Source organism: Mauremys reevesii, linkage group 3 (genome assembly GCF_016161935.1).
Source record: "Mauremys reevesii isolate NIE-2019 linkage group 3, ASM1616193v1, whole genome shotgun sequence".
Lineage (NCBI taxonomy): Eukaryota > Metazoa > Chordata > Testudines > Geoemydidae > Mauremys > Mauremys reevesii.
This window is the reverse complement of record NC_052625.1, coordinates 738802-1016068: the sequence shown is the minus strand read 5'-3', so window position 1 is coordinate 1016068 and position 277267 is coordinate 738802. Positions and strand designations below refer to the sequence as shown.

Here is a 277267-nt window from a genome sequence, read left to right as displayed (position 1 = left end):
TTCTCAAACAAATTGTTTGGTTTGTTCATTAGGAAGAATTCACAAAGAAAATCCTTTGAAATTTACAAATACTGCATAGCTAATAAACAAAACAAAAAAAGTTTGCCATGGATTTTCCAAAAATGTTTGTCTGTGTCGTCTTTTCATAACCCCTGCAGAGACTTTAACACGATTACATCAGGGCTATTGTGATTAACTCTTAACATTGCTCAAAGATACATAGGTAGACTCTGGAAAGCAACTTCGCCAGCCAGGGTGTGTCTGCGCAGCCCGTGGCAGTGAGTCTCCGAGCCCAGCTCGTCACACCTGGGCTCGCACTAACACACTAAAAATAGCTGCTTGGGCACCGCGGCCTGGGCTGGAGCTCGGGCTCTGACCTTGCCTCTCTCCCTCGGCCGCGGCGCCGGAGCTCCACCCTGAATGGCTACGCAGCTATTTTTAGTGAGGTAGCGCAAGCGGCGTGAGCCCCTCTGTCCAGTGGCGCTCTGAGTAAGTCTAACAAAGTCAATGGGACTTAGGCTCCTAAGGATGAGAGGCACCTAAACCCCCCTTGTGACTTTTAGATACTCTGCTGCCTAGGGGAGTTCGCAACCCTGAGCTGCGCACCAGGGCTCCCTGTACAATGCCTGAGGGGGAGTCAGGTGTCTAAAAAGGGGTTCCTAGAAGCTAGCCAATAGGAAATGCGGAGGAGAGAGGTTAGGCCCTAACTCCAGGTGGGGGAGACAGCTGGGTCATGAACCCTCCCCTCGAGTTAGGTGTCAAAGCCAGACCAACCCCTCTTGCAAGCGAGAGCTGCCCCTCCTTTCCCCCCCCCCCCCCCCCCCCGCAGTCATGCCTGCGGGAGGTGCACCGGAGCCGCGGGACCAGCGGAGCTCCCGCAGGCATGACTGCAGAGGGTTCGCTGGTCCCGCGGCTCCGGTGCACCTCCCGCAGGCATGACTGCGGAAGGTCCGCTGGACCCGCCTGCCGCCCTCCTGGCAAAATGCCACCCCACGCGCGTGCTTGGCGCGCTGGGGTCTGGAGCCGGCCCTGCCCATAGGACTTACTGGCTGGAGACTCACCTAGGAGGTGGGAAATCTAGGTTCAAATCTCCACCCTGCCTGATTGGCGCACAGCCTGGACCCGAGACCCATGTGTCTATAGGTTATTCTGGGGTGGGGCCCCCAATCTCTACTGGTGGGGCTGTTGTACTTCCTATGACATGCTTGCACTGGGCCGTGACACACGGCGCTAAGCTAATCGGGTGGGGACAAGGGAAGGGATGAGCATAGCAGAAGGTCTAGGCACCTCCCAAGGTGTGTGGGGGAAAAGATGGCTCCTTGCCAGGCTTGCTTGCAGTCAGGGAGCCACCAGAACTCCTATGTTAGCAACAGGCAGTGAGCGCAGTCTCTGAGTGCTGTGGCACCACCAGCTCATTCACACGCATCCCAAACCCTTGGTTGGCTGGGCTATGCCTCAGCCACTTTGCCCAGGCTCAGTCAGCCACAGTATCAGCCATAGCACTCAAAGCACACCCCCCCCCCGACCCTCCGCCCTTTCAGAAACAAATTGCAGCTGTGCGGGTTGGCCGGGGGCAGAATTGCCAGCCAGGGCAGCCAGAAATAATGCCCAATCTCACCAGTTCATGTCCCCAACCCCTTTCCTCGGTATCACCACCCCCAAGGCTCGTCCCAAAGCAACACAGCCTCTGTGTGGACCCAGCACCACCCAGCACAATGCCGTCCTTTCCTCAGGCCCTGCCTTCTTAATAAACACAGCTCACAATCAGCTGAGAAATAACACAACCCCCTGGGTACCAGTGGCCCATCCTCTGCAAGCTGGGCAGGCAGCAGCCCCCTCGTCCCCAAGCCGCCCCACCCTGGCTAGGCCCATGGGCTCTGCTAGGGCCCCAGGCAGGCTATTCCCCACAGGGTCTTATACCCAACCCTCAGTGTGCCTTCCGAGCGGCTCCAGCACACGCGGCTTGGTCAGCTGACCCCCCCCCGCCAGCTCCAGCCTGCGAGCTGGGTGGAGCCCACAGCCCCTGCCCTGCTCCAGACCCCGCCGAGGCCCTCACGCGGTCACAGCGGCTGTGTGTGGGGTTGGGTGGTGCCCTGCAGGCCCACACGCAGCGTGAGCTGGGCACACACAGAGCTGGGGCGGCCCGGTTCTAACACGCAGGGTGACGTGTGCGACCGGGTGGGGTGGGGTGGTGCAGGACGGCCAAGCCCGACGCTGCAAGGAGCCAGGTCAGCGCCCTTCCCCCCCCCCGCCAGCAATAGGATGCATTCGTTTTTAAAAAAACAAACCAAACCCCGCAACCCAGCCCATTTTTGGACAGGGTGTGTGGAGCCAGTTAGTTTTGCCAACTCTCCTGCAAATCTAGGGTGAGCTGAGCCTGGCCCCCTGCTGCAGACGCTCACTCCCTCCATCTTCCTGTCTCCTGCCTGGCAATTCTGCCCCCCTCCTCAGGTCTGATCACACCTGTGCCCAGTTCCAGCACTGCCGCTTCTGGGGCTCATTCCCCGTCCCCCGTTCTGCTAGGTGTGTGTGTGTGTGTGGGGGGGTGAGCGGGGGTGGGGCACAGCCTTTCCATTCCAGCCTTATTGGGGTGGGGGCACCCTGAGCAGCTGGGCTCTGAGCTAGAGAATGCCAGTGAATGGTGTTGGCGCTTGGGGAGTGTGTGTGTGTGTGTGTGTGTGCGTGTGCGTGCGCTTCCCTGGCCCTGCAGCACAGGCATCGGCCCTAGAGCCGGACCCTTCTGCAGCCTCCCGCCCCCGTTTCCCCCCACACCAATCACCAGCTTCAGCCCCCTGCGGGCTGCACCTTGTCCTCCACCGATTGCATTGCTGTAGCCCCCGCCCCCACAATGCACCACCTGCTGCCCCTCGCCTGTCCCGCGTGACAAACACCTCTGCCCCCTGATCCAGCTGCTCCTCCCCACCTGTGGTAAAGACACCCTCACGCTGTGCCCATATCTCACGCAGCCCCCAGCACGGTCTTAGCATTGGTCCTTGCTCCCACTGGGGCCTGGCTTCTTGGCTTTACGTACAGGGCACAAGCTCCATCCCTGCAGGCAGTGGGACATGGGCAGACACCCGGCCCCACATAGCTTCCTGCTGCTGGCAATGGGATGTGGCCCAGCTACCGCGATCCCGCATGTGGCACAACCTGTAGGGTCAGGTGCTCGGCTGGTGAGCACCTCAGGGCAGAGAGAGAGGCGTCACCTGCAGCTGTGCAAGGCTCCCTCAGTGCTCAGGGCACATCCTGCTGAACACCGTTACTGGCTCACAGCCCTCGTTGGAACCAGTGGGTGTGCCAAGCCTCCCGTGTCCCCCCTCGCCCCGCTTGCTCCGGCGTAGGTGCGACAAAGCCCTATTAGAAAAGCAGGTGGCCACCGTCCAAGGCAACGCGCCGTGTCAGGCCAGGGCTGACCCCCGTAGATTAACGGGGGCAGGGTCGCTGGGTGCAAGCAGCGGCTGGGCTGGCTGTGCAGGCATGGTGGGTGTGACCATGCGCACAAGCAGAGAGCGCCGGGGTATCCTGGGCACGGAGCTGGCCAGACTGGCAGACCTGGGACTGCTGCACAAGGACCCTGCTGGCCCCGGCTTTGCTCTTCCATGTTCGGGGGGACAGGCCTTGGCAGCCATTTTTGTACATACACAGGAATGGGCCTGACTCATGTTGTCAGTGTCTCAGCCTCACGGAGCCACGCCTGTAGCCTGACCGGTCAGGCACCACTAGCAGTGGGGCTGAGGGAGCCAGCCTGCGGATGCCTGTCTGGCTGTTTTAGTGCAGACCCAAGGCTCCCACAGCCACAGCTGGGCCTGTGTGGGGGGCAGCCCATGCTCCTCTGAGCAGCTCCCCGGCAGCAGAAAGCACGAGCCGTGTGGCACTTTCAGCTCGAGCCTGGATGTTTGCACGAGCAGCAGGCCTGGTCCACCATGGGCGAGAAGGGCGCAGCCCTGAGTCCAGGGCTGCTGCATGTCAGCCTGGAAAACACCAAATCCCCCTTCCAGCCAAAGAGCCAATATGAGGCCTAGGAGTGGTTATTGAGTCAGGTGTCCGTGAGCGGGGAATGACCAAAAGGATGAGCTGCTGCCACGTCGTCCTTTCCCTCCCTCCCTCCTCCCCGAGCCCTGGGCCTGGCCCTGAGCCCAGCAGAGCCCAAGCAGGTAGGACGAGGTCGCTGGACAAGCAGGGACTGCATTCTTCAGCTCACTGTGGCTAAAAGTGGCTCCCTGGGCTTTTATAGCCAGTGCTACTTAGCCCCACCTGTGACCAGTAATGACAAGCATGTGGCACAACCACCTGCAGAATAAAGCATTCCTTTGTGTGGGGCCCTGCCCCAGGGCCAGGGATGTATGTTCACCTGCTAGGAGCCGTGCACTGCAATCCCAAGAATGGTTACTCTGAGAGGCGTGCCGGAGCCTCGCCCTCAGGTTTCGTATCTGATTAATATGCCGATGTGCGCTCAGTCACCCTTGGGGCGGGAGTTCTGAGGCACAGGGACATTATCGCTGCAGGGAAGAACGAACGGAGAAAAAGCAAAGCTGTAAAGAAAGAAGTTGCTGCAATAACTTCGTCCGTGCACTAAAAAGGAGGGCGGGAGGGAGAGAATGGGCGAACACAGAACAGGTTTGCTTTGGAAACAGAGCTAACGGGCTCCTGCAGGGCTCAGCAGCTCCCTGCTCCACCTGCCTAGGGGCCAGGATCCTTTGCAGGGCTACGTTATACTTTGGAAAATAAGCTCTCGCTTGACCACCTCACCCAAGCTAGGGGCTGGGCGCTCTGGCTCCTCCTGCTGGCCGAGCCCCAGAGAATGGGAATGAGTCTGCTACTGCTGCTGGTCTGGACACTGAATGCTTTAGCTCAGGCAGTAGTAGGAGGTGGTTCGAGGTCTGCATATGGGGTCAAACCCAGTGGGGCTGGTTAGAGCCGTACGCGTCAGCTCTCTACCCAAAGCGTTTCCGCGTCAGGCAGGGTCACCAACCAGACCTTTCTCACCCAGCTGCATGGGCTGTGGGGATCACAAGCCCTGCATCACTCAGGGAGACCAGCTAGTGGCAAGTACTGCCTAGTCCGAAGCAGCCCTGTTCTGCTGGGTTGGTAACCGCTCCTGCCACTGCCCTTTCTGCAGCAGGGGGGCTGACGCTGAGCAGGGAAGGGAAAAGAACAATTTAACTCTCCTTAGCAACCAGCATCCTCTTCTAGTCACCCTGAGCAGAGGCTGCTCATTTCACCTCCCTGACAGCACCATGAAGAAGATGGCAGAGCTCACTGCTGCTGAGTTAAGCAGGAGCCTACTGCCCTTAAGTACTGTTGTCCCTTTGGCCCAGACCGTTAGCCAGTGATTGGGCCCTTGCAGCGTTGCTTCCAGTAGGAGGAAACATCAGTGTTACGAGTCAGGTACATTCCTGGTGCAATTTACAGGCAATGTGCCCCAAGCCCTGTTCCTCTGAACATGGTAGAAACAAGCAGCAGTAGGTAGTTTCCCTGCACAGAAATCCCCAAGTCTGCCACATTGGCAAGCTCTGCGCCCAGGAAGCCCTGTCACTCTGCTTCCTCTTGGGGTCACACTCACCACTGTTTCTCCAGGTTTTCTGCACCAACACACACAGCTGCAAAACCAATCTCCTAGCTCCTGAATTGGCATTGGGTAGGGAACGGCTTCCATATGAGGAGAGAGTAATAAGACGGGGAATTTTTGGCTTGGAAAAGAGACGACTAAGGGGGGATATGCTTGAGGTCTACAAAATCATGACTGGTGTGGAGAAAGTAAATAAGGAAGTGTTATTTACTCCTTCTCACAACACAAGAACTAGGGGCCACCAAATGAAATGAATAGGCAGCAGGTTTAAAACAAACAAAAGGAAGTATTTCTTCACACAACGCACAGTCAACCTGTGGAACTCCTTGCCAGAGGATGTTGTGAAGGCCAAGACTATAACAGGATTAAAAAGAACTAGATAAATTCCTGGAGGAAAGGTCCATCAATGGCTATTAGCCAGGCTGGGCAGGGAGGGTGTCCCTGGCCTCTGTTTGCCCGAAGCTGGGAATGGGCGACAGGGGATGGATCACTTGACGATTACCTGTTCTGTTCATTCCCTCTGGGGCAGAAGACAGGATCCTGGGCTAGATGGATCTTTGGTCTGACCCAGTATGGCCGTTCTTATGTAACTCAGGCCACACAGCTGAGCTGTGACCTGCCATGTGCCTTGGGCAGGTCCTCCTTTGTTTGTAGCTCACTAACTCAAAGGGGCTTAATTGCTCCTCCTATTATGTCAGAAAGGGGCCTTAGCTCACCCATTGACTTTAACTAGATCTGTGATTGTAATTGGAGCAAGAAACACTTGATGGCAGCCACCGATTTTCAGAAGACCAATAGACATGGTACATATTCTGCCTATAGCACAGCCTGGGGAAAGGTAGGAAAGGTTGCGTGGGCCCTTTTTAAAGACACCATAATAGAGGCCCAACTTCAATGTATACCCCAAATTAAGAAACACAGTTTAAGAACTAAAAAAGAGCCACCGTGGCTTAACCACCATGTAAAAGAAGCAGTGAGAGATAAAAAGACTTCCTTTAAAAAGTGGAAGTCAAATCCTAGTGAGGCAAATAGAAAGGAGCACAAACACTGCCAACTTAAGTGCAAGAGTGTAATAAGAAAAGCCAAAGAGGAGTTTGAAGAACGGCTAGCCAAAAACTCCAAAGGTAATAACAAAATGTTTTTTAAGTACATCAGAAGCAGGAAGCCTTCTAAACAACCAGTGGGGCCCCTTGACGATGAAAATACAAAAGGAGCGCTTAAAGATGATAAAGTCATTGCGGAGAAACTAAATGGATTCTTTGCTTCAGTCTTCACAGCTGAGGATGTTAGGGAGATTCCCAAACCTGAGCTGGCTTTTGTAGGTGACAAATCTGAGGAACTGTCACAGATTGAAGTGTCACTAGAGGAGGTTTTGGAATTAATTGATAAACTTAACATTAACAAGTCACCGGGACCAGATGGCATTCACCCAAGAGTTCTGAAAGAACTCAAATGTGAAGTTGTGGAACTATTAACTAAGGTTTGTAACCTGTCCTTTAAATCGGCTTCGGTACCCAATGACTGGAAGTTAGCTAATGTAACGCCAATATTTAAAAAGGGCTCTAGGGGTGATCCCGGCAATTACAGACCGGTAAGTCTAACGTCGGTACCGGGCAAATTAGTTGAAACAATAGTAAAGAATAAAATTGTCAGACACATAGAAAAACATAAACTCTTGAGCAATAGTCAACATGGTTTCTGTAAAGGGAAATCATGTCTTACTAATCTATTAGAGTTCTTTGAAGGGGTCAACAAACATGTGGACAAGGGGGATCCGTGGACATAGTGTACTTAGATTTCCAGAAAGCCTTTGACAAGGTCCCTCACCAAAGGCTCTTACGTAAATTAAGCTGTCATGGGATAAAAGGAAAGGTCCTTTCATGGATTGAGAACTGGTTAAAGGACAGGGAACAAAGGGTAGGAATTAATGGTAAATTCTCAGAATGGAGAGGGGTAACTAGTGGTGTTCCCAAGGGTCAGTCCTGGGACCAATCCTATTCAATTTATTCATAAATGATCTGGAGAAAGGGGTAAACAGTGAGGTGGCAAAGTTTGCAGATGACACTAAACTACTCAAGATAGTTAAGACCAAAGCAGACTGTGAAGAACTTCAAAAAGAGCTCACAAAACTAAGTGATTGGGCAACAAAATGGCAAATGAAATTTAATGTGGATAAATGTAAAGTAATGCACATTGGAAAAAATAACCCCAACTATACATACAACATGATGGGGGCTAATTTAGCTACAACGAGTCAGGGAAAAGATCTTGGAGTTATCGTGGATAGTTCTCTGAAGATGTCCACGCAGTGTGCAGAGGCGGTCAAAAAAGCAAACAGGATGTTAGGAATCATTAAAAAGGGGATAGAGAATAAGACTGAGAATATATTATTGCCCTTATATAAATCCATGGTAAACCCACATCGCGAATACTGTGTACAGATGTGGTCTCCTCACCTCAAAAAAGATATTCTAGCACTAGAAAAGGTTCAGAAAAGAGCAACTAAAATGATTAGGGGTTTAGAGAGGGTCCCATATGAGGAAAGATTAAAGAGGCTAGGACTCTTCAGTTTGGAAAAGAGAAGACTAAGGGGGGACATGATAGAGGTATATAAAATCATGAGTGATGTTGAGAAAGTGGATAAGGAAAAGTTATTTACTTATTCCCATAATACAAGAACTAGGGGTCACCAAATGAAATTAATAGGCAGCAGGTTTAAAACAAATAAAAGGAAGTTCTTCTTCACGCAGCGCACAGTCAACTTGTGGAACTCCTTGCCTGAGGAGGTTGTGAAGGCTAGGACTATAACAATGTTTAAAAGGGGACTGGATAAATTCATGGTGGCTAAGTCCATAAATGGCAATTAGCCAGGATGGGTAAGAATGGTGTCCCTAGCCTCTGTTCGTCAGAGGATGGAGATGGATGGCAGGAGAGAGATCACTTGATCATTGCCTGTTAGGTTCACTCCCTCAGGGGCACCTGGCATTGGCCACTGTCGGTAGACAGATACTGGGCTAGATGGACCTTTGGTCTGACCCGGTACGGCCTTTCTTATGTTCTTATGTTCTTAGGAGAGGATCTTCTCCTTAGGCTTGTGCCTAACCTTTGCATGGGTTTCAGCACAAATATATGCCAACCCCCCGCCCCTCACTAAATGCGTGTGGTTGTAGTTTGTTTCAAATGTGTGCTATACACACACAAACAAGGCAATTGCAAGTCAGCTTGTTCTCAGAGTGCATATTTCGATCATAGCAGCTGAGTCTTGTTTTGTTAAATATAATGTAATGTTGAGCAAACCTCTAGATCCCAAGAGGTTAAGGCCAGATGGGACCATTAGCTCAGCTGGCCTGACCTCCTGTGTTGCACAGGTCAGAGAATTTCACCCACTCACCCCTATATTGAGCTCAGTAACTTGTGTTTGGCTAAAGCAGATCTTCCAGAGAGACGCAGACTTGATGCGAAGACATCAAGAGATGGAAAAATCCACCACTTCCTTTGGTACTTTGTGCCAATGCTTCATTCCCCTCTGTGTCAAACATGTGTGCCTTAGCCTCTCACTGGAAAAAGGAAAATAGTCTAACTATAGAGGAATGGTTCAGAAAAATATGGGAGCTTGTGGCTATGGAAAAATTACCACGCCAGCTACAGACCCAGCAAAGTTGACAGAGGACTGACGGATACTTAGATCTTTGGTTACCTTTATTCAATACTCAGACACAATACAGTCACCTGGAAAATCCCCAGCACAACTATCCATTTTTTTGAATATTAATGTTTTCTAGACATGCCTGGTCTGGTAGATGTGGACATTGAGATTTCACTGCATACAGTCACTAGAAACAACACAGGTGTTGTAACGATGGTCCCATGGTAACACGCTGTTAAACAGAAAGACTTGCTGACTATCTCCCTGTATAATCTCTCTATGAACAAAACTCACTGTTGTAATGATTGTGTTGGTTCTGATATTAAATGGCAAAGATTTGTAAACTTGTTAAAACGTTCTAAATCAATAAATAGTTTAAAAAAATGGCACCTGATTTCCAATTGGAATTTGGCTTTCTTCAGCTGCCAGCCACTGATTCTTTTTTGGCCTTTCCCTGCTAGGTTAGTACCCTGTGATTCAGCACTTACACATTAATGACTCCCTGTTTCTTGGAGAGAGACAAGGTGACCTGAAGACGAACCCCATGTAAGTTCGAAAGCTGGGTTCTTACCACAAGAAGTTGGTCCAGTAAAAGATAGCACCTCCCCCACCCTGTCTCTCTAATATCCTGGGACAGACCCCACCCCTCATTCATGTTTGAAAGCGTAGCTCTCTGAGCCGAGCGTGACCAGGAGCCCCACGTTCACCTTGGCTTTTGTATCATCAAGTCTTTGGGACAAATCTTCTCTTCTTTCTCAGGAGCCTTGCCCCAGACCTGGTTCCTCCCCACCCCCTCAGACAAAAAAGGTTTAGTGTTGAAACCATGGCTTTTTTAAACAAATTCTTGCCCTGTTTTTGGTCAAATTTCAAATAATGTTATCAGTGATATTACTGGTTAAAAAAAAAAAAATCAGTGAAAATGTTCCTGGTTTTTCCCTCACGTCCCTCCCCAGATTTTGAATTTTCAACATTTTGTTGCAATTTAGGCTCTTGCCTAAAAGTGTCCGGGGGCGTCTGAGCCCTACAACTCGCCTTGACTCCAGTGGAAACCGCAGGCTGCTCAGTAGCATGCAACATTATCCCTCTTTTACTGAAGGGCCTAACTAGAGCTTTGGGTGCCTACCTTAGGCAGTCACATCTGGCAATTGGAGCTGAAGCTTATGTCTGTCTACTTGACAAAAGCCAGGTATGTCTCAGAAAAATCCGCTAGAAATCCTGAGAAGGGCTTCGGAACATAAGAACAGCCAGACTAGGTCAGACGAAAGCTCCATCTAGCCCAGTGTCCTGTCTTCCAACAGTGGCCAATGCCAGGTGTCCCAGAGGGAATGAACAGAACAGGGAATCACCAAGTGATCCATCCCCTGTCACCCATTCCCAGCTTCTGGCAAACAGAGGCCAGGGACACCATCCCTGCCCCTCCTGGCTAATAGCCATTGATGGACCTGTCCTCCATGAATTTAGCTAGTGCTTTTCTGAACCACCTTGATCTTCGCAACATCCTCTGGCAAAGAGTTGTGCAAGGTGACTGTGCCACCCTTGTCCTGCGGTGACCTTCCCAGCCCTGAAGAAGAGCTCTGTGGGTTTGCGAGCGTCTCGCTCACCAAGAGACGTTTGTCCAATAAACGATTCCCTCTCCCACCTTGTTGCTCTCAAACAGGCTTCTTGGTATTTTTCTCCTATTAGTATTAGTATTAGTATATAAAGAAATCTAAGGCTAGTGGGTGAGGTAAGTCAATAGGCCAGTAACTAAATAAATACGTTGTTCTGTAGCACCTTCCCGCCAAGGCTCTGAAAACACTGTGCAAACATTAAGTGTCACACCAGCCCGTGGAGATAAGGACTTGTTACTGCTGGTAAGACTCTGCCACTTCGCCCACTTTGGATGCAAAGTGTGACGTATTAGCCCCATTTCACAGCTGGGGAACCAAGCCTGGAGACACACAGGAAGTTGGTGGCCGCCCTGCAAACCGAACTGTGATCTTCTGGGGTCTCTAGAGCAGCACAAAGGATGGAAATTGTAGTTCAGAAAGGATTTTGAGATTTGGAACGAAAAACATTTGAAAATTTTCCACAAAAGAAAATGCTGACAAAATTTCATTTCAGGTTGATTGAAACGTTTTGTTTTGATTTGGAGTTTATTTTAAATTTGGATCATGTGACATGACAAACTAGAACACTCACAATGAAAATACCATTTCAAATTGAAACACTGAAATGTTTTGTTCAAACATGTTGAAATGTGATGTTTTTCACTTTGTCAGAATTTCCCCCCTGGTTTTCTTCCAAAACAAAATTCTGGGGAAATCCAGCCAATGTCAGGCAGCATTTTGAGTTTGGGGAGCTGCATTTTCCAGCGGAATATAGTTCCAGCTCGCAGCCATTCTATGCTTTAGGCAGCGTTGCAGCCATGCTGGCCCCAGAATATTAGAGAGACAAGGCGGGGGAGATGGTAGCTTCTACAGGCCCAGCTTCTGCGGGGAGAGACACGCTTGTGAGCCTAAGAAGGGCTGTGGGTAAGCTCGAAATTTGGTGCATTAGTACACACCATCCTTCCCCTTAAGTCTCAGTTCACCTTTTCCTTCTACCCAGCAGGCTGCAATTTTTGTATCATGCTGCATCAGCCCAGCCCTGGGAGGTTCTGCCATTTGCTGATGCAGCCCAAGGCGCTCAGAAAGCATGTGCGTACCATGGCAGGAACTCTGGGAGAGGGAAATCAGGTGGGTACCCAGCCCGCGCTCCATTTGGGCTCAGAGTCGCTTGGCTGGTGACTGCACACGTCCCGAGAGCTGCCTGCTGGGACTGCGCTGGGGGGACTCAGGCCGCAGGAACTGATCCCATGGGTAGCACAGGAGTTTTAACCGGAAGGGTTGCTCTGGGTTATGCCAGGGGCCATCTGGGCCCCGGTATCAGGAGGGGAGAGGGGCTTTTCCCCACCCTGGCTGGGTGCAGCTGAGCATTGGGCTGATGCGACTCTGCAAAGGTTCAATGGGACTGTGATGGGCCAAAGGGATGGAGCTAGCAATGACATCGGCACAGCCCGGCTGAACGTTAACATAACCACAGGCACTGCTCGTTGTTGAGGTGTGTGTGTAAGTCAGTCCCTCCGGGCCTGATCCTGAGAGGAGCTGTGAGCCCTGAGTTCCCAATGAAATCGTCTCCCCTCTGGGCCTGGGCACCTCACCTCTGGACTAACTCTGTGTCGTCAGCATTGTCAGAGGCAAAGGTAACCCAGTGTAGCACTTCCCAGGCAAAGCGTCTCTGTGGATACAGCCCCTTCCTCCTGCTGAGACTGGTGGGCAGGAGTTGGGATTGTGAGCAGTGGCAGGTGTGAACTGATTGGCTAGGAACTGGCCTTAACTAGCGACTCCTTTGAGTTCTGCTGTTTGAGCACGGGAGGTTCAGTACCGACCTGGGTGCACAACATGTGATGCCTTAAAAAGGGGCCTGATCTTCCCGACAGGCCTTTTTCAGGTGACTTAAATCAGGCACCTAAATCACTAGTCACATTGGCACATGTCTGCCTGCATTGCTAAGGAATAGACCGATACTGACCTCCTCTGTGGAGCACTTTGAGCTCTACTGCTGAAGAGCCGCAAAAGACGGATGAGGTAGGGACTATTATTAATTAGCACAACGATTTTGAAATTAAAGGTTTTTGTGCAGTGCTAAACACATGCACGGACACACTGTGTTGTCACAAGTAAAAGCCAAAACACAGATGGCATGTTGAGGGTCAGTTTGCTAGCATTAGTTCAGCTTGTCACTTTGTTCGTACAGCGACTGCAGTGAGGAGGGTTTGGCAAGCATAAAGGGACTTTACTGGAGGGGATTTTTTTCCCCTGACACTCTCTTTTCAGCTGTGTTTGATGTGTCCATGTTACGTCAGAGACCAAACATTGTGCTGTGTGTTCATGTCAGCATCTCACCAGGGTGCTGCTTTATTTTCTTTCATAATGTAGCTGTTCCTTAAGCCAAAAGGAGCAGGTTGGCATTTCAGACCATAACTAGAGTAACACAGTGATTCACACAAACCAGCTATGAAATAGACTGTGTATATTCAACACAGAGTAATCAGATTGCAGAAAAAAGGTTATTCCATCTTCCTGCGAGGCATCTGCACCTGAACTGGGCTTTTAACTACCCGGGGGTGGGAAGGTTACAAGCATCACCATTTCTGTGCTCTTAGAGACGATGCCGTGGGGGCAATCCTGCAAGATGCTAGCCCTGCTCAGGCAATGGGCTGGCCTTTAGTGCCTAACTTGGAGGATGACATGAAGTCCCATGCCCTGCACACTGTGCTCCAGATCAAACTTACGGCAGCCTGAAGATATGGAGGCTTTTCCACACTATTCTCCAGTGCACCTTACTCCTCACCAGGAACGTTCCTGTCATGCCAGTCTGTCGCGCTCTGTGGTCATTTCTACCACTCTCATCCCTGTGGTGTCTCAGCACCTTCCAACGCTATTTGGCTCCACTGCAAACTGTTCTCCCCTATCCCCAGGGGCGGGAAGGCTGCGTATGTACGTCAGTAACAATGAACGATGCCCGTACGAGAGCGCTAGAGCAGAGAACTTAGGACTCTCTCCCACCAGAGTTGGGAATGACCATGAATGCTACCACCTCTCGGAGAAGCTAAGCCATGGGCTACCTGCTGGCCAGGGCTGCCCAGGGGAGTTGGGGGCCTGGGGCAAAGCAATTTCGGGGGCCCCTTCCATTAAAAAAAGTTGCAATAGGATAGAATACCATATTCTCATGGGGGCCCCTGCAGGGCCCAGGGCAAATTGCCCCACTTGCCCCCTCCCCCCGGGCGGCCCTGGCTCTGTCCTCTGCTGGCCTGGCTCTCGCTCTAGTGGTTATTGTGGAGCGAGATTTCTAATCCTTCTGAAAGTTGTGTTGTCTGCACTGCATCTTCCCCGGGTCACTCAGCACAGTTGTAGAGGTGGTTTGTAGCTGGCTGATGGTTCTGAACCCCTAACACTCATCCTTACCCTAACCAGCACTCGAATTCTAATCTCAGCTCAACCCTACCTCTAACTCCAGCCACAAACAAATCCCAACACTGCAGCTAATGCTGAATCTAACCCTAACCCCAAACCGGTCCAGGCTTCTTCAGGCCACACCCCCAATCCCAGACCTTAAACACATGGAAATAACCAGTTAAATGTCTTCAGCATCCTCCGCCACCGTCACATCGCCTGCCATGCTGTTGATAACACACCAACACTCCATTAGGCTTTCACCTTCAGACACCAAAAAGCACCCCGACTTCATGCAACTCCAACCTCCTACCCCCTTGCACCCACAGACCAACACACCCGGCAGTCCCAGAGCTCCGTCCTCTGGGAAACAATTCAGCTTTCACCTTGCTGTGACTGTGCTGAGTCAGAGTCTGACTGTGCTGGGACATGCATCGCTGGGTGGTGGTGGAAGTGACTGCCTTGAGGAGTGGAGTGTTAATCCTGTCACTCTATTCCAGCCCTAACCCTAACCCTGGCACTAATGCTAACTCTTCACGATAAACCTGCTGCTCACTCAGGCCCCACGGAGTTAAAAGCATGACGTTGTTCACATTAGGCTGCACGGGGCTGCCTAATGGGGCATTCATTGCTATTTAGTAGGACGTAGTCATTGGAGTGCATAGGGCTGCTTGGTACAATGGGGCACATGTTGCATTGCAGGGGTGTGACGGGTTTGGTCACAGAGACCCCCTTGGGACTGTCACCTGATGTGCTGGGACTACCTCTGAGCCCGTTTTCTCTGCCAGTTTGGGACTCCAGAGCCCTGCCTTGTTGAGCCAGACACGCCAGCCTGCTGCAACACAGAGCCAGGGTCTGAACCACGCCCCCCCAAAGCTGCAGACTTAACTGAAAATGGCTTAGCAAGTGCACCTGTCTCCAGCACCCAGACACCCAGTTCCCAATGGGATCCAAACCCCAAATAAATCTGTTTTCTCTGTATAAAGCTTACACAGGGTAAACTCAAACTGTCCACCCTCTATAACACTGATAGAGAGCGATGCACAGCTGTTTGCTCCCCCAGGTATTAACCACTTACTCTGGGTTCATTAATAAACAAAAGTGAGTTTTAAGTATAAAAAGTCGGATTTAAGTGGTTTCAAGTAATAACAGACAGAACAAAGTAAGTCACCAAGCAAAATAAAACAAAACACGCAAGTCTAAGCCTAATACATTAAGAAACTGATTACAGGTAAAAATCTCACCCTCAGAGATGTTCCAATAAGCTTCTTTCACAGACTAGACTCCTTCCTAGGCTGGGCCCGATCCTGTCCCTGGTACAGACCTTGTCAGTTCCAGCAGCATCTTAGGTGAAAAGCAGGGGAGCCCACATGACTGGGACCCCTTTGTTCTGCTCCACCCCCTTTTCTAGCTTTGGCACGAGGCGGGAATCCTTTGTCTCTCTGGGTTCCCACCTGCCTTCTAAATGGAAAAGAACCAGGTTAAAGATGGATTCCAGTTCAGGTGACATGATCACATGGCCTGTGAGCCCCCTTCCATTCCTCCAGGACTGGCCCGCACCTGTGCAGTGGAGACTTGCAGGTAAGCAGAGCCATGTACAGTCAATTGTCCTAGTCAATGGGAGCCATCAAGATTCTAAACCACCATCAATGGCCCACACTTTGCATAATTACAATAGGACCTCAGAGTTATACTTCATATTTCTAGTTTTAGCCTCAAGAATGATACATACATACAAATAGGATGAACACGCTCAGTAGCTCATAAGCCTTGTAATGATACCTTACAAGAGACCTTTTGCATGAAGCATATTCCCGTTACATCATCATATCCACACTTATATTTTTATATAACATATGGAGTGCAACGTCACAAGGGGCAAGTGTTCTCTGGCGTGCCTAGGGCTGCTCGGTACAACGGGGCACACGTTGCATTGCAGGGGGAAGTATTACTTGGACTGCCCAGAGACACTCATTAACATGCACAGGGATGTATCTGGGCCTATGATATTTTTCACGCACTGGGTTAAAACCGTGCTATTGCCCACTGGAAGGCATGAGGATGCAAGGGTTCAAGGGGGCATTCGGTGTGTGTCAGGGCCCTGCTAGGTGTTTCTTCTGCCCTGGCCCTCAGCAGCCTGCCTGGGGAGGAGTGACAGAGTCCTGCAGCGCTGTTTGGTGAACACATGGCCAGAGGCGTATCAGAGCGTTGATCCAGTGACGCATGGCCTAGTTGGACCAGAAAGAGGAAACCTTTTGGTTTCCCAAAATGCAGAAGAGCCTGCCCTTGGCCATCCAGCTGTGGTCTCGGCATAGTCGTCCCACTTCCCCGACGCCAGCAGGCCCCTTTGGGTCGCTGCAGAGCCCAACCTGGCTTTTTAATTCATTGTCTGGTTATGTTTATAACCGTCTCGGAAGCCCCCTCTTGTGGGCATCTCATAGAAATACGTGGAAGGGATGGAGATTGTGCCTAGGTCATAGCAGTCATGTGAAATACAGATTTAGCAAAAGGAGTGAGTGAAACCTCAAGGATTAGGTCTAACTATTAATTATTTAATGATACCCTTCAAAGAAGTTGAAGTTTTACCGTTTCATTTTTGGAGGAAAAAGTGCTTTTTAAATAAATGCTCTTTTTGGTCACGTCAGCTGAAGACGAGTGACCGCAGGTAAAACATATTACAAAAATCTGAATACAGTCTCAGATTTGGGATAGTTTCAGAGAAAACCACTAATGATAGGGACATCATGACTTTGCAAGACAGCTGTGTCCTTGCTTGCTTTCTTTTGCAAACCATTTGTGTGGCGATAACTTATTTGCACAGCGTTATTCCAATGGGATTAAAAATACTGCTTGAAGGCAAGGATAAAAACAAAGGTGACATGCAGAGTGGTGGATGTTAAATACCATAAAGCTGATGTTAAAACTAGAAAACTCTGCCTATCGTTTGTCATGTTCTTAAATCCAATAAGTTAAAAATATAATGCCGAATCTAACACTCCTATTTCACAGTTTAGTAAAGTGGATGAAAATGAACCCTTGCTGCATCCAGATTTGAGATTTTTTTTTTGTCATAAAAGTTAACAGTTTTCTACTCCAAATGCACCAGGTCATTGCCCCAAATGCTCAAAACTTCCCTTTCCCACAACTAATTTCCTTCTAGTGGCCCAAGGCCTGTATTCTATACACATTACAGACATAGAACATTTTAAGTGTAAAATCTGTTGTTTTTTAGATACCCTGAAAAGTTTCTTGAGTTTAATGTTTTTTTGCCATGTGAAAAATGTGACCTATCTCGTAGAATTGGAAGGGACCCTCGAGTCCAGCCCCCTGCCTTCACTAGCAGGACCAAGTACTGATTTTGACCCAGATCCCTACATGGCCCCCTCAAGGATTGAACTCACAACCCTGGGTTTAGCAGGCCAATGCTCAAACCACTGAGCTATCCCTCCCCTTCACCTTCTTTTTAGGCAAAACCTGCCACAGGATTGTGCTCAAATGTGCTGGAAAAAGTCACCTTTGGCCAGAGACCAAAAGCAGCGTCAAAAAGCCCACTGAGGTTGATGGAGCGACTCCCAGTGATTTCACTGGGTTTGGCTCAGGCCCCAAGGCTGAACCGCAGAGGTGACTGCTTTGGAGAGTTACAGTCTAGGCATTGCTACCAGTGAGTGCTCTAAGGAGCTGGTATTTCCTTTGAGCACTGCGATGCCTTGTCCCTTGGTTGGTGAGAAGTTGCACTCCCAACTCCACTTCATTTGTGGATAGTTTAACTATGTCTGCCCTCTTCTGGCCTGTCTGCAGAATTCCTATGACCCCTTCCGGCTGCTTCACGCTAACACATTTATAATGATCACTTTGCCCCTCTGTTCCCTCGCAGAAGGCTCCTGGTTCATCATTAATAAGTCTTGGCAAAGTTCCTGAATTTTTAGACGACCACATTCTAAAACTGTATTCCTATACACGTCCTCTCCCCCCAACCTCTTGGGGAAAAAACAAACCAAAAACCTTCCTCCAGCCGCCCGTATCTGTCTCAGTGCCATGGAGAGTCAGCAGCACAACGAGATCACGGGAATCAGTAGCCATACACTGGCTTGAGACCATGAAGAGCAGAACCCTAGTCGCTGCTCTGTCATGTTCCCTCCCACTCTTTTCTGTTCAGGCCAGGACTGTCTCTCGTTCCCTATTTTTACAGATAAAGGGGCCTTGACCTTGCTTGGGGTCTCTAGGTGCTATTGCAATATAAATAATAATAATAATCCAATTGTATGACAGTAAGATCTGCTGCCAGTGAACTTCAACGCAGAGAAATGCCATTTACACTGAAGTAAAATGAAGGCCCGACCTATTCCAATGCACTGCACCAGGCCACTAACCATACCTGGCTCTCATATAGCACTTGCTATTGGTAGCTCTCAAAGCATTTTACGTTTTTACAGATGGGGAAACTGAGGCATTGCATCTGCCGCTGGGGAAATGACTTGCCAGCGGCAGAGCTGGGAACAGACCGTCAACTCTGTCCCACTCCAGGGTGCTGACAATTCACGTTATTGCGAAGCACCAGCTGTGCAAATCAAAACGCTGTCACCACCATAGAATTTCTCAGTGTAACAATGGCTATATCGCTCTTACAATGTTGGCTGCTTATGCTTGGAAAAATAAACCGTGTGATGTGAAAGGATAACGCCATCCCAGGAGACAACGGCACAGGAATGCACCAGACAAATACCCAGGGCCTGCTGCTCAGCTGGTGTCATACATAGCTCCTGGGACTCCAACGCAGGCAGCTCTGCTCATGGACACCAGCTGGGGACCTGGCCCACAGGCTGCAACGGCCCAGACTGGGGACTCTGCCAACCTGCTCATTTCACTTCTGGCCTACAGAGATAAGCCCATGCTGGGCTGCGGGTAGCTAAGAGGTTTTCTATTGTGCCTGTTATCTGCGTCCTGCACCTTTCCATGGCTAAGCACGTCCCTGGATGCAGAGTGCAGCAGACTGACCGAAGAGACACGCAGACAGACCGTGCTCCTGGGTGAATGCAGCCCAAACAGACTGACACTGCGGAAGAGCCAAGAATTTCTAGTATTCAAATCACAATCATTCTGGGCAAGGCACTGGCAGGTCACAGTAGCTAAGAGCCAGAGTTGTTTCTTTCCAGTGCTAGGACACTTCATGTTCAGCAAGCGGCGTTTCACGATCACAATAACATAGGAATGTAAAAGGTAGAAAACATGGCTAATACCCTGTGTGTCTGCCCAGAGCACCAGCTGCTGAGAGACTGGCTGGTTCTTGCTCCTCCTCACCAAGGTGATGGCAGCACCGCACTGAAGAAAGTGCTGCAGTGACTAGAAAGCAACAGCGCTGCCCAGAAGGACAGAAACAATTTGGGGCAACACCCCTTACCTCTGACACAGAAATGCTATTGCTGGGTTTTGCATATCTATGGTAGCCACATAACTTTGTATTGCGCCATATATACCTCAGCCCTTCCCTGGCTGGAGACACCCCACCCCATGCTATGAGGAAATGGACCATAAAACCCCTACCAACAAGCCAACACTGACGTGGGACTGAGTGAACACAAACAACAGTGTGCGTGATAAAAGGTACGCTATGAAACTATTACCACTGGGCCTGTTGTCCCACTCACAGGGGAAGCATATTCATGGTACGTGTAGAAACCTGCATGGAACTTGAAGGGAGGAGCACAGGTGGCAGGATGGAGAACATTGGAGGTGGCACTGGAAGTCAGTCTGTGCATATGGCTGGAGAGCCAGTTTAGTTTTAGAACGACAGAACCCTCTCGTGTTATTCCCAATATGCAGAACATGAAACACTCCCTAGAGTCAACTAGTGACACAGACAATTTTAGAGAGACAACTCCCAGTGCCATCACCTGTGTAAATCCTCCAGTGTCGAGAGGAGAATGTCCCTCTCAGCTGGCCCACAGTGGCAGAGTGCTCTGGTGAGCTCAGATCAGCCATGAGAACCAGCTGGTGGGAATTCTGCTCCCTCCTCTGACACAGACTCATTGTACAGCCTTGGGCCAGTCCTTTAACCTCTGGCCTTTCCCCACACCTGCTAACTAGCTGAGCCACCCAGGCCTCTGGCAGATGCAGCCTCAGCTTGCCCTGACCATAACTTCTCTTCTGGCCCTTGCAGCATGGACTGCAGCCAGCTTGGCCTCAGTTCCCATGCAGCCAGTCCCCCTTTTCTTCATTGCCTCCGCAAGCCTCCTGGGACCACCCCTAGCAGCTCTCGCGCTCCTCACCCTACAGGAGCAGAGCTGGTGCCAAACAGATCTCTCACCATTGCCTGCTATGGGATTTCTTCCCCTTCCTCTGCAGCAGTGGGCGCTGACCACTGCTGGAGACAGGAGCCTGGGCCAAGGGGACCTTGTTCTGATTGAGTCTGGTAGTTCCTTAATTCCTAATCCCATGTCTGAGAATTAAAACCACCCTGCTATAAAGTAAAAAGCCCTCGGGAAAGAAAGAAATATTATTTTCCAAGGGCCTGAGGATGGGAGGGAATGTGGGAACAGCTGTCTCCCTGCACTGCTTCCGATACAGCTGCTCTGATTTCTTCCCACAGCTGCTTCCCAGCCCCGACAGTTCAGCCAGGCCTTTGCATGCGTGAGGCAGGCTCAGGGATTTCTGATCAGCGTGCAGACAGATGGGACCTGTCTAGAAGCCACGCAGAAGCAGGCAGAGTTTCTGCCCCTGTGCCTCTCTTTTGAAATATTGGACGAGGGGTTATTTTGCCCCGCCTGTAGTGCAGTCAATAGGCAGAGAGGCTGGCGCTTGTTGTCAAAGAGACGACAGTATCCGAAGCCCCAGGAGCAACACCAACAGGGTTCCCGTGGCTTAGGCAAGAACAGCCCAGTCTGTGACGTCAAACTGACAGGCCCAGAGGCCAGTCTAAAGCAGCAACTCTCCCTTCTCTGTGGGCCTGCAGAGAGCCAGTGGGTGCAGCTTGGCCAGGCCAGAGATGGCCCACAGCGAGTAGCCATGCGTGCTGGTGTGATGTTAAAGGCCCCCAGAGTTACAGGTGTTCACAGACCTGTTCACTGCCTGACCTTACACAGTAATAGGCGCATTCGGGGTTATTTTTAAACAGCCTCTGATTTTACTCGGTTACTTGGCAAACACCCAAAAACATTCATGCAAACTGACAGTTTGATTGAACACAAGAGATTAAAACAAGCATTTACAACGAAACTGGGGCTGAGTGATCATGCAAAACACAGTCACACCTGATCAGAGCCTCGTTCCTTTTGGAGTCAGTTGATCAGTCTCTCTAACCTTCACAGCAACTTTTCTTTGACAAAAAGGAAAAAGTTAATTTTACTCCCCATCTTTATCCGAAGGGCATTCACTTATCCTGTTCTTAAAGAACAAACAGACCCAAGATGGAAGAGACACAGGACAGAGAAGGGGCGGGGGTGGGGGAATATAGTTTTTGTTGATGTTTTTGGGGCACGGGATCACTGGTGGATGCAAGTTGACCATGGACCCTGGCTAGTTATGGTCTGGTCAGGGCCGTCATGTGGGTGGAGCCGTTCTCCTTAGATAAGGCAGGTTTGGATGAATGCAATGTCATTGATTTCAGGATTTGATGAAAAGCCAAGAACGAAATAGGCTGGGAGGATTAAACGGTGGGGCAGAAACCACCACCACAATGGGAGAGAAGGAGACAGGAACTCAGGTGCTTTTGTGGTGCTGGTAATTAGGGATCCCCACAGGTGGGCTTGGGGCTGGATGCCTTGACAATGTGATGACTCTCAGCACTCGCTGGTGAAAACTAATTCCTCAAAGGAAGAAAGTCTTTCCGTCTGATCTGCTCCTTCTGGTGGGGGTCAGAGAAGATGAGATGAACTGAGACGAGCTGGGATGCAAGGTGGGACGGGAGATGAGAGAGACAGCTGATGTTTTTTCAAAGTTTCTTTTTAAGAAACCCAGAAAGGGGAAAAGTGGGTTGCACAGTTCATCTTCTTCATTATTTTGTCCACCAATTCTGTCACCCCAATTTTGTTTCATTAACTTCTGGCTGTACATCATCTGTTTTTAACAAACGTAATGATGAAGGTTATCAGCCGTTCTGTACCTTCTACTGGGAATGACCAGGAATCATTCCTATTTTTACCCAGGCGCCCCCGGCCGACCTCACCGAGGCCAACCAAGAGCACTCACGGGCTGATGACGCGAACGGATACCAGATACCAGTCCTACTGTACTGTACCGTCTGCTACCGGGGAGAGGGGAGTGGATGCTGCTGTTTAGCTCTCCAGCACCCCATCTACCAGCAGCATGCAGTAGACATAGGGTGACACTGAAAAAAGGCGAGAAATGATTTTTTTCCCTTTTCTTTTTTGGGGGGGGGGGAGGTGAAGGGTGTAAATTGATGACATACACCCTGAAACACCCGGGAAAATGTTTTTTGACCCTTCAGGCACTTGGAGCCCAGCCAAGAATGCAAATGCTTTTTGGAGACTGCGGGGACTGTGGGATACCTGGAGTCCTCAGTACCCCCTCCCTCCCTCCATGAGCGCCCATTTGATTCTTTGGCTTTCCGTTACGCTTGTCACACAACACTGTGCTGAGTCCCTGCTGTGGCCTCTGGAGATTTTTTCAAGTGCTTTGTCATTTCATCATCTGTAATGGAGCTGTGATAGAACAGATTTGCCTCCCCATACAGCGATCAGATCCAGTATCTCCCGTACGGTCCATGCTGGAGCTCTTTTTGGATTTGGGACTGCATCACCATCTGTGCTGATCAGAGCTCCACGCTGGGCAAACAGGAAATGAAATTCAAAAGTTCACGGGGCTTTTCCTGTCTACCTGGCCAGTGCATCCTGTCTACCTGGCCACAGTGGCTAGTGGGAGAGAAGTTTCAGCCTGTCTGGGAAATCAGAGGTTGGTTATACCTCCTAGATGAGTAGGGAGAGAGAGTGTGTGGTGCGTTTGTGCAGACAGGTGCGTTGTGGATCAGATGGTTAAGCTGCAAGCAGGAAACGGGAATTTCCGCTGGGCAGGTACAGGGTGTGATCCCGAGCACTGTGCTGCGAGGTGCAGAGAGCTCTCAACTCCTGCTGACCTCACTGGGAGAGAGGAGGCCAGGGGTGAAAGTAACTTACAGGACTTACCGGTACTGCCGGAGTCCTGAGGGGGCGTGGCCTCATCAGGAAGAGGCGTGGCCTCTCAAGATTTAAAGGCACTGGGGCACCAGCTGTGGCTGGGAGACCCAGGGCCTTTAAATCGACCAGGGGCTCCCAGCTGAAGAGGTGGCTGGGAGCCCCCCCGGGGCTCAGGGGCAAATTAAAGGGCCCGGAGCTCTGGCCGGCAGGGGAAACCCCGAGCTTTGCAGGGCTGGGGCAGGGATTTAAAGGGCCCAGAGCTCCTGCCACTGAGGGAAGCCCCGAGCCCTTTAAATCCCAGCCCCGGCCTGGCCGCCGGAGCTGCGGCCAGGATTTAAAGGGCTCTGGGCTGCCCGCAGCGGCGGGGAGCTCTGAGCCCTTTCAATCCCGGCAGTGGAAGCTGGTGCGGTCCAGCACGGCGCACTGGCTCTTGCTGGGACGCTGGACCGGACCGGCTTACTTTCACCTCTGGAGGAGGCCCAATGCCATCAGGAGGCACTCAGCACTCAGCCGGCTCAGGCTCCTGGGGTTTGCTTTTCTCGGGGACTGTGCTTTTGATTTGGTTACTTGGCAGGTTCTCTGATTTTCTGGGTGCATTAGCTGGAGTGCGTCCTCAAGGAAACCTGAACTATCCCCTGGATTTCCAGCTGCACGCTGTGCAGTCTGCGCCTTGGTGCCGAACCCCCCCGAAGAAATGCAGTGTCAGCACGCGTGCAGAGCCGGGGGCTGCTGTGAGCGAGGAAAGGTGGGGGTGGGGCGCTATCCAGCAGAGGGAGATTTACTGTTCTCTCAAACCCCAACCCACTACACCCAGATCCACCTACAGCCAGCGCTAGAGCTGCTCGTGCCCTCCCCGCCTAGAAGGGGTATTAAACCTCATGCTTCAGGGCTTAAACAGAGACATAACATGTCACACACCTGCTGCTGCGGGGTTTGACAGGCCTTCCTCTGACGCCGCCGGTGCTGGCCATGGGAGAGACTTGGCTGGATGGACCTAGCTGGAGCCTAGGGCTTCATTGTGGTGGGTGCTCATAGGAAGAGACAATCACTGCCCTGCAGAGGTTACGGGCTCAATCGACAGGCAGACGCCTGTAATATTCGTAAGGCCCATTGTGGAAATGTGGGGCTGAGGCACAGGGAAAACAACCACCACCCAGTGCTCTGCAGCAGGAGGACTCAGAGTGCTGTATGATGGTGTATTGTTATCCTCATTTTACAGATCGGGAAACTGAGGCCCAGAGAGGTGATGTGACATGCCCAGTGTCTCTCAGGGACTCTGTGGCAGAGCCACGATCTGAACCTAGATCTCCTGGGTCCGAGTTCAGGGCCAGAACGATAGGCTCATCTGCTCTCTCCTCTTGCTGTCCCCGCGTGCTCTTTAGTGCAACTAGGGAGCGCAGATTCCAGTCCCAGGGGACCTCTTTAATAGGTGCCACCTTGTGAAATTTAACACAAAGCCCATCTTCCTTTGATGTTAATTATTTTCATTTCATTGGATACTAATGAGTGTTGCCAGGACACGACAGAATTCGTTCCTCCTCGGCGATGTCTGCGGTCTGATGCTGTCCTGGAGATAATTAGTGACCTCTCTGCTCATTGCTGCCTTCACGCTGACACGGAGAGGTAGGTCAGCTGGGTGTTTCTGCCGACGCTTTGCCAGCCTGACCTGTGTTTGACACGCTATCACGTTTGTACGCATCATGACTTTGGGCGCCAAGCATTCCGGATTGCCTGGGATGCTCCTGGCGTTTCCTTGCGGTCAGGGTTTGACACAAGCCCTTACTCTCAGCGCTAGCTCTCATGGGAGCTGCACTGCTAGAGGAATTTGATGGATTGGTTTTGATGGGTCTGGAACGGTCTCCCCTGCAGATTGGAATAAATGTACCATCCCTGCAGCTGTCAGATTTCAGCCGTCTCATGTGAAAATGACTTACTCCCCGGTTCTGCCCCAAAGCAAGTCGGCAAAAGAAGCCAGCGTTGTGCAGGCAGGGGCAGCTCTGACAGGATCCCTGGGCCCCGTGAGAAGTGTGTGGGAGCTGGCTCACTACTTTCCCACACGAATCCTGGCCCTAGCTGTGCCTATTGCTGCCTCACTTCCCTGGCTGGCCATAGCAGGCCTGGGCTGCACCTCCTGGCTGGGCATAGCGGGCCCCTGCTGATGGTCGCGCTGGTCCCACGATGGTTTGTCTCCTCTTGTGACTTGGTCCTGCGGCCAGGGTGTGATTTAGGGGTAACGAAAGGACAATTAAAAATCCCAACACAAAAGATTCTTATGCCCCCTCCGAGGTTATTCCTCAGCCCATCCTTGAGGCCCTCTGCTCAGCCCCACCCCTTCCTCAGGGCTGGGAGGGGAACCCAGGACCACCCACTGCTCTGGGTTCCAGGCCAGGGATCTGCTCCCTCCAAGCCCCTTGTGCTGCTTTCCTGCAGCCTGTGCTTAACACGGCCTCGCCTCTGGTCCCCAAGCCTCTGGCTTCTCCCTAGGTCCTGCCAGCGCCTCCTTTCTCTGCTGGAACGCGACCCCTCAGGACTGCCTCGCTGGGCCTCGCTGGGCTCACCACACCGACTTCTGGGCTACAAATAAAGCCCGGGTGCTGCAGCAGCGATCTCTGCCCTACCCACTTCCCGACCAGCTCAGCCTGGCAGCGCTCAGGGCTGGCCTGAGCGAGAACCTAGGAGCTGTCACATCAGACCAGCTCCCCTGGCCCAGGAGCAGCACGTCACTGCAGAACAACAGGCTGTGCCAGACCATCACAGACCTCAGTCACCCCTGGCTGGCCATTGTGTCGTGTGAGAATCCAAGCGCCACTCCAGGGAGAGTCGCCGTGCCATGGCCACACACGCTCCTGCGTTTATGGTGTCCGATAGTGCATCTAGGAGCACGGCGGCCAAGGGAAGTGTGAGCTGCCATGTTAGCGGGTGCTGGGGGCTCAGGTCTGCTCTGGACGGGGCCTGGTGCTGATGCAGCCCCCCGCCCCCGCACACACTGCTTGAACACGGGCTTGTTGTATCACAACCCTGGGCTGCGTATCAGAGCTGCCAACCTGCAGTGCCCGTGGTGCTCAGAGAGTGATGGGATGTGGGGGGTCATAGCAGGGAGGGGTGCTCATCACCTGGCTCCAACTGGAGTCGACGGGAGCTAGGCCCTTCGAAAAGCAGGCCCAGGGGTCTCACCGTGGCCCCACAAGAAGGCACCTGGAGCTGGAGTACTCTGGAAAACTTGCAGGATCTCCCAGGCCACTGGGCCGGCCGAGGCTCAAGGGTGTTTGTAAGAGGGACTCAGAAACTTCCAACATCAACTCCACAAAGTGGGGAAGATGCAGCCAGCAACAGGCCCTCCTGCACCATGGCGTGAGAGGGTGGAGAGAGGGAGGAAAGCACCGCAGGCCTCAAGCACTAAATGCACCAGCTTCATCCTCTGGCCCTGTGCTTTCCGCCTGCGGTATCGGGGGCCAGCACTGTCCCCCGAGAATGGGCTTTGTAGCCGCTTGCGACGCTGCAGCACGACACACAGCAAGTGTGACACCACTGTCTTTTGAGACGGGCAGTTGCCATGTCAGCAGTGGCCACAAGCCCAGCTGAGCGCAAGGCCCCGCAGGGCTGTGCTCCGTTCAGCAAGAGCAGGGGACGGTCGTTGCCATGAGGAGTTTACAATCCACACAGCCGAGACAGAGGGGGAGAAAAGAAGGATTATTGCACTCTCAGTTTATGGGCGGGGAACTGAGGCACAGGGCAGTGACTTGGCCAAGGCCACACAGGGAGTCAGTGGCAGAGGCAAGGAGCGACCTCAGCTCTCCCATGTCCCAGTCCAGTGCGTTAGCCCCAAGCTCATCCTCCCTCCACTCCAACCCTGCCTGTCTTCTGCAGGTGGGAGGAACACCTGCCTGATGTTCTGAGGCTCCAGCCCTCTGCTGAACAGCACGACTGTTTCCCTGGTGTTGTTATTTAGGACTGTGGAGTTTTCCAGGACTCAGGTCCCAAAGCCCCTTGGCAGAGGGATCCCTTGTGAGCTGACTGCCTCTCCTGCATCCTTCTCCTGGCCTATCCTCCCTTTGGCTCCTCTCTCTCCTTAGACTGGTGCTAGAGGTATCGCTGCAGATAAACAATCCGTTACAACTCACTGTGCTGGGGAGAACAGCTGCACCTGCTGGCGGAGCCAGCTCTGGGCTCAGCAACGAGCCTGCCAGCCTGGGTCAGGAGGCTTGTCTGTGGAGGGCATCAAGTACTTCTGCTTTCAGTGTTCCTGATGTAGCTGACAATGCAGCTGCTTCTGGGGGACGTGCACGTCATGCTGCACGAGCTCTGGAGATGGAGCGTGAAGGCCTAGAAACGTCAAACTGACCCAGCCGCAGGACAGACATCTCCTAGGCAGTTGGGTTGCTGCCCTTGGCAGGTTTCTGCATCCATCATGGCGTTCCCCTGGGACGCAGTGCAGTCATTGTAAAGCTACTGATCTCTACTGTCCAACGCTCAGAGGCTGTTTTCAAAAGTCACCATCATTCTGGATTTCCAGAGCCTGTATTTTCTAAATCACCTGCCTACGGGGCTGACTGTTGCTCTCAACTTTGGAGACCTGTAACCATGTTGTAAAGAACCTCCTAATAATGATCATCATCTGTACCAAACGAGCACTTGCTTGGACCACAACACGGCAATGACAATGAATCAGACCTCTGGGCTTAGTGAGAAGATTGCTGCCATTTTGCCCAGTTCAGCTTCAGCTGCATTGGCCTCAACTTTTCCTGGGCTCTCAACTGTCAATGGATGAAGTTCCAAACAGGATACATCCGGCAGCCAGCACCTCGCCTACCGTCCCCAGCAGCCGGCGCCTCGCAAAGTGCCCCCGGCAGGGAGCACCTCGCCTACCACCCCCAGCAGCCGGCGCCTCGCAAAGGGCCCCCGGCAGGGAGCACCTCGCACGCCGCCCCCGGCACCTCGCAAAGTGCCCCTGGCAGGGAGCACCTCGCACACTGCCGCCGGCACCTCGCACAGGGCCCCCCGCAGGGAGCACCTCGCACGCCGCCCCCGGCAGCCGGCGCCTTGCAAAGGGCCCCCGGCAGGGAGCACCTCGCACACCGCCCCCGGCACCTCGCAAAGTGCCCCTGGCAGGGAGCACCTCGCACACCGCCCCCGGCACCTCGCAAAGGGCCCCTGGCAGGGAGCACCTCGCACACCGCCCCCGGCACCTCGCAAAGTGCCCCTGGCAGGGAGCACCTCGCACGCCGCCCCCGGCACCTCGCAAAGTGCCCCTGGCAGAGAGCACCTCGCACGCCGCCCCCGGCACCTCGCAAAGTGCCCCTGGCAGGGAGCACCTCGCACGCCGCCCCCGGCACCTCGCAAAGTGCCCCTGGCAGGGAGCACCTCGCACGCCACCCCTGGCAGCCGGCGCCTCGCAAAGGGCCCCTGGCAGGGAGCACCTCGCACACCGCCCCCAGCAGCCGGCGCCTCGCAAAGGGCCCCTGGCAGGGAGCACCTCGCACGCCGCCCCCAGCAGCTGGCACCTCGCAAAGGGCCCCCGGCAGCCTGTACCTCGCATGCCGCCCCCGGCAGCCGGCACCTCGCCTACCACCCCCGGGAGCCGGCACCTCGCAAAGTGCCCCCGGCAGCTGGCACCTCGCAAAGTGCCCCTGGCAGGGAGCACCTCGCATGCTGCCCCCGGCAGCCGGCGCCTCGCAAAGTGCCCCCGGCAGCCAGTACCTCGCATAGCTTATTTATTGGGGACATTCTAGCCATGATTTAAAGTTTCCTGGACTCCAGTTTACAAAATCTGAATGGCTCTTTAGTTTGGAAAAGGACTGGAGGCGAAACCTTCTCTTGTAGCTCCCCTTTCTCTCTGGTGTGTCAATTTGAATATTTGCAAAAAATGGATTATAAATCCAGAGATCCTATGGTGAGATGGGACCATGGTGATCATTTAGTCTAAACTCCTGTACAGCACAGGCCAGAGAACGGCACCAAAATAATTCCTAGAGCAGAGCTTCTAGAGAAACATCCCATCTTGATTTAAAAATTGCCAGTGATGGAGATTCCACCACAATCCGTTGTAAGTCATTCCAATGGTTAATTATCCTCGCTGTTAAAACGGTGTACTTTATGTCTAGTAAAAATATGTCTAGCTTCAACTTCCAGCCACTGGATGGTGTCAGACCTTTCTCTGCTAGACAGAAGAGCCCATTATCAAATATTTGTTCCCATGTAGGTACTTACAGATTGCAAACAACTCCCCCCTCAACCTTCTCTGTGTTAAGCTAAATAGATTTGAGCTCCTGGAGTCTATCGTTAGAAGGCAGGTTTTCCACCTTTATCGTTCTCATGGCTCTTCTCTGAACTGTCTCCAGTTTATCAACATCCTCCTTGAGAACTGCAGGCACCAGACCTGGAAACAGTATTGCAGCAGTGGCTGCACAAGTGCCAAATACAGAGATAACAGAACCTCCCTATTTCTATTCAAGATTCCACTGTTCTATACACCTAAGGATCACACTCGCCCTTTTGGCCACAGTGTCGCAGTGGGAAGTCAGGTTCAGCTGATTATTATTAAATCATTCTGTAGGCTTTTTATTTTTTCAGTTAGGCACTCTGCTCCACTGTCACTGAATGCTTGGAGACAGATAGACAGAGGGGTGTGCATGGGGATAAATAGCTAGCTAGGTAGATAGCTCCAATGAGCCTCATGCTCATTTACACTAAGGTCCCATTATACAACTCGTGACAGTGTAACGGAGCCTATGGTTCGATAAATGACAATACCTCACCCACCTTGTCTCCCGAACGTCTTGGGACCAGCACGGTTACAACAATGGACAGTCCTAGGGAAGGTTATAGACGTGTGCTGATGCCCAGGAACAGTGAGAGCAGCAATATCAGCTAGTTAGGGGAACTTGAAGGGCCCTTTGCATGAATTCACCACTTGGAACACACTCACTTCTATTCTTTTACAGTGTGATCAGGTTTTTTGAGCTATTTTATTTTTTGAAACCAGGAAACAATGTACAGCACATTTTTAAAGTACTACAGAGCCAGTAACAACATTTCAGGCCAACGGCTCCACTGCTGCAGTGTCTTGCCTGAATGGAATGTTAAATGGTCACTGTACTTAAATTTCAGGGTTCGGCCTTTCAGTAGAGACTGCGTTGCAATTTTCTTGGATGGGAAATGTGATGTCAGCATATTGGAAAGCCACTGTGATTTGTTACTATGTGACTGGGATTGTAACCCGAGTTTCTCGCATGCTCCGCTTTCCTTTTCTCTTTTATTTGGCTGAATTAAATTGTTTTCTGTAATGCAAAAGGTGGTTCCATTACACTTAAAAGCAACAAATTGTTTTGATATCAGATCTCGCCGCCTTAACATGCCAGCTGACAGGCTGCAGCTACAGAAACCATTAAGTTTGTGCTGATCATTCCCAGAAAATTAGAAAATAGCTTTTTTTTTTGTAATGTTATACTCACTGCTCCACACAGATATGCATATTTTGTACCCACAATCACTTTTATTGATAAGCTACCCACTTGAAATGCCTTCAGGGAAGGCAGAGTTTGAATTAAGCCCTCCAATCTTCTCCTGAGCCGCAGGTTTGAAAGCGAAAGATTGCTCAGAAAATTAGATCCAGCTCCCCCGCATATTTTGGGGTTATTGCTGAATCTCATTTTACAGTTAGCTTTACCTAGGAATAGCAATTGGCTCATGTTTTGTGCATGACGTTCATAAATCAGCAATACAAGCTTGGTGCAGTGGGAGACCCGACAGAGCAAGAGATCAGCTCTAGGACGGGGCTCAAAGTCCTTCTTACAATTGCCTGGTTCTTTCACATACATAGGGTGGATTCCCTGGTCTGACCTGGCTGCATTGAGGTGTTCCAGTGATGCACAGCAGGTACATGGCACGGCTGGCACGGCACACAACCACTTGAGCAGGGCAAACATTTTTGGACAGTTTATTCATTGAAATACAGTTTGGGGTCAACCAAAACTATTAGCCAATTCCATGAATAGTTTCAGCCCCAGAAGATTGTTTTGGAAAAAGCCAAAACATTTGTTCTGACACTCTCAAAGCAAAACGTTGTAACTTTCTGTTTCGAGATGTAGCGAGATTCATTGAAAACAAAAGCAGCACAAACCCTCCAAAGGGTAAAAACCACTCAAAACTGAAAAACAAAAAACCCCACCCCCACCCCGAGTCTCCTGGATGTTTCCTTGGTACTGGGGCAGGCAACTGGTGCTGGGAGAGCAGGGGCGCATCTCACTGCAGTCCAAGTGCTTGGTGCATGTTCTGGGCAGGGAGGTGCACAACTGCCTTCATCACCAGAACGTCAGTCTGATCTCCCTCTTTCTTGGTCCGCAACTTAAAGTCTCTACAAATCTGTGACACGATTCCCCCTGACACTTCAGGCAACTGGTGTGCCGGGCCGGCGCTGGCAACGGCTTTTTACAGACAAGACAGGTTTGAAGCCCCGTGACCAAAGCATGTCCCAGAACCAGAACCTACAGCAGGGAGGGATAGCTCAGTGGTTTGAGCATTAGCCTGCTAAACCCAGGGTTGTGAGTTTGATCCTGAAGGGGGCCATTTAGGGATCGGGCCAAAAATCTGTCTGGGGATTGGTCCTGCTTTGAGCAGGGGGTGGCACTAGATACCTCCTAAGGTCCCTTCCAACCCTGACATTCTATGAAACTGAAGCATATAAAGTCTCTAAAAGGAAACTTAACACGGAAACACTCAAACTAAGATTAAATGGGCATCAATGATGGACAAATGGGAGGAAAACTTACAAAAGCAAGAGAACAGGCTCCACCAACTATCCTGGACTGTGAGAAGGAACTGAGATGGGTCGAGGTGGCTGTGCCCTTTATAATCTGGCACAGAGGCAAGAAAGGGTGCATATGCTGCCTCAGCAAGTACTGCCGAGGGAAAAATTTACACCCGTCACTGGGTGTTCAACCCCTGACGTGGAATAGACCTGGGCAATCAGTCAGCGAAGACGTCTGGATCCTGAGTCTGCTCTTGACTTCCCATTTGCTGCTGAAGAGGAAATGAAGTCACAAGAATCCACAGCACTTGTTACATCTGAGTGTTGTACACAGTCTCCATTACCTGAAGGGGATCAGACACAGTGGGAGGATGACGCAGTTGGTTTGGTGCAGTGGAAATAGCTGAAGTCAGCTGGTTCGAATAATGTTGTTATTTGTGCAGTGACTGAGTGAACAGTTATTGCTGAAGACAGAGGCAAATTAAAGTGCATCCAAGCAATTTTAGCTACATTGCTTGGTCTAATCTAAGGTGAAACACAGACAAATGTTCTCGGTAGTGAAACTAATAGGTATCGCCCTTGTTTCTTATTGTCTTTCCCCAGCAGTTATACTTAAAACCTCAGGAAAATCTGTAGTAAATACAATTGGTGCAATATTTACCTATGTAGCTAAGCAACGTTTGATGGCGCGGGAAGGATTCTGACTGCAAAATCTTCCTTTAGCTAGCAGAGCTTGGAGTCTATCAGGCACGGTGCTCATCCCATAGATTAGAATTCCGAGGAGCGTTCACTGTTCAGCTAACCGGAGCTGGAGAAGCCTAGACTAAGAAAACCAAGTCCAAATGCATATATCTCATTGCCGTCTTTAGTCATTGCAGCATTTACATCATACCCACTTCAATGCCTTTGTTATCAGAACCACAAATACAAGTGTGCAGGATACTCTTGAGAGGTGTGTCAAACAACACTGGGGTTGTGGCAGTAAAGACAAGGTGCACTAAAAACCCTCTAGGGGTTCAGTGAGGCCCCCACGACACACACAGATTGTATACAATGGCTGCTGTGTTTCAGCCACGGCGATTGTTCTGAACAGAACAGACGGCGAGTAAATCAGTTCTCACCTTTTTTCACAGAATGGCTTACAGCAGGTCATGGATGCCTCCCATTCCGTTCGCAACCCCATAAGGGCCACACGGCAGCAGCAGTAACTGCTTACATGGAAAGGCCACATTACAAATGTGTTTCATGCATTTTTAGCTTCTCTTCTGATTGTGCAGTTGGAAAACTAAGAGACAGCACCAGACGAGCAGCCAGCTCACCATGGACAACAAACTGTCCCCAGAAACTGCTCCCCATGCCCCTCTGGTTGCGAACTGCGGTGGTAAGGGTGGCAATATGCATTAATTCAGAGGCTGGTGTGATTATTGTACTTTCTCCAATAGGCCTCAGGAACCCATTATTTTTTACTGAAGTAGCACCTAGGAGCCTTAGCCATGAACCAGGCCTCTGCCATGTGAGGTGCTGTATGAACACAGAACAGAAAGGCGGCCCCGGCCTCAAAGAGCAGGAGGACTGGAAACAGGGAGGCCCGCACAGACTGTCTGGGAGAGCACTATGGAGCATGGAGCTCTGAATATTTCAGGGGCTGAGCCCCAGCAAACAGCTTGAATGGCCAGATAGGAGAACGTTTCCCGAGCTGGGGTCCCTAGTCTACTGGAAAAATATGCCCCTCACTTTTTCTGATTGCCCCAAAGGAGGTCCTGCAAATGTTCCCCTGAGGATACGGTGATGAATCTGAGCCCCACATGCAGGGGTAGGATTTTATATTTGTATTAGAGGTTATAATGATTGACAGTTATAATAATGTAGTATGTATTCAATGTATTAATGTATGATGTGATCATCCTGCCAGCAACCTTTTTGAATAGCAGGAAGGAATGACCCTCTGGGACACTGGTAGAAACACATCTGACAGACTGATTAGAGATTAGATGAGATTAGAGGCATGTTGAAGGCCCGAGCCCCAATGTGACCTGTTTTGGTCACAAGATGTAGTAAGGTTTAATTTACAATGTCTTTTTTTCTCAACATAAAACACTGCTGTTTGTATACCTTTGAAGGTCTCTGTAAAAGATGGTTTGTGTGAATAAGGAGCGTATGCATCAGAAAAAGATAAGGTGTAAAGGCCATTGTTAAAGTCAGATGGTCAAGGAAGGAGGAGTGAAGGAGGAGTGAAGAGACTTAACGACACCAGAGAACCATCAACGCGCATCCATAATTGAAGAAGGGCAGATTAACGACTCTGAGGTGGAGGCTGGCACCCTAAAGACAAGACAATTGAGTAAATCGAAACCAGGACAGGATGACCCTGGAGGTGCTTTGGAATGTTAACATCAAAAGATAACTCCAATTAAGGATGTAACCGGTCATAAATGACACAGCAAAATCCACAGACTTCAATGGAGAAAAAGGACTATAAGAACAAGGTGCTTTGCCATGGGACTTTGGGTTTGTCTTGCCACAACTCCAGGAGCATCGGATCATGATCGACAGAGCCCAGCTCCCCTCTGTGACCAATCTGGCTGGCCACTAGATTGATCCAGACTCTGGACTGGTAACATCGACTAGCGGGACTGTATGCATGGTGTGTGTATGTGTGTGTGTGACTGAAAAGCATATGCTAACCGCTGTATGCTCTATAAATGCGGCATATTGCCTTTTATTCCCTGAAAAAGATCCTGTGTGCTTCTTATAAGTGTAACATAGGCCCTGTCACGATGCACCACATTTAGTTCCATTGTGCATAGTGTCCGTGGGGGATCCCGTCTCGTCAGGAATGGCTGAAGCACCTAGAAGTAGAAAGGAGCCCAGGATGCTGCCTTGAGACAGGACAATAGGTCACCTCATGCTCCTGACTGAGGGTATCAGAGCCAGTGTGGGCCACCACCTCTCCAGTGCCTCATCGTACTGCAAATCCAAGAGGATCTGAGGCAGAGGGGATGGCGGGTGGGTGGAAAACAGATGAGGAAGAACTTCCAGTTACAGTAAATAACCTCAATTTCTTCTTGGAGGGCTGGTCCCTGTGTGTGTTCCACTTGCAGGTGATTGACAAGCAGTGCTCAGACAGGAGGCAGGTGCGAGGAAGCCAACGGCAAAGATGCTTGCAGCACTGCAGAGCCTGTGCTCTTGTGGAGTGAGCGGACACCGTCAGGAGAAGGACGTGTGCTAACCTGCAGCACGCTCGGATGCATCCCGAAACCCACTTAGAAATTCTTTCAGAGGATATAGCTTGCCCACATGATCTTTCTGCTATGGTGATAAAAAGTCTTGGTGACTTTCTGACTGGTTTGGTCCTTCGCAGGTAGAACGCCAGGGCATGCTGGATGCTGAGGGAGAAGCATGGAGCTTTGGAAAGAAGACAGGTAAGTGGAGACTCTGGCAAATGTGGAATTCAGAAACAACCTGGGGGAGAAATTTAGGACGCAAGATAAGGGAAACTTTGTCCTTCTGAAAAACGGTGTAGAAAGGGTCTGCCAGGATGGCTCCTGGCTTGCTGACACTTCTGGCTGAAGCAATAGTCACCAGAAATGCAACTGTCCTGGATGAGTGCGACATGAGCATGTCACTAAGAGTTCAAACGGAGGTCTGGTGAGTGTTGACAGGCAAGATTCAGGTCCCACTGAGGTGTAGGTTTGATCAGTGGTGGGAAGGTCCTGGTTAGGCCCTTCATAAAACGTACTGTAACTGGGTGAGTGAAAGCAATGTCCATCTATCAGAGGGAGGAAGGCACTAACTGCTGAGAGAGGGACTTGCATCAAACTAATGGAGAGACCTGAGGTCTCTTGGGGCAGGAGATAATCTAAAACAAACAGAATCCTTGCAGTGGCTGGAGAGTGTTGACTAATCTGTGTCCAGGCAGAGAAACACCCCCATTTGGCCAGCAGCAGATCCTAGTTGACTCTTTCCTACTTCGGGTAAGGATAGCCTGAACAGGAGTCAAGCAGGAACATTCTATTCCGGACACGCATCACAAACCAGGCCATGAGGTGGAGTGAGTCTGGATTGGGGTGCTTGATTCTGCCCCTATCCTGAGTTAGGAGGTTCAGGAAGGTGTGGATCTGATTTGGGAGGGGAGCGGGGGAGATGGGCAGACATTGTCAGGAGCTCCATGAACCAAAACTGCCTGGGCCAGGTTGGTGCTAGGAGAATGACGCTGGCCGCGTCGTAACGTACCTTTCTTATGACATGTGGAAGCAGCGGAATAGGAGGAAAGGCGTATCTAAGGTCATTTCCCAAGGACAAGAGGAAAGCACTGCCCCAGGAGCTGCAGCCACGGCCCCTCTAGAGCGATATGGCAAGAAAGAGGGGCAGCTGGTTGAGGAGAACCCCAAGGGATTCAGTATCAGTGGTCCCTGAGGAAGTCTGATCTGGAGCAATAGGGAGTGTCACTCCTCAAATGTCCATCAGGGCTCAACTTTCTCCATGGAGAGACAGGAGCGACCAGACTCATCCGAGTCTGCAAACTGCTCCTCCGGTAGCGGAGGGGCCATCAGAACTGGAGCACTCCCGTCAGAGAGCTGGGGGTAAGACGGCGCCTGGGACACTGAAGTAGTATCCTTCTCTGGTGTAGTAACATCCCTCATTAGGGCTGGGCTGGAGAGGAGGGGAGACCGCTGATAAGGGAGGAACATATCTTCTGCTGGTGTGTAAGTCTCCATACGTCCTTGTGTCTGGGAGGTTCTGGCTGACAAGTCTGATGGAACTACTGCGCCCTTGGAGGCAGAGTGGTCCTTGAACAAACCAGGTGGCACCAATGATGAGTCTGGACCTGCACTTGTAGACAGAACCAGCAGATGTTGGTCCTTCCGCTCTGGTGCCTGCATGACTGATAGAAATGGAGGATCTTTCTTTATAGGCATTTCACCCTCCAGTCCAGGTGTTTTCAGCAGAGCCAGTTCCTTAGGGTCTGTGCACGAAGGTTCACTTGATCTCAACGGGAAGGAGCATCTCTCTTCAGGACAGTCCTCAATGAGGATCTGTGCCGAGAGTGCCCTCTATTCTCATGGGAAGCCCTAGATGAAGTGTCTTTGGACTTAGGTGTTGGAGGCTACACTCCTAAGCACGTACTTAGGGGGTACTGATTGTCAGTTCAGGCTGATGTACTGGGGGGACGGGCGGGGGAGTGTGTCTTCTCGGCTCGGACTGAAGAAGGGTCTCACAGCCTTCTCCATCAGGTAGTTTCTCAGGTGAAGCTCAGGAGATTCTCGAGTTCTGGGTAGGAACAAGCGACAAATACTGCACGTTGCAGAGATACGTGTCTCATCCAGGCAGTCGAGGCAACGCCGATGTTCACTGCTGATAGGGAAGGAGTGAGGGCAAGAGAGACAATTCTTGAAGCCTAGAACTCTGAGCATAGTCCCAGACATGGGCAGGGAATCTCCAGGAAGGGGGGAAAAATGCACTATACTAACTATACTATAAACTACTAGTTAACAGGCTCAGAAGGATAAAACTATTGGCAATTGTATTTACAGGGTCTACAAAGGAGCTGAAGGAAGGGAGGACACAGGATTCTGACTCAGGCCACATGGTGGTAACAAGGAACTGGAGATGCACTGGACTGTCTCTTATGCTCTCGGTTGGGAGCAGAAGACCAGCTGTGCATGGGGGAGCCAATAGACTCTGCTTGCAGGAATTTCCGTACTCAGGCGCATGTGCATAGCCACGTGTGGAATACAGATCGGGACCAGCTCTTGAAGACCTACAGACTGTTAGCCCCTGCTGGCGACCTCGGAGCTCCTCTGCGGCCATCCTCACTGCACCCAGGAAGGCTTGGGCCAGGCTGGGAGTGGACAGGGGGGTGGGTTGTACCAATTCAAGCTGCATTGCTAACGCCAGCCAAGCAGGATGCTCTCCCAAGCAGCAGAGGGGAATGCAGGGTGTTTTGGGAGGAAGGTTCACCCTCAGACATTTGTACTCTTTATCATGTGGTGAAACGTCCTCATCTGTGTTAATAGTTACCCCAGCTGGTTCCAGGACTGACTTGCTCCCTGGTTGCCTCGCTGGCTGCCAAATGACTTCTCCTGCAGCTCATCTTTGTGCCCCAGCTAGCCTGCCCCATTGCTCTGGTCTAGAGATGTGTTTCTCACTGGTGGGCCATGAAAGGCAAGTGTCAGGAATCGTTAGAAAAATGTATTACAATCTAAAGCAAAGAAAATCTGAATTCCCCACTCCCCATGCAACCTTCCCCTTCAAGGTCCAACTATTCTTTGTCAACCTCCCAAACCACGCACATAAATCAATTATACTGGCTTAGCACTGATATCTCTATCACTCTTTTATGGTAAATGTCAGGGGGTTGTGAATGATTATTTACTTTGACTGAGGGGTCGACAAGCTTCAAGTAACACTGGCCTAGACACAGATAGCTCCTGCCACTGATTCATCACACCTCACTCTGCGGCCCTCCTCCTATCACCATCTCCCCACCCCCTCTGCCTTCCTCTGGCACTGTTCAAACCATTTCTGCTTCCTCCTGTTGTCCTTCCCCATCCCCTTCCCCCAAGTAAATCTTCTGTCTCACCTCCAGCAACTCTGCCCCAGCCCTCGGCCTCCCTTCATCCTACATGCCTCCTTGTCAACACTTCTGCCCCTTTAATTTCACAGTGATCTCCACCCTCCCACTCTGCACTAGATTACATGGCACAGAGGTGCAGAGAATCAATGTACTAACATCTATCCTCGCACATGTTGAACTCTGAAAGCACATACAGAAATGTAAGCAGCTTTGGGGAAAAATGCAGCACATTAAATTATGAGAATGATTGGGTTTTATTTTAGTAATGTTTTTAATAGTTTCCTAAATATCTGTAAAGAAAAAACTAGGGTTTCCTGATTAGAGACCAGGTCTAGGGATAGCAGCAGAGAACTGGTGCGTATGAAATCAGCATGGCTGCACATAAGCCATTTACATTCAGATTGTTCATTAGCTGAATGTGGATGGCAAGAGAAGTTTGCAGAAAAGCCAACGAGACTGTTGAGCTCCAAGGAAGAGCAGCAGTAACACAAAATGGTGCTGAAGTGCACATCTGAGCTGGACTTTCTCTGGGTTTGTGCGGTGGTAACTCTTTGAATATTGGCATGGGCAGATGCCAGCTCTTCACCACCCTGCCCTTTTGACATTTGCCCAGGAAGAACGTTTCATTCCTTGAGCTACTCTCACTTCGCTCCATTCCAGCTTGGTATTGGGAACCTCATCCATAGGCTCTGGTTCCTTCCTGACATCTCCATTAGGTGAAGCAACTATGATCGGCAGGGGGCCACACTCCTCACGGAATTCTACCACGTAGAGGTTTTTCTTATCTGCTAGCTCTTGATGGGTTTCCTGTTTGAGGGGTTAAAAAAAAAAAAAGATTCTATAAATATCACAAGAAAGAACTGAACCAGGACAAGTTCAGCCTATTTGATCTATCTAAATAATTTCCGTTCTGTATTTACCTCCATACTAATGTTGAACATTGTTTGCCTGCTTAAATGGCATAAGTAGCAACAGAAAGTGTCAGTTTTTCTGATGCTGTACGTAAACTAAAGAAATGATTCCTGGAACACATGAGCGTGAGTAGAACATCCAGGGAATGGGGGGATATCCAGGGAACATCCAGGGAACAGTGGGAATTCTGCTGTGTGCTTCTAGCTGCGATGCAGTAGTCCCAGGACTGCGGATTTGCTAGCACTGTAGGGTCATTCCCAGCAGTACTGCTCTGGAAAGGCTACTGGCCTATGATGAAGGCATGCAGTGGGACAGTAACAAAATGTGGCAACATACCCAAAAGCACTGTTTATTATACGCGTGACAGGGCCGAACAGTCCTACCCTGCCAAGACCTGACTGAAGATTAGTTAAATTAAATGAATGTCCCCCAGGAAGTAGATCTCACAGATGGGCAGGTAACTAGATGTTAGATGTCGTATGGTAAGCTTCCCATGGCCAAAGTACACATGCCATTAGCATGAAGACACAAGGCAGTTTAATAGAAATCTTGTTGCTTCAATAACAACAAAGTAGCTGTGCTGTCCATGGCACACAATTTTCAAGGCGGTAACTTCTGTTATTCAAAGAAATTCTGTTCATTTGATTTTCAATCTTTCCCCCACCAGCAAGAAAAATTATTCATTAAAGCCTCATTCTTCAGAATAGGTATTCACTTATAGCAGCAAACACTTCTGCTGCCCGTTCAGCATACCAAAAATAACTAATTTAACAAACATCTCTTAAAGCATTGATACCCCAAATGGCCTCTCTTTCTTTTCATGAAAACATGTTGCTACTTTTCAGTCCTGCTAGCTAAGGAACATATTTCCAAAAGTGCTTCAGTCAATAGGGCTAATGCTCCTAAATCACTTGAGATTCTTACAACCCATGGATAATCTACAACAGTATTGTTTAAAAAAAGCTGTAAGAAGCAACTGCAATTCTTTAACTAGATTAGCAACAGATTAAAGTAGAAAATGTGAGAATTGTATATTTTTTTTCGACAGACTATATTTAAAATGTCAGCTGCTATGGACTGGACCACAGCAGTCAGGGCTACCGCCTCCTACCCACTAGTTGTCAGGCACTGTAGCTACACTCTCAGGAGAGGCAATGATTGTGTTCAGTACACCACCAGAGACAACCCAAAATGTGACTGACGAAATAACAGCCATAAAAGTAGGATTAAGGCTTTATCTGTTTGCACTTTTTAAATGTCACTGACAAAAGCAAATTAATCCCACAAATTCAGATTTCCCCTTGAGGCACTTTATGCTTGAATGCATAAGAGTTGCTGATGGACAGCTGTAAGTGACTAATGACTGCTGAGGGAGTGGAACGAGGAGATTGAAATTCAAACTCTGTTTTCTCCTGGAATTGTAGAATTCAACTGAACTTTGTTACTTTTGGAACCTAGAATTTATTCTGTTCTATATCACAAAGTATAGATTATATTTCACCTTCTGACCATCGCAAATACGACTGCAAGTACAGACTGTAAAATTTACCTGTTTTGCTAAACCCTTAAAGAGAGCTCTGGTGAGGTTAAGTAGATTGTTCGATCCAGAAAGTTTGGCATACAGGTCTCTAATGCCAATTAGTTTGCAGATGGTAATGATGGCTCGATGGCAATGAAGACCACGCCCTGGAAAAAATCAGATGTAAATGACACGTGAAAGCTAGAAAAATCATTACAACTTCAATTAAAAAACTAGGATACCGCAGACCAGTCAGTGGTAGCCTGAAAATGGCATGCAATTAGATTGTGAAGAGCGAAAGCATTCAGAATCTTCTTTTGAGGATAAAATATTGCAGATTTATTATCCTCCACATTCTTCATAGTCATGTTGATGTAAATAAGAATATAAGAACGGCCACACTGGGTCAGACCAAAGGTCCATCTAGCCCAGTATCCTCTCTCTGTGTGTGAATAGAATGGGTAATCATTAAGTGATCCATTCCCTGTTGCGCGTTCCCAGCTTGTGGCAAACACAGGCTAGTGACGCCATCCCACCCCATCCTGGCTAATAACCATTGATGGACCTGTCCTTCATTAATTTATCTAGTTCTTTGAACCCTGTTATACTTTTGTCCTTCACAACATCCTCTGGCAAGAAGTTCCACAGGTTGACTGTGCGTTGTGTGAAGAAATACTTCCTTTTGTTTGTTTTAAACCTGTTGCCTATTAATTTCATTTGGTGATCCCTAGTTCTTGTGTAATGAGAAGGTGTAAATAACACTTATTTACTTTCTCCATACCAGTCATGATTTTATAGACCTCTATCATATCCCCCTTTAGTCCTCTCTTTTCCAAGCTGAGGAGTCCCAGTTTTACTAATCTCTCCTCATATGGAAGCTGATCCATATCCCTTATCATTTTTGTTGCCCTTTTCTGAACCTTTTCCAATTCCAGATGGGGCGACCACATCTGCACACAGTATTCAAGATGTGGGCGTACCAAGGATTTATAGAGGCAATATGGTATTTTCCGTGTTATTACCTATCCCTTTTTTAATGATTGCCAACGTTGTTTGCTTTTTTGACTGCCACTGCACATTGAGTGGATGTCTTCAGAGAACTATCCACAATGACTCCAAGATCTCTTTCTTGAGTGGGAACAGCTAATTTAGACTCCATCATTTTACATGTATAATTGGGATTATGTTTTAAAATGTGCATTACTTTGCATTTATCAACACTAAATTTCATCTGCCATTTTGTTGCCCAGTCACCCAGTGTGAGATCCTTTTGTAGCTCTTCGCAGTCAGCCTGGGACTTAACTACTTTGAGTAGTTTTGTATCATCTGCAAATTTTGCCACCTGTTTACCTCTTTTCCAGATCATTTATGAATATGTAGAACAGCACTGGTCCCAGTACAGACCCTGGGGGACACTGCTATTTACCTCGCTCCACTATGAAAACTGACCACTTATTCCTACTCTTTTCTTCCTATCTTTTAACCAGTTACTGATCCAGAAGACGATTTTCCCCCATATCCCACGACTGCTCACTTTGCTTAAGAGCTTTTGGTGAGGGACCTTGTCAGAGGGTTTTTGTTGACTCCTTCAAAGAATTCTAGTAGATTGGCCAGGCATTCAAAGAAAAACAAGTTGGGTAGTTGGGTGGATGTAAACTTTGTATTAATTCTATTGCATAATTATAATGTATTAGTACTAATTGCAGATGTTTTACTAAAACTTGCTGTATTTTACTGAAAAGTTTTTTCTTTTTTTTAACGTTGTGCTAGTTCGCCAGTAAGATTTGTTTCATGTGACCTAGGTCTATAAATCTCTAAAAGCCTGTGTGCAATAGATTTAAATATTTTATTTAAAACCTGCAAAGACAGCTCTTATAGATTACTCCACTCTGCGGGACAGTCTTGTTGCTGAGTAAATGAGGGGGAAAAATCTATTATAATACTGCAGGCTTTACTACATTAACATATTCTTCTTCTTTTAACCTATAATTGGAAAACAAATTATAATCATCTGATGCTATTCTTTCGCTGTTTGAGAAAGCGTTGATTTTATGCTCAAAGACAGAATCAAGTTTTCGATACAATTACATCTGAATGGTCTTCGAAAAGTTATAAATCCTTTTCATTTGTTAATGGTCCACAATATTCCATTTCCATGGCTTTGCTTCTTGTCCTTCTCCCACCTTAGTCAAAACACAGCTTTCTGCAGGTTTTCAATGGATGAAAATCAGTCTTGCAATTTAGACAATCAACCACGGGCCAAGATTTGTTCCCAATATAAATCGAGCACAAGTATTCCATTTGCAAAGCAGCAGCTCTGTAAGTGTGAGGGAGGGGTGGGCTTGGAGAGCTCAACGTTATGTTATCATAGTTTAATCAGTGGAGCCACTTAAAAGCATAGCTTTTACAGGAGTCTACAAACTACTGAACATTTTTCACATGCCACACAAAGATATGAGCTCGGCATAAAAAGAAGCCATTTGAAGTTAATTCCTGCTAATAAAATAAACGTTCAGGGCTCTAACTAATAAAACTCAAGTACAACATGTTAATAGAATAAACTGTTACATTCTCTGGGTAACTAACCAAATACAGATCAGAAGGTAAGAAAATACTGGCACCCTCAAATATAACTTAAATGAATTTTTTAAAACAAAGTTTGCATTTAGGTTTTAACTGTCTCCATAATAAAAAGTTCTCTTTAACCAGAGACTTTTGATTGTCTGATATTTACTATTAGACTATGAGAATTTAGATGTTACATATACGTTATAACAAATTACAGTTATGAAGGTAGCTTAGCTAAGGAAAGTAAGAAGTTAAGAAGAGAAAAAACTAATACTCAAAACAATACTGAGCTTAGTTTTACAAATTCTGTACTAAAAATCTCAAAATCTTTGTCTTTTGTGACCATTTATTGAGAGAAATCCTGTAAATTAATGGGGAAGAAGTTTATAAAGTACTGTGGAAGTAGGGAAAGAATTAACAAGGATTTGAAGGGGATTTTAATGCATATCAGTCAGTTAGCAAGAGTTAGGCCAGCTGTAACCCTAATGACGTGAGACTTGTAGAAGCGAGGATGGTGTGAGGCGAGAGGGAATGAACTGTGTAAAAAGTTATTACGACCTTGCAACTGATAACCAAATATGTAGACTGGTGTCTCCTAGAAGTGAGAAAAATAAGATAGCAGGAGGGCTTATGTATAAACAAAATGCAGTTGTTGCTCATTATTGTCTGTATTATTGCTAGTTATTGTCTGTAACAAAGGTCTAAAGGCTTGCTGTAATTGTTTACCAGTTGAGAGACCTGTCCGGGACTGGGGCGACCCTGTGTCCTAGGACACTCCCTCCCTCTATTGTAATTACTAGAGAAAGAATAAAGTATTTGATTTTGCTGCACCCAAACGAAAAGCGAGAACTGAGTTTTTCTCCGACAGTACCTCATCAACTTTAATACTGCAAAACGAGATGCTTCAGGACATAGAAATAGGAGCTAGAGTGCTGTTACCAAGTCGGGAGAAAAGAAACCTTAGCGGAAGATGAATCTGCATATGACTTGCCTCATGGCATTGTTATTACAGTGGAGGTTTTGAAGTGTTGTAACTTTTCCTCTATATTAAAGATAGCCATAGGATACTGCTACAGTGCTTCATGGCCATATTGCTGCATTTTACAAATTATTTGGCATTTTGCCTGTGCAGTTAATCTTAGAAATTAGCTTACAAATAATGCACCTACTTCACTGTGACTATTTCTGTAGGTTACAATCATGACTGTTTTAATGGGGAAGACAGCTTACTTACTCTGTTACAGCTTTGGATTTAGCTTCTGTAATGCTAAGCATGGGTTGAGGTAGCATATGAATAGTAGGACTTTAAACATTTATAGACCCCCCCAGATACCATTAGCTAATATGGCCAAAGAACCAGCATAGACACAGGATTTGTAAAACTGACTTACAACAACAGTCTGACAATTTAACTATATATACACACATTTATATTTTAAATGTTAAATTAGAATTATACTTCTAATTTAATCCCAAATAGGGTTTGTCCAGAACATAGTAGTCACTAGTATGAATATTTCATGCAGCGTTGAAAATGCTTCAAGAAATGTGTGCCTAGACCAATCAGTTAAAAAACAGGAAGAGGAGATTGTTTTCTCTAGCGAAGAATACTTGAATATGTATGAATGTTTTGTGCAATTAGAACTGCTGACACAATACAAAGCAAAGATATAACACAAAGCATATTGTATAGAAAAAAATCAACAAATGCTATAACTGCATGAGAAAGAAAATGAAATCTTGTGTATTCTAAAAATAATCAAAGAGCAGTAAATGTCCTTTTGGGTAAGCTTCAGAGCAAAGAATGGATACTGTGTTGCTAGAGCAGTAATGAAATCAAACACTTGTGTATTGCAACAAGCGACACTGTCTGACAGCTAAGGGAATACTATAGAAGTTGCCTGGCTGTACATATTCACATTCCTTCCAGGATGCAATGTCACACGGACAGGCCAAATACAAGAGAAACATTCTGTAATCTTTGTCTGTCTTCTACTGCCCTAGAAACACAAAATCAGAGCTCGTTTTCATCAGCTGGATGCCAAAACATTTCTTAATCAAGTTTTTATTTCTAGTATATTTTCTACTCTGTAAATTGCCAATAAATGCCATTTTTGCTTACTATAAACAGAATACGGCTTTGATTTTTATAACCGGATCTAGAATTCCTTTAGAGAAGTGTTATGGAAGGACTGGTAGGTACCATTCTGGGATCAGGAGGAAGGCCAAATGATCCAAAGGCACAAAGCATTATTATGGATTCCTGATCTCATCCTACTGGGAAAGAGCAGGCCACACAGTTTAATGTGTGACACAGGCAGATGTATACATTTAGGGGGAGGTTTTTAAGGGCACAAATGGGAATATGGCACCCATCTCCCCCTTACACACATACGTACACAGAACAAAAACCATACATCTACATTTCCTGCTATAAGCATGATCAGTCAGGGGTTCTCATATACACGAAGAATGGGGAGAGACTACTGGGCAGGGTGTCAGTCAGAGGTTAAACTACTGGAGGACCATTTCTCCAAGAATCGTTAGATGGCGAAAAGGCTAGGCTTTGCATAACACAGGAGGGCATCTGAGACAGCCTGGGGCTGACAGCCAACGCAAGCTAAGCAGTGTCCACGTGGACACTGCGTTGCCCAAGCTACACTGACAGAAAGTGCTATGCTGCTCGTGGAAGTGGAGTTATAGTGTCGGTGTAGAGGGCCACTTACTTCGGCGGAAGCAGCATTGCATGTAGACACACATAATTAGGTCGCTGTAAGCTGCCTGACTGTAAAAGATAAAACAGGGTCACAAGAGAATTTTTCAGCTCTGCTGTTTGAACTCTTACAGGGCCAGAGACGCTAAATTGAACCGAGAGGTCACCCAGCTTTATCCCTGGATTTGCCCTGAAAGACATTTCAAATTGACAGATCATTACAAATCTGTCTCTCTTAGGATTTGGATCACAACTCATTTGTGTGGATGTGTTTGCTCTTTGTAAAGAACACTTCTTTTTCCTAGTTAATAAACCTTTAGCTAGTTTCTTACAGGACTGTCTACAGGTGCTGTCTTTGGTGTGAGATCTGGGGTACCAACTGACCTGGGGGAAGTGACTGGTCTCTTGGGACTGGGAGCAACCTGAGTGCTGGGTGATTTTTGATGTAAGCGACCATTTATCACTAAGTCCAGCTTGCCTGGGTGGCAAGACAGACTGGAGAGTCTAAGGAGACTGACTGACTCCAGGGTAAGACTGCTATAGTGATCCAGGAGTTCCCATTTGTTACTGGCTTGGTGAAATCTAATTACAGAACACACCACCAGTTTGAGGTGTCAGTCCTGTTTCTGACAGTCTGCCCTGAGATAGGCACTCATGGCTGTGAGCCACTCCAGACAGCATGACAGAGATAAGGAAGGAATGTCTTGTTTTGTTTCTCATAGAGAGAATCTAATTGTTCCAAATGAGAGCTTTACACTGATATTTTAATTAATAACAGCATTTGTTCATAACAATTTGCTCAAGTGTGTAGTTCAGTAGCATTACTGCTGGTCTTTGGATATTTTTGCTTTAAAACATTGCAAGGGCTAGTGAGATTTCTGTGTACTGACTAGCCTGGAACACTACAGGGAAAATTTTACTTATTTATAAACATACAGCCTCATTCAATTCAATGGAGCTGTAGGAATCTAAATGCCGGGGATGATTTGACTCTGTATCTGCTGCTTTATAAATAATATTCTAACCCACACTGAGATTTCAGTTTCACATTAACAGAAGTCTCACTGAAAAAATAAGCGTTTTTCACCCTAGAAAAGTAGTATAGGATTCACATTAATGTTTAGATGCTAACAGAATGCATGTTGTGCTAATAACTTCGTATATTAGCAACTGTTGTAAGATGACAGTACAGAACAAACATGTAAAGCAACAAAATCAAACGGTCCTTGCAAAGCTTCAGCGTACCAGCCTACTAAAATATTGTTAATCTGTGAATATTGAAATAACTGAACACAACGGGCAATATTTCTGGACTACTGCAGCCTCTGGCTTACTGTGAACCAATCCCCAAGTGATTTCTACTACTCAGGAAACATAACAACCCTTGAGAACACATTGCTAGTTGGAAACTTATTGCTATCATGAAATTGGGGTTATAAACAAAGAGGGGACCATATAGCTGTATTTGTATCCCTACTGCCGATTACAATTAGAGCACTGATTAGTCACTCAGCAGTAGTCTAAACCTGTCCTCTGTGAACGTGATTTCCTTTACTGACTGTATTTATTCACCTCTGAGAGCAGTCATAAACAACTCATAAATTATGTCCTTCCGGATGAAGTTAGGTCTATGCTGGAAACTATAAATTTGGCCTTTACTGCCAACTTATGACATAATGAATGTTTGTTTGTTTTTAAAATAGAAGGTACTTAGAATATAAAACTAAATATGTTGAAAATAAACAACAATAAGCTGAATGGCTGCATGTTAAAATGCTAAGAGTTTAAACAAGCCTCTCCTAAAGATATCTGTGTTACAGTCCATGTTAGTGAGACATCAGAACATATGGCTGAAGTGCATCCAGACATGGTCAGGAGTTGGTAAAAGTACACTAGGTCTGGGAATTAGGTAAGTCATTAGAAAGAACGGTTACCCACCCTACAATAAAACTGTGGTTCTTCAAAGTGCTGCAGGCAGCGTGGATCCTGTAGCAGGTGTGCACACCCCTCGTGCACGCAACATCAGAGTCTTTTGAATAGCAGCGCATGTCTGGCTGCACATGGTCTGTGCCTCCTGGCGGAGGGCAGGACTCTCCTTCAGCTCCCTCGCAGACTGAAGCCCGGTTAGCTGAGGACTCAAAGCGGGAATAGTGGGCAGGTTGTGGGATCTACACTGACAACTACATCTTGCAGCTCTCGTAGGGTAAGCAACGTTTTTTTCCTTCCAGCATGCGTGAGCATGGCTCTCCAAAGGGTCTCAAAGTCCCATCTGAATCAGTCAGTTAAAAGAAAGGGGCAAGGCAGCTCCAAAGGCGGTGGCAGCCTTAGCCAGCACTGCCATCAACCCCACTGCCCCTGTGAGGGCACAGGGTGTACAGTGGAGGACAGTGACAACAGGTGGCCTCCGGCGTACTGGGGTCTCTCCTGGGTCAGTATTTGGGCCGTCAGCCCCAACAGTAAGGTGATGTCCTCTGGCTCTGCTTGGTTGATGTGGTTTCTGAGGAGGAAGTCGGTATTCCTAAACACCTAAGACCGGCACAGCCCTTGAGTCTTTCAGCGAATGGAGAGCTTTGTCTGTTCTGCTGCTAAAGACCTCCCCATCCCTTCAAAGGGCAGATCCTCTCTGGGGGGCTTGAACTGCCGTTGATATGCTAGACATTAGAACCCATGATCTTGCCTCATCATGACAGACATGGGCACTGACCTCGCAGCTGTGTCGGACGATGGTCACGATTTTAGTGACCATCTGGCCCACTCATGGTATCTTTTAGCTTCTCTCTGTTCTCCTGTGGGATCAGAGACAGGAAGGGAGTGACCCTTACCCAACTGAGGAAGTTAAGTTTTGCAAACAAGGCCTGGTAGTTTGCAACCCGGTGCGGCAGAGAGGCAGGGGAGAATGCTTTGTTCCCAAAGAGGTCTTTACCCTTAGCCATGCCCTTTGCAGACTTTGAATTCTCCTGCACTGATGATACCACTGGGGATCCTGGGTTTGAGTGGGCCTAGAAATGTTCAAAGCCCTTTACGACACTTGATATCTCTCTTCCACTCATTGAGAGTCAAGGATCTCTGAAATACGAGACAGGAGATTTTGGAATGCCTTGAGTTCATCGGTGCTCAGCATAGGGGCTGGTGCCACTGCCTTGTCAGGCAATGAGGCTGGGTCCTCAGGTGGAGATGGGGGTTGCGGCTGTCTCCTGCTTGTGTGGCGCAATGGCTGACTCCTGTGTGGGTGGCCTGGCTAATGATGCCCCTGGAGAACAGGGTCTCCTCCTTGTCTGGGATGTGCAAAAGGCAATCTGCTCCAGGACACATGCACCGATGGTCCCCAGTAAGACCAATATGGCCAAAGAAGCATACGGTGGGGTATTGGCCTGGTTGAGGTTGTGGCTGGCCCAGTGCAAATCTCACCTTATCTACTGAAGGGCCCTTGAAGCCCCGCAGTACTCTGCTTGGGGTCACCCTTTAGGGGTAGGGGAGAGGGACTCCCACTTGATGCTGGTGAGGAGGAGTAGGGCGGCAGAGTGAAGAGGAGCATGTCTCTGCAAATTCTGGTGTCAGGAAGTAACAGACTCAGTGCTCGTCCCCACTCTGGTGCAGAGGATGTCCCCTCCAGAGACCGATTCCTCCACACACAGCTCCTTGCCACTGGGCTGGATTTGGCTCTCTTTTTTTGGAACCATTCCAGTGTTGATGGAGGGTCTCAGATGTTTTGTCTTCGGAGAAGCAGTGTTTTGTACCCTTCTTACTAGATGATTCTGCATGGTCTTTACGCTGTCTGGCTTGGCCTCTCGGCATCAGCCGCTCCATCATGGGCACAGGTGCTGCACCTACTGCTGGGGCTTTGTTGATGACCCTTTTGCTGCTTTTTCCTCCCTGATCCCAGGATAGGGTGTGTGTTCCAGGGAATGCAGGTGGATGCTCATTCTAAGCTCTGCTTTTGTGCTTGCTGTTTCCTCTGGGTCCAAAGTGACTCACATGGATTGTTCTAGCAGGTGTAACTTGAGCTGAGTGTCCCTGGACGTGTGGGTCCCTGAGGACAAGGACAGGTATATGGTCCTTCCCAGGCAGGAGAAGCACTGTCTGTGCCTGTCAGCGAGGGCAATGAGTTCATCTCAAGATGGGCAGGAACCCGATGGCTGAGACAGCCATGAGATGTGGCGGCCAGCACGAGGCCCCAAACCTGTTGTATGGGGGTACTGGAGAGTTTCTGCTTCTTTGTTTTGGAAACATCCAATGTGCGGAAGAAGAGGGATGAAGACAAAGCTTCTTGACCAAATTAGTGACAAAAAGGAACAAGTTTTGAAGCTCAGAAGAGAGTAGCAGGTTGCACACTCACCAGGTTCTCTCTCACAGCCACGGGCAGTAAGAGGGACCTGAGGAAGGGTCGCAGCCACTCCACCCTTTATGTCCTTGCATGGAAACACGAGGAGCAAGGTTCACGCGTGGCCCTGATGGACACTCCTATTCAAAAGACTCCAATCTCTCATGCACGAGGCACATCCAAATCTCAAAGAACAGTTCTGGAGGTGGCTCAGGAGAGCACCCCCTAAGGGAGGAGACGGGGAGCAAACAACTGCGATGAGATGTTACCAGAGCACAAACCAAGTGGGTAAGGCAGGGAGAGCATATCACCTACACTGGCTCTAATTGTCTTTGTCGCTAATCATTTCCTGGCGGAAAATGGTCCTGAACTCCAGCCAGCGCCAGCAGCTCCCACACCCAGGTAGCATGGAGGAGACCCTGAGGAAGGTGGAGGGAGAGAAAATTGAAGTAGCTGGGGGAGACAAATTGGGTATTGAGAGGAGGAAGAGGCAAGGATGGTGGGAGGGAAATTGGACCAGGAAGAGAGGAGACCAAGGATTTAAATATACGATAGTGACATGGCAATGACTGGTAGTTTTAATGTACGTAATTGGCAACCAACAGCAGTTAAAATATAATGGCTGTATTTTTATGACGGCATTATATCAAAGAACAATTAACTTCAGTATGTACATTTTTCCTTTGTCAAAGGAACATGAATGAGCTGGTAAATAATGCTTAGAAGCGCCAAGCCAATTTTTAATTACCTTTGTTTTGCTTTTTCATCCGGATGGTTGTTCTTTTAAAAGTTGTTGTAATATCATGGTAAACTGAAAATAAAAATAATATTGTTACAGTATAATTCTCTTAGAATTATTCAGTTCAACTAAATTACAGAATATCAACATATACAGAGTCCAGAACGCTGATAAGGAAATTATAGCTTACTCTCTCTTAGGAATTTTAGCAGACGGGCATATCTAGATAAAATTCTAAAACAAAATGACCTTTTTACAACAGCAAATATTACTGCAATATTACATAGACAGAATCAACAGTCACTTGCAAAATACAGAGAGTTAATAAGCAGGTTATGATCCCACCCTGCTTTGCACAGTGTTTATATATGGCGCAAACTTACCTCCTTCCTGGGATTTAGGTTTAGTGGTAACAAACAAACAAACCACCTCCCACTCCACTCAAAAAAACAAAACAAAAACCCTGAAAAAGGCTCAGCCTAAGATTTCTCCCCAAGCTTGGCTGTTCCTAGGGTTTCCCTGCAAGTTATCCACTGTCCCAAGTCCTTAGGTTGCTTTATTCCTGAGACACAATCCAAATCCCCTTAGTGCTTGGCTGGAGCTAGCTGGACACGTAGGACCTAACCTCAGGGGATACATCTGCACTGCATTTTAAAATCTGTGGCAGCGAGGATCAGAGCCTGGGTCGACAGACTCGGGCTCGCTGGGCTCCTGCTGTGGCACCGAACACAGCTGTGAACTCAGCTGGCTCGGGCTGGAGCTCAGGTGCTGAAGCCCAGCGATGAAGGGTGGGTTTCAGAGCCTGAGCTGCACGGTCTACACTGCTGTTTTTAGCACCGTCCTGCATGCCTGAGTCGGCAGACACGGGCTCCGAGACTCACCGCCATGGTCTTAAAACGCAGCGCCAACGTTCCCAGAGCGACTCACCATCTCTAGGGAGGGTTCTAGTGCTTGGGCTAAGATGGCTCAACAAAAGAGCCCTGTGCTGCTCGGTAGGGTGCTAGAACTGCCAGCAGGTAACATGGCCCCAGACAACATCTGTGGAATTATCACTGGCCCGGAATAAGCTCCAAGGGGACCCCCAGAGCTTTATTTTATTGACTTAAAGGGACATGGTTAACTTAACAAAATCACTTCGGTCTGAAATGTTTTTTTAATGATACCGGATACAAACACCCGAGATTATTACAGCTGGAAGAGAGAGAATATTCCATATTTTCATGTTGTTTCCTTTGGATATTCTGCAGTGCTTGATGTATAGTCCTTACTCCTGCTCCCAAGGGCCTTTCACACAACATATTTCAGAGAAAAATATTTCTTACAAATAAACGTGAATGGAAAACCATAAAAAGAGTGGCAGGATGAGAGGGGGAAAGGAGTTTCAGCTGGATGCTTTTGTACCCGACACTTATCCCATTCTTATTAACTGGACCATTTAATTCACCCTTCAAAACCCTGCTACTCATCTCCATCTGTCACAGGATGGTGCACAACTAGGTTTAAGGAACTAACACTGATGTCGGGTGCCAGACTAGTAAGTAGCTCTCGTGTCCTAAAACTCTGGGTGTGACACCATTGCTGATCCTTTTCCATTATACAGCAAGACCCTTAGTGAGGTCTGCAGAAGGGCAGCTGGCAGGGAGCTACGGGGATCCCCATCCCTCGCAAAGACTAGGAGCTGTGGGGTACCCCCACTGCTCATGGTGGCTGGGAGCTGGGGGGCCTACTGCCTCAGGTAGCGGGGGTACCTTGCAGCTCCCTGCCGCTGTGGGAGGCATCAGGACCCTGTAGCTCCCAGCCCCTGGGATGGAAGTCACGGATTCCGTGACTTCTGCGACCTACGTGACAAAATCGTAGCATTATGTATAATGCATTGTGTAACAATGAGGTATTCTTTAGAGCCGTCTAGTAATGGTTTTCACTGACTGTTTGGTATAAAGAGAACAGTACACAGCACTAGAAGATACTACATACATATTTAAGGTTAGAAAACATTTTATATGACATTAAATTGAATTATTTGAGAAGCAACAACAGTGAAGCCTGTTTTGTGGGCAACCTGAGCTTTGGCTTTGTATTTTTAGTTGAATGTTCACCTGTGCAACATTTACGTTCTCTTAATGTTGTTTTCTGTCTAGAATTCCTTGGGTCTTTTAAAGAGAAAACAGAACATGAGGAAGCATCATACATCGCTTCACACTAGAAGACTCTGAAACCTGCTTATTGCAAAGCAATGGCCATAGTTCAATGCTGTAATCTACAACGGTTTGCCTGGACAGCACCGGGACTCCTTCCTGCACACTCAGGAGCTCTGCTGGACGCAATCTCTCCCCTAAGGTGGCAGGAGGTGTGCAGGAAGATTATTTTTCTTCATAGTAATGCCCAGAGCCCCAATCAGGATCAGGCCCACTGTGCTAGCATGCGACACACATATAGGAGGACACTCTGCCTGCTGTGGAGCTCATCTCCTGAGAACCTGAGTTACTCTGGAGGTACCAAAGACCTGAACTCCTGCTGCCCTAATGCCCCAGCTGCCAACATTTTCCAGAGGCCTGCAGGAAGAGACTGTGACTCGCTGGGGTGCTTAGGAAAAGTGAAGTGGTTTGAGACGGGCACGGGGCCAGCAAGTCAACTCTAGGAAGTAGGCGGCTTATACAAGGTGCCGGCCCAGCAGAGGTCAAACTGTGCTCGCACAGATCTACACGAGCTGTAAACGCTGTAAGAGTTTTAAAGAGTCTGAAAGTCTTGGCATCTCTTAGGTATTCAGGATCCAATTTTTAAACTTGGGGGAAAAAAACATCTCCTACTTTAGTGCATGGGGAAGAGCAACCATATTATGAGACCAAGCCACGACTTCTCTTTGTTGATCTTCCTGTAATTGTTGATTTGAGACTGAATGAAAATAAAGGGTAAACTGGATATTCACCCAGATAATGGCGACTATTTCTGCACAGCAGTTGGCACGGAACTATCTGACGGGATCAATATGTCTAGCCAGAACAGTCTGGGGCTGAGATTTAAGAGCGCACACTGAAGGAATGAAATAACACAAGTGGAATTACAATGTAATACATTCAGGCAAGAAAAAGTTTAGTCATTATGTTTCCTTTTGTAACAGCTGGCTGCAGGTTGGTGTTTTTAACACCAGTTTGAAACTTTTAAAGGAAGAGTCTTAAAAAACACCTTCATACTTACTTGTGTGGTTTTGATATCGCTCTACATAGTGTAAATAGTGAATTGCTCTGTTCTTTGCCTAGAAAACAAACAAGCACAATATTTCTTCTTACAATAATTGTTAAAGTTACTTTGACGGGAGTACCTCAAATCTACAGCTGTTCATCCAAACAAAACTATACTCAGGAAAATGAGAGCCACTTTTCGTCCACCTCATTGCCATACTGAATTTCAACAATTCTAATCAGATAAAATGTTTTCAACTAAGTGGATGCAGCCCTATATAGATTTATCTTCACTCAGTAATAGTGGTATCAAAGTTTGGTTATTTTATCATTACTGTTTGATGACAACTGAGCTGGGCGTTACAACATATGAGCAGGATTCCTGGAAACAACGTGTCATTTTAAAACCTAGGGAAGACTTGAGAAAGCCACTTGAGAAAAACAGAAAACCTCTGCTGACTGGGGTGACTGAGCATTAGAAGTCTTAAATTGTAATCTGAAACTCCACAGACAAGGGTATTTGTTCTAAAAAAATGAACAACAAAAACAACCCCTAACCAAAATAAAAACACATACAAAAAAGCAGTTGGAAGAAAAATTAAAAATTTGATTTTTAATAAAGATTTTTCCTTCTTTCAAAGATACTGCAACTCTGAAATGAAAGTAACTGGGAACAATGTATATAAAGTTACATGAGCAGGGATGGCTCTGGTATTTTTTTCAAAATACAACATGTCAATTGCAAGAGATAAAGTGTGTATCAGTAGTATCCAATTTGGGAGGGCCATGAATAAGTGAGCCAGAGTGTACAATACAAGACCCGTTGTATTACTAAAATGAACAAACTATTTATTTTGTATCCAGGCAAAACTCTATTAATACTGTGTACTAAACACTGATACACCTCTACCCTGATATAATGCGGCCCAATATAACATTAATTTGGATATAATGCGGTGAAGCAGCGCTCCGGTGGATCAACGCACGTTCGATATAATGTGGTTTCATCTATAACGTGGTAAGATTTTTTTGGCTCCCAAGGACAGCGTTATATCAGGGTAGAGGTGTACTTACAAACATTTCTATATTTGATAACTATAATAGGTATGAAATATTTACGTTTACTTTTAAAATTACATACTTTTCTTAAAGCTGTCATCCTGTCACTTGCTTTCCCCACTGCAAAACCTGAGAGACACAAGTAGATGTGTTATTAAAAACAAACATACAGTGTGAACAGTACATACTTAGTACTCTTACAGGGGTTCAGCGAGAGCTATGTGATTAAACATGTCATTTCTACTACCCTAACCTTAGCACCTGTTATTTCCACTCCACTGAATTAGACATATGAAAGAAATGGACCAGAAAAAGACCCATAAAAATGTAACATTTACAACTATCTAACAGCTGGATGCAGTACTGTTGTAACAATCAAAGTCAAATCAGGTTGGCCAAGGAAAGAAATTTCCCACATCCAACCAATCCCTCAAATCTTACTGTTATGTCCAAGAGGGACCCCTGTTTAAAGAGCTTCAAGACACCTGCCAACTTTTTGGAGGCAGGGGAACAGCAAACAAAACAGGCATAATAGCTGCAATAGTAAAAAAACAGTGGAGCCAAAAACAAGAGGTAAGCGTGGCTAAGCAGCAGGGCCGCCTAGAGGATTTGGGGGCCTGGGGTCTTCAGCAGTGGGTCCCGGGGCAGAAGGACCCCCTGCTGTTAAATTGCCGCTGAAGCCCTGGAGCGGAAGAAGCTCCGGAGGCCCAGGCCCCGCGAGAGTTTTCTGGGACCCCCAGAGCGAGTGAAGGACACTGCTCCAGGGGCCCCGAAAAAGTCTCGTGGGGGCCCCTGCGGGACCCGGGGCAAATTGCCCCACTTCCCACCTCGCCCCCCACCCCGGGTGGCCCTGCTAAGTAGCAGGGCGATTGTACAGAGCCAAACATGGGGAATATGAAAATCAAGTTTTACCAACAGAGAGAAGCAGCAGCAAAGCACATAAACAAGTTAAGATAAGAAACACTGAACCTTCATCTTACATTCTGTGTTACTACAGCTAACACAGAAAAAAGTTAGTACAAGAACTTCACTGAATTCTGGGATCTAGTCATATTTTTATTAGTACTGTGGTAGCACTCAATAGACAATGCTTGTCCCAAAGAGCATAGAGTCAGCTTAAGAGAAGACAACTGAGCGTGACAGACAACAGGAGAGAGGATGAGGGTTATAGGCTATATTACAATTACGCAGGCTAACAATGTGCACCAGGGGTGGTTCCAAAGTAATGGAATTGGGGTATTCTGGTTTTTGTTGTTGTTTTGGCAGGTGATGGGGGGTTGTATCCCTGCCCTAGGACCTGTCCCAAAGCCCACTGAAGTGATAGGAGGAGAATAGCTCAGTGGTTTGAGCATTGGCCTGCTAAACCCAGGGTTGTGAGTTCAATCCTTGAGGGGACCATTTAGGGAACTGAGGTAAAAATGTGTCTGGGGATTGGTCCTGCTTTGAGCAGGGGGTTGGACTAGATGACCTCCTGAGGTCCCTTCCAACCCTGATATTCTATGATTCAGTGTGATCAGGCCCACCACTCATCATTAGTTGACTGACTTCTTGCATGAATCACAACAAAGGTGGACCTTGAGAGAGGATCTGAAGCAGGCTATAGCATTGTGGACTCAGTTGGGAGGGGGTAGCACGGAAGGAAGTGTGGAGATAGGCATGGGAGAAGAGAATAATCAGATGGGCAAAGTTGGCCTCATTGACACAGAAAATCGTACTATCACTATCTGATTCCAGATGGCCGTAATTCTGTGCAGATGCCATGGATGCACCTTAATTCTGGCATTTCCTAACTTCTGAGTGCTGGACTTTGCTATCTTAATGTTCGTGTAATGTAGTTTTGTATATGTATATTAGACATACACGCATGAAGGTTGCCAAGTCAAGGATTCAAAAGCTAGGAAATGCCAGAACCAATGGCGCTATGGTGTGTATGCATCATGGAATCATCTTTAATTGAATGATCACATACTATATTTATCATGGAAGGACTAGAGCAGGTAGAATATTTGAACATGGGCAAAACTAAGTATTTTCCTTTAGCCTTGATCTCGGAAATGGCTGAAGCACTTTGGCAGTAATTAAAAAAAAAAAAATATTCAGCCTGAGATGAACACCCAGCATGGAAGATGTCATCCTAGCCAAGTTACAAGCAATTGAAAATAGGGACTTATAATGGGACATACCAGGCAACCTTAATAATAGGTGGTGCTACTTGCTCTGCCCATAATAAAATGAGACTATTTACTTCTGTGACGTGAACTCTTCGCATATGTCTCCAAAACTGAACTGCTTTTATTGCAGCCATATAACAATACACTTATATGTAATGTCCTATCCGCTGTCAACCTTACAATACACCCCAGGTTTCTAGTTGCTAGGTATGAGTATTTTGTATTATTTACCAAAACCATTAGCTTGCATTTTCCAGGCTGAATCTCAGTTCAATTCCTCCCATTTCTATTGTCTCCAAGTCCCTTTGGCATTCCAGTTAGAGCCCAATGTACATGGGTAACCACCCACAAGATGGGGAGGAAACAATTTTTTTTTTTAAAGAAAACATCTGATAGCATTATATTTTCAAGAATGCTTGTTAAATAAAGCTTGTCCTGCATGCTAAAGGTTAACTCTTTTATTACATAATTTAGAGACAGTCAAGCTGATTCCCATGAAGCAGAACTGGCAAAGAATAAACAATCTCAGCATAACAAAGGGCAGCCGTGCAGTTTGTTTGGGGATCTCCTTATGACAAAAGTCTGTTTAGTATTACTTTGTCTTCACAGTTAGTCCAATGCTTCAGCAAATGTCTCACACAAACCCAGGCTACTGAAGTGAGCACGCACTGTTAAATTTTTGTAACTGCCCAGATAAAACAGAACCTTTAGAGATGAAACTTGCATTTATTTAGAGAGGATGTGTAGTTTTCTGGCTCAACCTCATATCTCCAGTGCACATTTACTGTCTGCTGGCATCTAAGTTTTAAAATACAAAGTAAAAAATACCAGTGTTTATAGGCCTAGCAGCCTTATGGAATGTTTTCCCTTTGTTTTACATTAAAAATGTGCTGTAAAGAGTACTCTGATTTACTTTTCTCCTATAAAATAATTCTTTTGCTGGGGCAAAGCAAACAGGCAAGGAGGGCTTGTCTACATAAGAAGTTGAATAGTGGTATAGCTAAAGTAGTATAGCACCTTACTGTGCATATAAAAGGTGCACAAAGTTGCTTTATATCAGTATAGCTGTTCCCATATGGGAAAAGGGAATAAGAATAAACCCGCACTTCTATATGGGTATAACTGAATCCACACTACAGATTGGATTGTTTTAACTGTATCAGCAAAAATCACCCTCCTACATGACAATTATAGCAGTACAAAAACTGTGTGTTGACCAGGCATCAGAGGTCAATTCTATTCACTAGGCAATGACATCATCAGCACAAAGGGGGGGGGGGGGGTTAAATGGGAATATTTCTTTAGCCATTTTTAATGATTGAAAGAAGGTTAAGAGAGGGTTTTTCATGATGCATGGTGCCGGATTCCCAAGACACCCATTCACACTACATGAAGTCCTGGGCACATTGCTTTTGCCTACCCTATATAATTTTAGGAACAGATTTGCTCTCTAGTCCAGTTGAAGTAGCAGGAGCTCAAGTGTAGATAAGTCTCTGGTGGATTTCAGCATTTTTTTACCTTTATTAATTTGCCCTTCTCTTCAGTAAGTTCAATGCAGCGTCGAAGACATCAGAAACCATTGGAGCCTTGTCTACATTAGGGCTCCCATCAGTGCTAACACTGGTTCAGCTGAACTGGTTGGATATTTTCCCCAAAATTTCCTCATTTGCACATGGCCACACAGGGAGACTTAATACACTAGATCTCTTCCCCTTTTGTTTGCAAAGACAACGTACGTGTGATTGGGGCCCTGTCTGACTTTGATTGCTAATGCCTCCTTTGAAGAAGGAATCCTTGCCAGGACTTTAATGCAGCATTTCCCAAATGTTCAAAAGCTGAGACCCACTCTGAGGAAAATTAAGTCAATCACACCCCTCTAGAGTCTTCCCTTCTTCTTGTCTTGAGAAGCTTGTAAAAACCTGTCTTCAAATGCACCTGTCCACAGCCAATAATTATTAGACCCTTCACAATCTGAGGTTTCTATTTTTTTCAGTTTGCTTTGTGCAACTGACAGCATTTTATCTATAGTTAGTTTTGCTGATGCCCTAATACATAGTAATTTTCTTCCATGTTGAAGAAACCGATATAAAATATCTGCAGGGGAGAAGAAAAACAAAACTGGTAAAACCCTGAGCTGCTGATGTCAATGGAAGTCTTGCCATTGACTACACTAGGGCCAGGGTTTCATCGAAGTATTTTATTTTCCAATAACATTCCTAGATGTTAAAGAGAACTCCATCAGAAACTGGATTTTTTTTTAAAGAGTAAATTTCTGTAAAGTAACAGTTTACTGTGAGCAAGAAGGTAGCATAGAACATGTTACAGACTTATCCTATAATGAAGTAAATCAGGCATTACATTTCAACTGGAAGAAATAATACTTTGGACAGATTATACTGAGGTACAGGGTGAGAAAAACAAAAAAACAACCTTCTCTCCAGTTGCCTAGCTGGGAAAACACTCATGAGGGTACAGGAATCAGCCCCACCACCCTGTCATACACTGGTTACTGCAAGTGTGGCATGTACTAGAGAAGGTAAAACCTATTTTCAGAACATGGAAATTGACATCACTTTGGTCCCCCTTTCCTAATGACTTTAATTGTTCTAATGATCACTCCAAACCACTCAACATCATAAAGCTTTGGAGGTTCTTTTTAATCATAAATAATGTGAAGTCCCAAAGCAAAAAGGAACAGCATGAAAAGGAAATCACATACTCCGTTTTGATCTGCCAGTGATATTGCCTTTGTCACTCAGGAATTAAATAAGAGTGACTGTTATAACGGACGATTATACTCTTATTAGTATATTACTTTGTTTTGTGTAAAAGAAAACAGAAGTGTCCTTGATGGGCATTTTTTTCGTAATCATCACTGATTGTACATTCCCATTGTAAACCTTGATTCTACGGTTCTTTCTCTTGGTATATTGATATGTATGTTAATATTCCACCCCCAAAATGAATTTGTTATTTAAAACAATGAGATTAACAACATCCCTTTGAACAACATGCTTCCCACAGCCTTATCCCATCATCATTCACTTGGCACCTTTCAAATACATTATAATTACACTTACCTGCAGCCCCGTTTCCATTTCCAACAACCACTAGGGCACTAACTGATCTTCTTCTTCCCTCCTTTGCTGTCATATTAAATACATTTTTCACCTGATGGAAAAAACCAAAGCAGTTTGCTATGAGGCACTTTGTCTTATTAAAAAAATAAAATGAAATAAAATAAAAAAATTAGTTACTTTACTAAAAAGACAGATTTGTAAGAGAAGACCTCAGACACATACTACATTTTTGTGAATAAATATGATATGGAATGGGAACTGACTTTAAAGATTTAAGTCTGCTAAAAATTCTGTTACTGTATTAACGAGTACACAACAACATCAATTAAAGCATTAGTGTGGCTTCACTAAAGCAAAAGGAACATTTTCTGTGATCTCCTTTGTACTGTTTAGTTACATAATAAATGAACATCCTGTATTACGATCAGCTTCACACTTAATTTCAAGCACCCTGCTTCAGAAATATCACAGCAAAGAAAGAAAATTAATGAAAATGTAAAGAGACATTAACATCTTGCCTCTCACCTCAAACGGACACGTTAGAAGCTCTCGCATAGAAACTGCTCAAGGCAGGTTATTGCTTTATACCATCTGAAGACTGGGATCCCAAATTACTTACTGAGGCAGTGGCAGCTAATCTGATTTCCAGGGGTAAAGATACTAATACAAACTCTACACATACTTCCATATACAGTGAAAATGCCACTGATTTCGGAAGAGTTGGACACAAAAATCCATAGGGGAAAGACAGCCTTGTGGCTAAGCATTGCAATGGAACCCACTTCCTGGCTTTGCCAGATTCCCTCTTGAAATTACTTCATGTCTGCGCCCAAGTTCCCATCTGTAAAATGGGGTAATATTTCCTTTCTCCCACCCTTTGCTACTTGAGGTTTTTTTAAATCACCTACTGGTATTTCCTGATTTAGTACCTCAATATTACCATATTGCACGGAGAGAGAATTTTTTTTTTCCCGGTCCTTTCCCAGGATAGGCTTTCTTTTTCCTTTTTTTAAAAAAAGGGGTGGGAAAAAGAGATACCCTGTACGAGGATAAACTTTCTGAAAACACCAATATGATTCCTTTACAGTATAGCACCAACAGCTGAATTACAGTTAATACAAGCATATTCAAGAAGCACAATCCTTTTAATAATTGTCTCAAGAAGTCAGTCTCGTAGCAGCAACATTTGGGGGAGGATTTTCAAAAAATCTGCACTGGCCTCATTCCGTTCCCTGACATACAAAGGAAAACTTCCATTGGCTTCAATGGGAACAGCCCAAGAGCGAGAACCTCTGAAAACCCCTTGGTTTTCATTACAGTAATTATGCTAAATTCAAGATGCACACATTCTAGAGATGCATCATCTTTACATACTCTAAGCTTTACTAACAGCTTGTTACAAGTTAGTAGTTTTTCCCTTGACTTATAATTGGCATGAATGGCCTGATCAGCAAAGACCCTTGAAAGAAAGACAGAAATACAGACACCATGCAGGCAGTTTGATATAGGAAAGAAACCCTGTAATAATATGGAACAACCGAAAACAAGCTGAAGTAGAATGAAAGGTGCACCTCAGCCCCCCTTACTCTCTCTCTCTCTCTGTGTCACATAATAGCCTATTTTCCTGTGGGCTGTAATACTTCTGTCTAATTTTGGTTGTTGGGGTTAGTGAGTGGGTGCTGGATGGGGTTGGAGATTTGTGACATACAGGAGATGATTTGGTGTTCCCTTCTGGCCTTAAATGCTATGATTCTGACTATGAAAGCTGCTCTTCACGCTGTATCTAAAATATACATGTTTGCTCTGCATGTAATTGTGTGTATGCTTACACCACATTCTCAACATGTGCATGCACATACAAAGGTGGATATGCATAGGCTCGAAAAGCTGGGATTCTGGGATTACAAGGATCTATGAAGACCTTGTTTTTCTCCCTTATCCAGGAGGTGGCAATCACAACACATGGAATGGGCTCCTTAAGAAGAACAATTTCGAAAACTGTATTTGTCAGCTGTTTCTGAGCAGCTCTGAAGGAAAATGTGTTCAGTCACCCATCAGAATCAGAGCTATCACATCTCTCTTCAAACTCTGTAAAGGCCTTTCAAGCTTGGTAATGTGAACAGACAGCCATGACTGTTAGAACATCAGTGTCCTTAGATTCTATCTATCTTTCTCTCTTTGCCTTATTAAATCAAAGAACACATCGCTTTTCTGGAACACAGTCCACAGTGTTCCCCTTCCTACTTAGGAATTAGACTATGCAGCTGAAAGCACATCATTATAAAACAATGGAATTAATTAATACAGAATTAACAGCTTGTCACTTTTATAAACAGAACAGCTCAAAAAAGCGACTGAAATCAAGTCACAATTACCCAATTATTAGACCTTGATTCAACCCAGTTTTAATGCTAACCTTTAAAATCTGTACACTGAGATATTGTCAACCTTAGTCACAGTGTATGTATCTTGAATTGATTCTCCTCACTTCATTCATTATTCAGTGCTAACAAATTTAAATTCAGCTTTCTCTGGAGAAATGAAAATAACAGAGCACCTCTTTGAAAAATCAAACCAAACCACATAAAATATTTATTTATAAAAAGGAAGGAATAGCAACAGTTTCAAAGGCGGAATAATGGTAGTACAAATCGGGCTTCTATCGCCTACAGAGAAGCTGCAGAAGTAACTCGTGCTCTTATTTGGGTCTTGCTTCTAGCCCCATCCACAGAATAAACTTCTGACCCAAGTGTGGTGGTGTTTTCAACTCAGGCTAGTTGGCTTGACTGGTAATATAGGCTAAAGTCCAAGTGCTGCTTTCGCTCAGGTAACCCATGCACTTTGCACTGAGGATGCAGGCTAAGCTACTCGAATGCTGACAGTCCTCCAATACCTTCCTACAATTCCCACTGTGTGCCCAGGACAGACAAATTCTCCCACAATTCACTCGGGAAGAATCGTAGGCCTGGTCTACACTATGTGTTTAAACTGAATTTATCAGCGTTAAACCGATTTAACCCTGCACCCGTCCACACAACAAGGCCCTTTATATTGCTATAAAGGGCTCTTTAAACCGATTTCAGTACTCCTCCCCGACGAGAGGAGTAGCGCTGAAATCGGTATTGCCATGTCGGATTAGGGTTAGTGTGGTCGCAAATCGACGGTATTGGCCTCCGGGCGGTATCCCACAGTGCACCATTGTGATCACTCTGGAAAGCGATCTGAACTCGGATGCACTGGCCAGGTAGACAGGAAAAGCCCTGCGAACTTTTGAATTTCATTTCCTGTTTGGACAGCATGGAGAGCTCACCAGCACAGGTGACCACGTAGAGCTCATCAGCACAGGTAACAATGCAGTCTCCTGAGAATCGAAAAAGAGCTCCAGCATGGACTGCACGGGGGGTACTGGATCTGATCGCTGTATGGGGAGAGGATTGCGTGCTAAAAGAACTGCGTTCCAAAAGACTAAATGAAAAAACATTTGAAAAAATTTCCAAGGCCATGATGCAGAGAGGCCACACCAGTGACTCAGTGCAGTGCAGAGTGAAAGTTAAAGAGCTCAGACAAGCCTATCAGAAAACCAAAGAAGCAAATGGAAGGTCCGAGGCAGGGCCGAAAACATGCTGCTTCTATGCTGAGCTGCATGCAATTCTAAGGGGGTCCGCCACCACTACTCCACCCCTGTCTGTGGATTCCGAGGTGGGGGTTGTAATCTCAGCCATGGCTGAGGATTCTGCGGATGGGGAAGATGAGGAGGAGGAAGAGGAGGACGAGCTTGCAGAGAGCACACAGCACTCCGTTCTCCCCAACAGCCAGGAGCTTTTTCTCACCCTGACGGAATTACCCTCCCAGCCCTCCCAAGCCACTATCCCAGACAATGAAGTCATGGAAGGGACCTCTGGTGAGTGTACCTTTGTAAATATAAAACATGGTTTAAAAGCAAGCGTTTTTTAATGATTAATTTGCCCTGAGGACTTGGGATGCATTCGTGGCCAGTACAGTTACTGGAAAAGTCTGTTAACATGTCTGGGGATGGAGCAGAAATCCTCCAGGGACATCTCCATGAAGCTCTCCTGGAGGTACTCCAAAAGCCTTTGCAAAAGGTTTCTGGGCAGGGCAGCGTTATTCTGTCCTCCATGGTAGGACACTTGATCACGCCATGCATGTAGCAAGTAATCTGGTATCACTGCATGACAAAAAGCCTAGCTGCGTATGGTCCCGGTGTTTGCTGGCATTCAAGCAACATCCGTTCTTTATCTCACTGTGTTATCCTCAGGAGAGTGATATCGTTCATGGTAACCTGGTTGAAATTCAGGAATTTAATTAAGGGGACAGCGATGGCCATTCCTACTGGGCTGTTTGCCTGTGGCTTAAAAGAAATCCTTCCCTGCAGGTAGCCAAGCAGGGGGAAGGGTGTGTGTGTGTGGGTGATTGGTGCTGAGCTTTTTCGCATTTGGCTAGCAGGGATCTTCCCTGCTACCAGCCACGCGGTGGGGGCGGGTGTTTAGCAGTGATCTTCCATGATACCAGCCATGCGGTGGAGGAAGGGGTAAAGCGATCATCCCAGAGAATTGGATGGGGGGTGTGGTTTCTGCTGCTGCATGTTAACAGGAAAGAAGCAGCACTGAACGGGCTTTGCTTGGTATTTGGGAAAGGAGGGCGCTGGATATATGAAGGCTGCAGAAGCCGAAAGACAATGGCTTACCATGGCCGCATGCAAGCTGAATTCTGCTGCCCTGACCTACGTCTGTGAGATCTCTAACACCAGAGCCGCAGGCACTCAATATTAAGATGCAAAATGCGACCTTGTAGTGAAATCACATGTGCTATGTAAGGTGAATAGTGTTGTTCACCGTGAAAGAGTATAACCATTGTTCTGTAAAATGTATCTTTTTAAATACTTCTCTCCCTTTTTTCCCTCTCATGCAGCTGCAAATTTTTCAAGCCTCCCTACTCCATCCCGAAGGCTATCTCAGATAAGGCAGCGGAAAAAAAAGACGCGAGACTAAATGTTCTCGGAAATCATGGAAGTGACCCGCAATGAAAGAGCTCATCTGAATGAGTGGAAGGACGTGGTATCAAATTACAGGAAAGATGCCAGTGAATGTGAGGACAGGAGGGATGCTCGAGATGAGAGGTGGCGGCAGGAAGATCAGAGGAAGCATGATGCAACGCTGGGGCTGCTGCGTGATCAAACTGACATGCTCCGGTGTCTGGTGGAGCTTCAGAACAGCAGCAGGATCACAGAGTGCCACTGCAGCCCCTGTGTAACCACTCTCACCCCACACCATGTTCCATATCCTCCTCACCCAGACGTGTAAGAATGCGTGGGGGGAGGCTCCGTGCACCCGCCCACTCCAGCTCCGTGCACCCGCCCACTCCGGCTCCGTGGACAGCCCAACCAAAAGGCTGTCATTATTTTGAAAATTTTGTAGTGGCCTTTTCCTTCTCTGCTATCCTCCTAAACCACACCCGGGCTACCTTGTCAGTTCTCTCCCTCTTTTTATAATGAATTAATAAAGAATACATGATTTTTAAATGATAGTGACTTTATTTCCTTAAGCAAGCTGTAATTGAAGAGGGAGGGTGGATTGCTTACAGGGAATGAGTCAATCGGGGGGGGGGGGTCATCAAGGGGAAACAAACACAGCAGTCACACCGTACCCTGGGCCGTGATGAAACTCGTTTTCAAAGCTTCTCTGATGCGCACCGCTTCCTGGTGTGCTCTTCTAATCGCCCTGGTGTCTGCCAGGTGTTTTGCCTCAGCCTCCCACCCCGCCATAAAGGTCTCCCCCTTACTCTCACAGAGATTGTGGAGCACACAGCAAGCAGCAATAACAAAGGGGACATTGGTTTGGCTGAGGTCTGAGCAAGTCAGTAATGTGCGCCAGCGCGCCTTTAAACGGCCAAATGCACATTCTACCACCATTCTGCACTTGCTCAGCCTATAGTTGAATAACTCCTGACTACTGTCCAGGCTGCCTGTGTATGGCTTCATGAGCCATGGCATCAAGGGGTAGGCTCGGTCCCCCAGGATAACTACAGGCATTTCAACATCCCCAGCTGTTATTTTCTGGTCTGGGAAGTAATTCCCTTGCTGCAGCCGTTTAAACAGAGTAGTGCTTCTGAAGACGCGAATGTCATGAACCCTTCCCGGCCATCCCACGTGGATGTTGGTGAAACGTCCCTTGTGATCCACCAGTGCTTGCAGCACCATTGAAAAGTACCCCTTGCCGTTTATGTACTGGGTGCCCTGGTGCTGCGGTGCCAAGATAGGGATATGGGTTCCATCTATCGCCCCCCCACAGTTAGGGAATCCCATTGCAGCAAAGCCATCCACTATGACCTGCACATTTCCCAGAGTCACTACCTTTTGTAGCAGCAGCTTAATGATTGCTTTGGCTACTTGCATCTCAGCAGCCCCCACAGTAGATTTGCCCACTCCAAATTGATTCCTGATTGACCGGTAGCTGTCTGGTGTTGCAAGTTTCCAGAGGGCTATTGCCACTCGCTTCTCAACTGTGAGGGCTGCTCTCATCTTGGTATTCTGGCACTTCAGGGCAGGGGAAAGCAAGTCACAAAGTTCCATGAAAGTGCCCTTATGCATACGAAAGTTTCGCAGCCACTGGGGATCAGCCCAACACCTGCAACACTATGCGGTCCCACCAGTCTGTGCTTGTTTCCCAGGCCCAAAATCGGCGTTCAATGGCTAGAACCTGCCCCATTACCAGCAGGATCTCCAACACGCTGGGGCCTGCGGTTTGAGAGAATTCTGTGTCCATGTCCTCATCACTCTCATTGCTGCGCTGCTGTAGCCGCCTCCTCCTCGCCTGGCTTTGCAGGTCCTGGTTCAGCATAGACTGCATGAGAATGCACGAGGTGTTTACAACGTCCGTGATTGCTGTCTTGAGCTGAGCAGGGTCCATGCTTGCCGTGCTGTGGCGTTTGCACAGTTCACCCCGGAAAAAAGGCGCAAAATGGTTGTTTGCTGCTTTCACGGAGGGAGGGGTGAGGCTGTAACCAGAAGCACCAGCAACAATGTTTTTTGCCCCATCAGGCACTGGGATCTCAACCCAGAATTCCAAGGGGTGGGGGAGAGTGCGGGAACTATGGGATAGCTATGGGATAGCTACCCACAGTGCAACGCTCCGGAAATTGACACTAGCCTTGGTACATGGATGCAAACCGCTGAATTAATGTGCTTAGTGTGGCCGCGTGCACTCGACTTTATACAATGTTTTAAAAAACCGGTTTCTGTAAAATCGGAATAATCCCGTGGTGTAGACATACCCAGAGTGTCTCAGCTCACTGCAGCACTAAGAACTATATGATGTGCCCACGTAAGTCCTAGAGACACACATGAGTAAGTGCTGCACCAGATTGGACCCAGTAACTCGAGTGTGGCTGGCTCACACCTGAGCTGGGATAACCCAAGTGTTGATTATCTGGGTTACCACTGCAACGGAGGCATAGCCATAGAAGTAATATCAAAAATTGTTTTTATTTTCATAGGAGGGTCTGTAAGCCAGAACCACAATCCAGGCTACCAAACTGTAAATTATGTCATAGCTTAATGTTCCACTTGCAATACATCAAACATCCCAAGCCAATGATTTATAGGCTGGGAGGCTGAATGATGAAGGTAGGAAGATTTGTTTATAAAAATATAAATTGCAATTGGCATCACAAAAACCCTACTTTACAGACAGACCAAATTCTAACCCCCAAACTATCTGAAAAAGCTTAGTTTATGGCTGTGACCTCTCATTCTCTTATTGGTAACATTCGGGTGCTGTTCTCAAAGGTGGTTTAAAAAAAACAACAACATAGAAAATGCTTTTCACTGTATCTGACGGACATTGTCAACATTATCCAGAGAAAAGACGACTTTCCATTTATTCTGAAAACAATGCCAAAGCTATGATATTTGAAAAGCACGTTTGAGCCAACATCTCATTTAAAGTGAATTATTACTCAAGAAATTTCATCTGTACCTTATAATTTTTAAGTCAAAAATGTCAAACATCGCAGACACTGCAATTTCATGCCACATTTCACTTTTGCAATATTTTTCTTTCATTGTGCCATTTTTAAAAGCATTGTCTAGAAAACCTTAACATTCAGTGATTTACAAAAAAGTTAAAATCTGTGATTCTATGCATTAATAATGAAATAGTTAAGAAGAAGTTTCATTTTTGTCAGAAAAAAATCCTGTTGTGGGAGAAGCAGTAATAAAATTGGTTAAAAACCCCACCTAGTCTACCAGAGAGATTAAAATGCATGTTTTCCGTTTTTAAATAAACAAATGCTAATTATTGCTAGGTGGCTCAAGGTTAATTGAAACAATGACCTTTAAACACTAACTTACATCACAGTAACAATCTTTTATAGCTTATGGAAAATGTATTTCTAATTAGAAGATGCAGACACGAATGATTAGAACAATGCAGGATGCAGGTTTTGTTAGCAATATTATGCAGATTAGAGCAGTATTTCTCAACGAGCAGTCTGTGGACCGGCGCTGGTCCCGGAGGTCTCCCTGACACAGTTTAGGAAGGCAGCAAGCCAGTCCCTAGTATCAAAAAGGTTGAGAAATACTGGATTAAAGCATGCGGACATTGATTGTATTTTCATGTTGCAGCCACAGACTACTCATCTTTGTGTTTCAAGCTAGTCCAAAAAACTACAGGAATTATGCATAAGGGTCTCTTGTAGCAGTTTTCTTCAAATTTCCCACTGCTGTACTATCACCAGTGCAGCTCCACGGGTGTTGACATGCTTCCAGTGTCTGCTGAGCAGGGGACATGCTGGTTAAAATACTGCTGTTTGGCCACTGTTGCTTCCATCAGTGGAACTGAACCGCTGATAGTGAAAGTGTGGGAAATTGGGAACTTTTAGTGCGTGCCAACAGGGTCCACACTGGCCAGTTTGTGCCCAACATGCTAGCATGCACTAGAATTTACACCCTTTCTAGTGCAAACTAATGTAGACAAGCCCTAACCTATGTCACACCAAACTCCATATACAGACTAATATTTGAATGTTCGCTTTCTATCATATACAGGGTTGGCTTCTTGCTTCGAGTGTGTTATTGTTAATATCCTTGTGTTGCTTCCTGTGTACTTTATTTTCCAGGATAATATTAGGTATATTCTGTGTACCAAACTGCTTATTCAAATGCATACCTCCCTGTAACTAGCCCTCTGAAACATACGCCACTGGTTAGAAAAGAAACATCACTGTACTTTGCTGAAACCTTCAGATTTGTATCTCACTGAAAAGGATCTTACATGTGTAGAAAGAATCCAACATTTCAGAGGGGTTGCATTATTGATCTAGGACCCAGCTAAAAGGTGGCCAGACCTATACAAAATTCCTCAACTGAGAAGCAACGAAAACAAAAGTAAATGACCAGAAGGCAGACAGTTTCTACAATGGCAGAGACAGCTTCAGTGTCAAGCAAAACAACTGGTCTGCCCTTGATAAAGGGCATTTATTACTACACTCTGGTTCCTGCTAAAGCTTCCCTTTGCCTGTGTGCAAGAGTCAACAGAACTGACTTCACCTTACAAGCTTTGACGCCACCCTGATTTATTTCATGCATACTAGGTCTTGTTTTCTAATTCTGACCGTGCTAAACTGCAAGGCACTGCAGAACACTCTTACGCATTGCATTTACCAAGTGGCCACATGGTTCACTGAAAGCCCCAAGTTATGAGGAAAGAAAATGAATTAATTTTATTACAGGTGACAAAAGAAAAGAGCTCTTGCATGTACAGGTGTAACAACAGCACATGTGATCTCTGTCAAACATAACTGTAGCTATTAATCCTCAATAGCTCAAAACTTAAGTAATAAGCTCCACTGTCACTTTTAGCTTTTTTTGAACCTTCCAGTCTGGGATCTCAAAGCATTCTGCAAACAATGAAGTGAGCGTGACAACATCTCTGTGAAACTGGAAGTATTAGTGGCAGATGGGGAAAGTGAGGTACAGGGAGGGAGTTTAAGTCACTAGCTCAAAATCACACAGGAGGGCCAGGACTAGAAATCACATCTTGCAACAACACCCAGTCCTACCCTTTAATACTCAGAATAGGCCAGTATTTCTTTGTGACGATCTCTGAGCCGGCTCACTGAAAACCTCAGCACGTTTGTATCTTAATTCACATTTAGGGAAAAGTTAAGCCAGTTTTTTCTTTTGCTAAATGGCACTACCTCCAAATATTACTACTCTCTTTCAGTAGCTAAACACAGCCAGTGTTCACAGTAGGGTAACATTTTGTTGTTGTTGTTGTTCACAAAACACTGGTAAGGCTGCATCTTTGTTCATAAAAAGGTTCTCGCAAAGCAATATATTTAACTTCCAGAGAACTGCTGACAAAAGCATGGCAAATGCAGGATAAAATTAAACAGCCTTGCGGGTCAGCTTTCAGCCTATCCTTTCTCCCTGACAGCAGCAGCACAGGATAATACTGAATGACAAAAACAGAAAATGCATACAAATGAAGCACTAGGTATGCCATCCATTTAAAGTATGAATACTAACAAGACTTGTTTATTTCAAAACCCAGGCTCCTTACCATATAAATGATGGGACTCAATTATCTACTTCAGTTTATAGCTGGCCTTGGATACCAACAGTCTTTGCTGCTGATGACAGATCTCTTAAACGACCCACCATTCTTACTGTTATCAGCTCAAATTCATAATACTCTATTAAAACCACATAGCCTCCTGCTGCTCCTAAAAACATTTTTTCCTGTTTAAATGAAGCAGATATAAACAGACTTTAGCTGCTATAGTACTGTATGGTGCAATGGCTAGTTTTAGAATTTAATCTAATAGCTATACCTTGACTGTTAAAAACACAAACAAAAAACCCATCTAACATACACAGAAGGCCCCAACATTACCTAAAACCTTCTCTGTAGTATCCAAACTGGCAATCAACTGGAACATGGAACTGTAAGAGCAAAAGCCACTTGCAACAGTACACCATGAAGCTAAACAAAAGCAAAGAACTCTCAGGCGCTGTTAGAATATTTTAGTTTTAACTACATACTGCAACAGAGGTGTGACTAAATTAAAATGAATTCTATTCTGACACACTCGTTAGAAAATAAACTCCGAAATCCACAAACTTCCACCCACAGTTTTAAGAAAAATGTATCTCATGGTTTTTAAGAATTTTGTGCTTTCCCGATCCCCAGGATATTCACGAACTGAAAGCCATATGAGAAGGCGTGGTCTATTTCGTTGCTACAGAGGAGCTCCACCTGGGCGGTGACGGACCAGCAAGGAAAATGAGATGATGCCTCTCCCCCTCCCCGGCAATGCTGGGAAAAGTGTTCCTGACTTGGTAGCAGGTGCTTCCATTCCATACAGAACTGTGCAGAGAGCACAGAGAAGTCAGTAAAGGGTTCAGCTGTGTGAGCACAAAGGGCAGGATGCTTCCTTGTGCCCTCTTTATTTTGGCTGCTTGGGTAACTGACCAACTCTGGGGACAGAAAGGACATTTCCTACCAGGTATTGTTTTGGGTTTTTTTAAACTGCAATTCAGCCTGTCAGGGTGGCTCCTCTTAGTGGGGTTTCGACCTGTCTAAGGGATCCTGGTTTACCTGAAGTGAAATTAGGGCTCAGCAGAGTGAGGATATGTTGTTCACTGTTTCATTACTTTCTGCTAAAGTATAAAAGAGTGGGGCTACGGGAACGCAAAGCTGATGAGTAAGACAGCATGTCATCACCGTGGAGAGCCCTAGCGCCTGAGCTCCTCTTACATAAGGGTTGTGCAATCACACACAGGTGAACAGAGTCACAGAAAGTGAGATACTGCTAGCGTTGAGACGGATCTTCATTTACTAGCTAAAGCCTTTTAGACCACACATTCGTATTATTTTCTCTCAAAAGCATTAGTGCTCTCGGAGGCAATCCTAATCAACTGCCATGACCAACGTGTCATGTAAATTTATTCTCAGGAACAAAGTCCACTTATTTCAGGCAACCATGTAGGAGCAAGAATTGCCTTCACAAAGGAATAGATGACATGGAAGTGTTAAGTCAAAGGGAACTTCCGCTCATCCCCCTTCCTTTCGGGGAAAACAGATGGAACTTAACTTCTAGCAATTATAATCCAGAAAAACAAGTCTAAAATCTGCACCGAGTGGTGTAAAATATGACTTAACATGCAGAATGACTACATCTGGCATATGATTTATTGATTACACCACACTCTATGATGAATCCTCAGTTAGTTTACTCACAACTGCACAGATGAAATATCTTCAGAAAACAGCAATTCAGCAAAACTTCACAAGGGCTACATGAATTAAAACTCAGTGAAGCAACACTCTTTGGACACACATCATCTATCTAAATAAAGCAAAAAACTATTTTGTGTAACCCGACAAAACATCACAACACTTTAATCAATCAAGATATTTCATGTAAGTCATATAGGCTATATGTGCAGACTAAACATTTGCAAACTTTTATATATACATAGGCTTATTTTTTTTCTTAGTGAAGAAAGAGGAATGGAACAATTCTAGTGTTATTTCACCACCCAGCAGTAAAGAGTTTGTCAACGTGTCCATGATAGAGCTCCCTGTCTAGAGTTGAGAACACAACTACTGAAGCTCACTTCAGGTGCAAATCAATTCTAAAATGTTTCCACCTCTGGAGTTATTGATTTTTAAATTTCCTCCTTTGAAACAGAGAAGGAAGAAGCATGGTCTACTGCAGGGGTCGGCAACCTTTCAGAAGCAGTGTGCCGAGTCTTCATTTATTCACTCTAATTTATGGTTTTGGGTGCCGGTAATACATTTTAATGTTTTTTAGAAGGTCTCTCTCTATAAGTCTATACATTATATAACTAAACTAGTGTTGTATTGTAAAATAAACAAGGTTTTCAAAATGTTTAAGAAGCTTCATTTAAAATGAAATTAAAATGTTGATCTTACGCTGCCGGCCCGCTCAGCCCACTGCTGGTCTGGGGTTCTGTTCACTTAGGCCGGCAGCAGGCTGAGCGAGGCCTGTGGCCGGGACCCCGGCTGGCAAGGGTCCGTCAGCCAGAACCCAAGACCAGCAGCAGGCTGTGCAGGGCCGGGACCCAGAGGGCTGGGGGCAGAGGGCTGGGTATGTGGCGGGGGGGGATTTAGGTGTCAGGGCAGAGGGAGGCCTGGGTATGGGTGGGGGTGCCAGTGTCAGGGCTAGGGTGGGGGGGGGGGGAATGAAGGAGTCAAGCAGAGGGCTGGGTGTGTATGAGGGAGGTACAGGGCTCAGGGCAGAGGGCGTGGTGTATGTGTAGGGGTCAGGAGAGAGGGCTGGGTGACTGCCGCCCTAAGAACTCCCAATCCCGCTGCTCCTTGTCCCCTGACTACCCCGTCCTGGGACCCCTGCCCCCAACTGCCCCCCAGGACCCCATGCCCTATCTAAGCCTCCCTGTTCCTTGTCCTCGGACTGGACCCTATCCCCTACCTGTCCCCTGACTGCCCCGACCCTTATCCACACCCCAGTCCCCAGCCAGAGCCCCGGGACTCCCATGCCTATCCAACCACTCCCCGCCCCTGACAGGACCCCCAGAACTCCCAACCCATCCAACCCCCCCGACTCCCTGCCTACACCAACCCCTCTCCACACTCCTGCCTCCTGACAGGACCCCCAGAACTCCCAACTCATACAACCTCCCCAGCTCCTTGTCCCCTGACCACCCCCTCCAGAGACCCCCCGACCCTAACTGCCCCCCCCGGACCCTCCTTGCTCCCGGTCCCCTGACTGCCCTGACCCCTATCCACCCCCAGCCCCCACACAAACCCCAGGACTCCAATGCCCCATCCAACCTCCCCTGCTCCCTGACTGCCCCCTCCAGAGACCCCCACCCCTAACCCATCCTGCGACCCCACCTCCCCATCCAACCCACCCTGCTCCCTGTCCCCTGACTGACCCCACGCCTTATCCAACCCCCCCAGCCCTGGGCCCTTTACCTTGAGGCTCCACGCAGAGCCAGACACGCTGCCCCGCCGGAGAGCACAGCCCCGGCCCTCAGAGCGCTGCGCGTGGCGGCGGCAGAGCTCCAGTTGAGCAGGGAGCATGTCTGCCTCCCCGCGGAGCCAAACGCTGCCCCGCGGGAGTGCACAGCCCCAACCCCCAGAGCGCTGCATGTGGCGGCAGGGCTCCAGGGGAGGGGCCGGCAGCTTGCTGCGCTCGGCCCGGCACTCCGGCCCCAGGAGTGCGGACCCCGCGGCTTGCCGTGCCGGTACAGCGGAGCCATTTGCCCACCCCGTGCGCACGGCTATGCTTCTGCTCCCTGCCCCCGTGGTGGGAGCAGGGGGCAGAGGAGAGCAGGTGAGGCTGGGCAGGATTTTTAATGGTATGCTGGAGTCTGGACAGGCTCCAGCGTGCCATTAAAAATTGGCTCGTGTGCCATCTTCGGCACGCGTGCCATAGGTTGCCGACCCCTGGTCTAGTGGCTTATTACTATAGTGCCTACGAGCCCTGGTCACGGACCAGGACCACAGCACGCTAGGTGCTGAACAAACAGAACAAAACGATAGTCCCTGCCCTCAAAGAGCTTACAATCTAACTAGAAGAAAGACAGATGGACAGAGTAGGGAATACAAGTAAACAAGGAGACAATATCAAGTCAGGATTCTTAGGTTCTATTCCCATACTCTGCCACATGCTTCCTGTGCGACTACAGAACAGCCACCCACATTTTCAAAAGTGGGCTCTGATTTTGGATGTCCAACTTGAGACAACTTGGGCTGGCTTTTCAGATGTGCAGAACATTTATAACTCCAACTGAAGTCAAAGAGAGCTGTGGATTCTCAGCATGTCTGAAAATGCAGGGCCCAGGTCCCCCAGGAGACCTCACACAAGAACAGACGAAGAAGTCTAATAGCCAGGGTAGCTGATGGCAAACAACACAGATAGCCAGTCACTTTCTCATTGGATGATCCTCTCAGCAAGGGCAGGAGGAGGAGAAAATTAAGTCCAAAGAGCAGTGACCAATTTATCAGAGGAGGACAGGGACCATTGGATGGCTGCTCAGAAGTACAGCTGTCATAACCCCTTCAGCTAGCTGCACATTTGGGTGAAGAAGGGGTTGGTGAACCAGTGTGCACAGTCTGGGGAAGTGCTCTTGTCCCTTTCTTCGTAGAGCTCAAGCAGGCTGTCAAGTTGATTTTAAATGGGGCTGTTATAATTGTATATCATTTTCAGATTAATGAACAATGTTCTGTCAGTGTGTTAACTCAGATGTAATTTCCAGTGTGCCATCCCCTCTCCCTTTCAATCACACAAGACATTTTTGTTAGTTGCCAAGGTGGTTCTAAAATGCTATTTCAATATTAGCAAAAAATCCCAGTTTCCCCCACTCTGTCCACCCAATGTATTTCAATGGAGTCAAAAAGAGAGTTTCCTATTTTCACCTCAAATTTTCCTCTCTTTATTTTTCAAATGCTGATGAATATGGGTTCTGAATTCAACATTTCTGTATGGAAAAATATATCACAAGATGTGCCAGTACCATGTCAACCAAGAGGCAACTGGCTACAGATTTAGAAGAGGTGACACAAATGGACAAGACAGGGAAGCAAGAGACAGCTAAAAATAATCAGACAGAAAATTGCCTCTTGCATCCACAGATGATATCCCTGGTACAACAACAAGTATCTGAACTTCTGCTTCCAGGGTGTTTTTTTAAACCACTAGATAAAATACAAGTAACGTTTAGAAGTCTATGTGAAAGTATTGTTGTTAAAAGACATTTTGTATTCCCTATCTCAGTGGTTCTCAACCAGGGGTACGCGTACCCCATGGGATTCGCAGAGGTCTTCCATGTGGTACATCAACTCATCTAGACATTTGTCTTGTTTTACAACAGGGTACATAAGAAGAACTAGCAAAGTCAGTACAAACTGAAATTTCATACAAACAATGACTTGTTTATACTGCTCTATATACTATACACTGAAAGGTAAGTACAATAGTTATATTCCAATTGGTTTATTTTATAATTCTATGGTAAAAATGAGAAAGCAAGCCATTTTTCAGTAACAGTGTGGTGTGACATTTCTGTATTTTTCTGTCTGATTTTGTAAGCAAGTAATTTTTAAATGAGGTGAAACTTGGGGGTACACAAGACAAATCAGCCTCCTGAAAGGGGGACAGAAGTCTGGAAACATTGAGAGCCACTGACCAATCTTACAGTAGCTATTCCTCATTTAAACGAGACAGTAATGGGGCCATATAATTCATGCATCCTGTCTCTTACCCCTCAACTGTGCAGGAAGCATGAGGATTATTGCAGGGCTGGTGCTATGGTAAGCCCTGAAGAGCTGGCAAAAGGGACAGGGTCAGGAGCAAGTCTTACTTGGGACCTCCACCCAACACACTGCGCACCTTTTGAGGGTGTGTCAGGATTGGGGGAAGGTGCCCTCCTTCCCTTCCTAACTGACAGGTGGCCAATATTTGCCTTCTCTCCCAGCTAACATCTGTAGGTAAATTCCCCTAAGAGCTTTTCCAATAGATGAACAGTCTGAAGGCAGGGAGACTGCATCATCCAGCATATTGGGTTTATTTACAAACTCGCCTGTCAGCCTGCTGAAGCTGCTGTTTGTTTTTAGAGACTTGCATGAACTAAGGGAGGTGGCCTGAGAATTGGGAAGCAAATATGGCTCCAGGCATAAAGACAGCATGGAAAAGTGCTCAGAAGAGACATGAAAGGAAAAGAACAGGACATTGAGAACAGCGTCCTATCTGCCAGTGTATAGCATTTCAGGACATATGGTGGAAGCTCCCAGAGAGAGCCTTCTGCACTGAGGTCCACTATCTACATGACTGTGGGACTGATTTATATGCTCCAACTCCACACTAACCATTTACGCTTCTTTTCTGTGTTACATGGGTTAATGTGTACAGGCCTGCACATTTACTACCCATACAAACTTTTTTCTCAATAATGGATGCAGCTGAATCAATGTTATCCTAAATAGCTGTATGTTGCGAAATGAATGCACTTCCTAGGAAGTTTAACCTAGCACTGGGTCACCTGCCTTTTTCTTTAAAGACAGTGTTAAGAGAAAAACAAAAAAGGCATTACAGTGGGCAATCAGCTTCTGATACTGCAAAACTGTGTACTGTACTACCATTTTTAGGAACAGGTTAGACAGCGGTCAGAGACTGTATACTGCCCGAGCGCGGGGGCTGGACTGGACGATGACCTCTCGAGGGTCCTTCTAGCCCTCTGTTTCTAGGATTCTATTAAAACAATGGTGCTCATAGGCAATAACTTATGCACCAGTGCAAACACTCATTTGATTTACTGGGGTGGTTCCAGGACAGGTACAGAGTCTGCTGAATCTCAGCTCTTATTTAAAATTTTTAATAGTGTTTCAGTCTTAATGGTTGTGAAGATGACTTCTCAGTGTGAATGGAGTTTACACCAACGCAGTGTTGTCATCAGACTCAGCAAACACCCTGAAGCAACAAACTGTGTGAGGCACTCCATTACCCTGTTCATCTCCCTGGGATATTAATTGTAAAGCCTACTGTGGATATTTAACTATTTCACTGCTGATTATATTAGCATATAGAATAAGGGAAGAGTGCAGGAGGGAAGCCTATAGGAGGGAAGTGGGAGCTGCTGCTTTTGGGGAAAGTGTTCAGAGAAGAAGACAGACAGGGAGGAAGAAGGGAAGAGAAACAAAGGGCAGAAACACAGTGATGGTCCTAAAAGCAAGCCTTGTTTACCGCTGAATGTGACAAGACACTTAAATAAGTGAAAGTTTAGTTACGATATAATCAGAACACTACTACTTCCCAGGTCTTATAGATCTCAAAATGCTATACAGAGATGATCAGAATCATTATTGTTTACAGATGGGAAAACTGAGGCACAGAGCAGGTACATGACTTGCTGAAGCAAGCCAGTGGCACAGCCTGGACTAGAACCCAGGTATAAGAGCCATATTTCACACTTGAGCTTTGTGCAAATCTCCCCAAGTCTTCAGAGAGAACTGCTGTGGATTAAGGGGTGTGTAATGTCCTAATGTCCTAAGCTTATCTCCCAGCCCTCAGATCATGATTAGAAATGGAGTTAGAAATCTACTGAATTTAATAATGAAGCTGCTGGATACTTATCGAGTGGGAACGTTCTTGTAACAAAAACTATGATAGCTCTGGGAGAGACACAAGCTTTTCATTGGGCTTATAGTCTAAGAGGCTGATGCATAACTCTGTAGTTAGAAAACATCTCAGCTGCAGAAATTCATATGTAGTTAATTGGCCAGAAGTCACTGACAAGCACCATCCCGCCGCAGCATGTTCAGGACTATCTCTGGAAGATGCATCAAGAGAACCCTTAGCTGCAGCCTGTAGCCAGCTTTCCAGAATGACATGCTATCATAAAATATTAGATACATTCTTGGTACTTATCATTCTATTATTCATATTATTTATATGCCAAAGCTATGCTAGTCACATTCCGCAGGGTCCATCCAGCGCCAAGAACCTTTCTGGCTGCTAGCTCTGCACAGTGTTCTGCAGCTGCCTGGGGCCACCTGCTTTTGAACAGCAGCATCAGAGACACTGCTGAGACCCCATCACCATATACGGAAATCACACTCAGTCCTGGGAATGAGAGTGTCCCTCCAGCCCTGGTCCAAACGGGAGAAAGCTATTCACGCGGGGAAGGAAGCACTCAGTTATAGGACACCCGTCAGCAGCAGCAGATTACTATTTTATGGAGAGGGGATGATATAAAAAACTCTGCTCTTCCTTCCCAGGTAAATTTGTCGATTACATTGATCTGATCTGTCTTCCCATTGGGGTCCACATTGGAGATCTGCACTATACCTACTGCAGTTGCTCCAGGAGCTGGGTGCATTGGGGAACTGGAGTACAGGCCTTCTGGCAGGCAAGGAATTTGTTCTATGGATTTGTTTTCCTTTAAGTATGTGTGCCAGTCCCAGCTGCAGGACAGAAACAAGGCTCTCTATAGAGCGTTCCACAGTGTCAGAGTTTGCAGATGTCCAATGGTGGTGCGTCTTAAAAAGCTGCATATTATATTTATATTTTGGATCAGGTCATTAGATTAAATTCTTCTGAAAAAACACACTGTGAAATTTGTAATCACATATTAGAATTCCAATGGAGGTGAAGAAAACTTATTTGCAATTAAAAATCAAAGATTTATGCATGTGCACAAATCCTGTTACAGGCCAGTCAGCTCCATTGTACTTCAGAGTCTGTCAATTTTCATTATTCAACTGTGTTCTGAGGTGTTTATAATTGATGTGTAAACATCAGTTAGCTTGGAATTGAAGCAACTTGGTTAATAAGCACTTTTACCCGTTTTTAAAATAACATATGAAAGTTTGTTTTAAAGTGTCAGTAAAAATATTATGCTCTTGAAATTATGCAGCATTTTAAAATACAAGATTTCAGAGGCCATTGTGATGGTTTATGCCAGGGGTTGGCAACCTTTCAGAAGTGGTGTGCCGAGTTTTCATTTAGTCACTCTAATTTAAGGTTTTGTGTGCTAGTAATACATTGTAATGTTTTTAGAAGGTCTCTTTCTATAAGTCTAGAATATATAAATAAACTATTGTTGTATGTAAAGTAAATAAGGTTTTTAAAATGTTTAAGAAGCTTAATTTAAAATTAAATTAAAATGCAGAGCCCCCCGGACCTCTGGCCAGGACCTGGGAAGTGTGAGTGCCACTGAAAATCAGCCTGTGTGCTGCCTTCGGCACACATGCCATAGGTTTTCCCACCCCTGATTTATGCCTTTGGAGTACATTTTCCTCTCCCAATTTCCTGCTGGAAACTCCCTCTGAAGAATTCTCTTCAGAGCTGTCTGGTCCCACTGTGCAGCCCCATAAAAGGGTCACTGGCATGGTTTACTGCTTTGAAAAGCTGCCAGAACCTGCCATTTCATGTGGCCCCAACGGCTGGTTCACTGGCCTATGGTAAGCTGCCACAATCAGCACATAATTGACCCTCCCTCCCTACTTACCCATGAAGGAGAAGCAGGACTATTTTTAAAGGAATAAAAATGGGCCGTGATTTTCACAAGCAACTAGTGATTTTGTGAGCCGAGTTTTTGGGTGCCCAACTTGAGACACCTTAAAGAGGACCAATGTCAGAGGCAGGTGGCTCAGGCCCTCTCAAGGGGTCTGAAACACTAGGGCATAGCTGTCCAAGAACTACTGAGCTCTGATGGAGATCCAAGTGGCGAGGCTGCTGCCGCTGCCCCAGCCTCAGCCTCACTGCAGTCAGGGGAGAAAGGGGGAACATGCTAACAGAAGGCAAAACATTTTTGGCATTCAAACAGTTGCTATCCATTCTGAAGGACACAATATGTGCATGTGAACTGGTGGCAAATGAGTCCCAGACATCGACTTTGTTCTGTATCTAAGGATATCACTAAATACTGTCTATGCAATGTCATTGTTTCCATAACAACTAAAGCATTTCAAATGGAACAGAGAGAGACTAAAATAAGACAAATGGGGGGCATGAACATGGTATGTGATGGCATGGTGTTGTGTGGTGTTAACGTCCACTATTTTTGGATGAATTGCATAATTCATTAATAACTTCACCATTGATAAATAATGAGGTCATTCCAGACCTGTGCAATAAAAACTTTATACCTCCCCACCACAAAGTCTCCATTTTTGTAATATTTTGTTTTCAAATTGAAATTAAGTTTTAAATCTTTTAAAATAATTTTCTCCTACCAGTTCCCTAAAACCATGGCTGGTGAGGAACTTGGATGGCTAACCCTTAGCCTAAAGTTTTGCCATCCATTAGAGAATATTTCGATAGCAATATGGGTTTAGTAACCAATACCACTTCTCACTACTTCCTCACTTTGCACACAAGGATTACAAAGAATTTTGCAAATGTTAATTAAGCCTTACAACAACCAACAATATTTTCCATAGAAATACACACACACAAAAATGCAGAAAATAAACAATTTAACAAATGTACACATTTCACGCAACTTATTTTTGAGAACTGTACTGAAAATAGCTTTTAAGGCCCTTCAAGTTGAATTCTTGGATATAGGTCATAAGGGCAGATAGCACACGTGATTTTCCTCGTCCATAACATTCTCCAGTCACACACAACATTTCAGATGCGAGAATCTTTGGTCTATAGAATATGATGTAGTGCAGAAGGCTTTAATAAGTGTTTTACACTTTCTGTAGTTTCCGGATCCCCAACATTAGACTGTATTACTGTGCTTGTTTCTATCTTCCTCACCAGTGTTAAAATGCTGTGGCATGAACTCAATAAGGATTATACATGAGTTTTTGCTCACACATGCTTTTGGATCACTTTATTTTTATAAAATAATCTGAACTCAGCTGCCACGCTAACATTCACCATCATCAAAAACTGCCAAGGCAACTGGGGAAATGTTTCTAACATTTGCTAAGGTGGTTCACTGACTTCATAAAGTACTTATGACATACAGGATGCATTTTAATCTAACTACTCTTAAAAAAAATTCCAAAGATGTAGAAAAAAGCAACCAATCATGAAACTGAAGAAGATTCAGAATAATTCCAAAATATTTCACCATGACTAAAGACTGAGAGGTAGGTCTGAGGGAATCTACGGTGTCAGGACTGAACTAAACAGTGGGAACTACAGCCAGTGTTGTAGCTTGGTTATCAAGAGGACTAAAAAGGCCAGTGGAAGTAAATATAGTTAGGTGTTAACATCTTTTCCTCAACAATTTAAAAGGTACTAAAATCTTATCCAATTAGAGAATATATGCTGACAGAAGAACATCTCCATTATTAAGGTTGAAGGCTAACCTTCCATTATCAGCCTTAGGATTGTGGTTACCACCACCACCTTAAATCAACCTGAAATTTTCGCATGCTTGGGTTTATTCCACGTTAGAGTTTTCCCTAGAAGGTCTGAGACACATCAGGTAAGGCATTTGGGAGATTAAATCAATTTTTTAATCAACAACAAAACTTCCTGGGCTTTTCTGGTTTTAAAAAGAGGGAGGGGACCGACCATGCACAACTCTTATAATTGACTTGTGTTTTTTGCTTCTGCTTCTTCACAAATGGAGCTATAGTATTTGCCAGCGGTTCTCAAACTTCACTACATCAGAACCCACTTCTGATGACAAAGTTACTACATGACCTGGGAGGCTGGGGGAAGAGGGAGGGAGCCCGAGCCCTGCCACCCCAGGTTGGGGTGGAGATCGGGCTTCAGCTTCAGCCCTGGGTCCCAGTAAGTCTAATGCAGGCCCTGGCGACCCCATTAAAATACTCTGGGGTCCTGAGCCACAATTTGAAAACTGCTGGTATTTGCTGTATGGAGCTTTGTTTTGTAGTAGGAGATAATAGGGGACATGAGGAAGTACTCTCTTCAACCAACTTGCTTTAGCTTAAGGAAGAACTATGCACAAGCTTTATCTTCAAACATTTGTCTTTTCAATGTCATACAAAGCTGCCTCTGAATTAGATACTATCTGTATAGTACAGAAGATCAAACATCAGTTAAAAGAATGGCAGATTTTATTGTGCATCTGAAATAGAACATTGTTTCATATTTCCCTCAGTCAGTCTACCTTCCATCACAATAAAGCTGATTTATCAGAAGCCAATAATTAAAGTGTAGAATTTAAACATCATTATTTTATATTTAAAAATATAAGTCCTTGACGATTTTTGCAACACTTACCTCAATTACCCTGGAGTCAAAGTCTTCGTAAGTTTCTGTTGGGAGAAACGAAACAAATATGTACTTCATTTATTTGCTCCTATCAATACAGCACTAGGGTAACCTGTGATGACAGGTGATATAATATTACAAAGGGACAAAGCTTCTTATACAAATCTAATTTATAATCCCTGCAGCATGTAGACTCTGTGGGCATGGCTTGCAATTTATATACACTAAACTAAAGGCCACTGCTTGTTTTCTTTACAGTGATCTGCAAAGATATTTTTAAATGATCAAATTCATTTAGAAATGTATGCTCCCTAAATTCAAAATAAGACAGGCATTCAGCACATTTATAGAGTAATAACAACGAGAAGTCCTTGTGGCACCTTAGAGACTAACAAATTTATTTGGGCATAAGCTTTTCAGGTTTTTATTTTTTGCTTTCCTAGTTTTCAGTTTCAAACACAAGTGGATTATTGGCCTCTTTATTGGCCTCTGCCCCATGGGCATCATGCATCATGCATCCACATGAATCATGCTGACTGAAACAAGCCTATCAAAACCAATCAACACAAGGACATCATGTTTATTTTAGTTTTGCTAATACATTATAATTACTTATAATATTATAATTATTATTTTTTATTTATTTATAATATTTATATATTTGTTTTTGGAACCATGTTTATTATTTAAAATAACATGGAACTTGCCTTGTCAGCAGTGTTCTGTAGTGTGATGTGCAAGGCAGGGCACACATCAGCACACAGAGGGGTGGGGGATGCATAGAAGCCAGGAGTTGGATGAGACCATAGTATAAATGGTTATAAGTGTTATATAAGGTTAACTTACACATATCTCTTGGGGCATATAGCACATATCAATTATTATTTTTACACACTGATATTTCTACACTGAGGAAGCCTTCCTCCTGCCTGCACATGCATACACTCTCAGTGTGCTGGAGACATGGTGATATTGTTTGCACTGGGTGGACTGGGTGATGTATACAAACAACTACAGTACTACAATATTTTTCACTTTGTATATTTGTTCAAATGTTTTTGTAAAACATGGAAAAAACTAGTAAAAAATAAAAAAGAAAAAAAAAAAAAAAAATTTTAAAAAAAAAAAAAAAATAAAAAAAAAAAAAAAAAAAATAAAATAGAACAAACAAATTCAACACCAAACCATAACACAACAAATACTTTAGTAACAACTCAAGTTCCTTTCCTTCTTTTCTCAAACTTCCCTTTCTCCTTCAGAAAATCCCAGAAAAATCTGGAATGAAACTAAAGGTTTAAAAATGCCAGAGTTATTATAATATACTTAGTTTATTTAAAACAACTCTTAACTTTAAACAATCATTTCTCGACACCATTTTACACTAACAACTTGAGAGTCAAGCCAAACCAGATCCAGTGTGTAACAAGAAGATGGTAATCAAAAAAGATCTTATAAATCAATAGAGAAGGAAGAAGGAGAAGAAGAAGAGGAGAGAATTATCTCCAGTAGAGATTGAACCATAACTGTGCTCCTTATCTGCTGCCTGATATATGTCCATTCCACTATAGGTGTGTGTGCACCCTATACTGGTGGTGTGCCAATGGGCGCTGTGAGGTGTGTGGCCAATGCTGGCTGCGTTAAAATCTCTGGATGGACATATCTAGGGACCACCACAGGGATTCACACAGGGATTTTTTTTGAAGAATTTTTTTATTTTCAGGAATTTGTTCTAAATCTCCCCCTTAAACCTTTCCTTTCCCCCCTTTTTTTTAGTGGGAACTTTTCCCCTGGGGGGGGGGAAAATTTCCTGGGGAAATCCTGCCTCCCTCCTGAAGAGGGTGGACCCCTGTTGAAGGGCAATCTCGTGACAGTGGTGGTGGGATGGGGAAGAAGGAAGGCGGGATAAAGAGAATTGACTGGATGGCCCCCCCCCACCCCCCATGAGACCTGCCCTGCTGACCTGACTGGCCCACACCCCACAGGAAATGAATGAGATAATTGAAAAAAAAAAAGACAGGGAACAGATGGAACAGGTGGCTGGTACACTGTCCTTGAGTCACAATGCCTGCTTGGAAGGGGGTGGGTGGATGGTATGAGCCCACTGATGCTGAAGAGGGCCATGGGGGGCACCTCCTATAATCCCTTTCCATTTTTCTTGGTGGATTTTGGGATCAGGGAGCAAAACTCTGGTGTCTGAATGGCTGCTGTGGAAGAAATTGCTTCCTCCCCTGTCACTGGAGTATAGATTACAAGGGATTTGAGTGCTGGTCATCCTGGAATCCCTGAGGCTATGAATCTTGTTGTCCATTTTCTCTGAAAACAGACAGGGGCCTTCAAAAGGGAGGTCTTGGATTGTGTGTTGGACCTCTAGGGGAAATCCAGTTGACTGCAACCATATACACCTTCTCATATCCAAACTGTTATCCAAAACTGTTTTGGAGGGCAGTTCTGGTGACCAGTTTACCCTCCTCACTCATCGCTGCAAACTCTTGTCTACACTCCTCGGGTAACTTGTCTTTAAACTTCTTAACGTTCTCCCAGAAGGTGAAGTCATGGCGACTCAGGGGTGCCTGCTGGTTTTCAATCCTGAGTTGCAGCTTCCTGAAGAATAAAGCTTGCCACCAAACAGATCCAGCCTTTTTGAGCCTTTGCTTTTTGGCGTGGAAGCTTGATGTCCCTGCCTTTCCTGCTTATTGGTGGCTGCCACCACAGGAGAGCCTGGGGAGTGGGTGGTGACAGTAAAAATGAGCATACCCCTTAGAGTGGACAAAGCACCTCCTCTGGGCTCGGTGCCTGCCAAAGAGCCATGACTGGCTCCAGGATGATTTCATTAACTGGTAGAGCCACCCTAAGCCAGGGTCATCGATATCAGGATGTCCATCTACTGGTGAGACCTTTCGGACACTTCTTTTGCCTGAATGCCAAGTACAGAGGCCACTTTTTAAAAGCTCTTGATGGACTCTGTGGCCCTCTGACATGGTGAGTAATTTGAGGGCCCAATAGCCTCAGCTGATGATAAAGATGAGGAGGCAACAGGCATCTGACGTGGTTCTGGTCCATAGCTTGCGGTGGAGAGGCTGCCTGCATGAGTTCCAGCTGCTTAGTACCTGTCTCAATAGCAGATATCGGAGAACAGTGCTCTTGGTGCCCGAAACCAGTCTCTGCACCGGGTTCTGGAGGGTAGTGCGTTTGGTGCCTGTGTCTCCAGTGCACCAGGAGGGTTGAGAGCAGGACCTGGCTGAAGGGGGAATGCCCCCACAGTGACCAGAATGGCCACTGGTATGGGGCTGGGACCCCTCCTTATCCATGGCATTGACCTTTAGCTGGGGCCCATTGGGTTTGCCACATGGCGCTGTAGTACCAATGACTCTGATTGGGGGGGGGGGGGCGTGCTATGTCCTGGATGGGACAGAAATGACCTCACCTCTGAGCCTGAGGAGTCAGATGCCTCTGACCGAGGAGGGGCTGAGAGACAGCCTGAGCCCAGGAATGGCGGTAGCAGGGAAATAGAGGAGGCTTTCCTCTTGACAAGACAAGCTTCAGGGGAGGCTTGGGTAACCATGCTGCAGGATCTCAGTGCAGTGAGCTATAAGTCGCAGGCATCGACATGGGTTGCAGACCTTCTACTGCCACGATACCAGTACTGAGTGACTAAACATGTTTCTTGGGGCTGCTGGGGTGTTTCTGGGGTGGCTGGGTGTGACACTGCCTGCTGGCTCTGTTAATGTCCTTTATGGGAGAGCTCGACAGACCTGACACAGGTCCCGAAGGTGGAGATCCCCCTTGGGAGGTGATGAGCGTTCCAGGGATGGCCTTTCTCTCAAATGCTTTGTGGAGTGTCTGCCTCTGTCTTGCTTTGGTACTGACACAGAAGAACAAGAGGCAGAACCTGAGGAAGGTCTGAGTCTTTTCTTCGGTACCGAAGAATGGGACCAAGGAACTGCAAACATGTCTGGTGGGGTACTCTGTACCAAACTGATGTAGTTGGGGTGCTTTCCCTGTGTGACGACTCTGACGGGGGTCGAAGTACTGCTTCCATGAGCAAGCCCTCAAGCCTCACCACACTCTCGCTTTTTGGGCAGGGCTTGAAGCTTTTCCAGATGTGACATTTGTCACTAATGTGAGATTCTCCCAAACATTTCAGGCAGGATGGATGCTGGTCACTGACTGGCACAGATCCTGCAGAACTTAAACTCCAACGAGCAAGGCATCATTCCAGTACAGGTCCCAGTACCAAGAAAAAAGGGTCAAGAGAGCCCAAAACCAGACACCTACCCCTAAAACTATCAAAATTGACTAAAACTAACTATACCCAACAAGCTACTAAAGTACAGATACGTAGAAAGCATAGAGAGGGAAGTACGTGAATCACTCAAGCCTGGATTCGCTCCGACACCATCACTGGCATTAAGGAGGAACTGAGGTGGGTGGCTCCGCTCTGATACCAGCCTGCTGTGGCGTATGCTAACAGAGGGTGCTCGAGCCGCTTCAACAGATACTGCTGAGGAAAACAAATCTCTGACGTCTGTGCTTGGGGTGTGCGCACACCTGCCGTGGCATCAACATGTGCAATCTCTGGAAGAAGTAGTGAGGCACAGAACGGTTAAGTGACTTGCTCAAAGTCACTCAGTCTGGGGCAGAGCTGGAGACAGAACCCAGGTATCCTGAAACTCAGTACAGTGCCTTGATGACAAGACCAACCTTCCTCTCTCAATTCAGTCTGAAACTCTTGGGGCACCATTACTCAATTCTTGAGAGGTCATAACTCTGTATTTATTCCAGGACCAAAGTTACACACTCTATTCTTCCTAGCTCTTCACTGCTGAAGAAGTGCTGGGGGGAATAAACAGTTGTGCACAGTATGTTCCAAGGGATGATCCATTTGTGTATTTCATCATTTGCATGCATGAGCTGCCTACTTGCATAACTGTTACTCAGATGACTACCCTAAGTGAACTGAACGTATATGCATTGATTGGAAACCGTCATATTGCTAGAGGATGTAACAATTCTATAAATGGCTCCCTTCCATCATGTCTACACTATTCTCTAGTATCATTTTAGAATATTTTGAATGATATAATATTAGACAATCTACGATGATTCAAGCAAACAAGCAAGCAACCATGAGACTTATTTGATACAGATTTCTATACAACTACAGGGAAAAAAAATCTTGCCACTTCAAATCAACCATAATATGTTAGTGCAATACTTTAAAGGGTATTCAATTTAAAGGGCTGCCTGAAAAATTTCTCTGTAATCAGTCAAATGCAACTATAGCATCATTTTTCTGCCCTGTAGGAGTCAGGAAGCAATCTTTACAAAACTAAACCTTTCACATAACATTCATGATTTAGTCTTTTCAGAATGGTGATAAGAAAACACTGGCAGGTATATGCTACACCTGAGGTACCAAAGGGCATGACCCTTCTTTTCTCTATATAAATTATATGAATAAATGTAAGCTTCCCCTCTGCAAGTTACTTTTGAAAACAGAATTCCATTTCAGAAATGTCTCATAAGGGACAAAAAGCAAATCCAAGAGCATGGCAGAATTTTGAGTATTCTGTACCACTATCCTTTGCTACTGCTCATTTGGCTCATGAAAGCTAGGGCAGAAAAGATACAAACTAAGCAGAAATGCAGTCAGATCCTTTTGACTGGCCTGTGCTCTAACACCCACTTTGGGAAAAGGCACAATAAGCAAGTCTCTTTGGCAAATGCCAATATTTACTTTATAAACTCTAACAAATTCTCTTGGTGATGGACCTTGCCAATAGGACTGGTCACATCTTTGCCAAGGTTCCTGTTTCAGAACTTACTGAACACTAAATAAACTCTCTTATCTGACTATTTTAAACATTAATAATAATTTGTTTCTGGTCATGCCCACAACAAGCTCTATGCTTCCTAGCCAGGAAAGACACACGGTTCCTGCCATGAAGAGCTTACATTCTAAAGGAAAAGGAGTCAGTAGGCCTCTCATATGGCAGGTGAGAGAACTTTCAAATACCAACAACTCAAAAAACATACCGCTCTTAAACAAGCATTTGTGGCGCTAAGCTTCTAGAGATGGCTGAATCAGACAGCATGGTGAACAAGATACATGGGGAAGAAGAAAGTTGCTGCTTACCAACAGCAGTTCTTCCTCCATAGAGCCACACTGCACATACCTGGGGGCAGAACCTGCAGAACTTGGCAGTGAGGGTGAACACACGGCCCTCCATCCCTGACTGCTATAGAAGGGTATAAATAGCCCACCCCGCCTAGCCTTCCCTCAGGAAAAGTCTTGCTGACTGAATCATTTTTCCAGTTGAGTTATTGCACCACCTTACATGGAGGTATGGCCAAAACAGATGCTGTCCCAGCGATTAGCTGTGAAGTTTGGATTAGGCTAGAAGTGACCATTCTGATAATCTAGGATGATCGGCACATCACCGGTCTGAGAACGTCACCCAAGGAGCCCTCCATTAAGCCTTGTGATTGAGCTAGAGTGTGTATTTAGAAAGTCTAATCTTGACTTAAAAGTCTCTGAGTAATGGAAGATCCACCATTACCTCTAAGGCAGTGGTGGCCAAGCTGTAGATAAATCTGAACAGACAGAGGCATAATCTCACAGAACAGGGAGGTAATGGTTCCAGTTGCCATGGCTTTGGTGCAAATGCACCCTTGGAACATTATATGGCGTCCCATGCAGCATATTACTGGAAAATATTGGCAAACTGGAGGGAGTTTATACAAAACAAAAACCCACAAACTGATTGGGGGGGGGCTGAAAGAAGTAACTTGAAAGAAGATTAGAAAACCTTAACATGCATAATTTGGGAAGGGCTCCGTGTATTCTGCAGCCATTCAATTTGCCACAGAACCCATTCCTTGCTGCAGAAATATGCTCCAGAAGCTAGACTTTAGTTTAAGGAAAATAAATTATGCTACTGGCTCTTATGGGTGTGAAGAAAACTTTGAAAACATCAATCAAGTTTAATAGGTGCAATTACATCTGAGCCTGCAGAGAGCCTGAAACAATCCTGCAGAGAAATGTGAACTGTCTGATAAATCTCAATGGAATATTACCAGAAAAACCTAAACATGACAATATAAATGTCAACGTTAACTGTTTCACAGACATTACTCTGCTGAGTGTTACTTGTTTTCACATTTAATTTGTTAAAAACTTTTTTGTTCTAAATGGAGCTGTCATAGAATTTCTAGTTACCACAAAAGACTGTTACAGAGACTCTAGGAGAGTGGTGGCCAACCTGCAGCCTACATGCGGCCCATTAGGGTAATCTGCTGGCGGGCTGAGAGACATTTTGCGGACGTTGACCATCCGCAGGCACGGACCCTCGCAGCTCCCAGTGGCCGTAGTTCGCCGTTCCCGGCCAATGGGGGCTGCGCAGTGGCGGCCAGCACTTTCCTGTGTTCCGCTGCCTTCCACAGCTCCCTTTGGCCGGGAACGGCGAACCACAGCCACTGGGAGTTGCGGGGGGCTGTGCCTGCGGACAGTCAACGTCCACAAAATGTTTCGTGGACTGCAATTAGCTTACCCTGATGGGCTGCATGCGGCCCACAGGTTGCCCACCACTGATCTAGGACATGAAACAGAATTTAGCCTCACCTTGTCACCAACTGCACGGGGCCTTGAGTTTGGGTAAGAGGTTTAAATATGCGAGGCGATAGCCTTATACTTATCTCCTATAATTTGTATTTCTAATATGACATTTTATTAGCCATTCTTTCCTTGTTTATGCTAACAAGGAATTTTTATTTCTGTTACTAAGCTAATGGGAACAATACAAATATGGCTACATCTTGTACTCAGGGCTGCTGATGTAAGACATACAAAAAGTGTTTTCATATTTTAAGACTCACAAAAGTTAAACTGAGAAGCAGTCAACTAGTGCTGAGCATTAATGTAACAACTGTCAGTCCAGTTAAGATTACTCACTCTTTAGTTTAACTGCCTGGGTTTTTTGTATAAAAATTCGTATAGTTCCTAGTATAGAGGAGAATAATTATAAAGAAATTTAAAATGCTGGGAAAGTACGGATTCTTCTTCCCCTGCCTCCCTCTAAGAAGGTAATTACATGCAGACTTCTTACCTCCATTAAGACCTGGATCAGGGGGCCCCAGACTGATGCCTCCCCAGGAACTTCCAGTCCAGCCTCTCTCTCTCTTCACCTTTGTTTTTCTTCTCTTCTCCCACTCATCCCTCTGCCGGATAATTTCAGACTGCACCTTCTCCTGCTCCTCTTTGTCTCGCTGACCAATTGTCTGGACTGCCCCACTTTTCATTACAGGAATGTTGAGACCAGGCCAAAGGAAACCAGAACGTCCTTAAGAAAAGCGAAACGTGAAAAGATTTTCCTCACATTTAATGTAAAATTAAAGGTTAAAACTCAACAGTACATAAGGTGAATCTAATAAAATGGAGGTTTTAATGTTCACTTATATTTCAACTGCTTTTCACAAGACAGAATTTGTATTAAAAGCTGGAAATGGAGCTATGTGAAATGGAGCATCATTATCAAAATCACCTAAGAAAAAAGGAGAGAGCGAGCGAGAGCGCGAGCGCGCTCATCTCACGCTGTCATAACTCCACAGAAATTAATGCCAATGTGCTAACTGCCCTGCTTATAAAAAGTATTACAAATAGATAGGGTTGTCAGGCGTCTGTTTTTCGGTTGGAATGCCCTGCCCTGGCTCCACACGGCTTTTGGAAGCAGCCAGCATGTCCTGCTCCTAGGCGCGGGGCAGCCATGGGGGCTCTGCGTGCTGCCCCTACCCCAAGTGCTGGCTCCGCAGCTCCCATTGGCTGGGAACGGCTGACAATAGGTGCTGCAGGGGTGGTGCCTGTGGGGGGCGGGCAGTGCACAGAGCCCACTTCCCCCTTCGCGTAGGAGCCAGACATGCCAGCCACTTCCAGGGGCTGCCTGAGTTAAGTGCTGCTGGGCCGGGCCCGCATGCTGAATCCCCTCCCGCACCTCAACACCCTATCCCATCTGTGAGCCTCTTCCTGCACCCAAACTCCCACCCAGAGCCCACCCCTCTCGCCCCCTCCCGCAACTCAACCCCCTCCCCATCCCTGAGCCGCCTCCGGCACCCAAACCCCCTCCTGGAGTCCACGCCCCCTTCTGTACCCCAAGCTGCTCATCCCCAGATCCATCCCAGAGCCCACACCCCCAGCCAGAGCCCTCACCCTCCTCTTGCACCCCAACCCCCTGCCCCAGCCTGGTGAAAGTGAGGATGCAGGAGAACGAGCGATGGAGGGAGTGGGGAATGGAGTGAGCGGGGGCGTGGCCTCGGAGGGGTGGGGAAAGGGTGTTCTGTTTTGTTCAGTTAGAAAGTTGCCAACCCTAATTACAAACCAAAAACACTATAAATGGTAAGAGCAACACATTTACCAGTCCTATGGTTATTTATGCATTTACCTTCTCCAATGATCTGGCCTCTATTGAGATCCCTCCTGAACTTTTTCTTGGTTCGCTTTCCTCTTCCTTTCCTTGCTCCAGCACCGGTCTCTGCCAAAACCCCTTTCCACAGCTCATCAGCTGTCACTGTAATGAAATGGCTATCGTAAGTATGGCACCAGAATAATTAACATTGGTAACATTACTGAACAAAATATTCAAGATGCTAACACTTAGTTGATCCATTCTGGGAATGCATAACACCCCTCCCCCCATTAGTGCCCGTTGAAGCAAGCATGTATTCTTCGGCCTGTATCCTTCTCTCCCTCCACTACTCTCTCTGTCCCCATCTCTTTTTGGCCCTGGGTGCATTGGGTCTCAAAGCAAATTAATGGAACTCTGTTTAAACACTGTTCAAAACAACAATGGTTTCTAACATGGTTTGCATTGCCACTGCAGAGGAGGTGAAACCACATAAGTACTGTGGTAAGGAAGGTACCCAGGTGAGCACAGGGTTTAAAATCTATTTTGAATTTTGTTTTTAAATCAACACTGTTCCTCGACAGTGTAATGTTTTAATGGCCTTGATAGCACAAGACAGGAACACAACAAGATCATTCACTAGTAACTGACATTGGCAATAGCAGTCACTGCTCTCTATGACACAGCGACACATTTGTGCCAGCTGGCAAAGAGTTGACTGTTTTGTAACAGCAATGCCTAGCAGGCCTTACCAAATCACTACACCTAGCACACCACTTCCATGGTATTTACTCATAAACAATGTAATGTGACCGCTCTCAGAAAAGCTTGTGGCACAGTGATCCTCTCAATCATTGTGAGATATACGTACAGATGATATTTAGGGAGCTGTGCATGATGAGGCATGATTTCCCTTTACAAAAACCATGTTTACTCTTCCCCAACAGATCATGTTCATCTATATGTCTGATCATTCTATTCTTTACTATAGTTTCAACCAATTTGCCTGTTACTGAAGTGAGGCTTACAGCAATTACCAGGATCATCTCTGCAGCCTTTTTTAAAAATTGGTGTCACCTTAGTTATCCTCCAGTCATCTGGTACTGAAGGTGATTTAAGTGATAGGTTACACACCACAGTTGTTAGTTCTGCAATTTTATATTTGAGTTCCTTCACAATTCTTGGATGAACACGCCCTGGTCAAGGTGACGTAACACTATTTCGTTTATCAATTTGTTCCTAAATCTCCTCTATTGACCCCTAAAATCTGGGACATTCCTAATATTTATCACCTAAAGAGAATGGCTCAGGTATGGGAATCTCCCTCACATGCTCTGCAGTGAAGACCGATGCAAAGAATTCATTTAGCTTCTCTGCAATGGTCTTCCTTGAGTATTTCTTTAGCACTGTGATTATCCAGTGGCCTCAATGACTGTTTGGCAGGCTTCCTGCTTCTGATGTACTTAAAAATATTTTTGCTGTTAGATTGTGTGCCTTTACTAGTTATTCTTCAATTTTTTTGGCCTGCCTAATTACACTTTTATACTAGCCTTCCAGAGTTTATGCTCCTTTCATTGTATCAGTTAATGCTTTCATACACTGATGAAATACAGGGTTCTCCTACCCTTTACATCCTTCCTTCCACCCCCCATTGAGGTGTGATGCTTTACAGAGCATCACCATAGAACTGAACAAGACACATTCAGAAAACCAAATTAATTTCACAGCCTGCTCTATATCTTGTCTGGGCACATCTGCTGTGCCATATGGCATGGGAAGTAACCATCTTCACGTTCAGACCAAGACCTGAAAACATGCTTGCATGCATATTTACTAACTGAGGTTACTACACTACCACTACATAAAGCTGAAACACAGGTCTTTTCTAAAAGTCAGGATTTTTAAATTAAAACTGAAACGATGTGATGAAGATATTCACAACATGTTATGAAGGCTGTTTTTCTCCCAACTAGGCCAGCTGCAATTGCAAAGCTACATATTTTCACAAAAACGTTGATGGATGCAATACATAGATATGGTATGCTATAAAGATTATATTGCCATGGCCTGCAAAAGGGTGCATTATTCTTCTGTGGTTTTGTGCAAGTCAAATTTTGTGATACCCCATCTTGTGACACTAGACTGTCCTTGGACCACAAGCCCAGCTGTACTTACTTTGGAGGGGGATGAAAATTAGAACAGAAATTGGTGACACCCAAACATTATCTAAGATTGCAGAAAAACCAACATCATCACAATTTTAAAGTCCAATCTCTCACAATCTACCAAGATTAAAGGCATATTTCTTAGCTCATTTGAAAAGGAAGAATCCCAGCTCCCCCAAAGCATAAACAAAGAAGAAAGATTAGATTTGGGAGAGAAGTAGTTAATTTCATAGAAAGATTAAATATTGTTTAATAGGTAGAATTTTTTCCACTTGAAAACAACTTTTGCTGAATACTGTGTGATGCCAAATCAGTCATATACCAGATTTTAACAGCAGGGATTCAAAGAAACTAATATTGTTGATACATTTTTAAAAAGGTTAGTGAACATGCCATGATAAATGTGTTTTATTCCAGAGTAGTAATGCTTGCTGGTGCCATTATAGTTAGAAATCTATATTCTCTTTATAAACTCATCTTTATAGGGGTTCTATAACAAATGTTTATTTCTAGGCCAACCATATCAGCTTCAGCTGAGAATACATTTTGTGGACAAATTTACTCTAAGTGTACAAATATTTTAGCTATTTGTAAGTCATCACACACACAAACCCCCCTTACATTTTTTCATTTCAAATACTTTCCCCCATCCCCCCAAGCAAATAAAAGGGAATTCAAAAAAATTAAAATGTGCAAGTCGTTAGCTGAAATATGACATTGTGTCTTTAGAGACAATGGGTTGCCTGGATATTTTGTAACGGGATATAGAATCTTTAGGTAACTGATACTGGTTTACTCTGGGTTCAGATGTAGAACAACAAATACAAGACAGAGCTTTTTCAAGGGCTGGCCCAAGGCTGTGGAATGAACTCCCACAGGAATGAAAGATCTTCCCCTCTAAGTGCTCGACCTTCCCCTCTAAGTGCAAGGTGCATTTGTTTGACCTTACATTCTTTAAAAAACATATAGTATCATGTGTACACACACACACACACACACACACACACGCGTGCAACTTCCACCTAGGACAGGAGGAGAGAACACATGATAGATGTTAGTCACAGTGCTTAATGCACTAGTGAAAGGGGCTTGTATACTACAGTGCTGAGCATGGAATAAGGGTATATACAGAACAGAATTACCAGAAATTGTTTCACTGTGGTCCCTGAACAAAGTGATGGACTCATTTTGCTTCCTAGTAGAATTGGTTTTCACAGTCTAACACCACAACTGGCAGCCTTGCTGACAGATTCAGAAAAGGTCATGTATTGCCACAGTATGTAATGAGTAATTTACTCATCTACAGAGGTGGCCCTCTAGATCAGAGCTGAGGTTACAAATTGGAAAGAGTGGGGAAAGAGGACTGTATTTATGCTGTAATGACAAGAGGATTTCAGCCTCCAAAGTGGTAATGGCACCTAACAGGAACACTTAAAAATTCACAAATCTTTCTAAAACAATCCACTGAGATTTAAATATTAGCTAGTATACTTAACCTTTCTACCAATTACATTACATACCTGCTACTTACTATGCATGTGTGCAAGTAATGAGACCATTATACTGCCTTTAATTTTTAATATACACATTCTCTCTGACACAATTTAATTGCCCTCAAATCAATAATCTGCATTCAAGGAAGGTGCTGAATAGTCCTATAACTGATGCACAGATAGTGTGAGGCTATTTCAATCAATGAGAACTGTTACAGTCTCAATGTCAGAAAAAATTATCTTCAAAAGATGGTAACTTTGTCCCACCAAAGCTAACCAGTCAAAATAATTTGTGGTGGTTCTAAATATTAGCAATTCCTTTCACCAGGAGTCTTGAAAACCCCTACTCATTTGTTCTTAATGCAAATCACGCCCAATTTGCAGGATCACTTCTTCAATTTGCACTTATAGTATTTCCCATAACTGTGACATAAATGGCAATTTCCCGCAATAGCTTTGGGAGATGTTACTGTATTAAGTGTATGTACCATTGTGGGCCAGGGACTGTATGTAATTCCATGGGGGAGGAGGACCACAGTTCCTCCAGGAACTAAGATCAGTAGAAGGTGATTAAACTAATTCACTCAGGTTGTAACACTTCCCAAGAGGTACCACCTCCTGAAAAGGTTGCATATACTGCTTCAAACTGGATTCTCCAGAGACCAAGAGATAAAGAAAGGACTTTTAGGATAAATAGCCTCTTTTGGATATGCCTCCTTGAGCTGGACTTTGTACACCTTACACCTCTAGTGAAAACATATCCCAAGAGTTACAAAACAGATACAGTAGAAATGACAACAGAAAGATTGCACATAAATCTTACCACACATTTCCAGCTTCTGCAAAGAGGTGATCAACGATGGGCCCTTTTTCTGTAAGCACCTAATCCTGGGTTCGATACTTTATGTTAGCAAGCTAATAGTCAGAGCCATGGTGGGGTATTACAGTGTTGGAAAATGTAAAGTGCTATATTTCACAGAAATGGCGTAATGTTTATGGTCTGACAAAATTAATTACTGTGTCTCAGTGTTAATGATTCTAATATACATGGATGTAAACTAGCACTAAAGTTTACAGGTACAATATAAAGATGGTGTCCTAGCTACAAAAGGTCCCATAAAGGTTTATGTATGCATCAAATCTGACACCTAAAAATATTCTGTCATAATGCTCTTGGTATATCACCTCAATAAATAAGTTCTCCTAATAATTACTACAAATGCTCAAAAATTCAAAATGGCCTCTCCATAATCAAGAGTTGTTTAAAACCAATGATTCTAAAGTACAGGGGCGTATATTCTATTTCAAGGAGAAAATGTACTGGCAGGATGAACTACAGGATATATTGCAATATCCTCCACTCTAACAACTGATTTTTCTGTATCCATCACCATTCTATTTAAGACTACTGTAAGCACACCACATCTATGTTGTTCTGCAAGGCTCTATTTTCAAGAGTCTGAAGCTGTGGCCATTTTGAATCTACGTATCTCTGGTAAGCTTTCTGCAGCAGTGCAGTAGGTTTTTATTGTACAGCACAGTATTTCAATGGTCCAAGCAGCAGCACTGAACATAAGAAATGCTTCTAACATGCACCATTTAAGAATACTCAAGAATACAGAACACATAATTGAAGTCCCATGCACTGCAATGAAAACATGCTTGACAGAGAGAATAAACCTTGGGGCAACAACAGGGAAGAGGAGTACTTATTGTTTAAATTGTCCTAGTCTTTTCTAAAAGAGTAAACATCTTTTGTGCACAAGTATTCCATATAGCCCTTCCTAATGCTCCTTAATGCTGTGAACAATAATTCTCTTTATGTGCGTCTCTCAAGTGTCTTCTCTTCGCCCAGCAGTTCTCGGTTGGCTTCCCCAGCTTCTCACACACGTTCTCAACTCCCCAGAACTACTATGAAGCTCTGCCTCATTTTCCCTTTCAGCAATTGTGAACTTATTTCCTTCCCTTATCAACACAGCTACTTCCTCTTAACACCCCTGCATGCTGCATCCACAGATCCACTTGTCACACCACCTGCCATCTCGTACATGAATCATCACTAAAAACAGTCTATTTCCTCTTTATTCTACAGTAACAAGCCTATAAAGAGAATCAATTCCCTCTAACGGTACACTGTCACAATAGGAACTGCTGCTCCAGGTCTGACAAAGCACTTCCTCCTGTGACAGTACAGAATGCTTTAAAGAATATTGATTCTCTAATCTAATATCTGAGAATTAGATCTCCTAGCTAGCTACAAAGTTTGCAGAAGGTCCTGAATTTTTCCATGGAGACCTAAGTGTATATGTGCTGTGATTTATTTTTCCACTTGTAATTAGTTTCTTATTGTTATACAACCGACATACAATGGACTGAAGTATCAGATTTGCAATATAAATAGCCAAGCACCCCAAAAGATTTGGTATATAAAATTTTGCAGTTAGGAAACAAAGCAACGTCATAAGAGAAGCATTACCTCAAAAGCAGAAGCTAAGATAAGGAATTGATTGAGTGTACAATATAATTCTGTTAGAGAAAAATGGAATCTACCTAAGCAAAAGGGAAAAAATATCACCATAATTTAAAGAGTGTCAAGATTTATAGCTTATATGGTCTTGATGCCCAGAGTTAAATCAAAAACCCAAATTAGAGGCAATTTCCAAACTTCTTGTAAAACTAAAATTGGAGTTAAGGTTGAAATTAGGGTATAACACTTGCAAGTATGGAAATGAACAGTTAAAGTCACCAAAACAATCTTATTTCTGCCTCTGTATTATCCTTCACATAACATTCAAAACCAGAAGACAACCTGGCAGTCCTCAACACTGCAAACAAGTCAGAAAACAAATTCTGAAATGTCTCATAACAGACATACTAAGATGCTAGTGAGCCAAATCAATCTCAGGTGTAAACTGGGAAAGCCAGTTGATTTATATTTACAATTAGTTTAGTCCAGAATGTCCAAAGTTTATCCTCCCTTCACAGGAGAGGAACTCTGGAGTCTTGCCTACTGAAATTCCTGAAGAGAGCTGGAAAGAACAAAGATCTCCTGACTGCTACTGGTTAGAAAAGCAAAGTTAGTGAAATGCCTCTTCCCTTTCCTCACAGAACGTTGCTGACAGTGCGCCAATAGAATTCTAAACCTAGATCTAGAAAGATAAACATATAGAATAGAAGTTACAATAGATACGGCAATCAGCGCAAAATTTCTAATATTTAAATCAGAAATTAAAAGCTCTCTGTCAGGGCAGCCCGCAGGTGGCAGCAAATACAGTAAAATCACACTACCAAACAAACCAACAGCAGTACTGAAGAGATTACTGTACTTGCAAGAAAAGGCAATAAAAAGCAAAAGCAAAGCTTGAAATGGAAATCAAAACAGAGCTAACTAGGGCCACCCCAGTAACATGTCCGATTTCTAGTTTGATTTTTCAGTAAGCCAGAGCCTGCCCTACCACAGGAAGATCAGAACAAGAAATGCAGCATTTTCCATTCTTAGCAAAAACTAAGGGTGTAGTTAGAGGCTGTATTCCAACAAGCAGCAATAAAGCTTTTTATCAGATTAATGCAGAGAACACCATACTATAGACCTCATTAAATGACACCAGGAAAGGCACAGATGAAACACTTGACTTTAGAATGTTTAGTTTGAATGTAACTGCATTAAACAAATGTAAATTGTGGAAATGTTCCATTAACATGCACACTTAAAGAAAAAAAAAAAGATTAAAAGGAAATTTCCATGAAAGACATGATCATTTTAAAATCCAGTTGACTCTTTCCCACTCCTTACTGGAACAGCTTTTAAAAACTGTTTCAGCTAACGTGGATTTGCCAGCGGTAAACACCACGCAAGAGACTACATCTCTAGACTGATTTTCATTCTAGCTGATCATTACATAGCTGCCAAGTTTTGCACAGCTCCATGTGTAACATTTTATACAAATTACTTAATGAACTAATTTGCATATTTCAAAGTTTGCCTATACAAGAACTGAGGTTATGGTCAACAGACCCTGCTTCAAGCAGTGACTTCAGCATGGAGCGGTCCAAAGGTGGGCAGCAGTGAGTAGGGTGCTGGGGGAGGGTGAGACAGCTGTGTGGGTGGGATGCTAGGGTAGAGCGAAGTGTCTGGCTGCTGGGCATGGGTAGCTGCTGGGGTGGTGCTGGGCCTGCTGCTAGGGACTGGGATGGGGGGTGTTTCTTGGGGAAAGCCAAATGCAGCTGGCTCAGGAGGCAGCAGGCAAGGCAAGGCAGTTGGGTGCCAATACTGGACAGACGGCTCACCCCTTCACTTCCTCCAGCCCTGGGATCCAGCAGGGGGAGCAGAACGAGAGAGAGCACCTGCCTGCCCACTTGGTAGGCGCTACTGTGGCTTCTAGCAACCAGAAGACATAACTGAAGCTCTGGTGTGAAAGGGCTGTCAAATGCATGACACTCGGGAGCCCAGTTTACACTACAATATGCCAGTCCACATAAACCAACACATCTATGTTAGCTGCAGCTATTTTTAATTATGGTTTTCTAAGATGGTGGAAATTAGTGCTGATGGGGCCTGAAACTGCTTGCAGTCCAAGTAAGGTGACCTCAAAGCCACTGAAGCTGGTTAGATCACTTGAATTCTGGGGTACATTAACCACACACTAGTAAAAAAGCTGGCCATAAAAAAAACCTAACTTTTGCTTCTATTTAAGTCCTACAACAGGGAAGAATCAGTAAAGGAGAGAGTAGTGTTTAATTCTCACTACTAGTATAGCATATGTGAGAGCTGCATGATTAGAAAATTCAGTTTTCTATTCTTTAATCTGACATTAGCTTCATGTGTGACTGTCAGCTAATCATTCAAATCCAAATTTCTAAAATCTGAAGCACTGTTCCACTCAGCATTGCAAAGCCTGAGTGAGTTAGATGGCTAAGTACCATTTTCAAGACTGACACAAGCACTCAAGAACCTAAGCCTAAATCATTGAAGTCACTTCTGAAAATGGAAGTTGACCACCTAAATCACTTAAGGTTTGCAATGTTGAGGAAATGTAGAATTCCTTTATAATCTGGGCCTTTTCTTCTGTGCTTCAGTTTCCCCATTCCCACTCATGAGATGCCCTTTATATTCACATCTGTAAAGCATTTTGAGATCTTTGGATAAAAGGTGCTAAGTAAACTCAAAGCATTATACAGATCAGCTGGCACAGAACCAAATCCTACATCTCTCAACTGAATAGACAAGAAAAATTCTGAAGCAAATGATTTAAGTGTCATTTTTAAATTGCACATGAAATGCTTATTTGCAGGCACAATACTTAGCTTTATCATTGCACTAAATGTCTGATCCCAGAACGGAAGCCTATCACTGAAAACAGACAATGATGTGGATTGATTCTATTTCCCTCCATAATCCTGGGGTAATAACCCAAAATTGTTTGCAGAATTCTCCATGGAGGTTTGAGGAAGGATAAGCACAGATTTACCCTTTAGAGGATTTTCAAAAACATAGCCAGCTGCATTCATAACATTAACTCTTCTTGATCGTTTTAGTCCCAAAAGCAGCATTAAGTAGAAATCTTTACAACTAGATTCTTATAAAGTAGCAATCGAATTGTGAAGGTATCTCAAAGGCTATTTAAAGAGGTTTGTGGAAATCTTTTAAAATACTTTAGCAGGTTGAGAGGAGACCCTGGAGGCATGTGAGTTGGAGAGCAAGCACACAGTGCACTCACCTGCAGCACTAGTTCCTAGTTACAAACTACTCAAGATAGTTAAGTGCCAGGCAGACTGCGAAGAGCTACAAAGGGATCTCTCAAAACAGGTGACTGGGCAACAAAATGGCAGATGAAATTCAATCTTGATAAATGTAAAGTGATGCACATTGGAAAACATAATCCCAACTATACATATAAAATGATGGGGGCTAACTTAGCTGTTCCCACTCAAGAAAGAGCTCTTGGAGTCACTGTGGATAGCTCTCTGAAAACACCCACTCAATGTGCAGCAGCAGTCAAAAAAGTGAACAGAATGTTGGGAATCATTAAGAAAGCGATAGATAAGAGAAAATATCTTATTACCGCTATATAAATCCATGGTACACCCATAGTTTGAATACTGTGTGCAGATGTGGTTGCCCTATTTCAAAAAAGACATATTGGATTGGGAAAAGGTTCAGAAAAGGACAACAAAAATGATTAGGGGTATGGAACAGTTTCCATATGAGGAGCAATTAATAAAACTGGGACTTTTCAGCTTAGAAAAAAGACGGCTAAGGGCGGATATGATAGAGATCTATAAAATCATGACCGGTGTGGAGAAAGTAAATAAGGATGTATTCTTTACTCCTTCTCATAACACAAGAACTAGGGGGGTCACCAAATTAATAGGCAGCAGGTTTAAAACAAAGAAAAGGAAGTATTTCTTCACATAACGCACAGTCAACCTGTGGAACTCCCTGCCAGAGGATGTTGTGAAGTCCAAGGCTAGAAGAGGGTTCAAAAAAGAACTAGATAAGTTCATGGAGGACAGGTCCATCAATGGCTATTAGCCAGGATGGGCTGGGATGGTGTCCCTAGCCTCTGTTTGCCAGAAGCTGGGAATATGCGACAGGGGATGGATCACTTGATGATTCCCTGTTCTGTTCATTCCCTCTGGGGCACCTGGCATTGGCCAGTGTCAGAAGACAGGATACTGGGCTAGATGGACCTTTGGTCTGACCCAGTATGGCCGTTCTTATGTTCCCCTCCAAACACCCTCTACCCCCGGGAGGCTTCCCTCCATACTAGGCCAGGATTGGGGTGCAATGCCAGGGCACAGGGCAAATATGTGTAATTGTGAGTCACAAAGACAGACAAAATGCAGTTGATTGGGTGCCTCAAAAAGTTTGGGAACCACTGACTTAGAGAGTTCCTCAGATGGAAATTGCTATAAAATGCAACGTTTAAAAAAAAGGACACAAAACACACTCAAAATGGCCTTGTTCCTTTTTTCCCCCTGGTAACTCCACTCTCAACCTCTGAAGCTTTCATTGCATAGCTTTGGAGATCTCTGAAGAGCTCATCTTTGGCCATCTCCCCTACTGTCTATCCTAGAAACTTCGGAATGTACATTACATTCTAGACAGCATGCTACCAAATCACTCAAAAATTGCACTTAGGGACAGCTCAGGTATACCCAAGGGGCTGGCAGAGCTTCTTGACATTCAGCTTCCTCAAACTTTCTGGTTTCAAAGTGGCAGCCGTGTTAGTCTGTATCACCAAAAACAACCAGGGGTACTTGTGGCCCCTTAGAGACTATCAAATTTATTTGGGCATAACTTTCATGGGCTAAAACCCACTTCATCAGATGCACGGAGCAGAAGATACAGTAGGAAGATTATATATATATATATATACACACACACACACACACAGTGAGAACATGAAAAGATGGGGGTTGCCCTGTATATATGTTTTGTTTGCGGGCAGGGTGGGGGGTGGAGGTCCACATCAAATCCCAGACACCAGAAGAGCTATGAAAGTGCTCAAACTGTATTTAAACAGCATACTTTAACTTCACTTCAGTCCAAACACCCAGGAGGACCCTCTCCCCCATACTGAAGTCAATGGGGCACTGCTCAGGTGCAAAGTCTGCATGCACACAACTCTGCAGCGTCAGGACACTAGCTTCTATTCCTCAGTGTCACATGCTGAGCAACTGCTTCTGTTTTGTCTGTTTTCATTCACTGCTATAATCATTGCCAGGCAGGAGGTTCTGTGGGGGTGAGAATGCCTGTACTCTCCACCTTGCAGACTCAGAAGATACTTTGGTAATAACATCTATCTTGATTACCAGTGGCTTCGCACAGACAAACCTGAGTTGCCTTCTCTGCATCCTGATGATGTGTCATGGAGACAGTTTATAAACCTGCCTGTTTATAAAACTTTAGTTATGTCACTTTTTGTTTTAAATGGATTTCATTATTGATTTACTGAATAACTATACTTTAGATATGGTTGCTAATGTGTTTAAAACAGATGCATTGTATACAAATCTAGCTGATTATTGTTCCTACATTACCTATGGGAAACTATTCTCACTGAGTTATGGGCAATTTCCTGATGCCCAGGAGCTACTTCCTACTTATAATTGTGCTGTTTTACATTATCATGAGAAGATTTTAGAGTTGGAAAAAGCTATCCTGAAAGATGCTTTCCTGCTCCTGCATGTAGCACAATGAATAATCTTGCCCCCTGTAGATGAACAATACTTTGCACTTCAATAGCATATTCCATCTGGGGATATCAAAGCTCGTTATAAACATTAAAGGTTCAGTGATTTGCCCAAAGGGAATGCTATTTAGAGATTGAATTCTTAACCTAAACATTTAAAGACTGAAACCATGATCCAAACCCTGATCAAATCCAACTATAAGCCTATCTAGCTATATACTAACCCTTGTCACTTGAATAACAAATGAAAACTCCTATGAATACTTTACTTTGTAAAACAGTGGAAAAATATTATTTCTGAATAGCAGCTTCAAACAGAAAATGGGATCCTGAACGGATGCTGTACTCATGGTACAATACTTTGAAGGTCACTCTGGTCGACCTCATTACAAAAAAGATGGTGAAAACTTACCAGCGTTAAGATTTTTTTTTTTTTAAATAAAGGGGACAAGGAAGTGACCTCCCTGACACCAATAAGGGGATTTGGGCACTGTAGCATTAGTTAGGTCTTCAAATCGAGTCCTTTTCCTTTTTAAAAAAAATCTGAAATGCACGGAGCCGTTAAGACAAAGTTAGCTTGCATAGGTAAAAATCAGTCAGGAAGTTCAAGATTCCACAGCATAATTAACTCAGCTATAAACATGGGTTTTCCCCCCATTCCTGTTTTTCTGACTAAACATATAGCATATACATAACAAAGCAGGCAGGTTGTGAAACATCACTGTTGAAATTTAACTCTGGCTTTTCCTGATCTTAGAGATCTTCAGTGTTGAACAAATGTAGTTGTTTATATTATTATTACAGATAAAAGTAGTCAGTAAATGTCTCTCTCCTAACCGGAACAATTTAAGTCCATCTGGAGTAGACATGCTCTGTTCTCAAAAGAACTTTCCACTTTTAATATGGAAAGGAATGATTACTATTTTCCCAGATTCTGTTCCTTATTAAGTTGGGTCAGACACAAATGAAAGAATTAGCCCAAAGAAAACTCATCTGGATGAAAAGGAGATATTTAGAGTATAATCTAATAAAAAAGTAGATATGTGAACTGATGTTTCTAGAAAGAACCCAAATGCCAAGTTTTATACCAAATACAATTCTTTTTAGTTAGCACAGCCTCCTGAACCAGTGATTGGTATATTCAATATAATTTTACGTTACTGGGCTGATTTATTCCCATTTGATTTAGAAACAAGGGAAGTGGCCACCTTTCTCATGTATTACATAGCCTAGGAGGGTGGTATACTCTAGTAAGGAAAAGCTTTAAGTTTTCCCCTTTCCCATATCCTATAAGGATGACAGAGCAATAATTTTATATACAAACAGAAAAGCACATTTTTATGTAGCACAGTTATACGCGAGTGTTACTGCAGTATTATACTTTGATACATAAGCAGACGTGGAAGATGTGTTTGCTGAAGCAACTGAAGGGGTATGGCTGATTGGGGTTGAAGTCACTCTGCACAGGTATAATTCTGGATAACAGGTTGATATTCTCTCTGGGTGTATTGCCAAGTAGTTTTAGTGTTTAGGCTGCAGTTACTTGTCTTTGTGGCCTAGAGCTCCATCAGCTCAAGCCCCATGGTCTTTGAACCAATTCTCAATCATATTAGAATTGTAACTTGTTAAAGAAAATACAAGATATGAGATCACAATTCAGTTGTAGAATTTTCTTCATGGTATAGGAATGCATTTGCTTGCAGCTGTTAAGTATCACTCTTTTCTGTTATGAAGAGCTGACAGGGGGAAGTGTCCCCCAGAATGTAACAGGCTGAGCTTTTATTGATATATGTCAAAGATTTTTCTGTAAGCTTGTGTGCATCCAGAGTGTTTGAGTCTCTGGGCTGTTCCAGAATGTGTATGTGTGACGACCAACTAGATCACATTCTCTATAGCAGAAGTTGGGTTCAGATCAGCGGAGCTCCATGTGGGTGCAGGAGGGTCTGCCCACGCATTGTAATAACGTACAGAATTGGGACCATACCAAGCAACCTTGTTTCTGAACGATCTGCTTTCTATGCAGCCTGACAAAATTTTGAACTTTTTCCTCGCATATAGTCAACTTCAGCTTTAATACTTAAATTACCATCATATTTTGAATTTCTATAGCTCTTTTCACCTAAAGATCTGAAAGCACTTTACAATGAACTGAGCATCACAGAATACCCCTGTGAAGTAGGTGAAAATTATTTCCCTTCCTTTTACAGATGGGAAAACTGAGGCAGAGAGAGGGTAAGTGGCTTCTTTAAGGTCAGACAGTCGTTCGTACTGCTGATCCCTTGTCTCGGTTTCTAATCACTGGGCCAGGCTTTCTCCTCATTGTTGCCAGAACTGTGCTCCAAGAATGGCTAGACCAGGGGCTGGCAACCTTTGAGAAGTAGGGTGCCAAGTCTTCATTTATTTACGGTAATTCTGTCCATCCAGGCCAGCAGCAGGCTTAGTGGGGCCGGTGGCTGGGATCACTGCTGGCAGCAGTGTGCCACTAAAAATCAGTTTGCGTGCCACAGGTTGCTGACCCCTGGGCTAGACTATGCCTTGTAATTATTATAAAAGCAAATTGTGTTCAAGTAATAATTTCCATTTGGTATCCAGATGGCACCAACAACAAAGGCTTTGAAAGGGTTACTATCTATGAACTCCAATGTATAAAGCACACAGATTGTGGCCCACAAGGAATGTTTTTTAAAACTTTGTTGAGACAATTCTCTTTCTATTTTGAATAAACAGTCTCAGTTTTGTACCTACAAGTTTTCATTTTAATAATGAGCATGATAGCTACAGGCAACCTCTGACTCCGATTTGTACTGATGTCAAAGGGTATGAAAACAAATTGTTTCAAAGGATTACAAACATCCTCCTAAAGAGATTCTATCCATTGACAGGCAGGATGGTGGTAATCTAAGCTCAGAATCCACACAGCCAACCCACATTACAGGAGGAAACCAGAGACTGTTGAGTGCCTTGCACTGACCTACATCCCAGTAGCCACGACGGCTAGGTAAAGTACTATATACAGAGACTGCTGATCTGGAGTGGCTCAAATTTTGGGTGCCCAACATAAGGTACTGTACAGGGCCCTGCTTTCCGGAGGGCAGAGGTTCAGCACTTTCTGAAAATCAGACACTTCCAGAATGTCTCAAGCTGGGCAAACACAATCACTAGGCACATTTGAAAATTAGACCTAACTGCTTTCCAAGAGGAAAAGGCAAAACTTGGGACCACACACCACAGCTTTTAAAATTACCTTATTATAAACTCACTGAGATGTGCCAGTGGACAGGAAAAAACACCCTAAATGCTGTATGATCAGAAAGGGGTATTTGGATTTGGACTTCAAGCTGTCTAAGATAATTGCAATTCCTCTTTCTTAACTGGAATTACTATTTTTAAAGGTCAATCTGGAGGTACAAACGATCTTGCTACTAGGTTGTTAATGTTTTAAAAAATATGTGGTGAGAGAAGTAACCCTTTAATGATGAGACAGAACAGCACTGACAGTCATTTTGGTTGACATTTCACTTGCCAAGTGTGTTTTATATAAAGTGTTCATACTTGCATTTTTAATATAATATCTAATGCACCTGAACTGCCGAAGGACTTGGGCACTGTACAATGGTAAATGTACAAAGCACATTCATCAGTTTGAATGTTGAAGGTGTTTTGATTAAGCTAATCAAGGAAGTCTTCTAAAGAGAAAGAGGCAAAATGGTTTAGAGGGAGAGAACTACAGGATCAGCAGGTGTCTACTTTCTTTTCCAGAAACAACATTTTAGGGACATTTTAAAAGAGAGGAGAGATGGGTTAGGATGAATATGAAAGGAGAGGAAGTTTCAAGCCCTAAAGTTCACCACAGCAAAGCATGCTACTGAAAGCCCAATGATATAAGTAGCAGCAAAAGTATCCCTAACATGCAGGCAACTCTCTGGAAGAGGCAAAAGGAGGCAGTCTGCAATGTACCCAGGGCCTACAGCATTAAGGGTCTTACACACTGACAGGGCCAACTTAAAAACTCAATTCACCACTTTTTACAGAACCACCAGACTTCTGGCATCTCATGTGACACCCACACATGTAGCTACCTCTCATATTTTATGCAGTCAGCTGGGCTGTAGGAATGACTGCAACTTTGGATGCTGGCTATCAGAGGCACCCAACAGCTTCCGTTTCATCGGATGCCTGAAGAAGTTATATGCTTAAATTCTTGCGAATCAAGAGGAGATTGTCCCTTACTCGATATTAATTACATTATTTTTAAAAAACAGTCAAAGTTCAGTTTGTCTAAGAACATACAGAGTCAAACAATAAGCTGTCATAAAAGCAGTGGTTTTTTTAATCCAGTCACCTAAAGACTGAAATAGCTGCTGGTGAAAAACTGTCTATCCTAGAAACCATCTAATCATGGATTTGTATGGAATCAATATGAAGGCAACTAAGGAAATATCTAATTCACAAAATAATCACACTGTAATAGCTTGTTTTGCTACATCTTTATCATATTAATTCACTTAAAACAGCTTAAAATAAAGATATCATTTTACCAGCGGAAGTGTGTATAAATTAGAAGAATGGAGATAAGCCAATCAATCAGTTACTTAAAACCCAATCCTGCAAACACTTGTGCAACATTAACTTAATGCCCTGTGAGCAGTTCTGCTGGCTCTAGTGGAACTATTGAGTGTGTACAGTTAAGCACATGTGCAAGTCTTTGCAGGGCTGGGATCTAATATTGTAGCTGGGCAGATGATTAGATGCATATTGTCATCTTTTGTTTTTTTCATTGACTAAAAAAAATCCAAAGACTCCACTGGGAGTTGGACTGGCCCCTGACTACAAAGGGAAAACTATTAAACCAACCCTAGCAACAAGGCGCTGTCAAATGTACAAAGTAAACGGAGGGGGGAGAAAAGAAAAATGTTTCCTGTCCCCCATTAGCTTTTCAGCTGTAGTAATCTTAGTTGATGTTTGTAACTATTGTAGATGCAAAATGTTAGTACAAAATGGGATTTTCATGTTAACATAGTCAGTATAAAAAACAGAAGAGAGTTAGCCAAACTGCTCGTGTTATAAAAAAGTGGTCTTTTTTCAAGACTTACATTTGTTGAAAAAGCTGCTTTGCCTGCACTGTTGTACTGTCACGCTACATGGAGCAGAAATGTAACAACGAGTCTGTAGAACCCATGCCAGGTTCGTATAATGACAGCCACTCCTATTCACTGGTAACGAGACACAGCCTGTGGAGGAAGATACAAAATTGTGAAGAGATTTTTATTTTCAGGTTGAAAGAATCAGCCATAAAGACTTTAAAGGGTTGATTTATTTAAGAAACCCACAATTATCTCAGCAGACTTCCACCTTCTGTCCCTGGACTGCACAAGGTAAGGTACTTGGGGAGAAGGGAGAGTAATGATAGGTACCACACAACACACATTGATATGTTTAAAAATAATCGGTGGAGGACTTCTTCCATATCACTGGCAGAGATTACAAACAGCCTCTAGAAAAGGAGGGACATTCTCCATCCATCAGGTATGTGACAATGGTAAATAATTCCAAGATATATGCACCCTCTAAAGAAAATCTGAAGACAAAGTCACCCCATTGAGGAGTGCTATTCTAATGACTGCCTAAAATGTTAATGAGGCTCATATCACAGTTTAGTAAGAAATCCTATAGGTTACATATAATAAGACAGGTGGAGAGGGAACATTTAGAAAGTGTGGCAGGAGAATGTCTCCCCATAACTGAAAGGCCCTTCCCACCTTTTGTCAATTTTGGTTGCGCTTCCAGAGCCGCCCATAGCTCATAAATGATCTGGAGAAAGTGGTAAACAGTGAGGTGGCAAAGTTTGCAGATGATACTAAACTGCTCAAGATAGTTAAGACCAAAGCAGATTGTGAAGAACTTCAAAAAGATCTCACAAAACTAAGTGATTGGGCAACAAAATGGCAAATGAAATTTAATGTGGATAAATGTAAAGTAATGCACACTGGAAAAAATAACCCCAACTATACATACAACATGATGGGGGCTAATTTAGCTACAACGAGTCAGGAAAAAGATCTTGGAGTCATTGTGGATAGTTCTCTGAAGATGTCCACGCAGTGTGCAGAGGCGGTCAAAAAAGCAAACAGGATGTTAGGAATCATTAAAAAGGGGATAGAGAACAAGATGGAGAATATAGTATTGCCCTTATATAAATCCATGGTACGCCCACATCTCGAATACTGTGTACAGATGTGGTCTCCTCACCTCAAAAAAGATATTCTAGCACTAGAAAAGGTTCAGAAGAGGGCAACTAAAATGATTAGGGGTTTGGAGAGGGTCCCATATGAGGAAAGATTAAAGAGGCTAGGACTTTTCAGCTTGGAAAAGAGGAGACTAAGGGGGGATATGATAGAGGTATATAAAATCATGAGTGATGTGGAGAAAGTGGATAAGGAGAAGTTATTTACTTATTCCCATAATACGAGAACTAGGGGTCACCAAATGAAATTAATAGGCAGCAGGTTTAAAACAAATAAAAGGAAGTTCTTCTTCACGCAGCGCACAGTCAACTTGTGGAACTCCTTACCTGAGGAGGTTGTGAAGGCTAGGACTATAACAATGTTTAAAAGGGGACTGGATAAATTCATGGTGGCTAAGTCCATAAATGGCTATTAGCCAGGATGGGTAATAATGGTGTCCCTAGCCTCTGTTCGTCAGAGGATGGAGATGGATGGCAGGAGGAAGATCACTTGATCATTGCCTGTTAGGTTCACTCCCTCTGGGGCACCTGGCATTGGCCACTGTCGGTAGACAGATACTGGGCTGGATGGACCTTTGGTCTGACCCGGTACGGCCGTTCTTATGTGGCCAAAAATGCCTCCCCCCACTACGTTTGGTAGAAAGGCGAACATTTCTTTCTCATGCAGACCTAGCCAATTATTCTCGTCCTTGTCACCCGCAGACTGGATTAATGCAATGCACTACACAAGGGGTCATACCTTGAAGATTGCTCAGAAAGTGCAGCTAATGCAGAGTACAGCAGCTGTTTTATTAATTGTGTTAGCTACAGAGAGCATATTAAATCAGTATCCAGGGGGTGCTCTGGCCTCATTATCTGGTTTTAGCTGCAATTCAAGGTGCTGATACTGACTTTTAAAGCCCTACATTGTTTGGGTCCTAGGTACAAGAGAAGGTGCCATACAGCAACTGACAGCACCTGATCTACTCTAGCTCTCTGGCTTGGTCTACAATTACATCGATATCGCTATATCACCCAGGGGAGTGAAAACCCCCGAGTTACTGACTGACATAACCTCCAGTATAGATGCAGCCATGCCAATGGAAAAGTGCTTCCATTGCCGTAACTAATGTTGTCTGTGGAGGTGATGCTCCTACACGGACAGAGAAAACCCTTTCTGTCGCTGTATGCTGCATCGACACTACCGGGCTACGCCTATATAGTATCCGCTGAACAGACTTGCCTTCACCCAGAGCCCCTAGATGTGAATGGCTGGTATAGAGGGCAGAGCGTTTTCAAAAGGAAGGTATATGACTTGAATTCACTTCCTAAGTCTGCTGACCTTCAGGGTACAGGACACATTTTGTTCTCTCAGGGTACAGGACACATTTTGTTCTCTCCATTGTTCTCAATGGAAGTTGAGCGTATTTTTATTTACATCCTAGTGTGGGGTTACATGTCTTTAAATTTGAGCTGACATAGGTCATTTGAATTTGCTGTTGTTTCTTACTAAAATAAACCACATACTCCAAAACAGTATGCATTTTGAAGAAACTAAAATAAAAATGGGGACACAGTGTACTGATCTTGAAAGAGACCATTCAAATATAGCTATTCATTAACCAATGAAATCCAAAACAAACTACTTCCTCATAAAGAAATTGGATTCTTAAATTCAATCTTTCCTACTAGATTTTAAAAGTACAAAATAAGCATTGATCATTGCCATATACTGTTATCTTCCAATACTATTGATCCAGTGGTCCATTTCTCAAAAGGTAGGGTAATTAATTCACCTAGACAAATGACAACTTATTAATTTAACTGGGCCCTGTATCAGCAGTAGATTTTTAAAAAATTATCTTATATTAATTTAAATTAATATGTTACTTTAAGTCTTATTTAAATGAAAATAAGTTATTTCTGAGGAAAGTTCATTTGATTGCTAAAAAGTCCATTATGAAAATAGTCTGAGCTCCTGTAAATTTCTACAAAATAAAAAGTTCCCCACAAATAGATACTAAAAAAAATAATAGCAATAGAAAAGTGACCTGTTTATTCTTAAAATCCTGGTTAAGTCATTAGGGAATCCAGTATAAGTTAAACAAAACAAACTATTAAAGCATAATGTGAAATGCATACAAGAAATATTGGCTACCATTCAAATCCTGCATTCCTTATACATCCCAAAGTCCTACCTAATTAATAGGTGTATTGGGTGTGTAAAGAGAATATTCAGTTAAATAATCTGTTTATTAGAACCTGAACTAAACAAAAGCCCATACATCTGGTCTAAAGTTTTGTATTTTCAAGCTGCTGCGTCTCTACCCCGCCCACACTTTTTTTTTTTTTTTTGAAAATGACAAGCAGTAAATCTACATTAGATGAACAATTCCTCTTGGGACAACTGTTCATGGCAATTATATGAATGATTTATTTTATGTTTGAGTCTCATGCAAATTAGAGAGATTACTTTTTAAAAGTTAGTCATTTAATCTACAAACTAATTTAATTTCATATTATGTTGTAATATTTCTAATTTCCCTTGTTACACTCCTAAATCTTCCACAGCTGTAACCTATCAATAAAATCATTTCAAAACGGTTTGCAATACCATCCTGCCCTCTTACCTCGTTTATGAATCTTGTCACACCTCAAATACTACTTCACCAATAGACCAATTAATTCTTCTCCAAACTTTACAATTCTTCCAATTCAGTAATAATGAGCTTTCCAAATACCTGAGCACATTTTCTACTGATAAAAAAAATATTCCTCAGTAAAAATGATCAGCATTTAAGTAAACTCAGATTTTTCATTCTGCAAAAAAGCTGCCTTATTCAGACAGTTTGTGGGAGCACAAGAGTATTTGATGTTTAGTCACACTAAGAGGGATGTCCAATCAGTAGATTAAAAAACAGCTTTTGGGACCTCAGACAGCACAGACGTTCCGGGCTAGATTTTCTTCTTAGATTGCGTATCAGAGTGAATAAGCTGCTTTGTGGTACTGGTCATTTGCATCTTAACTAATTTGGTTGTAAATGTCCTTCATGGATCAAAATGATCATGATCACACAATATGACACTGTACTGTAGAGCACAATAGGAAAAATGAAAAGCATTCACTTGAAAACAAATCATAGAAGAGCAAAGGAAGCATATTCATTAGCAAAAATATCCCTGCTACGTTTCTTTGCTTTTGTAGATTTTAAGTCGATTAAAAAAAAATTCCACACGCTAAATAACAGTCTACTTCATTCTAACTCTAAAGGGCTCATGGTAGTCAAGAAAGTGAATGCAAAGACAATGAGATCAGGGAATAACAGTGTTTGGTTATTTAAAAAAAAAAAGTTCAAGAGGGATTAAAAGTGAACAGGGGAGTTAGCCCAAAGATGAATCTCAAAAACTAGATTAGCAAGAGAAAGCAGCAGGCAGTGGAATCAGCTGGGTTATCAACATGGAAACTGAATTCAGCTATGATGAGAGCAGGAGATTGTAGATGAGTAGAAAGTCAGTCAAGCATCAAAAGAGGGAACAAAAGAAACCAGATGAACACTGGCATCACAGCAATAAAAGGAAGCTGGACATGGGAGAAGTCTGATTGGTCTCAGGAGGACTGGTGATCAGGAGCCAGCTGTCAGGGGAGAGAAGGCACTACTATTCCTGGTCCTCCCTAGTCCTAGCAGCACTTTCTAAGCATCCTGGGTGAAATTCTGGCTCCCCTGAAATCAAGGTCAAAACTCTTATGGTCTTGAATGTGGACATGATTTCACCCCTGAATGCTTCGTACAGAGGCAGCTAGCTACCAGGGTGCAATTTATGATAACTAAGCCTAGTCCACACTAGGAACTTATGTCGGTATAACTAAGTCGCTCCAGGGTGTAGAAAATCCACCCCCCTGAGCAACGTAGTTATACCGATTTAACCCTGGTGCAGACAGTGCTATGTTGATGGGTGGCCTTCTCCTGTCAGCATAGGCATTATCTGCACCAAGTGCAACGGCAGTACATCTGCAGCACTGTAAGTGTAGACAAGACCTTACATCTAGAGAACTCCAGTCTTGAGTTGAAAATCAAAATTAGGTATCTAGGAACCCAAAGTGGCTTTGATGACAATATTCTGAATATTTTGGTCTCTGAATTGCAGTGGAACAGAGGAAGATACAGCAGAAAAGCATCATTCCCACATCCTGAATCTCTGAATGCTGGTATTTAATATACCCACATACTCCCGTGCACATACTCCCACCGACGGAATAGTCATTTTAAAAAGCAGAGGCAAACAGGAAAAATATTTGTGGAGGGGAAATAGTTTGGAAAGTCACATCTCTATATAAAACAACATTTTGAAATGCAGATATATACATTAGTTGCGATGTCGTACACACTACTTCCTGTAACTTTTCAAAAGAGCAGCACCTATGTCTGGATTTATTTATATTTTTAATTATTTCAGACTAAGGCATTTCCTACGCATAGTCATAAGCTATTCAGAATTTAATTGGGACCCTGGCTCTCTTGAGACAAAGGAGACACATGTTAAGAAAGCAACACCAGCAGAGGACAAGTCAGAGCAGAAAGGAATGCATACTTAATAGGTTTTCTGCTCTATAATAAAAAAGCCAAAAAACATGCTGTCACTGCATCCTTAGATTGTAAACATACTATACAACAGCTAAGGCTGTGCACTAATCTTAAGGCCTGTCTTCACAGCAACAGTTAGTATTCTCTAGATCAGGGGTGGTCAGTAAGGGGAGCATGGGCCAAATCCATACTGCCAGACGCTTTTGAACAGACCGTGAAATCTTTTTATTTACTTATTATAATCATTACTGTTATTACAGTGTGAAAAATGTGTCTCTGGAGTCTGGACCTTGACAAAAAAATAAAACTCTGCTCTAGTTAGTCCACTGGAACTAGCCTAGTGTGTGAAAGGGACCACACTACAAAACAACTCTTGGTCCATGTTCCCAGTGTAGGCAGACAGACACGTGCTAGCTCGGCTCGTGCTAGTGTGCTAAAAGCAGCAAATATGGCTGCAGTGGCTCAGGCTAGCCCAAGCTACCATGACCACTCTGCTGTGTTTAGCCCACTACCTCGAGCAGAACTAGTGCATGTAAGTTCCCTGGCGTTGGGAAGCATCCTACCAGGCACTTAAACTCACCCGTTAGTATTCAGATTTCTAGTATTAGTATACAAGCACTTACTAAATAGTGACACATTTGATAAGTGCTTGTATACAAATACTAGAAGTCTAAATACTGAGATGGGTGAATTTGAGTGCCTCGTATGAAATGAAGATATTGGAATAAAAGGCATCACAGAACCTTGGTGGAACAATGATAATTAACGGGACATAGTAATGCCAGGGTACAAAATCTATAGCAATGACAGAGTAGGTGTGCTGGTGAGGGAGTGGCACTATGTGAAAGAAAGCATAAAGTCAAATATATTAAATATCTGAAATGATTCAAACTGTACCATAGAATCTCTATGGATAGAAATTCCATGCTTGAATAGTAAGAGTATAGCAGTAGGAATGTACTACCGACTACCTGATGGTGACTGTGAAATGCTCATAGAGATTAGAGAGGCTATAAAAATATAAAACAATAATACAGGATTTCAATATCCCCATGTTGACTGGGAACATGTCACCTGCAGAGATAAAATTTCTAGACACCATTAATAATTGTTTTTTGGAGCAGTTAGTCCTGGAACCCACAAGGGGAGAGGTAACTCTTGATTTAGCACAGGATCTGGTACAAGAGGTGAATATAGCTGAACTGCTCAGTAATAGAAACCATCATGTAATTAAAATTAACATTCCTGGTGGTGGGGGAATATCAAAGAAGTTCACCACAGTAGCATTTGACTTCAAAAAAGGGAACTACACAAAAATGAGGAAGCTAGTGAAACAGAAAGGAAGAGTTACAAAAGTGAAATGCCTGCAAGCTGCATGGAAACTTTTTAAAAACACCCTAACAGAGGCTCAAATTAAATGTATACTCCAAATAAAAAAAAGCAGTGAGAAGACCCCCCCAAAAAATGCCACCAGGGCTGAACAATAGAGTAAAAGAGGCAGTTAGATTCCAAAAGATATCCTTTAAAAATTTTAAGTAACATCCTAGTGAGCTAAAGAGAAAGGAGCATAAACTCTGACAAGACAAGTGTAACAGTATAAATAGGCAGGCCAAAGAAGAATTTGAAGAGCAACTAGCAAAAGACACAAAAACTCACAAAAAAGTTTTTTTACATACATTCGAAGCAGGAAGCTTGCCAATCAATCAGTGGAGCCTCTGGACAATAGAGATGCTAAAGGAGCATTCAAAGAAGACAAGACCATTGCAGAGAAGCTAAATGAATTCTTTGCATTGGTCTTCACTGATATAGAGGATGTGAAGGGAATTCCCGCACCAGAGCCATTCTTTTTAGGTGACAAATCTGAGGCTCTGTCCCAGAATGAGTTGTCAACACTGGAGGTTTTGGAACAAATTGATATTACTGTTTAGTTTAAGTCACCAGAACCAGATGGTATTTGCCCAAGAGCCATGAAAGAAGTCAAATATGAAATTGCAGAACTACTAACTGCAGTACATAACCTATCACTTAAATCAGCCTCTGTACCAGATGACTGGAAGACAGCTAATGTAACACCAATTTTTAAAACAGGCTCCAGAGGTGATCCTGGCAATTCCAGGCCAGTATACCTAATTTCAGCACCATGCCAACTGGTTGAAACTATCGTAAAGAACAGCATTATCGACACAGATGAACACAGTATGTTGGGGAAGAGTCAACATTGTAAAGGAAAATCATGCCTCATCAATCTATTAAAATTCTTTGAGAGGGGTCAACAAACATGTGCACAAGGATGATCCAGTGGATACAGTGTACTTGGACCTTCAGAAAGCCTTTGACAAGGTCCCTCACACTAAAGGCTCTTAAGCAGAGTAAGCTGTCATGGGATAAGAGGAAAGGTCCTCTCCTGGATCAGTAACTGGTTAAAAGTTGGGAAACAAAGGGTAGGAATTAAATGGTCAGTTTTCACAATGGAGAGAGGTAAATAGCGAGGACCCCCACGAATCTGTACTGGGACCTGTCCTATTCAACATAATCATAAATGTTCTGGAAAAGGGGGTGAACAATGAGGTGGCAATGTTTGCAGCCATACAAATTTATTCAAGACAGTTAAATCCAATGGTGACTGCAAAGAGTTACAAAGGGATCTCACAAAACTGGGTGACTGGGCAACAAAATGGCAGATGAAATTCAGTGTTGATAAATGCAAAGTAATGTACATTGGAAAATATAATCCCAACTATGCATAAAAAATGATGGGGTCTACATTAGCCATTACCACTCAAGAAAGATCTTGAAGTTATTGTGGCTAGTTCTCTGAAAACATCCTCTCAATGTGCAGCGGCAGTCAAAAAAACAAATGGAATGTTAGGAACCATTAGGAAAGGGATAGATGAAACAGTAGATATCAAAATGTCACTATATAAACCCTTGCTACTCCCATATCTTAAATATCGTGTGTAGTTCTGGTCACCCCATCTCAAAAAAGATATATTGGAATTGGAAAAGGTACAGAGAAGGGCAACAAAAATGACTGATTAGAAGCAGGGAACAGTTTCCATATGAGGAAAGATTAAAAGGACTGGGACTGTTCAGCCTGGAAAAGAGATAACTAAGGGGAAATATGACGGAGGTCTATAAAATCATGAAGAGGATGGAGAAAATGAATAAGGACGTGTTATTTACCTCTTCACATAACACAGGAACAAGGGCTCACCCAATGAAATTAATAGGCAGCAGGTTTAGAACAAACGAAAGGAAGTACTACTTCTCACAATGCAGAGTCTACCAGTGTAACTCATCAGGGGATGTTGTGAGAACCAAAACTATAACTGGATTAAAAAAAAAGAGTTAGATACATTCCTGGAGGACAGGTGCATCAGCGGCTATTAGCCAAAATAGTCAGAGACGCAACCCCATGCTCTGGGTATCCCTAAGCCTCTGACTGCCAGATCCTGAGACTGGACGACAGAGGATGGATCACTAGATAGTTGCTTTGTTCTGGTCATTCCCTCTGGAGCATCTGGCACTGGCCACTGTTGGAAGAAGGGTGACCAGATCGCACGAGTGAAATATCAGGACACATTGGGCGAGCGGCAGGGGTGGGAGAACAGACACAGGTACACAGTCCCGACCGGAGCCAGAGGCACACTGGTCCGCCTGGCCCTGTGCTACCAGCGTGCCCCTTCCTGTTGGGGGTGGGCGCATGCTGTGCCACACAGCTCCCCTGCCCAGCACCCCCTGGATCCACTATGCCCAGAGCCCCCCTACAACCTTTCCACCACAAATGCACAGTGCTGTGCACACACATCCCACCCAGGGCCCCCCTGCGCACAGCCCCACCACAGCTGCCCAGCACCCGACACAGAATCCCCCACTTGCTAGTTTCCCAATACACACAGATTTCCCCTCCCTCCCAGTGCCCTTCCCCACAGCCCCACCACAACTACACAATGCCCCACACAGACCCGCACTGCCTAGTGCCCTGAAACACACAGATCTCCCGCACTGCCCAGCACCCCCCCCAACAGGCCCCCACTGTCTAGCACCCCAAAACACACAAACCTCCCCCCTGCCCAGCACCCTCCAGACCCTCACAGCCCAGCACCCCCCCCACACCTCCCAGACACTCACCATCACACCCTGCCCCCTTCCCTGGCCGCACTCACCAGCCCTGCTGGGAGGTCTCTGGCTCCTAGGGCGAGAGCAGTGAGGAGTCTCCAGACTCTCCATGGGCTGCACCTGCCACAAGCGCGAGCTCCGTGGCTCCCACTGGCTGGGAAAAGGGCCAATGGGAGCTGCCAGAGCTGGGCTTGCAGCTGCCCGCAGCACGCAGAGCCCCCACACCCGAAGAACCAGAGGGACCTGCCGGGGGCGAGGTGGGGAGTCCTGGCGGTGCCTATCTGGGGCGGCCCCCATCCCAGGAAGCATCTGACAGGCTGGTCCCTCTGGCTCCTAGGGTTGCAGGTTGGGTCGGGTAGGTGGGTGGTGGAGGGCTCTCTGCTCGCTCCCTGCACCTGCAAGCCCCGTCCCTGCAGCACACGGTGCTCCTGCCAGCGGGCAGGTGCTGGGAGCTGCCCCGGGAAGCAGTGAGCGGCGGTGCCACAGCTGTGGTCTGGACGGTCCCCAATATTGGGACAAAGGGCGTCCTGACCAATGTAAGGTTGGGATGCAGGACAAGTCTCCTAAAATCGGGACTGTCCCAATAATATCGGGACGCCTAGTCACCCTAGTTGGAAGACAAGTTATCGGGTTAGATGGACCACTAGTCTGACACAGTATGGCCATTCTTATATTCTTATGCTGTGTTTGTATTAGCAGCTGATGAATTGTAACTCAAGTTGCTGCATCCACAGTGCACTATAAACTTCAGAGTCAGCAGCACTTCAGCGTCAACCCATACCCCCTTACGAACCAGCTAACTCTAGCTTAAAGCATCACTTAACTTGAGCTACAGACTTATGTGTGGACGGGAATCAGGTTATGGGAAAATCTTTTATAGGTCAGGCTAACAATGCAGTGAAGACAAGCCCTTATGCACCATGATTCCTCAGTAGAAAAAGCATTCCAGGCTAAAAATTTACTTAATAAAAGCATGGCTACTCAATTTTTCTCCCCCCAAAGTAACAGCAATGGCTGGATATCTAGTCTCGAGATATGTACAAACATGAGTAAAACTAAAGATGAATAAAAAGATTCTGATCTGGATAAGGGAAAACATACAGAAAATAACTATTATTTATGCAAAGTGACACCCACAAGAATTTGTAACACAGCTGTCTTTCTGATGAAAGGCTGTTGTACCCCCACACCCACTTACTGTAAACTACGGCAGCAGTTCTCAACCAGAGGTCCAGGGCCCCCAGAGGGGGCCAGGAGCAGATTTCAGGAGGTCCCCCAAATAAACCAGAGAGCAGGGCCAGCATTAGACTTGCTGGGGCCCAGAGCAGAAAGCCAAAGCCCGAGCCCTGCCAATCGGGGCTAAAGCCAAAGCCCGAACAACTTAGTTTTGCAGGCCCCAGCCCGTGGCATGCGGCCCTGGGCAACTGCCCTGCTTGCTACCTCTTAATGCTGGCCCCGGCTTTTAATCTACTGGACATGCAGAAGAACAGTTGTTGTGGCATAGGTGGGCTGTGGGATTTTTATAGCATGTTGTGGGACCCTCAGAAAGAAAAAGGTTGAGAACCCTTGAGCTCTACAATATCTGCCTTTACTTTAACAATACATCTGTTTAACACTTAGATCTAGGAATTTGGTCATAAGGACTATGTAATGTCTGCAGATTGTAAATCGCTTTCCATTCTAACTAGCATCTCAATATATTCTTGAGAGCAAATGTACTCAACATTCAGGAAATTTATTTCATTATGGAATGTGGTGTTCTGCAGAATCTGAGCACTAATTAATTTTTACAGTCAGCAGCAGTTTAATAATCCCCTCTGCTGCTGTAATTATTTTCTACACAAATTAAATACAGAAAACCATTCTTAACAAAGTCTGTCCTTGTAAGAAGAAATGGTTTAAGCAGCATGATCTGCATTGGTAAGATTTATTTTTCAAAGAGCTATCAATGCTTAGTTAAAATTGGCTAGGTGTTATTCCAGGGTTCTGAATGGAAAGCTCCAGTCTGAAATAACTCCAACGTTCAAGAAGTTAATGTACGTGGAAATCTCAGATGTACTGATCAAATTCCAAGACAGCTATTTTGAAAATATCTAATCTTACTTAACTTTTGTTGGTAAACAAACTTGTTTACCTTGTGTTTTCTATTCCATATTTCTTCTGCACAGAAACTAATATACAAACTGTTGTGTTTTGAACAGAAAGAATACACTAAGCACGGAAATCCCAAAGTAACACCCAGTGCAGTTATCCACAACTGTGCAGTTATTTCACAATAACTTGCAGTTTTTTACATCATCTCATACACTCCAGAAAGCCACAAGTGCTCAGTCAATGTGAAGCTTTGAAGCCCACTGGTACAAACTACTCCTTTTTATTAAGAACGTGAACTTTTATGATGAAACTTGAGCAATTTGCCTTCTCCTTAGGAAATGCAAGTTTAAAACACAAGCATGTGGCAGGGTACACCACCTGTGGGGGCCCTCATGGGGACAGGAGGATGGTCAGATCAGAAAGCCCTAGAGCTCCACAATGAGGAGGCAAGCGTTAATCAGCAGATCTAGGAAGCAGCTGCAGCCTTCCCAGATCACCTCTAGGGAAGAAGTCTGTTCCTACAAACGGATGAGCAACCCAGTGTGACCAGATGAGGAGAAAGGTTTGCCCCAACGAAGGAAACACAGTTGGCCTGATTGTAAGTCTCCTGGTGGATTTGAGGTTATTTCTAGCTTCGCTACAGGATGGGCATTACTTTATTTTACACCGTTCTGAGGAAGAAGAAGCAGAAATTCACTAACAGCCTTGTTTTGTTTTGTTGGAAGCTTCCAAAGGACTATGGCTGTAGCCAGGCTAGTTGAAAACTTTACTTTGCCTTTGACAAGGAGCAGGAAGCACTCTCGGAAAGGCAGGAAAGTACCCACTGGCTGTCCAGCTTTCTGAGTCCAAACCGGGACGCCAGAGAGAAAGGTGTGCTGGAGCCTCCCCTCAAGGCCCTCCCTTGGGTGCCATCTCCTGGGTCTTGGTGCTCACCTGTTTCCTATACAATGGGGAGTGCCCAAGAAGGGCAGGGTGGGGCTAGGGGGTAGAGACAGTGGGGAAGGGTGGGATAGGGCAGGGGAAAGAGAAAGGGATGGGGGAGTAGGAGGTGGGGGGATGCAGCGGGGGATGGGGTGGGGAAGCGAAGGGGATATAGGAGTGGGGATGGGGAGCCCGGCACGTGGCAGAGTGGCCACAGCTCCCATGCTCAGATCGCCAAAGCAGACAGTAGCAACTGGCCTCGCCCAATAAACTGTCCCATTCCCAGCCAGCACCAGCAGTCCAGGTACCACTCCAGGTGGGGAGAGACAGCCAGTGCCGCCCCCGCCCCCAATATAGTAGTCAAACTATGCCTATGTTCCTGCCTTCACTTCCTTTATCTTCCTCACAATCTTCTCTGGGTGCTGGATGAAGACATTTTTGTCTTTGTCCCCACACTAAAGCAGCTGCCTTACGTTGACCTAATGGTGTAGTATACATCAGGCCTTAGACTATAGTAACTAGCCTATCACACCACTTTCCTTTCAAGATTAGCCAAGGCCTTGATCCTCTACTGAGCTCAGTGCAGGTGGACCCTTTTGCCCACATGGAATTCACTGCAGGATCTGGGTCACTGTTCTTTGAAAGGATTCCTTCCTGTCTAAATTTAAAGTTTCAAAGTTTAAGATGCATGAGTTATCTTTATAGAAAAAAATCTGATTTTTTTCTAAGTAGAAAAGATGTCTTCTCAGTCACATGTAATGAAACACGGATGAAGGTTAAGGAGCTGGTCCTTCAAGCCAGGGTGCACGTGTACAGCATGCCACAGCACTCAATGGGACTCCGCCTGTATGGATTACTTCCAGCATCAGGGCTCAAGCATGGAAAATTTCAGCCCCAATAATGAATGGTTGAGAAAGCAGGTAAAAAACACAGGACCAAATTAAAACAGCAGTGGGCACTTCTCTATGCTGGTCACTTAAACAGTGCAAATCTGGAAGAACTCTGGAGTGCACACCAACCTAAGCTGGAGTACATGCGAGCGCAAGGCCGAGGCGCAGGGCTGAGGCGCAGGCGGGCAGGGCAGGCACACCACAGGCGGGCACTGCCGGGGCACAGGGCTGGGGCGCAGGCAGGCATTGGGGGCACACTGCGGGCACTACTGGCGCACAGGGCCGGGGCGCACCGCCGGGGCGCAGGGGGGCACACCGCAGGCACTGCTCAGGCGGGCACCGCTGGGTCACTGGGCTGGGGCGCAGGCAGGGCCGGGGCGCACTGCTGGGGCGCAGGGGGCACCGCCGGGGCGCACACCACAGGCACTGCTCAGGCGCAGGCGGGCACCGCCGGGGCACAGGGCTGGGGCACAGGCAGGCATTGGGGGCACACTGCGGGCACTACTGGGGCGCAGGGGGGCACCGCTGGGGCACAGGGGGCACACTGCAGGCACTGCTCAGGCGCAGGCGGGCACCGCTGGGTCACTGGGCTGGGGCGCAGGCAGGGCCGGGGTGCACTGCTGGGGCGCAGGGGGCACCGCCGGGGCGCACACCGCAGGCACTGCTCAGGCGCAGGCGGGCACCGCCGGGGCACAGGGCTGGGGCACAGGCAGGCGCGGGGGGCACGCAGCGGGCCCTCCTGGGGTGCAGGGGGGCACCGCCGGGGCACGGGGCTGGGGAGCAGGCAGGGCCGGGGCGCACTGCTGGGGCACAGGGGGGCACACCACAGGCACTGTTCAGGTGCAGGGGGGCACCGCCGGGGCGCACACCGCAGGCACTGCTCAGGCGCAGGCGGGCCCCGCCGGGGCACAGGGCGGGGGCACAGGCCGGCATTGGGGGCACACTGCGGGCACTACTGGGGTGCAGGGGGGCACCGCCGGGTCACTGGGCTGGGGAGCAGGCAGGGCCGGGGCGCACTGCTGGGGCACAGGGGGGCACACCACAGGCACTGTTCAGGTGCAGGGGGGCACCGGGGGCGCACACCGCAGGCACTGCTCAGGCGCAGGCGGGCACCGCCGGGTCACTGGGCTGGGGCGCAGGCGGGCAGGGCCGGGGCGCACTGCTGGGGCGCAGGGGGGCACCGCCGGGGCGCAGGCGGGCGCACCGCAGGCACTGCTCAGGGCCGGGGCGCTCTGCTGGGGGCAGGGCCGGGCCTCCGGGCGGCGAAGCGCAGCAAGGGGCGCAGGCGGGCAGGGCCGGGGCGCTCTGCTGGGGGCAGGGCCGGGGCGCACGGGGCTCAGGGCGGCGAAGCGCAGCGGGCCACGCAGCGGTAAGTTACCCGGGGGAGCCCGTTACACCCCAAGCAAAGCGGCCCGGCGCGAGCAGCAGGAGCGGGACCGGCCGCCGCTGGCCCCGCTCAGCCCGGGAGCGACTCGCCAGGGCCCGGCCCCCGAGCCACGCACCGACAGTGGATCCGCGCTCGGGGCAGGGAGCCGCTGCCATCCCGCCAGTGCGCGGCACGAGGGCCGGGCCTCACCTCGCCACACCGCTCTCAGGGCACCAGAGCCACACAGCCAGCTCGCCGCCATCTCCCTGCCGGCTCGTGCCCCTCTCGGCCACCGTAACTAGTGGCCCTACCCAGTGCCTGACAGGAAAAACACCTCGGCGGGAGGAGGGGAGCTAATGTGTGTCGCAGCGAACTGTTCCCCCGACCGGGGAAAGACAAAGGGGTTAAACGACGGCCCGCGTCCTCCCTGGCTGTGCCCGCACGAGGGCTACAGGCAGCGTGACGAACAGCCCTACTTGGGGACCTTGTATCAGGACCCCACCAGCCCCGCATAGGAGATGGGTAACCCGCTTCCACGTGACTCCCGCAGCGGCCGGCCCAATCACGTGACTCCGCTGAGAGCAGGTGCAGGGCAGGGACAGGCTTAGTCCCGCCCCCCCGCTCTCATTGGGTGCGGGGCTCGTGGGGCGGGGCTGCGCTCTGTGGAGGGAGGGGGATGGGTTGTGTGGTGCCCTGGGCCTAGGGATCCTGCCAGGGCCTGGCCCACCCCCTCCACCTGCTTCCCCGCCCGCCTGGTGCTAGAACATTCCATGGGCCCGGGCGCCCCCCGTCACCTGCTCGTCTAGCCACGCTGGGCTCAGGCCATGGGGCCCGTGACAGTCAGGAGCGGGGTCTCCCGCGGCCCGAGGGCTGGTACTCCAGTAGGGTGACCAGACGTCTGATTTTACAGGGACAATCCCGATTTTTGGGTCTTTTTCTATATAGGCTCCTATTTTCACACGTGCTGTCTGGTCATCCTATAGTCCATCGAAATCAGCCCACGTGAGGAACCTCAATTACTTTGAGGATCTGGGTCCAAAACCTTGAATGTGGCTCAGTATTCTATGGGAAGGGAGCACAGAGCATGGAGGACGGTTTGAAGCATGCGCAGTGGCCCTTGTTGCTGAAGTCCTGTGAGGCTGCATTCCTTCCTCAAGGGACCTTCCTGGTGGCTGCATGCCCAGGTGTATGGCATTGCTGTGGTTCAGACAGGAGGTGACAAAGGACTGTGCATAACTGTACAGAATCTCCTACCCAAGTGGAGATAGTAGAAAGTATTAATCACAAATGCGGACCTTAGGGTGAGCAAAGGAATCTAGGAGCTTCTTAAACTACAGGCTGAATTGACCAGTTTGAGGTTTGCACCTTCAGAGAAGATATTATGAAATGCAGAAGAGAAAACTAACAAAAACCCGGTGCTAAAAAATCTAGACATACCCACATAAATATAAAAATTCAGAAATTCAGTAATCTAGAAATCACACAAGGAAATCTAGACATCCAGGAGAGAAATCAGACAAAGAAAACCAAAAAAACCCACCAAAAAATCCAGAAAAGAAGCCCAGCATGAGAAATGCAGCGTGAGTTCAGCAATAGTCAGTTGCATCAGTTTTTCTTGGGTTTTATCAAATTAAAGAGATTATTCTGTGTACCTAACATTTCATGTGATCACTAATGCCCACTATGTCCTGCCCTGTTCCTACTGAAGTCAGTGATACTATTCTCATTGACTTCAGTGGAGCACCATTTTACTCACAGCGATTGTAAATCCTGCACTCATTTGAACTGTCCCTGAGTCCATTGGGATATCATTGTGACTTTTGTTAGGACAGCTACTGGTATGTGTATTTTATACATCAAAGACATTTTTAAAAGAGGAATTAGTTCCTGCTTTTTCAGATACATTTTTCTACTAGGAAAATTGAGCTGAAATTATTCAGATCAGACACTTTCCATACTGCTTTTCCTAACTGATAATCAATGGATTTATCAGTCAAGATCCCATTAATAAAAGGCATTTTCTTATACAGAGCTACTGTACTTATTAATTACATGAGAGATGTGTTAAATAGTAATAAATAATTTGTTTTAGTGAATAGAAGCTGATGCCTTGAAGATTATCTGGAATGTGCCAAACAACCACTCATTCCATTATTTATCAATGCTCTATTCAGTGAGTAGCATGATGATTGCTTTATATGTTGGGGAAAATATTGAAAAAGTATAAGAAAAATGTCTTGCAGAGCAGTGACATCATATAGGCTGGCAGAAAACGGAAGACATTTTATTAATATAAACAGGATTTCTATCCATCCTAGGTACTTTTAATGTGCCCATTCTTATAGTATCTAGATGACAATACTTCAGTCCTTAAATACTTACAATGCAGGTGAATATAAAATAATTTCTGATGAGCAAATTTGTATCAAATATTGTTACCTCTGTACTTCCTTTATTCATTTGGATATATAAAATTAATTTCCCTCTCTGATTAATAGTGCACAAGATATCCAACTGGGAAATCCACTTGTTATACATAATTTAGTTACAGGAGAAAAATAAATTGCCTGTTACTAAGTAGTTACATAACAAAATCTTGCTGCTTGCACAATGGCTGTTCAACTATTCTGCACCTTGTTATATTGCTACAACTGCTGTCAGGAAAGTGGAGGTGACTATATTTTGTCCTTTGTCAAGGAGAATTACTGTATATTGCTTTGCTAGCTGGTCTCTTGTTGTCACACTATAGATCGTATGTGAAAAAATGGAGGAAGAGCATTGTTCAGCCCAGAAATCCACTTCCTTGAACGGTCCTCTGTACATTCAACTCCAAGATGCAACTTAAAAGGAGCAGACTCTGTCTCTTGTATGAGATTTATTAGCAAAATGAATATTTCTGCTTGTGTAGTGCGTCAGCACTTTCCTTATCAACAGAACAAGTACAGCACAGGCAACAACCAGGCAAACTCCCCACAGCTCGTCCTACCAAAAGGCTACAGCTTAGACATGGAGGGAGGACAGCTACGTAGTGAAAGGCTAGTCCTTTCTCCATGCGTGTGGAGATGAAATATTTGCATGGTAAAAAAGGGTTCCCTGGGACAAAGAGAATCCCAGTGCATCAGTATCTTGTGGGATCACCACTGGAACACATTGCCATCCACATGTTTGGGTCCTTGCCTGAGACAAGGCAAAGTGTAGCAGCACATCTGTGGATTCTTAAACTCTCAAAAAATTCACAGCAGGCAGGCACACCCACCCACTGCTGGACTGGTTTAACATGACTCGAGGGCCCTGCATGGAAGGGCAGAATGGTTTTCAATTGCAGTCGCTCAGTCGAGTTAGCTTCGCATGCTTGAAAAGCTCCTTCAGGACATCGGCTAACATGTATGAAGCCATGCTTTAGCCTAGGGGAAAGGTTAGGTTCATCTGGCTAATCCCACAGAACCACACCTGGGAGATGGGGAGCAGTATAATTCATTCCATTTCACGTCCATATAAATGGCAAAGAATAGGAGTATAGCTTCTATCCCTGGGGAAGCCTGCTGAACACTCTGATGCTGTCAGGGCAGGGTGTGTGTGGGGACCCTGAGAAGCATTCAATCCCCATTATAAGAACAGAATCTCTGATATGGGGATTATTATGGGGCAGTCAGAGAGGCTCAATACGCCTGCAGTCTCTCATCCATGACCACCCAATTATAGTAGTTCCCCCCCCGCCAATATACCTGTCCACCTCCATTCATGTCTCTCAGCTTCAGGAATGTCAGACTCTCGCTGGGCTGATGGACTTTCTGTTGTTTGTCCGACCAGCCAACTGCAGGACATTGACTGGATGAGAGAGCCACCTCCAAAACATCAAAAGGTGGGCGGTGAAAGGAGAAGGCAGATTTGCAGTCAGAGCTCTCTGATATGCAGAGACACCAGTAAGGCACGAGGAGAGATGCTGGGGATGTTTGGCACTGACACTCTCTCCAGCCTTTTGTCTGGTGAATATTGAAACAGTGTTAGCACAATTATGTTATCAGCTATTTATTTTCAGTAGCCTGATAGATGGAATTCAATTACAGTTGATGACCTGACAGTATGAAAAACTAAATCAGTTACAGTAGGGATGTTGTCTGGGCATATAACTTTTGCAGTTTAGTTTGATCTATTTTTTTTTAAGAGTGAAAACTGAATTGCTATACAAATTTAAAACAGTATTAATGATTGATGTGTGAATTGTATTACCCCAGGGAGTAAGACAACAGAGTGTGATAATGGAGCCTAGAAAAACATTCAAAGACAGACTGTCTTTTCTATTAAAGGATGAAGAGTGGAATTTGTAATGCCAGCACACAAAATATTCAGTGTAATTTGGATTAGTTTTTTGTATCTCTTAACTCAAATGTTTCTCTCTCTGCTCTTTGTTCTGGCAATACGGTAATTTTTTGACAGCTGCTAACATTAATGCTCATTTGTATTGTATATTGTCTGTAAATCTGTATGTTGTTTTAAAGCTATTTCCTGAAGAACACTTTTCTGTCATAATTGTATTGCAAACTAGATGCATTATGCTGCCTTGGTTTTTCCTTAATAGCAATTTAAGATGTGCAAGAAGAAACACGGTATCTCTAAACTAGGGCTTGGGCTAACATCCACTCCCATTGACGCCAACAGGTTTTGGGTCAGGCCCTTAGGACTTTAGATGGGGATGAGAGAAGGTTCTATTTCTTTCTTCCTAGGGAAAGTTGCTGGATGGAGCAGGAATGCTTTAAATTAAAGGTTTTTTGGTTTTTGTTTCCACATTAGTTTTTCTTGAATCTCTTTCATTGCCATAAAGGCTTATAGAAGGCTCAATAGATAAACATTTGGATTACCATCTAGAAAAGAAATTTAGGGTCTTGGAACATCTAAGCTTTGCTCTCAACATCAAGGCAAAGAGAAGGGAAGGAGGCAGAAGCAGATTCCATGCTTACCTATGCTGAGCATTCCATTTAGAGCATTGTTGCAGGTTTGGAAGAAGGTTCCATCTGTGAATGTGAGCTGATGACCTTCCAATGACTGAAACTCAGCTACCTCTGCCCCAGCAGCACTGCTGATAAATTGTTCTTCAATACCTTACTAAAATCTATTTTATCAAAGTGACAGGGACATTTTAAGTAGATATAATGTAATTACCTGGGACCATGTGGCACGGGGGTTGCCAATTTTGGTTAGACGTATTCCTGGAGGTTTCATCACATGACAATTTTTAATTAAAGATTATTTTTTAATTTCTGGAAACCAGGGCAGTCCTGGAGCGTTGGCAACCTATGTGGCACCATCAATTTTTAACCAGAAATGCCACATGGATTTTAGTGGGGAGTTCTGTTGCGGAGGGGGAGGGGGGATAATCAATGGCAGAGTATGGCCACTGAACTGGACGGTTATCAAGATATTATAGCTAACAGTGGATTTCCTGTGAAAACTAATGGCATTTTAATGGCCACAGGTTATCAGGACCTTGATTATAGCCACTGTTAAAGTAATGGCATTCGCGAGTACTGTATTGCTTGTGATGCTGAGACATGAAACCTGTGTAATTCTTTGCAGCTATTTAGAATTTCAAGGTTTTTAGCCAAAAAAATAATACAAAATATATATATATATATATATATATATATATATATATATATATATATATATATATAGGGGTTTTATTTCTTATATTCTGGCAAAATTCCAGAGGGCTGATTATGTTCTACTGACCTACACAGTATCCCCCCATATTCTGTTGAATATGATTTTCTTCTCATTCTGTTTGGAATGGTTGTGTAAGGTTGCTGTCTCCTCCTAAATAGCTGCCACCTTTCCACCCAGAGGTGGATGCACTTCTCTGGTGGGTGAATGGATCCCTGTCTGTTTAGATGGCAAGCCCTGTAAATCAGTAAAAGCCCTGGGCCTACAAAAGTTGTCCCCCAAGCCAGACACGTGCCTGTGCCGACTCCCAATTGTATAATATTACATCTTACTTCCCTCGGGTCTCAGTGCCAGAGAGCTTTTTATTTATTTATTTGGGGGTGGGGGGCAGGAAGAGACGGTGCTGTGTAAGTGTCACTCAATATCACTCTCTTCTTCTTTCATTGTAGATGCCAATGTGGTCAGAGCTGACTAACCTCCTACTTTGTGGCCCTGGATCCACCCCAACCAAAAGGCCCCCCTGCACCCACCCAGACAACAAAGTGAGTTCAGCTCAGGCAGGTTTTCTATCTACAGCTGATACCGACACTTTAGGGAATGCTAAGAAGGGATTAGTAAACAGCTTTTGCAGGTCACAATTTTTAAAAACATTGACATCCAGCATGCACATGACAACATTCTGTCTTGGGATTTATACTGCTGCCTGCCATGAGAGCATCTCAGTGCCTTCCATATAAACTCAAACGCAATAGGAAAGTCCCTAATGGACTTCATGGAGGCTCTGGCACTTGTGTGTTTGGTGTATAACCTCTTGTTGGGTGGGGTTGTTTTGGTTTTAGGTTGGTTTCAGGGTTTGGGTTTTTACAGCTGGGGAAGCATTTGGGTAGATGGAGAAGTTAGCGTTGTGCCATTCTGACTGCCGTGCAATCAGCACTGCATGCCATAAACACGGGGGAACTTGAGATTTGTATCCAACACCCTGGAAGAGTCTGTATTTGCTTTCCTGTGCTTCCCCCAGAAGAGGAAGAAGCCTTGTCTGTAAATTCTGTTTCTCTGCAGGTGTTTGGGGGGAAGGTGTAATATCTTGTGCGTTAATATCAGTGCACTTGCTGGGTCTCAGCCGGGCCCAGTCTTTGCAGAATCCTTGGTTCCTCTCTGCCCTTCCCTCGAGCACAGTGGTAAGAGGACAGGGCGCTGGGAGTCTCTCTCCATGCTGAGGCACTCAGCACTGTGGCAGAAGAGGAGGAGGTCTCTGTTTCAGCTTTCGGGGTTGTGAGGGTGGCTCTAGGCCCTCCAGTAATGCTGATCCCTAGGACTTACCCAGGGCCAGCTCCAGACCCCAGCGCGCCAAGCGCGCGCTTGGGGCGGCGTCCCAGCGGGAGGGCGGCAGGCAGCTCCAGCGGACCCCCTGCAGGCATGCCTGTGGAAGGTCCGCTGGGACCGCGGCTCCAGTAGACCTCCCACAGACGTGCCTGCGGAGGGGCCGCTGGGACCGCGGCTCCGGTAGACCTCCCGCAGACGTGCCTGTGGAAGGTCTGCTGGGACCGGGCTCCGGTAGACCTCCCACAGATGTGCCTGCGGAGGGGCTGCTGGTCCCGCGGCTCCGGTGGAGCATCCACAGGCGTGCCTGCGGGAGGTTCACCGGAGCCGCGGGGCCAGCGGACCCTCCACAGGCATGTCTGCAGGAGGTCTACCGGAGCCGTGGGACCGGCGACTGGCAGAGCGCCCCCCGCGGCGTGCCGCCCTGCTTGGGGCGGCGGAAATCCTAGAGCCGCCCCTGGACTTACCACGCGAAGGAAAGCCATTTGACAGTGCAGGACTCTTGGTGCCACTGCCCCTGCACTTTCCCCCTGCAGTGCCCCTGTCTTGGGAAGGAACTCAGCGGAGGTCCTTTTTCAGATCTAGAGGAGCTACTTGAGTTCCTGGTCCAGGGCTGCCAGAGTTGGGATGGGCTTTGAGGCTACTCTGAGCAGCTTACAGAACAAGGGAGCTGCAGCTTTCCAGGTGTCACATTCCCCCAGCCTATAGCAGGGTTCTAAGCCTGGAGCAGTTTCTTGCAGAGTTGCTTTCTGCGCCGTCTGTTCTTTAGCTCTCGCACTATGCAGCCATGGGGGGAGGGGGGAAAAGGGGGTGTCCCCATCAGCTTCCAGATGGGGAGTCAGGAGCTGCAGCTCAGGGAGGAGAGAAGGATTCCAGGCCTGGAGGAAGTCCTGAGAACAGCCTGGGTACGAGCCTGCCTTCTAGGAAGAGGATCTGGGTGTAAGCGTCTAAGCTACAGAGATCCCTCCCTCCCTCAGATAGTCCAGACTAGCTCCAGCTCTTCAGCATAGCAGAGGCGGGATCTCCTGTTACTCAGGGTACAGTGAAAACACAAACTCTTCAGAGTGAAGGAACTAAAACCAACAATTCCAAGCAGTTCCCCGGCCTCTCGAGAAGCAGCATAGACCGGAAAGAGAATTTCTCTCAGCTCCAGAAGCAGCCTGGAATCACACTAGCTCTTTCTCTTTCTGGTGTGCATTAGCAGAGCTGTATTACCTCCCTCCCTCCCTGCAGGGATCCAAGCCAGACTTAACCCCATTACAGAAGGAAAAAGGATGCAAAGTGGTTCTGCAGATACCCTACCCAGGCTTCCCACTGTCACCCAGCAAGAGCTTCGCATGAGAAAGCAAAATATGATCTCCATGGAAACCCAGACACCACCAAAAGCAAATATCAGCCAGACATCCTAAAAGAGGCAGTTCAATGCCACTGGAAGAAGACTATCTAAGGAGGAAGCAGCATACGCCCACCCTACTTTGTGTAGCCATTGAGGATTGTATTTAACAATTAATAAAACTCTGGGACTCCGCTGCTCTTTTAGCTGTTTTTTCTGATTCAAAGAAAGGGAGCCAAACTATAGAAACCAAAGTCACTTGGCCCTATTTTCAATCTCTCTGTCCAGGTAATCACCACACTGAGCACTGTAGTACCTGCTGCGTTTTCCATCATGAAAATGTCCCACAGCCTTCTGGTGGCTTGCTCAGTTCCAGCTTATGCTGCAGTCTCAGAAGCACCCTCTTGCAGGTCTGGAAAGAGCACCCTACCGAGGAGAGGACGTGTGAGAGAGCAAGGTGACCATGTCAGCCAATTGCATTTCCTGTCTGATGTACTGTCAGCAGAGACACAGCATGATCCCATTGATAGCGCACTGAGCTGGGAGTCAGAAGACCTGGGTTCAGCTTCTGCAACTCACCTGCTTGGGTGACCATGGGCACATCACCCATCTCTGTGCTTGTCAACAATTCCTCCCAAGCACCCCTTGCAGCTGGGTACCCTAACACCAGGGTTATCACCCCACTTCCCTCTCAGGCTCCTAAGGACTCCATGCCAAGCCCCATTGACACAGTAAAACCCTAGCTTGGGGCTAGTTTGTAACAAAACCTCGTGCAAAGAGTCCACAGCAAAAGCCTCAAAACATATTGTCCATCTATCACACCCAGTGCAAATAACCTTTAGCTTTCAGTCTGTCACCACAGCACAGCGCTTCTCAAACTTTTTTCCCATGGACCACTTGAAAATTGCTGAGGGTCTCGGCAGACCACTTAATGATCTTTCCAAATGTTGTTTGTACCGTTAGCTAAATATTGTAAAGTGCTTTGGATAAAAGCTATGTATAAAAAAAATTATAGTAATTAATTTTTTTTGTTCTACAAATAAAAGCACACAACTCATTTTAATATCCGTAGTCTTATCTTTCTAATGGATGGATGTGCCCACTCTCCCCCACTGCAGCAGCCACCAAGCTGGACTGGGAAGGGTCTCTCCCCCACCACAGCAGCCACAGAGCTGGGGCTGGGGAGGAGGGGGGTGTCTCTCCCCCACCACAGCAGCCACAGAGCTGGGGCTGGGAAAATTGAGTAAAATGTTTCAACTTGGGAAATTGGGCATTTTCATTCAAACATTTTACTCAAAAGTTTCCAGACTTTGGGAAATTTCCCAGGATACAGAAGCACTGCCCCAGTGTGGAGAGTTCAGCAGTAAGTCACTCCTGCATGTAGCCCTCTCTGGCTTGGAAGCCAGCAGGCACCTCTCTGCTGCCTTCAACTCAACCCTCTCCTGCCCTCCAGCTTAGGGAGATCACCCCACAAATCCTTCAGTTACCTTCTACCTTCCCCAGGGGCCTCCTCCTTGCTCAGGCTCCCTGATCCGGTGTAGCCAAGTGCTGCCCCAGCCCTGCCCTCTTAATTGGCCAAACTGGGAGCACCTGTCCTGGCCCAGCTCACTGGGCCTGCTTCCTTTAAAGGGCCAGCCACCCTGTGACAGCACTTCTGTTCACTCCTCCCCACCCCCGTTTTCTGGCTGTCTCATTAGCCTGGCTCCACAATGGGACTTAACTTTAGGTGCCTATGTCCCATTTGTAGGCACCGCTGCAATCCACAAAACTCCCGTTCGGCTGCCACCTCACCCTGTGGGCACCTAACCTCACTCGGCACCTAAGGGTTTGCAGGAAAAGTCCCCTCACTGTCTGCGTTTCTCCCTCTGAGCATGCACACGGCTGCCTCCCTCTAGGAACCCAGAGTCCTATCGTCTGCCTCAGGCCCAGAGCAATCCAGGAACCAGGGGATGACAGGCGCTGGGTGGCCCTGATGCAGTTGGCCTGGCCGAGGCCATCTAGCTCGACACAAAACAGCCAAAGGGAGTGGCAGGCACGCTCCCTTATAGCCCAGGGGTTATGGTATCCCCTGGGCTAGGGGAGACCCTCGTTCAAAGCCCCCTCTCCCTGTCTATGGGAACAGGCTGGTGTGGGGCTGCCTCAGTCTCTCCTGCTGAACTTCTTTCATTTGAATTGACTGATGGAACATGAATTGGGCCAGAGAGCAGGAGTTACTGTGCAGCTCAGAGGCTGGGGCACACACCTGAGAGGTGGCAGATCCCTGTTCAAATCCCTTCTCCCCCTCAGGCAGAGGGGGGACTGGTACTGGGGATCTCCCAGGTGACTACCATCACCATTGGGCTTCCTTTCCCCCCTCTCCTGGCTGTTTTATATGGAGCTAGGCAGCCTCTGAGTCCACCTAGCAGATTGGGCCCTGCCCGTGCCCTGGCTGGGGGAGCACCTATCTTCCCCCGGGTTGTGGATCGCCAGCAGATAGGCACCTGAGGCCAGCTTGCAGGGAACCCCCTGTCTCCATCACACTCCTCTCATCAGCAGCCCCAGTGGCTCCCCACCTTTGTGAATTGCAGTCTCAGGCCATTCATCGTATAGGGAGCCCAGGTGCTCAGCTCAGGCTTTGTGGATCCCAGTGTTGTTCCTGGGATTTGCTAGGTGCCTAAAAGTCAGGTGGCACAATGCTCAGCATCCCAAGTCCCTTTGTGGATTTGGGCCTAAGCTCTATAGGGCAGGGGCTGTCTATACATACAGCACCTAGCACAAAGGGGCCTTGAGCTCAGGTAGGACCTCTAGGCATTAGCATAATACAAATCATTCATAAGAAGAAGATAGGGAAACTGACTATATACCAGGTGCACAGAGTAAAGTAAAGTACCTCCATAAAAGAGGATGTGGTGTGCTCCAATGGAGGTTCTTATGCAGGAGCGGAGGCAGGATTTGACCGCTCATGATTCATTTGTAGTCACCAACCTAAGCTTTGAACTGAAGCAGGGTTCAGACATGTGCAGCCATTTTATGTTAATTTAAAAATAAACAAAAGTCACCAGTAAAACAGTCTTCCCTGGAAAGTTGTCCTAGCATTTGTGAGCTGTGATGAATCTGCAGGCCAGTATAATTCCATCCCTTTCTCTCCCCCAGGAACTTGCAGTCAGTGGTTTGAAGGTTTCCATAGTTACACATTACATTTCCTACATTTAACAAGAGAGAAAAATCAAACCTTTGGATGAGCTGAAATAAATGATAGCTATTAATATTCATACAATCCAGTTTGCCCACTCACAATCAAATATAGTGACATTTCATCAACTGTTTAGTAAATGAGGGCTGCTAATGACGATTCTTAGAATGACAATTCCTAGAATCTTCATGTTTGGATGTTGGATCTTGACTCAGTATTTAAAAGATGCCTCTACAACAGTTCACTGGTAATATGGTGCTGTCAATGGCTGGAAAGTTACTAGGGAGCTATTTTCAAAGCTTAATACCCAACAGAACATTAACCCATATAAGTAATGACTCATCCCCATCTAAGTGCTTCTTAGCAGATACAGTATTACCACTTATTACCATGCAAAATGCCTTTCCATGAATCAAACAGAAGAAAGCTAATGGCTAGCTATGAAATGGCATTAAACACTTAAGACTTTTGTCATTAAAAGCTCCGAGTCTTGCTCTGCTATTTACTAAATCCTGAACTTTGTAGAATGTCTTCATTACAGGAAAAACACATGCCAGCCGGGCTAAAACAATAATTGCCAAACGACATTTACTATGGGAACTTAAGCGTGACAAAACTGTGACATACCAGCTGAGCTTCTGACCTCTGATACAGTGGTGTCAATCCATAGTTCTGCGGGGCTTTGAGTCACTCTTGCGCTACACTTTGTGCAGACATTTGCATCAATGTAGAGTGAGTGTACAATGCTACCATTCTGCTCTGGGACTGTTTCCACACACCTTACCATGGTGTAAATAATTGTACAAAGGTGCTGGGAAAGAGTGAAAGGGGGTCCGGAAACTGCATTAAATCCAGTGGGGCCACCCTGTATTCACAGTAGTGCAGCCCACAGAGCTGGCTGGGAATTCTTTGTCAAAATGTCTTTTTGCTGAAAAATGTTGATGTTTTCCAAAACTGGGGGTGTGGAGGGGTGGGTGGGGGGTGGGGAGGTTGACTTTCACAAATTTTCCAGCTGGAAAAAAGTTGGAATATAGGTTTCAGACTGTCAAAACAAGACATTGCCTAACTGAAAAGTGACTTTTTGTTTTGAATTTTAACTTTTTGTTAATATAAATTAAGTTTAAAAAAAAGAAAGAAAGAAACAAAGGTCAAAATTGAAACAAAATGTTGTGAAATTATAAAAACAAAATGTGGCCCAATCTAATTTGTTTTTCCAGTTTGTTGGGTCATGAACATTTTTGAGGTTTTCAATTTTTTTGTCCTGATTCTGGTTGGGAACATTTTTCAAAATCTTGAAAATTTTCATGGGGTGGAAAAAAAAGTTCTCTGCCCAGCCCTAATAACCAGAGTGCAGAATCTTGTCAATCAGCTACACTTCCCTGACTATTAACATTGAACAATACACAATGGGCGCCATCACAAACGGGTATTGCGACCCACATGGTACGTTCAGCACTGTGCCTTGGGGATTTTCCATTGTAAGTATGAGGCATACTAGCAATACTGCGGGAAAGGTGGTTATTATGGTACAATAGAATATTCCATTTTTGAAATGGTAACCCCTGGATCACACAGCTGTTTAGAATGAATTAAACCAATGGAGGATAATTTATGAACAAAAAAAATGACATTAATAAGCAAGAACTTCTATTTATTATGGAGGCTCCATAGCTAGGTGCAAGGATTCATCTCTCCGTAATGTACAAACAATAAAAGCGGGTCCCTCCCAAATGTATAGCACTGACTCTCTGAGGACAGCATGAACTTTCAAAGAGTTTACAAGTAAATCCATTGATTAGCCTCTGAGTCAAAATTAATTTAAAAATGGGTCCTTTAAGAAATTAGCATCTGTGTCAGGTCTCTGTAATGGATTACGACAGTTTCAATATAGTTAAAATGGATTGAAATCTTATGCATAGGCTACATTTGAAGAACTTAACTTAGTTCAGCCAAGTGTGAATTTTTTTTCTACTGGTTATGAATATAGAAGCTATAGGCAGTGCACGGGCAATTGCCGCTTTTAAGGCACCTTAATTTTCTAACCTGTGAGTGACACCATGAGGGGAAGAAACAGAGGAATGCCTTTAAAAGTCATCTGTGTGGAACCACAAACCCTAGAAAGGTCTTCATCACTGGGCTATTACAAGGCAAGATGTCTAAAGGGAGCATCTTCCAGCCACATGCTGGGTCTGGATATTGATCATCTCCTGTGGTACCGACTCTAGTTTTCCTCTTCTGCACTCAGAGATGCTGCAGTCTGAGAATGGGGCAGGTTTGATTCAAGGCAAAAACTTCATCAGTGATATGGTCAAGAAAATGAAGCCTGAAGAGAATGACCTCCAAGCCTCAGATGTCAGAGTTACTGATGTGACCTGGAGCTTGGCGGGAAAGCTCTGTGCATTAATGAAGGTTCAATAAATCCATTCTAGCTAGGACGGATGGCTTAGAACCTGAAGCCCATGCCAGCAATTGGAGATGAGTAGGATTATCTGAGAAATTAGAAACAGGACCATTGGACAGCTCTGCTCCTGACCTGCTGTCTGTGCTCCTGAAAAATCTCCCTGTGCAAGGCATCTGTCTGGTCTCTGCTCAAAGATTCCTGGTGTGTAACCACGTCTCCCTCTCCTACCTCCCCACAGCAGCTAAGACAGGCAGGGAAAGGAAGAAGGGGAATGAGGGAGGCAAAGGGGAAAAGCACTGAAAGAACATGGTCAAGGAGGTAAAAACACAAGACAGGACAAGTAAAAGAGGGACAGGGATAGCGGGAGAAGAGCTGTTAGTCTGCAGTGCAGTCAGATGAGGCTGGAGCTGGGCCAGATCCCTCAGGCTCTGGGTTTAGCTAGGCCCATGCCGCAGTCACTAGGGTCGCGCTTGCATCACGTCCGCTCGTCTCCGCCAGCAGCAGCTCTGGCTGTGATGGGGCTGCCGTGGAAGAGCCGGGGACGCCTGTCCCACCCCATGGGGGTCTGGGACGGGTTCAGTAGCAAGGGGAGGGAACAACCTGGGAGCAGAGTAGCTGGGATACCACCACAGGAGGGAAGGAGGAGCAGGAGGGAGCAGGAGAATCCCAGAGAGAGCTGTGCCAGGCTGAACGTGGGCCTGGCTGTGAGAGCTAAGGGGTGCACGGGGCAATTGGCAGGTGCCCAGCATTGGTGAGTACACAAGAGGGAGGATGCACTAAGACTTAGCAAGGGGGCAGAGAGAGTGAGGGGGACGTGGGAGGAGAGGGGAACGGAACACAGCGCTGCGAAGGAAAGTGGGGAGGTTTTAAGTGGGCAGTGGGGGAGTGAAGGAACAAGCCGGAAAGACCCATGATTTGTGTTTGAGGGAGAGGAGAAGAGGGGAGAGGGGGATCCAGCACAGCATCCGGCCAGCTGCACACGTTACAGCTGCTTGCGGGTGCTGTAGTTATAGAGGTCAGCTCCTCCACCGGCTACTTTTCATCATGGCTAGTAGATTTACCCCGTGGGCTAACAGGGGTTGGGGAAATCCCTCCATCTCTATGTTGATTGCATAACAATGTGAGATTGAGATGTATGATTAATGGCAGACACACTAGAAGCAACGTTAGTCGAAAAGGCTTATCACACATTTGGTTAATTACTAAGTGAATTGCTTTAATGCTGCACACAATATACAGCTATGTTTAATGAGCTGCTAAAATATTCTCTGGGCAAACTTTAATAATATCACTGGTCTAGTTCAGGGCAATTGCCACTGGGGAAATGGGTCTCTTTGCTCCTAAAACATTCTGACGGACACCGTGGTCGCCATTCTCTTTAAGGCTCCCAGAGTCAGTTTAATAACGTGAATTGTTAAAATATTTACTCTTATCACTCATGTGCAGCCTCCAGGGTGCACTGCGAACCCAGCTTTGCTAGCTGCAGAGAAAGCTGCTCCCAGGAAGATGGATGGGCAAAGTCTATATCCCCATCTGCAGCCTCAGATCCCAGGGGTGCCTGAAACTCCACGCAGGGAGCCCGATGGAAAACAGAGCCCTTGTCCTCATGCCCCTGTGGGAACGAGGGGCAATACCTCAGCCTGCCTCCCCAGCACATGGGCCCAGGGGAGGGCGTGGATGGGCTCCTGGCAGGTGCTGAGAGACCGGGATACAGAACTGCAGAGGCTGGTGTGGGCACCCTGTGAACGCGTCAGGCAGTCTTCTGGAGAGGGTTCAGCACAAATGTATGCTCTGACAAAGCTCCAGTTTCTCATCTCTGCCTATGATCCAAGAGACGGGGAGCTGTCTCCTGGGGCCAGGCGGCTTCGGTGTCTGCCTCGCTCCATAGAAAACAGCCAGAGGAGGAGGTGGGAGAGGGAGGGGCCACATTATAACTTCCAGCCCAGTGGTTCGGGCACTTGTCTGGGATGTAGGAAACCCACGTTCAATACCTGCCTCTGTCTGAGGTCTAGGGGCCAGTCTGATGTGGGACTCCCTCTGGCCTGCCTGCGGAGTATTTCTCCACATCAGAACAGCTTCAGGAGTCACTGGGGCAGAGACTCTGCCTGCTGGTGTCCAGGGCACTCATTTTGGAGGTGGAAGACCCTGCCCGCCACCCTCCCCACCCCCCAGGGACAGGCTGGTCTGCGCTGGTGCTGCTCTTTCCCTGCGGGGTGGGGAGGGTGGCGGGCAGGTTGTGCCTCCTCCCTCGGGCGCTGGCTTGTGGGGTTCTGCGGGACCCGGCCTGTCTCCCCTTCTGGACACTGGGTACCTAGGAAGCTTGGAGGCACGGGCCGCCAGGGAGCTGATGTCACTCAGCTCTGCATCCCCGTCACCCATGCCCCAGCCAGCGGTGAGGAAGGACGCCTGGCTGCGTCTGCGGTGTGCTGGGGCGTGCATGCGGGCACGTGGGCTGATGCTCAGTCCAGGTGAGGCAGAGGTGATGCTGGCCAGAGGAGCTGGGCAGGCCGAGGTTTCTCTTTCCTGCCGTTTGTCACTCACCTTCGCACGCTGGGGTTGTGCTGCATCTCCACGCTGCTGTTCAGCAATCACAGGGTAGCAGCGTTGCCCACCTACGCCAGACGAGACAACTGTGCCCATTTCCTTCGGCTCATGGCCATGCAAGATTTCTAGCAGCAAGACAGGGCTGGCCCTTGGCGCTGGCCTGGGGCCACTCAGAAGGATGCTGTAACACCCTGAGGCCCTTCAATGCTGCCACTCAGCCATGGGGGTGCCGTAGATGGTGGCAGAATAACACCCACCTATTTGTTTTGGGGGCAGGGGAATATCATCTCTCTGGCCCATGGGACAAGCAGGAAGCCACTGGCCTGTGCATGCTCCATGGGAACAGGCATGTTGCAAAAATACAGGATAAAGTACAGCGCAATGCGAGAAATGAGGTCCTGGCAATGTACGTGGACACCTGACTCCGAAACACCAGGGCTTCTTTCCGGCCTGAGGCCAGGGGACACCAAACCACATCCATATGTCAGCTGAGAGCATTCAGGGTGCCCAGGGACCCTCGCCACGGCAACAGCAGCTGTGCCAAAGCACCAGTCCAGCTGTGGGCAGGGTCTTTGCGGGAGCCTGGAGGCCTTTGGCCGTGGAAACATTGTCACCAGGTTCCAGGATTCAGCTGGGCGAGGGCTCCACAGACAGACCCACCACCTGGCTGTCCTGGCGGCATAAGAGTGATGTGGCTGGTCCTGCTTCTGTCATCTCCCTAGAGCATGCAGCAAAGATTGTCGCCAGGCCCACTACAATCCTGCTGTGGCAGGGCAGTGGGTTGGGCCCTACTTTTAAAGGTGCCTTAATCAGTGTTTCCATGTTTTCCCCTCTGTTTTGGGTGTTCCATCATCTACTTTCCCATCTGGAGACTGTTTGCCAAAATTTGTCCCAGATGCCCTCTTGCAACCTCTTGCATAGCTCTAGCCATGATGACATCAAATACTAAGAAAGGCCTCCAGGTAGCTTAAAATCCTTGGGGCTCCCAGGGCGCTGTGATCAATTACCATTATAGTTATCCTTGGACTCCCAAGAAACCCAGTTATTTGGGCAGCTTGGGTCCAGGAGAGGTTTTTCATCATTTTATAAAAGGATGAGAATATTTTCTGACTGTGGAGATTCAACGACTGCCATGTGTTACCAATATAATCAGAAGCATATTCCACCTTGCTTACTGAGCAGCTGAGCCATCTGACTGATACTCAGTCTGTCTGATACCTTGTGACTCATTCAGAATAGCATGCAAATGCTCTGCATATAAAGTCTGAATGTATCGGTCTATTTTCTGCTCAATAAATGCACTTGATTTTTTCAAAGTTCTTTGTGTGGGGCTCTTGTTTTCTTTTTCATTTCCTGAGTGAACTTTACCAATACCAACAAACATAAAATCACAGGAATGCAGGGCTGGAAGGGACCTCACGAGGTCATCTGCACCATCCCCCTGTGCTGAGTGCGTTCTATGTGCATAGTGAGATCTGTGGCACCATCTTCCTCTGTTGTACATGGGGAAAACAGTTCCTCCAGCAGAATTATTTTGGAAAAGAACTAACATGTCCCACGTCTTCAGACACAGCTTCCTTACCCGCATCATGAAGGGGGCTTGAGCTGAATTGTGCAGCAGTGATGGACAAGCCTCCAAGACCTAGTGCATTTGTATATTGCTAAAACAGTTTTGTAGCAAGCAAATTCTGCTTTATGGTCCTCTGGCCAAGCTGCTATAGCTCACATGTGGCTAAAAGCAACGAATGCTGATGCTGCAACACATCATCTGACTTTACTATCGGAATAATTCCTCTTCCCCCAGGAGTCTTGGCATCAGAATTATCACCTGTGCAACCCCAGCCGCATCAGCTCTAAATCATGAGGAGAAAGCTAGTGAAGCAATTCCCATCCAGAACAGGGGTGTTCGTGGTGCTCCTTGCTTGGCCTCGCCTCACCCTCCATACCTTTCCTATCACCCACTCGCTGCATTCAAGTTCCATGACTGGCCTCAAAGCAGAGCATAAGCCTCTTTTCAGAATCCGCCCACTGCCAAAATATCCCGGCTCTCCTGGTGTCACGTCACTCATTCCAGAGAGACAAGGCGCGGGAGGTGATATCCCTCATTGGACCAACTTCTGTTGGTGAGAGAAACCACCTTTTGCGCTTATGCAGAGCTCTTCTGGGCAGGGGCGGCCCCAGGCACCAGCGCAGCAAGCGTATGCCTGGGCGGCAAGCCACGGGGGACGGCAGGCTGGTCACTGTGAGGGCGGCAGTCAGGTGGCCTTTGGTGGCACACCTGCGGGAGGTCCGCCAGTCTCATGGCTTCAGCAGCAATTCAGCGGCGGGTACGCCGAAGGTGCAGGACCAGCAGATCCTCCGCAGAAATGCTGCCGAATCCGCATGACCAGCGGACCTCCCGCAGGTGTGCTGCCAAATCGGCGTGACCAGTGGACCGCTGAAGGCTGCCTGACTGCCATGCTTGGGGCAGCAAAACACATAGAGCTGCCCCTGCTTCTGGGGAAGGACCTCCCAGCGTCACAGCAAAATGCAAGGTGGAATGGATTGTTTAGCATGAGTAGTTAGCACATGTTCTAAGGGACGCTTCAAGGTGGAGTGGCCCATTAACACCTCTGCAGTTATAGACAAAAAGGGGGGTTAGTGGGTTACAGATTGTTGTAATAAGCCATACATCCAGTGTCTCTGTTCAGTCCATGATTTTTAGCATCTAGCAGAGTAATAAATTTAAGCTTCCAGGCTTGTCTTTTGAAAGTGCTGTGCAGAGGAGCCCGTCATATCTGGTGAGGCTCCGCAGGGGTCAGTCATGGGTCTGGTACTAATTAATATTTTCATTAATTACGTGGATGATTGAGTGGAGAATATGCTTATAAAATTTTGCGATGACACCAAGCTGGGAGGGGTTGCAAGCACTTTGGAGGGCAGGATTAGAAGGTTGGAGAATTAGTCGGATGTCAACAAGATGTAATTGAGTAAAGACAAGTACAAAGTACCACTCTTAGGAGGGGAACATCCCATGCATAAATACAAAATGGGGACTAAATGGCTTGGCAGTCGTACTCCTTAAAGGGTCTGTGCCATGCCCAACTCTGGAGCCAGCCTGGCGGGCCAAGGCCAGCCTGGGCCTCTGGGTACTGTGCCGTGAGAGCTCTCTGTACAGGCTGAGCCAGGAACCGAGGATGGATTCTGGATGACAGTTAGCCAAGCCGCCAGCCACAAGTGCTGCTTCCTTGCGTGGAGCTGATGCCTGCTCCTATCTAAGGGAAGCATGGACAATCTCCATCAACAGTGATCCCAGCAATTCCCTGCTGCCTTCGCCATCCCAGAGGGGCATGGGTCCAAGGGGAGGTTGCGGGACAAAGCCCCCCACCCCCAGCACACCCAGTACCGCAGGGAATGCTACTGGCCTAATCTCCCCCAGAGACATTGGTCTCCTCCAAATTCCACTCTGCAGCCAGTTCAGGCTGGAAACATGAAGCCTTAATGCTTGTTTGAGTTCCCCTGCTCCTGCTGCTTACCCTGAGCCACAAGTCGCCCTCCGCCATGTGAGATGTCGGCATCACAGAGGCCTATAAGCAACAGGAGCAGATGTACTCTCCAGAATAAAGAAGCTATTTTCATGCAAATATCACTCGTAACAAAAGGAGGGGCTAGCAACTTGCAGTCAATACGCAATATAAGTGAAGAGTCTTTCAACATTTTCCATGAGACACCCATGGGTCTCTAACCAGAGCGACAGAGACAGCTGTGCATATAGATCTTGCATGTTTATCTATCCCCGTTGCTTGTTCTTCGGTGAAGAAAACATACTGTGTTATTCTCTGTCTGCCCTGTTGTTCCCAGCCATTACAGATGATGCTGCCTGATTGATCTGCCACAGTGATTTGTGTCTTGTCTGCTTTGAAGAAATCCCCTTTGCCAGACAATGCAGTGAAAATGGGATGGACAGAGCAACCTAACTTAAAAAAACTCTGCGTTCACACCAGTAATGGAACAACCACCTTGTTCACTGGAAATGACTCAGCTCAGCATTTTAAACAGCCACATTCATCCGCCTCCTACAACCCTGCCACAGGCAGTGTTACCAAGTGCTAGTGTTCGGCTGCTGGCGCAGGACATTTTGGGCACAAGACCATGGATGCTCTGCGGCCTACTCCATCACCCTAGCTCCAGAGGCAGGCAGGTCCCACCTTCTGCTCAGCTCCTGGCTTCCTCTCACCTGGGAGTGCCCTGCTCACTGGCCACTTGTGGGGGAGTTCCCTTGCTAATCTACCTGTCAAATATGGGTAAGGCGGCAGGGAAGGCAATGAGCACGTGGGACAGGTACCCCCTGAGAGAGCTGGGGGTTGGGAGTGTTGGCCTGAGAGAGGTGGAGGTGAGGGCGAGGATGGGGGTGGAGGTATATCACTGCATGCAGAAGGTGGTCAGAGCGTACATGTCTTTGATCCATGCTGCTGCAGTGGGGAAGGCCGATGAACATGCCAAGGGATGACGAAAGTACTGGATCCTGTTCTGCCTTTGCATGCTAGATAAATAGCCCTCTACTATCAGCAATTTTCTTCCTGTGTCGGTAATTATAGACCGTGATCAAGCTGCCTCTTGTTTTAACCTTCTCTTCACGAATCTAAATACGCTGAGCTGTTTTAGTCTCTCATTGTAAAGCATGTTTCCCTGACCTTGAATCGTTCTTGCACTGACTTCACTGGGGCTACTCACACATGAAGAGAAGCAGACACATAGCTGTCAGCAGGACTGGGGCCTAATTTGGTATGCTTTGAATTATGTCAGAGCACCTGCAGCCATGCCCCGCAGGTACTTTGAATTAAATACATTAGTTGTGTGCTGCACAGACTACTGAAAAGTGTTTTTTCACTGCAAGGAAGTGTGTGAATGTGTGCATGCGATTGGTATTATCCTGCAGGGATATCAAGGTCGTTTCCATTACAAATATATTGATCCCTGCACAGAGGAATTTTTGGCAGATTCATTTCCGATAGGTCATTTGGAAAGAGGAAGAATTTGAAAAATCCCTTAGTGGATAATGAGGCAGGTTTTGAAGACACATTTTAGCTGGCAGCTCATTTAATTAACGTATTTTGGTGATCCTGCCACTGAGGGTAATAAATACTGTAGCTTAGTTATCCACCTCACTCAAAAGCATATTGTCATGTATCGAGGAGCACGCCAGCTATTATACCCTGGGGCTTTAGTACATATCACAGTAAATGACTTTAACATTCATCTTCAAACCCAATAAACAATCATTTGAGTTTAATCTGGTGTGAAACCTCTCAGGCTCATGAAGCAGGTCCACTGTCAACAAATCTCAGACTAGAATACGCGTTGCTTCTCCCTTCCCTTAGCCGGGGCCATCATGATCCCTCTGTAAATAGGAAGGGCCTGAAAAAGAATGACGTGAACTTTTCCCTGTCTCTGAGTGAGACGTAACCCATGAGACAAGTGAACTGTCCATCAGACTGTGCTCCATACCGTCAAAGGGGTTTGAGTTCTCTTGGGTCAGTCCTCTCCTCCTTTGAGACTGTAGGGTGACGGTACAGACACTTAGGCTGTGGCTACACTTAGCACTTCAAAACGCTGCCGCGGTAGCGCTGCCGCGGCAGCGCTTTGAAGCGCTAAGTGTAGTCAAAGCGCCAGCGCTAGGAGAGAGCTCTCCCAGCGCTGTCCGTACTCCACCTCCCTGTGGGGAATAACGGACAGCGCTGGGAGCCGCGCTCCCAGCGCTGGGGCTTTGACCACACTGGTGCTTTGCAGCGCCGCAATTTGCAGCGCTGGAGAGGGTGTTTTCTCACACCCTGCTGCAGCGCTGCAAATTTGTAAGTGTAGCCAAGCCCATAGAAAGGAAAGTTATAGGTAATCTGACTGCTAGGAAATCAGGACTAGTCTTTTGGTTTTGTTTTGATTTTGATATTGTTTTATTTGTATATTACTGTATTAGATATTTTTAAATTGTATTTTGGATCATTTTACAAAATACTAATATAAAATACAAAAATAAAAATATATGATTGAAATGAAAAATCAAAATGTTCTGCTCTGATAAGGTTTTAATCAGCCTTATCAAAGGGCTTCGTTCTGTTTTTTTTTAAACAAAATTTTATCAAAATTGGCACATTCCCAAGGAATATTTCGATTTTGACATCAACCTTTCCATTGGAAACATTTTGACCAGTTCTAGCCCTTAGTTTTATACACAACCACTCACTAACAGTAAAGTCCCAATGCTGGATACTGCTCATTTTCTAACCTTTAAAATGAATAATATATGAATTCTTGAAACTTGTGTATAGTTTTCAGCCATGCCCATCTGTATCCTGGTTAGGCCGGCCCATCCTGTCTAATGTAGTGACATGAAATGTTAATTTTTTCAGTAAATAATGCATGCCTGAAAATCGCTTTTAAACTCATTAAACCAACAGGATGGGAAAGGCTCCAAGAGAGGTAGCGGGTTTAGTCATAAGTGGCATGTTTTAGAACCTTTAATAAAAGATTTTGTCCTTTAAGCTCTTTGAAAAGAGAACAACCAAAAGGATTTAACAAGGCTTCCCTAGCTACATTTTCTTCTTCTTTTCTATAGTCCAGACCTTAGGAACCTTTTGGAAAATGATACTTTAATGTCTACAAGCACGCAGCATCTTAAATTAATAAACAGCTTCTGACTCTCAGCTGATGGCTGTTTCCAGTTCTGCTTTCCAGGGCAAACGGATACAGAGTCAATAAAACCATAACAAATGTTAAAGTGCTGATGGTTTAAAACTTTCACTTAATTTGTTCTCACTGGTCCCTTGTTTGAAACAGGAGCTGGGAACCAGCAGCTGAGGCTACGCCTGACATGGCAACCCCTTACTTAAATGAGTAGTAGGCTTTATTCGCCCCAGCGGGAACTTACACATGCCAGGGCTGCAGGCCCAGACCCTCAAAAGACAAGACTCAAACACATGGAATGATCCTCAGAATCTGTGAGACTTTCCTTATTCTTTAAAAAGTGGAAAAAATATAAGAACTTAAAAATAGATATGTTAAAATTCGCATTTAGAAAGTCTCTTTACAGTTATGATAATTTAAAACTGTGGTTTCCCTATGAAATGGTTATAATTAGTTTGAAGTCGGAAAGCAATAACACCTGGCACGTACTGTGTTGGCTATTCAGTGTGTTTTATGTTTACTGTGGTAGTGCCGAAGAGTCCCCATCACGGCCCAGACTCCACTGCGCTAGGTGCTGTACAAACACGTGCTCCCTGCTCCAAAGAGCGGACATGCTCTATATATAATCATATCCTTTGGCTCAGTGCAGCCATGTGGCCATCTGCCCTATAGCTCCTGTTAGAGAACCAGACGAATGACGGTCACCAGTAAATCTACCTAATGTAACTTGCAGTGGCAGCCATGTACCTAACACTTGGCAAAGCTACCCACATCCTTTCATGTATTTACCTGCTCCTGTATCTTTTACTGCACACATTTGATGAAGCGGCTGTAGCCCACGAAAGCTTATGCCCAAATCAATGTATGAGTCTCTAAGGTGCCACAAGGACTCCTCATTTTTTTTTGCTAATGTAACTTGACCCTCTTCCCAAGTGCAGAAGGCTCTGGCCCCAATTGAGCATCTGGAGGGAGCGAGAGAAGGCAGATGGAGGGACCAGCATGAGCTCAGCACTGGACCCTGAGCATGGGGGTACCGTCGACAGGACCAGCAAAGGGTGTGATTCCCCTGCTCACACACACACACTGGGGCTAGCTCTCAGCGAGATAACCTGAGGACGAAGAGCAGTCTAGCCGCAGCAGCCAGGCTGGTGGCAGCGGAGACACGGCTGAGTCGTGCCAAGTACTTACCGGCCGGTTTCAGGCAAGTAAATACTTGGCCTGGCTCAGCTGCTAGCCCTGCCACTGCAGCTACTTTGTGACTCCCGCTAGCTCTCCACAGGCGTGTTCACAAGCAGGGGAAATCACAGCCCTAGCTGGGAGCGTAGCCACAGCCTGACAGATTTGCTTTGTTTCACTGAGTGGTCTCCGAAGGGCTCTAATGGGGAAGAGTGTCAGAGACAGACAGGGCAGTTAGGAGGCCAGCTCCCATGGGCATTGGGCACCCACCTCCCACGTGTGTCTTTGAAATTCTTCCCCATGCTCCCTGTTCATAATGACGGTTAGAAAGGGACAGCGGAAACCCCAGTCAGCGCTTGGGAATATTTGCTCAATAGACTTGTTTCGGAGATGTACCTTTGCGTTGCATTGCATGGTACCCACGGTGTTTTGAACATGCCACTGATACAACTGCAAGAGGACTTGGGATCTTGCTAAAGCCCAGGAGAAACTGCTTCAGAAGGAACAGAGATAAAAAACAACAACATAAGGCTGAGGTTAAAGCTGGCTGGTCCCTGAACTACAGCAGAGCTCACTGCCGGCAAGCCAACGGTGCAGAGCAGATGAGCACCGGGAAAATGATGACGAAGGCAGCAATGATGGTGTTATATCTGTAATTCATTCATGCCAAGCGCACCTGCACTATTTATGGGTCTTTTCTTTACTGGTGGTTTTCGTGATATCTGATAATTTTTCTAGGGAAAAGGCATGATATAGGGTAGTGGGAAACTTGGCAAGGCTAGAATAACATTAGCTCAGGACCATGCAGGGGTCATTATTCTTTCTGCAAACAGTTAGCCAATCTGCACACATAACCAGCGAGGGAAAGGACAAGAAACGCGTTTTGTTAAATGTTCAGGGTGAGCTCTAAGTGCTTGAGATAATCTGTCCGTGCAATCGATCAGTTTGAATGGCAGTGAGTTGTAATAACATCCCTGCTCCGTAGGACCAGCTAGCAGTAATGGAAAAGTATTTTGGAAATGCTTACTCCACACTAACCAGGCAATGTTAAGTTGCACCATTCATAACAGGACAGACTCTATTCGTAGCAATGTAAACTATCCAGGCTTTATTATTAAAATTCTTTATCAGCATTTAAGATGCTGTTTAGGAAACCAACTCATTAAGATCTGATATTCATGGCACTGAAATGTACAAAATCAATCTATACTAAAACCCCAAGCTACTTCAAAGTCATTTCCCTCTTCACTTACCTGCCAAGACCCAAGCTCAGATTTGTGTGTGGTTTCACCGGCTAACATGAGGCCAAATGATCTGGTCTTTAATGGAGCAAACCAAGTGCCATTGGAGCAGATGTGGGCTGGTGAACGTGGCTCCTTGTGAGGAATGCTAGGAAAGCGGCGCCTGCCCTGCTTTCGGTGTTAGCGATGCTATCAGCTTGAGCTCTGAGCCACACACAACTTTGCAGTCACTCTGAAGCCACAGAAATCCTTGCATCTGCGTTTCCCGAGGAGGAAAAGCGAGATTCGGGAGACTGGTAGTAGGAATATTACTGGGATAAAGTGAAAACAAGTCTGGAAAAACTTTTCCCTCTATTTGTCAAAACATTAAAACTAACTATTCCCATAGATTCCCTCTTGTGATCTGAGTCTGCTGAGTTTACGCTTTAAAAACATGCAGTCAGAAATAATGATCACTAGGCACCCAAGTCCTCCTTCCCTGCCCAGCAATCACAGCGGCTTTCCCCTGGGCCGCTGGTGCTGCCGTGCTGGTTCCCAGAGCCGAAAGACGAGAGGGACAAGGCCCCTTCCAGCCTGTTTGTCTCCTCCTCCTCCGCCCCCTCCAATCATCATCTTCCTAACCCCCAACCCCTACAGACAGGTGAGTCCCAGGAACACTGGGAACCCCCCAGCCCCTCTCCTCCCCCTACATCCTCATTGTCTCTGTCCCTTCCCAGTGCCTCAGGCTCTATCTAGTCCACTGCCAGACGGCCGCCATTACCACGGTACCCCCTGCACAAGCCTTCGCACATTAGCCCCCCAGCGCCATCGGACAGGTGGGGAACGAAGGCGCAGCGAGGCTGCGTCCCTGCTCCGGCCACATGGGAAGTCCAGTGCAGAGCAGGGGATTGAACCGGCGTCTCCTTAGTCCCAGATAACAGCCTCCCTATTGGGCAGTCCTGCCTCTCAAGGGAAGGGGAGTCCAAGGGACTTTCTTGTCTCTCTCTGCCCCATGCTGCTAGGGGCTGGGATGTAGGGCCGAAGGGGGCAGGGAGAGGAGGGAGCTGGCAGGAAGGTCCCCGCTAAGCTGAGATCCAAGCCCCTGGCTCTGACAGACAAAGCACTAGCAGATGCTTGGACCAGCGAGAACTGTCTCTGCTCTCAGAGGGCTGTGACTCAGGAATTCCTTCTCCAAACCCTTCTGATCATCCAGGACAGCCCTCCTCCCGGCCCAGCCCTGGCCCTGTGTGTGCTGAGCTGGGGTGAGGTGCTAACCCTCGTACTCAGAACAGAAACTGCCCCACCAGAGCGCCTGCCGTTACTGCATCTGCCAGCCCCACCCCTGGGCTCCTGCCTGAGAACAGCCTCAGCTGCTGCAGCAGGGGCAGGTCATTCCTGGGATCAGCACAAGGCACACAAGGCTCCTAGCTCTCCGCCCCCAAAATGCCAGCTGGGTTTTTGATCTGCCCCCAGAGCAAGCTGAGCCTGTCCCTGATCTGCTGTCTCTTTGCGGCCTAGGGAGGGACAGAGTTAAAATGAGGGCAGCTCATCTCTACAGAGCAGGACCTTGGAGGAGATTCAAGCGGGGAGCAGATCCCTAACTCACTGCAAGGAGGGAAAGGCTGAGCAGCACAAGGCAGGGACCTTGCACCTTGGGGGATTCGGCTGCACCACACACTAGTGCAGGGAGAGAGCCACGCAGCTGGCTCACAGCTGTGCCATCCCCACAGCCGCAGCCCAGAACGAGGGCTGCACATAGCGAAGATGTGCTGCTACCGGAGTGCCAGCCGCTATCTGCCCCATAACGGCCCACTGCTACACCGAAACATATACAGCTACACATTGCCCTGACCGCAACCCAGGGGCTGAGTATATGAGTCAGTCACAGGAGGGCTATGAGCCACCAGCATGCTGTGGCTGTGAGAAAGGCTAATGCAAGCCGGGGACGTGTCAGGCCAGGCATTGCCAGCAGAGAGAGGGAAGCTTTAATGCCATTGCACAGGCACTGGAAGGCAGAGAGGGGATCGGATGCTCTCTGTAAATACATCAGGGGAGGAAGGGAGAAGCACCAGGGAGGGTGAAAGGCTATTGAAGTGAAAAGACAGTGTTGGCACAAGAACAAATAGATACAAACTGGCCTGGGTAAACTGAGGCTAGAAACTAAAAGGAGGGTTCCAGCCATCAGAGGAGTGAGGGTCTGGACCAGCCCCCAACAGGAGCGTGCAGGGGGGCGAACAGCATAACTAGTGTTAAGATGGCGCTTGCTAAGTTTATGAATTGGCTCATAGGCCGGGGCTGCTTGTGATAGTGTGACACTGGCAGGGCAGATGCCAGCTCTACCCCAGGCTGCAGGCATTAGCTAAGAACTGACACCTCGTCTCTGGAGCCCAGACCGCATCATCTGGATGTTACTCTTAGAAGACTGTATTTAGTGTTCAGACTCAGAAATGCTGGTTAGTTGGTGCCTGCACTAATCTCACGTATAATGTCGCTGTTCCTGGCTATAGGGAAATATGTACGGTTGGCTTAATAACTTTGAAAATATTTGCTCTGAACTTGTGAACCCAGGCACAGGAATCCTCCCCCTGCCTCTCCAGAAGGATCATCAACATCAGATGGGCCATCAAGGATCATCCCAGCACAAAGGGTTGGTCAATGGCCCTTTGGCGCCCATGGGAGTACGTGCAGAAGGCCTCGTCCCATCACTTTGAATGCTGGAAGAGAAGAATAAAAATAATTGACAGGAAGATTTTTTATCTTTTTGGCTGTTTGAACTCTGAAGGGCCAGAGACTCTAAACTGAAGCCGGAGATCCCCAGGGCTGCCTCCTGGGGCTACCCTGAAAGACACTTTCAGTGGACAGATCACTACAGCTCTGTCACTCGGGATTGAGTTGGTAACTCATTGGAGCGTATATGTTTTCTGGCTTTAACCTGTAAATAAGAATGCGTCTTCACTAGCAACGTTAAAACGCTGCCACGGTTGTGTAGTCTCCCAGCGCTGTAAAAACACCACCCCCACGAGGGGAACAGCTCCCAGCGCTGGTGCACTGTCTACACTGCCACTTTACAGCACTGAAACTTGCTGCGCTCGGGGGGTGGTGGTGGTGGTGGTGTTTTTTCACATCCCTGAGCGAGAAAGTTTCAGTGCTGTAAAGTGCCAGTGTAGACAAGGCCTAACTCTTATTCTTTCTTCCTAGTTAATAAACCTTTAGCTAAAAAAACAGGAGTACTTGTGGCACCTTAAAGACTAACAAATTTATTTAAGCATGAGCTTTCGTGAGCTACAGCTCACTTCTTCGGATGCATAGAATGGAACATACAGACAGGAGATATTTATACATACAGAGAACATGAAAAGGTGGAAGTATGCATACCAACAGGCAGAGTCTAATCAATTGAGATGAGCTATCGTTAGCAGGAGGAAAAAAACTTTTTGAAGTGTTAATTAAGATGGCCCATAGAAGGTGTGAGGAGAACTTAACATAGGGAAATAGATTCAATTGGTGTAATGACCCAACCATTCCCAGTCTTTGTTTAGGCCACAGTTAATAGTATCTAGTTTGCATATTAATTCAAGTTCAGCAGTTTCTCTTTGGAGTCTGTTTTTGAAGTTTTTTTGTTGCAAAATTGCCACCTTCAAGTCTGTCACTGAGTGGTTAGTTTTTTTCCTCCTGCTAATGACAGCTCATCTCAATTGATTAGACTCTGCCTGTTGGTATGCATACTTCCACCTTTTCATGTTCTCTGTATGTATAAATATCTCCTGTCTGTGTGTTCCATTCTATGCATCCGAAGAAGTGAGCTTTAGCTCACGAAAGCTCATGCTAAAATAAATTTGTTAGTCTTTAAGGTGCCACAAGTACTCCTGTTTTTTTTGTGGATACAGACTAACACGGCTGCTACTCTGAAACCTTTAGCTAGTTTATTACAGGATTGGCTATAGGCGCTGTCTTTGGTGTAAGATCTAGAGTACAAATCGATCTGGGGTAAGTGACTGACTGGTCTCTTGGGACTGGGAACAACCTGAATGTGGTGTGATTTTTGGTGTGACCATTTATCACAAAGTCCAGCTTGCCTGGGTGGCAAGACAGACTGGAGAGTCTAAGGAGACTGTCTGACTCCAGGGTAAGACTGCTATAGTTTCCTTGGGGCAGATCCAGGAGTTCCCATTTGTTACTGGCTTGGTGAAATCTGATTACAGAACACACCACCAGTTTGGGGTGTCAGCCCTGTTTCTGACAGTCTGCCCTGAGATTGGCACTCACAGTCAGGCAGCCCGACAAGCAGGGAGAGGACTCCCTGGCCCCAGAGGTCCCTTGCAGCCCTCTGTTCCGCTGTGTTCCTATGACCATTTCTGCAAGCTGACTGTACTGTCAGACGACGTGTGGTGCTCTTTACACACCCGCTCCGGGCAGTGAGGGATGCTCTCTCCAAATGGCTCAGCACAGTAAATCCAGTCTGCCCGCCAGGTACTTTATAATGATAGATCCTCAGCTTTAAGGATAGATCCTCAGCTGATGTAAATCAGCGAAGTTCTATTCACTCCATGTTGTCCTATCTCATCTTTCAAGCTCACTGTTCACTCTGGCTAACACATCACCCTGTGTTTGCACTGAACCGTTGACTCAGCTGCAATTTTGAAGACGGTCTTCTTGGGCTTCCAAAGAGCACGTCTGATCCCAGCTAGCTCACCTGAAGCGCTTCTCTTTTGTCTGTGAAATATTTCAGCTTCCAGTGTTATCCATCTTGGTGCGTGATTGCTTGGAAAAGGAAATCTTTAAATCAACCCTTAACTGTTCTCTAGGATACATCCATCTCTCTTTGCAACAACAGCAGTTAAGTAAATCTCCCCGTTAGTGCTGCAGTTAATGAAATATGCCCTGCTGTGCCCTAGCCTGGGACTCAGAACACACTCTCTGAGCTGCTTGAGGAAGGCACAGAGTGTGCATCCACAGACGGACGCTCTCTCTACGGTTGTCAAATATTTTCCCTTTATGCCTTTTTATCAGTGTTTACATTCAGGTGACCTGTCTCCATCTCAACTTATTCCATCCACCACTGGAGAGAACCTGGGAATGCACAGTGTTCCTAGGCATGAGTCAGAGGCCATTGTCAATTTCCATTGAGAACCAGCCCTTCCTCGAGTTAGTGATTATATCCCACAATACACAGTCCTCCAAACATTTACTGACTCTCTTGGAAACGATGGGCTGATTCTCATTTACACTAAGGCCCCTTTGCACCTCCCTGGCAAGGTGACGTGGAAGTAACCACCTTATATCGACAGGATAACTGTTTTCAAGTACATAAAAGGTTGTTACAAGGAAGAGGGTGAAAAATTGTTCTCCTTAACTTCTGAGGACAGGACAAGAAGCAATGGGCTTAAATTGCAGCAAGGGCAGTTTAGTTTGGACATTAGGAAAACGTCCCTAGCTGTCAGGGATGTGGTTGTTCCAGTGTTTAAATACCTGTTCTGCATCCTGGACCTTAATCACAGAATCAAATAGTTTAGGCCGTGAGCCCAGAACCCCAGCAGGGACTGCTGTTATTTCTGCAAGGATCTCTCTGGCTGTTTGTTCTGCTGCCTGTGCTGTGGCTTGGCCTCCTTTTGGCCTGTCTCTTTTCTGCTGACCCTCTTGTACTTGGCCGAAGGTCTGGGACAGGCATTTCCAGGCTTTGGGGCCATCACCAGCTCTTGGGAAAATCCACGGGTGGGATAGAAGCTCCTCTGGCATATAGCTCACCTGTCCGTGCATCCCACGGGAACTCTCCTTATCTTGGGGCTATGCTGTGGGATGAGTTATCGCTATGCTGACGGCGACCATCATTAGCTGCTTCACATCCTGGTTCGAATGGGGTGGTCGTCCTGCCTTTATCACCTGACTGGGCAAAGCATCAGCCTTTCAGATTACAAGCTGGTGTTTAAACCTTGGAAATGGAGCCTGCTGATTGTCCAGTGATTGCTTAGTTTTAGGATGACACCCTGGACAAGATCCTTCATTGGCATAAATCAAGATACTGCCGTTGAAATCACTAGTGGCCATGTTCCAATGATTGTTATTTGTGTATTTAGGGCTGGCCCCCGCCCAGGGTGCTGGGCACTGCCAGACAGACAGGAATGCAGTATGGCTGTTTGATAAATCATCCGTTGCACCAGGTTCTACTGAATCCAAATAATATTTGCAGTGTGAAAGTCATCTCTTGGGTGTAAGTAATCATCTGTCCTCCTAGCCCATACCCTGTCCCTTTTGGCTCAGACAGACACCTCCCCTGAGGAGCCCCCATACACATACAACCTGGTAAAGGTGGTGTAACAGGGCACTCGCTCAACGCTCCGGTGCCTCCTAGTGTCCCAGCTGGGGCTTAGCTCCCCACACAGCCTGACGCCTCTTCCTGCAGTTACTCAGCCCGTTGTCCAGCCTGCTCACTCTGAGCCCTCTCTTGGGCTCCCGGAGCTGCAGCGCTTTGCCCCCTGGCCGGGTCACACTCAAGTCCCCCCTTCCCGGGTATTATCAAAGTCTCCTTCCAAACCGTCCCAGGCACCCCCCAGACAGGCTGCCCCGCTCCTGCATGGCTTGTAGGGGAACCACCTGGCCTGCTCTCTACACCAGGCTCCAATCCAGGGACCCTGTCCCAGCAGCTCAGGTCTTTCCTCTCCCAGCCCTTACTGCTCCTTCCCTGGACGGCTCCCCGCACTCCTGGGACAGGCTCCTGCTCGCCCCCCTCGTACCAGGGAGTGTGTCTGCAGCTCCCTCACTGCGGCCCCTTCCCTGCTGCTGGCTCCCTGCTTTATAGACACCACCCCTGCCCCTGCCCCTGCCCAGGTGAGCTTCAGCCCCACTTCAGCCTCACTGCCTCCTCGCTCCCCTCCAGGTGCAGCCCAGGGCTACCTGGCCTCTCTTGCCTGTATTAACCCCTCCAGGGCTGGGGGGCGGGGGAATGCTCCATCACAGCTGTATGATAGCAATAATCAGCAGCAGCAGCTACAACTTCTAATGGCACCTGCCATGAGAGACTCTCTAGAGAACTTTACAGACATTAATGAATTAGCGTTTATGCTACTGGAGCTCCATTCGAATTACACCTTAGCAGTAACTTGTAATTGGGACGGGTGGATTTTTATTACTGTGCTTTTACAGCCTAGAGTCATAGAGTTTAAGGTCAGAAGGAACCATCAGATCATCTCGTTTGACCTCCTGTATATCACAAACCACCCACACCACCCAGTATCCCCACACTCAACCCAACAACACACAGTATTGCAGCCCACAGGCAACTAAGCTGTTTTGTGCCACAGAACAGACCACATGGTGGCTCTGAGCTTTATTATCCATCTCGTGCCTAGACACAGTTCTTCTTTACTGCACATGGATAGCTGAGCCACTATTTAATTTTTGTTTTAAACTTCCATGCAAGAGTTTAGTGACTGCTGCTTTGCGATCACATGCATGATTGTCTAATCTATCAGCAAGCCCACCCGTCATCAGCCAGTAATCCAGACATCCTCATTACTGCAGCCATGTCTTCCAGCTTGCCATTAGAATTCAGTGCCTTATACCTGTGCAAGGCACGAGGTTAATGCAGAGTGACGGTACGTCTGCCTTGCAGGTTTAGGGCAGATTAAACGTAATGGAAACTGTGTCTGCTTTTGAGTAGAAACAGACATACACACAATTGAGAGTGACAAAGTTTAAGTAGCTGAGTGCTTCGTACTGAGAGATACAGGGGCCAGGAAACTGACTTTACATGGGAAATGCTGCAGTCAGATGGAAGCAGCTGTGAAGAATGCAGGGTTTCTCCATGACGAAGGCATCCACTTACATCCCAGAACGAGGGGATTGTAAATACGGGTCACAACTCCACTGACACAGAATTCTCTTTGCATCTTCTTCACCCAGACCCCAGTTCAGATGGTCTGCACGCTGCTCTCTTTCCCTAGAGAGGCAGGCCACCCAGTGGCTGGAGGCTCTGTCACTCCTAACCGTAGCCCCTGTCGACTGACGGTCTAGGTAAGGAGCTTTCTTCTCCCATCTGTTGGTGAACCGGGGGAAGTACAGCTGCAGAGAGACTGTGGTTTGCCTAAGGCTTTGGCTACACTGGTGCTTTACAGCGCTGAAACTTTCTCGCTCAGGGGTGTGAAAAAACACTCCCCTGAGCGCAGCAAGTTACAGCGCTGTAAAGCGCCAGTGTAAACAGTGCCCCAGCGCTGGGAGTGCGGCTCTCAGCGCTGTAAGCTAATCCCCTCGGGGAGGTGGAGTACCTGCAGCGCTGGGAGAGCTCTCTCCCAGCGCTGGCGCTGCAACCACACTCGCGCTCCAGAGCGGTCCCACGGCAGCACTTTGGAGTTTCGAGTGTAGCCAAGCCCCAAGTTTTCTACACAGAATTCCCCCAGGGACACTTTGGGAGTCACCCTCGCTGTACACAGCGCAGAGTTGGCTGGCTAGAGGAGCTGAACTAAGGGAAGAGAAAAACGTATCAAGGACTCTGCTTACGTGTCCTTAGGTCAGTGGTTCTCAATGAATTTACCGTTGTGGGCCACATATGCAGCTGTCTATGGGTCGCATCCACTCATTATATAGACACTATCTGAATGGCCCTGAGGATGTCACATGGGCTGCAGCAGCTGGGTGCTGACTGGGCTGCATATTGAGAACCACTGGCTTATATGCTAGGGGCTTCTCTCCAGTGAGGGTCCTATGCTGCTGGGAAGACTCTTAAATGGGAGGTGGTGCAGATGCAGCGTCTTGGCAGGGTACAAGAGTGAACTCTGGTGAGGCCTCTTCTATCCAGCCGCAAACTAAAGCTGACACCTCTATGGCTGGGCGAGGTGGTTCAGCCTTGGGACTGGAGAGCGGCCCGGCCGAGGGCACTTCAGCACTGCGGGGCTGCACCACCCACCGCCCCACACTCAGCAGGGTTTATGACCGGGGAAGGGCAAAGGACGTTTGTCTAGTGGATGAGGACCTAGGAGAATAGAGTTAATAGACTGCTGTCAATGTTCTCTTTACGGGGGGGTGTTTATCATTGGTTTAGATAGACTGTGGCGGTGTTTTCCCACATGGATGCAGTGTACATTCCTCCCCGCCTCCCATACAGTTTTGTTTCATCCACAGACCCGGGCGTGCATGCGGGGAAGTACTGCCTATCACGGGCTGCCAGGGAAGAGATTTGGTGAGTCCAAAAATGCTGTGTGGGGCTCTAGCTGGTGGGACCCCTGAATATCCAATCCCAGCCCTTCTTGCTCCTGACAACACCTGGTAAAAGGGTCACGTAAGTAAATAGCTCTCTCTCTCTCACACACACACACACACACACGCACACACACACACCCACCCACCCCGTTTAAGGCCAGAAGGGACAACCGTATCACCTACTCTGACCTCCTGTATGTCACAGGCCACCTCTACTGCCCAACACCCGCCCACTAAACCCAGCTGGGAAAGGGCTTTGTTCCTTCGCCCTTTAACCCAGGGGTTAGGATACTTTGGCCTTTAATTGCTCAGTTTCCTGCTCTCTGCCAGCTACTCCTTCACCCTATAATAGTCTCTCCAAGGCCTGACAACATGGGCCTAGAGGAGCCTGGCCTCCTTCTTACGTCCTCATAGAGTAGTAGAGAAAGAAACGTCCCTCTGTCTATTAACCAGCAATCTTACCCCCTGCCCAATGGCAGGCCTCCTGCTCTGTCCTGCGGTGGCTTCTGGCCAGGCTACTGCTGAGGAACCTGCTTGGGCCAGTCCCTGGCCTCTCTGGCAGCTGCCCCACTCTGCAGCCTGGCTGTTGCTAGTCAGCCACTCAGTCATCGCTGGGGACGTAACTTTCCTTAAGCCCTACGTGGTTGCTACAGGGTGGGTTTTACACCCCCACACACACATAGGGAAGAGGTACATTAAAATAATATTCAGGTTGCAAAGTCAAGAGCTCAAAAATTAGGAAAGGCCAGAATTAAGGCTGATTGTGATGAGCTGAGCTGATGAGAGCTGCCCGGAGCAGAGGAAGTGATGCACTGCCCGCGTAGGCTGAATGATTGCCAAGGGGGAGAACAGGGACTTGCACTAGCACCACTGAGAGGAAATGGTGCTCCTGTAACTCAACACTGAGGGAAGAAGTTTTGCAAAACTTAAAATTCATCCTTCTCGTTAGGATACAAGACTTTTACATAAATAACTCAGCTTCCATAGCATAGGAATTCATCACGTACTACAACAAGTCCTGTCCCCTGGCCCAGGAGAGCTTTGCTTTGGAGCCATCCTTGAGTAGAATTAAACTACAAGAAGAACAGCAGCACACCATAGGGATTAAGCCTTCCACTAAATCACAGTGAAATGCACCATGCAGCAATCACATTAACAGAAACTCCTAAAGGGCTGATCCTGCTCTCCTGACTCATGCAGGCTTCCCTCGGACCTCAATGGGAGATTTGCCTGAGTGCTGAATGCAGGATTCGGTCCTCACTCCCTTTTCTTTTATGCTTGTTTAAGTCTGTAATCAGGATCAAAGATTGGGCTCTTGGTTTGTGTAAACATGTGCGTGGCAGGGTGGCGTTCTGACAGCCCCCCCAAAGACAGACTGCTCAGACACTGCTGTGTAGCTCACAGACAGTGTTTGAACCCCTCCACCAATGCATGGCAGCGTCACCAGCCCTTTATACTGGATCTCAGCTTCTCCAAATGGCAGTCTGGGGAGTAAAGTATCTAGTCAGAGGACCCCCTTTGCCAGGCCTCCTAGCCCTGTGTGTCTCTCCTCCTCATCCCACCCAACACTCCTTCCTGTGCCCTTTTGTACATCTTCCATCTTCCTTCTTCCGGGGCCAGTGAGCTGATGGGCTCACTGGCCCCAGCCTGGCCTGGTAATCAGGTACATCTCTGTCCAATTAGGCCTTCTCCAGGGAACCAAGCAGGTCCTAGCAACCCAAGTGCTGGCTCAACTGCTAGCCCTCAGCACTCTGTTATGTAGATCCCCTCCTGTCTCAGAGGAAAGGTGTTTCTTCCCTTCAGCTCTCCTAGGCCCCATCTTGCCCTCAGGGTACTCAACTTAGGTTCTGTTATAGGGTCCATCCCTTCGCTACCCACAAAAATCTCCTTTAGGGTGGGGGAGGTTCCTCCTCCCCACACTTTCCTGCCTGAGTTGGACTAGTACAAGATGCACCTCTGCACCTCTCATTCACACTCACTGGGGTTTTATATTCTCAGTCTGGCTTTTACACTCTTTGGTTCTAAAATAGCAGGATCTGATTTTGCATGCAGCCCTGCTGGTTAACGCTGACCCGCTGTGCTCCAAATGAAGTATAATGGGTTTTCTTTTCCACTACTTAACTACCTAATTGCTCTCCTCCTATCCTTGTGCAGGCAGAGCCATGTTCAGCAGTGGAAGAGACAGACAAGAGAATTCTTGGGGGGAGCCGGGCACCCCTAAGCAAAGTCCTTGTGGGTGTGTACTGCAGGGTGGCACGGCTCAGGAACCCAGTACTCTGTCCTGTAGCCCCTCTTTCTGGGTGGCTAGGAGAAGAGCCAACGGCTCCACAAAGATGTGTCTAAACGTTTCCTGTGCAATAGGTCAGTTTGCAGAATCCAAGGAAATTCACGTAGCAGCTGCCTGGCACTGCTGCACCAGGGGTGTGTGAGCCCCAGCTCCCAAGCCTACGATTCTGCAGTGGGAGGTGGGCCTGTGCAGAGCACCATTAACATCCACGGATACCCACCCATGCACCTCCCCGTTCAGGACCAGGACCCAGGTCAGTATCCAGCTCTGGAGAACGGCAGGGACTTTCGTTTGTATCTTGCCCTCTGCTGATGCTGGTACAACAACAAGGCGACGAGTCAGTTTATTCATTCGTTGGTGAGTGCCTGGATATTTTGTCTTTTAACAGCGTATTGTCCGAAATGTATCAGCGTGTCTGTGAAGAGGATTTCCAGGTCCTTTGTCACACAGCATTAATGATTTGTGTCGCACACTGGCAGGTTTGTGAGTCGGGGTGTGTGGTGTCCTGCCCCACTCAGACAGCAGCCGGGAGCTGGTAACACACCTGTCCCTGCACAGGGAAAGAGGAAAGCTGCTAGCTAGCTCAGGAAATGAAGCAGAAAATGCAGGAGTCCTGGCCAGTCACTGCGGATGCAGAACACCATTCCCATCTGCAATCGCTATCAGCGTTCGATTGAGGGAGTCCTTGAAGCACAGAAACTCCTCTTAGATCAACCCTTCCTTCCGGACCCCAACACACAATCAGAACGGAGCCAAGCCACCACTCCAGAGCCCTAGTTTGGTTCAGTAGCAGCAAGGAAACTAGCAGACCCCCTGGGCTCGCTGTGAAATATCTGGCGTTGTTGGCTGCACACGGCTCAGGCAGGCGGCTGCTGTCTCTGCTCCCTCCCGCTCAGGGCTACTTGTCAGCTCGACAGGATGCTCCGAACTCTCTCTCAGGTGCAGTGCAAGACTCCGTCCAGGCCTCTGCTCTCTGCATTGGGTGCCTAGAACAAGACACTGCAAGCTCCTGACCCCCCCTCAATTACTTTGGGCTTGAATACCACGTCTGAGCTCACTGTGTGTTTAGATCAGGGTCCAGCTTGCCCCACGGCGTCTCTCTGTATTCCCCCCTTGCATGTATTTCCCTACCAGTCCAGTTTAACATGCATCCCCACAGACGACACCTAGAACGAATCCAAATATGGCTAAAAACCACTCAGGGGACTGCATTAACATTTAGCAGCTGAAACCCGTCTGGAGCAAAGAACTGCTTCCTTCTCCCCTTTCTCCTATAGAGGGAGCCAAGGCCCCTAGCTCTGGGGCTTGCATCTCCAAGGCCACGAAAAGACCAGGCTTCTGTACATGCACTCTCATCCCGCAGGGCACCCACACAGGGAGCTACGGTAGTTTAACAAATGAAACTGCTAAGCTGCTCAGCCAGGAGTAACTTTTCTTGCCGAGTACGGCAAAACTAAAGTAGATGCACTCAGACAACTGGATAAAGGAGCAAAGCGAATTCTCATGCAAAGAAATAACCCTACGTATCTTGCTGGAACAAACCACAGAGTGTGCGTCACTGGAAAGGTTTGTAACTGAACCTCACAAACAAAATCCAGAGCTTCCCCGGAACAGTCACCAGGTGAACCTGGGCTATGCTGGAGTTAACCGGGAGAGTTTGTTATTTCAGGAGGAAGCCACTGGAAAGGCGTTGGGTTCACCTCGTTTGGGTAGGAAACCAAGCAGAACTTGAGGGCCTCTGAGTTACATGTAGGGATCATTCAAAGCTGAAATTGAAAGCACCATTCTCATAAGCCATTTACACCACTGGTGCTCATCCCATTTTAGCTCCAGCTCTGCCAGCAGCCTTGGGAGAGCTCAGGCTGTGTCTGCACTAGAGACACTACAGAGGCACAGCTGCAGCTACGCTGGGACAGCACTGTCGTGCAGACACTTACCGCAGCCTCAGAGGGGCTCTTCCCTCCCTGCAGTCAATCCAGGAGCAGAGACGACCTGGGCTGGCCGATAGTGGGGGCGGGAGGGGGGCAGAGTGAGGGCAGTTGGCTTCAGCAGTTACACCGAGCATGCTCAATACAAGCCAAGCAGCAAATCTGGGGTGGGGATGTGACCCCCCCATGCCACCTCTGGACAGTAGCTAGGTAGATGGAAGAATTCTTCCGGTGACCTAGCAGTGTCTGCACTGGAGCTTAGGTCGGCGTAACTACATTGCCTGGGGCGTGCCATTTTCACAGCCCTGAGCACTGTAGTTAAGCTGACCTAACTGTACCGTAGACCAGGCCCCAGGCAGCTTAGGACTGTGGCAAAGCAAGTGGAACCAAAATGGTGTTAGCCAGCCAGGATTTCCAGGCTTTTGATTAATTTGCTTTCAGCGGAGAGCCCTCTTTGGGGTCAGACACCTATCCTCTTTTAGCGAGAAGCCGAGGAGGAATCAGGGCTGCAGCCACCCGCCTTATAACTTTCATCCAATGGTTACAGCACTCAGAATCATCCTCTATCTCCTTGCCCCAATGACTGTCCCATGGTGCGTAAATACATGAACAGTTCCCGGGGCCGGCGAGAGAGTGACACTGACTCCGTAGCCCAGGGCACCCACCTGGGAGACGGGAGATGCAGGGTCAAGCCCCCCCGCTCCAATCACTCTGTCATTAGTTATCCAGAGAGGAACTGCTTCAACAGGAGAGACGGAGGGAGCCCCACATCAGACTGTCCCGCAGTTCAGTGGTTAGAACGCTCTGCTGAGAGGTGGGAGCCTCCTGTTGAAATCCTTTTCACCACCTAGCAATCAGGGTGGGGGGAGAGGGGGAACTGAACCTGGGTCTCGCACATGCTCTGACCATTGGGCTACAAGTTTAAGTGGGCCCCACCTCCTCCTCCAGCCAGATTCTGAATGACCCCATGCCCTAGGTGATCACTGAGTATGCCGACTGGCTTAGGCCCCATCTTCCCCCAGTTTGTGAATCGGTCTGGGGCTTAGATGGGAGATTGCGTCCAGATGCCAAGGTGGCGGCAGCAGTGCACATGCTCAGAGGGTGAAAGGTGGATGCCTAAGGAGCTTTTACCTAAAAATGTAGGTGTTGCTGAGGGAGTTTAGGCATCTACAGGGGACAGCGTGGGAGTTTTGTGTTGTGATCCTGAAACTGGGACTTAGGTGCTTAATTCCCTTTGTGCATCCAGACCTTTGTGAACAACGTATCTAGCCATGCCTCCTACCACGGCATGTTAATTTTCTAGTGTTATGAACAGTTGGGCAAACAGGCGATCTAGCCAAGGTCACCAAAATCAGTAGCTGAGCTGCAAACAGAATGCGAGAGTCTGTCTCCTAGGCCTTCCCTCTAGGCCCCAGAGCACACACTGTCCCAGAGCTGGGTGTCGATCTCGCTGCCAACACACAGCTCCACCCCAGTGGCTCTCCGCCTTTCCAGACCACTGTACCCCTTCCAGGCATCTGATTGGGCTTGTGTGCCCCCAAGTTTCACCTCCCTTAAAAACTACTTGCTTATAAAATCAGACATAAAAATAAAAAAAAAAGTGTCACAGCACATTATTACTGAAAAATGGTTTACTTTAAATTTTTACCATATAATTATAAAACAAACTAAGTGGAATATAAATATTGTCCTTACACGATACATTTCCATGTATAGAGCAGTATGAACAAGTTGTCGTCAGTATGAAATTTCAGTTTGTACTGATTTGGTTAGTGCTTTTTATGTGGCCTGTTGTAAAACTAGGCGACTATCTAGATGGGCTGATGTAGCCCCGGGAGACGTCTGGCTGAGAGCCACTGCTCTACCCAATGGTCACATACTCCACCCTGAGGCAGCTGGCCGGATATATAGCTGGGGCGGCTCCGTCATGGCGCGCGCAGCACTGCCTGCCGCGGCTTGGCCCCCCCCCCGGCCCCTTCCTGACCTGCCTGGGCTGGAGCCCTCCTGGCGGCGGGCGAGTGCAGCCTGCAGCCCCTGCAGCCCGGCCTCTGTACCGACTCTCTCTGCTTTTTTCCTCACACTTTTCCCTCCCTCCTCTCTATATGCACCCCTATCCGTGGCCCCACAAGTGGTCGTGGACCTCCTCCTCCTCCCCCCCCCCTCCTAAAAAAAAAGGCCATCCCACCCACCAGAGAGAGAGGGAGGAGACTGAGAGACTGCCTGGGGGGGGGGGTCCCTCGTCGTCCGTCTCCTCTCTCTCCGCGGCGAGTTCTGGGCGGGGCGGCTGCGCTCCCCCCTTTTGGCCCTTGAGTGCTGCTGGGCGCTCGGGGCTCTCTGTCCCTCCCCCCCTCCCTCCCCTCCCCCTATGACCCCTCCCCCCTCTCCTGTGTTTTTTTTTTTTTATTGTGTCTCCCCTGGGTTTCCGTGGCCCGTGGTGGATCCTCCTGAGGGGGGGGGGCTGTTTAGCATGGGTGTGGGCCGCCCACCCCCTCTCCCGGATAACCCAATAGTACATTCTGTGAAGCAATGCGTGAGGGGAGGGTCAAGTGGGGGTCGCATGCCCCCCCAACCCAGCCAGGCTGGGTGGCGCACTGAGGTGAGTCAGGGGCTGGAGGTGGCACTCCTTTCCAGAGCCCTGCCTGGCGTCGCTGGCCTGAGCCGCCTGGCATTGCCGCTCGCCTCCTCCTCCACATCCCCCTGGGGGGAGGGGGGACGACATGCCCCAGTTTGAAAACCTCCATGGGGCAGTCACGTGCCATCCCAGAACCTTTAAATTGTGCAGGTCACCTCTGCATTCCGCCCGCCCCAGAGGCACAGGGAAAGGAAATGTCAGATCTCGTGTTCTCGCTCATGACCCCACAATTGCAGACAACGCTAAGAGGAGTTCAACATCCCCTTCAAGAAAAGGCAAGTCTTCTAAGGCGTCTAGGAAGTAACGAGACAAGGTGGGTGAGGGAATATCTTTTCCTGAACCAGCTTTCCAGCTCCATTGAGCTCTTCTGCCGAAGTTGGTCCAATAAAAAAAAGCTCTCACCCACCTTGTCTCTCTCCTATTTTGGGACCAACACGGCTACAACAGTGCAAACTATCTGAGAAATCACGCTAACGAACCAGGACAAGCCACTGGGTTCTCCCCTCACTACCAGATCAGGGGTATGGACACTACCACTGTAACTGACGTGTCCGGCAATACCACAAACTCTTTCTGCTGTAGTATCCCTGACCCACTGCTTTTTAAATTACGTTGGCTATTTATCTGGCTTTGGCATTATCAGGGGGTTCACTCACCACTAGGGCAGCTCTGGGGACTAGCTCCCTCTAGGTCCGACATCCCCTTCGGCTGTCCACTCAAGCACCATGCCACCTCTCTCTGTGACTCAGGGTGCTCTTTCTTTGTGGCTTGGCCCGCCAGCCAGGCCACTATAGTCCTGCTCTTCCAGGGCAGCAAAGTCCTATCAGATGATTGGCCCAGGCAGGCTTCCACTTCCCCGCCCAGTGTGTGCCACTTCCCCAGTGGCTGGTAAGCGAACCCTGGCCTGCCCGCTACTCCGGGTTCCAGTCCAGGCACTCGGTCTCCCAGACCCTGTTGCTGTTTCCCTGGAATTCCTTCCTACATCTTCTGACTCCCCTTTCTCTGGGTTTACCAGCCCAAACTCCCTCCTCCCAGGGAGTGATCGCAGACCACTGGCCCTGCGGTTCCTTTCTGCTGCCAGCTTCCCCCCAACCCCCATTCCTGCTCATCTGGGCTCCATCCTCCATCAGCCTTTCAATCCCTGGCTCTCCCCAGATGCAGCCTGTCAGGTTAATTAACCTAATTTAACCTGCTCTGCCTTGTGTGGAATGAATACCCCATCTCAGGCATAAACACAGATTTTTATGTTGTGTACTGAGACCTGAAGCATATTGCCCTTTTCTAGTCTCCTGATGTAAGAGGAAATTTGACAATTGGCTACACATTCACAGCCCTAGATACTAATATGTCTTGTATTTAGATATTTGGTTATTAAGAACATTGGCTAATTATACACCACTTACTCACTGAACATTTTTAAGTTTTAGTCCTTTGATACTCTGTCGAAATGTTGCAAATACAGTGTCTTGTCTTGGTCCTTCTGCAGAATCTCTTCTAAAGAATGCTAATAGCAAAATCCCTACTTTATAATTAGGCCGTTCTCGGTCATCATCATAATAGCAGGTATTGTGGATGTTTACACATTGCAAATCCTTCCCGAACATTTCTTGCTTCCCTAAGAAAATTATCAAGAGCACCAACCTCTAGTGAAGTGTCATGCAGAGTACTGTGCAGCCACCAGCATTTCTTAGTTCAACAGCTCGGCGGGAGTTCACATTGCACAATATTCAAATGTAATACGCCGTTAGCTGGGAAAAAAAAACAACACCACAAATTTCCTCCATAAGATACATTGCTGTTTTTTTCCCTGTGGGAACAAGTAATATACGTTAGTGCAATGAAAACCTGTATCCGAATGCATACGCACAAGGGAAGAATGAAGGTTGCTCAGGCTACCCTACTTCTGTCATTGCCTCACTTTTGAATGCTTGACTTTGCAACCTAAATAACCTTCTTTTAATGTAGTTCTCAGTGTGCATTTACTATATAGAGCCAAGATTTACGTTGTGCCAGAACTGCTGTTGCACTGTGTCATCATTTACTGCAGAGCAAAGTGAGCATAAAATGCTGCTAGGGGTTGGTCTCCAATAATAAAGTTGCACTGGTTGAACTACATCGATTCAATCAATCAGTCTATATAACCTCGTGCTAACCCCTAACACAGATGCACTTAAACTAGCTCCCTTAACATTGGTTTCGCATAAACCGGTTTAATTGTGGCTCTGGTAGGGGTTCGCACTGGTTTCAACAGATCAATTTTGAATCTGTTTAGTTAAACCACTGCCACTCTTTGAATATAGGTCATTCAGAATGGTCATAATTTACATGCCCTTTGCACGGGTGCACATGAAAACGCATGGATAAATCGAGACCAGAGTGCTTAATTCTACTGCTGCAGAACCTAGAAGGGATTAGATAACTATCATGTAGCTATTCACATAGTATGTGAAGGTCCAAATGATCAGGACATTTTCTTAATAGCACCTGCAAAATTTGCAAGTGCAGTTGAGGAAAACCACTGAAAATTAGGCCTGCAATTTCTAGCTTTAACTGAGCCTACACAGTGTCATAACATTAGCATACCTCAGATGTGCCATGCCTTTAAATGCTGGCAGATCATTTCATGACATTCTAGCAATAGAAAGCACTCATGCCTCCTGTAGAGCATCAGGAATACGGAGTCTTCATTCCAATTATTTTTACCACTAAAATATCTTTAGAAAGCATTTTGTTTACATTCCCAACCAGATTCCAATCTGCTCCAGGATCCTGATGTGTATTATTGAAAACATGGTAAAGAAGTAAACAATGAAGTCACACGCTATTCTAAAAATGGGCAAGAGATTCAGTTAAAACTATTGCAGATGTGTCCAGTCCTTTCAAACTTAGGTACAAAACCCAATGTATAGTTAGATCAGGAGCTGAGCAGGGGAACACTGACGCTGGGAATTGCTGCAGTCATTTCCAGCTAATTTTCTCCAGGCTGCAGGCAAGTTTACATTTCTTGGAAAGCAGATTCTCTACTGATAAGCATGCTCATATTGGATATAAATTGGCCAGTAAATAATGACACAAATTAATAGATCCACTGAAAGTGCACTGATACTCATTCCAATTCTGCTTTAGATCATTCCATGGAGACAGCAGCAGACAGAGACAGAGACAGAGAAACTAATGCACACCTTTTAGTGGCTGGGCTACAGGTTGTGAAAAATGCAGGGTTTGGTGTGTTCTTTAAAAGGAGTCTCCTCCTTTCTAGGGGAATTTGGATGAATTCAATAATCAGGTTTGGGAAATGTCCCCTGATTTTAACACGCAGCTGGGTTACGAGCACATAGTAACTAAGAAGAGGTTCCTTTTCCAATCCTTCTTACTGGGCTAGCTGGTGACTCACCTTATGCAGTCACCCCGGTGGGATGAGAGGGGATAATGGCCGTGAAGACATCCAGCCACCATCGCAGCCCCAGGGCAGGGAGAAGGGTCAGTGGCCCAGACACCTCCCCCCTGGGAGCAAGGAAGACAGTAGCAGGAGCCCTGGCTTTCCCCTCCCGCACAGCCGGGACCCAGCGAAGGGAGGCGAGTTTATGGAAGACGAGGGAGGCTATTTCCATGCCCCGGTAAAGGCGGGAACAGTTACGCCCTGGCAGAGCAATGAGGATGTTGCGGAAGACACAGGGTCTCTCTGGGCCCAGCCTCCTCTAGCCACCCCTGCCCTGTACTACGCATGATCCAGCCCCAGATGGTAAGGGGCATAAATGAAACAAAGTGCAGCAGAGAATAAACCAGTGAGAGCTCCTGGTTAGTCTGCATCGCCCTCCGGCCCGCCACACAATGGCCCAGGCTGGTGGTGCGGCCAGCTCCACCGTCTCCTCTGACTGCAGCCAGGGTGGGTATTCTCCCCGGGCCCCTTCTCCTGGGGCAGCCTTTGCCCTCAAACAGGGCCTGGTAGCAGGCTCGGCAAAGCCCCGTAGGAATTTTGCTGCCAGCCCCAAGGCACTGAGTCGCTCCCAAATTGACCTCTGGCATCTGCCTCCAGCCCCCACACTCCCCCAGCGCCTCAGACCCCTGCTCCCTGTAACCCCCCCACCCAACGACCTCCCCCCCACTCCTGGTGTCACTTGGCCTCTGATCCCCCCCCTCAACTGCCTCCAGCCCCCATGCTCCTCCTAGACCCTACATACCTGGCCCCTGCTGTGACCCACCAACCAACCACCTCCCCCCACTCTCTCCTAGACATCTGGCCTCTCAGACCCCCCCCCCCCCCCAACTGCAACCAACCCCCATGCTCACCCCAGGCCCAGATCCCAGTCTCTGTGCCCCCACAACTTCCCCCAATCCTCCTACTCCGCTGCCAAAGACTGCAGGCCTTTGAACCAATCTTCACAAATTACTCTCAGGGCTTCCACAGATCCACCTCTTCCTGGCAACCTATATTGCTCCTTAGCAGGAGGGAAAAAGCCACAGCAGATTGTCCTGCAGCAGACTCATCTCACTGCCGGCCTGCTAGTGCTTCGCTGATCTGTCGCACTGTACTTCCTGAGCAGGGAAAAAGGCCATGTGATGCTGGGAGAACTGGGTGAAGAAAGAGCCTAGGCTGGGCCATAACTTCAAATCCAAGAGATATTTTTACAGCGTGCCAGAGCTTTGCACTCTCTGCAGTTCACAGGTTTAATAGAATCCAGGCCCTGGATTCTGTACGGGCTAGTTCACACACATCTCAGAATAACAGAAAGAAATTGAGGTGCCGAGGCTGCCATCACATCACCTGTCCCCAGCGTCGGGGGTCCATGAGCTGTCTGCATGCACGTGTTGTGACTGGAGCATGCGTTCACATGTGCATCTCACAAACACTCTTTCAAAAACGAAATAATTGAAAGTCACCTCACTTCCCAGCTCAGACCAAGGATGGGACATTTCGGCTGGAAAGGGATTTGATAAAGTTACAAACCATGGAAAATGGGCTGTTAGACTGGAAACTGGAATTCATTCTGCTGCCTCGCCTGTTGCAATACAGCAAGAACCAAAAGCATGTGACCCTGACAAGGTTTGGAGATTCATGACACACAGAGAGGTATTGGAAAGCTTGGAGAAGTTTGCACGCATGTGCACGCACCCACACGCTCACCCCTCTCACAAACCTGGCCTGATTAATGAATTTCCATCACAATGTTCCCAAACTGCTGGTTTCGCAGGGTTTGGATGTGAAACCAGGTAAAATACTATGGTTCCTTCCAGCTGGGATTTGCCTGGAGACCTGGGGTTGACGCTCAGGATGGTGGGAAAGAAATAGCCCTGGAGAAGCAAACTTCAGAAAGGGAGCCCCACCCCCGCCTTCCAAGTCTGGCAGGGTTCTCATTGTGCCTTGTAATGAATTAATCGGAGGAAAGTGCTCTGGGAGTTTGGGATGAAAGGAATAAAAAAAATAAAAAAGGAAATTCTAGTAAACAAGTCAACTGAGGAAGCAGCAAGTTAAAAAGTAATGAGGCTGGGGAGCTGCACAAACCAAGAGCCTGCTCTTTGATCCTGAGGACAGGCTTAAACAAGCAGAAGAGAAAAGGGAGTCATCCAGCACTCCAGCAAATCTCCCACTGACATCCATGGGGCCTTTGCATGAGTCAGGAGAGCAGGATCAGGCCTTTAACAGAAACTCCTACTGCGATCTCTGCATGGTGCATTTCATTGCAATCTAGCTGAAAGCCTAATCCCTAGGGTATGCCATTCTTCTTTCTGTTTAGTTACGTTATTGTAGATGTGTTAAATACGGGACCTTTCTCAAAGACGGCTCCGAAGACAAGCTCTCTCAGGCCAAAGGGCAGGACTTGTTTCACAGGAGTACGTTGGCTTTCATGGTTTTGTATCCTCTTGTGAAGGATGAATTTCAAGCTTTAAAAAATTTCTTCCATGTGTGTTAAGCTACTGGAGCTTCACAGTTACGAGTGAACCCCTTGGGCATCAGGCCGCAATTCCTGCCTGTGGATCTCAGGGCCCCCACCCTGGCCAGCAGATGCTGGTGTATGGTAAACATCCGCAGCTGGCCAAGCAATTCCACCGAAGGCACCAGCCTGTCAGAGATCCACCCTTTTCAATGCCACTTCCTCTCTGCAGTGAAACAACCCCAGGGGCATGACTGCTCAATCCCCCCAGTAACCCTGATGCAATGGATTCAGGTGTCCCAGCCTAACGGCAGTATCAGCCTCAGCCAAGCCTGACACTGGCGTCAGGGCAGCACATCCTGGAGCTGCTAATGGGAGAAGTGAGATGTGAAAGGACATTCCGGCTTGCTGTAGGCTCCTTTTGTTTCTCCTGCCCTTTGAAGGGATGTGGGAGGTGGATGAGCAACAAAATGACTGTCAGCTAGGTCAACATGAGAAACTTAAAATATTGGCTTCTGCAGCTAACTCGGTCATCTTCACCTTCATTTTCCTGTTTGTTCATAATCCGGAAAAGAAAAACAAGCTTTCCTGCTTTTTCAGGTCCCAAACGATTTCTCAATTTGGAATGACAGAGTTAAATTACAAGCATTTTAGAAAAATGAATGGGACAAGCGCTATCTCCAGCTCATTTTCTTGCAAATATTCTCAGTAGCAGCGTCAAACCTTAACTGCAGAAGAAGAGGAGTTGGCTATGACACGGACATCCAGCAATCATCCCTGCATAATGCCAACTATGATAAACTTCAGAGCTAAGGGTGAATGGTTCACCCTTGGATTCAGAGACCGTTGAAATGATAATCTTACTTTTAACAGTAGTAGCTTCTTCTGCTGGTGTAGAAAGAATATTTTCTTCCTTTGGACTAATTCTCATCTTAACCTGGTTGACACAGTCAATTTAATTTTTTTTTAAATATTTAATTTAACTATTTTAGTAAAACAATTTTAATAAAGATGAACCTGATTTTAAAAAACTTGAATGTTCAATGAAATTAAAAAATTCATATGCTTGTTTTGTTAAAATATTATATGTTTGGTGTTGAACAAAAAATCCAGAATACATAACAACGTTGTTGTTTTAGTTAAATAAAACAATTTAAATGTCTGTCTGGTGATATTCTCCTCCTAATGAAGCATGGCAAGAAAATCCTCCAAATATTAATGATTAACCTGTTGAATTGGAGATAGTGCACCGCTCAATGACTTCATAAATATCGGCTTCAATTACCTTTGGTAAATGAAATAACCAAACAATCATTCATTTTCTGATATAGCTGTAAAACTAATCAGAAAAGTTTTCAAAATAAAATCACTTAAAAATGTATATAGCGTGTACCTTCTAAAAGTGAAACCTACATCTGTCTCTGAGTTGTGAAGAAATGTATTAAGGTTGTAACAACCAACAAGAATGCACTTTTATGTAGAAATCTATGATTAAATCAAGTCTTCCTGACTAGTGATTTAAATCAATGTGATTTAAAATCAACTCCAGCCTGGGTGGGATTGTACTCCCGACAGCTAGCCACTCCCACCACTAGTTCTACCCTGCTAGCTCAGTTGCAGTTTGTCCTGCAGGCCTCTGCACTAATCAATTTAGTCAATTAAACTGGAGCAATTAGCAATAAAAAGTTAAAACTTCCAGAGATAGTGAAGGTCTTGCTGGTTTCAGTGCAGAGCGTCTGACATCTCTCTCCCTTTGCTACGACGAAAGAATTGTTGGATTCGTTAGGGTGATTTTGCTTTTTTTTTTTTTTTTTTTTAAAACCTTGGTACCGTCTCACCCACTGGGAATTCTTATCAATTCGTTGGCTCAGCACTGGCTTGGCGCTAGGCAATGTCTGTCTTCACAATGCATCTAGCGCCATGAAATGCCAGCTGCTTACGGAATTGCCACTCTACCTTGCTTTCCTGCCTCCTGCGTCTCACTGCAGTCACTCTCCGTTCTCAGCGGCACCTTACACGAAGCCAAAGGCTCAATGCGATCACCAAAGCCAGCCGAACCGGAGTTTGCTAGCGTCAATCTCCTGAGGGATCACAGAAGAGCGTTTTTTCCCCCACCTCAAAACAATTCAGTGGCGCCCAGGGCCAGCTCCAGTCACTAGCATCCCAAGCAGGTGCTTGGGGCGGCAATCTGCAAGGGGCGGCAGTCCCTGTGTTTTTGCCCCCACGCAGCTTGCCGAATTGCCGCCGCTGACGGCAGGGGCAGTCCATGTGCCATTAGGGCGGCAGGCGCGTTTCCGGGGCCGCGGCAATTCAGCAGCAGATTTTATGTTCAGCACAGCTTCTGTCTTCAGCTGCCACGGAAACGCGCGAGCCGCCCTAAGGGTACATGGGCTGACCCCGCCTTCCACAGCGGCAATTCGGCACGCTGCTTGGGGCGGCAAAAACAGTAGAGCCGGCCCTGGCGGCGCCCATTTCAAGGTTATAAACATTAAACAGCAGCTCTGCTACCGAACCCTGAGGCAACCGATTGCTCACTTTTTGCCAGGATGAAAAATCGACTAGTTCCTCCTACTCTGGGTTTGTTTGTTTGGTTTTTTGCTTCTGTGCAGTTTCCAATCCACAACAGCATTAAGGGTCTGCACTAAATACTAGTTTTTTAAAGTTGTTTTAAAACACAAGGCAGCACCTTTAAAATTTAAAATCTTTTTTAGCTATATTTTTCGATTACTCCCATTGAAAGAATTCTTCTTTGTGTCTCCCGGTAACTATTAGGAGAGTTAGTGTCGGATCGGTATCGGATTAGGTTAGTTAGTGTGGTGGGACTCATATCGACGCTATCAGTGACCGCTCCAGACAGTGCCAGTGACCCTCTGGACTGGAATCTGAAAACGGAAAAGCCTGGTCAGGTGAAGAGTCTTCAAGTGTCCAGCGTGGAGCTCCGATCAGTTTTCAGGTGGCGATGCAGTCGAAATCAAAATAAAAAAAGCAAAAAAACAATCAAAAATCAAAATAATGATGTAAGATGGACCAAGAGGCAGGTAAGGCGCTCAGAATCAGGCCATGAAATTCAGAAGAAGCAGAAAAAAATCTCAAGAAAAGAATCAGATTTTTAAAAATGCAGCGACAGCGCACATAGCAGCGAAGCAGCGCGCAACAGCGTGGAAAAAGATGATGGAAGGATGGAGGACTGGAGGCAGCTCCTGACAGTTCCTGCTGCAGCCTCAAAAAGTATTTGCATTGGCTTTTGCATTCTTGCTCTTCTAGGTCAAACAGGGTGTCCAGGTCACAGGGCTCACCCAGGCAACCCCACCCACCCACCCACCCCCCACCCCCCCCACCGAAAGCAGAAACACTCCTCTGACTCTCACTTCACCCTATCTATACCTATCCTGATAGAAGCATGCAGATAGTGCTGCAGCTTGCAAACCCCACCCCGCCCCCGCCCGCTGATGGTGCAAAAGATGAAAAACCATCCTCAATCCATCATCATCATCATCCTCTCATGAGCCAAAAAAGGACTGGTAAAGGCCCTCATCATCAGCCTATTGGCCCTTTTTTTTGGTGTTTGGATGGTGTGTGGATGGATGGTCAAAAACAACTCACATCAATCAAGGGGGCCCCATCCATCAGCCCCCCCCCACCCTTCCAAAGAAAAGAAAGAAGCAGCTGCCCCAGCTGCCCCTGGATGGCTTCTCTTCTCCACACTCCTTAACACTCTGTCTGCTGCATCATAGCAGCTGGAGGCTGCCTTCCACTATTCAGTCAACAAGTCTATTGTGTCTATCTTTATTCTTTGCATTATTCTTATTTCACACACACGGGGGGGGGAGACAATGAGAAGCCAGAAAAGAAGAGGGGGAGAACGGAATCAACAGGTGGGGTTGTACCCATGCACACCATAATGAATGCATGAACTCATCTCTCTCACAAGCAGCACACACTCTCTCTGTGTCTTCTCTGGTTTCTTCTATACGGGTGTTCTCTAGTATTATTAGCTATATTATTCTATTTTTATCTATTTTTAAGGATTGAAAGAGGAGTCATTCCCAATTTCTTTTTTGCCTGGCTGATCCTGGGCTGGCTTAGCACAGCAGCAAATGGTGGTAAACAAATGGTAAGGAATATGGCTAGTAACCAATCTCTGCTTTTGCGCTTGGCCTGGGGCCAGGGGGGAGGGCGCAGCAAATGGTAAAAGGACTGGTAGCCATAATCATCCCAAGTTCCAATTTGGTTTGGGGTTTGGATGGTGCATGTGGGGTAAACTATCTCTGCTGTCAAATGCAAAAGCAAAGCAAAAAGCTGCTGTGCGCTAGCGCTGCTGTGAGCGCATCTAGTACACATCTAGTACGTCACAGGTGCAAAAGTCAAAAAAGCAAAACAATTGCTCCATGATTGCCATGCTAGGGCAATCCAGGGAAAAAATCAGAAAAAATTGTCTGCTGTTGCTTTCAGACGGAGTGACTGACTGAAGACGTGACTGACCCATTTTACCCAGAACCTTTTTGCCATTTTTTTGCCCCATCAGGCACTGGGATCTCAAAGAAAGGGGAGGGGGAGGGGGGGGAACGGGAACTAGGATATATAGCTAGCCACAGCCCAGTGCCAGAAAATCAATCGAGCCACGCCACATGACCGACGCGCACCACGATTTAATGAGCTTTGGCTTAGCTCCACCACCCGATTTTATAAATTCTGTTTTACAAAACCGGTTTATGCAAATTCGGAATAATCCCGTAGTGTAGACGTACCCTTACTCTCACCTGGTTTACACGGTCTGTCTACAAGAACTGTGCTGGCTGGTGTCTGCGATCTGGGTGTTCTAGAATACGGATTTAAATTGTCCTTTTACCCAATTAACTTGTTCTCTAGAAGGCTGACTGCTCTGTAACCCGCAGGATCATATCACCACCGTTCTACTGCCCAGTGCTGCGGCACCACAGCTAATGAGAGCTCAGTGCATTCACCTTGAACTTTCTTCAAAGCTCGTGGAAGTATCATCAGTCCCAGTGACTCGCTGTTCCTCACGGTAGCAATTTTTCCCAGTACCTCTTCTTCTGACACTTCAGTCATTAACTGTCTCATCTCTATTACCTGGGAAAAGGATACACTCGGGGTCGATATCTCCAACGGTCTCTGAAGATATGCAAAGAAATCATTTAGCTTCTCTGAAAGGTCTTCATCTTCTTCAATTCCTTGCCCCATTCCCCATACCTCCTGGTGGATCTCACAGGCTTCCTGCTTCTGATACATGAACCAATTAAAAATGGTTGAAGTGTATCTTTTGTTTATTTTTCCTCTTCAAATTCCATGTTAGTCCTCCTGATTTCCCTCTTACACACTGCTGGGTGCACCTTTGTGTGGTCTGCACTGCAGCTGGCTTTCCATCTCCTGAAGGGTTATTTATCACTGTCACCTATTATTCAGATTGCGGTAGCACAGAGGGCTGTTGTGCTAGGCACTGTATAAACATGAGAGATAGGTTGTAAACTCTTTGGGGCAGGACTAAGTAAAAACAAGAGACAACAGGCATATGAAGGACAACCAGACAGTGCTCATCAGCATGATCAGAAGTGGTCACGGCCACTCCCCAGCTACCTTTTTGGCTCAATTATTATCTTGGACCTTGCTGTTTACCCTACCTTATTGCTTGACTTCCTGCTTCCTTTTGCACTCTGAGGAACGCATGCCTTTTCTCCCCGATGGTCAGTCTTGGAAGGATTAGGCTTTTCTTGGTAAATGTTGATTTCACTATACACACGCAAACGAGGAAAAATATTTCCATAGATAATAATAAAAAATTTACAAATAGGCAAAGTAAGAAAAATGTTGCTTGAGAACTCACTAGGATTTGATTAACTTTGTATACTTTGATGTGATGTTGACAATTTGTGTTTTAATGGTTGTAAAGCTTTTTGAATGAGTCTTTTCTCTCATTGAATAATTGTCTGACTGCCCCATAATTTCCTGCAACTGTGAAAGTTTAAATAAAATGTTTAAAAATAAGCAATTGATATCTGTTGGAACAATAAAAAAAAGTAAAAAAAATAATCAAATTCTGACAAGTTTAGTTATGGCATCCTGAGGTAGTCTGCAAGCCAAACATTTAAAGGATTTCAACATCTGAGTCTAGGGCCTTTTAAGACAAGCATCTTCATTTGACGGACCTGCCACTTTCTAGCATTTAAAGAACAGGAGTACTCGTGGCACCTTAGAGACTAACAAATTTTTTTGAGCATAAATTTGTTAGTCTCTAAGGTGCCACAAGTACTCCTGTTCTTTTTGTGGATACAGACTAACACGGCTGCTACTCTGAAACCTTTCTAGTATTTAGTGTCACCCTGTAGTTTTCGGTACCTTTCTTCCCATAAGGATGTTGAACTTCAGTATATTGTGGCCACAGTTTCTTAGTGGTTCAGCTGAAACAACTCCTGTACGAAAGGCAGCAAATGACTCTGGTATCTGATTATTATCATTAGCAGAATTTGATGAGGGTGATGTTTTATTAGCTATTTGTTACCAGCTCACAGCATGTGTTTTCAGTATTGAATACAGATTACTGTACAGACAAGCCGTGTTCCAAGGAGCTTACAATTTGTATCTCAGTAAGGTAATTGTGGGTACATGCTGTCATTTTACAGGTCACCACTGTAGATACAGAACACTGTTCTGGAGGAATAGGAGATATTTATTTTTAAGCCCATAATTTCTCAGAAAAGATTCTGCTTTGAGCTGCCTTTTTTTTTTCTTGCCAAGGAAGCAGCAGATGTTATTAAGCTGCGTCTGTGTGAGATTTCAGGAAATAATCACATTGATTTTATTCTTTGTTTTGCTAGATGCAAATGCAAAAATTGTTTTGGGTTTGGTTCATTAAACTGATTTATTCCAAGATTAGACTTTACTTCAAAAAAGATCTATAAATGCCTTTTTGAATAGATGCCAGAAATAAACACTGGAATGCAGCAGAACATATGTTTCCTTTAGAAGCACACAGTATTTGCTTTTGAATGCTTCTTACAAACTTAGACTTTCAAAAAGGTCAGCAAAATTTGCTACTGACTTACAGGAGCCACATACTCCTTTCTTCCCATTGCTTCCATGTTTTTCAAATACTGTAGATGTTTTCACCTCTGGGCATTGCAATGGACACAGATCAGAGGTTCCATTAAGTAACACATTCTTTTGCTGTATTTTCTTGCTAGCTCATGTATTAGAAATGAGGTTTATGAAACAGAGGAAAGAGATTGTAATTAAGGGTGAAATTTTCAAGTGTCAGCCCTGCAGAGCTCGAAAGCTTGTCTCTCACCAATGAAACATGGTCCAGTAAAAGATATTCCCTCAGCCACCTTGTCTCGCTAATATCTAGGACTGACACAGCTACAGCAATTAGAGTTTGGCAAATAATTTCCTGTGATTAATTTGTTCAAGGAATTCAGCCACTTTTTCTGCTCACATAAAGCCCAGGAACAGATTTCAATTTCCTTAAAGGCATTCAAATAGCTTGTGATTTTTTTCCCCTTAGTGTCTGAACTGATTGCAAGTTCAGTGTGTTTTCAGATATTCCACATTTGATAATAAAGTGGTGTTGATTAGTTGTGATTGGCCACATAATCACATGGTGGTGCTTCTGTTTTCTGATTGGATGAGTGTAATTTCCATAGGCCCTGATCCTGCTGACACAATTGTGCATAAGTATTTGCAGGATCAAAGCCACAGTGAGCACTTCCATGTTGCATCCGGGGAGTCTTCATGTCAGAAGATTGCTTTTCAACCAACATTCAAGATTAAAATTTCGTCATCCAAAATTTGCAGGAAGGAAAAATGCAAGGTCACGTGACTGCAGTTGTCATCTCTTCTCATGTGAGAGACAGAGCCCTGAACTCAGATGGCGGCTGTGCTCTGAATATAGGGAACAGCTTGAAGTGCTGCTAACTGTGGTGGAAAGAACTGGGGTGGTAAGCTTCTGTGCTGGTTTCATTCTCCCTTAGATGTAAAAACGTTTGCTTGAGAGATTTTCTTGAATCACCGAGGAGGTTTCTTTCCTTGTGCTGGCACATAACAGCATCTATTATGGCTTTGCTAAAGAATTCCCAGAAAGCTGTGCAAAAAGTTATGCTAAGAGAGACAACATAGAACTGCTATCAAATAAAAGCTAAACTGCCTGTTCAATGGAAATATCTTTAAAAGCATGGCCTTTATATGACCTATTTTTACAACCTGCTTAAAGTTGTAATGGAAACCACAAGAAAGGAATAAGTGGATAAAAACAACAAAAGGGCAAACATAATGGAATACGACATTTAATAAGGATTGGTTCAAGACTTGTTTTAAACCCATGTTAAAGTAGGTCGGAATAGTTGTGACCTTTTGTACACTGCAAATTTGGACCATATTAGGGCATAATAAAAATGTAACTGTCTTGACCGGGGGTGGGCAAAGTTTTTGGCCCGAGGGCCACATCAGGGTTCCAAAACTGTATGGAGGGCCAGGTAGGGAAGGCTGTGCCTCCCCAAACAGCCTGGCCCCTGCCCCCTATCCGACCCCTCCCACTTCCCACCCCCTGACTGCCCCCCTCAGAACCCCCACCCCATCCAACCCCCCCCGCTCCTTGTCCCTTGACCGCCCCTCTCAGGACCCCACCCCTATCCAACCCCTGCTCCCTGTCCCGACTGTCCCAACCCCTCTCCACACCCCGGCCCTGACAGCCCCCAGGACTCCCGCCCGATCCAACCACCCTCTGCTCCTTGTCCCCTGACCACCCTTTCCTGGAACCCCGCCCCTAACTGTCACCCGGATCCCACCCCCTTATCCAACTCCCCTTCTCCCTGTCCCCTGACTGCCCTCCCAACTCCTATCCACATCTCCACCCCCTGACAGGCCCCCATGGGACTCCCACTCCCAACCCTCCCTGTTCCCCATCTCCTGACTGCCCCCCCCAACCTCCACCTCATCCAACCGCCCCCTCCTCCCCAAGACCCTCCGCTCCCTTACTCAACTCCCCTGCTCCCTTACCAGCAGCAGGAGCTCGCAGACGCGACACCCACCAGAGCCAGCTGCGCTCCCCATGCTGCCCAGTGGGAACGGTGGGCCAGAGCACGGCCCACATGGCGGCATGGCTGCGGTGGACAGCGAGGGTGGGGGTGGGGACTAGGCTCCCTGGCTGGGAGCTCAGGGGCCGGGCAGGACAGTCCCACGGGCCGCAGTTTGCCCATGTCTGGTCTAGACAATTGCCTGCAAGGTAGACATGTACTGGTGAATGGACTAACCACAAAAAGCATAACATAGGACAAATAAGGGAGAAGGAGTCTATATAAACCTTTGGCTAGAGGTCAGCTCCCCAGATAGAATGGTGATACATACCAGTTTGTGCTGTTCATTGTAGACTTTAATTAATAAACCAACCCTAAGCTAGATGATTTATGGCCCACACTACAAATAGTCTAAGGGATCCATTATTTACACTTGATGTCCTAGCTTTGGACACAGTGCAATTAAAAATAAATTTTAAAAAAGTCATTTTGTGTGGTCCAGTCCATCAAGTATGTGTCTAAGGTGGACAGAGGGAAATGTTTACTGTGTCAGAGGAGGGAAATAGTATTTTAGGTGGCGGCAGAACATGTCTGTGGTAATGGTGCTTTCCTGTAGTCGGGTTTCCGTGTGGGGGAAGGAAGCATTTACTGTCTCGTCTCATTTCAGTACAATAGTAACCTATAAAGAAGGGACAGCCGAATTCTCTGAGTGGGAATGGGGGTGGGGAGAAAGAGGTGAGAATGTTGAAGAAATGCCTTTCCCTTCCGGTTGTATCTGCAGTCAGCATTTGTCCAAAATGGGTGTTGCTTGTGTGGCAGCAGAACTGGCGACCCTCTTTTAACTGGTTAAAAAGACAGGAAACAAAGGGTAGGAAAAGTCAGTTTTCAGAATGGAGAGAGGTAAATAGTGGTGTCCTCTGGGGTCTGTACTGGTCAACATATTCATAAGTGATCTGGAAAAAGGGTTGAACACGAAGGTGGAAAAATTTGCAGAGGATACAAAACTACTCAAGATAGTTAAGTCTAAAGCTGATCATGAAGAGTTACAAAGGGATCTCACAAAACTGGGTGACTGGGCAACAAAATGGCAGATGAAATTCAATGTTGATAAATGCAAAGTAAGGCACATGGGAAGACATAATCCCAACTATACATACAAAATGATGAGGTCTAAATTAGCTGTTACCACTCAAGAAAGATCTTGGAGTCTTTGAATAGTTCTCTGAAAACATCCACCCAATCGGCAGAGGCAGTCAAAAAAGTGAACAGAATGTTGGGAATCATTAAGAAAGGGATGGAGAATAAGACAGAAAATATCATATTACCACTGTCTAAATCCATGGTACACCCACATCTTGAATAATGAGTGCAGATGTGGTCACCCCATCTCAAAAAAAAGAGAGTGGAATAGGAAAAAGTTCAGAAAAGGGCAACAAAAATGATTAGGGATATGGAACAGCTTCCTTAGGAGGAGAGATTAATAACACTGGGACTTTTCAGCTTGGAAAAGAGATGACTAAGGGGGGATATGATAGAGGGCTACAAAATCATGACTGTGGAGAAAGTAAATAACATTTCTTTAACACAAGAACTAGGGGATCACCAAATTAATAGGCAGCAGGTTTAAAACAAACAAAAGGAAGTATTTCTTCTCACAGCACATGGTCAACCTGTGGAACTCCTTGCCAGAGGATGTTGTGAAGGCCAAGACTAGAAGAGGGTTCAAAAAAGAACTAGATAAGTTCATGGAGGACAGGTCCATCAACGGCTATTAGCCAGGAGGGGCAGGGATAGCTCAGTGGTTTGAGCATTGGCCTGCTAAACCCAGGGTTGTGAGTTCAATCCTTGAGGGGGGCCACTTAGGGATCTGGGGCAAAAATTGGTCCTGCTAGTGGAGGCAGGGGGCTGGACTCCATGACCTTTCAAGGTACCTTCCAGTCCTAGGAGATTGGTATATCTCCAATTATTACTATTACTTTACTAGTGTCCCTAGCCTCTGTTTGCCAGAAGCTGGGAATGGGTGATGGGATGGATCACTTGGTGATTACCTGTTCTGTTCATTCTCTCTGAAGCAGCTGGCATTGGTCACTGTCAGCAGACAGGATACTGGGCTAGATGGGCCTTTGGTCTGACCCAGTATGGCCATTCTTATGTTCAGACTGCATCCTTCCAACTTGTCCTCATTAGGTTATGTTCAGAATATGATCTTGAGAATGGTGTTGACCAACTGTGACAGTCTGGGAAAAATGTCTGGACAGCTTATGAATTCTGGTTGGTATTGAAAAGTTGAATCATGAAAACAGCTGTCTCATGGATACCTGTATGTATGTGGATTCTCCATTGCTGACTGGGTCTGTCTGCCGAGCACCTAGGCAAAGTCTGTTCCCTCAGTTTATCATCAGAGGGGAGCTCATTCAGACTGTGGATTACATGAGTAAGCCCTGCTGGAGCGATTGGGTCCGCTGACCCAGGGTCTTCACTGCGATCGCTAACTCAAGGTATCGCAATGTAAGTTCCTAGTGGAGACCAGGCACGGGTAGCTCTTACCTCTGGGTAGCCAGTCAAGGTCAATCCCAGGTGGGGGGGTATAGTGCTGACCATAACTAGCTACACTGAGCCTCATCTCCACTGGGGCCGTACCCTCAGAGAGCTCACTCAGTGGGAAACACACCCCTCTTTCTGCCGCGAAGATACAGCCAGAATGATAAACACGACCTGCCCCGGACTGCTGAGACACGCTTACCTCTGTCAGTTAACAGCACTCCTTAAAGTCGTGCTCTGACACAACCCAGATCTCTGGTGAAGATGAGCCCACACTAGCTCGTATAGCTCCATCTTTGCACTGCTTGGGGAGGATGAATTACAACCCACGTCACCACTGAACGACGGCCTGTGCCATCATCTCTCTCCTACTTCGGCCTGTCTCACAGCCAGCAATCAGTCCCCCTCTCTCTAGAGCTGCAAACACTGTTCTCTAGCTAATGCCCTATCCACCCAATTCTACTGGTCTTAAATCAAACGGGTACTCGGCCTATGGCCGAAAATAAAGAGAAGAATCACAGAACAAATGACAGCTGGAAATAAAGACTGGGGGTTTCCAAAGCATCTGAGTGACTTAGGAGCAGCATGCAAACCCCACACAGGTGCCTCTATCTATGTTCTAAGACAGAAATCCCACTGGACAGGCCCCACGCTTGCAGTGCTGAGTATGAAAGTATTACCTGGGACGTCGCTGACCCCTCAAGGCTGTTAGTGTTACAGCGTTACTCGGGAATTCTGTGAGTCAAGGCTCAGTGGGTGATGTGGCTCAATGCGCATCTACCCTTTTCTTATAGGGCCTGCTCCTGGCCAAAGCAACGATCGACTTCAGTGCTGTAGAACCAGGCCCATACCCTCCGCATCCTGGCGAGTCTCATTGTTAAGTCTGCTTTAGCACATTGGATGTTGTCTTGGAGACATGACTACAGTTCTGTTCCAGACTTACAGCTGATATGGTGCAGTGCGGCAGATAGATACCGGGGGCGTGGGGCTCAGGTGATCTGGGTTCCAGCCTGGCTTTGCCATTGACCGGCTGTGTGATTTGGGATAAGCTGTTTTCCCACATCACAGCCTCTCTCCTTCTGGTCTATTTAGATTGTCAGCTCTTCAGACTGTCTCTCACCATGTGTTTGCAGAGTGCCTAGAGCAACAGAGCCCTGGTCTAATACTGACAACAGTGCAACTGGATATATTGTTAATTTTACTCAGATTTGTCGTATGTTTGTGCAGTGCTTAGCACAAAGAGACCGTGGTCTCCAGGTGCTACCACGATAAAAAGAAATAATAATGTATTAAATTTCCTTCTTCTACGTTGCATTTCAAAGATCTTTCACCCATCTCAGCAGAAATCTGAACCAGGGCCAGGTATAAATCCTTGAAGTTGGATCCCACAAAACTGGTGCACAAAACAAAAAGAGAAGAAGGATTCTAGTGTCAGAGTAGCAGCTGTGTTAGTCTGTATCCACAAAAAGAACGGGTACTTGTGGCATCTTATAGACTAAGAAATTTATTTGAGCATAAACTTTCGTGGGCTACAACCCACTTACCTGGATGCATAGAATGGAACATATAGTAAGGAGAGAGATATACATTCAGAACATCTATCTATCTATATATTGTGGTTGTAGCCCACGAAAGCTTATGCTCAAATAAATGTTAGTCTCTAAGGTGCCACAAGTACTCCTGTTCTTTTTGTGAATTCTAGTGTGCATCTTATGGTCAAGACATTCTGCAGAGCAGTTGTTCTGAGCACACTCATGAGTCCTTCACTCTAGGGATTTTATTTGTTTCCTGGATGAATACAGATTTGAAAAAAATAAAATTAATTGCTGTGTAGTTTGATTTATCTAAAACCACCGCTCAAGCAGACACACTTCAGATCACTTCAGACAGCAAAGTATCAACCATCCCAATTGCAAGAAACCTGCAGACGCCACGTGCACTAGGGTTCGCACAAACCTGTCTTAGTTGATCTCCCATGTGACTGACAAAAAATAATCACTTGCTTAATGGGGATGATCTTCTGTTGGAGCAGAAAGAGGAGTGGGACAGCCTCTTAATAGAGGCAATCACCTAATAACGGTGACCTTGTGTGTAGAAGAACAAGACATAGTGGCAGGTTAACAATTACATAGTGTTGTACTGAGTAATTGTGACTGTCTAAAACATTCAACACTGCAGCTTGTCATGTTTCAATATGTTCCTAAAGGCATTATAATTAGTCGTAGTGCACAATATTTATCTGAAGTATGGCTTAGTTCTAATCATACCCTCGACACCAGCAGTTCTGTCTGTCTCAGGTTTCACTTGCTGGAGAAGTTCAATGGCCAGAGAAGACCGTCTGTTGCTTCACTTTTTGGAGTACATTGTGTTCTTTAGTAGAACTCGCCCTGCAGGGCAGCTGGAATGTCGAGGGCCCAGAATTGTAGTGCACAGAGTTCCTTTAGAGACCTTCAGTTCTTCCAGGACTAACAGGCACTTCACACTGAGGGCTTGGCTACACTTACAAATTTGCAGCGCTGCAGCAGGGTGTGAAAACACACCCTCTCCAGCGCTGCAAATTGCGGCGCTGCAAAGCGCCAGTGTGGTCAAAGCCCCAGCGCTGGGAGCCGCGCTCCCAGCGCTGTCCATTATTCCCCACAGGGAGGTGGAGTACGGACAGCGCTGGGAGAGCTCTCTCCCAGCGCTGGCGCTTTGACTACACTTAGCGCTTTAAAGCGCTGCCGCGGCAGCGCTTTGAAATGCAAGTGTAGCCACAGCCTGACTTACAGCAGATGGCACCTACTATTTAAATCTCCCTCAGCATGTGGCTTTGTAGGAAAAGTCACAGAATCATTGAAGCATCGGACTGGAAGGGACCTTGGCTCAAGAGGTCATCCAGTCCGGTCTCCTGGGCTCAAGGCAAATGTCGAAAGAACGACAATAGCAATAGAAAAGGAATCTAGAGTCTCTAGATTTCCTTTTCCTTTCTCCTTCCCACTTCATACCACCCACCCTATCTATTCATACCCCCCCCACTCAAGTATTGCTAATAAAAGGTGAATGTTATCCCAGCAGGGGAAAACCAGCTATGACTGTTTCATTTACGGAAAAATCAGGAGAGTTTTAGTTATGAAAACATTGAGGGAGATTGCAAGAAAAGCCAGATTTAGGTATTTTATGAAGTCAGAAAATTATTTTTTGATTCTCCAGGGATTTCTAAGGTCCTCATCACTATAGCATATGCTGGCATAAGGCTGAAGAGAAGTCACTAGTTTTGCACAGTTCAACAGTTTTCCCTGCCAGCCCCACATGGTATTTGCTCTACTCACTGTTCTGCTCTCTTCTCACACTGCAGTCATTTCTCATTTCCATTATTTAATGCTCCCTTTTTGCTCATAATACATCACATCAACCCAGCTCCTGCATGAAAAAGAGAAATGATCTTCCTCACAGATCTCTGAAGTGCTAAAGAGCAGCTGTGAATGCGTGTTCCCACCAGACCGGTCCCTCCTGGTCTGTAAAGTCCTATCACCATGGAATGGAGCGAAACACCTTGTGAGAGAGAACTGGCAACTTGACGCATCAGACATCCCGTTGCTCCACTCTCTGGCTACACACGTTTAACACGGATATAACTGATTGCAACAGAAAAGGGAGCCCCAGAGGGTCAGGGCTTTTCATGGCTTTGTAATGCGAGTTTTGATTTGATGAGTTTCACAATCACAGCACACCAGTGAAACATAAGGGCATCATTCTGCTGTGACTCGGGGAGCAGGGAACCCCCACTTGGCATCACACAGCCGCTTATCATTCCTGTTAAAGTTTATTTGCTACATTGGCTAGTGTCATTTCAGTTAGCTCTGGCCTTCAATAGAACAGCAAAGGAAAATGCGCCCATTTTGCTCTGCATCACAATCAAAGAGTTCAAACATCAGAAGATCAAATCATAAAATACAATTTCCCCAAAAAAGCTAAATACGATCGGCATTTTGGGAGTTAGCGATGGAATTGGGCACCCTGTGGACAAGTGATGTCACCGACTGTGTGAGACCCCAATGGAGAAGACCATGCAGCAGTTCCTGTCCCGTTAGGGGCTTAGTGGTCAGATTAAAACCACTGGTGTTTATTATTTAAAAATCCAGCCTTTTTTAAACATCAGAGCTCTTTGCCAGAATTGCTAAGCCATTGGTAAAGCAGGCTGGAAATTTGTTTTCACTCTTCACCATTGGCCTCACTTTTCAGCAAGATGACTGCCCTGGCACTATCACAACAATGGCACCAGCGACCAGGGCCACGGTCGGGGCCCCGCTGCAGTGAGAACTGTACAAGCGCACGATGAGAAACACCCCCTGCTCCAAGGAGTCTGCAGTCTCAACAGAGGGGAAGCTGCAGGTTCAATATCACACAGCAGAGCCTGGAATAGAACCCAGGTCCCCAGACGCCTGGTTCAGGGCCTTGGCCACGAGGCTACTCAAGTGCTCTCCTAGCCGCAGGGATACCAGCTATCACCGTTACGCTGCTCTACAGCCTGCGTGAGCCTGTACCAGAGCCCACCCCCGGGAGCCACCTCCTGGTTTTGAGGCCACAGAAAAGTTCTCCCACATTTACTGACTGCAGTGCTGTGAATGGCCCTCGGCTCCCCTAATCCTGGGGGGCTGCGATCGTCCAGGCAACCTCACACCCCGAGCGGTTGGGTTGACACCCTGCACCAGGCGGACGGTCTCTTTGCCAGGTGGTGACGGCACAGCGGCTGAAGCCATTCGGAAGCCCCACTCACTGGAATGAGCACCCACGCCCGGCAGCGGCTGTGAGAACCATCAGCCTGACTGGGTGAGGGACGGATAGTTTGCAGGGTCGCCCACATAGGCTCTGAAGGAGGCTGAATTTCATAGAGCGTAAGGCCAGACGGGGCCATTCGATCATCTTGTCTGACCTCCTGCCTCTCACAGACCATTAGATGTCACCCATCTACCCCCGCATTGAGCCCACAGACTGTAGTTAGACTAGAGCATTGCAAGTCCTTGGGAGACTGACCTGCCACAGGCAGAGAACAGGAGAGACTGCGGGGTCCCCCAGCCCCCTGTGATGGCAGGGAATGGAGTAGGCTAGAGAAAGCCCAGGTTATCCTAGAAGATGATCCATGCCCCTTGCTGCAAAGGAAGGTGCAAAAATCTTCAAGGTGTCAGCCAATCTAGCCTGGAGGAAATTCCCTCCTGACCCCACATCTGGTGGTTGGCATGACCCTCACCACCTGAGCAGGACACACCCGCCAGGCATTGAGAAAAAAAATTCTCTACACCCTTTCAGTGTAAACTCAGCACAGACAAATCCAGACTTAACAAGAAGAAACCTGCAGAAGATAAATACCTGGTGCAGACTGGAGAGGAGAATATTGCCCTAAGCGAACACTGCCCTCCCAGCAAGGGGCAGGGAAAGATGGGGAGGTGCTCTCTGCTGACTAGATAGTACACGGTATAGGTTACCCCAGCCTCACCCCCACTCATATTAGGTTAGTCACCTGAGTTTTGCAACAGTGGCATTATTAAAAACAGGATTTTTGTATCTAAAGCCCATTGAATGAGAACAGTGACAGCATCCTGACCCCGAAAGGCTCCTGGTCCATAGGAGGAAGTCTGTAAAGTGACCCCCTTCATTTCACACACATTCTGTGGCCACTGCCAGTTCGACATAGGAAGGGCACTGCATGCTGCAGCATGTCAGCAAACCAAATCTCGCACAGGCGAGTCCCCGGTATATAGTCCAGCTCCCTCCCGCGTGAGCACTGCTCTAAAACTTCTACTGTCACAAGCCATGAATCAGCCCGAGCCAAGAAGGAAGTGTTTGGGTTTTTTTACTTGAAAGGTTTCTTTCTTGGATCACCACAATTTCATGTACATTGTTAGAGGGCATCTGAGGGTTGTTTTACTCCTTCAAGTTACCTCTACTCTGCAAGAGGTTCAGTATGCTGGGGGGTTATTACATTACGTTACCGCAGTCACACCACCCAGCGCAATGGCTCCTAGGTGTTGCTGTAATATTATTATTCTGTTCAGTGGGAGGAGCTAAGTCTGCATCTCAAACCAGCCCGGTTTCTCCCCGCCTACAAAACCAGCACTGAAAACCAGGCTCAGGATCTGTGGGCCTGCCTGAGCCAAGAGAGGAAACTGAGAGGTTAGACTAATCTATTTGTTCACGAGCAGAAGTGCTTCTTCCCCTCCGAGCCGCTGGCCGGCCTGGCTGAACAGAACGGGTACAGCACCCCTTTGAGACGACTTCACAGAGACTGAAGAACTGTTGCCTTCTGCAGAGAGATGTTCTGTAGCAGAACTCGGCTGTGACTGATGCTCTGTATTATACTTCATTAGTATTCAGGGCAGAACAGATGCGGCGGTTCAGAGGCAAAGTCTGACACGAGACATAAAATGGAAAAACCCCACAACTTCGAAGCGCAGTGGTGGATTTTTCCCTGACTGCACCAGCATTACTTTTTCAATTAGGATGCAAACTGGAGGCAAGGAACACAAGTGAAAACGGAGACAAGGCCTCAGTAACCTCTGTCATATCTGAATGCTTTGAGCAGTGACATCATGCCTGGCGCTATGGAAGCTCGTTACACTTCATGGAGCAGATGAATCAGCAGGGGGATAAGGGACGAAACAGGTTTTTCTGTTTGTTTGTGGAGCTACGTGCTCTGCACTGCAGAGCTCCCCCTGCTTCTGCGGGGGAAGAGCAGACGTTTATTGCTCACGGTCATTTCCAATGCCATCGGCTTTGCCCCCCATAAAGGGACCCCAAGAACCTCTCCACACTTAGGGTGACCCGATTTTTTAGACTTGTGATCTGAACGGGGTGAGGGGGTAATAGGAGCCTATAAGAAAAAGCCCCCCAAATAGAGACTGTCCCTATAAAATCAGGACACCTGGTCACCCTATCTTCACTACACCGTTTGGGCAACCAGAAAAGGCCGGGCTCATCTTAGTTTTCATTTTAGCTCCCGCTCCCTCCCCCACCCCTCGCCTTGTTTAGACTGTGAGCTCATTGAGGCAGGGACTGTCTGTTGTGTGTCTGTATCACACGGAGCACTGCCTGGTCCTACTCCATGGCGGAGGCTCTGAGCATGTCCTTAAAACAGACCAGTAGATAACCATTCATCTCATTTCCCCTCTGCCAGAGCCAAGCCAATAGCTAGGGTTGAAAGTTTGCCACTGGTTTATTTTTCCCCACAGGCCCACCTAGGATTGTTAAATCAAGTTCTGTCCACCCAGCATTAGTTCCTTCACTGTCTGAACCAGACTCTGCTCAGCTCTGTGGGGTGTGCGAACGGGCGCAAGAAGCTGTGCTGAGAGAGAACGCGTTGTGCTCTGTCAAAGAGGGGTGCAGCAACCATGCTCCCCGGAGCGCTACAGCAGTCTAGGCTTCTTTTGCCAAGAGATCCTGCTGCTCCCACTGGTTCAGTTACGCGGGTGGTAGCAATGTCTATGTAGACAGGGCTCCAGGAAGATACCAGTGTTTTACATTTCAGGAAAGACTTCTTCAGGAATAGCATCTAAGCACAGTGCTTGTGTTAAATTCCATTGCTTTCTATGAGAGTTAAAGCACAGGCATAAGTATTGTCCTGAGTTAGGGCCCTATTGTATTTAATTTCTTTTAACTATATTTGTAACTCAAAAGCAGAAAAGGTTACAGGATGACAGATTTCCTTACGTTACGTCAAACTGATGATGTTGAAAGAAGCGTCTCTGTGTTAAAGTGGTGTTGACCTTTTTGCCTCATCCCTTGACTGTTTCAGGACCTGGGGTATAAATCCCTTTTAATTAAAAGAGGTGGAGGCCAACATGCTTGTGCGAAAGGCTGTAAGTGCAGTTCTTCAGTAACCCATCTTCTTGCTTTTTTATGAGGGAAAGGTACAGAAGAGTTAATGACCACATTCAGAGAGCCCAAGGACCATTGTGATCCTCTAGTCTGATCCCCAGGGTTCCCCACACAGAGTGACGCTGTGTTCTGGTGCACTAGGTCTTACATAATGTATATTATATAAACATTAACATTCATATTTTACTGGGATATAACAGTCTGACTGCACTGACCCAAAATGATAAAGTTGAAATGAAATGTTTTGACATTATCAGCATATAACAAGGAGGCCAAATAGGTTTATTGAGACCTTCTCCCATCAAAGACTCTCTCGAAATTGAAGCACTAATGAACAGTTTTGATTTTGGTGAAACTGCATTTTTCAACAGAAAATTGTTTTGTTGAAATTTTAATTCAGCTGCATGCAAAGTCATTCATCTAGGAAGGAGGAATGCAGGCCATACGTACAGAATGGGGACTGCTCAATGCTGAAGAGCAGCGACTCTTAAAAGGGCACATGGTGGACAAGTAACTGAACATGAGTTTCTAGGGTGATGCTGTGGCCAAAAAAGTGATCCTTGGATGTATAAACAGAGGAGTAAAGGAGGAAGGAAGTGATCGTACTGCTGTATGTGGCACTGCTGAGTCCGATACAGGAGCACAGCGTCCAGTTTTGGCATCCACACTGGTGCTGAGAAATTGGAGAGGGTGTAGAGAAGAGCCACAAGCATGATTCGAGGGCTGGAGAAAATGCATCACAGCGAGAGACTTGAACAGCTCAATCTGTTTAGCTCAGCAAAAAGATGAAGAAGTGACTTGATCAGAGTGCAGAAGTGCCGTAACAGGGGGAAAATACCAGAGACTAAAGGGCTCTTTAATCCAATAGCGAAAGGCTGAACAAGAACCAATGCCTGGACATTAAAGCCAGACAAATTCAAATTAGAAATAAGGCATATTTTTTTTTTAAACCAGAGTGTCTCAAATCCAGATGGGATGCCTCCTGAAAGAGCTGTGTTAGCCAGAGATAAGTTACTGCGCTCAGTACAGGGGTGCCTGGGTGAAATTCTCTGGCCTGTGCTCTACAGGCTATCTGACTAGATGATCTAACGGTGCCTTTTGGCAGAGGTGAAAGTAAGCCAGTCCTGTCCGGTACGGTGTACTGGCAAGAGCCAGTACGCCATGCTGGACCGCACCAGCTTCCACGGCGGGGATTTAAAGGGCTTGGGGCTCCCCTCAGCAGCAGGAGCTCTGGGCCCTTTAAATCCCTGCCCCAGCCCAGCAAAGCTTGGGGTTCCCCCCTGCGGCCAGAGCCCCGGGCCCTTTAATTTGCCCCTGAGGGCTCCCAGCCACCTCTTCAGCTGGGAGCCCCTGGTTGATTTAAAGGCCCTGGGTCTCCCAGCCACAGCTGGTGCCCCAGGGCCTTTAAATCTTGAGAGGCCCCGCCTCTTCCGGATGAGGCCACGCCCCCCAGGACTCCGGCAGTACCGGTAAGTCCTGTAAGTTACTTTCACCCCTGCCTTTTGGACTCACTATCTATGAATATTAAGAGAGGGAATAGCTAAGGGGGACTACGACAGAGGTCTACACAATCAGGAATGGGATGGAGTTTTATTTACGCCTTCACATAACACAAGAACCAGGGGTCGCCAGTGAAATTAATAGGCAGCATGTTTAAAAATAAACAAAAGGAAGTACTACAGTCAACCTGCGGAACTCATTGCCAGAGGCTGTTGTGAAGTTCAAAAGTGTAACTGGGTTAAAAAAAAAAAGAGTTAGACAAGTTCGTAAGTTCCATGGCTATTAGCCCATATGGCCAGGAATGCAACCCCATGCTCCGAGTATCCCTAAACCTCGGACTGCCAGAAGCAGGGACTGGATAACAGGGGATGGATCACTTGAAATTGCCTTGTTCAATCCCTCTGAAGCATCTGGCACCGGCCAGTGTCAGAAGACAGGCTACTGGGGTAGACTGATTGGTGGCCTGACCCAGTATGGCCCTTCTTATGAATCCATACTTCTATGGTTGGGGCATACGTGTGGGTGCAGCGTGAGCCCATGGATGGAGTGGGGGGGGCTGTGTGGAGACTGGGGGGCATGGACACAGTGGGTGAGGCTTTCTGTGCACCCAACATCAGATGGATTCAGAGTGACCGGGGCACGTTTCGCACCAGTATCACCCCACTCCAGTGTCAGTCTGGGTCATGGGGAGGCTAGTGGAAGGCACAGCTCTCAGGGGAGGGGTCCTGGGGAGAAGAGGCTGGAAGGGAAGGAATTTGTGACCCTAAAGGAGTCTGTGAACTTGGCCGCGTTGAGGTGGAACAAGTCCAAGAACCCTAGAAAAACACAGCTGCAGTGGCTGGAGCTGTCAGCTCATCTCTTTCCCAGCTCTAGTCACTTGAGCAAAATCTAGTCTCTAAACCAACAGCAGGACGTGTCGGCCAGCCTGTGATCTCTCACACCACATCTGTGCTCAGCCGCACTCCACCTCACTGGCGCTTCAGAACAAGTGTTGTGTTGATCAGCTGGGGTGCTATGAAACAAGACGCTGCCTGAAAGCAGCAGCTTTCCAGATAAGAGCAGGCAGCAGGGACTAAGCGATCTACAGCGCCAACATGTCAAACCTCACAAGCTCACCCAGCTGTAAGTGTCAGCCCCCCACCCCCACCCCATCTGGATAGAGAGAAATGATTGACTGTCTAGCATGGGATTGAAAAGCATCCCCCAGACAGGATTTACTGCTACAGACCTTTAATGTGCCTGGAGGAGTGAACCTTGTGCAGTGCAGATTTTTGTTCCCCGCAGGAATCAGCATTTTATGATGCATGAGCAAAAATTTTCCTTTGGAAAAGGAGAACCCCTAGGCAATCACATGCAGGCAATGTTGGAGCTCTGGGAAAGGGCTGTTTCAGCTACTCCAAAGGCTGGGGGGGGGGAGGAGGGGGAGAGGAAAGGCAGCACTTGTACATGGGGCCGAGGACAGCAGGGCTGCCAGGCCCATTTCCATGAAGGAGTAACAGACAGACCCTGGGCCTAGGAAGTGTGACAATAAGGCCCAGGAAAGAGTGCCACGGGCTGAGGGAAGCTTAAGAGTGCCTGGGCCCAAGCACAGCGGGCAGGTGAGTGCCCGCCCAGGGTGGCTCTGGTAGGGCTGTGAGACAGATGAAAACACGGTTTCTTCTAACGAGCAGACAAAGGCAAAACAAAACAGTGGCTGAGAGCAGATAATAGGAACATACACACTGGAAACGAGATGCAGTGAGGGTAATTAGCCATCATCACTGTTTACCAAGGAGAGTGGAAAATTCATCACCACGTGAAGTGTTTAAATCTAGATTGGAGGGTCTTTTTTAAAAAAGAGACAGGCTCTGGTTCAACTGTAAGTTACTGGGCTCAGCAATGTTAACCTAAAACATGGAGGGGAAAAATTCTCTGCACTGCAAGAATCGCTGGGTGAAATGCTTCGGCTTGTGTTATCCAGGAAGTCACATTAGAGGATCAAAATGGGCCATTCTGGTCTGACTCTATGGATCCGTGTTTTGTTTTAAAATCAACCAATGGAGACAGAGACAGCGTATGTCTGTGTCTGTAGAGAGAGATGAAATGGGGGACTCCCAACAGCATTCGGCAGGAAAACTCCAGCCTGGGCTACTCTTCCAAAGTAGAAAGGAAACTCTAGGGTCTAGTGAAATGTTGCCGCCTCTTGCACTCCACACCAGACTGGAGCTTAGTGCACGAGCTGAAAGCCAGCTGGCTGTTAGCTAAGGCTGTCTCTCTCTCTAAGGGGTCTCGGTGCCACTAGATGGGACAGACACCACACCCAGGAGGTGTGTGGGTTACACTTACTCACCTCTAAAGTGCTGAGAGAGTCAGAGGATAAAGCAATATACAAAGACGGAGCATTATTGTTGTTAGCCCTGATTTCTGGCAGGATAACCAAGGTACAGAGAAGTTCAGTAGTTCAACTGGGAGGCAGGCAGCTGCTGGCTTAATCCAGCCATCAACTAACCTAAGGTGAAAGAGGCTTGTGAAGATCTACCCAGGCTGGGTAGAAATATCGTTTACTCCACCTTTAAGGCCCCTTTGTACTGCCAGAGCAGAGTCAAACGGCCTGAATGTAAATCAGAATCAGGCCCATAGATTTTGCCTGGGACATTAAGCTAGAGGGCAGTTTTCACAGAGTGGGGGCAGCAATATAGTTGTTGTGTGTGTTACCCTGGTGTCCAGGACCCTAGTCATGGGCCAGGCCCCCTTTGGGCTAGGGGCTCATCAGAGATCAGGGCTGCCCCACAGCACCCTCTCCCGGCTGGGCCCAGCACCTTCCCTGGGTAATGCTGATTAGCACCTTCTCAGAGCCCAAGCAAGGTAGTTTCCAGCAGGGTTAGTTGTTGTGGATAATTTCCATTATTTCAAGTCTCCTCAACAAACAAGATCAAAACTTTCTCAGATCTGCCCCTCCCCCCACATAAATTCATCCCCCCAAAGTTCCTGGCTCTTACCTCAGAGCTTTTTGATAATAGGACTTCCCCCAGTTTGTCCCATTTTGTCTCTGGGAGCTGTTCCCAGCCATGGCTCTAGCCTCTGGCAGGTGTTACAGCTCCTCCTCTCCACTGCCTGCTCCTCCCTTGATTAGGCTCAGCCAGTTAAGCTGCAGGTGTTTTCCCAGGTGCAGGGGCAGTGTTAATCAGCCAGCCGCAGGCCTCTGAGCCCAGAGGAAGGGTAGCCCTTATACCTTCCCAGCTCTGTACAAACGGAAGCAAGAGACAGCCCCTGGCCAAAGCACTGACAAGCTAAATACAAACTAGGACAACAGATGGAGACACGCAGTTGAGGGAGCACAAGGACACGGTTAGACAGTAAGAGTCAGCATGCCAGACACCACTCCGATAAAAAGATAATGCACCCGATTCTTCTCTGCCTCACATTTACTCCTGGGCTGAGTGCAGAAGGTGTCTCTCTAAAACAGCCACATAACAGAATAGCCCAAGATAACACTAACCCCTCAGGTGTCGGAGTTTGGAGCATGCTGAGGTGAAACATGCAGTTCTTTCCTCTCCAGGTGAATGTGTTTACAGTTCCTCATGGGCCATTCTAAGATTTGTCCTTTCAATTTACATTCCCTGGTTTTACAGTAAGCACTTGACTTCTCGAAATGAATCCATGAATATTGCTGTTACTTGCTTTTGGCCTACAGGTTTTTGGACAGAGCTACATCTGCTCTGCCCACCTCATTAAAAAGATTCAAACATTAGATGTGAAGTGACATATCACGATTTGAGCTTGGTTGCACCACCAATAACAAACACTTTCACACATGGCATGGTTTCTGCAAGCACTTCCTTTGTTCAAAAGGGCCTTCTGGCAAACTTTGGTTGCTATGCTACACGTATCTGTTTCTTGATTAGAGTTGCCAATTTACATTGTTGCTTATGATTAGTTTGATCTCCAGTTTAACCCAGTGAGGAAAAAATAAGTAAGCAGTTATGATTTATTAATTTCCTGTGGGAGATGGAAATTTTTTATTACTCTCTGGCATTTGATATTAGATTGCAGGAGAACTTTATATATCTTTAAAAAAATAAAATAAAAACAGACAAAGTAGGGTTAATTATATATCAGTAAATGAGTTTGTACTTCTGTCAAGCTAATGCTGTTTCCTATGGGATATACTCAAAGCAGGTGATGGAGGAGCAGAAACAAGGAGCTTGTTATTAAGAATTTAGTAGTGTAACAAATGGTTACATTGTCGCACGGTGCTGACAGTGCTGTTCATAATGTGATATTTCGGTAGGCTGAGCCACTGCCGATGCACTGCTTTGATTTAATAGGGCACAATCTGTTAAACCAGAATGTTTGGCTTCTAGGTATATGAGCTTTGAAATATCTGATCATTAACCTCCACAAGCCTGTCTGCCTTAGAAACCTGTCCAAATGCTCCAATCCATTCGCGACATTGCCTGGTTTTACTCCAGCTGGCCTCTCGTTGCAAACAGTCAAGCCCCATGCATGCGACTAGCCCATAATGTGCACAAACGTTTACTCGCCAGCCATAGATCACCCAGCTCCTCTGGCTGCAGCCTTGACCCAAAACTGCTGCTTTCCAGCAATATCCTGGGACCAACAGGGCTACAACAATGGTGCTTTTAACCAAGTGAGACAGCTTCCCTTCTGACGGGCGTCCGGAACCCTAAGAATGTGTTAAACAATTCTCACTATTGACTGCCTAAAGTAGTTCGGTATCAGCACCTCTCTTTTGCCCCCTTCAGGGCCCAATGCTATGGCTGGATATTCAGGGCTACTCCCTGCATCTCCCCATGAGGCTTGTGTTTGCATGTATCAAGCAAGCCAGCTCAGCACAGCTGTGCCTATTCTCTATGTCATGCAACAAGCCATGGGCCTTGTACCCGCCCTGTAGCCCCTGTGTGCACCTTGGCCAGCAGGACGGGGGTGTGTGAGTGTGGGGAGCAGAGCCGGGAGCTATTTCACGCATTCTGTTTCTGAAGAGGCTGTTTTGCAGACAGTTAGGAACTCACAGATGGAGTAGCTGTCTGGGTGCAGTGAGTCCTCTTGAATATCTACAGCTGGGGGAGGAGACCAAGTCACAGTCTCCCCTGGTGCTGGCCCTGGAGTCCTCCTGCATCTTCAAATCATAATGTGACTCACTGCCTGGGGTGGGCATCTCCCTCCCTCTGAGCTGGTGTGCACAGGAGCTGCAGAGGCAGCAGCTCTGACACCCCAGTGGTTAGCTGCACTGCCAGGAGTTTCCCTTTCCCCCCTAGTGACAGCAACTAGAAGAAAAGAAAGACACCCCATCTCCAGCCTGGCTCTCACTCTGGGTCACCAGCTCTCCTTCAAGGGTCTTTATGAACCCAGGAACTCATCTCCAGGGTTCAACAGCAACACCCCCCAGTGACACCTCCTATCCAACTGGGGAGCTCCCATCTCGGGCCCTAGACAGTGATGCAAATGGTCCAACCCCAACCCCAAACTCTGCCCACAGCACTTTCCCCAAGGCTACTTCTGCACCTTAAGTTACACTGAAAAACCTTTGTTGTGTAGCCAAGGCCTCAGCTTCCCTCTCAGGCCTGGGCCTTGCCTGGCTCTCTAGCCAGAGCAATACTGATCCCATCCCAAAGCAATACCGACCCCATCCCATGCAGCCCCCTTAAGAGACTCAGCCAGCCCACTGGCTATCTCTGTAGGCTCTTTTCCAGGCGCTTGGACTGGAGAGACCCAGTGCCTCATCTCCAGTTGCCACCCTCCCAGTCTCTCCTGCTCAACAAGGCCCACTGATTCTATAAACAGCCACAGATCCCTTAAGCCCTGGGAGCAACAACCAGGAGCCAGGCAGTGCTGGAGAGATTGCCTTCGATGGCAGCCCCCAAACTGCTGCTGCTCACTCGGAAGAGACTCTCTGGATGCCGCTCTTTTCGTGGGGGTGTAGAACAGTGAATGGGGGGAGGAGGAGGCGCGTGCATGTGCGTGTCCCAAGCCACGAGAAAGACACCGAAATCCCTCTGTGAGCCAATGAATCATGCAGTAGGGTTGAATAAGGCAGAATTTATGATTTTTACAGTTTTTGGAGCCCCAAGGTAGCTATAAAGCATTTTCTCATTTAATCTCAGACTCATCTGAGAAGCGGACTGAGCTTTAATCAGGGGTCACCTTGTTCAGAGGAAATAAGTGACCCAAACTTTAGAGCCAATGCTGAGCCAGTCACAGAGCATCACAACGGGTCAGGTTATTGTGTCGTGGGCTCAGTGTTTGAAAGGACAGGACAGAGTCGTACGTAAATAAAAATAAATTGATCTTGTGCCACAGAAACAAACAATAAAGCCCCAAAGCTTTGCCTCCTCAAGGAGAACATAGGCATGCCTCTGAATGGGATGGAGACAAAATCGCCAGACCTCTTCTCGCTCTCAATGGATGCTTGGACCTCGTGTCAAAAGGCAAAGGGCACCAAACAATTCCTCCTGGGGATTCCTTTTTGTAGTGTCAATGGCAAAGTGACCTGAGGCAGCCCCTCAGCTCATCAAGCTTGGCATATCAGTGCTGGCCTCAAACACCATCTGCAGGACCATGCTGGCAGCAAAGAGGAGAACGTCAAAGCGCAGAAGACAGGGATGTCACCAAGGCCAGCCTCCAGCACCCACAGCTTAGCTTTTCTACTCATGGCTGCAACGATTCATTCCTGTGTAGGTCACAGAGCAAGTCTCAAAGCTACATCAAAAAGATGGGCCAGTTTTCCTCTGCCAACATGAATTTCACATCAACACTGGCCAAAGCAAGCAAAAGAAGTTAATTTGGAGGGAGAGCATAAGGGGTAAATCTAAGGGCCAGCAGAAGCCTCCAATTGTTTTTGCCATATACTGAGGCTTCAAATGATCCCTGAAGGCCATACTAATAATGAGGCCTGACTGTATCATTGGACAGTTCTTACAGCATGGCTTGATACACTGTCCTGGAATAGATTTTTATCCACACAATGTTGTTGCATGAAAAACCCTGTAAATCCACAAACAGTGGAGAGGGAAGATTTCCCAACATGCCGAAGAGATTTAGGAGCACGTCTTGGCTTGCCTTTCAATGGGACATGTGTTCATAGGACCCTCAGGTTCTTTTTGATCCCACCCCCCATGTCAACCACAATGAAAAGCCTTAGAGCTCAGTATGTGTAATATTTCTGATGCATGGCTACCTAGCACCTGAGATGGAGATATTTTTACTATCCCTTCATTCAGCAGTGGCCAGACCCAAAGCAGGGGTGGCAGGTTTGTATAATTTTTGGTGGTGCCCAGAATGGGTCCAAGTCCCACCCCACCCACACCTGCCTAAGGCTCTGTGACAGAGTTGGGGTGCAGTAGGGGTGCGGGCTCTGGACTGGGACAGAAGATTGGGGTGCCGGAGGGGGATGTGGGATGCAGGTTCTGGGAGGGAGTTTGGGTGTGGGAGGGGTGTGGGCTCTGGGCTGGGACAGAGGGTTGGGATATGGGAGGGGGCGTGGGGCTGGGCTGGAGACGAGGAGTTTGGGATGCAGCAGACAGGCTGCCTTGGGGCTGGGGTGGGGGGCCAGAGAGGAGGACTCCCCCCCAGTCCTCCCCCCACTGGCTGCAGCGAGCTCCAGGGGAGGGGAGAGAGGGCCCCCTCCTGCATGACGCCTCAGCCTGCCCAGGCACCGCTCCCTTGTAGGCAGCAGTGGCCACCAAGGGAGCATGGCGCGGCGTGGCAGGGGGCAGCTGCCCGTGCCCAGGGCAGGCAGGGACACGTGGGGTGGCCTGCGGGGCTGGGGCACGGGGTTGGGAGACACTCCGGGGGGAGGTGTGTGGGGGCAGCGGGCAGGGCTGGGGGAGTCACCTGGTCCTGAATATTGCTGGAGCCCGGGCACCATGGGCCCATATAACTCACTACCCCGACCCAAAGGGCATTACAGTCGAGGGGAGGAGTTTTCCCATTGACCTCACTGTGCTTTGGAGCAGGCCTCGGTTGGCCAAGCACGAGTGAGGTCTTCCTATCAGATGTTGTCAGGTTCTGCCGTTGGAATGGATATGGCTGGGGGGGCATCTCGTAACCTATTGGAGCTTGTGGTTAGTTCCATAGTGACATTCCCATCTCTTACCAGAACGAGCCAGAGCTTTCCAGCTTCTCCTTGGCATGTTTCAAGATTTCCCCTCTTTTCTTTCTTCACTTAAAAACATTTCCCCGTTCACTTTAGCTGACCTCTCCTTAGGCTAGGAAGGTTTGATTATTTATTTTTTAAAGTGCTTTCTAGCTAAGAGGGTTTTTCCAAAGCTCCCCCTTCTCTACTAGGGGCATTCCAATACTATATTCATGCAGCTGTTCAAATGGAAAACCACCAGCAGCAAATGGATTAAGATGTAACCCTCAGATAGATGGAAGTGAAGATATTCATTTTCTGAGTCACTGGTCAAGTTCATGGCCCGGTTTCTCTCTTGGAAGAGGTATCAGCTGAGAAACATAACCGGCTGAAACCAAGCGTGGCATTACCGCTCATAATAAAACCTTAAACTGCTCTGCAATAGTGACCACAATGTAATTAAATTTAACATACGGGTAGGGAGGAAAATACCAAAGAAACCCACCACAGTAGCATTTAATTCCAAAAAGGGGAACTACACAAAAATGAGGAAGCTAGTTAAACAGAAATTAAAAGGAACAGTCACAAGGGTGAAATGCCTGCAAGCTGCATGGAAACCATTTAAAAACACCATAACAGAAGCTCAAACTAAATGTATACCCCAACTTTAAAAACAAACAAACAAAACTAAAAAAGACAATAACAGGACTGAAACAACCTCCTCCCCCACACACACTCTCCACAAAAACAAAACACAAAAAGGAGATCTTATTGATTCTCCTTTTGTACTACTGTGGGATAACCCGTGTCTCAGGATCAAGGCGAACTCCATACTTAAGACAATTTGGATAAAAAAGGATTAACACAAATATAGACTGGCTCTTCACTTACATGTGTAACAAATACCAGCTGTTGCTGTCTCACAGTTCTTTCTTTCTGTGACTATGCTCGAGGCTTCCTGCACAGATAGGGGACGGCTGGTTTGTTTCAAATCTTCTCTAGAAGAACACATTCAGAAATATGGAAGCAAAAGTCACGTTGTAGGAATTACTTACAGGTGGCTTAATGCTTTGCAATATTCTCTCAGTTGCAGTTTCAAGAAAAAAATGGGAAAAAGAACTTAGCCTTACTATCTCAACAGAAACCTGGGAAGATATCTGGCATCATGTGAAAGATACAGCATGTTCTTTAGTCTTGCAATTCTTGCAGAACAAGATGTTAAACAAGTACTGTACTACTGTACTCCAGAGCGTTTAAATACCTGTAAAAAAAGCATGGGTTCTGGACTCCTATATTCAGTGGTCTCTCAAACATACAGATATGGAGATGGGCATTTGGCTCTTTGCATCTCCAGGGCTGCTGTGCGTTACCGATTTACCAAACTCTAACTCATACTATACCTCTCAAAAATGTTCAGTCTCACTCTTTTCTCTTCTCTAAGCTTGCCTGCTTTTGGGGCACTGGATGAGTGGGTGTTACCTGCTAGCATTCAGAAATGGATTGCAGAAACTATCCTAGTAGATAAAAGATGGAACCCTGCAATTCCTCCCTCATACACAGACTGGCTTAGCGAGCTCTCTGCTACTGCATTAATGGAAAAATGACTCTGTCTACTAAAAACACTTGGAAAAAATAAGAGCACATCTGGTCACACATGAAACTACTGCATATCTTTGCAGTTGTGTATATTAATCCTTGCTACTTGTAGACCATGTTCTCACTTATTTATCTAGTTAGTCGCTTTAATAATTAATGCCCTGTATGACGGTTCTGGGTTTGGGTGAGATGCGGAGACTGACAGGTTTCTTTTCAGGTTTTGCAAATAAGGAACATTGAACTTCATTATTTCTACGCTATTTCCACCTTGTGTATGTAGTGATGTCTTTTCTTTCATGATATGCTTATATTTTATATAAAAGCAATAAAAATACAGTTTTTTTAAAAAGTACAAAGCTCTCTCCCCGAAACGGGGCTTGTTTGAGTGCAATATTGTTGCCCTGTTGGCCTGAGGACTTAGCTCACTGAGGGGCCTTGGGCACTGTTTCCATAGGACGGAGCAGTCAGTGATACAAGCCAATAGGGTGACCAGATGAGAGGAAGAAAATATCGGGGCACATGGGGGATCGGTCGGGACGCGGGACAAACACCTAAATATCAGGAATCAGCCTACAAGCCAGGTACATTTTTGTAAACAAACAGGTTACACCAAGTCCTGTTGCCCTAAATGCAGCAGACACAAACAGCAGGCAGGCTCTTTGCTCACAAATCCCCAGGTCTATCATGCTTTGTGCCCAAGAAACCCTGCGGCTTTACTTTCTGCCAGGGTCACGCTCACAACTGCTTCTCCAGGCTCTCTGCTTCCCACACCCACAGCATGTAACCGCTAGCCTGGCCCATGCATGTAGGGAATCAGGGAACCCCCTCCAGCTGCATGGTTCAGCTCTGCCCAGTCAGGCCGCCCAGAGCCTTAGGAAGCTCCAACCCCCCCACCCCTGACCCTCACCGCCAGCAATTTTCACTACAAGAAGGGGATTGTTTGCTCCTTCTGTTGAGCCTAGAGGAGGCTGCTTGGGAGAGTCACTGGCTTCAACCAGGCTTGTGGTTGTCTCTGGAGCCGCAGTTCTCCTGATGGCAATTGTAGGGTTGCCAGGTGTCTGATTTTCGACTGGAACACCTGGTCAAAAAGGGACCCGGGCAGCTCCGGTCAGCATCGCTGACTGGGCCCTTAAAAGTCTGGTTGGTGCGGGGCTGGCAGGCTCCCTATGCGGCTCCGTGCGACTCCCAGGAAGCTGCCGGCATCTCTCTCTGGCTGCTAGGCACAGGGATGGCCACAGGGGCTCTGCGCGCTGCCCCCACACCCAGCGCCAGCTCAGCTGCTCCCATTGGCCAGGAACCACAGCTAATAGGAGCTGAATGGGCGGTGCCTACAGGCGCACGCAACACGGAAAGCCACGTGGTCGCGTCTCTGCTTAGGAACCAGAGGGAGATGCCGGCAGCTTCCCGGGAGCCACCTGAGGTAAGCGCTGCCTGAAGCCCACACACCGTCCTGCACCCCAAATCCTGCACCAGCCCAGAGCCCACACCCCCAGCCAGAGCCCTCACTCCCCTGCATCCCAACCCCCTGCCCCAGCCGAGATCCCTCTCCTGCACCCTGAACCCCTAATTTCTGGCCCCACCACAGAGCCCGTAGCTGCAGCCAGAGCCCTCACTGCCATTCCCCACCCTCGCATCCCAACCTCCTGCCCCAGCCCGATGAAAATGAGCAAGCGAGGGTGGGGGCGAGCAAGCAATGAAAGGAGGGGAAAGGAGTGAGTGGGGAAAAGGGGTGGGGCAGGGAGCAGGGCAAGGGTGTTCAGAACACCCTAGCTGTTATAGGGGGACCAGACAGCAAGTGCGAAAAATCGGGATGGGGTGGGGGGTAATAGGAGCCTATATAAGAAAAAGACCCCAAAATCGGGACTGTCCCTATAAAATCAGGACATCTGGTCACCCTAAGCTGTCAGCACCAGTCAGCCACGGTCACTGCAGCGCCATTTTAAAACCCAGAGATTTTAAGGCCTGAAGAGGCTTTTATGAGCATTTGGTCGGCCTTCCTGTATGACACAGCCCAGAGCGTCACACCCCAGGATCCCTGCAATGAAAGGAATGAGCAGTCTCGGCTAAGAGCTAGGTATGGTGCTGTGTAATAGGCACACTGTCAAGCCCAGTGATTTGTGACTAAACAAGACTCTCTCTTTTAACTACTGCATCTCTTGTAGAGTTCCCAGCTCCAGGTTCGGACTCCGTTCACCCCTGGGAAACTCCTGGGACAGTTCCATCCAGAGCATTTCTCTGTATTTCTGTTTTCAATTGAAAAAACCCAAATTTGAAATTTTTACCACCATTTTTGCCCAAGTTGCTGAAATTTTTCAATTTTCCGTTGACAACCCCCCCAACCAAATATTTTCCATATTTTTGTTGTTGTTTGATCCCCCAAAACCCTGAAAAATGTCATTAAAAATGAACATTTCCCACCAAAACTGCTGTTTTGACAAAATAACCATTTTTGGGGTCATTAAAGCATTGAAGACCGATATTTTTGACCCGCTCTTCAGCTGATAATGCACCTGATCACCCCCTGGTCACGCCTCCTGGCTCTAATTGGTTGAAACAGCCCTTCCTGGACTACAGCAGCCATTTGTAGCAGCAGCGAGGAATCAAGCCCTTTGTTAGCATCCCACATTTATGCGGCATGGAAGAACTAGCCAGCTTCTGTATCCGACACATACATCCAGGCAGCCCAGCCACTGCATGACATCATTTCCCTTGCTCATTTCCCCTCTGTGATGTTGCAGTCTATATGGTTTTATAAAAATATGCTAATGAGTGAATATAATGTAACTGGAATATGCTTCATGCAAAAGGTCATTACAAAGCTTATAGTCTACTGAGTGTGCTCATCCTATTTGTATAAATGTACTGCTCTTGTATCTGAAACTAGAAATATGAAATATAACTCTGAGGGCCTATTGTAATTATGTAAAGTGTGGGCCATTAATGGTGGTTTGGAATCTTGATGACTCCCATTACCCAGGACAATTGTCTGCAGATGGGTGTGTTTTACCTGTAAGTCTTCCTGTAGACCTGTGTGCTGGTAAGTGGGCAATGAAGTCTTGCAGTGACATGTGATCATGTCACCTGAACTGGAATCCATCTTTAACCTGGTGTCTTTCCATTGAGAAGGAGGGGGTAGGAACCCAGAGAGGGACAAAGGATTCCCGCCTTATGCCAAAGATATATAAAGGGATGGAACAGAACAAAGGGAGGAGAGGAGCCATCATGAGGAATCCCTCAGCTACCACCTGAGCTGGAACAAGAGCTGTACCAGGGGAAAGAATTGTGCCCAGGCCTGGAAGGGGTCCAGTCTGAGGAAAAAACTTACTGAAGCATCTCTGAGGGTGAGATTATCTGTGTTCAGTTTGATTAGACATAGATTTGCAGGTTTTATTTTATTTTGCTTGATGACTGACTTTGTTCTGTCTGTTACTACTTGGAACCACTTAAATCCTACTTTCCGTATTTAATAAATTCACTTTTTACATATTAATTAACGCAGAGTGTGTGTTAATACCTGGGGGAGCAACCAGCTGTGCATCTCTCTCTATCGGTGTTATAGAGGGCAGACAATTTATGAGTTTACCCTGCAGACGCTTTATACAGGGTAAAACGGATTGATTTGGGTTTACACCCCATTAGGAGTTGGGCATCTGAGTGTTAAAGACAGGAACACTTCTGTGAGCTGCTTTCAGGTAAACCTGCAGCTTTGGGGCAAGTAATTCAGCCCCTGGGTCTGTGTTGGAGCAGACGGGAGTGTCTGGCTCAGCAAGACAGGGTGCTGGAGTCCTGAGCTGGCAGGCAAAGCAGGGTAGAGGTAGTCTGGGCACATCGGGTGGCAGCTCCCAAGAGGGTTTCTGTGATCCAACCTATCACACCCTCCAACTGGCTTCTTTCTTTTTATGTGTTCTCACTGCTTGCCGTCTATCACAGCTATTTAACCTTGCTCTAGGATGAATAGGCTAATTTTAATTCTCCAGCTACTAAACTGTGGCTCCCTAGGAATGGAAATGGACTGAAACGGAAATTTATCTGAATCACATCCTTGTATTTGCAAGTAGCTCCGGTTTGATTGCTGCTCCACTACTCCATTTCGTGTTAACGTTGGCTCCGGGATGATAAGCTAGGGAGGAAGTAGAGATCCCTTGTCTCATTTCCTGATGGCCTAGTAAATATTGCACTGTAGCAAACTAATTCAATTACGTAGGTCTTGATTCAGTACAAAAATAAACCTTGGCAGTTGTAGCACCGAAGGCTGTGCAAAAAATTGACAGTATAACATGCTGGCAGATTAGATGAGGGATTAATTGGCCTCCAGAGCCCTTAGAAATGCAAATGAGCTCTAATTTACCAATGGCTTCCAACATGCAGTCTCACAGTTGCTGAGAATCCCATATTTTCCACAGACTGCAAATATCCAATCTGAGCATCCCTGAATGGGGCTGGGGGAGCCGGTCTTCTCCATGCCTCGCTGCGTGCAAGTCCACAGGCCGAGCGCTCTGTTCCTCTCCACTCCTGTGGAGCCGTTTGCCCCAGCGGGAGATGCTGCCACGCTACCCAGGCGAGCAGCAGACACCACCCATTTGGTCAACTTAACGTCCCCTCACTACAAACCTGCACGTCAGACATCACTGGAAAGCTCATTATGTTTATTGTAGGATGAGGTCTGATGTGGAGCTGTCAAGTGGTGCTGCTACCATAGAAACAGGGATAAACACTGAGACCATCCACATGTTAAAATGAGCACTTTAACCTAAGAGAAATGAATGCCAGTATTTCAATGACTCTCTGCATTATTTCAGGACACTAAACTGGGATTTCTTTGGGACCTCAAAGCATCACAGCAGCCATCCAAAGGGAAAACAAAATTAACAATAACTGATCCAGGCCTCTTTGAAATGTAATAGCACTGGTGACGTTTCTAGTCACTATCATCATCCGTCACTGTTAAGATTTCTGTTGCAGTGTGGCTGTCGTGGCCATGCTGCTCCCAGGGTATTAGAGACACCAAGGGGCTGGGGTAATGTCTGTTGTATGTAGCGGGCAGAGGGCTATAGATGGTGAGTCCACGGGGGGAAGTTGGTCCAGTCAAAGATATTCCCTCACCCACTTTGTCTCTGTGACAATCTCTGCTGAGAGTGGGTGGGTTGCCAGAGTTTCTTGGCACGTACTCAGTTCTTTGCAGAGAAGATTATTCTGACGCCAGACAGTTGATTTTCTCAAGTATTTTTTTTTGAGGTGATTTGGTTCTGGACACATTCTAGGTTTTTCAAATGCTGCTCACTGACCAAGCGACTCTGATTGCCTGGGGAGAGCACGTGACTTTCCTGTCTCACACTGCTGTGATCTGTCTTGTGATGCGGGACTCTCTGTTCCTGACGTAGCACTCGGGCCCCCGACAGGAACGTGTTCTTTCCACCCCTTGCAGATGCAGCGCATGGCCCCAGGGGCCCATCACTGTCCTCCGGGGGCACCACGTGGCAGGAGCTCCCCCATCTCCCAAGGTGGGGAAAAGGACAGAGCAGGCTGAGCGCCTCTTGACCACTCCCTGGCCCCAACAGCCCACTCCCTCCTGAGGGGGCACCTGCTGCAATAATGTCAGTGGAATATATGGGCCCAGAGTGTCCAAGGTGTTAAAATGACCCTGTCACTATACAACCTAAACAATTTTAAACAGAGACCTCAGCTAGCTTAATACCATGGCAAACACACCATTCAAAATTATGCCAACCTTTTAATAAAGCCACAGAAAGAAAAGGAAAAGCAGTTAAACCTTTTGAAGTGTGAAGCATTAAATAAGGCTTTTATTGTAACCATATTCCTTGCTCCCTTTCCCGTTAGCTGTAGAAAGTTTATATAAGAAAAAAACCTCCCTTGTTTGACACTCTCTTGTATGGCATTAAGGTAACAACTGTCCTTTTCGGAGAACAGCTGATATGGGCTGGAGCTGTTGGCGTTAAAATCTGATCCTGTGTTCTGGAAGACCACACGAGACAAACACACACAAAAGAGAAGAGACAAGAACAGCAAAGATAGATGATGCAGCTTCTGAGTCGACTGTTGACTCAGACTTGCAACCTCACTGCAGGAGAAACAGAGGCACAGCACGGGGTCTTATCAGCCACTCTGAGACCTGGCAAACTTGTCCCAGCCTAGAGGCATTGCTTTTAGCTGCCTCGCTGGTCACGGGCCTAGAGCAGCATTGCAAACCATGCACTTTTGGCTGGCTATGCCATCAGATTGGTGGCCAAAGGAGGAGGGCAGCAAAGAGAAGAAATAAGGTGGGGGAAGGAAAAGGATTCGTGGGAGTGGGGGACGTGAGAGCAAGAGACAAAGTCTCACATCCCAGGACATGTTTGGGATTTAGCCAGTGCTGGTGGAGTTGGCAATGTCACTGGCTCGCTCTCTCTGGCCCGGTCTCACGGTAAAGATCTTGTGGGATCAGGAATATGAAGGACCAGTGGTGTAATGGTGGATCCCACGTCCCAGAAGACATGACGGTGATGCTGACTCCTTCCTGATCCACCCATCACCCAGCCAGCCCTTGTTGTTAGACAGCTCCCAGGCAGTCGTCCCCCCGCCCACAAGTCTGTTCTTTGAAGGACCCCAAAAGGCAATGCCTGGTGGAACAGCCAGTCCTAGTTCATCCACCAGTTTGGCCTAGTTTTCGCCACACCAATTTTGGTCGATTAGTTTCCGGCCCCACACTTCTTCTATTTACCAGGCATGAGCGTAACAGTCCTGGAGTTATCTCAGGAGACATTTTCGCTTGGACTAATTCAGCCTGTTTACCTTTTGCACCTCCCCCCACCATCAACCTTTGTTGCTGTAGATTTTTGTGACATCTGATTAACTGTCACTTTCTTCTCTCAGCTGGGCTCACAATTAGGGTGTATTTGTAGGTCCAGTTACACAACACACTTGTTTGAAGGTGGGGCGGCAGGGAAAGAGAACCTGGCCAGGCTCCTCCAATCACCCCCCAAACCCAGCGCACGGTGCCAGTCACCCAGTCCCTGCCCCAGGAAAACAGCCTTCTCCTGCTGCCAGCTAACATGATGTAAATAGAAAGACCCTGAGTTATATATAGACACGTATAGCCCTGGGTAAGCGGTCCCATTCCCTACCATCAGAGCGTAGCGTTGCAGGGTCCCCGTCTCTAGTGCCTCATGGGGACCAAGTCTGTCCCCACAATGGCCTGTCTCACATTCAGCCCTTCAGCCAGGGTACGTTTAAGCTCCCGGGGTAGCTGGAATCCAGCTACAGACTCCAAAGAAACGTCCAGGGATGGGTCCATCTGCCCCTCAGGCTGCACGGCAGTTCCCTGCTCCATAGTCTCGAGGCCTGCGGAGTTCTTTCATCTCTCCTCAGGAGGAGTACTGCCTCCTGGGGCTTTTCCCTCTAGGCTCTTCTGAGCAGATCCACCTGCCCCCGGCTGCCCCTCGCTGGGACTCTGGCAGGGTCAAGGCTGATTCCCCACTCTGGCACTTCGAGGGCAGAAGGTGGGGGCCCACGTGGATTCTAAAAATTAACACTGGCCACTCCAAGCTTGTATTAAACTCCCAAGGTTACAGCTTCTCTCTGACCTTGGATGGGTAGATGCTGCCACCACCCAAATGCAAAAAGCCCTTTGAACCCAGGAAGGCACACTTGGGAATTCCTCCCTGTGGGGTACCCTCAAGCCCTTTCACCCCCCTCCGGGGAAGAGCTGACAAAGAAAAAAAGGAAATTAGCTGTTGCCACCAGACACTTAATTCCCATTGATTTTAATTTAAATTATAAATCCCAGAGGCGGCTCTGAAAAGCCCACCCTAAATCTGTATGACAAATGGAAACCAGTAGCAAATGAATTGAAAACAGTGGTTCAAAAGGAAAGCAACTTGGCAGTAAGCTAAAGGCATCAGCTATGAGCTAAAACTGGTCTCAGTCAGATAAGTGTGGCTGTAATAAATTACCAATTAACATCTGTGAATTAAAAATGGCAGTGGTTAACCAAATATGGTACAGATGGGAGCTGTGAAATTAGAGCGGCAGTAGTGAGGCTGCAGGCAATTAATAAGATATGGCAGCAATCAGTCAAAATGGCCTAATTTCATTAAAATTCTCCCTGTCTCATTTTAATCATGTTAGTAACATGTCACCAAGATTTAAAACAACTACTTTCAATGTAAAGTCCTGGCATTGTAAAATGCAACGTGTAAATAGTTGTTATGGGTTTCTGCCTGGATGTTAATTACAGTTTTATTCTGACCACCAAGCCCATATCAGAGCAGGGTGGGAACTGGCGTACAGACTTCATCAGGTTCTAGTAGGACTGGAGACATCTGTTGTGCTAGGAGAATAATTTTTTTTTTTGGTTCGGGGACCAAACCAACAAATCTGAAGAAAATAAAAAGATCTGGTTTGATTTGAACTGAAACTAATTATAAAACAATTCCTGAAATCCTGATGCCCTAGGCAGATTGTCACCAGTTGGGTTCAAACCTGGGATCTTAGGGTCTTACTACATGAGCCTCTACTGCCGGACCTAACAGACCCCCAGATTTGCCAAACCCAGAGCAGGTTCACCAATCTCTAGTTAATTCAGCCTTTTGGGGGTATTTTCTCACCTTTTTTGGTGTTTGTTTTTTAATTGGCTAGATTTGGATTTGAAATGCTGTTTCACAATGAAAAGTTGAAACAAAAAATTTCAAAATATTTCAACATTTTTTTTCAGTTTTTTTCTTGACCAAAATGATTAGTCAAATTTGACCTGAAGCACTGAAAAACTGGAGCACTGAAAAATTCATTTCTTGATGACTGATCTATTAGCTGAAAGAAACTGGGCAGCTCTAGATGTCACTTGTCCACAAGATGGTTGTTTCCAACAATAAACTCCAAAATGCTGCTTGTGTTTAACTTTGAGGGAGGGGGAGAAATGTATTTCATAGTTTGTCCCTAGTGACAAGAGCTGCTTATGCTGTGAACTTTTACATTGTGATGCAGAGCAAAATGGGTGCACTTTTCCTTTGCCTTTGTTTTGTTAAAGGCCAGAGCTAACGGAAATGACACTAGCCGATGTAGCAAATGACCTTTCTCAAGGTATTTTGGGGCTGTCTTGTGGTCTGTTGTACAGGAGGTCAGACTAAATGCTCAGAATGGTCTTGTCTGTCTTAAGAATCTAGGAGTATGAACAAGAAACAACAGGAATGATAAGCTGCTGCCAAGAGGGGTTCCTCGGCACCCCCGAGTCACAGCAGAATGATGCCCTTATGTTTCGCTGGTGTGCTGTGATTGGTTAAACTCATCAAATCAAAACTCGCATTACAAAGCCATGAAAAGCCCTGACCCTGTGGGGCTCCCTTCTCTGCTGCAATCAGTTATATCCGCGTTAAACATGCGTAGCCAGAGAGTGGAGCAATGGGACGTCTGATGTGGCAAGTTTCTACTTCTCACACACAAGGTGTTTTATCGCTGTGGAACGCAATGAGGCTTTACAGACTGGGAGGGACCGGTCTGGTGGGAATGCACATTCACAGCTGCTCTTTAGCGCTTCAGAGATCTGTGAGGAAGATCATTTCTCTTTCATGCAGGAGCTGGGTTGATGTGATGTATTATGAGCAAAAAGGGAGCATTAAGTAATGGACATGAGAAATGACTGCAGTGTGAGAATGGAGCCATTGGTCAGAGCAATGAATAGATCAGATACCAGGTGGGGCTACTGGAAAACTGTTGAACTGAGCAAAACTAGTGACTCTGTCTTATGCCAGCAGATAGGAGAGTGATAAGCACCTTAGATGTGCCTAGGGAAACAAAATTTGTTGGCTTAATGAAATTACAAAAAGAGAGAGTCCATTTTAGCTGTCACCTCGCTAAATGTTTCCATAATCTAGAGTACTGTCAGAGATGATTTTCCTCCTGCCAGCTGACCAGTGCGTTGCTCACCTTCCATTAGTTACTTGAATCATAGCAGCTGGTGTGGGTGAGAAAGGACATCAGCTGCGATTGAGTCTTTTCTTTCTCTAGGATCTAAACTTTACCCGATGATCAGCTCCATTCACTGCTACAGCCAGGGCTGGGAGAGGAGGGCGGAAGAGGGGCAGGAGTGGGGGTGGAGGAGGCGCTATCTCTGGTTAAGTGACTCAGCGGCAGCACTGTCCTGTGTAGCGAAAGGCATGTCTCTGTCTGCTGCCCAAAGGGGACGGAACCAGAGCCAAGAAGGAAAGTGTAGGGAGATTTTAGGGCGCAGTGGTGAGGGAATGACGCTGCAATTTTTCTACATTTCAGGAGATTGAGGCATTTTGAAATCAAAGTTTTGTGCAATAAAGGAACCCTGTGCCTGACATGCCTTTGGACTCCTGGCCTAGAATACCCGCCAGGGGCCAGGTCTGCTCCAAAGGCTGCACACTAAAGGCTCCCAACTCCGCAGGCTGGCTCCTGGTTCCCATCCTGTGTACACAGACAGAGAAGCCTTCAGGTTGGGATTGTCAAAGGAGGCTAAAGGAGCTGGGTGCCCAAATCACATTGTGTTGAGCACCTAACTCCTATAGGCTCATGTGAAAATCCCAGCCTCAAACATTGACAGAACAAGGAGCAATGGTCTCAGGTTGCAGTGGGGGAGGTTTAGATTTGATATTAGGAAACACTATTTCACTAGGAGGGTGGTGAAGCCCTGGAATGGGTTCCCTAGGGAGGTGGTGGAATCTCCTTCCTTAGAGGTTTTTAAAGGTCAGGCTTGACAAAGCCCTGGCTGGGATGATTTAGTTGCTTTGAGCAGGGGGTTGGACTAGATACCACCTGAGGTCCCTTCCAACCCTGACATTCTATGATCCAGAGTCAGCATGTAAAGAAAGAAGCCAGCAGAAAACCAGGCACATTACCCCCTACCCCCCATCACCCACCTCCTGTCCACAACCAAGACACCAAACCCTAACTGCTCCCTCACTAGGAGCGCAAACAGCTAATGAGCGTGAGGCTGTAATGGGGTGCACTCACCTCTCGTGAGCACCCCCTTGGCCAAGTGTGTGTGCCTGCACTTTCTCTCTGCTTTGTGGTGAGTCTTCAGCCACCCAGCCCTCCCGCCGAGTCACACACAGTCTGTGTGTGAGATAAATCAAACCCTTCCAGGACATACATCTAGCAGGGGACCTAGCTCAGGGCCCTCTGTAAGGTCCCTGTATCTGCTGCCCTATCCCTGGGCTCGCTCCTCTATTGGCCACAGGGACTATCACAGTACTGGGCCGAACGGGGTCTCAGCCCCTTCTGGGCCCCCTTGAACTGTCCCTGCTCTTCAAGTCGTCCTGGCCCTGGTGTGGGGGCACAACTCTTCCTTTCTCTGGGCCTTTCTGGCCCCAGCTCTTCAGCTGGGCCACAAGAAGAATTCAGTTCCCCTTCCGGGGTGTAGCAGAATCCAGGCCACTTTCCCAGTGGCTGGTGAGTGGGGGGGGCCCTGGCCCCTCCTCTGCACCAGGTCCCAGCCCAGGGACCCTACAGATAGCAGCCATTCACCACAGTCCTTTAAATAAATGGTGTCACTGCTACGATTCACAGGCCACTTCCCAGTAGCTCCAGCACATTCTTCACCCTTACCTCAGGCTGAGTCCCAGCAGCCAGCCCAGAGCTCCTTCGCACTCCAGTCTGCCAGTACGGCGCTGTCCAGGATCAGCCAGGCACACCATGCACACTACTCCACTTCCAGCCAGGCACTGATCTCAGGCTGGCCCTGCACCTCATCTTATAGTAGCCTGCTGGGCCCTGATTGGCTGCTTCCCACACAGCCGCTCTAGGCAGTTAGGAGGACCCTCTCCACTGCCCTTTTCTGGGGAGGAGTGTAGCAGGGTCTGATCCAGACCGTGTCAGAGGCCCAGAACAAATGGTCAACGTTATAAAAATACATAAATCCGCAAAAGCACATATTAAAAAAAACAGAAACCCACACATCAATATTGTAAAACTCATAACATGGCTAAGGATTGGTCCACTGGGTGTGTGGAGCAGCTACTCTTGCTGTATAAGGATGTGGTCTGAGGCTGGGAGAGATCAAATGAGCTTTTCATTCAGATTTAAGTTCATCTCCTGATCTTGGTCTCTTGTACTGAGGGCTAGGAATGCTGCAAAGGCCATGTGCTGAGCAGGACGGACCCCTCTGAGCAGGTAATGCATGGCACCGATAGGGCGGATCTTATCCACTCCTGACATATGGGAGTCCATTGCTGCTGTCCAGAATGTGGTTATGTGGCAGGCCCTTAGTGTTGTTGGGGCGGGGCGGGGCGGGGCGGGGGGGTGGTATCAGCAGAGAATGATCTGTCTCAGGGCGTGCAGAGGATACTCAGAAGGAAGGGAGGAAAAATGCACCTATAATTCCCGGTTTCACTTTGGTCACTGACATCAGAGCATCCCCCAGCACTGTGATAACTGAGTACTGTACCTGTGGAACAAAACTTCAAAGGAAAGGGTGCCCCTGCAAAAATGCATGCACACTCGTTCCACCCACAAACACCTGTATTTACAACCCTATCTGTATTTGTATGTTGAAATCAGGTAGCTGCAAGCATACCTGCCCATTTGTGCAGGCAGTCACCCAGTCCGCATGTGAAAATGAGTGTTTGTCACACATGGGTTGCACCTTCCTTTGCAAATTTAGCTCTGAATGTCATTTGGGCATATGTCAGTTCCTGGGAAGAAAGAGATCGAAGTTGGATTCATTGTTGCGTGACTCAGCCCTGCTAAGCTAGCTTTGGTGCAACATCCACTTCTGCAGAAAGCATGAAAGAAGTGACAAGCGTTGCCAGCAGAGTGACAAACCACAGGTAAGATCCCAGCTGGTGTGAATTCAGCAAAGTCTCACTGACTTCACTGGAGCCACTCCAATTACGCCAGCTGAGTGTCTGGCCCGTCAGAAAGAAGCATCTTGGCAAACAACATTTCTGGGGACAGATCACAGTTAATGCCAGTCAGTAACAAAGAAACAAAGGAAACTTACCAGTGTTTTGATTTTCCAGATGAGGTGGGATTAACTCTTTGAAGCCTCTGCCTGGAAGTAATTGCTGGTTGAGTGTATAGGGTTTTTAGCTCCAGCGCAGAAACAGGATTCTTTCCCTTTTAGACGATAACGTGCACAGCAGAACTCAACCCACTGGTGTGAAACCTAATCGTTTCTCCCCCTCATTCTCAGAGTCACCATTAGTCTCTCTCCAAGCCAGGGTGAGATGTCAAAACTGCCTTTTCTTTCTGCTGCAGCTCTCTTGACAAGCACCAAGTCTAATGGTTCTAATAATATCCTGCCTTGCATTTCTGATGGCACATTTCAGCAGGGCTTAATCGCAGCTCAGTTTCCAGATAAAGCTAAATCCTTCAACAAAATCCTCATGCCATCTTAAACCTTTTGAAATACATACTGTGCAATTCTGAGCGTATTTTTCCCCCCACAGGAAAAAAAAAATACCCAGCCTTCCAGTAAGGATAGGCAAAAGGAATTTATTGTGTTGTGTGGCTATTAATAGTCATATCAAGTGTTATCAAACTAAGCCCCAAGAACAGTTACAGTACATTACAAATGAAGAAAGCATGAATGAGGACACCTTACGTGAAGAGTGAGAGTACATAATTATAGCCTTTAGGATGTTTTCAGGGCATAAAGAGAATCCTTTAAACTAGGCTGCGCTCTATCATGTGTGTTCCACCCCTCAGTGTAAGGCAGGAGGGTTATACTGATAGGAACTTTATGCTGTACTAAAATTGCAATTTTCCAAGTGGAGGTTCAGAAACTTAAATGAGAAGCTGGATCAATTTATCAGAAAAAGGTGGAATTTGCAGAAAGTCTTTCCTGATTGTATCAGAAGTCGAATACTTCTAACTCATTTTATCAAGCTGTAAAACCAGCAGTAAGGATGCCAAAATGCATAGGGCCTATTTGGAACCAAACTTTGGGTGAGAGGGAGGTACAGTTGCCTGCAGGGAAATCTTAAAGACAGAGCGGTTATTTGTAAAATGCAGAACATTTTTTATGGTTATTTTGAAGAATTTTGACTGTTCCGCAAGCCAGTCAAAAAAGAGCAGAGGAATTTTTTGCACATTTTTTGAAGGAATATGGAAAAAAAATTGCAAAAAGTGTTTCCTGAAAGTGTTTGACCAGCTCTACTAAAGAAATTAGAAGTGGGATTTCCAACCCACCTAAGGTATCTGGACACTCAATTCCCGTTAATGAGGGAACCAAATCTCTCAGGCAGCTTTGAAAATCTCTGCCTACATCTTTTACCTGTCTGTAGGGTGACCAGATGTTAAAGGGAAAATATCGGGACCGCCGCGGGGTGGGAGAAGGGTGTTTTTGTTTTTTTTAAACACTCACCTGTCTGGGAGTTTGGTGGCAATTCGGCGGAGAGCCCTTCAGTCGCAGAGGGTCTTCAACAGTATTTCAGCGACAGGTAATAAACCTTGCCGCCAAAGACAGAAGCACCCGCCGCTGAAATACCGCCGAAGACCGTCCGCGACTGAAGGACTCTCTGTCGAATTGCCGCCAAAGACCAGGAAACAAAATATCAGGACAAATGGTGTCCTGACCGTACTCTGGTCAGAACGCAGGACAAACTCCTTAAAATTGGGACAGTCCTGATTTTATCGGGCCGTCTGGTCACCCTACCTGTCTAAATCTTAGGCACTGTCCAGCTATTTATTATCTGTCCTATTGGTCTTGCATGGGGTCTCACGCCATGAGCGGCACCTAACAGTTTGCATTGGCCCTAACATACAGCTCCTGTTATTCAGTGCAACCTTGGTGGTTTTAATTGTGGATGAAATCTCCAACATGCTTGTACTATCAAGCCCAGACTGGAATTCCCACCTGGCCCTGTGCTGATTGCAACTCTCTCTGGGGAACACGAGGCTAGGAATGGTCAGGGAGGGTGTGTAGCCAGACTGGGTCAGACCCATGACCCATCTGGACAGTTAGCCTGTCTGGGACAGTGGTCAGTATCAGATGCTTTGTAGGAAGATGTGAGAACCCCACAGTAGCTGCAGCCACATCAGGTCTAATCCTGATCTATAATGGACTAGTCTACACTAGCAACACTAAAGTGCTGCCACAGCAGTGCTTTAACGTGCCTTGTGTGGTCGTGGCGCAGCGAAAACCACCTCCACGAGGGGTGTATAGCACAGTCTATACTGGTGCTTTACAGCGCTGCAACGTGCTGCGCTCAGGGGGGTGTTTGTTCACACCCCTGAGTGAGAAAGTTGCAGCGCTGGAAACTGCCAGTGTAGACAAGCCCTGAGACGTTCGCAGAGAGGAAGAGAAGCACACTGCTAAGGGCACCAGCCTAAGCTTTGAGAGAGCTGGGTTTGATTCCCATTTCTGCCACAGATTCCTTGTGTGACCTTCAGCAAGTCCCTTAGTCTCCTGGTTCCTCAGTGCCCCATCTCTACAATGAGGCTAAGAGCACTGCCCTCGCCCACAGGGTGCTAGGAGGGTGAAGAGGGACAGTAACGGTTGTGAGGTGCTCAGATCCTGTAGCAATGGGGCCAGATAAGCACCGAAGATGGACAGACAGACATGGAGTTATTGCTCCCACCTGGAGCTCCTCACTCAGGACCTCGCAGCTGACAAGTGCATCTTTGGCTCATTAATGGTGAGTTCCCAGCGCTCCGTTTATCTCCTGAGCCGTGATTTTCTGCCTGGCTGAACACCTCATGCACTGGAGTACATTGCGCCTATCACAAAACGTACTCTCGATGCCTGAACAGATTGCATTGGGATTTACAGTTACTTCACCAAAGAGCATGCAAAACACCCTGACATGTTGTGAGCCCAAGGAAAATCTTCTCAGGCAAACCTTACGACAGGCAGCGAGAGGATGAGGAGATGAAGAGGGAGCCCAGGGGCATGGTGGGAACAAACACTCGGGGGCAGGGGGCAGAGGGGAGACGATGATGAGTCAGATACTTTGAGTAAAGCGGTTTGCCTTTTTTCCAGGTGAAAATATTGATCCTGCACAAAGCCACATAAATTGCTCACTTCTGCTCTCCTCTTTTTTTTAAAATAAGCAAACTACACAGAGCCGATTGGCCCTGTGATCCATCGTTCATTTCAAAAGGCTCTGAAAGGTCTGAGTAATGCTTTCCCTGCTCCGAGGATTTAATTGTGATTTACCGAGGGCACCGCCTGAAGGGCCCCATTGTGCTGGGTGCTGCAGAGGCACAGCAAGAGACAGGCCCCGATCTGAAGAATGGTCGTTCTGAACAGGCCCAGGGTGCAGCCCGAGACACTGAACAATGGTCCCCTGGAGCCCAGCTCTCCAGAGCCCCAGCCCAGGACCAGAGACACAATCCTTCCTCCGGCTGTTTGTTTTTCTTCTCATTTAGTTTTGCAAGTCTCGGGACCCTTTGCATTTTATTCCCTTTGTCGCCTCCTGGCTATGCCAAATCAGTGCAACAGCCCACGTGCTCAGGGCACTGAACTGGTCTGTTCCATAGTCCCAGTTACCTTCCCAGGAAGGGCCGTCCACCTGACACCTCTTCACCCTCTGCTCCCACTAAACTAGGAGCTGGGTTTCCGTGCCTTTGCAGAGCAACGGCTGCACTCATGAATCTTCTCCCCCACCTGCTGCTGTTCCCTCCCTGAAGCCTGTCCAGAGCTCAATCCCCAGAGAAAATCCTTGGGCCTAATGCCAGCTTCTTTCATTTTCCGTCACTGTCCCTGCCACAAACCCTCACCTTGGTCAGTCTAGAACCAGGGCTTTTCTCAGCTCACACATAGCAGAGAATGGGATGGGACCCCATGCTGTCTTCTGTCTCAACACGTTATTTAACAGCTGCAGCCCACTGCATGAGTCTGGGGGATAATCTTCCAAGGGGAGGTGAAAAGAGGGTGAAGGAAAAGGGAGGAAGAGAAAAGAATCCTGCTGCAGGGGAAGGAAGGAGATCTGGACCATTTCTGCCCTTGGGAAAGCCCTCGGCACTAATGCAAAAGGAAGGTTTGGACAGTGGGGACCACCCAGCGGACAGCCCTAGTTACTTGTAGATGTAGTCATTAAAGAAGGTTCAGAATTGGGTAGGAGGGAGGAACAGCACTTGAGTAAGTTCAATTATTTTTAAATCCATCACCTCTCTCTAATCAACACATCTCCGCTGGGCACCTACATGTAAAGGCTGCCGGGGAGCCGTTAATGAGGACGGTTACTATGTTGCTCTCAGACTCTCCTGCACTCCACACGACTCCGCAATAATACTGACGATTCGGCTTGCGATAGCACCTTCAGGCAGCATGCGCTGGGTGCCGACAGAATCAGTGACGAGCTGTAGCACCACCATGATTAAACACTCCTGCGCTCGCATGCTCCGCAGCCTGAAAACCGAGTCCCCCCGAGTCTCCCCAGGGCCCAGAGCGGAGCTGCAGCTCAATGGGACACAGCGGCACCGTGGGAGCCGATGGATCTCTCGTCCTCGTGGGGCGAGTTCCTAGCCGCCACAGGCCTGACGTCACCTGGGGACCAGTGCAGAGAGGCCTGCAGGGCGTGGCTGGCAGCCAGGGGAGCCTGGAGATGAGGGCCCACCTTGCTGCATCCCCTGGTCCTGAGAGCTGGCTCCCTGCACTCACCCGAATGCTGCGCACACCTCTGGGCAGTGCCAGCCACTGGCAGGCTGGTGTGTGGTTGCTCCCAGGGGGCTTTCAAAATGTTTGACCTGCAGTGCTGGATGGACAAAGAGAGACCCCACTCCATGGTGATTCAGTTGGAGCAGATGAACCAGGAACCCCGTGCAGTGTTTGGCCTAGCATCCACAGGGCAAGCCAAGGTCCCTCTGCCATATCTCGTCTGGTGTCCAGGGCAGGTGAGCAGCAGCCCAGGAGAAGCTGTGGCGTGTCAGTCAGCAGGCAGGGCAGGGGAGCTGGAGACCTGCCTTCTTGATGAGACCGAGACAAAATGTGCTAGCCCTGGAGCTGGGAATCCTGGCCAGAATTAGGCTGGGGGGTTATTACAGCTCCCTCTCCTCTCACAAGGGGATGGCTAAGGAGAGTCCCAGGGTGACGGCATGTAGCCACCTTGGAGCTAGGCAACAGAGAGAAGGAAAAAGCAGTGAGCCCAGATTCCGTTTCCTTCCGCCACTCAGATGTTTCTGACTCTCACCTTACCTGGTATTTGTCAAAACGCAGATACCATGGTGCGGAGAGTCTAGAAATAAGCCAGATAAATACATTTCCATAACCCCACACTGCAGGTAAAAACAAGGCCTTCCCTCTTCAGTCACGATGCACTTTGCATAGGTCAGTATTCTCCATTGCTTGTGTTTAATAAGCGGAGGGTGCCATGCGAGGATGCTTCGCAGTCACTTGTGTAGTGAAATCACCATGAACACGTGAGCATTCCGACTGTGTGAACATTTGTGTTGCGAACCTGCCTGGAGCAGCAGAGAGGTTAGCAAGTAGTTTCCTCATTAGCAGCTGCATAAGAAGCTGGAAAAATCCCCCCAAACTACAAACCTAAAGATCAAACTCCTAATTAGCGCTCATTCCGTAGCACCAGAGTTTCTGAAGCAGAAGAGCTCTAAAAGAGCAATCATTTACAGCATAGGTAATAGAATTACTGTACCAGCACAACCAGCAGCCATGTGTTGTTCTTTAAAGCTGTGCCTCTTCTCTGGTACTTGGTTCTGGTAATGTCTTCACGGCAGCACGGATAGTGCCCTTGCAATCCAAGAAAGGATTTGCCAAACAATCCAAGCCTAAACTGGATTGAAGTGTCTTGTCACCACCTGGAAAGGTCTGTGCAGCTCTTTCCCTCTTTATGCTCCCTTGTCTTGTGCCCCCCTCAGCCCCTCTGCCCCACCAACATTACTGGCCTTATCTACTCCTTTGTTACCCACCTACCTCATTGCTGTCTTCCACAGAGCTCCTTCTGCATGGCACCAACACCCTGAGCTCACCTGCGTCCCCGCCTTCACCACATTCACACCCCTCCGACTGACCCAGTTCTGCCATGCTGCAGACAGCAAATGGAGTTGGCTTGTATATTACTTTCCTGTTGTTGTGCCCCCTCCCCTAACCTCGGTCTACTTGTCTGTCTGTCCTTAGACTGTGAGCTCCTTGGGACAGGGAAAGCTCCCAGTATATTGTGGGAATAAATTGTAAAAGTGACCCCTTCATATGCCAGCAGGCCTATCGCTTCCACAAGGCAAGGGACCGATGGACACAAGCTCATCTAATGTGGCAGTAGCTGGAGAGAGAGCATGAGACAGCCGGGTGGCATTTTGTTTACAGAAGATCTTGGGAGTTGGTTAATCTGTTTTTTTTTAATTCTGGATGAGTCAATAAGCGATAGTGTCAGAGCCTATTTGGATGGGAGGTAGCTGCAAACACACTCTTAAGAATTCACGTGGCCTCCATTGCTGGCACGCGTAGCATTTAATTCTGTGCACCATGGAGCACATTTTTTTTCCTAGGACACCTTGTAACTCCACTGAAGTCAAGAGGTTTGCTCTAGTGTAAGTGCAAGAAGCATTTGGCCCAACATTTCATCAAATGTATTATCCTTAAGCACATTGTCCACGAGATGTAATTAACAACCAAGAGCACTGACTCCCAGAGAACACAATTCTTTTTTCTCATCGCAGTAGAGAAGAGAAGCTGTCCCTGCCCGTCTATCATAGCATATCAAAGTGCAGTGAGACACAGTCTGAAGGGGACAAGGAATGAAATTCCCTAAACTGGGAACCTTAATATGGGTTATATTGTTCCCTGAATGACAATGCAATGGTCATTGCCATGGTCAATGCAATGGTCACAGCTCCTGGCAGTACTGAATTTGCGTGCTGAGCAATAATACAGGATAAAGTTAATGTGTGCATAGATACTAGCAGATGTTTTCAAAGCTAACTAGCTCACATGTTTTTAAATATTTTTATTTGAAAATGGAGCCTGCAGTAGCAATATAAGGTTTAAGGAGATCCAGTGGCTGAAAGATGAGGCTAGACAAATTTAGATTAGAAATAAGGTAGAAATTTTTCACAGTGAGGATAATTAACCATTGGAACAATTTACCAGGGTCTGTGGTGGGTTCTCCATCTCTGGCAATTTTTAAATCAAGACTGGATGTTTTTCTAAAGGATCTGGCCTTGTTCAAAGAGGAATTATCTCAGAGAAGTTCTCTGGTCTGTGTTAGGCAGGAGGTCAGACTAGATGGTCACAATGGTTCCTTCTGGCTTTGGACTCTATGAATCAATTACTATTATCTTGCAAAATAACTATATTTTAATAAGTTGAACGCCTTTTTAGCTATTGCTGGGCCACCCCTTCGGTGCAATTCTAGCCATTGATCTTGGTGAAAAAAGCAAAATGGAAGCACAACATAAAAGCCACCACCACCGAGCAGTTTAACAGGGATCACGCCTTGTCAGTTCCAAGGGGTATTTTTCCGTCTATTAACACGAGTTCCATTAAAGGGCGATGGTGAGATGATGTAAGAGCAGGGGCGGGTGGCTATTTGTGGAATGCCAGCCAAAAAAAGGGAATTTGTAGGAGGGGTTTGGAGGCAGCCAGTGAGTTCTTCTGGTGTCTCGGAGTGGGAGGATGTTCCAGGCAGAGCATGGAAATAGCGCAGGAGTTGGAGCCAGTTCTGAGAGGGGGCTGCCGAGTAATGAGCTCTGGATGGACACATTTATACTAAACCCCAGTGCAGGCAGAGATAGCAGCACGCAGAGCCTTGCAGGAGAGGGTGAGGAGTTACAGCTGCAAAACGGCCCCATCCATTGAGTCCCCAAGAATTGGGATGAGGGCAACATGATCCGAATGGCAGGTAAGGAAGATCACGACAGCGGCAACATGGTGCAACGGCCAGCGTGGGAGCACTGAGAGATGGGCAGGCCAGACAGGAACTGGTGTGATTTCCCTGGCAGATCTGTCATAACCCACAGCAGGTCCTACCATGGGGAGTTAGGACACTAATCACCCTTGTGTTCGCACCCCACCTCCCTGGTCACGATCTTTGTACCAAATATGCCTGGTGAGGTATCATTTGTAAGCTAATAACTCGCTGGTCAATAATACTTGTGTGATTTATTAAGTGCTATGGACATACCCTGGAGTGAGAACTAAACCGTGTTCAAGTCAGGGGAGTTGCTAAAGAGGCCTGCCTAGCTGAGGGGATGCGCATTTGAGTCTCTGACCAGCCCAATCTTTGGACAGAGACAACAAAGGTCCATTTGTACATAAACAAAGCTATGGAGCTAACAAGTGAGAGAAGAAAGAGTGTGGTGCTCCCTTCAACACCAGGCTCCGTCGAGATAATAAAACCAGCTCAACAAGCGGCCGTGGCTATGTCGCTGGGAGAGCATCTCCCGTCGACATAGTGCTGTGCACATGAGCGCTTTTTTGTTGTTGAGATAAGTGCTGGTGTCATAAACAGATAGTTAAGGGTTAAAGTCTCTTTTACCTGTAAAGGGTTAACAAGCTCAGTAACCTGATGAACACCTGACCAGAGGACCAATGAAGGGACAAGATAATTTCAAATCTCTGTGGAGGGAGGTCTTTGTCTGTGTTCTTTGTTTGAGTGTTCGTTCTCTCTTTGGATTTAAGAGAGGCCAGACATATTCTTCAAGTTCTCCAAGGTTTCCTGAAGTATTTTCTTCTATTCAGTATAGTGAGTATTAGAAGGCGGTTTAGTCTTATAATTGATTTCTACATTTGCAATTGTGTGTTTGCTGAAGAAATATCTTTATTTCTGTTTGCTGTTACTTTGATTATTCTGAGGAGGAGGGAGGGGCAGTCTCTCCAGTTTTTATAAGTTAGACCCTGTAAATTTTTTCATCCTGGTATTACAGAGATAGTGTACTTTCTTTCTTTTAATAAAATCTTTTCTTTTTAGAACTTGCTTGATTTCTTCCCTTGTTTGGATTTCAGGGGAAGGGGAGGGGGGAAAAGTGAATCCCTCTTTGTTTGATTCAATGAGTTTGAATCAAGGTATCTCTCCTAAGGACTAGGAGGGGGAGGGGGAAAGGAGGTGAGGGGAATAAATTATTTCCCTTTGTGTTGAGATTCAAGAAGTTTGGATCTGTGTTCCCCAGGGAAAGTTTGGGGGAACAGGGAGTGTGCCAGACACTAAAAACTTGGCTGGTGGCAGCGTTTACCAGATCTAAACTAGGATTTAGTTTAGAGGAGTCCATGCAGGTCCCCATCTTGTGAACGCTAAAGTTCAAAGTGGGGAATAAACCTATGACAGCTGGTATAGGCATGGCCAAAGTCACTGAACTTTGGGAGATATAAGCCACCTTTAGCATCCATCATGAGACAGACAAGAGGCCAGAGCTCTTGCGTGTTGATGAAGGTGGGCCCTTCAGCACAGGGGTGGTTGAAGTCTCTGAACTGAACATAGGTGAGAAACCTGCTTAAGCAAAGGTCTTTCACTTAAGAAGCCAAGGGGAGCTGGCAACTGTTACTTCTGTGGAAGGTCCTGACTGCGGGAAAGTCAGCCCTGGCTGGGAAGAAGAATGACGGGTGAGAAACCATCCTGAACAAAGCCTGCATCTTGTTGGAGTAAGTTTTAGAAGCGGGTTTTGTTTTGTTTTATTTGTAACTCTTTCTATCTTCATTCCTTGTACTTGAACTCACTGAATCCTATGCATGTTTTGTTAATAAAACCTTTTCATTGACCATAAACCAACTCACAGTGCCGTATCTAAAGGGGAGGGTGTATTTACACCCAGTTAAAGATGGGATGTAGTTTTGTCTCTGTACAGGAGCAACAAACGTTATTATTTCTCTGAGCTTCCCGGGGAGGGCTGGATGCTACAGGACACACGGTTTGGGGGAAATTCAGGACTGGGAATGTGCTGAGGCCACCTTGCTGGTCGTAACCACGCTGGTAGAAGCCAGAGGGTGGCTGATGTGTTGCTGGCTGGCTGCTGGGGTCAGAACTGCTGGACCAGGGCTGCAGCTGTACACGGAGCTACCCACAGGAAGTGACCCCAGGATTATAGGATAGGTGGTGACAACCTCTCACCCCAGTTCATTCTGGGCCCAGGCACAGCTGGACTAATGGAAATGGTGCAATAAGTCCAAGAAGAAACAGACTGTAGATTCCAGATGTGGTGTCCCAGCGGCCGGTGATAAGCTGTGGGGGTGGCTTACAAATGCTCCCAATTTGCAGCTGATACAATGGGGATGACAGCTGCCCATGTCTGAGAGTGTGCAGAATACAGCTACCTCCCGTCTGGTAGACATGGTCTGAGATATGGCTCTCACCTTTTGCCTGCCCATGCCCAGGAGTTTAACACCCACCACCAAAAAGAGCAGAAAACACGTTACCTGAGAACTGAGTTGCTTTCTCAAGGTTGATGCCATCAGCTGTCCACATGCACTGCGACCTCCATGCGCTAGAGAACAGAATAAAACAAATCCACTGCAGTAATTGTATTTCTCTAGCTCTCAGGGCTGAGGGAGGAAAAATCAACCAGTTTTAAGAATAGATTTGGGAGGAATCTGGAATTGTCACCACAGATATTTTCCAGTGACAGTTTGTCGGAATCACATTTGGCATGGCAATGTAACACATCTCTTGTCACTCGTTTAATTACTCTAGAGTCTTTTAAAAATTAAATAAAAACATCTCCTCTTGGAGGCCAGGAACAAACAAATAAAATATCCCCAGCTGTTGCCTTTTAAGTTGCCGGTTGTCTTTGTGTTTCTGAATAAATGGTTCATTTTGAGCAAACCCCCAATAGATCATTTTATTTTACAACACCATAAGAGCGGCCACACTGGGTCAGACCAAAGGTCCATCTAGCCCAGTATCCTGTCTTCACACAGTGGCTGATGCCAGGTGCCCCAGAGGAAATGAAGAGAACAGGTAATGATCAAGTGATCCACCCCCTGTCACTCATTTACAGTTTCTGGCAAACAGAGGCTAGGGACACCCTCCTTGCCCATCCGGGCTACTCCCCATTGATGGACCTATCCTCCATGAATTTATCCTGTTCTTTTTTGAATCCTGTTATAATCTTGGCCTTCACAACATCCATTTTAGGAGCTGGGAAGGGAAATTTAACCTTTAAGAATTTAAGGGGATAATAGACATCCATTAGTTACTATGTATCCCATGGAATCTGCCAATTGGATTGGTACCAATTTTGCTGGTTTAAGTTTTAAGAAGAAATGGACCCAGACTACAGCTGTCTCTAGCTGCAGGTGGAAATCATTTTCAGGACAGCAGCCTTTGTATGTGGCAAAATGTCTGATACTGAGACTTTGGAAGACAGCAGAAATACCAGAGCTTCAAGATTAATACTAAAGCCGAGCAAATAACTTTTAGTGAACAACTTATTTCAGGGACATGGTCTCATTTTCTCATCACATAACATCTTGAAGTGGTTTGTAATTTCCTGGAATTTTATTTGTTCTATGACTTGATTGAGTGTAATATCCTTTTGAATTTTTGACTCTACAAATTGATCTCCAGTTATCCCAAACAAGCTTATTTATGATTGGCCAGATACATTCATGGGATTGTTTCCATCCCCTGATTGGATGGGTGCACACACACTTCCCAGATACATGGGTGAATAAGTGGGGTCACTGCAGTGCATTTGCAGAAAGTGAACGTGAAAGAAGCGTGGACACGAGTGAAGTAAACTTTGTTTAAGAACATGAATAATGTTCATGGCAGTTTGTTTGCACGGTTAGCCCCGCCCTAGCTGAGTGCCTCAGTTAGCCACACCATAGAAATGATAAATGACTTCGGGTGAGATTTCCAGTAGCCTTAGTTTTGCCCAACGCCTGCTCTCACTGAAGTCGAATAGATTGATCTATCAATGGAGCTGGCTGCACCAGAACAAAAATGCTTAATGAACAAATATTCAGAAATAAATTAATTATTGATTCACTACAAATAAATGATTTTGCATTTTTACTTTAACCACAGCAAGGCTGGGCCCAGGCCTGGAGCCATGTGACGGATGATGGGTGATGCACGGGACACTTCTGGGCTAACGGGCCTTTAGAATGTGCTGTCAAGCCCTTGTTTAATGCCTCCAGTCACCCCTGTGGCCCCCCCTTACCGGCGAGTGAAGGCAGCTCTCCCAGGGATGCAGTCATTGACAGGAGCCGGACGGTGGCATCTGTGATGATGCCAGCCGTCTCCTTCCTAGGCATGGCGGGTGCCCCCAGGGAACGGCAGCAGAGGCTGGCTTGTCTGATCTCTGCTCACAAACAGGAGTCCAGCGGGAGGCGGATGAATGTATCTGATCAGCGACATCCCTGCTGCCTCACTGCAGTGTGGGGGAAGCCTGAGGATAGGCTGGCAGCGTGTGCCGCACCTTGGTTCTCCAGGCAGCACTAGCGGGGGCTAAGGAGAGCGCTTGCTAACAGACCAGCCAGTGGGCATGGTGCTTCTCTGACACAGGCGCACACACACAGAGCCGTCCGTGTGTCTGCCTAGCTATGGGGTTTATATTCCCAACCCTCCCTGCAGTATCTGAGCACCTTGCGTCTGAAAACAAGAGCCAAGAGGTTAGTGGACTTCATGGAGGCTCTGGCTCTTCTCTTTTCAGTGTCAATCCTGACACTGGGGCAGGGGTGTGTGTGTTTGGGGCGGGGGCAGCCAGGGTTTCACAATAAAAAGGGGGATTTTCATTTTGAGCATCACCAAGGGTGTTTTTCCAACCCTGCTATCCAATTGGAAGCAGGAATTAAATGAGGGACCCTTGTGATCCTCTAGTCTGACCTCCTGCAGAACACTGGCCAGAGAACATCTTATTTAATTCCTTCTCCAAGTTTGGGGGGTGGGGGTTGAACTACTGCAGCTCTTTTAGAAAGTAAGAGCTAGCTCTGCTGTCGTTATTAATTTATCATCTGTACAGTGGGCAGGGGCGGCTCTAGCCATTTCGCCGCCCCAAGCATGGCGGCATGCCGTGGGGGGCGCTCTGCTGGTGGACCTCCCACAGGTGTGCCTGCGGATGCTCCACCGAAGCCGCGGGACCAGCGGACCCTCCGCAGGCACGTCTGCGGGAGGTCCATCGGAGCTGCCTGCCGCCCGGCAGAGCACCCCCCGTGGCATGCCACTCCAAGCACGCACTTGGCGTGCTGGGGCCTGGAGCTGCCCCTGACGGTGGGTGCCCCAAGACCCTCCTATTATGAGTCACAGGTTTCAGTGGTTAGTCTGTATCAGCAAAAAGAACGAGGACTCCTTGTGGCACCTTAGAGACTAACAAATTTATTTGGGCATAAGCTTTCATGGGCTAGAACCCACTTCATCAGATGTATGAAGTAAAAGAGACAGGAGCAGGTAAATACATGAAAGGATGTGGGTTGCTTTACCAAGTGTTAAGTCAGTCTAACGAGATAAATCTCTTACCACTTCAAAAGTTATTTCTCCTCCCTTAGTATCCTGCTGTTAATTGATTTATATTTTGTTATTTTGTTATTTTGTTATGACTTTTTGGCTAGCTGTTCTTCAAACTCCTCTTTGGCTTTTCTTATTACATTTTTACACTTAATTTGGCAGTATTTATGCTCCTTTCTATTTACCTCACTAGGATGTGACTTCCACTTTTTAAAAGATGCCTTTTAAAAGAGTGGGGACCCATTGTGCCACAAACACAAAGGAAGACATTTCCAACACAATGATTTTCCTAATGAATTTATCAAGGTTTTCCATCACTCCGTTTCCACCCAAGTGTTTCTTTAACAGTCCCAAGGCCACTTGGTGTTGATTATATCCCAAAATATAAAACCAAGTACATACACCCTTTACTTGTGTCCAAGCCACAATACAGTAATAAGCACACAAGAGGATCAGCATCCGATGCTGTCCCGTCATGGCATGACTCCAGAGGGGTAAGAGCCTCTCAAAGCCTTTTAACACTATGACAAACTAGGGATGTAATTGCTGGTTGTCAAAGCAATTCTGGACTGAACCTGGTTCTCTGCACATGATTAATGACTGGGCCCCTTTGATATTCTTATCTCATTTTGCCATATTTCTCCCTAAATACGGCACTAAGCATTTCTTTATTATAAACCCAACAAATCAACTATTTACTGCACCTGGTACCCAATTAACCATATTTTCTTTATTACCACAACCCAAACCTTGACTACGATAATGCTGGTATTTCAAGGGTCACAACAAGTTTGACACAGACAACTCTTCTTTCCCATGATTTCAAAGTGGTTAGTCACATGCTTTGGGCCGGTCACTTGTGCTAACCTCAAAACTCAATTTAAAACCACTGTTCACCTAGGCTCAGGTTAGGCCTATAGTGCTATACAGGATCTTATTGCCCTGAACCATTTCTAGTCTAATGTAACAGGACTGAGCGTTCTAGTGGACACACAAATAACAGGATAAATAAACAACCACCTTTCTAGACAGAGTTTGGATTTAGTTTTAATCCCACCAAAGACCATTTTGATACTGATTTAGTTGGAAGCAGGGTCAGGCCATTTGTTTGATAATCTTCTTAATGTATGCGCAACATGCTTCAGGATTCATCACTGAACTTGGTCCGCTGGTGAGATCATTAGCTTCCCCAGCCTGGGCCGGGTACTGCCAGGGAGTGCGGCGTGAGCACTGATCCCCGGCTGAACGTTTCTGAGGTGGAATTGTAAGTTAATATCATGGATTCTCCTTTTACCAAGAGTTGCTGAGACCTCATACTCTTATCTTCCAATCACTGATTTCAATGGGACTTAGGCATCTAAATACCTGTGAGGATCTGGCAAGAATGACTTGCCCCATTCATGCCAGAACTGGAATGCGTATCCAGGTCTTCTGACTCCCATTCTAGTGCACTAACCACGGGACCTCTTTCCTCAGTTGATTTAAAATGGAATCTGGTGTAACACATCACGGTGAGCACGCAAGGTAACTGATAGTTAGACTCATTCACACGCCATTGTCTCCTAGACTCGGGCTGCTCTGAACTTGCAGACCGCATGATACTTGCATGGGTTTTCCCCTTGAAATTCTGCCTTTAAGAGCCAACATTCAGTGTCATTTTTAGTCGCAATCTTAATGAGCTGGTAATTAACTAATAAACCTTAATTGGCAGCAAATTGCAGGGGTAACAAACAGAATGATTTCAGTTATTTGATTTGCACATCAGCAAACCCTCTGGAAAGCTTTGCTGTTGAATTAGCGTCAGCCTGGCTGTTGAGTCAAAAAACTCTTTTTCTTAACTACATTTGAAAGCTACACCTGTTGTGCTGCCAGCTACAAAATACTCAGAAGATAAAAGTCTCTGAATCTAGTCAAGCCCCCTGCACCACCACTGTCAGTCTGCATGGAGACTGACAGAGATACAGATACAATTTAAAAGAATGACTGAGTGGGTCTATTAAAAAGCACACATGTCATGCTCATGACTTCAGAAATCTACCTGGAGGCTCTCTTGTCTGATGTAGTTTTCACTCATGTCAATTAACTAAGGGGTTTGACTAATAACTAAATATGGAATGCTGTAAGGCCGGCTGCTGGAAAGATGAAAAACAGCCCATGATAGAATCATCTTGATTGTCTTTTCTGCCTATGGTTTGTTCTGCAGAAGCTTTACCCGACATGACCTTGGCTCTCAGAATGAACTAATACAGTGATAGACCTCAAAGGATCCTTCATTCCCAACTGTGAGGCTCTTTGAAGGTTATTGAGAGACGTGATCTTGACAGACAGACGTTTCTCTTCAGTTCTCTCTGGGTCATTAACAGAACTACCCAAACTCCCAGAATATTCCCAGTGCCCAGAATCCCAGTGCTTCTTAGCAGCTTAAATCCCCAGGTATTCCAAGCAGAGTGACTTCCATGAACAACCCTAAGCCCAAGTAAAAGTGCACCTTGCCGACGAATCCCTGCAGAGTTAAAGTAAAGAGGGAATTGATGTTATGCAGCCAAGAGGGGCTGTGCTAACTCACAAGACTTTGGGTATCCTGAACCCAGAGGTTCAGAGCAGATTTATAGACACACAGGCTGAGATTTCCCATTCAAATCAATGAGACTTGGGCATCCAAAACCCTTATGTGGCTTTTTGGAATCTCAGCCACATTCATGGAAAGCTCGGCGAGAACTAAACCATAAAACCCTCCTTCACTTTCGCCAGGCACAGCTCGCACCCATCTGCTCTGGAGAGGAGAGTGCTGCTCTGGAGAGGGCCATGCCAAATAGGAGAGGTGAACATGGTGTTTCTGTGTCAGTGGGGAAGGAGCTGGCACTACAGGGGAACACTCTGAAGGGCCTTGGGGATGCACCTACTGTGAACCTGCAAGGCAAGGTAAGCGCTGGCAGAGCCCAGAGGAGATCGTTTGGGTGGCCCACAGGCTGCAGGTATCAGAGCTGACACCCAGCTAGGCACAATCAAGTCTCTCTCTCGCTGGATGCAGGGTGGGTGGTAACAAGACGACTCACAGCCTGGTACCCAGAGAGCCATCACAGTGAGGGCTCTCACACAGCGCTGCCCACGCACCCATCCAGCTCTTTCAAACCGACCCTTTCCTGAGCAGAGGTTGCTAATGGCACCACACTGGGTGGTGGGTTCGAGATATGGATAGACATTTAATCATGGCCTGATCAGTCCTGAAAGCCAGTGGCTGTTCTGCCATTAACTCCAGTGGGGGCAGGGTAGGGGCTGAAGCAGGAGGGGATGACAGAGCATGTTTGTACTTGTGACAAAACCAAGATTTAAAGCCCTGTCCCAACAGGGAAGGGCAGGAAACAAATGCAGCATTCCTGAGCTCTGGCTCATTTCTAGTATAAGAACAGAACTGTCAAAGGGTGTTATTGGTCCCTAACTTTATATATTTACTTTATTGGGGTTAGCGCTCTCGCGCTCTCTCTCGCCATACGAACAAGGAGAAATGATGTATGGTGGATTGCTGAGTAAAATTTCCAGAGGGAAATTGACAAGACAGTAAAAATCATAGAATATCAGGGTTGGAAGGGACCTCAGGAGGTATCTAGTCCCACCTCCTGCTCAAAGCAGGACCAACCCCAACTAAATCATCCCAGCCAGGGCTTTGTCAAGCCTGACCTTAAAAAACTCTAAGGAATGAGATTCCACCACCTCCCTAGGTAACCCATTCCAGGGCTTCACCACCCTCCTAGTGAAATAGTGTTTCCTAATATCCAACCTAAACCTCCCGCATTGCAACTTGAGACCATTGCTCCTTGTTCTGTCATCTGGTACCCAGGGGCGGCTCTAGGAATTGCGCCACCCCAAGCAGGGCAGCACGCCGCGGGGGGCGCTCTGGCGGTCGCCGGTCCAGCGGCTCCGGTGGACCTCCTGCCGACGTGCCTGCGGATGCTCCACCGAAGCCGCGGGACCAACGGACCCTCCGCAGGCATGCCTGCGGGAGGTCCACCAGAGCCGCCTGGCACCCTCCCGCGGCACGCCGCCCCAAGCGCACGCTTGGCGCACTGGGGTCTGGAGCCGGCCCTGCTGGTACCACTGAGAACAGTCTAGATCCATCCTCTTTGGAACCCCCTTTCAGGTAGTTGAGAAAGCAGCTATCAAATCCCCCCTCATTCTTCTCTTCTGCAGACTAAACAATCCCAGTTCCCTCAGCCTCTCCTTGTAAGTCATGTGCCCCAGCCCCCTGATCGTTTTTGTTGCCCTCCGCTGGACTCTCTCCAATTTTTCCATCCAACAAACAACAGCCCATTAAACCGACCTTCTGTTTCTACAAACGAAGGAAATGACCCAGAACAGCGTCCCTCGGTCTCTGCAATTACTGAGAAACCAGCACACGTTCTGGAATACCAGGTATTTGCTCCCTCTGTCGCTCCCCACCATGACATCCCAAAGAGACTGGCCTTCGGGCCACTGGGACGGAGAAAGTCCCATTTAAGGCATGTGGCATCTCTGTTGCTGTCTGTGAGCTGGCCTTAGCACTCTGATTTCACTGACTTGGACCTGGACAAATGCAGCCTGATTGAGAGATTATGGCACCGGTGGGACTGGGGCTGATTTTTTAGGATGGGGTTTTCAAAGGCTCCCTGGTGAAAACGTCTCTTTTTCTCCCCCGTCAGACAATGGCATTCTGTCAGCACTGACGGGCTTGTGCAAACCCGCAGGGTCAACGAATGCTCCGCTGGGAAGGGGTTTCAGGTCCCGCAGGGAACGAGCCAGCGCCACAGAACAGCCTACCCATTCGGGACCTTGCCTGGTATGTGGGAGATCCAGCTGCCTGCTTTGGAGCAGGGATGTGAACCTGAGTCCGTCAGTTCCCCAGTCACTGGAGCTGTTCCCCTCCGTGTCCATCGTTAAATAGACATTGGCAGCAAGCAAGGCTGTCTCTCCAGCTCAGCGGTTAGGGCCCAGGCTTACGATGGAGATGCTACAGGCTCAAGCTCCTGATGTAGTTCAGGGGTTGCCCCTGGGTGCCCCCATCCCTGGCCAGTGCCCTGCCAGCAGGCTGTTGGCTACTCTGGACAGAGGAGAACTCGCTCTAGCTCTGCTTTCCAGGGAAAGTTTCAGAAGTTCCTGGCTTCATTCCAGATCAAAACAAACACCAGTTGGGAAAGCCACTCTGTTCACAAACAAAACAGAATTATTTTCTGGCTAGCCCTAGCCTAAGTAAGATGAGGGGAGTAAGATGCCCCAAATCCATTGGATTTTAATAGGATCTGGGTGCCTAACTCCCTTCAGCGCCTTTGAAAATCCCAGATCTTACTCAGATGAAGTAAAAGGTAAAGAAAGATCAAGTCATATGGGCTAGATCGTCATAGGGTGACCAGATGTCCTGATTTTGGGGTCTTTTTCTTCTATAGGTTCCTATTACCCCCCGCTCCCATCCCAATTTTTGACACTTGCTGTCTGGCCACCCTAGATCCTCAGCTGGTGTAGCACTACTGAGGTTAATGGGGTGATGCTGATTTACACCAGACCGTATCTGGCCCTGTATAGCTGCATAGTGCTCTTTACATATGGGCACTCAGAACATTTAGTGGGTTCTGCGCTAAGACAAAAGGAAACAGAAATGCCAAATTTGAGAAGAAGACCAAGTGACGCAATGGTGTCCAGTGGGGCGGGAGGAAGTTCCCGGAGAAGGGTCAGGACACATGGAAGACAGTCCCCATGGCAAAGGGACAGAGAAAAAACGAAGAATGGCAGAACAGCTATGTCAGGAGTGAGGCAGAAGAGACATGGTGTAGAGAGAACTGCAGATGGTGCAAGTTTAAATCAGCTTCAGAATGTGAGAATGTTAAAAATTAAGAAGAAAACAAAGAAAATGTTACACTCTAAGCTGAAGACTCTTCTGAGGCAAACACCGAGGGACCCAGCATAATGGGTTGGGCTTTTCAGCACAGCCAACTATAGCCCCGTGAAACCAACGAAGAGTCTGCTGGCGCCTTCAAGACTAACGGATTTATTTGGGCATAAACTTTTGTGGGTAAAAAGCCCACATGGAGACTCCATGCATCTGAAGAAGTGAGTTTTTTACCCACAAAAGCTTATGCCCAAATAAATCTGTTAGTCTTTAAGGTGGCACCTCGTTGTTGTTGTGGATGCAGACTAACACGGCTACCCCCTGACACTCTACCCCGGGGGGCGGGGGGGGTCAATGGGAAAACTTCTGCTGACTTCAATGGGAGCAGAGTAGGGCCAGTGCTGAGGCCTTGGGAAACCCCACAGTTGATGCTACCGGCATGAAGGGCATTTTAGAAAGGATTTGCAGGTCACTGTGAGGCTCTGTTCTGTTCTGAAATATTTATACTGCACAGGCATACATCCCGAGCTGCTACAAAGGAAGTGTTGTTACAAATCCCCTGTGGTGTCGGAGCTTTAATTAGGCAATGATTGATGCCATTAGGATATGGATTCACTTAGCATCGATTGGCCCACAGTGGCAAGGTCCTGTGCACCTCCTATAATCTGTGACGCACCCTCAGCGTCTATTGATTTCAGTGCATCCAACAGAGTGTGCATAATTCTTCATCTTCAGCGGAGGATTTACCATCTCACCTTCCCAGGCAAGTCTCTCAGGGGCATGTTGAAGGACATTTCCCACATGGAAGGCTTCTTTGTGAGATAGTCAAGTAGTTCTGCTGCCCGTCCTGCAGGCGAAGGTACCACAGGCTGGGACTGAATATCCCTGGCTTAGAAGGACTCAGTGAACAGTTTCTCGCTGGGCTGAGCATAGGCTGGCTTCAGAGGCTGTATTTTGGTTAAAGTTTTGGCAGTTTTTACTGTTGTGTTTTGCTGGTCCAATGGCAACCCAAAAACAGCCTCAGAAAACTGCCCACAACGTCTCTTGGTGGCATCTATAAACCACCCGCCGGAATCACTTTGTGCTGGGAACTGGAAATCCAGAGTTAAGAGAGACGCTCTTGAGTATTGTTTACGTGATGAACCTTGATGTGGATGGAGCAGAGATTATAGCCTTGAAATCTGAGTGCACCAAGACAATTGTGCTGTGATCGGAGAGAACTCTCCTGCCAGTGTGCCTAATGAACGAAGGAAGGCCTTAAAAACAAGACAGTAAGATGACAGGGTGTCACTTCACCCTGGGCAGCAAGAGGAAACTGGAAACATTCCATTTTCCATGGCTGGATTCTGCCACTCTTACTCACACCGAGCAGTTTCACAAGTTGTCCAGCTCCAGATAGGGCTAATTCAATGTGCTCTAACATGGGCCTACCTGACAAATCCATCCAGGAGCTGTCCCACTGAACCCAATGGAAGGGCTCAAGGAGTAAAACACTGCTCACGTAAGCCTCCCTTGATCGCTTCATTCAACCACCCTCCCACTAAACCTGGAAAGTCTTGATCATTCCCTGGCATTGGTTTTTCACTGTTCCTCTTTGCTCCTGGGTATTCGTAAGAGGCCATTGAAAATGAACTTTCACTTCAAAGCGATCTAGTTAACACAGGTCTGAAATTCTTCCAAGTGCTACTTCTAGCCCCAGAAGCAACAACGAATGTCACCATCGGTTCTTACATTCTCTGGGGACCAGGATTCAGCTGAAAACCTAGGGCTTGTGTACACTACGAAGCCATGCCTGGTATGGCTATGGAGACACCGCACATGCTGGCCAAACAGCCCAAAGAACATATGCTATGTTGACAAAAGAACTCTGTTGTTCGTCTAGTTATGTGCACATGGGAAGGGAGAAGATACGGCCGAATTTGCCAGCAGAGCTATGTGGGCTAAGGGATGTGTTTTTTTCCTATGCGTCTCGCTGACATAACTATGTTTGCAAAACCAAGCCCTAGATGCCACAGATAATTTACTCCAGCGGGGAAAGCGTTCGAAATGCTAATGTACTTTGAAATGAAATTAATTAATGAGATGTAAAACAAAACCATAAATGATTAACACAATTATTCATGAGGGGCATTTTCATACCCAGTGCTCAGCCAGTGAAATATACGAGTCAATAATCCCTGAGCTGAAGTAAAATTCCAACTGCAATCCAAGCCGAATGCGGTGGAATTTATTAAGGATATTACCACTGTTGCTATTTGGGTCAAGAGAAATAATCATTCATTCACTTATTCATTTAAAATACTTTTGTTTATTCCCATTTCAATGTAATTGGCACCATTTATCTGAAAAAGTCCCCACCACCCATTCACACTGGTGTATGAAAAGCAAACAGGTCTCCTTCCGCTACTTGGAAAGAGCATCAGTTGACAACATTTCACGCACTGTGGTTTCATGCTTGGGTAGCCTGGACATGTGAGATGTTCTGAAATCCTGTTTTCACTGCTGTCTTCCTGCAGATAATGACTCGGGCTATGACAGTGCTAAGTACTGTGACCTGGGGCCCTCCAGAGGCATGGTGCTCAAGGCGCTGCATTTGTGATTCAACATGACATGTGCATCTCCTTGCACCATGTCCCATCAGATTACACCAATGCTTGCAAATCAGAAAGTGTCACAAGTGTTAACACACTGCTCCCTCTTCACAACCTGCTGAACATAAGGCAGAAGCCACCACAAGATGCATGTCCCTGTGGTGTTCACAGGAGGAAGAATGTAACAAAATCATCACTTTGTTTCTGCCTGAGGTTCTGCAAACCAGAGATGAGGAGTCATTCACTTTTGCCAATACCCCTGCCACGGGAGGATTAATACCCCATTTCACAGATGGGAGAAGTGAGGTACAGAGAGGGGAAGTCATTTGCAACAGGTCACACCAGGAGTCAGCAGCACTGCTGGGAATGCAGTGATTATTGTTCGTTACATGCCATCACCTAGGTATATGGAACCACCCTCCAGAAACCTGAAGCAGGAAGGAGCTTGTTCTCCTCCGGGCATGCAGACGGCTTACTCACTGGTAGTTGGAGCTCAGTGGACATTGCTGAGCCGTGCTGTGGATCTGATACGAATGGCCAGGAGAGAGATGAGTCCTGAAAGTTGTGAGAGGCAGACTCGGCGATGGCTGATGACAGTGGACTCCAGAGTTGCTCGCAGAATGCCCTGGAGCCAGACCCTGCAAGATCAGACCCAGCTGGGTTTCATTGCCCAGCGTGTTCCTGGGATGAGGGACGAGGGAAAGGGATGGTCTGTGAGACAGCAGCACCCTCCAGTGACACGCCCTGGCTGCGGGGAGTGGCAGTGTTATTACTCGTTTAGCTCCTGTGGTAGAGGCCTGCAGGCCCTGAGCTTTGTCCCCATGACTACCTGGGGCGAGGAATTGGTACACTAGATTGTTTAGGGTTCAGAGGTGAGAACCGTGACCTTGGGGCCTGGGCGGGTGGCCAGTACAGCCTCCTGGTACAGGCACACTCATCACTTTGCTCCTCAGGGTGCTGTTGCGCAAAGTCTTTAGTTTGTGAGTGGCCTTCCGAGTCAGGCCAAAGTTCGGCAGCTTGATTTGACGTGACCTTGTTCTCCTGCCTCCCTCGCCCCCTGCTTACAGCACGGGACCAGTCTCTCCAGTGAGGTGTAGACACATTAGCCGTCGCCTCGATGAGCCTTAGGGGCTGAATTCCCCAGCTGTCATTGTCCTAGTGTAGTCCCCACTTCCACGCTCCCAACAGCAGTTGGTGTGTCCGTGGACATCTGCCACCGGGCTTGGCCTCACATGTGACCTGCAGGATACTTCACCTCACCTTGTAACTCATTCCGCTCCCACTCCGAGCCTGGCATTGCTCAGTTCCTGGTCTCTGGAGCCCTACATGGACACCCCAGGGGCTCTGAGTAGTTCACACGCAATGAACTGGCTTATTTCAAAAACGCTGCTCCATGAGATTTCCCCCCCTTCACAACGGTTTCCCGTGTCTTCGAAAGAGTCTTTCAGGAGCTGCTGCGTTAGCTCACTTACGTAAGCAGGATTTCCATCTTATTAGTTTTAAAAATGCTGGTTTTGCAAAACTCTCCAATATGATTATTAAAAAAAACCACCCTCATCTCTTGTATATGGATGAGAAAATACCCTATCCAGAAGGGAGGAGAATACTTTACACCACAAGTAAATACCCCTTTAAAGTCAATCCCCTGTAATCTACTCGTAGGCTATTTAAAAACCAGCACTGATAAGTTACGTGCCAACCTCAACAAATGCTAAGTACGTAGGGGCTGCAGTGCTGACTCATGTGATATTTCCACCCCCCGCTCAGATGCCCATAGACAGCCAGGGTGAGCTGAACAGATTATTACATAACTCAGCCAGTCCAGATAGTTCTAGATGTACAACCTGCAAGAATCGCCCCCGGGCTGGTTGGGGCTCTAAGCTACAGCCTGCAGCAGTGATGTCCTGCCCCTGCAGTGTTCACATTGCCCTACAAATCCGCTGCGCCAGCTCCGCCAGTATAAAGGAGACGTACACCAGAGTGGTTTGCCCAGAGGTGAAAGTAAGCCGGTCCGGTCTGGTCCAGCATACCGGCAAGAGCCAGTGCGCCGTGCTGGACCACACCGGCTTCCACAGCGGGGATTGAAAGGGCTCCGGGATGCCCGCGGCTGTGAGCAGCCCAGAGCCCTTTGAATCCTGGCCGTGGCTCCGGTGGCCGGGCAGGGGACGGGATTTAAACGGCTCAGAGCTCCCCGCGGCTGTGAGCAGCCCAGAGCCCTTTGAATCCTGGCGGCGGGTGAGATTTAAAGGGCTCAGAGCTCCCTGGGGCTGCGGGCAGCCCAGAGCCCTTTGAATCCCGGCCGCGGCTCTGGTGGCTGGGCTGAGGCCAGGATTTAAAGGGCTCAGGGCTCCCCTCAGGGGCAGGAGCTCTGGGCCCTTTAAATCCGTGTCCCAGCCCCGCAAAGCTCGGGGTTCCCCACAGCGGCCGGAGCCCTGGGGGGGCTCCCAGCCACCTCTGCAGCTGGGAGCCCCTGGCTGATTTAAAGGCCCTGGGTCTCCCAGCCACAGCTGGTGCCCCAGTGCCTTTAAATCTTGAGAGGCCACACCTCTTCCGGATGAGGCCACGCCCCCCCAGGACTCCAGCAGTACCGGTAAGTCCTGTAAATTACTTTCACCCCTGGGTTTGCCTCTGGGGAATTTCCCTGCATCGCAGGCGGCTCTGCCAGGCATAGAGCTCATGCCAGGGTGCTGCTCCTCCAGCCAGGAAGCAGCATGCTGAGAGCTCTGTTGCACTCTGGCTATTCCTGCCTGCCACCATGGCCCCGAGGTTCACGGGCAGCTGGGTGCAAGTCAGTGCAACCACCCAAGATGCTCTAACTCACAGCAGGGGTTGGGATGGCAAAGTCTCACACAGGGTCTGCTGCTGAGCAGAGCTCAAAAGGCAGCAGCACCTCGGGGCACTGGTCACTGGTGCAGATGCCATGTCTGCGTGAGTGCCGGGCGATTACACATTACTACCCTTGTAACAGCTGCAGCGTGCACTACCCAGATGCTGGCCCACCGTCACTGGCCAGTGTGGACCTGCCAGGAGGGGCCAGGAGGTCACCCTTGCTCCTTCCCTGGTGGGATTTCTCGCACGGCTGCTACTCTGAAGCTTGCCAGTGATCAAATCCCCCAGTCCCTCCAGACCAGCAGCACAGGACAGAAGTAGTTCCTGGTTCCTGGACAGGGCACCAGTGGGGAAGGGTCCTTGTTCTCCCTCTTGTGTGGGCTCATACAGATGCTCTCCAGTCTCAATCTCTAACAACGTGTTTTCAGAGTCAGGGTGAATAGAGAGCAGTTAGGGAATTGCCTTATTTTTTACACCATCTCTGGATGCGAACTGTCCCATCTCTCCAGGATGCTGTGGGACCCGGCCGAACCAGACAGCATTGGCCATGTCAGCCTCAAATACCCAAATTCACAAAACATTTTGGTGTCACTGAATCTGTATTTTTCACAGAAGTGTCACTCAGGTCTAGCAAATACGCAACCAGGAAGAAAGCCATTCTACTGCTAAGAGGGAAGCTAGGTCACACATTCCAGATACAGAAGATCATTGTATTTGGGCTAGAGTTGAACATGGAAGAGCTGTGAAAAAACCTGTTAGAGTTAACAATAGGGTTATGTAAAAAAAAATAAACTAACAAAGGAATGTGGCATCGAGCCATCTTGGGGTCCCCTGCAGGTACATAGTGGGAACAAGTCTAGAGACATACATGGAGTCACACAGAGTTTAGGTCTCCTGGGGCAGGTTCATTCACTATTGTGATGTCGATGTTTTTGTTACATAAAAGCAATTCACTGAAACCTGGGATCCTGCATTACTAATGGTTTGTTTTTTCTGTAGCACCAGCGAGTGTCATTTACTGAGTTTTGCAGATATATATTTTGGCCGGTTTCTCATGCATCCCAGCAACAATATAAAATGTTCAGGGTTTGCTGGTTTGTCTGCATTCTGCTCAAATAAGAAACACTGGGGGGAGAGGGATGTTAAAAAGGGCTGTGCTTTCAATCCTGGTTTATTCTTTATAGACCTGATCCTGTACTCACGGCAGTAAATAGGATTCCAACTGAATTCAATAGGAAGATCTGATTTAAAAAAAAATTGGAGAGGTTTTTTTTGTAAGATGGTGGGGTTTTTTCAATATTCATCTGTCTCTCTATAACCCACAAAATATTTAATTAACTCCTTTTATCTGGGGGGAGGTGGAGGATTGAAAATCAACATTTCAAAAGAATATTGAATCAAACCAATCAAAATTGCTCTTTGAACGGGCACTGGATCAGGCCCCATAAGCGTGCTGTGCCTTGAGAGTGTTCAGGTGGTGGTACTGGGGTAGGTGTTACTGCAGGACCGAACGCTGTGTCTCAGTCTAGGTGTTCTGCAGAGCCTTGGCTTTTCTATGGAATATGCTGCATTGTGTGTTTCAAAATGAAGCATCTAGATTCTTTTAAATGAATTGTAAAATACCAATAAAAGGAGTGCATCACTCAGAACCAGAGTTGTCTCCCTTGTGAGCATACTTAAGACTGATTTTCTTTTTTACTAATATTGGGACTTTGAACAAAGTGACAGCTGCACTTAATTACAAATGATTAGTCATTCTTAAAAACAGTCCTTACTTTTGTATCTTCTTGCCAATTTCCAGATGTTTTCAGGAGGGTTTTTGTGTTTCTACAAAAAGAGGATGGATGTTTGGAACCACTTGAAATGAAAATGCATCTTTAAAAGAATAGAAAAGCATTCAGAAGCAGATGTTCCTGTTCAGCGTTGGGGGAGCAGAACACAGGAGCCAAGGGCTTACAAGTAGCTTTGGCATATCCTCGCCACTGGACTGTGCATATCACTGCTGCTGTCCTCAACCGACTGGACTTTCAATCCTCTTAAAATAAGAGGAAAATTAAAAAACACCCACCAAAAGGAAAAATGAATTACAGTGAGAATCTACATTGTCACAGCAGAGGAAGGTCCGATCTCTTGATTTCCCTCGTTTATGTGCATTGTAATTGACATTTCTCTGCTCCATGATAAATCTGAACAATCTGCATCCTTTCCCGACCAGGGGAGGAAGTGATCTGTCACCTCCCAGGAAGCCGTCCCATGGCTTTGAACATTCATCGCTTGAAATATCACTGCCCCATGCCGCACAGAAGAGGGCCTTTCCAGAGATCCTTTGTGGTAGGTATTCTGCTGCCAGAGCATATCACAGCAGGATCTACAGTTAAGAATGAACTTAGATATGGCTTAGAGCAGAGCAATCTTCCCTGACAAATCACCTGAAAACGGAGCTATATTTCAGATGATTTAGAGAAATTACTGGATCATATACACTATTTAATGAAGAGAGGTTTAGAAAACCTAGCCTATGAGTAGGCGTGGCAGATTTTTTTAAATAATTTCAATGGATAATACCATTATTTAAGCATATTTTAAATTTTTATCAATTTAAATGCACAGCTGAGCAAAATTAAGCATTAAGCATTTTTGCTATTTTTATCTATTGACGTTTTCACAGGCCTGGGGAATCAGACAATAACAATTTAATGACTGTAGATATTGAGATTCAATAAGTTACAGTTTTAACTGTCAAAATACAAATCGCCAGCATCACATGCCAAAATATACAAAGTAAATATCCTTTAATTTAACGCCAGTAAGTTCTGAAGCAGCATTTTTTTTACTTTGCTAATATGTAAATTTCAATTATCATCGATGGAAATATTTTTTTTAATCCGTGTGTGGATGGTGAAATTGATGTTTACCAACATTTACCAATAAAAGTATAATTCTTCCAGGCCTACCTATGAGGAAAGGTTAAATGAACTGAGTGTGTTTAGATGAGAGAAGAGAAGACGTGTGTGTGTGTGTGTGTGTGTGTGTGTGTGTGTGTGTGTGTGTGTTGGGGGGGGCGCTGATAACAGTCTTCAAATAAATAAAAGGTTGTTATAAAGAGGATGGTGATCAATAGTTCTCCATGGTCACTGAGGATAGGACAAGATGCAATCAAGTTTGCCCCAAGGCAGATATAGGCTGGCTATCAGGAAAAACTTCCTAACTCTCGGGGTCGTTAAGCTCAGGAATAGGTTACCAAGGGAGGCTGTGGAATCCTTGTCATTGGAGGTTTTTAAGAACAGGTTGGACAAAGACCTGCCAGGGATGGTCTAGGGATATTTGGTCCTGCCTCAGCATGAGGGGCTGGACTAGCTGAGCTCTCGAGGTCCCCTCCATCTCTATGATTTATTCTATAATCACCCAGAGTGAAATTCATCTCTGTGCCTGCACAAGGCGTAGGCAAGTCTTAGGTCACATAGGAGGAGCCTGGGAAAGAAATAGCTAGAAATGGAGGACGATGGGCCAAGAAGGCTGCATTGTACCACACCCACATCAGTGCCTAACAATGCCAGCCTGCTGCTCTACAGCCACGTGGGGCAACCCCCAGGCTCCAGCTGGTTCCTCTTATGCTTTCTAAGGGGGCTGGAGGGCTGAATTTAGACACCCATGGGAGCTGGCACTGTGAAATTGCAGCTGTGCCTACAGTGCCTTGTGTTGCGGGAGTCAAGCTCAGAGCAGTAACACATCTTAAAAAGAAGTGAACTCCTGGGAAAAGCAGTCACAGCACTAAGTAGCCTCAAAGGCCTCTCCTCCTCTTCGTCCATGGTTGGTTTACAGCTAAGACCAAACAGCTATGTTAAGAAGTAAAGAAATGGTTATAATTGGGTAAGGCAGGACCCTTTGCTGCCGACTTGTGATAGCAAAGAGTGAGACCCTGATAATGACACTGGGTGCTCAGTGCCTCCTTCAAGATGCTAAATGTCTTTAATAATCAATGGGATTCCTATTAAATTAATCTACACCCTAGCCACAGACCCATTCTTTATCCCTCCTTTCCACCCCTAAAAAATAGTGGAAGAATCCACCAATATTCTCATCTGAAACACCACTCAAGTTAAGTAAAGCTGACGACAACGTACAGGAATTTTCCCCACAGAGAGATGAGACCCAATTCCACAATGCCGGGATTGATGCAGAAAGTTCTCTCATTCGTTATTTGTTCGTATGTATTTTAACTAATCTTATCTTTGAAAAATGAGCCTTGAGCCCAGTAGATAGTTTCAGATAATAATTGCTGATGCTGCTGGAAAATATGAGCTGTTTGCTTCACTCCTATTGCATTGTTCCTACATAAAAGCTGAGTTCTTTTGAGGTTTGTAACAGACAGGAGAGCAGAACTCTGTGGAACCTGCAGGATTCTGTTCCCAAGGAGCTGTACGAATGGAACCCCCCCACAGTTGGGTGTTTAAGGCCCACAACCACCTCAGGTTTGCTTGGAGATTCAAGTTAGATTGGCTCAAACATTAAAGTGGAACATCCCCTCCTCCTTGCATACAGGACCCCTCTACCCCAGGGGTCCTGCTGAAGAAATGTGTGAGGGAAGAGTAGTAGGGGAGAGCAGCTTTCAATCATTTACTATAAGTGAGATGAAATATATTCCAGCCCATAATGAGGTTGGTTACAACCCTGAAGAGTTTATACTTTAGGGGCCAATCTGGCTACTGAGCGTAGTATCCACTACCATGAGCAATCCCATTTTAAGCACGTGCTGAAAATTAAGCATGTGCTTTGCTGAACTGGGCCCATGAAGAAAAGACTAGATTGATCTCTTGTTAAAAGTAACGTCTAAAGATGTCTGAATCAGAACTGGAATTCCCACAGAATATGAGTCCTCAGCCACACTATGGCTGGGTCATAATGGAGCCCTCTGTGGGGGTGGGGAGGAATCAGATCTTGCTTTTCCTCTTTCTGGCAAACTGCACACTTGCTGCAGCAAGCTGCTGCTCAGCACAGGCAAACCAGAATTTCAGAAAATCGGCACGAAAACCAATTTGCAATGGAGAAACAAAAGTGATCTTGTCAGCAATATCACAGTGTTCCAACAAAGCCAATTTAAATACGTTTAGCAGGAGCTATACATGGAAATAGGGTTGTAAGAACCCCACTTAAAAGACAACAGATATTATAATTTGCCTGGCAACACAAATAAAGTGCTATTTGCATTACTCAAAATTCAGCGTGCAAGCATAGTTCAGTTGATTTGCTGCTCAGGAAGTACTTGTTCCAAATGGTGACCATTATAATACATTTGAACATGCCCTTCTATAACATCCACACACAGATAAGGAGGCATTGAATTATTTCCATTCCATTGTGGTTTTAAATGCCCAAGTAATTGCCAATGAGGGTGAAGGAGTTTCCTGTCTATTCAAGGCAGAGTCTTGATTTGGATTTGAAGTACAGTGTATTGTCCAGAGTGGATTCTCAGTATTAGACCAGGCAAAGAAGTGACTGTCTGCTTCATTCATTTACTTGCCCTTGAGAAGAGACATTTGGCTGCAAATTGCATGAAGCCCCAACCTACTGGCTTTGTAAACCCAGTTCTGAACAAACTCAAAACTCGTGTGGTGGCCCATGGTCTCAAAAATCCTGGCTTGTCTTTCTGAAGGGGCCTGATTTCTCTAGTGGGTTTGCTCACAATGGTGCTTCCTTAATTTTAAGCACTTACATGAGACTTAATCTTGTGGCTGGAGTTAAGAACATCTCTAAATTCTTTGCTAAACTGGGGCCTGTGGCAGCATGTGAATAGCTGCAGGCTGACTCACCAGGCTGAACGCTTGGTGAGTGTCTCCAGAACGCGGCAAATTAGGGACATCTTTGGTTAAGGACTGAATGATTGTCCAATAATGTGGCTCAGCTCCCCAGCTGAGAGAGAGACAGAGGAAGAGGAGTGGGGTGTAAGGAAGGACCAGACTGGAGTCACCCTGAACAGGGAGAGGACCGAGCTCAGGGATGTTGCGCCAGGCATTCTGAGACCAGGTCTCTGGGCACCCTGCAAGAGTTAATGGTGGCACTGTTATAAGTAATGGTAGTTTATGGGAATCCTTCACGTTTTACCACTGGATACGTTTATATGGTCCACAAATGAGTGCCTAAAAGAAACCATGCAGGTAAAAGTCAAGGCCTTGATGGTGAGATTAGGGAAATAGAAAGAAATGCACAAAGCGTATAGGAGCTGCTACTGTGTTTGCCAATGAATAGCTTGAAAGTCACATGCTTATTGCCAAAGAGATCTTCGGACAGCAGTGACGCCATCTCTCCAGATTGTATTGAGAGTTTTGAGACATTTGGTGTGTTTCATGAAGCCCCATCCCCTGGAGTCCTGAGCTTGGGTGAGACTCTCAGCTTTCCTTTAAAAAAAACCATTTCTAGCCCTCATGGTTGTGGAGGAAAGCTTGAAAACGTGATCTGAGTGCAGCTCAGAAACCAGCAGATGAATAAAAGTACTCCACTTAGGAAGGAACAATCCATTGCACATACACAAAACGGGAAATGACTGCCTAGGAAGGAGTACTGCAGAAAAGGATCTGGGCATCATAGTGAATCACAAGCTAAATCTGAATCAACAGTGTAACACTTGCAAAAAAAGTGAACATCATTCTGGGCTGTATTAGCAGGAGTGTTGTAAGCAAGACATGAGAAGTGATTCTTCCACTCTACTCTGCGCTGATTAGGCTTCAGCTGGCATATTGTGTCCAGTTCTGGGCATCACATTTCAGGAAAGAGGTGGACAAATTTGAGAAAGTCCAGAGAAGAGCAACAAAAATGATTAAAGGTCTGGAAAACATGACCTATGAGGGAAGGCTGCAAAAACTGGGTTTGTTTAGTCTGGAGAAGAGAAGACAGAGGGGACATAACAACAGTTTTCAAGTATGTAAAAGGTTGTTACAAGGAAAAGGGAGAAAAAATGTTCTCTTTAACCTCTGAGGATAGGACCTAAAGCAATTGCCTTAAATTGCAGCAAGGGCTGTTCAGGTTGGACATTAGGAAAAACTTCCTAACTGTCAGGGGGGTTAAGCACTGGGATAAACTGCCTAGGGAGGTTGCAGAATCTCCATCATTGGAGATTTTTAAGAGCAGGTTAGACAAACACCTGTCAGGGATGGTCTAGATAATACTTAGTCCTGCCTTGAGTGCAGGGGACTGGACTAGATGACCTCTCGAGGTCCCTTCCAGCTCTATGATTCTATGATTAGGAAGAACCGCTTCACACAATGCACAGTCAGCCTGTGGAACTCATTGCCAGGGGATGTAGTGAAGGTCAAAAGTATAACAGGGTTAAAAAAAGAACTAGATAAGTTTCTGGAGGATAGGTCCATCAATGGTTACTAGCCAAGATGGTCAGAGAGGCAACTAGCCTCTGAATGCCAGAAGCTGGGAGTGGATGACAGGGGATGGATTGCTTGCTAATTGCTCTGTTCTGTTCATTCCCTGAGGCACCTGACACTGGTCGCAGTCGGCAGACAGGATACTGGGCTAGATGGACCTTTGGTCTGACCCAGTCTGGCTGTTCTCATGTTCTTAAAACAAATGAGGAGCAAACATTCAAGGCCTAAGTCTCATTGATGCTAAGTGGGCGTAAACAACTCTAATGTCCCTTTACATGCCAGAGTGGTGCAAAGGGACCTCTGTTGTTGGAAACCAGCTCCTCAGGGTCTCTGCATCATTTATTTCCCTTCTAGGAAGAAACAAACCAGGCCCAGATGATCAGCCCACAGCAGGCCAGAAGATAGGTCATTGTTATTATTGACTGACTGATAGAAATATTATCTCTTGTTGTTAAAAACGTGTGTGATCATCAATGTAGTTGTGTATTATTCAAAGCTGCAGACAAATGGCATCCCCCCCCCGTATCAGGTGGTAGAATAGGATCATAAATCACTGGAGGTGGTTAAGGGTGATAAAAGATTACGTAGGAGTGGAAAACTGGCTGGTTTCCTTAGCTACTAACATTCAGATTTTCTAATGTTTTGATTTTTTAAATACATTCTGGGGTTTAGGTATAGGAAAGGGGTCATATTTTCAAAATTGCTCAGCACCTAATAGCCCCTACAGGGACATGTGTCAACAGATTTTCAAAACAGCCCTGCACCCAACACACGTGTGCTGAACAATTTTGAAAATCTGGCCACTTGTCATAGTGCCTAGATAGGAGCTAATGTCTATGAGAATGTGACCATATTGTTTATGGTGTTAGCTGATGGTTACTGAATTCCATTTTCAACTACGACTTTCTTTCTTACAAGACAAAAGAACGGCTTGAGCTCAGAGGCTCCCACTGTTTGAAGGGGGTTAGAGTCAGAGTTCTGGTTCTGGCATCTCTAACTTATAAAGTTTGTGGAAGCATTTTGAGACCGTTAGGAATGTCATTTCTGTATATAAATGTCAGATATTAAAGCAGTACTTAGTATTTACAAAATGCGAGTCTCTAATATATAATAAGAATAGAAATGAGTCCACTCAAATCTGAGCCTAAGTTTATGGAGGGGCTGGTACGATGAGACTGCTTACAATGGCATGGAGCCGATCTGAGACTGTTAGCAACAGATATCTCCAACAGCGGCGATGGGACACTAGATGGGGAGGGCTCAGAGTTACTACAGTGAATTCTGGCTGGTGGGTCTCACTCATATGCTCGGCGTCATTGATCACCATATTTGGGGTCGGGAAGGAATTTCCCCCTGGGTCAGATTGGCTGAGACCCTGGGGGGTTTTCACCTTCCTCTGCACCATGGAGCACGGGTCACTTGCAGGTTTAAACTAGAGTAAATGGTGGATTCTCTGTAACTTGAAGTCTTTAAAACATGATTTGAGGGCGTCAGTAACGCAGCCAGAGGTTATGGGTCTATTACAGGAGTGGATGGGCGAGGTTCTGTGGCCTGCAATGTGCAGGAAGTCAGACTAGATGATCATGATTGTCCCTTCTGGCCTTAAAGTCTATGAAGTTTTTAAACTTATGGAGCCAGGTCCTCAGCTGGCATAAATCAGTGAAGCTTAATCAAGATGCTAATTTACACTAAGTGGAGATGGGGCCTATCAGCTCTTACCAAGACTTAACACAGAAGCAGCTACTTTCTTCCTGCAGCATAAGCATTTTGATTCTTAAATAAATCTGGATTTAATGGCAAAGCAGAAAGAAAAACACCTGGTGCTCCCTAAGCACACGCATGGTGGAAAGGCTAGAGGAACTCTCTCTCGGGGGGCGGGGAGGTTTCCAGCTGTTAATGCTCTCCAAGAAGCTCTGGGAGGGTGAGAGGACCACAAATGCCTGCTGAGCCAGGAGCACATGCAGCAGGGTCGCTGGTGCCTTTCAGATGAGCACAATGCCATGGCTGCCCATGAAGCAGAGCCCTGTTTCACGTTGTAGGAGGAAAGCGGGGGTTAGTAACCCCCAGAATGAGATGCTGAGAGCAAGGAGCAGAACCAGCCCAGGGCAATTCAGTGGTGCTCCCAAACAGCTCTGCCACCAGTTCTCATCGACCCTTCCCAGCCCAGCTGTTGGGCTGCCACTAACTACAGGCTGCTAATCGTGTTCAGCCAGAGCAAATGTGAGACGACTACAGTACAAATTATTAGTAATAATATTACAGCAGCAGCTAGAATCCCAAACTGAGATCAGTGCCCCAGTGTGCTGGTTCTCAGCCTTCTCAGGCTTCTGTCCCCCTTTCAGGAGGCTGATTGGGCTTGTGTACCCCCAAGTTTCACCTCACTTAAAAACTACTTGCTTACAGAATCGGACATAAAAATACAAAAGTGTCACAGCCACTAGTACTGAAAAATTGTTGACTTTCTCATTTTTACCATATAATTATAAAATAAATTGTGATACCAGGTGGAGAAACACTGATGGTGTATCTAGAGCAGTACAAACGAGTCATTGTCTGTACGAAATGTTAGTTTGTACTGACTTCGCTAGTGCTTTTTATGGAGACTGTTGTAAAACTAGGCAAATAGCTAGATGAGTTGATGTACCCCCAGAAGACCTCTGCATCCCCCCGGGGGTACGTGAACCCCTGGTTGAGAACCACTGTGCCAGATACTGCACATACACATTGTATGAGACAGTCTCTGCCGCAAAGACTAAAGAGACCAGATGGGCAAAGAAATTATTTGTATTCTCATTGCTCAGAGAGGGAACTGAGAGTCTAAGGTTAAGTCATTTGCCTCCATCTGTTGGCAAGCTGGGGACTGAACTCAGAGCTCGAGTCCCAGGCCAATACCTTAATGAGAAGACTATCCTTCCTCTCTAATGGGAGCTAGGAATATGTAGTAGCAATAGCTCTTATAAGATGCTTTTCATCAGTAGCTCTCAAAGCACTTTATAAAGCAGGTCAGTCTCCCCATTTTATAGGTGGGGAAACTGACACGCGGAACAGTGACATGACTTGATGAAGGTCATTGAGCAGGCCAGGCCAGTCTAGTGCTTTATCCACTAGAGTACCCTGTCATTTTTAGTCATGTCACTTATTGTTACTGTATTATAGAGAAAGTAACTCCCAACATGGTGCTATGAAAATGATCTGCTGACATCTTTAGGATATTAGTTAGGCGAGAATCTAGATTTTTTTCATGCATTAATTGGAAACCATAGAAGAAGTTGAAGTGCTTTACATTTTTCCTACAAATCCTTGAGTTAAGCTGTTTTATTGCAGCCCTTGGCACTGCAGAAGTTGGATTCACGTCCACTCTGGTCTCAGTTACATTAATTTTTAAGACATTTTTCATTCTCTTTGATTTCCAACCTTAAGTTACAGAAGAAGCATGTATGAAGATGGCTTACAAACTGTCTAATATATGGTGTAACAAACTAATTCCTTTCTATATAAAGTCCCCGTGTACATTGTAAGGGATTTTGTTCGAAGCATCAATTCTCATGCTAATTTTATGATTACACTAATTTCAACGTGCACTAGTTATTGAATCTATTTGACCAGAATTTTAATCCATTGTCTCTTTCTGCTGCTGATAAAGCATATATCTAATTATCAAAGGCTGATGTATAATTAAGTAAATGCAGCTGGAAAAGTAGGAGGATGATCAATAAAAGGCTTTGAACCTGACTAAAAGGAAAACTCCCTCATGCAATACCCAGGAGATCAGCCAGGCCAGCAGCCAGTCATTTATCACTTTGATACAGTGGCGAATGGTCGATATCAGAAACATTTCTCACATCCCATGTCTGGGCTGAACTGTTATTTAGCAGCTGACTCTATCATGGACTGAGCCTCCTCAGAGCCATTGCAGCCAATAGAACCTGATAACACTCAGGATGAGGCGTTGAAAGTCTATTTTTATTAGATGGATCTGAGGAGATGCAGGGAAAGATCACACAATTTAATCATTTTACTCTGGTTTGCACCTTCAAATGCCCATTGCAAGATGCTAATCCACTATTCTGTTCACGTACATTAGGACGCATGTCACAGTTTTCCTGAGGACCCTACCAAAGGCTCCCAGGAAGTGACTGAACTTCCTCCACCATATCTCCTGGGAATTTGACTGAGGTCTGGTCTACAGTTAAACATTGTGCGGCCCAGCTATGGCACTGCAGGTTGTGAAAACTTTCATGCCCTGAGCACGCTAGTTAGGTCAAGCCCTGCCTCTCAGAGAGGTGGATTAACTTTGTCAATGGAAAAAAACCCTGCCATTGATGTAGGAAGTGTCTATACATACCCTCCGGTTGGCCCTTTTCTGGCCCCCATTGATTGGTTTGCAGATTGAAGCCCTCATTAATGATCTGGATCATGGGATGGATTTCATCCTCAGCAAGTTTGCAGATGACACTAAACTGGGAGGAGTGGTAGATATGCTGGAAGATAGGGATAGGATACAAAGGGACCTAGACAAATTAGAGGATTGGGCCAAAAGAAATCTGATGAGGTTCAACAAGGACATGTGCAGAGTCCTGCACTTAGGACGGAAGAATCCCATTCACTGCTACAGACTAGGGACCGAATGGCTGGGCAGCAGTTCTGCAGAAAAGGACCTAGGGGGTTACAGTGGATGAGAAGCTGGATATGAGTCGACAGTGTGCCCTGGTAGCCAAGAAGGCTAACGGCATTTTGGGCTGTATAAGTAAGGGCATTGCCAGCAGATCGAGGGACATGACCATTCCCCTCTATTCGACATTGGTGAGGCCTCATCTGGAGTAGTGTGTCCAGTTTTGGGCCCCACACTCCAAGAAGGATGTGGAAAAATTGGAAAGAGTCCAGCGGAGGGCAACAAAAATTATTAGGGGGCTGGAGCACATGACTTATGAGGAGAGGCTGAGGGAATGGGATTGTTTAGTCTGCAGAAGAGAAGAATGAGAGGGGATTTGATAGCTGCTTTCAACTATCTGAAAGGGGGTTCCAAAGAGGATGGATCTAGGCTGTTCTTAGTGGTACCAGATGACAGAACAAGGAGCAATGGTCTTAAGTGGCCATGGGGGAGGTTTAGGCTGGATATTAGGAAAAACTATTTCACTAGGAGGGTGGTGAAGCACTGGAATGGGTTCCCTAGGTAGGTGGTGGAATCCCCTTCCTTAGAGGTTTTTAAGGCCTGGCTTGACAAAGCCCTGGCTGGGATGATTTAGTTGGGATTGGTCCTGCTTTGAGCAGGGAGCTGGACTAGATGAGCTCCTGAGATCCCTTCCAATTCTTATATTCTATGATTCTATGAAATGTAAGAGCATATACTGGGAATCACCCATTGATTTGATTGGAAGTCAAGGTCACAATGTCTTCAGCTGGTCTGCAGCAAAAAGATGCTCCAAAGCCCCATGACATAACGTGTAATATTCTGCAGTGTGACCAAGGAAAACTTTAACTGGATGAGAAACAGATGGGGTTGAACAAGATGAGCTATGTGACGAAGGAGACCCAGGGAACTGAATGCGTCTGTACCAATGGAAAGATTCCAAATCAAGGAAGATGCCCAGAGAACCGCAGGCATGTTATGTACCTAAGCTAGTTCATCCCTAATTCATTATAATTAAGCGCTATCCCCAGAGTGCTGCTTGAGGACAGCACATGATGGCATTGGTAAGAGGAGAGACATCCGAAATTAAAGCAAAAGAGTTCTGACAGAAGCCAGAGCTCTGAAATACTTGGGAATCAAAGGGCTCAATTGGTGTGCAGCTAGTGCTAGAACCCTGGTGCTGGGATGGCTGTGAATTCCCAATTCACACAGGACATTCTGATATTTACATGGCAAGGATTTGTAAAACTGCTAAAACTTCCTCAATCAATCAATCAATCAATCATTATATAACAATAGGCTGTTTATTTTCTCTGACCCATGCGAGCACCCAGCATTCCAAAAGCAAGGCTTATAAAACAGCCACAAGTGTCCTCACACCTTCCTCTGAAGCAGCTGGTACTGACCACTGTTTAGCCAGGATATAGGACTTTGATGGAGCGTTGGTATGACAGCTTCTGTGCAGAGCTGTGCAAGTGGTGGGCAAGGGGCTTTAACTTCATGACAGACTTTGGGCCCAAAGCTGTTAAGCTCTGGGCACTGGCCACTTTAGGAGCTTTTTCCCCAGCACCCCCGTCAGTCGGTTCTGCCCCTGCATCCGGGCAGCGGGACTAGGCGCCTGGGTCGGCTGGTGGCTCCTCTCCTCCAGCTTGTGGTTCGGCACTGGCTGCGTTACTCCAGTGGGTTTTTATTTGGCTCCCGCAGGTGTTCTCGGAATGAGAGCAATCTGTTCTTGGAGCAAGACGACGCTTTCCGTTAGGCAGCCTGCCATTTCCACCCACACGCTGCTGCGTGCCCACAGCAGCCGCTCGCTGGCAGCAGGGCCCTGCCTGTGGAGCACACAGCCTGCCTGGTGAAACGCCAGCAATACCCCCCGCTCTCTTCGGCCAGGGGGCAGGGGCTTGGCTGGGTTTTCCCTAATTGCTTTCATTAATGTTTCCACATCAAGTGAACATCTTTTTTAAAATGTGGGCGTTCCTAATCCTTAACACCTGGGGGAGGGGGCAGTGTGTGTGGGGGGGGGCGCACCTGTTAAAGCATTAGTAATAAAGCCTCTGTAGAGGTGACAATGCCAATGCTTTCGGGCTTGGAAAGATTCAGGTGTTGTTTTTATTTTGTTCTGTGGACCTAGAACACCCCCACCCCCAGTCAGGTGCTGCCTAAACTCCCTATCGCAACCCAGCGGGGTCATTGACCTGCCTGGAGCCGGCTGGTCTTCAGGCTCAACCCCGACGCAGAGTGTCCCTTCCACCGAAGAGCTTCCTACCTAAAGAGACAAGACGGCCCAGGGAGCACTAACTTCTTTGCGCCTCAGGCCCCTGTCTGAGTAATGGAGACAAGCGACTTGCCCAAGGGCCCAGACGAAGCTGGAGGCAGAGCTGGGAGCTGAGCAGTGATCTCCTGTGTCTCAGGCCAGGGCCTTTAACCATCAGATTCACAGATTTTTAAGGCCAAAATGCACCATTAGATCATCTAGTCTGACCTCCTGCTTATCACAGGCCAGAGCGCCTCAACCATTGCGCCAGTACTGAGCCCACTAATGTACATCTGGCTAAAGCAACTCATCCAGAAAGGCAGCTGGTCAAGCCCTGAAGACACCGAGAGGTGGAGAATCCACCACTTTCCTGGGTAGGATGGTCCAGTGGTTAATCCCCCTCACAGTTATAATAATTCTGAGCCTTATTTCCATTTCGAATGTATCTGGTTTTAGCCTCCAGCCATTGGCTCTTGTTCAGACTTTCTTCATTAGGCTAACGAGCCCCCTTTCTCCCTACTGCAGTCCTGATTTTCTTTTTGATAAGCTAAACAGATTGTTTTGAACTCTCCAGTCTAAGCCATGTTTTCCAGACCAGTCTGCCTTCCTTTTCCAAGTCTATATTCAGGAAAAAGCATTGGCCACCACACCAGCTGTTCAAGCATTTTGCCAAAAAGATTTGCATTTAGCAACACAGTTATGGGACAATGTGGCTAGCTCATACACATGATACCCTGGACAAATAGCTAGATTGACTCTATTGTCCTGCTTGTGTGCGACTGTGGCAAATGATCATTGCATGAAACGCTAGCACTTCAATTCAGCAAAGCTCTTAAGTGTCTAACGTGTAAACCCACCGTGTAGAAGGGTTTGGCTCATCCCTCTCCGGGGCGGCAGGGAACCACACCGCCTCGCTACACCCCCCCACTCCAGAAAGCCCTTGAGCACATTCTAAAAGTAGACAAAAATCACTGTAGAAGTTCAATAAGTTTTATATAAAATGTTGCTGAAAACGCTAGAAGTCAAACAATTCTAGCTGAACTTTGATCTCAGTTTCTTCAGGTGCTGCCTCAAATGGTTCTGCAAACACTTTAAACCTCTTTACTCTCTATGGTGACACTTCCCAATAGGGTTCATTCTAATATTTATTGAACAATTATTGGCAAAAAACCACTTCCACTCTATTTAGAAGTCAGTTGCCCAGCAAGGAAGATAAGTAACCAAGGTGCTCTTTGTATTGCAGTTGGAGAGTCGAATAATCAAGGGGGGATGTAATGCCTGAGAGAAATGCAAGGTGGCTTATATATTGATATTTATATTGCAATAGTGCTGGAATCCCCAAACAAGATCAGGACGACACTGTGCTAGGTGCAGTACAGACAGAATAAACGATTGTCCTTGACACCAAGATATTATCTAAAAAGACAAGAAAGACAAATAAAACTGTACCCAGAACAGAGGTGAGCCCCACACCCATCTCCCGCCCCTGTATTCTGTGAGTAGTATAGAAGGGCCCTAGAAGCTCCAGACCCGGTCAGGGGAGAATTTCCCCGATGCAGAAGACAAGCCTAAGGCTGCTTTGTGAGAACTGCCTGGCAATCTCCACCCAAAGAGACATGCAAGGAGCAGTGGGAGAGGGTATGCTGGGATCCTGAGCAGGGCTGCAGCCCATCTGAGAGCCTGGGGAGGCTGCCATGGGCAGGACAAGCCCGCAGAGCTCTCTCCGTTATGCTGGGGGCCTGTCCGGCCCCCAGAACAGCCCAACGTCAAGAGGGCAAATGAGACTCTCACCCCATCTAAGCAACTTGTCAAAATCCCAAGATAAGTAAATTACAAAATTGAGCTCTCCTAATGGAATGAATAGCAGGATATTGAGAGTCTGGAAGTATCTGGAGGGGACGACATTTCTGATTTAAGATCTGCTTTTATTAGTTCTATAGCTGCTTCAGACACAGGTATCCAAGTATTCGAGGTAATCAGGATAGCAGATAAAACTTCACTACTGTCTAAATCGCTCACAACATGTTTTTCTTCTACTGTAATTTTAGTTTCTGCCTCTGTGTCAGGTAGGGAAATGATTACTCATCATTTATGGGAGAAAAAGTGATTAGTGTCTATTATCACAATATCTTTATTGATCTTTCTAAGGATTTACAGGCAAGAAGAAAAGAAATTACAACTAGAGCTGGTCAAAAATTAGAATTTCTCTTCCACAGGAAATTCTGATATTTCAAAATTTATTTTCATCCCAAATGCACTGTGGTCACATGACTCCCATGATGCACCACATCAGGTGAACCAGAGGGAAGACTGCAGTGCATCATGGAAGATGTAGTCCAATGAATGAGACTCATGCAGATGACGAGAATCAATTTCTTAGCAAAACTGAAATTTTCCCAAGGAAAATTTTGGTTTAGCAGAAATTGCTTTTTCTGTTGAAAAGCATTTTGGTGGAACATTCTGTTCTAAGCGGTGCTGGTCAGGAGATTATTGCTTTAGGTTTTTCCACCTCAATTCTGTATCCTGCAAAAATACACGTATCTATAGACAATTAAAAGCACTTACTCTTTGATTAGGCAGATGACCTTCAATGATGGCTGTAAGGAGTTAATGATCTCTCCAAAATTAGTCAAGAGATTCTCTTTCTGTAAGATATTAAAGTGATTATGAATAAGAGATTTTAAACTATCTTATAGTTTTGATGTCCTGCAAATCACACACTTTATGTACCTCTTTAGCACCTCCTAGAAACTGGGTGCTGCAGTGCAGTTCTTTTCTCAGCTTGGCATTCCATGAAGGCTGCCAGCTGAGCTTGGCAGAGGGCTGCTTAACCCTCTGGCCAAGTCACAGAGTGAGTCCAAACTGACCCTTACCAGGGCAGCAGAGAGCCGAATAAATGAACAGCCCCACTGCCCTCACCAGGAGCTTTACATTTTCAGACTTTAAAAACAGTCCTGTCCCATTCTTGGGGTTTGTGTCACTTTACCTGTGACTGGGAGGGGAACCACTTCTCTGGGTTTCACCCCAGGAACCCTATAAAGTAGCAGCTATGCACTGCTTGATTTCAATTCCTTGCTGCTTCTTCCCTGGGCCTCTTCCAGCTTCACCCTTATCTCAGGGCTAAGGTTCTTAGGTCCTCTCTCCCCTGCAAACCTAGCTAAGCAAAATGCAGTCAGAGATCAACTCTGGCTCTCCCTCAAGCCCCTTTGGACAGAGAGAAGCACTTTCCCTTGCCCCTCTGGTCCCAGCCAGCAACTGCCCCTTGCTGGGCTCCAGTTAGGTGCTTCCTGGGGCAGGGTGTAGTAGAACCACAGGGCCTCCTGTAGGCACCTGAAAGGGCCAGTACCCCCCATCACAACATATCATGATATACATGCAGCTGTTATGGACCAGGACGTAGGCAGTCTGGCCCAGCTGTCACAGCAGGAGTCAGGTCTAGTGGGTGGAGCAGGCATCCAGGTCAGGGAACAAAGCCACGGGTCAGCACTAGAGTCAACAGCCAGTTACCAGAGCCGGGGTCAAGTCAGAACCAGGAATCGAAACTGAGGGTCAGAGCGGAGGTCAGATACCAAATGCCAGAGTCTGGGTCAGAGCCAGGACTGGGAACTGAGGACTGGCATTGAGGTGTAAGGGCAGGAACTGGAGGAGAGGGAAGGATTAAGCACAGAGCAGGAGCATGGTGGGAACCAGAGCAAAGGCAGGCGTGAGGCAGGAGCCAGGAACAGGGTTACCTCCTGGCTGCAATAGCATGGCTGGATCAATCAGTGGAGCCGGGCGATCCTCCAGTCAGGGCTCCCGTGGGTGGTGCCTTGGCTGAGGCTAGAGTCCTACTAGCTCATCAGCCAACTGGCTTTCAGCAGACACTGGGGGGTCGGTTGGGATGTAGCAGCTATCTGGAGACTCCCAGGCCGGAGCCCTTACAGCAATATGCATACTGATTATATATTTATATATATATATGCAGATGAGCCTCTTGTTAGAATGCTGAGGTTTAACATTTGACTAGTGATTAATAAACTGGTTTCATTTCCTCTGTGAGTTCTTTTGCCAAAATGGTTAATGGCCTTTAATATTGGCAATAAGATTCATTGTACATAATGGTTATGAGGTAAGTGAGTTGCAGTGATATGGCTCTCGTCTTGCAGACTGTTATTTTTGTAATAGTTTCTGAAATCATAAACAACAGGTTTTCTAAAAGCACTAGCCTCAAGGAGGATGTAGCAAAAATGTGAGCTAATGTCTGCCAGAGGGAAAGGACAGTACAAAAAGGGGGTTTATGAACACTGACAAAGAAGGACACAGGTGGAGGGCAGGACGTTAACAGTAGGATCTACAGTCGATTTTTCAGTGTGCTTCTGAGAAGACCATAGGACGATGGTGGTGAACAACAAGAAAAAGGACTAGAAAAAAGATGGCTGCTTAGGAATGTAGAACAGAGGGGACGGTCACCTCCATTTAAGACTAAGTAACTTCCATCATGTAGCACCCGAAGAGAGTGCACTGTCAGTGAGAAGAGAGTGAGGCCCTGTGGGAGCAGGTAGCATCTTCCTCTCTCACTGGGGTTCTTCTAACACCGGAGTATCTGTTAACTTCAGCTAATGGGGGTTCTCCCGATTTATGTAAGTGAGAGAAGAACCAGAGACTAGCAACACTGGAGCTTGTTGAATATTTTCAATGAATTTCATAGACATGTTTTACACAGACTATTCATCCCACTCTAGGGCTGGTCAAAAAGCAGGGGGAAAAGTGTGGAAATAAATTATCTGATGAAAAATGGTGACCACACTGAATAACATATTCCATAGAGATGGATGAAATTTTCCATATTTCAGCTTGAAAGAAAGAATCTTTCTTTCTAACATTTTAATGAAAAAGTATCCTATTTATTTTTCAAACAGCTACAGAGCAGGTTAAAAAATTCAAGTTTATGATTGGGGGAAAAAAAGAAATACATTTTTGGAAACTGAGTCCAGGCTCAATTGCAAATTTTTTCCCATTTTCTGCCCAGATCTAATACTCATTGAATCATATTACACAAAACTAGCAGACTGTGTCCCGCTATTAATGCGGAGATGGTCCCTTACATACAGTATGTATGGACTGGTTTGAGAAGGTGTAGGGTTCCTCAGAGTACATTCTTACCTTCCCTCATTTTTTATGTTGCAAAAGAATAAGCATAAAATAATAAACCATTTATGGTATGAAATAACAGTGCAGTAACAGAGCAACTGTAGCAGGCCAGATGGCATTCACGAGAAATTAAAATACGAGCACGCGTCAATTACTGCAATATTCAGCCTTCATAAACTTTCAACAAATATGTTCACATAAACAAGATCTTGCATTCTGCATCCTAATTAATCTTCACATTTGTACAAAACTGCTTTCTGTAGCAAGTGAAAATGTTAAAGAAAAAAATGGCTCAAAACTTTTTTTAGCCCTTTTTTTTTTTTAAACTCATATAAAGAAAATTCTGGTTTCCGAATTCTTGAATTTTCTTACCGTTAGTTTGAGAGAGAGAGAGAGAGAGAGATTCCCTGCTGATGAAAATGGGCTCAGCTCTATTGATTTCAATGCGGTGCCATCCATTTCTTCTTTCAGAGAACTTGATGTGTATTGTGATTAATGTGCACTGTATACGCTTGCTCATCAGACAGTGGGCAGAGGGGATAACCAGAACTGTCTTAGCAAGAGGCCAGCATTTGCCAGACCAGCTTGTTTTTATTAGCACTTGACATTTTCAAAATTCTGATGAAAATTTTTCATGAAATTTTTGAAGTCAAGTGGGCAAGATTTTTCAAAAATCTCAAAATTTTGATGAAAAATGTCCAAGATTATGGCCACCTCTAATTTTTAAATGTTGCACCAATGTGTCAGTGGTAAAAAAAATGACATAGCTAGGTGTAGTGCTCAAAAACCATCCACCACACCAACGTCCCCTCCTTTCACCACCCCGCTCCCCCCCACACCAGAACAAATTCCAGAGGCCTCTTTCCAGTCCATACCTGTCAGCAGTGGACTGCTCATTTACAGTTATCAAGTGTGTTTCTCACAGCGCCATTGCTTTCTCTGAACCAATCAACCTCCCTCTAGCATTCCTGCCTAGCCAGCCAAGGTGCATTAACACTGAGTCATGGAAGAGTGTAACCATCTACAGAATCCTGAGAGAACTTCAGGGTGGTGGACGTACCGCGTAGACCACCCTCCCAGTCTCCAAATCCTCACCTGAAGAGCCTTCACTGTTATCTGTCGGCCGGAGCTAGGAGGTTTGGAAACAGGCTACAAGTTCTACAGAGCATCACAGAGTCTAACTATGTATGTATCTCAGAAGCTTTCCTGGCCTCCATCACCATCCAACCTGAGCACCTCACAGCCTGTGATGCTCTTTCCTTACTGTGCCCCTGTGAGGTAGGGCAGTGCTCTTCTCCCCATTTTTCAGATGGGAACTTGGGCACAGGGAGGCTGAGGCCTGGAAGCACAAAGGGAATTAGGTGGCATCGCAGCCCCTAACTTTTAGGGGCCTAGAAAAATCACAGAAACACACTGGGATTCCCATAACCTCAGTCAGGTGCCCAGCCTCCCTAGATAATGAATGGAGAGAGAGGTCCCTTCGATGGCGATCCACAGAGCCAGCACGCTTGGCAGGAAGCCGCCCACACCAGAGGTGTGTGCTAAGCCCTGCACCTGTCTCGGAGCCAGGCGCCTCAGTCCAGGCTGCTGGGAGCAGCCGAGCTGTGCTTGCGGTTCACAGCTGGGAACCCTCCTTGGAGTTAGGCACCCATGTCGTTTTCCCCATCAGCCATGGGCACCTCATAATGTGCAGCCCAGTGGTCAGGGTACTCAGTGGGGAGAGGAGAGCCCCCCCTGTTCAAGTTCCCCTCCCACCTGAGAGGGAGAAGAATGTGAAGTAGGATCTGCCACCTTGTAAAGCCCAGCGGACAGAGATACCAGGCAGCAGACATCTCCACAGTTTCTTATGCTAAGCAGCTACTTCAGCAACTTGTGTTCTGCATCTCAGGCTGCCCTGGCTTAAATCCATACCAGTGATCTGGCAACATTTAAAGGGCTGAGCCCTCCAGGGACAAAGCAGCATAGCTCTGTGTGATGAGACCTGAGGAATCTGATGTCACCCTGCACCAGTCAGGAGGTGTGTTGGATGCATATAAAATGACAGTGTTTGTAATAGAGGTGTGGTTTGGTCCTCTGACTCTGCAAGTTCCTCATGGCTTGCACACGGGGAAGAGTTGAGATAGGCTGGCTGTATTGTGTGGGAAGTGTTACCTTAACTCTACGGCTGGTCTGAAAAAACGTATCTGAAAGCAAAATATTTCAGCCAAAAAGTGAAATACAGGCAGTCCTCAACTTTACAATGTTTGATTTATGACGAATGGCACTTATGATGTTTCTGAATTGACACCCTGATTTGATTTATGACCATCGGTTTCGCCTTTACGATGCTTGGTCCCGCAATGGAGTGGATTGCGGTTCCGAGTTACAACGTTTCGACTTACGACACAATTTCCAGGAACCAATTGTGTCGTAAGTCCGAGGACTGCCTGTATTTCAATATGGGGATGCTCAGGCAGAATTCGGGGAGGGGGTGGGAGGAACGCAGCGTTTTGCGCGCACCCCATGGGGCGCATGGGAGCTTCCGGTTCTGCTCCCGTCGTGCTGCCGAAGAAAGGCCCTCCACCGAAATGCCACAGGCGACAGCGGCAGTCATTGCCGAAACGTCGGCGGTAGCTCAATTGCTTGCCGCTGTTTTCCGCAGCACGTCGGCAGAGGGTCCTTCTTTGGCGGTGCGATGGAAGCGGAACCCGAAGCTCTCGCGCGCCCCGTGCAAAATGCCGTCCCCCGAATCCTGGTGCCCTAGGCGACTGCCTAGGGTCTCCTAATGGAAGCACCGGCCCTGGGAATGCTGCCACGGTGCCTCATGTTCCCATTGTCATGTATAGTCTGGGCTCTTTGGTAAAACAACATCTCCCATGATGCAAGGGGGACTTCCCCCTTGGTGAGGGAGGCAGTGCATCATGGGAGATGTAGTCTGGCTGGACAGCTTGGCCTGTAGGGGAGAGTGGGGACACGAGGGAACTGAGCAACAGCTCCCATGTGGCACCGTAGCAGCATTTCCCAATCAAAATACTTTGGTTTGTGAACATTCAGTTTTTTGACAAAAAATTGATTTTTTTTTATTGTAATGCTAAGGTTCTGGTAAAGGATTTATGCAGGGAAGTTAACTGAGCATTTCTGCTTTTTCCAGCCCTTGAATTAGGGGGGTTAAGTTCCGTGTTCTGGATACAGGGAGCAGAAAGCACTGCTGTGTGGCAGCAAACTTAACACCGCTTTCATAATATTTTTCATAGGAATATGCTATTTTAGTGGGGTCTTAACTAGCCTATTTGGATACAAACAATGGGTTGGGATACAGGCCAAACCACATGACACTACCTGCTTCCATTACGGAACGAGCACATTTTAAAATGTCCTCGCTCCCACGGCGACCCTTTCTTTTGTCTATTCCCTTTGAGACAGTTGGTGATTCTGCATAAATCAGCTACGGCGTGTGTGTGTGTGTGTGCGCGCGTGTGTTATGGCTGTGTAGGAGTTTATAAAATTACAAGTTTCAGTTCCAGTCAAGCCTTCGGTTGTTAGTAGAAGCACAAGATGGAGCTAAGGGCTGGCAGAGACAATGGGTTTATTTAATGCAGCAGGCACAGCACACCTTTCATTTTATAACGATGGAAAATATTATTTCAGGGGAGGAATTGTCAGTTACAACCTAGCTCTTCAGGAAAAAAAGTCGAGAGGTACGTAACACTTGATCTGTAGCAGGCTGACAAAGCTAGCATTAGAATCAACCCCAAAACAACATGGCAGTGCATAGACACTGGTTTCCCTGGCTATGGTTATTAAGGGCTTGTCTACACATTCAAGGGTATAAATACTAGCGTGTTGCACACTGACTGGCCCATGTGGACCCTGCTGGCCCGCACTAAAAGTTCTCTGGCTGTGAGTTAATGTAGTACTGTTAGAAGCAGGTCTGCATTAATGCACATTAGGGAACTCTTAGTGTGCACCAGATAGTGGATGACACACGCGGGCACACTGGAATTTACACCCCTCTAGTGCAGGCTAACAGCATGTAGACAAGCCCTGACTCAATCTGCTAGTTCATCATGCCGGGTTACACATTGAATTCTGTTGATTAAGAGCTTTGATCACTATGAATTCAGCTACTAGCAGTCACCTGGCTCAAATCTGGCATGGTCATACTGCAGCAATGACTCTGACAGCTATTATTTTGTTTCAATAAATGTTCTCTTCCCCCTCCCTCCTTTTTTGGCATCTAGGCCTTTCATGCTCTTGGAAGATCTTCTTTGCTGGGCTCAGGCCACTAGTTCAAGCCCTAAATCGCACACCGGAGTGTCGCATGCTGGAGCACACGGTCAAGCCTGAGATGCCTGCTTTGAAACCAGACTCCTCCTTGTGTTGTGCCATTGCCACGGGCTGGGCGAGGAAGAAAGAGAGGAGCAGCAGCTGGGGTCTGGCGCAGAAGACAAACGGAGCTCGGATATTGAACACGTTGCTCAGGTAGGCCTGGATCCCACTCCCATTGTCGTCTGTAGGCGCAGGCCCTAATTTCAGCTGCAGCTCGTGGAATGGGTACGATACAGTCTAAGCCATGATCTAATCCAATCCAGAGTGAGGAGCAGGGCTGGTCTTTGGGGCACATGGGCTGCCTATGGATTTTGGGGGGGGGCAACTGGAGGGCTTAAAGGGGAGATTCTCGAAGGCTCAAAGGGCACCTAAGGCCATTAATGGGAGTTGAGGTACCACATGGCCATTGTGCCCTTGAGAATCTCCCCCGAAGCTGCAAAAGCACATCCAGAGTCATGCGTGGAGAGAGCAGAAGCTGCATCCAACCGGAGGTGTCGTGGCTGCCAAGAAGAAAAAGGGGGTTTTGGTGTTGAAAGTAGGGAGCTGTGCCTGCTTGAAACTGTGGCCCCAGGCAGAATAGTTGGGAATAAAAGTCACTGTGAGGAAAACTTCCCAACTGCTTGGCCCTGCAACCCCTGCTTGAGCCCAACCAGTGCGATACAGCCCAGTCCCAGCAGCAGCCGTGGGGAATCAGGACACAGCGAGCAGCTGAGCTGCTCACACAAGACCACCGTATTAGTCTGAAGCCGGACTAGGAGCAAATGGACGTGCATTTACCAGCTCACAACCATCTCCTGTGCGTTGTTCAGAAGGGAGATGTGCTCCGCACAGAACAAACACAGACGATAGCCCAAAGGGAGGAATGCCAGAGAGCACCATGGGGTGGTGACCAAGTAGGCAAGGCCATTGTGCAGAGTTCTGTTCTCTTCTGTCTAGGGTCTTGTGCTACCCTCGTCACCACAGCATCTGGGCACCTCCCAGCAGGGCATCAGGCGACAGACTAAGATCTGTCACATGCGGCTCACTCTGTCTCTCCCCAGCAGAGCAATGCATGCCGTGCAGCATTTGGGCAGGATGTATTTTAGTTACCACGTGGACGCGGCCAGGCGTTTCTGCTGGAGATGGCGGGTGGGAGATGTATTCCTCGCACTCAGCGCAGAAGCTGGTAGTTTGTGGCACTCTCTGTGGGAGCATGGAGCTGACTGAAGGGCAGGGATCCAAAACACAAATTCAGAGACGCTTGTCCACCCAAGAACATTAGGTCAACACCTCCCTCTCCTTTGCCTCAACTCAAAGACTTCATCGGTCATCGCTTACACTCTTCAGTGTACCTAGGAACATGGAATTACCCTACAGCATAACAACTCTGGCTGTTCCTGACATCCATGTAACTGGCCAATCCCTTTTTGAGTCTATTTTAAGTTCTTGGCCTCAGTGACCTCCTGTGTCAACAAGTCCCAGGGTTTAACTACACCTTGTGTAGAAAAGTTTCCTTTCATTGCTTTGGAGTTTCCCATTGCTCATCTGTCGGCCTGCTCCTGTGTGTGCCACATGCCAGCACCCTGAGTAACACATGGCCAAAGGTGGAGCACCGGGCTTTCCATGGGCATTGCACCATAAGTGACACATTATCTCTTTTTTTTAGTACCAAACCGGTGTTGCCATTTGTAATGGGTTAACTGGTGGGTGAGGAGAGGGAGGAGGGTGGCTTGCTACAAGTGGAAAAACTGGTTTCTTGTGGGGCCCCAGGGACAGTGGGGTTAGGAAGGAGGAGTGGATCTTGCTCAGCGGGCTCCCAAACTCAACGCATGAATTCCCCCACACAATGAATGCAGCCTCCAATTAATGCAGCCCTTCCAAACAATTAATCTCCCCACTCCCGCAAGTAATACCAGCCTTCTCCTCTACTAAACAGTCATGCCAGCCTGTCCCCCAACATGCCATGAGTACAGGTCCCCTCCCAACTAGCACTGGCTCTCGTCCCCCCATACATGCAGGATCTCCCCACACGTTGTCCTGCCTTAGGACGATGGAGGCTGTGGCTGCCACCCAGGACACCCAGTGGTGCCCTGCTCCTTCCCTTCAGGGAGTGGGGGAGGCCCAGCAGGCTTCAGACGGGGTGGGGTCACTCTGCCAGCCCCACACACTATCCACAAGGTGGGAGGAGGGAGCGCAGAGAGCCAGCCCCTCTTGCAAACGATGCTTGGACCCAGAAGAGCGGCCCTCTCTCCCTCCCTCAGCTGAAATCTGACTCTTGAGCAGCATGGAGGGAAGGGGACCCTCTGCTCCTGCCTCCAGCAGCCAGCTGGCAGCCCCCATCCTGTGGCACGCTGCCCGGCAATGCAGGGCAGGCAGGCTGACCCGCAGGAAGCACACACAGCGCAGTGCAGAGCTCTAAGCCTTATTACTTTCCAGCTGACCCAGCCAAAACTTAATCAAGATTTAAGGTCTATGAATGCGGAATGAGGGGTCCAGACCATAATTGCGGCTCAGGGAAGATTCTTATCTTCGTACCATTAGGCCACGGCAAGGAAAAGTAGTTAGCTGTGGAAGGCTTTTACTCCGACCCGCCATTGGCCCGGCTTGGTTATAATTTGGAAAAGTGCACCCAGCTAGCGCCAGTCGATGCAATTACCAATAAAGGAGAAACTTGATTGTTTTTCCATGCATGAAACATTAAGAAAATTAAGGCATTTCCCTCTAGTCCAAGAACTGGCTGTAATTATAGATAGCTGGCAGTCCTAGCTACTATAAAATATTGAAGTGCTTTTATATTGCTACTGACTAAAGTTTATTATTTAGGCCTTGTAGAAAGGTTGCAGTTTAATGAAGTGCAGTTTCACAGAACAATGAAAAAGGCCATAATATTGCTGCCCTTTCCATTATTAGCCTGAAAGCACTTGCCAGATGAACAGGAACAAGTTTAAACTTGTTTTATTACTTCTGTAAAGTTAATTCGCTCTGAGCTGCTCTCCCGCCATATAATCTCTTCTTGGAAAAGAGAGGCATAAACTCAGTTGTCCCGAGAGGGTTTTGCTTCCTGCAGCATGGCATTTTTGGACAGGTTGTCTCGGTGTGGACAGGGGCTGTTTAGGCACAGGGAAAAGCAGACTCTCACGCCCTCTGTAACATTGTCTGCCGTTCTTATCCTTAAATTGTCATCAGCAGGAGATTCCTGCTTGAAGGATGTGCTAAAAAGCTATGTTTGCATGTCCCTTAACGACTGATGCTGGAAAGACACAGTAACAAATATGTCACTCCTTGAGCGATGGGAGGAGAAGGATGGTCCATAAAGCAGGGTGTTAACCAGACCCCTGGGTTTCATTCCTTGTTCTCTGGGTATGTCCAGACTACCCGCCATATCGGCAGGTAGCGATCGATATATCGCGTCTCATCTAGACACGATATATTGATCCCCGAACAGTGCTCCCCGTCGACTCCAGAACTCCACCAGAGCGACCGGCAGTAGCGGAGTCGACGGGGGAGCCACGGATGTCGATCCCGCACCGTGAGGACGGGAGGTAAGTCGGAATAAGATACATCAACTTCAGCTATGGTATTCCTGTAGCTGAAGTTGCGTATCTTACATCGACCCCCCCCCCCCAGTGCAGACCAGGCCTCTGTGTGACCATCACTTCGCCTCTCTGGGCCTCAGCTCTCGACTGATTCACAGGGGACAAGACCACAGCTCCACCTCACAGGGAGTTGTCATGACAGATATGGTCACAATATGCTGGTGCTCAGGAACGGAGAAAAAGGGGCCATTTCGCTACCACAGGAAAGGGTCACTATGCTGACATTGGCTCATGTTTCAAGAGGCAGTGGGCAAAGTCCCCCATGAGCTATAGTGACGCAATAGTGTAACAAGCGCAACAGTATACGTCAGAGGCGAATCTGGCCCACTAAAGTCTAGTTACTCAAATGGAAAATACAGGCCGGCCGTCTGTGTGGTTATTGCTATTGCAGCAGGGCCCAGGGGTCCCAAACAAGGATTAGGACCCCCTGCCTAACCAGATAACACAAAGACAGCCCTGCCCCAGAGAGCACACAGAAGAATGGACGGAGGTTCAAAGTCCAAAGGAGTAAAAGGCAACCTGTACCATGATTACAGCCAGGCCTTTTCTGACCCCCAGGCCTCCAGTGTTCACAAAGCAGGACGGGATGAATGGATTGGAATGCCAGGGGATAATCATCTCCTCTGGTATAAACACCGGAACCATGATGATGGGTGACTGTGGAGACATGCCAAGTGCCCCACAACCATCAGACCTGTTACAGGACCAGTAAGTAACTGGGTGAGTTCTCTGGGCCGATAGTTTATTCACTGAAAAATGCAATTTCAGTCAAACTGAAACTATTTGCAAAATTGACACAAATTCACTGAATACTTTTGACCAATTTTTCTTTTTTTGGGCATGGGGCAGAATTTAGGCATTATTCACAAACCACCCAAGGGAGGAGGTGATGGTGGTAGAAGTGGGCTGCCTTATAGCCTTCAGCCCAGTGGCTTGGGTGCTCACTTTTTGCATGGGAGACGCATGGCCAGTTAAACCTCTGCCTGATGTGGAGAAGGGCTTTAAGCTTGGGTCTCCCACACTACGGAAGACTGTCCTAGCTAGTGGGATATTTTAGGGCAGATCTCTCCTCTTGAAGTTATTCCATTGTGTATAAATAAACATCATTGGAGTAGGGACAGGAACTTGGGATGCACAAACAAGGGAATCTCAAGTAGAGAGGTTGTTTTTCCTTTGTGTTTGGCATGGGTGTGAGTGCTGCTGGAATGCTGAGTCCCGTGCTGATGTCCACAGTTCAAGAAGGACGTTGATAAGTTGGAATGGTTAAAGGATTAGAAAACCTGCCCAAGGAGCTCTGTCTGTTTAGCTTAGCAGAGAGAAGGTTCAGGAGTGGCTTGATGACAGTCTGTAAGTGCCTACAAGGGGAGCACGTATTTGATAATGGGCTCTTTAGTCTAGCAGAGAAAGGTCTCCCATGATCCGGTGGCGGACGCTGACCTAGACAAACTCAGCCTGGAATGGCCTGTGCACTGCTGGCACCCTGCTGCAGCCCCTTTGGGGAGAGGGGTCTGAGGAGCCCCAGGAGGGCTGGGGAGTCAGGACTGATTTGGAGGTTGGGGACAGGATTAATTGCTAGGCAGGGGCTAGGCAGACCTGGGAGGAGAGCTCCTGTCAAATCCCCCTGCCCAGTACATGAGGGAGCATCGGCAGCACTGATAGCCACCCCCACACTGGGGCTGGGCAGGGGAGCGCAAGCATCAAAAGACAGGCCAAAAACCACCACATAAACTTGTAAAAAATCCCTTAATTTTGTGGTGGGGGGGCAAGCTCATGATTTTGGGGGGGTCTGACACAGGATTTCGGTGGGGTCTGACATCTGCTTTTTGATCTCTTGAGGTTGGCAACAGGGAGTTACGTTAAAGTCAGAGTTTGTCGGTCCTCTACCCCTGAGCTGTACACTCTTCTTACGACAGGGTGGAGCTGTTTCTCTCAGTGTTATCTGACTCAGAGACCCTGTATCTGACAGCCTGTCAACCAAGCTGCTGCTTCTCTTGGGTGTCTGGCATTTTCCCTTCAGTTATAGCTTCCGCGAGTCTGAGATCTGGGTCTGACCAAGGATCTTCCGGCAACTTCGTGTCTTTCATGCCTGCAATTACCTTGTCCTATAACTCCTCCTCTCAAGGCCCCCTATTTGCAAAGTTGCAAGCCTATGAACAATACTCTCCTGACCACCAGGCCTGGAATGAACTGGTGGGCTCTGTTCCAGGAGTGTTAAATGATACTCGGCAAGTACTGAAAGGGTCTCCTCCTTTATGTGAGCATTGGGGCAAAATCCTATCTCCACTGAAGTCAGTGGAAGTTTTTCCCAAGGAGTCATGAACAAGGATGATGCCCCTAGGCCCACGAGTTTGGGAAATATCAGACTGAGCTGCAAAGACATTTTGCCCACAGGAGGCCACAGGGAAACTTATTTTTTTTGGAGAAGAGCTGTCGCCAGGGTTGAATCCAGATTTGCCCACTCAATGTTAATTTCTGCGTAACTCTCAGAGTGGGTCTTTCTTTCTTTTAAAAATGGAAGCTTTATTGCATCGGTAAGGTTCATAAATATCAAAATCATTAACAAAATTAATTTCACACTTCATTATAAAATGTAGTCACTGTAAATAATGACTTTACTTTGTTTTCTTCTACTGGCAAATTGCCTTTTAAATTTTAATCACTTCTCTGAGCAGCTGCCAGAAGTTCTCTCTCTTTTTTAAAAAAGTTAATTTCATCGTGGGTGTCACATAAAATGGGATTACATTAAAATGATAAATAAAACAATGGAATCCCAGATGCAGAAATGATTTTGTCAATACATCACATTCAAAGGGTTCTCTGAGACGGCTTTTTTCCCAACTTGTTCTTCTGAATGACTGAAGGTGGGTTGGCAAGTAGTGGAGTATTTAGCAAGGGTTTCTCTCCTGGCCATGGTAAAGATTCTCCATAGTGGACACATCCCAGACCTTCTGCCTTTGTTCGGAGCCCTGTGGCCTACAGGAGAGCTTGTGCTCTGAAGTGAGTTTCAGGAGGAGACGGGGCTCCTACTACTAGTCACTCAAGGGAGGCTGCAGGCAGAGATTTTTTGACCCAGTGAATAAAGAAATACTTGAATCCCTGGAAGGAACTTGATAGTGGAGCTGGCTGGAGAACTGTCGTCCATTGGAGTATGTGGTTCTGTCAAAATCAAAATCCTTCGTGAAATTGGGTCAATTTCACTAGAATTTCATATTGACAATTTTGGAACAAAACACTTTGATGTTTCAGTTTCAAATGAGTTTTCATTTTGAATTTTGTATTTGATATTTTACTGCAAAATACAAAAATTTGAAATAGTTGACATCAAAACAAAACATTTTGCTTGACCTGAAACTATTTTTTCCCCAGAATTTTCTTTTGTGGAGAATTTCAAAATTTTTGATGTCATTCAAAAATCCTTCAGAAAACAGAACTTCCATCCTCTGCCCGCTTCACTCCCACTCCCTCAGTTATGCAAAGGCTGTAACTTCCTGACATGAGGCTCTTGTGGCATGGAACTGGTGCTGCACTCTCAGCACAATCAAACCTGTGGCCTACTGTGATGTTCTGTACCTCGGGGGAACACCCAGCACCACCATGTTCATCCTTATAATATGATTGTGGGGTATCTAATGCAGTTTGTCATGTCGGGTGTCTTCAAAAGGCTCGTGATGCACTGAGCATGGTTGTTATAATAATGTTATAGTAATCATTGTTATAGTCATGTGATAGGCTGTAATTTCATGTATATAGTTATGAGGCTAAGAATGTGTCCTCATGGCTTAAAACAAGCCCAGGCAAAAACTTTTCAAGAGCAGAGAGGCAGTTCACACCTCATCAGGGCATGTATGCGACAACCCAGCCCAGCCTCACAGGAACAAAGGACACTGGCCTAGGCAGCAACAAAGGATCTGTTGGACTCTCCAGCGAGTCAAACCCCTTCCCTTGGTCAGTTTGGGACTGCGATGAGGTAATGCTCACCTGACTCTGAAGGGGGAAGAGTTTGCCAGGCTCTTCCTCTCTCTTCCACCTCCCTCTACAGACACCACCACCAAGTGACAAGCGCTGATCTAAGGCGAGAGCCTGGCTGAAGGGCAACCAGCCAGCCTGTGGTGAGAAGCATCGAAGTTTGTAAGGGCATTGGAAGTGTTAAGATCAGCTTAGAATGCGTTTTGCTTTTATTTCATTTGACCAACTCTGACTCGTTATGCTTTGAGTTATAATCACTTAAAATCGATCTTTCATAGTTAATAAATCTGTTTGTTTATTCTACCTGAAGCAGTGCGTTTGGTTTGAAGCATGTCAGAGGCTCCCCTTGGGTTAACAAGCCTGGTACATATCAATTTCTTTGTTTAATTGACTAATTTCATATAAGCTTGCAGCGTCCAGCAGGGATAACTGGACACTGCAAGACGGAGGTTCCTAGGGTCGTGTCTGGGACTGGAGATATTGGCTAGGGTCATTCAGTTGCAAGTAGCTGGAAGCAGCTTACATGCCAGAGGCTGCGCGTGAACAGCCCAGGAGTGGGGTTCTCACAGCAGAGCAGGGTAAGGCTGGCTCCCAGAGTCAAAGATTGGAATGACCTAGCAGATCACCTGGCCAGGTAACACCCGAGGGGAATGTCCCACCTACCCACTGAGGATGATGCTGGCACAGTGGGTAGTGTCTGATGAACTAGATCAGTGCCATTTCTTCTCTTTAGGATGAGAACCTTGGCAGTCTGAGATTGAGAGAGGCCTTGAGAACAAAAAGGGAAGGAAGCAGAAGACAACAGGGTTTGAAGCTGAAGCTGGCAGGGTGTGAAGGCGGCGCAGGGCACATCATGGGACAGACCCTCAGCTGGTGCAATGGAGCTATGGCAATTTAAGCCAGCTGAGGGTCTGCAGCCCTGGCTTGAAGCCAGTGGGGCTGGAAGATAAGCACATGCCATGCTGAATGGAGACCTCTGATACTTCCATGGCCAAACTACCAGTTATGTTCAGCCACAAACGAAGGTGGCATTTGACAGGCACGATTTTTAGACAGGCGACCCAGGAAGGGGAACACCCATACAGGCAGCTCTGGCAGGATCAAGCAATAGAAGAAAACATGTGACTCTGGAATGCTGAGATGAGGTTTCATTGTAGACCATGTAATTGCTCACTTTAATTCACACCAGCCAAGAGGAGCTGATTGCAGGGAAAAGCTGAGCTCTTGCCAGGCTGGAAGAGTGGAAGGGCCAGAGACATCTAAACATTTGGCTTCACAGACTGCAGAGAAAGTGGGCTCAGGGAATGCGTGGAAAGGAAGCGGATTCAGGCGTCAGAAGCGCTGAGAAATCATGAGATTTGGGATGTTGTGCCTCTCCCGGTCTCATGCCTAGCTGCATCTCTGCCCCTCTCTGCTTTCTCAGCACAACTCCTCAGCTGTCCGGCCCACTCTCAGACCTGGCCCTTGGCTACAGCACCCTGTGTATCACTTACGCTTACCCAGCTGTGTTTGGCACCTGCAGTGCCTTCCTTCACGGAGCTGTGACCTGTGGCGAACGCAGCAATCAAACAGCCTTCTTCAACCCACGTACAGTAGGAACACAGCAGAAAAGAGAAAATTATTTTTAAACCAGTGGAGACACCCATCTATCTTACACCATCTCCTGATAGTAGCCGAGGCAGCCCTAACTTCTTCCCACACCCCCAGGGTTGCCCTTCCTCAGGCTGGGACCCCTGCACTGCTACCTCCCGCTTGAGAGAGAGCTCTGTTTTAAACCTGCCATGGTTCTCTTGATGGGCTGTGTTCCTGGCAGGGATGATCTCTTCACAACTGCCAAGTGTTTGCTAGGGGTGGCTCACCTTGAGCCATTCTTTCCCTTTTCTGATTGTTCATCACGATGAAACCAAACCTATATATTTGTACAGTAACTCCTCACTTAACATTGTAGTTATGTTCCTGAAAAATGCAACTTTAAGCAAAACAGTGTTAAGCGAATCCAATTTCCCCATAAGAATTAATGTAAAGGGGGTGGGGGCTAGGTTCCAGGGAAATTTTTTTCACCAATTTTTTTATTTTATATATATATATATATATATATATATACACACACACACACACACACACACACACACACACACACACACAGTATAAGTTTTAAACAAACAATTTAATACTGTACACAGCAATGATGATTGTGAAGCTTGGTTGAGGTGGTGCAGTCAGAGGGTGGGATATTTCCCAGGGAATGCCTTGCTGCTAAATGATGAACTAGCACTCAGCTGAGCCCTCAAGGGTTAACACATTGTTGTCAATGTAGCCTCACACACTACAAGGCAGCATGAATGGAGGGAGGGGAGACAGAGAAGCACACCGTGTGTGAGACAGAGAGATGTGCATTGCCTCTTTAGGGCTGACCCCACTCTAAGTACATTGCCCTTAAAAAGATCAGGAAGTTGAGACAGCAGCTGTGGCTGTCTCCCTCCTGAGCCCTGTCCTGTCCCCACCCTGCTCTATATATAGAAGGGGTAAGTGGGGGTGGGGACACCCTGATATTAGCCCCCTCTCCCCCCCCCACAGCAAGCGGGAGGCTCCCGGGAGCAGCTCCAAGGCAGAGGGCAGGAGCAGCACACGGCAGTGGGTAGGAGGGACACCTGATCTGCCCGGCAACTGATAGCCTGCTGGACAGCTGCTGCACAGGGAACTTAGGGGGGCAGGGAGCTGATGGGGGGCTGCCAGACCACCCTGGTTCCAGGCCCCCACCAACTAGCTCCAACAGGTTGCTCTTCCTACAAGCAGTGGACAAAGCAGGCGGCTGCCAAACACTGTTATAAGGGAGCATTGCACAACTTTAAACGAGCATGTTCCCTAATTGATCAGCACCGTAACAATGAAACAACGTTAACCGGGATGACTTTAAGTGAGGAGTTACTGTACAGCAAATGTCCCATGACCCAGGTCAACTCACAGCATTCATAGAGGATTGCAGAGCAGCTCCACAGCCCTCACACTGCCATTACAGATGGGACAGGAAAGGCCAAAATAGCAGTTTTGCAACGGACTCCTTAGCCAGCCCCAGCCCATGTGCCGAAGGGGATTCAGGAATGGAGCTGTGTGCCAGAGGAGCTCCTAGGGCGCTATTAATGATTAATTAGACACTGTTTGGACAAAACACATTTTTAGCAATCGGTGGCCATTGCTGATTACAGTCACGGCAGAAACTTGCTGTGTGGTAAGTGCCCTAAGAGCCCAACCATAGCACTGACTCTGGTATTTATTGGTGGATCAGCTTGGACATGTGTTTGAAGACTAAGTGGACAGGAGAGTCTCCTATCCGGAACTAGCTGTTTGCGAGGCAATCAGGAATTTTTTTCTCCCTACATGGGAGGTGCCCAGCTTACAAGAGGGTTATTGAATTCACCTATTATTTCTTTGTGATAACAGTAGATCCAAAGCGCTCCATACCTGCTCTGCACCTGACCAAGCCTGCGATGTTCATCTGAACGGATGTATCCGTTTCCACCAGCATTTCCCAGTCAGGCCACCCCATTTTCTGTAACAAGTTCACCTTTGTATTGGGCAGAACAATAACAGTCTGCATGGAGAGCAAACGCCACCATCTGCTGCACCATGCTGGTTGATGAAAGGGTGTAACTCGTACAAGGAAGCAGAAGAGGAACTGTTCTGCCTTCTCAACAAGCTTTTAGATATTTGGTTAGTTCTGGTTGGGCTGCGCTCCCAGGTTTAAATTCCATCCGGCAGAGAATAGATCCTAGGCATGAAGGGACAGCAGGCCCTCTGCATATCATCGCCACGGCTGCTCAAAGCCTTTTGCTTTGCACCCCTTCAGGCACATCATTGGCTGGTCAGTCCCTGTTTTCAAAGACATGGCCTGGCCCCCATGGCCCACGCTGCTGGGAAGTCAATGGGAGTCTTCCTGTGTGTTTCAGTGGGTTTTACATCAGGCCCTAACCCTGATGCATTTAGTAAATGAGTGCGGATTTTCCGGTCGGATGGTTAGCATTGCCCTAAAATGTCTCTCTCATCTCATGAGATGCAATTTGGTGGGAAACTGCTTTTTTCTAATGTCTCCTTCTTACTTCATCTTTATTCCTGCTTCCCTTGAAATGCCATGCAGAAGTGGCTTTTTGTGGATAAAAATGTAAAAGCATCCAACGTGGACAAGAGTGTGTGTTTTGGCAGGAAATGTTTTAGGAGAAACACGACTGCTCTAATCTGTACTGTGCTTATCCATATTTTTCTAAATCTGTGGCAATTTGGAGGACTAGCCATGAGCATTATAAACTCTAAGCCAGGGAGCTGCCTTGGCCAAGAGCATAGGAGTGTTCATGGGCTCTTGCTGGCTGTAGACTTTGCCATCATTACTCTCACCTTAGCTCTGCTGAGATTAGCGTCCAGTGAGATGCGTTACCTGGGACTACACACAGTCCGTTTGGAAAATGCAGAATGTGGCTACCCGCTCAGTAAGTGGTATGTCTCAGGGAGCACACATGACACAGAGGACTGATAACCTTGCAGTGAAGGCATTGAACTAGGACTCAGGGTCTAGGTTCAGGTCCCAGCTCTATCAGACTCCCTAGCTGACCATGGGCAAGGCCCCCGTTTGGAAAGCACTTCGCCTGCATTCCTGAATCAGCGGCTCTGGGCCTAGCTTCCCCAGCTGTATGATGGGGACACTGCGTATTTTAACTGTGAGTGCTGCACGAGAGGGACTGACACTTACTATGTGTGTGTGCAGCAGCGAGCCCCTGGAGCCCTGAGCCGCTACTCCTGCTAATACCCCAGTGCTCTTTACTCTGCCAGCGAGTTCTGGGTGTGTTCAAGGGGTTGGATGAAATCTCCATGAACTTGGGACCTGCCTACGTGAGACACATCGCCTCTCTCCCCATGACACACTGCCACAGCTATGATCAGCTACGTCCTCGCTCTTTGAACGGGACAAGGCTGCTGGCGGGTTCTCCACAGAGGCCCCTTGTCTTTGGGACTTGCTTCATGCCGGGTTCACCACAGCCCAGGCAGGTTAACCTGCCAGGTGTTCTGCAGACCCCCCTTTTCCGCACAGGCAGCAGGGTTAGTGAGCGGATGAATCGTTCAGGGGGGGGGGGTGTCCAGGGGATGTGACCAGCTGGAGTTTTATACCGGGTACCATCATGTCACGTTTTGTGAAGCCTCCAGCATGTGAGATGGATGCTGTCAAACATTTCACCTTGGCCGTTCACCTGACAAGGTGCAGTACACAGAGTTCGTGGGACACCCTCCTCTGTACCCGTGCTTCGGAATTGCCTGCCTGCCCCAATCATCATTATGCCAACACTTAATGAGCTCCCTGCGGCCTGCGAGGCGGCCTGTGCTGCTCCACTGCTTCCTATCTATTTCTGGTTGTGTTCAGGGTATTAAACTG

The 277267-nt window shown here is 46.9% G+C and overlaps 1 protein-coding gene and 2 long non-coding RNA genes across 7 annotated transcripts; all 3 read right to left on the bottom strand.

The window, feature by feature from the left end:
• Positions 1-38877: 38877 nt before the first annotated feature.
• On the bottom strand, positions 38878-125489 carry MRPS5 (mitochondrial ribosomal protein S5). 3 transcript variants are annotated; one of them, XM_039530369.1, is made up of 11 exons: positions 125268-125489; positions 109955-110092; positions 93048-93173; positions 91719-91952; positions 83623-83657; positions 60904-60994; positions 55735-55781; positions 54610-54667; positions 51424-51486; positions 41104-41240; positions 38878-39449 (listed from the first exon to the last, which is right to left on the bottom strand). In XM_039530369.1, exons 1-11 carry the CDS (start codon positions 125317-125319, stop codon positions 39225-39227), a joined length of 1206 nt encoding a protein of 401 aa, XP_039386303.1. In that variant the 5' UTR covers positions 125320-125489; the 3' UTR covers positions 38878-39224. The 3 variants fall into 3 exon arrangements, with proteins under 3 accessions (XP_039386303.1, XP_039386304.1, XP_039386305.1); XM_039530370.1 differs by lacking the exon at positions 125268-125489 and adding an exon at positions 125194-125248; XM_039530371.1 differs by lacking the exon at positions 109955-110092.
• A 640-nt stretch (positions 125490-126129) lies between these two features.
• LOC120400973 lies at positions 126130-130137 on the bottom strand. Its single transcript, XR_005596204.1, has 3 exons — positions 130016-130137; positions 128783-129040; positions 126130-126307 (listed from the first exon to the last, which is right to left on the bottom strand). It is a non-coding gene; the product is annotated as an uncharacterized LOC120400973 (long non-coding RNA).
• Positions 130138-133569: 3432 nt separating this feature from the next.
• On the bottom strand, positions 133570-196391 carry LOC120400972. 3 transcript variants are annotated; one of them, XR_005596201.1, is made up of 4 exons: positions 196353-196391; positions 168225-168331; positions 136241-136553; positions 133570-133797 (listed from the first exon to the last, which is right to left on the bottom strand). It is a non-coding gene; the product is annotated as an uncharacterized LOC120400972 (long non-coding RNA). The 3 variants fall into 3 exon arrangements; XR_005596203.1 differs by lacking the exons at positions 168225-168331; positions 196353-196391 and adding an exon at positions 136646-136700; XR_005596202.1 differs by lacking the exons at positions 136241-136553; positions 168225-168331; positions 196353-196391 and adding an exon at positions 134859-134956.
• Between the last annotated feature and the right edge of the window lie 80876 nt (positions 196392-277267).

Excerpts from the sequence above, each read along its gene's own strand:
- MRPS5 (XM_039530369.1), bottom strand. The coding sequence starts at position 125,319 with ATGGCGGCGAGCTGGCTGTGTGGCTCTGGTGCCCTGAGAGCGGTGTGG. Across the intron at positions 83,658-91,718 it reads TGATCCAGGTCTTAATGGAG|AAACTTACGAAGACTTTGAC; the intron begins GTAAGAAGTCTG and ends TTCTCCCAACAG. Across the intron at positions 60,995-83,622 it reads TTGACTCCAGGGTAATTGAG|GTGAAAAATGTATTTAATAT; the intron begins GTAAGTGTTGCA and ends TTTTTCCATCAG.